The sequence below is a fragment of the Miniopterus natalensis genome, chromosome 11 (genome assembly GCF_054644295.1).
Source record: "Miniopterus natalensis isolate mMinNat1 chromosome 11, mMinNat1.hap1, whole genome shotgun sequence".
Classification (NCBI taxonomy): Eukaryota; Metazoa; Chordata; class Mammalia; order Chiroptera; family Miniopteridae; genus Miniopterus; species Miniopterus natalensis.
Window position 1 is genome coordinate 44,109,303 of NC_142091.1, and position 250,752 is coordinate 44,360,054.

At 42.4% G+C, this 250,752-nt stretch overlaps 3 protein-coding genes and 2 pseudogenes across 3 annotated transcripts; 1 reads left to right on the plus strand and 4 right to left on the minus strand.

Annotated features, from left to right (window-relative positions):
* Positions 1-9,670: 9,670 nt before the first annotated feature.
* Positions 9,671-71,930, minus strand: SCUBE2 (signal peptide, CUB domain and EGF like domain containing 2). The gene is made up of 23 exons (XM_087821721.1): positions 71,774-71,930; positions 70,582-70,704; positions 64,259-64,384; positions 59,340-59,474; positions 54,245-54,370; positions 53,890-54,006; positions 53,031-53,120; positions 48,649-48,765; positions 47,592-47,714; positions 45,113-45,229; positions 43,607-43,729; positions 43,040-43,156; positions 42,713-42,799; positions 40,921-41,025; positions 38,583-38,738; positions 37,986-38,192; positions 23,969-24,139; positions 22,013-22,180; positions 21,204-21,365; positions 18,849-19,046; positions 17,597-17,749; positions 11,937-12,016; positions 9,671-11,251 (listed from the first exon to the last, which is right to left on the minus strand). The coding sequence occupies exons 1-23, from the start codon at positions 71,928-71,930 to the stop codon at positions 11,099-11,101; spliced, it is 3,111 nt and encodes a 1,036-aa protein (XP_087677847.1). The 3' UTR covers positions 9,671-11,098.
* An 18,867-nt stretch (positions 71,931-90,797) lies between these two features.
* Positions 90,798-172,391, minus strand: DENND5A (DENN domain containing 5A). Its single transcript, XM_087821722.1, has 23 exons — positions 172,276-172,391; positions 144,498-144,569; positions 143,613-143,722; positions 141,362-142,019; positions 131,200-131,387; positions 124,233-124,550; positions 122,390-122,605; positions 121,416-121,650; positions 116,987-117,137; positions 116,217-116,310; positions 113,486-113,617; positions 111,853-112,005; positions 105,052-105,136; positions 103,239-103,323; positions 102,634-102,762; positions 98,258-98,379; positions 96,457-96,602; positions 95,774-95,892; positions 95,213-95,394; positions 94,556-94,638; positions 93,927-94,050; positions 93,155-93,323; positions 90,798-91,812 (listed from the first exon to the last, which is right to left on the minus strand). Exons 1-23 carry the CDS (start codon positions 172,385-172,387, stop codon positions 91,629-91,631), a joined length of 3,867 nt encoding a protein of 1,288 aa, XP_087677848.1. The 5' UTR covers positions 172,388-172,391; the 3' UTR covers positions 90,798-91,628.
* On the plus strand, positions 97,176-97,484 carry LOC148092002 (ATP synthase F(0) complex subunit g, mitochondrial pseudogene; annotated as a pseudogene).
* A 13,586-nt stretch (positions 172,392-185,977) lies between the features above and the next one.
* Positions 185,978-209,304, minus strand: TMEM41B (transmembrane protein 41B). Its single transcript, XM_016206620.2, has 7 exons — positions 208,995-209,304; positions 197,059-197,176; positions 194,533-194,661; positions 192,280-192,373; positions 191,537-191,641; positions 189,680-189,818; positions 185,978-187,633 (listed from the first exon to the last, which is right to left on the minus strand). Exons 1-7 carry the CDS (start codon positions 209,113-209,115, stop codon positions 187,464-187,466), a joined length of 876 nt encoding a protein of 291 aa, XP_016062106.2. The 5' UTR covers positions 209,116-209,304; the 3' UTR covers positions 185,978-187,463.
* A 12,931-nt stretch (positions 209,305-222,235) lies between these two features.
* On the minus strand, positions 222,236-230,139 carry LOC107532265 (keratin, type I cytoskeletal 18 pseudogene; annotated as a pseudogene).
* Positions 230,140-250,752: the final 20,613 nt, after the last annotated feature.

A 250,752-nucleotide genomic window follows, 5' to 3' on the forward strand; every position in this document is an offset into this window, starting at 1 on the left:
TTCTCATGGGGCCTTCGGGCATCCTGGGTTCTGGCCTCAACGTCGTGACTCCATGCAAACTACATTTTCACCCAGAAACAACCACTACCCTCTCCCAGCCCATCTCGCTGGAGCGGCTGTGAAGGAGAAAGATCTCTCTGTAGAAACTAACAATAAAAGTAACAATAACGACATTTACTGAGCCTTTTACCATGTGCCAGGTATTGGAACACATAAAACGTAGTAGTTCACTGACTCGTGACAACAGCTTATGAGGTAGTATTATCATTATCCCCATTTTACAGGCAAATACCTGAGACCTCTTAACTGGTCTCCTGAATTTTGTGCCTTGGTTCCCTTCCAATTCCTTGTTTTCTACTCTAAAGAGCAATTTTTTCAAACAACTGTGGTCATCTCACCTCCCTGCTTAGAGAGCCTCAAAAGGCTTCCTATTGCTCTTAAGATAAAGACCCACGTTCTTGCGTGGCCTGCGCCCACCTGCTCCACTCTAATGCAGCCTCCTGCACCTTCTTCCGGTTCCTTTGAGGAGCCATTCTCCCGTTTGCCAAATAGTCTACCTTTGGATATCCTGTTCCCTCTGCCTGGAATGCCCCTCCTACTCTGTTCAGTAAACAGCCAGCCCTCAGCTTCATTATTGTTCCTCCCAGACCTCAGCTCCGTTACCATTTCTTTAGGAAAGTCTTTTCTAACCTTCCAGAGAGGATGAACTCTCCCTGATCATATCCTATGCATCTCTCTGGACGGTTCACTTTTTTTTGGTGATGGTGGTGAAGGGAGGCTGTTACTGGTAGTTTGATTAATATTTATCTCTCCCTAATTGTCAGCTCCAAGAAGGCAACTGAGTCTCTCTTTTCTTCTTCTTTTTCTTACCATTAAATCCAAAGCATGGAGGAGGCTCTCAATAAATACTGATTATAAGCATGGCAAGAAGTTAAGGTCTTGCCCAAGGAAAGTAAGTGCTGGACCTCCCAGACCTGGAAGGGCTGGGTTTGGTTTCATGAGCCTGCTTTTCTCTCTCTGTTTCTGCCTTCAATGCTTGCCCTAGATTCAGAGCTCAAAGATTGCTTATGGGAAAATAAATCCAGAAGGCTACTCACCTGGCTTCAAGATCCCTCCCCATACTGCGCTGAGAGCAGTATCTTCTGGAGGGGAAGGCGAGGAGGGGGGTGGGATTGCAGCTCACCTTCCAGTCCTCTGGCACACTTCCAGCAGTGAACAACAGTGACTGTCCTGGCCCCTTCTGTCCTGTCGCCTGGATCCCTGCCTGGTCACTCCTCCAGGTGAGAGTCACCCAGGGAACAGTGAAAGACAGCCTTCCCTTGTCTCTCTAGGACAGGTGCCTCAGAGCTCGGCAAAGCATCAGGACAGGCCCAATAGTGAGGGCCCCTGGGGCTTGGGCTGGCACAGCTACTTTACTCTGGGAGGAAGCCAGACAGGCAGATCCCAACTCCCCACTCCTCAGGTAGCTCAGTTCAGTCTTGCAGCCTTTTTTGCTGAGGATGGCCCGACGGAAGAAAGGAGCAGCTTTCATAGCTAGAGCCCCCTCACCCACCCCCAGGAACACCAGGAAGCTGAATCGCTCTGGTTGAACTGGAATTTGTCCATATCAAGTGTTGCTGAAAAATAAATAGGGCCTTGGCTGGAGCTGGGAATCTGTGAATGCAGAGCTCTTTGCTGTCTTGGGATTTGTGTCCTGGTTGGTCCCCTCATCTGTCCGAGAACTTCCTTAGCCAGACTGATATCATCATTGCCCTTAAGCATGGGTGAGTGTGGTGAGGCCACCCCCCCCCCCCCTCTGCCGCACATACACACTAAGTTTCTGCAGATTGCAGACTGGCTGCTCTGTTTGCCCAAATGACTTTGAGCAAGTCCCTTCCTACCTACCTCTAAGCCTGAGTGTACGTATCTGTAAAACGGGTACAGTGAGATTGCATTATAAACTTGGGCTTTGTAAACTCCAGAGGGCTGTGCCAACAGAAAAGATCATTATTAATTCTCCAAATAACCAAGCTCCCCTACCCTCACTGACCCATCTTGGAAGAAGTATAATGTTAAAACCACAGGTTTTGAAGTCTAATACATTCAGTTTCAATCTCTGTTCTGCCACTTACTAGTTATATGATTAGTAAGTTAATGTATCACTGTGAGTTTCAAGTCCTTATCTAAAAAATGGTGCCAGTAACATATCTACCTTTCAGGACTTCTGTGAGTATTAAGTGAAACAATACACATAGCACATCATGGCACATAGGAAGGGCTCCACAGAAGGTAGCTACAGCTTCAGGAAAACCCATAGGTTGCCAAGCCATAGAATGGGCCCTGGTCTATGCCTCCTCCAAGCCTCCCTACAGAGCTGCAGGCAATGTAAGTCAAACCTGAGCATATTTTACCACCACCCTCTCCCCAAGCCTGCCCCTTGGAGCCAAGGCCTCCTGAGTCAGGGGCCGGCCAACTCTGTCCATGCCTGGCGCCTCTAGATCCTGAGTTTGCCATGTCCAGTGGCTTTGCTCTAAAGTTCTCTACTTCCTTCCTTGGCGGTTTAGAGGATCTGTCCTTGAAAATTGCACCAGACAAGCTGATGCTGTTTCAGCTAGGATTTTATTTGTGTTGTTTTTATTACAAGTGACAGAAGCCCAACTGAAAATTTCTGAAGCCAAAACACAGAGTTTTTGGTCCCCTAATTTAAAAGTGCACGGGTTTCAGGCATGACTGGATCAAAGGGCTCAAGCGACATTATCACTGTTTCTGCTCTGAAGCTGGTGCCACGGTAAGCAGGTTCCTCCTGTCTCATGGCTGTCAGCAGTGCCAAGCTTACAATCTGTTCTCTCAGCAACACTTTGGGTCTTCGGCTAGGAGGGAGGCCTTTGAGAATGGGCTACAGAATGAGTGCTGGAGCTGGGAGGCCAGAAAATAAATAAAAGCAGAAGAGAAAGGGGAGATGGCCAAGGAGTTTTCACCCACCCACCCCCCTTCACACTCAATGCATATTTTGCTCCTGACTTTGCCCTTGGGCACACCTAGAGGTGAGGGCCACTTCCTGGATCCCACTTTGTTCATCACCACCATCCTTATAGCTGCAGGGTCCCCTTCCTCCTCTGGTGCCCTCCCCACCGCCCCATCTCCCCCTGGCAGGGAGATTCTTCAAACAGCTATATGCTGCAGGTGCCATATGTGTGTCAGGATCTCTGGCTATGTGGGTGCCCACAGCTTGGCACCCAGCCCTGAAAGCTGTATCGACTTTGGCAGGTTAAAGCAAAGAAAAGAGATATTTCTGTCTCCTTCCTTCAGAGTGATTCCCAACATCACCACAGCCTCATGGCATAGGGCTGATGGCAGCCCCACTGGTGTTTTCCAAAGTTGGCTGGGTCTTTTGGATCTATGCATGTCAGCAATGATTTTTGTTTCACTTTCTGGGATGAGGACAGGCTGTGGCCTAAAATCGGACAGCAAAGAGGAGAGAAAGGAGGGGAAAAATCTCAGTATCTGAAGCAAGAGTGTCTGGTGGAAAGAGGGGACGCTAGGCTTGGCTTTGAATCCCGGCTCTTGCCCCTTGTTTGTTGTGGTACTTTGGCCAAGTTACTTCAGCTCTCTGAGCCTCACCTGACCCATATGGCAGGACTCTGTGTGGTTTAAAAATAACACATAAAACACAGGGCCTGGCACAAAGTGAGCTCTCAATAAATATGAGTCACCTTTCTCTTTTCTTCCCTTCTCCAAGATAGGTGGAGAACCTGGGAAGACTGGCCCTCAGAGGCCAGTGGAGAATTCTTCCTTCTGGAAACAGACCTCCGAAGATGGAAAGCCGCTCAGAATGCTTTGCAACCCTGAGTACTGCCTCCCTGGAGTCAGAAGTTGGACTTTGTCATGCTGGAAACATCAAAATTGAGATGAGCATTTCTGGAGAATGTCTGATCCTGGGCTCAGAATGTATTGCCATCTTCCCCATCAAAGGCTGAGGATTGGAAACAAGGAAAGATGAAGGGTTGGCAGGTCTCTCCGAGTGTGTGCTGTTCCTGACTGGAGAAAATCAGTTTAGGAGACTGGAAAAGTGCATCTCACCTTCCCAGCTCAGGAGGATAGGGCTTTTCAGGTCTGTGAGAACCCAAATCAGGCACTGTGGCTTTTTGGGTCTGCTTTAAGTTCTAATTCTTCAGTTCATAGAACACATCTCACTAGAAAGCTTGTAACTAAAGGGCTTTCTGTTTCAGTGGAATGGGAAAAAACCCAGCAAAATGTGAGCCCATTAAAAAAACTGTATCTTGGATTTAACTTCTCAAGTTTCAAGAAGTGGAAAATGATGATGATGATAATAGTTAACATTTATCAAGCCCTTTCTACATTCCAAGCAGGGTTCCCAGGGTTTTCCATGTGTGTGATCTCATTTAATCTCACAATAACCTTACCTAGTAGGTACTATCACTACCTATATTTACCATATGAGGAAACGGAGGCACAGAGAAGTTAAGTAACTTGTGCAAGATCACAAGGCAATTAGGTGGCAGACCTGGAATATAAATGCAGCTACTGCAGAGAACATAATGGGAGTCTTGGAGAAAATAAGCATTATAAAATATAAATCTTAGATAAATCTTCCACTAGGATCAACAGAGAGGATGCATTCTTGGGAAAGTGTATTCGGAATAATGGGAGGGGAATATTGGGTGAATGACGCTGCTTGAGTCACCTCAGTTCCTTATTGGACTCCCTGAGGGAAGATTTGCCAGGCCTCTTAGCTTGTACCCACAACACCCAAAATTTTAGTTTGGTACTTGATGTGGCTGCTAAAAGCTGCCTTCCTCAAGCCAGGCCACCTGGATCTGACACTAGGGTTCCAGACACATATTCTTGCTTTGCCACCATTACCAGCTTGCTATATTGCCCACAGTTTGATATGATGGACAGGCATCACATACATGCAGCTTCATTGGCACCATGTGACCATGAGCAGTCTGTGGTCACGCACAGTAAGTTACCCACAGGCTGCAGAGGGCTGAGCATGCGGGCTGACCAGGGCTCACCAGCAGCTCACGCCCTTTACCGCCACACTCCTGCTGGCATAGCTGCACCAGTCACACATTGCTGGGCTCTGTCCTCCCTGGGGCATTGGTTCCATTTCCTGCTCAGCAACTTTTAATTAATTAAAAGTTAATTTCTTTTCAACCACAAAGTGTGTATAAGGCAAAGCCAGCACCAAGCTTAGATTTGAGGTTGGTTAGCATTTCTGCTTTTTGCATTGTGTAGGGAAAAGACAGAAAATTCCAAACTATGCCTTGAAGTGCCTTGATGCTGTCCTTCAACCCTAGGATAGAATACGGGGTCAGAGGACAGCCAAGTCAGGGGGATATGGTAGCTCTTAGAGCTACATGTGGGAAACATTACACAAGATTACAATTTGGGGTGATTTCCCCCCTCATTCTTTCAACTCCTTTCCCTTCTGCCTCAACAATATATACAGGGTGTCCCCCCAAAATGTATACACACTTTACCAGCTGATAGCTCAGTTATGAAAATGAAATGTATTTTAATAAAGACTGCCTTTATAATGATTTAAAGTGTGTGTATACATTTTTTTGGCACACCCTATATATCCAGCCTAGCATGTGCCTAAACCATACAATGAATGAATAAATGAATGTAGGGGAGGGGGTGTGTGTATGTGATTCAGAGCATTGTTGATAGCTTGAAAGGACCTAAATCAATGACTTTCCATCTGGTCATTAGTGATAAGGGCAGGCAGAGGGAAGGAAAAGATATAAACAGATACATTCTGAAGGTCTGTATGAAACACATGCAATCAATTCATTGTCAAACCACAGCCCAGGTCCCCAACACCCCACTGGTAACATTTTGTCTTGAACTATGAGCATTTAAACTCCAAGGGCATTTAAGCTCCAAGGCCCTGGGATGACTGAAAACACAGGCTAACTCCACTTACAGCCACTAGGTGGCACCTGCCCTAGGAATTGCAGACTGGCTGCTCACAGGGTTGGCCCTGAGAAGAAATGTCAGGTTCTTGCTGGGTGGGTAGAGGCGCTTTCCAGAGCCAGTGCTGCCAGTCCCCGGGAGGCACCTGGATTCATGGCCCTAATGATGGGCTCCCCCTATCTAAAATAGCAACTCCCTCCCACTGTCTCCTCATCCTATACCCTTCACTCTTATTTATTTTCTTTATAATAGTTATCACGCTTGACTTTACAATATATGTTTGTCTATTTTCTGTGTCCCTCTATTAGAAACTAAACTCCACAAGAGCAGAGACTTCCCTTTGTTCACTACAGTGTCACCAGCTCCTATAATACCTAGTACTTAGTAAACCCTCAATAAACGTGGCCCATGAATGAATGAATGAATGAATGAATGAGCAAACATGTAGCAGAGAGTTATTAGTCACTAGGTATGTGGTCACCTTCCCCAGTGGGATATTCTGAAGACCAAGCAATGCTGAGCTACTTGGCTGTTTGCAGGAGGTGGATTTCGTTCACATCACGTCTATTCAGCCAGAACAGTGGTTTCATATTCTAAATCCACAGGGTGTCTGACCACGACTTCCCGAAGGGAGAGGGAAGCAGGGCACCACAAATACTCAGGACACCCCTGAGCTGGGCTCACGAGCCCCTGGAGTAGAAGATGTCACAGAAAGGAAAGCTCACCAAGGCTTCCCATTTCCTGTGGATGGGCCTCTACTGGCCACACCAGGACCTGGATTCGGAGGAAAGCTTGCCTAGCAAGAAGGCCGTAGGTAACTAGGCCCCCTTAACTTGACGAAGAATGGCTTCACTCCAGCCTCCCAAAGACAGGGTAAGAGTGATGTAGACTGGGTAAGGCTCTCAGGACCCATCCTCCTAGGTGACAGGAAGCAAAGATGCTGACAGCCCTAGTAAGAGGCACCTCTTCTGGGTTGAGGAGAAGAGCGAGGCTGGGCCTGGTGCGGGCCCCTGAGTTTCCCAGAGGTCTGCAGCAGGCAACAGCCCTGATGCATCTTCCTGCAAAGATCAGCCGGCGGGCAAGCGAGTCTGTGCTGTGTGCAGAACGGCCGCCGCCTTTCCCAAGTTACATGACAGTGTTAAAATCACCTGCAAACCTAAATCCAGTGAGTGCCAACAGACAACACACTTAACAGCCGGAGGATGATTCAGAGGAAGCGATTTTCCACAGCGAAGAGAATCATCTGTTAGTGTGAAAAGCAAACACTCTTTTATTAGCATAGAAAACTCGAGGGAAACGTTGCTGCATCCATAAATGTGGTGCTTGAGTAAATGGCTCCAGAACAATATCCACAGCTGGAAGGACTTGTACAGATTCCGCTCCCACTCGGAGCTCTCCCACAGAATTCGCTCTCTTGCAGGGAAGGTGAAACTCGGTTCTGACCTCCTCCTATTCACTTAATGAGCAGCTCCTCCAGGTCCTGGTCCCTGTGCCCACACAAGGGATCCCAGGATTCAGAGCTCTCTGGTCTTTTATCTACATACCTTTCCCTGGTGACCTCAACCAGTTTCATGTCTTTATTCTGTGACGTTACAATTCATATTCTGGCCCTGACTTCTCTGGGGCTTCACAGAACCAATTGCCTATTTGAACTTCCATTTGGATATATAATTGGCATCTCATGTTTGGAACGGCCCAAACTGAACTCTCAGTCTTCTCTTTTTCCCCCAATGTCTTATTATTGCATAAGAAATCACCCCCAAACCTAGTGACTTAAAATGGTGCTAATCACAGACTTTGCTCACAAATCTGTAATTTTGGCTCATCGGGGATTGCTCCATGAAGCATCAGCTGGAACAGCTTGACTTGGGGCTGGAGAATCCATTCCCAAGATGGCTCATCCCATAACTGGCAAGTTCTGCCAGCTGTCACCTGGGAGCTCAGCTGGGATATTGGCAGGGAGACTCGGTTCCTCTCCCCATAGGCTCTCTACAAGTTGCTATGGCTTCCTCAAGGGATGGTGACTGAGAGTTTCCAGTGTGAGTTTCCCAAGGAGAGAAAGTGGAAATTGCCAGTGTCTTAAGCCCTAGTCCGGGAAACTGGTAAGATGTTACTTCTGCCATGTCATCACATGGTCAAGCAGTCACAGACCTGATTCAAGGGAAGGGAAGACCCCCAACTTTCCATGGAAGGAGCGTCAGAGAATTTGCAGATAAGCTTTAAAACTGCCAGATGTCCCAAACCTGCTCTTCCCTGTAGTCTTCTCCATCTACCGGTTGCTCAGGCCACGAGGAGTCATCTTGGGTTGCTGTCTTTCCCTTCCCCTTCCCTCCAGTCCCCATCAGCAAGTTCTGTTGTCTCTCCCCTGAAACATGCCAGAATTCTTCTATTCTCTCCTCTTCACGACCACTACCTTAACCCAGACAACTTCATCGCCCCCCTGGATGACTCCTTGCTTGGTTGGTTGCAATAGCTTGTTAACTGCTCTCTGCCTCCATGCCTGCTTTCTAAAATCTAGTCTTCATACAAAGGTGTCTTTTAAAAATATAAATCAGATCATCCAGCGCGTCTGCTTAAAATCCCTAAAAGCTTCACAACGTGTTATAATTAAACCTGAATGTCTCATTCTGAATTCAAAAGCCAGACATGCTTTGGAGGCTGGCATGGCTCAGTGGTTGAGAGTCAGCCTATGAACCAGGAGGTCATGGTTTGATTCCTGGTCGGGGCACATGCCCAGGTTTAAGGCTCGATCCCCAGTGGAGGGCATGCAGGAGGCAGTTGATCAATGATTCTCATTGATGTTTCCATCTCTCCCTCTCCCTTTCTTTCTCTGAAATCAATAAACACATATATTTTTTTTAAAAGTTAAAAAAGCCAGATGTGCTCTGGCCCATTTACTCCCTGGCCTCATCTCTTACCACTCACCTTCTCACCAGACTGTGATCCACGCACATGCTTGCTCCTGCTGGACAGCCTTTGCCCTTGACTTTCCTCTATCTGGAATCCTCTTCTCAAGGCTGGTTCCTTCTTGCCACTTAGTTTTCAGTTGAAATGCCATTTCCCCAGAAAGGCCATCTACAATCCACAATCCTAAAGTAGTCGTGCAGTCATCTGTTGCATTAACTCATTTTAGGTTTTCAACATAACACTTACTACTAGCTGATACTTTTCATTGGTGATTTATTTGTTTATTTGTCTCTTCCCTCTCAAATGTAAGCTCCATGAGGGCAAGAACCTTGTTTGTTTTGTCACTGTGCATCCGTAGGGCCCAGAAGAGTGCCTAGCCCAGAGCAGATGTTCAATGAATATTTGACTTAGCAAGTGGAACAGCAGCCCCAGACAGCCAGCCTCCAACAGGACCAGAGCATCAATTCAATGGTTGACTGGTACAGAGAGGAAGCATCAGGGGGCCTCGGTGGCCCGTGCTTGTGCTAGGAGCTCTGCGTTGGGGCATGGGCCTGCTCCTGGAGGCTGCCTCACAGAGACCAGGCTCATGCAGCCTCCTTCCCATTCCCAGCCTTCTTGTGAAATCAGCAATACAGACTCCCACAGCCAGGAGCACAAAGTTACTAACGTGCTTGGACAGGGATGGCCCAGTTTAGCTCACCCCACCTCCACATCGGTCAGTGGTCACTGATTCAGGTTACATTACATTTGAATTTTCATTTTATGGTTAGACTCAGAAATGTAGGCAAAATTCTGGTGTTACAAATTCCAGGTGCTTGTTTTAATGATTTTTTTTTAAATAAAGAAGTTTAAATTTTGGAAGAGAAATTAGAAAATGGGTATTTAGGGCCCATCCAAATAAAGAAGAAACATTTGATGAGGATTTTTCAAAGGTCATTGTTATTAATAGGTTAAAAAAAACTACTGAGGTGAAAAGTGAGTTCAACAACAATGAAATAGTCTTCATTTTCTTCAAAAATATTTGTTAACCATTTTTTAGTACTTTGGTATAGAGAATTTTATATACAGTTAGTTGTTTACAAAATAACAAAACACTATGGTTATGTGTAGTCAGCCCATTCATTAGGGAAATGGCAGCTTGTTTGATAGAAATCTTTTTTATTTACTGTAATGAGATTTATGCCTATGGATTTAAATTTTTAAAAATTCAATAATATTGAAAATTCAAGTTCATGTGGGCAAGGCCCTGCTGTGCTGACGGAAGGTGAGATGATTCTGAGATACTTAGAGGCCGGGATCTGTGTAACTGCTCTGGCAGTGCTGTGACTGCTAAGAGGTGCTGCTCATGTCCCCGGAGCTGAGTCAGTCTCTGACCTTGGAGAGTAGGGGAGGAAGGCACACATAACAGGCTGGTCCACACAGTGTCCCACCTGGACCTCGGATGCCTGCAGTGGGAAGCCTGATGTGGAAAATAGGACCCTTGGCAGTCCTGACTCGGGGTGTGCGGAATTTCCTTTTCATGAAGGTAGATGATTCTCACCCATCAAGGAGATCATGTCCGACTTGAATGTTCCAGGCCCTGACACTGTGCCCAGCCTTTAGACACTGTGTCTAGAGGCACAGCTGGTGCTGAAACCTGCACTGTGCACTTGCTACAGGTGGAAGCCGGCCACGAGGAAGGTGTCAGTGGGCCTACATTATTATGTCTGAGGAAGTGCTTTCTCTGAGGAGAAAGCTGTGGAGACACAGAGTTCCCCCAGGTCTCAAGTGTGGGGATGGTGCCTAAAGGGCCCTTCTTCCCTCCCTTCCTCCTCCCCTGGTCTGCCTGGTCAGAGCCTGCACCTGGGCACAGAGAGCTTCCTTAAGGAGGGCTGGGCTGGAGGAAGCTGACGTTTCAGACAAGGCAGCCCCTTCTGTGGCCTCCTTTCCATCCCAGCCCAACTGAGGAGTGAGAACCAGGAAGGACAGGTGAGTCTCAGCTGAGCTGACTGAGGTCCAGCTCAGCCAGCCCTTGATGCATCCAAAACATCTGCCCACAGCAGTGAGAAGCAGGTGAGACTCAAAGCCACTCTCGGTCCACATCCACAATGCTGGGAAAGAAATACCAAGTTCAGTTTACCAAAATATCTGTATTATCTATAAAATTGAACTCTAACGAGTCACTGCTACTGGAAGCCGTGATATCCAACTAGGCTGGCTGCAGAAGCAAACGGCTACGTCCCACCAGCGCCCGGGGAACACGGCACTGCGTGCCATGCGGGCCGGCTCATTTGTAAGGCCTCAAAAACCTGGACACTTTGGAACGTAGCAATCGGATGAAGGATCTTGGAAACATCTCCCGGGACTCCTGGGCTGTGTACTTGAAATAGTTCTGGGGGTGGGCCAGGACATCAAACAGCGCCTTGATCAGCTTCTTATCCTAAAAAGAACAGAATTTTTGTTACTGGGCCAAAATATTTAAACATTCCTACATTTTGCCAATGGAACTATAATGACCCAGTGTTAGGCTGCTCAGCTGAAAAACACTTTGTGAAAATGGTTTTTATCTTCTGATTTTTATCTTTTTTCCAGTTTTTCGTTTTCCTAATTATCTACAAAAAGCATGTATTACCTTTATAAAGGAAAATTTAATATGTAAAAATTGTTTTCCTTTTCTAAAATGCGTGAGGCACAACATTGGAATTTGGGGAATATTTATTGGGTTAGTGATGTGTTGAATGTTGATTGGTAATTACTTATAAGTACCTAAGATTTGGTGAATTTCACCCTTGAAAGATAAAGAGCCAAGAATCTTCAACTGTTTGGAGAATCAACATGAAAACACAAATTGCTCCTGGCTTGGATTTATGATGAACAAGGTTCCCACTGCTCTTCCACCGCACGTTTCCAAATTAAAAAATACAACTTCACTTGACAACACTAAGGACAGCCTCCTGATTTTTAAAAAAACAAACAAAGTCTGGTGAAGCTATAAAACTGAGCTCAGCCCAGAGCAGACTCCGTGTCTGAGAGGCAGCCACATGGAGCAAGAGGAAAACTTCCCTCCGGTGATGCCTGGGGAGCCCTGGGGATGGCTGCCGAATCCACCTTAAGTACATACTTACCTTAAGTATTTCCTGATGGTTCTCAGAAGCATAGAGCCTGCCATCTCGAACTATGTCTTCAATGAGTTCCTGGTAATCCTCTGTTGGAATAAAGGACATATGTTGTGTTGTATGATTTAGTTATTTCCAAACGCTTTCTTTCATTTTTTACAAGGTTCTGAGAAATGCCCCTTCTGCAGCTGCTAACAGGACAGTGGCCACCGTGGCACTGAGAAGGCAATCAGAAGAGAGCCCCCTCGGACTCCCCTACCACACCCTCTCACCTACCATCTTCTGCACCCATCTTCCCTGTTCCGTCTTCCTTCAGATAAACCCTCTGTGCGTCCGGTCAAGGCCCTCCCTCCACCTTGCTCACACTCCATCTTCTCTCACCAAACCAAGGGCACTGTTCCAGGAATTCTGCCCTTTTTTCCCTGGATGATAAAATTTTCTCTCTCTACTGGTCTTTTCCATCAGCATGCAAATAATACTGTTATGTCTCCACTAAAAACTAAAAAAAAAGTCCTTCTCTTGACCTCATTTCTCCCTCCAGCATCCATCCTACGTCTCTGTTCCCCTTTGTAGCAAAACTCTTCGAAAGAATTGCCAACATTCACTGTCTCTCTGATTCTTCTCCTTTCTTTCTCTCCCAAATGCAGTCCACTAAAGCTTTGCCTTCCACCACTCCCTGAAAATCACTTGTCAAAATCACCAATGACCTTTATGTTGCTAAATCCCAAAGGTCAACTCCCGGTCCTCATCGTCTTTGATGCGTCAGTAGCATTTGACCTGGCCAGTCACCCCTCCTCCTGACCCACTTCTTCACTCTCTTCGTCACGCTCTTTGGTTTTCCTCCTACCCCACTGGTTTCTCCGTCTGAAGCTCAGCGTTTGGTTGTGAACTCTTCTCTGTCTATACTCACTCCCTGGTGAGCTCATCCAGGCTCATGGCTCTTCTCTTCCTCTCTACTTTTCTCCCTTCTCCATGACTCCCTTTTTTTTCTATCCTCACTTGAGGATATTTTTTCCATTGCTTTTCAGAGAGAGGAGAAAGGAGAGAGAGAGAGAGAAACATCAATGTGACAGAGACACATCGACTGGTTGCCTCCCGAATGCCCCCCGACCAGGGCCAGGGATTGAGCCTGCAACCAAGGTATGTGCCCTTGGCCAGAACTGAACCCGGGACCCTTCAGTCTGAGGGCTGACACTCTAACCACTGAGCAACTGGCAAGGATGCTTTCCTTCCTTTTTTCTCTCTGTTCTTATATTATGTAAAACAATCAAGCTTCTTACCTATCTAGCAAGACTCTTCTCCCTCCCTTTTTTGTTTTTTTAAAAAAATATATCTTTATTGATTTCAGAGAGAGGAAAGGAGAGGGAGAGAGAGAGAGACAGAAACATCAATTATGAGAGAGCCATTGATCGAGCCCATAACCCGGGCATGTGCCCTGACCGGGAATCGAACCCCGATCGCCTGGATCCTAGGTCGACGCTCAAACCCTGAGCCACACCCAACCGGGCTCTCCCTCCCTTTTTTTAATGGGGTTGGGGGTGCAGGGAAAATCTGGCTAGCTGGAGAAGCTATGTTCATTTTCTCATTAATGATTTTAGGTCCTGACATACACATTAAATGCAGAGCACACGATGTGAGACTTCTCCAAATGTAACCCCCCATTCAAAGTCTGGTCTATTTCCTACTGTCACAATTTAAATCAAGCACATGCAAAACACAATCTTTTTTAAATTCCAGGCCAAAAAAAAGCCTTTTTATATGCATATCATGTGCAACAAAAACAAACAAATCATAAGAACATCACTGGAACTGTGTGGGAGGAACTCCTGAAGAGATTCTCCTACTCAAGTGATGGTAAATGGAAATTAATAGTATGCTGATCCTAACTACTAATTCAACACATGCACAGGGCCACTCGTACTCTATTCGTGTGGTATCTTCTTCTTTTATTTCAGTGAATATAAAATATGAGTAAGGGCTGGAGAGAAAAAAGGAGCCACCTACTAAACCTGACAAGCTCAGGGAAGTTCTGCATGGCGGCCTTATAAACTCAGAGACCAAAAGTAACCACAAGGGATGTCTGAACAGAAAACTTCCTAACTAAAAGCGAGTCCTGGGGGGCAGTCACATGCTAGGCCTGTAGCTTCCTTGACAAAGGTCAATCTTTACCTTTACTGAGCCTGTCTATTGTCTTTTTGCATCTATAATAACATACCCTTGTGTAATGTCCCTTTTTCCAGGCCCCTCAGGGCACACCAACCCCTCACTATTATCTTGTTCCACTGTAAATGTTCATTATTAACCGTCCTGTACCCAGCCATGTAAAAGAAGTATTTATCTCTCCATTTTACCCAATCTCAGAGGTCTCCCTGCTTAGCTTCCTCCTGCCCCCCTAATCTACCACCAATGGATTTCAGGTAAACCTCCTTACGCCTTCTTCTTTGACTGTGATGTATAAAGTAAACTGCAAAACTGCATTCTCCCGAGCATTTTCTCAATCCATTGAGATTTTGCTTCCCAGCAGTTGCCATCAGTTTGGCTCAAATAAACTCACAAAAGTTCTCTCCAGGTTTGGACGTGTCTTGCGTAGGCAGGGCACATGTTACCTGTCCTGAGTCCCCCTGCTGCAGAGTCTCTACCTGAAAGGACCAGCTCCTTTTGGCGATGGGCGTCCCCATGGGGAACACCAGTGCTGTGCTGTGTTCTGGCGTCGGAGAGAACGGCAGAGCTGTTCGCCACTATACCAAATGCTTCCAGACCACTGTCTTTAAAAAAAATATTTCCTCTGCTTTTAAGAACAACTGTTATCTCCTCACTTGCTCTCACTGTCCTGAGAAAAGCAGTCGGGTGTTGCAGGTAAAAATTCAGGCCCTGGAGTCCCAAAGACCTCTGCAACTTTTTCCTGCTATAACCTCAGACAGTTACTCAAATCTTCCAGCCCTAGTGGCCTCAACTGTAAAATCAGCACAGAAGCATGTCTACTCCACGGGTGACTGTGAGGAATGTGCTGTCAAAGGTACGTGCGTATACCTGGTACTCGGCGACGCTCAGCCCATATCCGTCATGATGATAGTTTCCCTGTTCTCCCGAGGTCAGTGGGATTGTCTGTGGGAAGTAGCCTCATCTGCCCATTCTAAATGTGATTTCTGTTCTTTAGGCTTGGAAACCAATTATCAAACTTGCTGAATTATATGTTTTTTAAAAAGAGATTAAGTAGGCTCTGAGTGAAGAGCTAAAAGGCTCTCTCCATGGCCAAAGCAGCCGTTTTCAACTATTTTCTGCTATGCCATGTGCAAGACACCCTCTTGGGGGCCTAACCAGGATTCTATGTAATTTCACCTGGTTCTTTATCTGAATAAAAAAGAATCAGGATGGTTTCTTCTGTCACAAAGACGGATTTGGGAACAGCCAGGTTAAGTATGTGAGCCTTGGTGACACTTATTCTGGTGTTTCTGTGTCCTTCTTGGTTCCTTCTTGATTACAGATGGGGGAGGTGGTCAGCTGGCTGCTTTCAGGTAGATGAGGCACTCTGTCCCTCAGCAGAGCCACGTGGGAGGCACCTGTGTCCACCTAGGAGTCTAACACTAAGAACCCTTGTCTTGGGTTTGACACGGTTTCAGGCAGAGGGAGGACAATCCTACCTTTTGGAACATGTTAGAAAGAAACCATGTGAAGTGTTTTAAGGAAATCCACACAGTATTGTAGTTCCAAAAGACCTACTTTTGGCACCTGTCTATACACCTTCAGTGTCCACTGTAAGATTAGATCTACCTTTCTGAGTTTGGCACTCAAAGCTCCTCCCGGCCTAACCCCGCCCCTTGTAATCTCATCTCTCACTGCTAAGCCCCATGCACCCTGCCAACTGGCCAAATCATCGGTCCCCACACACGCCAAGCACCTCATCCTCTGGCCTATGCCATTCCCTCTTCCTGAATGTTCTTCTTCTCATTTATTTTTTAAAAAAACAAAACTTGTATGTTCTTTCAAGACCCAAATCTTTTGAAACTTTGCTCTATTCTTCCCAAAAATCACCATATAAAATTAACTGCTGCCCCTTCTTCTGTCCTCCCACAGAGCTTTGTACACGCCTCATTATAGCATCTGTGACAATATATACTAATCATGTTGTCTCCAGCACTCAGTCCAATGCCTGGCACAGTGGATGCTCATTAAATATTGGTTGGATGGATGAATGAGTGAGCTCACAAATGAACAGGTAATGCTTTCCCCACTAGATTATGAGGTTCTCCAGGACAAGGTCCATTTTGCATTCCTAGTAAATGTTTGTCAGCCAAGTCTCAGAGATGGCTAGGGCCCCAGGGCTCACATAGGCCACCCCTTTCTTTAACAAGAAGAAAATGAAACCTGAGAAGTCACCTGATTCGCCCAAAATCACATAGTCAGTTAGTGGCAGAGACAGGGCCAGAAGTTGCATCTTCCCCTCTCCCCCTCAGGATTCTGTTTAATAAAAGCAACAATCATAATACACTGATATTTATTGAGCATTTACTATGTGCTGGGCACTGCACCAAATCCCTTAGAAATTATACCATTGAGCTCTCACATTAAGGTTAATGATTACCATCACTTACACATTAAGAAAACGAGGCTTAGAGATGGTAACATACACAAAGCCCCGGAAGAGATTATACCCAGGCTGGCTGACAAATACCCATGCTGTGCTCACTTATTTGTGCTGTGTGACAAATACCCACCAAGCTATGCTCACTTTTATTTTATTTATTATTTTGTAGTTCTGAAAATATGTAATCTTTATTTTTGTTAAATTAGAAAAATCAGATCAAAGACTAGAAGATAGTTAGCATGCAAATGTTACATATTTTACTTTATGTTTATTTAGCAACTTTAGCAAAAGGTTGTCACATAAATCTTATGCATACTTGCCTATAAGGTAGGTTAAAAAAAGTACTATAATCCCTGTTAAATGTGGGTAAAGGCAGGGATCCAGAATGGCTCTTCTAGAGCCATCCAATGAATTAGAAAATCTGTGCTAGAACCTGTATCTTATTACTCCAAATTACACGTTTAGATTGAAACTGGGGAAATTATGAATATCTTATTTATAGTAATAATTAAATATGAATGTGTACAGCGAAAACTATTTAACTTCTTCATAAACTGCTTAATTTCAAAGACAGTTATTATCTTATAAATAAATATGTGTTTCAAAATTTTGATTCAGTGAAAAGTGTAAGTCTGAGCACAAGCAATAGAACCCTGTCGAAGCAGTTTAGTCTCAGTGCTGACTAAACTGGAGGAATAAACTAAAAATCAGATGTCTTTATTTTTTTCTAGCCTAAGCAGAATGGTCTGTCTTTGTAATCTTTTAAAAATAATGCTGATCTATGTATCTCTGCCTGTAACAGAATGGAAATCTTATGGATTAGGTTTTCTCTGTCTTGAGCCACAGAAGGAAATACAGGCTCACTTTTATTTCTTTTCTAAAACATCTTTTCATCCTGTAGTCATTGTCCCCAGATGCTTGTTTAAAATTTGGCACTTGTGAGTCAGTGATGTCCTTTCTCCCTGCCTGCCTGACTTTCTGAGCGTGTGTGTGTCAGGGAGCCACCAGCTGGCCCCGAAGTTGGTTCTATTCAAGGAAGAGAAGCTCCTTCCACAGCCGGCAGCCTGAGCTTCACAGCGCTTACCATCGTATGTCACGTATGGCACCTGGAACCCTCGGGCACTGTTCCCCTCATTGGATTTGAACTGAATCCACAGCTTCTTTGACCTGGAGGTGAAGGCAATGGGGCGTTCGTAGGTCTGGCAGGTCTCGTACGTGGTCACAGAGTTGGAAGAAGCTGCCAAGGGAAGTTGGAGAGGGTGGGGTTCAAGATCATCACTGAGCAGGCAGACAATGGACACTCATCTTTTCAAATGCTCACACATTAAACGAGTTGTGCTCTAGAGCTCTTCGGGCCCAGCTGAGCCATCCTAAGGGCCAAAGGCCTGGGAATGGAGTAGATGCATCTGGCGATGTGGCCCCCAAGGAGGCTAACTGAAAGGCCACCGCCAGGCACTCTGTGCAGGGGCTGAGGAGGGGCCTGCCATAATCTAGTAATTATCACCACCATTCACTGCGCACCTCTGGGACCAGGCAGTGTGGTACTAACCCTCTGAAAACCATAGGAAGTTTGTACAGTTGTTACCTGACCGGGGGCAGTATGTGGAAAAGTCAGGCAGGATTCAAACCCACACCTGACTTCAGGCATTGCAACCACCAATAAGAATAGCAAATACTTACATAGTAGCTCCATGTGTCAGTATTTTTCTAACTGCTTTATGAATATGAACTGATTTATTCCTCATGATAACCCTATGAGGTAGCAACTGTTATTATCCCCATTTTAACAGATGAGGAAACTGAGGCACAGAAAATCCGGAATGTATGTCCAAGGCCACAGAACTCCCAAGAGGGGGAGCTGGGATTGGGGTCCAGGCAGTCTGGCTGCAGAGCCCACTCATGCTCTGCCTATTAGCTGTGTTAATGGCACATCCCTATGGACGCTGGGTCATGTGTCAGGATGGGGGGGTCCTTCCTGGCTGGACTATGCCCTTTGCCCCGGTCAGTCCCCAAGCTATGAGTTGCTCCCAGGGCGAAGCAAGTGTTTGAGGCCAGCTCCGCATGAGCTTCACTGGCTCTCTGTGTCTTGCAGAAGAGGGTCCCCAGTGAGCAGAGGAAAAGACTGACCTGCAGGAACCCCACCACCTCTGGGGTTCAGCAAGAGGCCTCAATGTGGGGCTTTTGTCGAAATTTTATTTCTTGGCAAACTCTAAAATCTCCTGTCCCATCTCTCTTCTAATGCGAAGCTAGGCCTGGTTCTCACACTGCAAGCTGGGAGCACGCCATGAGGCTCCCCAGCCGGCTTTAGAAGGGAGGGGAGCGGAGGGAGCACGCACAGGTTTTCCGCATCACCAGGTAGTCTCCGCACTCGTCCTCTATGGGCAGGAAGATCTCGGGGACCACGATCAAGATGCGGCGCTTGGGGGGCGGGTTGATGGTCCACGTGCACTCCGTGTTGGCCGGGTAATTGCCTGGGTAGTTCGGGGATTCAATGTATCCGGTGAAATCCCCCAGCTCCCCTCCACATCTTCTGTCTGGAAGAGAAAATGTCATGAGCTATGAAAGCACAGCACAGTCGTCACTCTGCAACGGCCACCACAGCTTGGCTGAAGAGAACCACGGCGTCCCTAGTGCCATCAAGGCTTGGGGCCTGGAGACTATACCACCTAGGACTGAGTTTGTCCTGTAGTGCCCAAGATCCCCTCTGGGAGCCCAACTACATCAAGTCCCCATGCAGAGCTCATCCCTTTTAGTTCCTGGCACTGTTTTCTCATTAACTTGAAAGCACTCAAGGTCAGGGTCAGGCGTTTGTGAGACAAAAGGACAACTTTAGTTTTCAACATTTTGTTTACTGAGTGCAAGTGCCAGGGACCCATGACACAGAACTAGGCCTGTTGAAACAGGGAGAACAGAGCTTGCGGCTCAGTGGAGGATGCCTGACCCTTCCCTAGGATCTTTGATGAAGACATGACAGCCATTTCCTTTCTCTTTCCTCTCTGGCCAAGACCACGTTTTATTTTTAAATGGGAAAGAGATTACTTATCAGTCAGTATGGGGCCAGCTGGATACTCACCCCTGGCACCAAAGGCAAGAAACATACACACTTGGTACACACACACACATGCACACGCACAGGCACACACTCCACCTCAGCCAAGTCTTCATTCACTGAATCTCTACTCATCCAACAAATGTTATAAAAAAACTCAGGGATCAGAAATGAGAAAGACACAATCCTTGCCCTCAAAGTGTTTATTGTTTAAAACTATCAAGTGAACCTACGCAAGAGAAGATATTGAAGGAGTTTACTTTTCCCCCTCTAATTGCAATAGGAATGTATTATTCCCAGTAGAAAAATAAATAAATAGGTTTTCCTTCCTGGAAGAGAAGAGGGGGAGCAAAGAGCCATGGAGGTGAGAAAACTGCCTTCAAGCCTGCGTGGCTTCGGACCAACAAAGGCCCCGCGTGTGGGAGCACAAGGAAACAGACTTCACCTTGGTGTCGGGAAGGATCTTGTAGCACCGTGAATGGCCCCATGTCTAATCCACCAACAGTCTAGGATATCACGAGAGTAGTAAGCTTCTTGTCATAGCAGGTATTCAAGAAGAAACCAGAGGGCTACTTGTGAGGACATCGTTAAAAAGGACTTCACTGGGACAGAGAGAAAACTGGATAACCTTCCAATCAAAACTCAAATGACTCACTGCCCCCTTCAGTCCCAAACTCCTCCAGTTCGGGGAAGCCTCCTTGCTCGCCTACATTGCCGTGCTAATAATACTATATCAGCTGAAATTTACTTTATTAGAGCATTTTACGCACTGGTTAAAAACCAATCAACCAACCCCATAATAAGTCATTGAATGATTTGCTTCCTCATTTTCATAAAATACAAATCAAACTCTTAGTGTGGGTTGAGGGCTTTCCTTCCTGGTCAACGTCAGACTCCGTTCATTATATTCCATGATCAGGTTCAGGGGGCTCCTCCCTAAAAATCTTTACTCTTCTGAGGCTGTGCTCCCTCCGAGCTACTGTCTTGGGCATCAGGCTCTTTCTCCTGCTCTGCCCCATCCTCCCCATCAAACCTTCCATGCTCTCCAGACGCCTTTCCTCAGCTCTGCAGACAGAACAAATTGCTCCCTCCTTTGCAATCCCACAGCCTGTGCTGCCCATAAGGACAGGGACCTGTTCTGCTTGGAGTGCCTGGCACATAGCAGTCCTCAAACAATGCTGGCTGCACAGGGCTGAACTGAATTTACGGCAAGTATGGCCTGTAAGTGCACCTGGAGAAGTAGCCAGGATCAAAAGAGGTGGCTCCCTAGGGACCAAGATCTGCTCTCCTTCTGTGCTGGTCTGCAGAGTCATGAGCTGGGCTCACGTCTACATGGTTCTGAATGAACCTGGGAAAACACACACACACACACACACACACACACACACACACACACACACACACACACACACACACACACACACACACACACACACACACACACACACACACACACACACACACACACACACACACACACACACACACACACACACACACACACACACACACACACACACACACACACACACACACACACACACACACACACACACACACACACACACACACCCCCGCCCCCAGGTGGACCCGGGCACCGGCCATCGCAATCAGGACTGAAAAGCCTTAGAGAGAAACCTACTTTTACACTGGGTTATGTTTGTGGAGCCATCAAAGTCAGTCGTTGTATTTCCTGGGCAAGAAACACAATTATTTTTTCCAAATTCAGGCTGATATGTTCCCGCTGGGCAGCGAATACATCGGTGAGTGGTGGTGTTGTAGAAATGTCCAGGCGAACACTGAACTGTGGGGCGTGGAGGGTGGAGAGAATGAAAAAAGAGAGACTATTTTCATCCAGTGCAACATAAAAGGTTTCACAGTTCGTGTAATAAATTTTTATCCCAAAGGAAGTACTGCTTTCTTACTAATCCAGGGCTAATCAACACTTAATTCCCTAAATAGCCAGCTTGGGTGGGACTTGTGACTCATGTCTGAGAAAAATGCAAAGGGAACAAAGTGCGGGTGTATCTTCAAAGAGTTTATGGGCCGTGCAGAGCCAGGCATATAAACAGTCACAACCCGAGTCTCCGAATGTGAGTACTGAGGGTGCAGAACTGACACTGGGTGTGGAGCTGGGTTCCTCTTGTTTGGGGGATGGGGGTGCAACTCTAGGTAAGGCTGGGAGGAAGGAGCTGAGGAACCCTGTGTATACCTGCTTGTCTCTCCCTGGTTGTCCCTGCAGTCAGCCCTGTCTGAAGGGGTCCAGGTGTCTTGGGGGAGACCATGCTCCCTGCACATCCGGCAGGGATGGATGGAGCAGGACCTGACCCTGGCCACTGGGGCACCATACAGGGCACCTCTGGGCTGGGCTTGATGGGAGCTTAATCAGGCTCCCATGGTTCTGAAAGGGGAAATTCAGTTCTGGAAAAAGGCAAGCTGCCGCGTCCTCACCTCTCGTTTCGCAGTCCTGGAAGGAAGTGGCTCCCAGGTGTTTGGTGGGGAGGCCTCCCCCACAGGAGAAGCAGGAGGTGCGGCCGGCTTCAGGCTGGAATGTGCCCAGGGCACAGAGCTGGCAGGGGGCAAAGCCATCCGCAGAATATTCACCAGGTTGACACAGACCTGGGGGACCAATGACCCTAGGTGAGCAAGGCCCCCGGGGCAGACCCTTTCCCATCTCTCTGCAAATGAGAGCAGACTTTGGGCAGGCCTGTCGCCCTGTGTCGACCTCAGCTCCTGCCTCAGCGAGGAGCCCTATCCTGCCCTGCTGCTGAACCCCACTAGGAAGCTGTGAGTGCTTGGTGCTTGCACACAGGGCTACACAGCACAGTGCAAAGATGGAGACCAGGGAGCCAAGTGCCAACTGCTTCCAGAGTGTGGAGCAGGCCTGGGCATGCTTCAGGCTTAGGGCTACGTGGAGCTCAGGCAGAGAGGGTTCCGGAACCCGGAGAGAGGGTTCTCTCAAATCAATTTGCTTATTTGATCCAGAAGTGCACCTTCACCCAGCTGATTACATCCTGGTGATAGTTTCACCAACTATATTTACTTCTCCTTACCCTGAGCTATGTCCTGGCCTCCCTCCCAGTCCACATTGACAGAAGGACCCAGTGGTCTTTAAGCACCTTACTTTATTATTATTTTTTAATTTATGACAAGAAGCACAGCCATAAACAAAAGAATTTCTAAAATACACATTCCTTAAGAATTAGCTTGTCATTGGCAAGATGCTATAAAAATCTGTTGTCTCTTGTATTCCTAACCAGTAATTTTCATGGTCTTCTTTCTGCCCAGAAGTTATAGCTAGGATGGCATTTAACGAACACACCCCCAAAGGAGGATCTGGAGTCTGTCAGACCTGGCATCTGACTCTGAATCCTCTACTCCTTGTCTGTGTGACCTTGAATGAGTCACTTTAACCTCATAAAGCTGTCCTAGTGATACAACCATATGGAAAACTCATTTGATACACTTAGTATAATTCCTAGCATAGGTAAAATATTCAATAAATGTTAGCAATTATTATTATCATTACTACTACTATTCTTATTACTATAAATATATCTTAATAAGGTCACATACAAGTGTGAACAGTTGCCCCAAAGTGCCTCCTTATCAACTTTGCAGTTAGTTCCAGGGTTTCATAAAAAGCCAAAGATAATGGTAGGAGTCACACTCAACCTGAGAACCTGATTTTTAAACCAGGAAAGGTGTTGCAGTTGAGCTTGGAGTCATCCAGGTGGAAACTAAAGGTGGTTCTGGGAGTCACAGGAAGGAGAGGCAGGGGTCACGGGGGGTCCTGTGCACCCTTCCACAGATCACACCTTTCACTGAGCCCACAGTATCAGAACAGCTGGTCTTTCTTCCATTTACTAAAGGGGAAGACAATTACTAATAAAATAAATAGGAAAGAAGCCCACTGGACCTAAGTGAGCTTGCTCCAGATAACATTTTATAAGAGATGATTAAAAACTCTTATAAGTAAGAGTTTTAAAAAATAATCAGATGGATACGTTTTAAAAATCAATACCCTATGAATCTGAGACCAAAGCTGGAAAAAGAATCAGAACTATTTTCTCCATTTTAACATTTTCAATAGTCCCTACACACCGGACGATCAGAGGTCTCAGGGTATATTTATTTACAGTGAATGCGGCATGCAATTGCAGTGTTTACACCCTTTTTTACCTGCCAATGTATTCTATCAGATATTCATTTATTTATTCAAGTGAGCATCTCCCAGTCTGTGTCCGGCACGGAGCTAGGTACCGGAAAGTCAAAGAGGAACCCAGCACGGCCCGGTTCTGGAAGCCCCCGGCAGTGCGCACCGTCCCTGCTGCAATGCACTTATGCCTCTGTCTGAACAATGACACTGGAGACTGGAAGAGCAAGAAGGAGCGGGCAAATCCTTACCTCCACATTCAGACACATTCCAAGCGTCTGGGCTCTTCAGGGCCCCGAGGTTTTCTGGTCTTGGGCACGGCTCACATGTGATCTGTCCTTCCTCATTTTGGAAGGTTCCATTTGGACATAAAATGCAGCGTTCTTGTGATCCATCATAATATGTCCCAGCCCTGCAACTGACTAGCCAAAGGGGGAAACAATCTGGTCATTGAGGGGCTAGAGGCCAAGGAAGGACAATGTGAATACTAAAGATGAAGGAAAACCAATGGCATTGACCACAAACTCCCCATAATAATCCCCTGGACACAGAATGTGCAGCACCCCTGGGTTCTCTGTGCATACTCCTCTGTCATGATCCCTGTCACCACTGTTAGAGGCATTTGTAGGTCTTCTCCCTAGACCGTGAGCTCTGGGGCTCATTAGGATCACAGTGGTCCTAATTATTTTTGAACACAAGCATCTGATGATTTTCCCTACTTCACAGGGTGCCACCAGAAGGATGATAAAGTCAAAAATCACTCATTGAACATAGGCATAGTAATGGAAGAACAGAGAAGAGGCTGGTGGCAACCTAGAAGGCTTCCTAGGGGAGGTCACATTTGTGTTGGGCCTTGAAGGATGAGTAGGATCTCCCCAGGTAGAAAAAGGGGAAGGTTGTAAAGGTTGTAAAGATTCATGCATGACATAGGAGAGGAGAGGGAAGAAAGGAAGGTAGGGAATGGGTTGAAAAGTTCTTGAATGCCAGGCATTTGGACTTTATTGTGCAGGTAAAGGAGTCATGGAGAGGAGAGAAATACACCCAGAAGGTGTGTTATGAAGAGCTCACTCTCTGGTGGCTATGGGGAGAATGATCTTAAGGGTCTTACGGATAACTCTTCAAAGTAGCTCACTTCACATTTGTAATACAATTAATATGTTACAAAGAGTAAACCCTTGTCAATATATCCTGGAAGAATAAACTACAGGGAAATTAATAAACTACGCTTCTGATTATATTTCTGGTGTTGATAGTTAAGTGTGGATTTATATCTTATTTTAGGATGTGAATGTAAAGTAAATACACTAAATTGAGTTCCCTAGTATAATATTCAAACACCATCATCATAACCATCAAAATAACCTTTCTAACGGCTAAGATTTGTTCAGTGCTTACAGTCGACTAGGTACCATGCCAAAAGCTTCACATTCATTATCTCATTTATTCCTAAAAACAATGGCAAGGAGCTAGGTGTTATTATTGGCTCCGTTTTACAGAAACAGAGACTTAGGGACCTTAAATAATTTGGCCAAGTTCCCACAGCTAGTCTGTGAGATACACCTAAGGTGAGATCGAGAGCTTCGAGTTTAAGAGAGAAAAATGTCATTTAACAAAAATACAGACTGAATATCAATTCAATACTTTCAAGAATCCTCTATGGGGCACCAGGGGAAGTTGGGCTGGAATAAACGCCTTCTCTTCTCTACTTAAGACTCCAAGAAATAGAAAACCAAACCTCGCAGGATAAAATGAGCTGTTATACCTCTTGAATGTCTGTGAGGGGGGATATCTGGTTTCACTCTATCTTACCAGTGCAATCCGCATATATGCTTTTAGGGTTAAACATGACAAAGTTCTTTATTGCCAGTAATAAAAATGTCTTTTCATTATTCACTCTATAATTTCTAAAAATGAGGCTTTTAAAAAATCATAGTAAGCCAAAAGAAGCCACATTTCAAATATTATTTCTACGACTGAATGCAATCAATCAGTAAGGTCTACTTTAAAGGCTAAGTCTTAATATTTTTAAAAATCGTTTGGATTTTCTTTTACAATACTCACATATCATTTTTATTTAATTTTATGATTTAAAAAAAATTAAAAGTGAACCAAACTCTTGCTTTCTTGGCCAACAACAGTGTAATGAGTATGACGCGTAGATCTGTGACAGCGAAGCCAAGCTATTCTCTAAATGCAGCCCTACTGGATAACGGTTTCCATAATGGCTCTGATTTCAGCTTATCTCCCCTGAAAAGCTGAGCTGAATTAGGTACTAAGAATGCATGACTTTATCTTGTGTCCCACCTGACTATCCCGGTGTCCACGGCAGGCCAGTAAATGAGAAAATAATCCCTTCACACCTCTAACAAGCCAACCATCATGAAGACGGGCAGAAAGTAAATGAAACTTAGGCTGTTTCTGGAACCTCTCTAGCCCAAGCCATTTCCATTTGGGAACAGTTTTTTTTTGTAACACTCATTCACCTAAAGGGAAAGAGCCCATTTGATGGCAGTGATTGCAACAGTCCCATTAATTATAACCTAGAGCCAGGTCAGCATGCTCTGTTCCATCGTAGTTCCTCTGGAAGAAAACGGATCCCCTCCATGGGCAGACAGCAATGGCCCCGGGTCTCGCTGAAAAGAGGAACTGGAGGGGCTCCCCCGGCTCTGGGTGTCCAGTCCTACTTAGAACTAGTTACCCGCCCCCACCAAAGCCTTTTCACGATTACATTTTGAGAAGCCTCACAATATCCCACATCTGCTGCAATTCCTCAACTGAACAGAGGGCTGAGGAATGCCCCTGGGGCTGCCCTGCGGAAAAGAGGGCACCAGTTCTTTTCTCTCCCGGTGAAAGGCCTGCTCCGCATAAACAAACTCATACTGTCACTCACAGTTACCATTTTCCTTCCAGAAAGACCCACAGAAATCATTCACGCCAAGCACCTTGCACATTAAGTTGTTTCTTTTCACAAGGTAAAAATGAGCTAAACACTAAAAAGTGATTCTGAAATGTCATGAAGAGACTCCTGAAAACAGCTCTTTGCAAATGCACTGAAGATCTGGCCTGAAGAGACCTCACTCACATGTTCCAGTAGGTTCTTTTCTCCTTGAGCAGCCAGCTTGTTTGGCTGCCCCAGACAAAGGAGTCAATTGCCCCCAGAACACTTCGTGATCACAGCAAAGCTTTTGTGTGTCTTCAGTGACCATTAAAATCCCATCCTCAAATCCCACACAGCTGTTTTCTCCCTCTCTTTAAAAAAAAATACAAGAAAGCTTTTCTGATGCAAAAGGGAGAGACCAGCGGGACCAGGATTAATGGCGACAAAGAGACCTGAAGGCTTGCCCTCTTTTCAGCACCACCGCCTTTGAGTGTTTCAGGCTATGGACAAACACTATGGTGTCTCTGTGGCTAAGATGGTGAACCTAATAAAAGAGGTCACTCTCTAGCATCGGACTGTTTTCTTAAGCATCACGCCTTGACTTCTGAAGGAAAGCCACAAGCAGCCCACAGGGATTCCCAGGGTGACAGGGAGCTGTGCTTTGTCACAGCTCAGAGGCCACAGTGCTCTAAGCTGTGGCCTCAGGATCCGAGTTTGAACTACTTTTAAATGAGACTTTCAGGATAACAGGAGAACCCCGTGGGCTTGATTTGTCATGTCTGCCCAGGTTTTTGGTGTATGCTCAGGTTTGCATTTTGAAAACATTCTTAAAGTTGGGGCAGAGACATGAGTCCTGCTTGACACCTTCCTCGCTGGGCTCCCCAATGCGTGCTATGTTCTCTTCGTGCCTAGTTAACTGGGGCTGAGGTTTCACTTCCTTCAGAGGGCCTCTTTTGCCCTCAATTTAGATATTTCCCCAAAGATTTGCCCTTTCCTCTCCTTTCTCTTAATGTTGGCAACTGTCCTTGGAATTTCATTTGTTGTTGCTCTTAAGATTCACTTACTCTTTCATTCAATTAAATACTTACTGAGCACCCATGACTCCATAGTCAATTAATATTTGACAAAGGAGGTAAAGACATACAATGGGGTAAGGACAGTCACTTCAATAAATGGTGTTGGGAATATTGGACAGATGCTTGCAAAAAAAGTGAAACTAGACCACGTTCTTACACTATACACAAGAATAAACTCAAAATGGATTAAAGACTTAAATGTTAGACTCGAAACCATAAAAATCCTAAAAGAAAACATAGACAGTAAAATCTCAGAAATTTCTCATGGCAATATTTTTTCTGATATATCTCCTCTGGCAAGGGAAACAAAAGAAAAAAGAAACACATGGGACTACATCAAACTAAAAAGTTTTTGGACAGGAAAGGAAACCATCAACAAAATGAAAAGACAGCCCACTGATTGGGAGAGCATATTCACCGATACATCTGATAAGAGGTTAATATACAAAGTTTAGAAAGAACTTATAGAACAAACAATCCAATTGAAAAATGGGCAAAGGACCTGAATAGACACTTCTCCAAAGAAGACATACAGATGGCCAAGAGACATGTGAAAAGATGCTCAACACTGCTAATCGTCAGAGAAATGCAAATTTAAACCACAATGAGATATAACCTCACGCCTGTCACAATGGCTATGATCAGTAAACCAACAAACAAGTGCTGGCGAGGGTGTGGGGAAAAGGGAGCCCTCATGCACTGTTGCTGGGGATGCAGACTGGTGCAGCCACTGTGGAAAGCAGTATGGAGTTACCTCAAAAAGTTAAAAGTGGAGCTGCCTTATGATCCAGCGATTCCACTTCTGGGAATTTATCTAAAGAAATCTGAAAGACTAATCTGAAAGAATATATGCACCCTTATGTTCACTGCAGTGTTATTTACAACAGCCAAGATTTGGAGCAGACAATGTGCCCATCAGTAGATGAGTGGGTAAAAAACTAGGATACATTTACACGATGGAATACTACTCAGCTGTAAAAAAGAAGGAATTTTACCCTTTGTGGACCCCATGGATGGACCTGGAGAACACATACTAAGTGAAATAAGCCAGTCAGAGAAAGACAAGTACCAAATGATAACACTCATGTGGAATCTAATGAACAAAATGAACTAACAAGCAAAATAGAGACAGACTCATAGATAGAGAACAGGCTGACAGCTGTCAGCAGGGTTGGTGGTGGAAGGATTGAACATAAAAGGAAAAAAGGGAGAAAAAACTCATGGACACCGACAAGTGTGGCGATCGCCAGGAGGAGGGGGAGTGCGGCAGGCAAGGGTAAGAATAATTCGGAGCCTATCACAGCAGACTGGACAGGAGACGATGGTGGTTTGGAATAGAGTAGTGATCATGAAGGAAAAGTAGTTAGATTCAGGATATAATTTGAAGGCAGAGCTGACAGTTTTTGCTAATGGACTGGATGGGGAACATGACAGAGAGAGGTTGAGAAGACTCAGAGGTTTTTAACTAGAGCAACTGGGTAAACAGAGGTCCCATTTTCCGAGATGAGGGAGAAATGGGTTTTATTTGGGAGAGAGGGAGGGGGAAAATATTCTGTTTAGATACACTGAGCCCGAGATGCTTGTTTGCCATGCAGTGTTGGAAAAAGGCCTGGGTTATACTGCTGACTTCCAAGGCAGAATATTACACCTCAGGGCCTTACAAGATGATCTGTTGGGTGAGGGGAAACATTTTCACATCTATGTATATTAATTTTTGCCTCAAAAATAATAAAAAAGAGCCCTAGCCAGTTTGGTTCGATGGTTAGAGAGTTGGTTGGCGCACTGAAGGGTCCAGGTTTGATTCTGGCCAAGGGCACGTACCTCGGTGGCAGGCTCCATCCCCAGCCTTGGTCAGGGCGCATGCGGGAGGCAACCGATCAACGTGCCTCTCTCACATCGACGGTTCTCTCTCTCCCTCTTTCACTCTCTGAAAAGCAATGGAAGAAATATCCTCGGGAGAGGATTAAAAATAAAAATAATAATAAAGGAAGGTTTACGGTTTAGTAAACAGTATAAGATTGGCCCGTCAGTCAGTACATATCTCCATGAGTCGGAGACCCATGAGGACACAAAGACTTCAAGAAGAAGCGTTCCACAGCCTGGGGCTGGGACGTACTGACTGAGTCAATATGTTGCAGGTATTGCAATATATTGAGAAAAATCACAGTGTAACTGTGTCTGATTGAATAGATTTCCAGATTATATTATCTGGTTTCAACCAAACTGTCACAAAACAGAAAGCACTTTGAACGATTCCTGCAGAAACCTAACAGAGGGCAGCACCGATGACGCAAGACGGTGAACGACAGGGATGGCCCGGGATGGCCCTCCCAGGGCTCATTCTTTGTGAAACCACTTCACGAGAGAAAAATGGTAACGATTTAATCAGATCTGATGAGAGTCAAGCCCAAATACTAGCAATTAACAAAAACAGTTTGAAAAACGGACCTTGCCAAATTGTAAATACGGTACCTTAGGAAGCTAACCAGCTGTGAAAAATTTTTGTTTACTTAATGTGTATCTCCTATTTCTGTCTTTGTAATGGACATAATATATTGGCCAATAATTGTATGGTGTAATTTTTAAATAAGTAAACATGCATAAATTGGAAAATATTTTACTGTGTGTGTGTGATCAAAAATGTTCACCACCCCTGGAACAGAGAAACCCGTAACTCAAAACAGAGGTCGGAGCTGGAGAGGGAAGTTGTGGAGCCACCAGCAGGTGGTGGTGTTTAAAGCTGTGGGACTGGATCGGGAAACCTAGGAGAGTGCCGACAGGGGAGCGGGATACGGGACTAAGCCCTGGATACCCGATACTGAAAGATCAAAAATTAGAGAAGAATCAATACAGAAAATAAAAAAGGAGCAGCCAGTGAGGCAGGAGAACCAAAAGCATGTCTGAAACCCATGAGAAGAAAGTGATTCCAGAAGGAGGAGTGATCAGCAGTGGTTGAGTGAGTGCTGGCAACTGGATTTGGTAACGCGATGGTTGTTAGAAATCTTGGAAAAAACAGTTTTAGTGGAGGGGTTGGAAATGAAAACCAGACTGCCCACAGTTGAGAAGAAAATTGGAAGTGAGAAAGCGAAGACAGTGAGTTTAGACAACTCCTTCAAGGAGTTTTGCTCTACACAGGATGAAAGGATCCTGTGAGAGAAGCACTCCTGTGTGTGAAGACAGGAGCTAGGTGGGTGTGCTGTTGAAAAAGGCCTGGCAGGAGTGGAGAATTCAGAGGCGGCGGGGGAGGCGAGTAAGTGGGAACAGCAGCGGGAGCAATGGTTTTGAGGAGGTGAGAGAGAGTGGGCTCCGGAGCCCAAGTGGAGGTTTGACCTTAGGGGGACCCCTGGCTGTTCCTCATGTTCACAGGAGGCAAGTCAGAGCATGTGTGGACAGACGAGGGAGCGATGGCCTGGACATGGACAGATGACGTGGTTTTCCTGGACTCCCAGACGCCCATGGACTTCTCCATCTGGAAGTCTTTTTACAACTGAGATTCCACTTGCCCAAAGGGAATGCTTCTCTTTCCTTTCCTGCCCAGTCCTTCCTACCCCTCTGGCCTTACCCTCTGTATAAATGCATCTCTACTCTCCCAGTCACCAAGACTCCAACTCTCAGAGTCCAAACCGAAGTTATGATCCCAGACTTCTCCCCTCCCCGCTGCATCGGTCAGCTGCAGCGTCCTGCGGGTGTGTCCCTTCTGCCCATCCCGTAGTCTTCATCTCTATAGCGCTAGTGTCCTTTGGTCCTTTGCCATCTCTTGTGCAAATTACTGCAAAACCCTCCCAACTATCCCCCCCCCATCACATTCACCTTTCCAAGTGCTGCTTTGATTGGTTTCTCCCTCAGCTCAGAAACCTCTTTGACTTGACTCCCTGCACTTGTCTCAGTGTCTTCAACTCAAAACTCAGTCTGTAGTCTTCTTTTCTATATCTGAGTTCATTCTTTCTCATGCCCTCACAAGAGCCTATTTTTTCTGCTTTTCCTATAAATCTTTTCTGATTATTTCTTCCCCAGTGATCACATTCATCTATCTATTCAACCAACCCACAGGCTTTTCTCAGTGCCTCCTGCATATGAAACAGGGCTGGTGAGATGAGCGACATATGGGAAGCAAGTGCCAGGACCAGAGGCCAAGCCAGAAATCTCTGAGCTCACCCAACTCTTTCCTCCCCTCGGTCCCCAAATGCTGCTTATAGTTCCGCCTAAATATTTCTCTAATCCATTGCTTCTTTTCTACTTTATCTACGGCCTTCATGTTCTCAACATTTCTTATGAGAAGCATTCAAAAGCTCCCAAATTGGTTTTTTGGCCTCCAGTCCTGACCTCCAATCCAGCCAGAGAGATTTTTCTAGAATACAGCTATGACCCGGACGCTCCCTGGCTAAATCCTCAAATGGCACCTTGCCACCTAGAGAGACAGTCAAGGCTCCACAGCAACATATTCCAGGTCTCTCATGACCCGCCATGCTTTCCCCACTAGCCTAGCTGCCCCCCACATCCTACCCTGCACCCTGGGCTTAGTAATGCCGCAATGCCCCAACTCCCCTGTGCCCCAAGGCTGCTCCTCGGCTTGAAATCTCCTCTCCATTTACAGGTCATCTGTGCGTATCCCTCAAAGCTCAGCCTAGGCTTTCTCTCTTTCGGGAAGGCTTTTGGACTCTTCCCAGGAGAGCTAAGTGCGACTTGAGGGGTGGTGTCGTATCTATCCAGGCCTCCGCAGCACCGGCCATAGAGCTGGCCCCCGGACAGTTCTCCATATGGGTGCAGTATCAGTAAGAGAATCACAGGGCACCCAAGAGAGCTGAGAGTTTTCACACTGAGAGAGAAGGGAACATAGGCTCTTGAGTCACGTCTGGATTTGAATCCTGGCTCTGCCACTTACCTGCTGGGTGACGCTGGGTAAATGGCTTACCCCCCTCTGCCTTCGTTTCCTTATCTGTAAAAGGGCAAGATCATTTTCCCTACTTAGGCCTTAGCTCAAATGTCACCTGCTCTGAGAGCCTTCCCTGAATCCCTTTGGAAAGTTACCCCTTACCCCTCTGGCCCTCCCTGCTTTATTATCTTCTCAGCACTTATAACTTCTGAAATCATCTTTCTGCTTTACTTTTTTATTGTCCCTCCTCTCTGTTGGATTTCGATCGTCATTAAGAGCAAGCCCCTCGCCCATTATATTCTCATGCTTGATCCCAAGTTCAGAGAGTGGCACAGAGTGGTATCTCCAGAAATACTGATTGAATTAATTTTTCTCAGCTGCCGCAGAGGAAAGGTACAGCTGTTAACCCTTTGCGGTCGTTTGTCTACTCTCAGCCACCAAAACTTTTTTACCGTTCCTGTCGTATGTGTGCTCTCAGCCACCACAGCAAGGAACCATACGAATCTTAACTCTATTCATTCATGTATCAGTTCATAATTTCTCTGAAAGCTCTTAATTCCGACCAGTACGACACCCATGTCCAAATTTAATACAACCGCAAAGGGTTAAAAGCTGAATTAAACTTTCCTAGTCTCTCAAAAACCCAGTTTGCCAGTTGCCTGGATTGTGTCTTTTAAAAAATTTCAGCAAGTTTTAAGATTAATCAAATATAAAAATATAGAGAGTAGAAAGTATATTTCTTTTTAAAAAAATATTTTTATTGATTTTTAGCGAGAAAGGAAGGGAGAGAGAGAGAAAAAGAGAAACACTGATGTGAGTGGACCATCCATGGGCTGCCTCCTGCGCGCCACCCACCAGGGATCGGGTCGGCAACCCTGACCTGTGCCCTGACCAGGAACAGAACCAGCAACCTCTCGGTGCACAGGAGGAGGCCCAGCCAACTGAGCCGCCCGGCCAGGCTGCAAGTGTATTTCTTCGTTTTTCTTTATGAAAAGATAAATTGCTATGGACAAAAAACAGCTAGAGATTCGTCATCATTAATTTTTCTTTAGCTATTAAGGACTTTGTGAATTACTCTGGAGCTTAAGGAATTTGTTCTTTGGAGAATATAATTACTGTCTCTTTTTTCCCATCTTGTTCAAATTGATCACAGATGGTACAAAGGTCACCTACAGAGCAGGCTGTCCCTAAAACCCTTAAATGCCAAATTAACGAGATTTTATTTACTATGGTAAAATGACTATAAGAAAGTATTTAATTGGTCAGAAGTTACTGTTCTTTGATGTAACTTGGGGCTTTAAATTTTATTTTTTAAATGATATCGGAAAAACAAACAATTTAATGGAAAAATAGGCAAAGAATATGGATAATCTCGGAAGAAGAAATCCGAGTGGCCACAGATGCATGACACCATGCTCGGTCTCACGAATAATCAAAGAAAACCAAGTTAAAATTACTTCATCATTTTTGCTTTTACCAGATTTGCAAAAATTATAAAGATCAGTGACAACTGACCCATGTTAGCAATCATGTGAGGCAATAAACACTCAGACAGAATGTTCGAGAGAGTATATATTAGTATGGTCTTTTTGGAGGGTAATTTGGCAGTATCTACTAAATATGCATGTCCTTTGACCCAGCAATTGTACTTCTACAAGTCTATCCTTCAGAAATATTGGCTGTGTGCACAAAAAGAATATTCATTGCAGCATTGTTTATAATAGAAAAATTACGACTAGCCTGGCCAGCATGGCTCAGCGGTTGAGCATCAACCTAGGATCCAGGAGATCGCAGTTTGATTCCCGGTCAGGGCACATGCCCGGGTTGCGGGCTCGATCCCCAGTAGGGGTTGTGCAGGGGGCAACTGATCAGTGACTCTCTCATCACTGATGTTTCTATCTCTCTCTCCCTCTCTCTTCTTCTTTCTGAAATCACTAAAGATATATTTTTTTTAAAAAGAAAAAAATTATGAATAATTTAAACATCCACCAATAGGGTGGTGATAGATGGCTATTTAGTATGGCTAACAAATACTGGTGTCTTTAAAAAGGACCAGGATACTTTAAAAGAAGTAAGTTAGCCCTGGCTAGTTTGGTTCAGTTGGTTCAAAGGGTCGCTGGTTCAATTCCTGATCAGGGTACATACCCAGGTTATCTTAGATCCACAGTTGGGGAGGCAATCAGTCAACGTCTCTCTCTCTCTCCCTTTCTTTCTCTCTAAAATCAATAGAAACATATCTTTGGGTGAGGGTTTTTAAAAAAAAGAAAGAAGCTCCTCTATTAGCTTGGAAAGAAATAGCAATCTACTCCAGTTAAAAACAACACATAACACTATTCAAATTATATTGATATATTTTTTTAAATGTTTTTTCCACACATAAACCTACAATCTATTTCCAACACAGCAGCCAAAGTTGTCCTTTTAAGACAAAAGTCAGAACTCTGTTACTCCTCTGCTCAAAACCCTTCATTGGCTTCATTTCTCAAATTCAAAGTCAGTGGTCCTCAGCACCATTTCTATCCCCAGGTGACCTGGCCCTCGGCTACTGCTCTGACTTCTTCCCCACCCCCACCCCCAGCCCTCATTTGCGGGCCCTCTTTCCAATGACTCGGGGTTTTTGTGTTTCTTGGTGCCCTTGCCTGGGACTTCTCCCAGATGTCCCCATCCTTGCTTCCTCTGTCCTTCACATCTCTGCCCAAATGACATTCTGCAAGACCATAGTCCTTGACCACATCTACATTTAGAGGAATACACACCTCCTCACCTCTCCCCGCGCCCTGGCACCTTCTATCCCAGTTCCCTCCCTACCTGTTCTTCATACCCTTACCACCGCCTGCTACATGGTATATTGCCTTGTTTATTCCGGCATCAGACACTCTGTGAGGGCAGAGATTTTCACTTTTATGTTTCTTTACTGCATTCTCAGCACCTCCAGTAGTACCTGGCATACAGTAGGTGCTCCATAAATGTTTATGGAATAGAGAAATAAAATTTCATTTTTATATGCATAAAAACAGATTTTGGAAAAATACACAGCAAGTTATTGACAGTGATTGCTTCTGGGGAGTGGGATTGAAAGCTGAGGGGAGAACTTTCATTTTTATTCTACACACTTCTGTACCATTTGAAACACACACTATTTTGGTCACTAAAAACTAAATAAAAGTATTTTAAAGGAAAAACATAATGGCTCCATCTCTCCTTCCAGGTGAGTCAGAACGCTTTTTGAACTGTCTTCTACAGACACCGAAAATAATTTCCAAAAAGAACTATCTCGTATACTATACCTATGGTATATGCCATTAAGGGTTCAGAAAATACCAGTAAGCGTGGTGTTTATGAAGTTCTAAGACCATCAAATAAACCAGACAGGCAGATGCACGCGTGCGCGCGCACACACACTGTGGCTCACCAGCGCCATGAGTCTGCTAGGTAAAAAGCCTTTCTGATTAACTTATCCAATTGCTCTTTATGCCAGTTTTCTCCCTCCAGCAGGAGGAAGGATTTTCACTGGTAATTCTTTGTGCTGTTTCCTCTACACGGTAAACTCTTCAACATTGCTGTCAGACACGGTGAACCTGGTTTGGTCCCATGTGGGCTACAAAATCCATGCTAGAGGGAGCTCTTGAGACAAGACATATTGCCTCCATCAGCAACAAATCCAATCTAACTTAGCCCAACCAGCATCTCAGGACACATTCACACACACACAACAGCTACATACACCCCGTGCCGAGTGTCTCTCATAAGCTGTCATGCCCACGAGGCCTCCGTTAAGTAACTCAGGATCCTCATTCTGGACTTTTATTCCCCAGAAGTGCCCTTGTGGTGGTACTGGTCATACTCTCACTGGGAGCTGGTCCACGGGGCCCTTGACACTAGTTTCTCCTGAATTCTTAACTGACCACAAAGGCTCCCTGGCCAGCCTACCAGGCCTCCCCCTAACAGGTAGCAAATGGGGAAAGGGGGTGCAATGCAGCTCTGAGGGGTCAGGAGGAGGGCCAGCCTGCTCATCCCTGAGAGTTTCTGCAACTCACCCTGGAAAGTAGGGCAGCAACAGCCAACTCTCATCACCATTTTGATACAAAAACTGGAACTCTTCAAATTTTAAATGAGAACAAGCCAACCAGCTGTGTTGTTTTTACTTTTTTTTCTTTTTTCTTTTAAGAGAGTCAGCTGGAATAAAAGTTAAGACTATTTGAGAACCAGCCTCTGGTGGACAGTTACACTTGATTTCACATGATTTTCATTACATTTCGGAAAAGCAACAGATTTGAACTGTGGGGCTGTTGCTGACAGCCCCCCCAACTAAGTACCAAGGGGTTCAGCTTTGCTTCTTCAGAAACACTGATTCATTACTCCTCAGCTCAAGCTCCATTTCTTGAGACTCAAGATTTTCATGACGCTTCAGAAAGGACGTCTCTTTATTCTGAAGGGCTCTGGTTATCAAAATTTACCTTACTTGGGACCAGAGCACTGGCTTTGCAGTCAGCCCATCAATGTGATCTTGAGCAAGAGAACTTAGCCCTCTGAGCTCCAGTTTGTTCATCTGTTAAATGGAGATAATACCTACCTGGTAAGACTCCTGCTAGGATGAAATAAGATAGTAAGATAACTACAGTGCTTAGATACAGTGCTATACTTGAGACAGAAGAGGGCTCAATAAATCATTACCATTATTACTATACAGTGAGGCTCCCATTTTCCACCATCCAAGACTTTTCAGATAGAATTGCCCACAATTGCTCAGGCAGTCTTTCAAAACAAACAAATCTCAAGATTGACCCCCCTTGAACCTCTTGTCCAGGTTCCTCTTGCCTGGAACTTCATCAAAGGAATAGAGTTGATGTTGCTCAAATGCCAGATCGCAAACTTAATTCACACAAACAGACACACACACCAACATACATGAAGCTGACACTCCGAGGAACCTTGGGCTGAAGCTAAGGGATCTCACGAGACAGCCGAGCAGCCCCCAGCCTTACCTCAGCACAAAACTGCGAACAGGAGATTGTTTGTTGCCACCATCAGTAGAGCCAGAGATAAGGGGGGAACTGTGACGGTGGAGTGTGCAGAAGGCTCATGGTGCCACATACCTGTAGTCCTGCCCCAGCAGGGGACCACAGTCATCTGAAACTACTACCCCTCAGACCCTGAAAGGGCAACACTCCCTCTTCTCACCAACCCTGCCTTTCCGTTCTGTCCCTCAATTCCGCAAACATCTATTAAGTGCCCACCAAGAGGCAGGCACAACGCCAGGTGCTGGGGAACTCATGACATGACAGACACCTCCATGTAGTTCCCAAATGAGTAGATGTCCAGGGTGTCCTCTGGAGTGAGCCCAGAGAGGAAAGCATGGGCCAGACTTCTGGTTACCTTAGTGTCTGTGGAGCTGAAGACAGTTCCGTTAGCAAGAATGCCCTGGCCAGCAAGCCACTCACCACATTGGTTTCCTACGTGGCTCTGGCCCACTCCACAGGACTCGGTGCGGCGTTCAGACGCTCTGGGAGACTTTTTAGCCACTTCAAGATCCATGCCTGAGAGCTGGAGGTGAAACTGCTCTCTGTGGGCAGCCTTCCGGAGCGTGCGGATGGCCTTCCGGAGCCTCTTCTCTGTCCGCTTTACGATGCAGCTCAAATCGCACGCGGCTGCAGAAATGAGAGGGACAGCAGTGGGGGGACGGCAGGCTGCAGCCCGACTGAGGACCCCCCCCACGCACACTGTTCCCTGTGGTCAGAGTGGGGGGAGACCTGGAGCTGAGCACCTAGCAGGCTGGGCAGCATTCGATACCAACAGAAATTTGTGGACCAGAATGGTAGCTTTGGGTTTTCATGAAGCAAATAAAATCGTGAGGTTCCAAACCAATTCAGTTTAGTTTGGGGGTGAAAAAAACAGGAGATACTTCAGTGGTTGCACTACGTGTCTCCCCCCCCCCCCCCCCCCAAAAAAAAACAAACAACAACGATGAAAAGTGAGAGGCAAAGGAATAAGGAACACGCTGTGGGAAGCCTGGCACCGTAGACTGTTTTCAGACCAACCTGTCACCTCCTTTTGGTTAGTTTCAAGCTCAAACTCAACAGTGATAAACATGTCCTTAGTGGCGCTCGGTCGGCCGGGGGCGCCCGGGACTTGCTTGCCGGAGCCGCATGCAAGGTGTGCGTAGCGGAAGCTCTCTCTTACTGAGCTGTGCTTCTCTGCATGAAGAAACAAAATCATCGGAAGCCAAATTCCGGCAAAGCACTCAGTCCAACATTTGCTAGAGCTCAGTAAGCATTTCATTAAAACAACTCTCAAGGGACTAAATGATCAACTCCAGATGCCAAGATGCTGAAAGCTCTCAGCTTGGAGCACGGTGACGTTTTGATTTTGAAGGGCCAGTTTGCCTCCTCTATAACTTAGCGACTGAGCACTTGAAAGTCATTTGCATGGATACGCGCTGGATGTTTTCAACTGGCCAGCCACATACGGGGCGGACAAGAAGGAACTGGGGTTGTCTTGCGTTCCTGACCGATGGTTTGCCAAGGTGCACGCATGTTCCCACAGTTGGTTTCCTTAAAGCGGGACTGTGACGTGCCAAGAAGGGGCTGAGGCCTCAAACAAGGAATGAGCACAGGAGTGGAAAGGAAACTGACTCCTGCTTTCAGGCAAACTGACCCTGAAGTAGTTCCAACCCAGAGGGAAAGCTGGGATGCACATCAACAGTGATGTTTCATTTTGAAATAACCAGGAGTAATACATGGCACAGAGAATCAACAGAACCAAACCGGCTCATGAAGGCGTCCAGGGTGGGGGTGGAAGTGTTGGGAAGGCGGGGCTCCGCTCATCCCTGTGCCTGACTTTGGCTGTCACCCCTCCCCCTATGGCTTCCAGTGAATCTTTTAACTAATGATTGTCAACCCGAACCAAAGAGCTGGTCCACACATCATCCACACAATCGATTTGTCTGTATTTTTAAATCTTGCTTTATTGAACTCACATATCATCTGTATCACCTTCTTTAAGATTACAAGGCTGTTCCAAGCTCAGCAGTTCATCAGGGGCCAGAGGAAGAGGGAGGCCAATTCCAGTTGCCCTCTATCTATTTCCCCTAAGATCTGTATTAACTTTTCAAAAGGCTAACTGTAAATCTCACAGTAAACAGATGTTCCTTTTGAAACTATCTCCCTTTCATTTCCCCATATCTATTTTTTTAACTTTTTGCTTTGAAACAAGTTTAGATTTATTGCTAAGATAGTAAGTTGCTAAGGTAGTACTGAGAGTTCTCATATACTCCTCACCAAGTTTCCCCTGATGTTAACTAACATCTTCCATTAACATGTAAATTTATTAAAACTAAAAAATTGACTTTAGTACAACACTATTATGTAAACTGAAGAGCAAATCCCTTTTTAAATAATTTTTCCCCCCCTTCTGATCTAAAAGTATAAATGTGCACTGTGGAGAATTTGGAAAACACAGGGAAAAAAATGAAAATCACTTGTCACCCTCCCACCCAGATGTAACCACTACAAATGATAGCTGAGTTTTCTTTCCTTTTTTTCCCCTACCTCTTATTTGTCTTTTTACACAATTTGGGTTGTATTAGATGTAAAAAGCTTTACTTTCCTTTTTTCCATCCTAGTATGATAAGAACATTTTCCTATGTCATTAAACATTCTTTGAAACATATAATTAATAGCTGCATAATATTCCCTTAAATGGAAGTACCAAAAGTAACCTTGGTTAGTTACTTAAAATCGGCAATGCAAAGCGACTACAGTGAGCTTTAACTTAATTTGTTTGTATGATTTATTTGAGGGTAGATTGAGGAAAGAAGCCTCCCTAATACTTAAATTCTGGTGTTTTTTTAATCTCTAAAATTATTTCATGAAACAATACGGGAAATGTGGGCTGCGGGAGATAGAGGAGGGTTGGCTTCTGCTCTTTTCAATAAGGCCAGTTGGATGGTATTTGTTCTGCTGAAGCCTCCAAACACTAGATCCAGCAGGAAAGCTGGATATCACATCCTTGTTCATCAATGATTATCCTTTCTGAGCCAAACCTTTTTTCATTTCTTTGGCTTATATTTCAAGCAAACTTGAAGATCTAGAAAATGTAACCCCATATGATCACCAAGTGTTAATGCACTGAAAACCCTTATTGATTCCTGTGAACTCCCAGGTTTCCCCAGAGCTTCCCCATCTGTACCTTGCAAAGGAAGCTCTGAAGTCTAACCCCAGAACTACACGGGATGCTACGCTAGGCTCCTCTTCCCCCTGTGAAGACAGTCCTTGGAGATTCTGAACTGCTCCATCCCATCTGAAGGGCACAAGCTTGTTTCGGGCCCCTTTCCCAGCATGCAGGCAGGCTCCCTGCACTGGCCATCTGATTCCATACCTGGTAGTGCTGGTCGCAGACCCTCGGGAAACAGCTCAGCCTTTTTCAAACTACACTTGCCTTCATTTAGCTTAAAGGTTACACTTGTCCTGACGGTGGCGACATCTTCAGAAAGAAACAAGTGAGAGATGTTACCTTCAGAGGCAAAGGAATGGAAACACCAGCTGGGTAATGGAGAGCTACCCATTGGCTGGGTCCCACCGCAAGCTGCAAGCCCTGAGCCCCTCTCTTACCCTGAGACCAAAAAAAGGTCTGGATCACAGACTGCCCATCACCCTGGGACTGGGGACACAAGGAGCCTCCTAAGAGCTACACTTATTCCTCCATTTGAGATGAATGCAGTGGTCAAATATAACAAAGGGAGGGCCCAAAACAACCTCAACAGTGAGATAAAAAAGGAGGTCATTTTTGTACCTTCCCAAGAAAGAAGACCAAAATCCCCTAGTTCAAATTTAGACAAGACTGCTGAGGAAAATGGGGAAAGGCAGATTCTCCTAAATAAGACTGTCCTGGGAGGACAGGGCTGAGGGGCCACCAGTCCAGATTAAATGGCACTCACTGAGTGTGGCTAGGATTTTCAGGATCTGGGAGGCTCCCACTTTGAGGGCCTCATGTGTAAAATTCTGCTCTCCTCCCATGGTCAGTTTTAACCATACTTTAGGCTCTGGAGCCAATGACCAGAATTCAAACTCTAGCTCTTTAACTTGTGATGAGAACTTACTCTCCCTAATCCTCAGTTTTCTCATTCATAAAATAGACATAATTATGGGACCTACATTACCAGGCTGTTGTGAGGATTAAATGAGATAATACGAAAAAATGTTTAGCCTACTATCTGGCACAGAATAAGAACTGAATAACTGTTAACTGTTTGCTTGCCCATCCCTGGGGTGGCCTAAATATCCAAGTGACACACCACGATGTCTGCTCTGGCTGGTCCAAATGTCAGGCAAGAGCAACAGGAAAGGATAATACTTAAGACTCTGGATTCAGACAGCCTGGTCAAAATCCTTGCTCTGCTATTTCTTATCTGAGCCACTTTGGGTATATTATTTCACCTCTCTGAACTTCAGTTTCTTCATCTGGTTAATGAGGATAATAGTAAAATTGCCCAGAGGGTTTTAATGTGGATTAAATCAGCCAATACATGTAATACAGTGGCTGGCATATTTTAACTGTTTGATCAATAGATGCGAGCTGTTAGTACCCTGCTTCGGGTTTCTAGCTTTGCTCACATATGTCATATGGACATCAAGAACCATCTCTTCATTCAGGTGTTCTCATGACATAATCACAGAAATGTCTAAATCTGGGAGGATAAAGCTTCCTAAAAGCTTTAAACTTCAATTGTTTATCTTTTGACAAAGCAGAAAGGGCTCAAGGTCCTTTCTCTGGGCACAATTCTTGCTCACCCTGTCATACCATGTCTATCTCTACCAACGCCATGTGCCCCAGGCACACTTTCCTGCTGGGCCTTTGGGGTGCTCTAGGGTGCGGGGAGTTTGGGAGACCTGAATCTCCTGCCCCAGAGCTCTGTAGGTCTCTGCCCAATATGATGACCCACCAGGCCTGAACACAGAGCCACACACCACACAGTGGACACAGTAACTGCTTGTCATGTGGTAAGTCACCGTTCAAGGCTGCAGTGCAGGTGAGAACATCCTGTAACATGCTCACGGCATCAAGGAGATAAAGAGACAAGAAAGCAAAGCCGACGCCCAAGAACAGCACCCCAGAATGAAGCCACTGAACGCAGTGAGCCCCAGAGAGGACACACAGGTTTGGTAATTACCCCCGAAAGCAGAGTCATTTGATTTTTGCTGTTTGTTCCTGACAGGAGGGGAAGAGCCGCAGGTGACAGAGTAGGCCTCTTGCAGTCCTGACAGACAGAATGTGGATTGTCAACATGTAAACATGGTTACAGTCTCTCCTGGTAGCAGCTAAAATCATCCCCCACCCCCACTCCACACAGACCACTAGAAAAACACCCAGCCTGTGGAGTCTCAAAACATTGGCCTCCAGTGATTGGGGGGTAGCCCTTTAAGAGCACCTAACACCTAATGGTCAGGAAGGCCTGGCCCCGGCATGAGGACCTGCCCCAGGGGCTGGGACCACTCACCTGAAGAGAGGTGAATGCCAGAGTGACATCTGAGGAAGCACCTGTCTCCTCCGCCACTCCTACCGCAATGCAGGGACACGTGGGGTGATACACTAGTGGGCAGGACCCCCTTCACTTCTAGGCAGGACAAAATACAGACACTCACAGAAAGAGAAGGACACTTCCAGGTGTGACAAGGACGGCTGGGTCCCATGCATCAAAGTCCCCAAGAAAAGAAGGTAGAGCTGACACCCAGCATAGAACACAAGCCTAGGCACCGTTTCCCACCAAGGTAAAGGTGCTATTTGTATGCTATTTTTTTCATGCAGAAAAGCATGAAACCAGGAAAACATGGAAAACCAGGAAAACAGAAGCGAGTTCCAACCTATGCAGAAGCACAGAAGGCAACACCAAAGAGCCTGCAAAGTATCTCCTGTTTTTGAGCTATTTAAAGAGTGGCTGTTACAGCTGAGGGGAGGGGAATTCAGAGGCGGGTCGGTGGCCGCACTCTGGGTCCAGGCAGACACGGGAGGGCGCAGCTGGGCCGCGGGGAGCCCGCTGACCGAGTCCGGGCCACGGTGCCCTTACCCACACAGTCTTTTTTATTCCAGTGGAGCTTGTATGCAGAGTGGCACTGGCATTCGTAGCTGCCCACTGTGTTCACACAGACCTGCTGACAGCCTCCGTTGTTGATGCTGCACTCGTCGGTGTCTGGGGAACAAAACACGCTCCTGTCACCGCAGCCCATCCCTGCCCCGCCGGCACTACCCTTCCCTTGAGGAAGGAGCAGGAGAGGAGTCACATGGTTGAAACTCGCTGAACAAAGGGCAGAGGCTGACTGCCGTTAGGATGTGTAAATGGCACCAGCTGACCCCACTGTCCATGTGGTGGATTTCCTGGCATGAGCCTCACGAGAAGTCTCAAGTTCCATTCTTGATCAAACCATCCCACAATTAGGGGCCCTCTATTTTCAGATACTCAAACTCAGATGCTGCACAGGCTTCCAATTTAAAACTCCACCATCCTCCTGAGCTACATACCAAGGGAGAGAACCAGGACTCCCCACCTGACAGTTCATGTAGCTGAAGTATAGAGAAGGAAAGTGATCTGCACTCATCTCCACCAACCTGAGACTGAGTCCAGGTCACAGATGGCTCTAACTAAAACCCAGGCACACATTCATATTCAGTGAACATGCCCATGGGATTTCTTGATGGACTAGAAGAGAATGTTTTCAGTCTTGCCAAGAATGTATGGAAAGAAGAGAGATAACATTGTCTATAACAAATCACTACTATCCATTCTTCTTAAGCACAGGACACAAACACTGGGCAGGAAGTATTTAGGCCAGTGGTTCGCAAGTCTTCAGATCCTCAGAGTCACCCTGGGAGCCCCAGATATTCTGAGTCAGATCCTGAATCTGTGTTCTCAAAGACTGCTGAATGAACCTGATGATTGGGTGCGCAGAGTGGGAGTCTTTTGGTACCAAATCTGATTTATGCCATAGTCTCCTTGACCATAAGGGCAAATGACATTGGGACATGTTGCTACATGGGCACAGAGCAGAGAGATAAAGTCAATGGTCCCGCTTCCAGCTCGAAGACCTGCTTAAAGACCAGCTCAAAAGGCTCGAACAGGCTTTGCAGTCAGTTCCTATACAAGGCAAGTCTGAGAAATGGTGCCCTGCCGAGCCTCTCTGAGGACTGCAACTTTGCTATCTGCTGGGAAGTTCCAACAGATATGATATCAGCTCCTGAGAGATCCTCCCATTCTCCGAATATAATCACATCAATAAAGTCAATAAAGAATTCACAGCTGAAGAGCATAGCTCTTCACTCTGCTCCATTTCATACTTGACGTGTTAAAGGGATACATGGGGGGAGATGTCCTTTGGCAGATGCTTCCCTTGAGTCGATGGATTCAATACTACTGTACATAGACTGGAATGTCCCGCTCATCCCCCAGTGTAGGAAAATTGGTCCCTGACCTGGGGACACCTTAGAGTTAGGCCCCTGACCTGGGGACACCTTAGGGTTAAGCCCTGTTCCTCTGCAGGCCCAGACTCATCTGACTCCAAAGGGGCCATCTTCTCACCTCCACAGTGGGTAAAGCCGTAGAGGGTGTACCCTTTGTTGCAAGCACATGTGAATGTGCCAGGGTAGTTGACGCAGCTGTGGTCACAGGTCCTATCCAAAGAGCATTCATCCACATCTGTAATTGTAAAGGGAGAGGGGACCTGAAGCCAATGCTGAGGGATGCTTAGAGAGAACACGTTTATAACACTAGTTACTGGGGACAACAACACAAACAGAATAAAACATTACCTATCCGTTCTCCCACTCACTTGTGTTAAAGAAAGTGTTGAGCAGCCCTCAACAAGCATACTCACTGTCAGGACTCCTCTTTCCAAATTCTGTTGCAAATTGCACTTGCCTAAAGTCAGTCAGTCTCTCTCACCCATGCTTATTTGCAGGGCTGAGTAATTTAAAATATTTAAATGAAGCCAAATGAGATAGCAACATACCTTAAAAGGGCTTGTAAATGATTAGGTGCAGGCTATGCGTTCTTATTGTTATGTTGCTATTGGTAAAACAATAGTCATTCCATAAGCTATGGCAAATTGAAAGGAGAACACACTTGTGTTGCAGATAAATCTGGTTCCTCTCTTCCTGATCTTTCCAGAATGAATCTTTTGACCCCAGAAGGTCAGTTGATCCTAGGTTTTAATGCCCCCTGCACTAAAAGAATACATTAATGCATCCTCAATAATTTCCTATTGCAGACACTGAAATCCGGTGTTTAAGCTGGGTTCTCTTGGCCAATCCCTTGGCTTTGTTCCTCTCCCATGGTTCAGTCCCATGGAGCTCCTCCTGCCCTGGTTTAGTGTGGAGGCATCCCTGGCTTCAGCTGAGGTCCCAAAAACTAGCCTCAAGGCTGCATGGTGGCTCTAATCACCTCTCCTTTCCGGATCTGGTCCTCACATCTCCCCTGTAGACTAGGATTCCAGAGCTTCGCTTCCTCAGCTCTTTGGAGGCCTTGACAGAGTTACGACTTGTGCCTCCAAATGGATAAACCAGGACCCGTGCAGAACTCAGTGGAAGCCAAATAGACCATTGCTAGGCCTCTTTTCAACAGCAAACGTGCCTTGAGAAACTACATTGATAAAAAAACAAACATTTGGAAGGGACTAGAAGAATAAAAAAAATAAAATAAAAAGGGCAAATTCTTGCAACACCTCTTCTTCTCTTGCTTTTCCCAGAAATCTTGGCAAGTTCTTCAGCAAATTTGTTCTGTGCAAATATTTGTTCTACCAAGACTGATCAGTGAAAAATGAGAAAAAGTCTGTTTCTTCCCATGTAATTGATGTCACTCTATGAATTCTGTTATTAACATCAGCCAGTGTGGAAAAGGAGACTCTTCCAGTAGCTGACTTTGGCTGCTCATGACGGGCTTTTGCTTTGCCAAGAATAATGAGATCACTTTTCTAATTCCTTTTTAATGTGTTTACACAGCTTAAACAGTGTTTCTTGCTCTATACATTATGAAACATTATGTAGAACAGCAAATTTGCTTTCCAAGCCAAATGGATGAAAACCACACAGTAATCGTCTAGAATGAACCCACTGAATTTAAAGGGGACTAGGCTTGAATTGCCTGACAAAATGTGCATTAAGGGAAAAATCCAAGAAAGAAACCTAATTCACACTGTAAGGTTAAAAAAGGTGATGTTACATCTTTAGTATCTGAAGTGAAATCAGATATTATTTTCTGATTTTTATTTAATTCTGGGATTCCTAACAAAATTAAGTTAGGCTGTTTTTATTTCCAGACATGGAATAGGAATAAATTACAGCAGATTTTTTTTGAGGCCCCTGAAAATATAAATGGACCCCCTACACAAAAGAGCTTACTACCACCTCAAACAGTTATTAATATCAACAACTGCCACCCAGAGAAGTTCCTTGCTGCACCCCTTATATGGGAGGGATGCATCCAAGAAGGGGTCTGCCATCCTGCCCAAGGACTGATCAGCCTCCCCCCCACTCAATTCCCTCCCTCCGTCTCCCCAAGCACCAAAGGCTGGTCCTTCAAACAAGGGCTACAAGGAAGAGACCAACTGGTACATGACCTTGATTATGGGTTGACCCCAACATTTTCCTGGGAAAAAGGTATGTTAACTAAATCCACATATTTTGCCACCAAGTTTTGTTATAAAATCCGTAACATTAAAGGAAATTTTGGAAAAGGAAAATGATTCGTAATCCCAACACCCTAATACAACCCTGTTTGCATTCTATGATCCGATGCATCGCTAGGAGACAGCTCTGCTCTAACCACACCATGTGGGTTCGGTGAAGTGTTCTCTAATCATTCACAGCTTAATTTCCAAAATACATCTGTGAGCTATATCAGTGATTTTAGTCTACCTAATGGATGAAATCAGTGAAGCACAGGTTGGAGGTGGGATTAATGACTCGGTAGAGAAGCCCAGTGAGCCAGTCTCTACCGGGGTGGGGTCTTCTCTGCTCCAACCAGTGGACATTGCATAGCACAGCTATGTTTCAGCACATACCTTGGCAAGACTTCTCATCTGTTAATAATTTAAATCCCTTTTTGCAGCTGCAGTCAAAACTGCCCACAGTGTTTTTGCAGAAATGATCGCAGCCTCCATTGCGGGTCTGGCACTCGTCAATATCTGTAAGAGGCAAGCATCGGCAAATCAGACAGCAATACTTGCCTCCTTTCCCACAAATCCCTCAAGTGCTATTGTGTGCATTCATTATTCTCTGAAACAAAAACAGACCCATAGAAGCTTTTAAGAGTGTTCACTGATGTTTTTAATCTTACACGTGTTTTCTGGCCTGGCTTAACCAATTTTGAAAGAAAAGAGCTTAGTCCCCTTGAGAACCGTGACTTACCCTGCCCTTGACCAGCATTAGGAAACAATCTATGGTAGAGAATGGTGATGTCCTGTCATATTCTCATCCTTGCTCTGCTCTCTCAAGATAAGGTGACTCCTTTTGGTATGTTTTCCATTCCAGTTTAATCATTAAAGTTATAAGGAAATGGAACATTTGTTTTGGCAAATTACACAACCATCAAATAGCCTTAATGCTTTTAAACGATTCCTGATACTCAAATTAATCTTATCTGTTCTCCGTTTCATCTGGTAACTGGTTACCTACTTTTTATCATGTTGAAGAACTAAGCCTTTGTAGTCTTGCCCATGAAATACTAGCAGGTCACTGGGGTTTCTATTCATCAGTAAAAGTTAAAGGGACAGTTATTCATTAAGTTCTCTGGATAACAATCTTGGCTGTTATTTACATAATCTCTAGGCTGTTATTTATGATATGTTGATCTTATCTCCTACAAATGTTCCCTTGAACTTCTGCCTTTTTCTAATAAGGCCATTGCCTGAAATGGATTATTTGATACTGACCTTCTCAACAGTTAGTGTAATTAAGCTGGTTCTAATTAAGCTCACTCAATTATAATCTTCCACCAGCCAGGGAAGAAAAGCTTGCATCGATATGAATCATAAGCAAATCTGGAATCATTCTGGAAATGTGGAGAGGGAGAGCTGACTTTATGCCCACATGTTAGCAGCGTGGAGAGGCACAGGCTACCTTTACAGGTCTTCCCATCCAACTGGAGAGTGAATCCAACGGGACAACTGCAATGAACACCTGTCGAGGTATCCTTACAGGTGCGATCGCAGCCTCCATTGTTGACAGCGCACGTTTCTGACAAGGAGGCAAGAAAAAAGCAGTCAGCTTCCTTAAGAAGTTCTGATACAGGTGGGAGGAAAGGGATATTAGTGCAGTACTAATACTTGACAAAGTTCATAAAAGCTAAGAAGCATGGTGGGGGATTCACAGTTGTACTCCCAAGGATCTGCCACCTGCAGATGAGATAGAGGGAGAGAGGGTGCAGCTCCTCCCACCTGTCTGAATAAGTGGCATCTTCCAAGGAAGCCTGATGGGATGAGCGGAGGGCTAAAGATGCCTCTCCCAACCTGCTGAGCCTTTCCCTCTACTTGCTGATTTGAAGCCACTAAATCTTTCTGTTGATCCACAGCCAGTGGCCTGCTAAGAATGACACATCTGGCAGGCTAGCTGTGGATGTAGAAAGAGAAAGGATGGGTGCTCTTTCCTTAACCCTGAGCCCTCTCCCTTCGATCTGAATCATGGGCAAAGCAAGAGGAGGTAAGCCTCACCCACCCCAACCATTCCCTGGCCGCAGACCAATGGCTTCTTCCTTGCAACCACCAGCTAACTCGGCTTAGAAGTTTACCTTTCCCTGAAAGGAGGAGGAGTTGTCAGAATCACATGAAAAATCAGCCACAGTTGTTAAATCTCATCTCTAGAGATGAGGAAAAATAAGCAAAAGGGCCTTGTAGTTCTTTCTGCATTTCGTACAATTGCTACGAGTAATGGAAAATTCTGTTCAACATTCATTCAGTTGTTAGCATCTAGGCACCCAGAAACCTAGTTATACTTCCATCGCTTCCTCATTGGAGAGCCTGGGGGCACAAGCTTAGTTCTAGGAAAATATGACAGACAGGATGTATATGTTTATCTGCTTCCTCTCAAAACTTCACTAAAATGATTTTTTAAAGTACAAATCCTGAAGGAAAAAGAAAATGGAAAACACTAGGTGACAGATGTCGGATATTCTGGAAGTGGCACGTCAGTGGAGGAGCAGCAGTTGGTGTAGCAGAAAGTTAATTCCTAGTGGTCTGCAGAGGGGGTGCTAATGAGTGGTAAACTCACGGGAACCACAGAAGCCCAGAAGGCCCAGGAATTGGAGGTACCAAGTTACTCTAGAGGCAGAGGTGAGGATGGAGTTAAAAACAGGAAGACTGGTTGAGAGTTTGTATAACAAATAGATAAGCCCCCAGATTCCCTCCTGAGTTCCACAGCCTGATGACTATCCCCTTGTAGCTTATTGGGCTACAACAGAGAACTCTATCCTGGAGAAGTGGGACCGAAAGAACTGACTCAAGGGCACCAGGAATAGCAGAGGGGGAGGAGGTACTGTCAGTGAAAGTCCATACCCAACAAGAGAGATGGCAAATTCTCATCCCCACTTACCTCCCACTGGCAATCAACCCTAAGTCCCCTCAGCAGGTGACAGAATGATTCCTCTCCAGATAAACTGGCCTGCCCAAGTGAAAAGACCTATTGATCTCCAAATGAAATGGCTCAGTCACTGCCTCGTCACCAAGAATGAAGCCCACCAGCTGACAGAATATCCAATCGGCTTTTTAGTATTTCACTATTAAATATGAAAAGTCGGGCAACAGTTGCCAGACATTTCAGAAAAGCCTCTAATATGAAATAAATACACCAAATCAAATGAATGGGGAACTTGGAGGAAACAAAGATAATATAGGAAACAAAAGAGAAGTTTTAAAAAATCTTATCATTCATTTCCTCAGAGAGATCAGAAAAGCATCCATGAAATAAGAACAGGTTCCTACAACAAAAGACCGAAGTAAAATTCTTGGAAATTCTTGAAAGCAGAAATTTTAAAAGAACCCTAATAGAAGGATTAGGGAAAAAATGAAAACAAAAGAAAAATCTCCTAGAAAATAAAACCAAAATATAAAGAAGAGAAAAGAGAAGAAAATTAGAGGGTCAATACAGGAGTTACAACAGCCAGATAATAGGAGTCCCAGAGAGAAAGAACAAAGTAAATGGAGTGAAGAAAATTATCAAAGAAAAAATATGAGAAAACTCAGAACCAGGGGACTCGAACGTCCATATTGAAAAGGCCAACTGAGTGCCCAGCTTAACAGGAGGGGAAAGTCCCACAGTGAGGGACATAACTGTGAAATTTCAGATCCCCAAGGACAAGGAGAAGACCTTAAAACATCTGGAGAGAAGCTTTCATAGGCTCCATATAAAGGAGCAAGAATAAAAATGACTTTAGACTCCTTGAAACACTGAATGCTTGACAACAATAGAGCACTATCCCAAACTCCAATGGAATATTCCTTCCATCTCTGAATTCTATACTGAGCCAAATTCTCAATAAAGGGTGAAAGTGGAAAATAAAGATATTTTCAGGCACGCAAGGTTTTAAAAAATCTATATTTACCCATGTAAACTAGTGAAAGAGAAGACGTGGGACCCACCAAAATAGGAGTAGTGAAGGGAATTCCAGGCTGGTGCTAAGGGGAGGCCCAGACGAGCCATGTGCAGCTGGCCTGAAGAATCAGCCCTACTACCGCAGGTAGGAGCCTCAGAAGAGACTTTTTAGGAAGAAAACAGAATTGATAAGTTAACTGCTGTGTTTATTTAAACACGTTGAAAAGGGTTTTAGAGCTCTGCCAGAAATTTGAATAAGAGCTGGTAAGAGGTACTTAGAAAACTAAGCAAATAAAGAAAATACAGTCATAGCACATCATGTGACTCTTGGGTGAACCATATTTAGATATTCATAGTCACATAATAATGTAAGCACATAATATTGATTGAAATAGTGATAAAACCATGTTAAGGGTATGGGGGGAGAAAAGGGGTGGGGTCGGTGAGGGGCAGAAGAGAACCAAAACTTAGTGTTCTGTAGTAGGAAGTCAAAAGCTAATATCTAAAAGTGACACATCAAGAAAGAACTGTAGAGTATCTCAATAAAACTAGAAAAAAAGAAATAACCGTATAGACTTCACTCTTCAGAAATACGGGGAAGGGGAGTCAGGAGAAGAAACAAGTAAGAGAATTAAAAATTCTTGCCTCTGGCCCTAGTCAGTTTGGCTCAGTGGTTAGAGTGTCAGCCTGCGGACTGAAGGGTCCTGGGTTCGATTCTGGCCAAGGGCATGTACCTCAGTTGCAGGCTCTATCCCAGTCGGCGCTTGTGCAGGAGGCAACCAATCGATGTGTCTCTCTCACATCAATGTTTCTCTCCCTCTCTCTCTCCCTTCCACTCTCTCTGAAAAGCAATGGAAAAAATGTCCTTGGGTAGGATTAAAAAAATAAAATTAATAAAACAAAATAAAAATTGTTGCCTCTGGCAAATGGGATGAAGGACTGGAATGGCGAGTTAGGAGACAAGGACAAGATGCATTTTATCACAAGCTTCATAGTACTAATTAAGTTTTTAAAGTTTTTATATTATTCATATGTACTATTTGGAGTTAAGGCGATCAAAAACAATAATTTTAATAGGGCAGAAAAGAGCTCAGAAACGTCACCTGCCTGGCGTCCAATGGCCGGCTGCTCAGTGTCTTACCTGACAGCTAAATCTAGAAGCTATCAAAAGATAGGTTTTGTTTAAGTCAAGCCAAGCTTCCTCCAGAATAAAAATGAGTCAAGATCTGTCTGACTCCCATGTCCACGGCCACCACCTCTCCTTCCGCTGTCCCCTCCAGCTTTACCGCCGGACCTGCTGGCAGACCCTCCCGTGTCCCACAGCCCAAGGCCACTCTTCTCCATTCACCTCTCCTGACATTAGCATGGGCCGAAGTCAGAAAGAGGAGACTCAGTGGGCAAAAATAATAGACACGTCCCCATACTATGCGAGGGGCTGCCCGAGCTGCCTCTCTGGTCGCAGTTGCTCAGAAGGGGGGGAACTGACATTCTGAGTAACTGAATGTTACTGACTAGCCACAGTCCCAGGCACTGGGCTCTGGGCACTTGTGCATACAATCATCTTAACTTGGCTTCCCGACCACCCTAAGAGGCAGGTCTATTACATCTATTTTAAAGAAATACTAGGAGACAAGGCTCAGGACAGTTCACCCAGGTGTCACAATTAGTCAGGCAGCACTAGGACGCCAGCCCAGCTATTCTGGCAGCTGGGCGGGGGCTTTTTCCACAGTACCCGGGTCTCCGATGGTGACTAAGCAACAGCAGTGGATGAAGGTCAGACACACCCCGGCTTGACAGGAGCTGCTGACCCCGGTCCAGCTGGTCTGAGGGCACATGGGTCCCAGGTTCAGGCCCGATATAGTAAGTTGGGGAGGGTAATGGCCAATGACAGTGGCCGGGGGGGGGGGGGCGCCTACCCATGAGCAGCCGCCGTTTTACCCGCTTATCTCCGTCCCCCGCTGACGTGGCATTGTTCTCCGTCACCTCTAGGGCAGTGTCCTCTGGCTCTACAAGAAACACAGAAGAGCACAGTTCTCAGACTGAATGAGTCAGATTATTCATCCCCTGCGCAACCACTTCCATGGAAATCCTGGACATGAGAACGATGTGAAATATGTGCCTGTTCACTCAGTAAAAATGTGCTGTGACAAGGCTTGTGGGACACGCAGCACGCCTGATGCACGCAGAGCCTTAGTGAACATCAGTATGAAGCACATCGCATGACCAAAGAGACACTTGGGAATGCAAGCTTCAGATTCACTCCAGTGCCCTTCGGCTAGTGAAGGACACGCCACGAGAGACAGGGCAGGCGTCCCACCAGAAATATGCAACCCTGGCTCCTGCTGACTGTAAAGGCCACGATGTCATCGCAGACAGCTAGCTGCAACTGTGTGTCGCCCTGGCCCCTCGGGATGTGTTGTCCAGTCTCCAGAATTCTAGCTTCAGGAGAAGCCTCAGCCAGGAGAGGCGAGAGGGCTTTCCAAGGCCGCACATGGAGAGAGGGACCCCATTCCTTAGACCACTCCCACTGCCACATGTGAGGCAGCACAGGACCCATTTTGGGCCAAATGCACTGCAAACACCTGCATCTGGTGCTGAACACCATTAATAGTTAGCTCAGGTCAGAGTTGGTGTTCAGGTTAGGGTTAGGTTAGGGTTAGGGTTAGGGTTAGGGTTAGGGTTAGGGTTAGGGTTAGGGTTAGGGTTAGAGTTAGTTAGCGTCAGGGTTGGGCAGGCTGGGGTGGACCCTCACCCAGTATGGGGGTCACCACTCACCAAGGCAGCTCCTCCCATCTGCGTGCATCTTGTACTGTGGATGGCAGCTACACTCCGGCCCTTCAGCTGTGTCCTCACAGGAGTGCTGGCACCCACCGTTGCCATGGTTACAAGTCACTGAGAGGAAAATGAACCAATACATAAAGCACTGATTGGTTCCTTTAAAAACCACCATTTCCCTTCCCTCTGGGGGGCTATCCTCCGAATGAACTGAGTACTCAGGGGAGGTCAGTGTCTCGGGCCAGCTGCCCTCCCTGCTGCCGCTGCTGTGCCGGGAGGTGGCGTTTCTGACGCTGGGCTGCCGAGGACAGCCTCTGGGGCAGGATGGTTCCCGGGGGGGGCATTCTGTACTCACAGATGCAGTCTCTCTGGTTCTTGGCCAGCTCAAAGCCAGGCCTGCATTCGCAGGCAACGCTGCCCCTTGGAGCCTCCTTGCAGATGTGGCTACAGCCATGGTTCTTATTCATGCAGCTCAGGCCTTCTGCAAAACAGCAGCATGAGACCAGCAGTGAGCACAGACCCACCGGCCTGAGTCTCCACCAGCCCATATATATACATATATATTTATATATAGTTAATCTTCACCCAAGGACATTTGTTTCCCCATCGATTTTTAGAAAGTGGAAGGGGGAGGGAGATAGAGAGATAGCGACAGAGAGAGAGAGAGATGTGAGAGAGACACATCAATTGGTTGCCTCCCGTAGGCACCCCAACTAGGGCCAAGGATCGAAGCTGCAACCCAGGTACTTCCCCTTGATCAGGAATCAAACCCAAGATCCTTCGGAGTGCAGGCAAACACTCTAACCATTAGGCACACCTGCCAGGGCAGCAGCCCCGTATTTGTCATTAAAATCAAGGCAGGTCAATTAATAGAGATAATGCAAAATTTATTATGTCACTCAAGAGATAAGATATCTCAATTCTCCAAAAGAGGTAGGAGCCCCCCCAATAGACTAAGAAGAAAGCTCCCGCCAGGAGCTCTCTGCTGAGTGTGGAATCGAAGCCTGCTGAGCCCAGGAACTGGTTACCAATGCTGAGCAAGGATGCAAAGGGAAGAGGAGAGTGTCCCTAAGAAAACCTTCAGAGAGGCTGAAGAAGAGTCCCAATGTTTTCACGTGCTCTTGAAGACAATTTTCAGAAAATTCCCACCCTCCTCTCTAGCCCCACCAAATCCACACTTGGGAGATAACTGTGGCTACTGTATTTTGGCTCCACCAGGGACCTCTCCTTTGTGACCACCCTAGTTAGTCCCTGGGCCCCTCTGTCAGCAGGCTTGGGGCACAGGCTCTAACAGAGTCATCCAACAGCAACACGACAGCAAAGAGAACAGAGGGAGACCTCCTGCATGTGGTTTGCTTGGGCTGCGGTGTAATTCTTTTGGGTATACTCTGTTTCATTAGACCCAATCTTGTGGTAATAGTGGCAGGAAGGGGAACAGGTGGTTATCTTCCCAGATGGTTTAACATACATGGAAATGACAGGGCCATAGCAAAGTGGACACCCCTGTGGTTTGCCAGCATCGTGCCTCATCCTAAAACCCGTGGAGACCTTGACTCCTGCCAGCATTCTGAAGGCGCTATTATCATATCCGAGGTTATTCTCCAAACTCCAGCTTGTGGTGCATTATTAAGTGTGCATTCCTGATACTTCTTCAAATTTGTGCAATGCAACTCTAAAACATCTCTGAAGGCAGAGATTTTGTTCTCATTGACTCTGTACTAACAAGACACTTTCTAATATGGAAGTAACACTGTTTTAAACATAAGTAGCAAAAGTTTTCATTCAACTTCTCTAGGATCCCACACTGTTCTGCATTGTGCCCCCAAAACCTGAGCCACTTGGTTCCAGTGAATTCAAGTCACCTCTCTCCAATTCTACCACAGAGCCATCAACCTGTACTTAACCAGAATGAGTGCTTAATACAAACAGATGTCATTCCTGTTCCAAAAGAGAGCGCAACAGTTAATCCATCCCATCTCCCAAAACCATCTTGATTTTTATCTGATGGTTACGAGCCCTTTGAACTCTGGCACTCCGTCTGCTGGAAGTTGCTGGGAGTCATTCGCCCACGCCAGGGGCTGCTGTCAATTAACACACTGGGTCAGCGGAAAGCTCTCTTTGCTCGGGCTGGTGATTTCTGAAGACGTTATTTCTCCCAGTGCCCAGACGGCACAGGAGGTGAGAGCTGCCTCCGGAAGCAGTGTCCTGTCCTCCCAGGAGGGACAGCATTACACTGGCCACTGGGTCAGCAGAGCATCTGAAATGACAGTTACCAGGAGTACCTCGGGGTACAGGTAACAGTGCCTGAGAAGTGGTGACAGGGACACCTGCAGAGGACACTCCCCAAACGGATCAGCTGCTGCTTTTCCTTCTTCACTCTGTTTATACAAGTCTGTTAGACATTTGCAAAGTCACCTTGACCACCTGAGAGCAATTCACTACACAAAAAATATTTTGTGAGAACTGTGTGCCCAGTGCCACAGAGATACATGAAAAAGTTGCTCCCTGATGTCATATCGTATCAAGCTAGACCTAAACTTACCAGGAGATAATGGAGGTTGAAATGGCTCTAGAGATGCTGAGGGCTTTTCAAGAGGTGACCCTTGCTTTTCAGAGTACCCCAACTCCAAAGAAGGCCACTCCTAGGGGAGGCAGATGGGTCCGGTCCACACCGGGAAGCCCAGCTGCCCACGGCCCCAGCTCCCCCAGGAACTGGCCTGGCAGTCGTGTTTAGGGTTGTCACCTCACCAGGAGGGAAACGGCTCAGAAACATAAGAACTGCCCCATTCTAGCAGTGCCCAGGCTCGGGGTCTCAGTGAAGAATACTTCTGGAAACCAAATAAAAATATGCCTTGCCAACAGGACAAGGAACAGTCCACAAAGCGGGAAACAGGCCCTGCTGGGAGCACAGCCCCTTCCTCACGACCCTGACACCTTCCCCACTCCTCTGAAAAGAGAGCGGCACAAACATCTAAAAATATTCTCAGAGCAGACAAAACAAAAGAGGATTGCTCATTTTGAGAGCCTGAGCACCCATGAATGGGGACAAAGGCAGACTGGGGCGAGGTCTCTCTCCAGCCCACCCCCATTACATGGGTGAAAACACACAGTCTCTCTGTCAGAGCCTCGGGTCTGTAAGAATTTTTTTTTTTTTAAATCAATAGCTTGAGCTTTGTTTCCCTCAGGATCAGCTGTTAGGATTCCCCAGATCGAAGAACATTCAGTGAATAATTACTTAAAAACAACAGCAACACCAGAAAACAGTAGCTTGCAGTGTTGCCTTCTTTTCACCGTTTTTCGAGTATCATCTGTGGGTTTTAAAGTCTGTTTTAATACAGTTTCTAAGGGTTTAATGTGCATGTCAAGGAGGAAATCCTAGAGGAACAGCGTTTAGAGATTGCTCTGTTTGAAGAGTTAAAACCCGAGGATGGAAGGGATCTCGGTTACAGAGCGCTGTAATCCGTTGGCTCGCCCGCAGACACGGGTTTGCCAAGCCGTCAGGTCGGAAAGCGGGGGGAAATCACAGAGAGCTTCCAGACCACAACTCATATTCTTGGATTTTGGTTTTAGCTCCAGACAAATATGTGCATTTTAAATACTCTTCAGGGGTTCCAAGAATGTCTGAATTGTAGAAAATTTAGAAAACACATATTGTGGAGAGAAACTGCTTTAGTGCTGACTTCTGTTATGAGGAGCCTGGGTCTGGAATCAGTCGGGGGGGGGGGGGGGGTTGCCCAAGGGGAAAGAGAGGCCACCACACTGGAAGAGCAAGGGTAGGGGTGAGTGGTTTGGTGAGTGGGTGGGGTCCACACTGGGGGTGTTCAAGCAATGGCTTGACCTACAGGTGCCCCATCTCCTTCCCCGCCATCTGAAGAAGCAGCTAGAGTGACTTCTCAGGAAGCAGGTTTTTTTGTTTGTTTTGTTTTTTTTACCGTTACCTGAGGATATTTTTTTCCATTGCTTTTTCAGAGAGAGTGGAAGGGAGAGAGAGAGAGAAACATCGATGTGAGAGAGACACATGAGCCCTGACCTGGGCTGGGATTGAGCCTGCAACCCAGGTGTGTGCCCTTGGCCGGAATAGAACCCAGGACCCTTCAGTCGCAGGCCGACACTCTAACCCCTGAGACAAACTGGCCAGGGCTCAGGAAGCAGTTTTGAGCAAAGGGGAGATGCCCTGAGATCCAGATCACTGGCACTCAGCAGTATCTGAACTCTGCCTCCGCAACGATGCAGAGCTCACTGGAGAGTCCAGAGAGACAGGCAGGAAAATGAAAGCCAGCTGCTACTCTCTCGAGCCTACGTGAGACAGGTCTGCGTCATTAGAGGCAGTCTGTGTGAACGCCCTGCTCTGGCACTGACAGCGAGCCTCTGGGGCGGTGAGAGCCATCAACCTGCTGCTCCGGTGTTTTCTCTGACAGCGCTTAGGACTCGCACAGGCTCTCCAGTTAGGTATAAGGAAGGAGCCGTCATGCTTAGAAAATGAAGCAGAAGTCATCTCCCACAAAGAAACCCTTGAAAAGTCACTGAAACCACAATTAAAATAATAAACCTAAAAATCTGTGCTTAAATAATAGAAGAACTTACAATGGCCTCATTCTTAAGTTGTGTAAATGAGTAAGCAGCACCAGCCAAAAGGAGTTAATAGTCTAATATTTAGGGCACCTCCTCTGAATACAGGAACAGGCAACCCTTGGAGAAGAAACGCAGCCACCAAAGTGTGATTATTTGGCTTAAGAAAGAGCAGAGAAGAATCAAAAGCACATCATTTGGTAGAAAGTGGCTGACTGGCCACATGTACTCAATGCCTCTCCCTCCCGAGAGGCCACTGAAGTAATAGAATTAAAAAAAGGTATCGAGTCAAAGCAGAGAGAACAAAACGAAAACCATCAAAAGACAAGAGTTTTCTGCAAATTTATGGAGGAGTGGTAAGTGACATGGGTGCAGAAAACCACAGCACAGAGAGCCCAAGTCTGGGGAGGGGGTCCCCTGCTCCCTGGAGCCTCGGAGGCTCAGAGTTAAAAAAATGCAAAACACAGGGAAGGCCAGATCTAGCCGAGGGCTGCAAACGGGGCAAAGCGCTGGAAGGCTGCAGCCCTTCCCCACCCACCCCGAGCAGGGAGCAGGCTCGCACTTGGTGCTGTGGTTTGCAGCACGCTTTTGAAAAACTTGGCAGATTGTCCATTTCTCCTGAGACATCTAGTCATGTTTGAAATGTACTCTGTTTAAAGATTAGAATCAGAGAATGTGAGAGTTTGAAGAGACCTCAGAGCTCAGCCACTTGTTTTGCCAGGTGAAGGAGAAGCTACAATAACTTGCCCACGGTTACCCAGCCGCAGAGTCTGGACTTGTCCTCAGGCCTCCAGACTTTCTATGGCCCAAGCTTCCCTTCTAGAGTCCCCGGGGGTGGGAGATTCTCAGACGTGGCCCCACCCACAGCGGGGCAAAGATACCTTCTGAGCGGTGAATGCAGGTGTGCTGATTGTCGCTCAGGAAAAACCCCTCCTTGCAGCGGCACTCGTAGCTCCCCAGGACGTTGACGCAGGTGTGCTGGCAGCCGCCATTGTTCTGCAGGCACTCGTCCACATCTGGAGGGGAGAAGGCTTAGCCTTTTTACTTCGGTGACTGTTTCAAACGCCCCACCCAGCCTGGCAGCTCGGGGACTCCTACTAAGCAGAGATAAGGTCCCTCTTCTGGTCCTTGCATCACAGAAGCTCTAAGAATGGAAGCCAGTGGGACCCCCAGATGATGCACCAACCCTCACGGGCCCGGGGCTCACTCAGAATAGGCCTTCCACAGGCACACGAGATCATCAGTTCAGTAAATATTGATTGAACACCTCTTTCCAAAGCACAGTGCCCGGGGAGCCAGTAAAACGTAGAGAGCAAGGCCCTCAGGAGAGGGAAAGGGACACGTGGACAAGTAATGAGGCCATATGGTCAGAGGTGGCGCAAAGGGAAGAGCCACATGTGGCTGTGGGTATCAGGACGGGTTTCATGGGAGAGCTGGTGAAGGACGGGCCCCGTGGGGTTCCTTCCATTACAAGTGAGGAGAAGGGATTCTGGGCAGAAGGAGCGTGAGCACTAGCGGGGGGCTGGGAGCACGGCGCCTGTGCAGGTAACGGGGGTCATCCCCCGGGGCTGGAGCGCGGGTACAAGCAGGAAGTTACAGGAGACAGGGCTGGGAGATGGACTCGGGGTCACACTGCGGGGGACCTTGAATAACAAGCAAAGAAGGGCCTACTTCATTTGGGAGGCGGTTGGGACCCGCTGGAGCAGGGGTGACAGGGTCAGCCCCCTGGGCTGGGCAGAACAAGCGGCGGCAGAGGCAAGGACGCAGGGAATGGGAGGAATCGGAGGCCTGGGAGCCCCGCTGCACACGAGTGCCCGAAACAGCCACGCCTGGCACTGGGGGGGCTGGACCTGGGGCCTGGAGGGGGACGCCTGGGGAGGAAGAAGTAAAAGAGGACTGTAGACGGGGGCCTGCAGGATGGGGAGCCGTGTGGGCAGGAGGCGGGGGGCCAAGGAACATGGAGAGAAGCAGCACTGGGGAGAGGTGGGGTGGAGAGCGGTTAGCCCCACGCCGTGGGGAGGCGACAGTGTGAGGTGCCGGCATCCGCAGCGAGGCCCCGCAGGCGCAGCCGGGCGAGAAACCCACCCCCGTGTAAAGACACATTTACTCGTGACGCCTGATATAGGTGAATGTACACGAGGAAGCCTAAGGCAGGAGTGCGGGAAGGGAGAGAGGGGAGCAAGGAGGCCCCAGAGGTAGAATTTGAGAGAATACCAAGGGCAGGAGGAGAAAGAGGGGACAGCAGGAGCCCCAGAGAAGGGGCCACCAGAAACACAGGGAGGGAGATGCCCCCGCAGGGTGGGGACCCTCCCACTGAGTCACATGCCCACGGCTTCATCAAAATACTTACTGAGCTACGTTCTCAAAAAAAATGTGTTTTTAATTTGTGCTTTTTGACTCCTCAAAATCTTTTCTTTATCCATCTCCACCAGACTGCAAACTCCCTGAGGACCAAGACGTGTGTTTTATTTAACACAGCCCTGGAACCCGCAGCAGCACCCGAACTCTCCAATGTATGAGCAAGCAAGCAGGAGAGCACAGAGCCGCCAGAGACAAAGAGGAGGAAACTTCCAGAAAAGTCTCAGATGTGACAGAGGCTCAAGGAGAAGGCTGAGAGAAAAGCCATTTCTTTTTTCCAGCCTGATTTCCCGGGTGCCTATCACTAGCTCCTTGGCACATCCGTAACAAGAAAATTCACATTTAAATATCTGTTATCTGGTTTCAAGCTTCAGATCTCAGAGTCATGGGCCTTCCCACACCGAGCAGATGCCTTCCTAAACTGATGGGACTCGAGCCATCCCCCGGAGCCTAACAAACTTGCCCTTTTTGTGCCAAAGGGTGAAGGGAGCACATTCCTGAGGAGGAGCCACGCGGGAACACACCTGGCCTGTGCTCCGCAGCGAGGGCTCACCGGGAGCCCGAGAGATGTTTCCCAGGACACCAAACCCTGGCCTGCTGTTGGGTAAAGGGGTGCCCTCCTCTGAGCTGCCACACCCCGCCCCACGTCTAACCCACTAATCCTTTCTCCAGAGCAATTAGAGATGTGTCAGGTTAGGTGAGGCACTCTGATTGGGTTACTACGCAGTGTGCGTGTTCACGTGCACACGTTTATATCACAGGTTGGTGAGTTTCTCCAGACTGTAAAACAGTGTTTTACAACCCTGGCTGCATGTTAGAACCCTGAGGCCTGGACCTACCTCCTGAGACACTAATTAAAGTCATCTTGGGTGAAGCCTAGGCCACGGTGTTAAATAATATATATATTTTTAAACATATCTTTACTGATTTCAGAGAGAGGAAAGGAGTGGGGGAGAAAGAGATAGAAACATCAATGATGAGATGGTCATTGATCGGCTGCCTAGCCCGCAACCAGGGCATGTGCCCTGACCGGGAATCGAACCCCGATCTCCTGGATCCTAGGTCGATGCTCAACCGCTGAGCCATGCCCGGCCAGGCAATTAATATTTTTTAATCCTTACCACAGGACACATTTTTATGGATTTTAGAGGGAGGGGGAGAGAGAGAGTAACATCGATGTGAGAGAGAAAGATTGATTGGTTACCTCCCTTACGCACCCCCGACCGGGGATTGAACCTACAACCTGAGTATGTACCCTGACCAGGAATCAAACCCACAACCTTTGGTGCACGGGACAGAGCTTCAACCAACTGTAACACCCAGCCAGGGTGGCCATGGTGTTGTTTTAAACTTAAGTGATCCCAACATGCAGCCAGAGTGGAGAACCACTGCTACAAAACCAAAGAGCTAGGCCTGCTTCCAGAAGCTCAGTAAATAGGAACTGAATTCAGGTGGGTGAGCGGCATTAAAGGGCTGTGTTTCATTTTCCAGGCTCACAGCATTCAGGTCTTGGACGACTCTGGGGTCAGTGCCAGAGCTAAGTGGTATTTGTACTGTGTAGATTCTGGCTAATATATCTGTGGCTGATGTGTGGTTAAGGGGGCCGAGGAGAAGCGAGGGCTCATCCCAGAGAACACAGGAAAACTGCAGCTCCTGAAAAGTTCTGGCTCTGAGCTTGTTTCTGGTCACAAAATGCTTCAGCCCTGCAAGTCTAACTGGCCGAGAGGTCTATGGATGCTGGCCCTGCTCTTCTTAGTGTACCACTTTGTTTTCTCATGTCTTCCTTTTAAAGAATCCTCAGCCCGTTCAGATACAGTCAGTGGATGCTCAGGATCTTTCCGCAAGGCAGATCCTTGCTACCAAACCCACAAAGAGACCCCAAAGATGGGAAATGGAGATAGTCTGCTAAAATATCTGTGTTAGTGGCCAGGCAAGGAAGGACTCCGAGCCTCAGGATTTCTGAGCAGGCCTGTGCCCCTCAGAACCACCCCACCCAACCCTAGCCCAGGTCCTAACTTCTGGATGGTTCCAATTCTTGTTCTTAGGAAGCTCACACTTCTCCCAGGCTATGGGTTTGAGCATAACTGTTATGACTGCATCTGCCATCAGATACAAACCTTCAAAACGCTACTGTTGGCAACTCAAAGGGAAATGTGAGATTTCCCCCAAAATATAGTAAAAACAAAACAAAAATCAACAACCAAAAAAACTGCACAAATACATGTATGCTTCCCAAAAATTATACACTAAAAGTGATTTCCTTTGCTTGAGGCTTTCATTAACCTCAGTGTTGCTGCCATCAGGATTCTCTCTCTAATGTGCCTTTTTGTGGTACTGATGGCCTACAAAGTCTGAAAAGGGCTTAGTGACCCTCCAGCCCTCCGTCAAGCCAAGCGGTCTAACCAAAGCCTAACCTCTTACACGGGGCACAGACAGGAAGGGACAGAGTTTGCATCAGGATGAGGCTCCCGGTGACACTGAAGTGGACAAAGGTCATCTGAGGCATGAGTCCAAAAGGAAAATACTTCACACAAAATACAACTTCTGCCCACACTTATCTGGGACTTTAATGCTGATCTCAAAGCATTTGATCAAGTGGCTGTTCCCACTGCACTGTAAGGGAGCATCTGAACAGCTGCCCCCACAGAGCCAGGGCCTGGGTCAACCAAGAGGACATCAGTGGGTCAGCCGCATGAAGGGTCACCAGTGTCAAGGGGAACCTGATGCCATTTGTCTCCCATCGTGTGCTTCCACACAATTGGTAACACCAGCCTTAAAATGCAAACCGACCAACATATCTGCCTGCCAGGTGTACTGTATTCTCCAGGACTGCCCACCACCCGGCCCTACCCAGTTGCTTGCTCTTTCTAAGTTCTATTTTATTCCTAACATAAGAAACCAATGCAAACCCCATTCTTCGCAGTCCCTAACTCAGGGACTAAAACTCCAACAGCTGTTTCTGTTTAGTGGGATCCTAGGGGGATGTTGCTGGAGGGTTTCTGTTTGAATCTCTATTTCAAGAAAAAAAGGGGGGTCTACCTGGATGCAACTCAGCATATACTCGGGTTCTACAGGACAAGTAGTTTTACCTAATTCTAGAATAGAGACACCTACAGCATTAAAGAAATGGGTCAAAGTCAAGACCCTTTTAACACAAAATCAAAGATCTTAAAGTGGGCAAGTCAATGCTGGAAAGTCAATAAGTAGTAATGATGATGCCCGCCCGCCTCCTTGGACTAGTGGAGGTTTTATATTATGAATGATCGCAGTAAAAGTGAAAACACTTTACCTGGTTTTCCGTCAGAGAGTATGATTTCTAGGGGGCCAGAAAACACAAGTCTCTGATCCCCTTTTTGTTTTAATGGGCATTTCATCAAAGGAAAACATGGGGTGGGGTGCCGGAGGGTAAAGGAGAATTGCCATTCCCAACCGTTCTCCTTACCAAGACAATTATGACCATCATGAGCCAACATGAAGCCATCAAAACAAGTGCAGCGGTAATTGCCTGGAATATTCAAACAGTCGTGGACACAGCCTCCTTTGAGCTCGTTTTCACATTCATCAATGTCTACGGCATAAAAGAGACATAAACCAGTCAGATGCTATTTCTTCAGTATGGAGAAATATATATTTACCTTTCAACCAGCCATCCCACTTCTAGGACTCTACCCCGAAGATACATCTCCAACAACAGGAAAATAAATATGCCAAAGATTACTCACTGTAGCATTTGTAATTACAAAATACTAAAAACAACCTAAATGCCCGTACATAACAAAGTAGTTGAAGAATTATGGTACATTTACTCAACGAAGTTCTATGCAGCTGTTAAAAAACAATGATAAAGATCTCTATGAACTGATTTGGAGTGGTTTCCAGGATATACTATTAAGTAAAAGAAAAATGCAAAAGAGCCTCTGTAGTATCCTATCTTTGTGTAGAAAACAAGGGGATACAAAAAACACACACACAAGAAATTCCAACTGGGTTTTTTGTTGTTGTTGTTGTTGTTGCAGAAATTGATAAGCTTATCTTAAAATTTATACGGAAATGGGAAAGACTCAGAAGAACCAAAACAATTTTGAAAAAGGAAAACTGGAAGACTTTCACTTACTATATAGCTATAGTTATCAAGAGAGTGTTTGGTATGGGCATAAAGACAGACATAGAGATCAATGAAACAGAACTGAGAGACCAGAAATAAACCCTCATATTTATGGTCACCTGATTTGAGACAAAAGTGCTAAGACAATTTGTCAGGAGAAATGATAGTCTTTTCAACCAATGGTGGTGAGACAATTGGATATCAATATGCAAAAAGATTAATTTAGGCCCTTACCTCACACCATATGCAAAACTCAAACTCAAAATGGATCAGATACCTAAATGTAAGAGCTAAAACTATAAAGCTTTTAAGAGAAAATATAAAGTTTTTATGAGAAAATTTTTGAGACCTTGGGTTAGGTAAAGATTTCTTAGGTACAACACCAAACATAAAATCCATATATTTTAACATTTATAAGTTGGGCTTTATCAAAATTAAAGACTTGCATTTCAAAAGACACCATTAAAAAAATGAAGACAGGCCACAGATTGGTAGAAAATACTTGTAAATTACATGCCTTATAAAGGACTTACAAAGAACTATTACAACTCAACAATAAGAAAACAAACAACTCCATTTTAGAATGGGCAAAAGATTTGAATAGACATTTTACCAAAGAAGAACTGTGAATGATTAATAGGCACATGAAAAGATGGTCAACATCATCAGTTATTAGGGTAATTCAAATTAAAACTAGAATAATTACAATAAAAAGACAGACAATGACAAATATTGGCAGGGATATGGAGAAATGGAAACCCTCAGACATGCTAATGATAATATAAGATGGCACAGCCACTATGGAAAACAATTTGGCTGTTCCTTAAAAGGTTGAACATATATAACCCAGAAATTCTACTCCTAGGTATATATTCAAGAGAAAGGTAATATCATGTCCACACAATGACTTGCAGGTGAATATTCATGGCAACATTATTTATAATAGCCCCAAAGTAGAAGCAACCCAAATGTCTATCAGCTGGTGAATGTATATCCATACATATAAAATATGTATATCTATACAACAGAATACTAGTCAACAATTAAAAGGAATGAAATGCCAATAAAGGCTACAACACAGATGAACCTCAAAAGCTATGTGAAAAAAGACAAACGCAAAAGACCACATATTGTATGATTCCATTTATATGAATTGTCCAGAAAAGGCAAATCTGTAGACACAGAAAATAGATTAGTGGTTGCCTGGAGTTGGAGCTGGGGACAGGGATTAACTAACTGTACATGGGCATGAGGGATCTGATTGAGATGAGGAAAATGTTTGAAAACTGTATTATGCAACGCTAGTTGGGTGCACAACTCAACTAATTTACCCAAAATCATTAATTTGTACAATTACTTAGAATTAGTGAATTTTATGGTATGTAAATTTTAATAATAAAGTAGCTAAAAATAAAATACACATTTAGCTGCTTATTTGTGTAAAAGAAATACAGGAAGGATAAACCAGAAACTACAGAGATGGTGAACCACAGTGTGTGGGAAAAGGGGCAGAGAGAAGGAGAAATAGGAACAGGGTAATAGAAACAGGAGGAGGGAGTAACTCTTCTCTGAGTTTTAATATAGCCCTGACTCTCAGAACCACAGTGTTTTACATACACACATGAATACATATACACCTCCATACATATGTACATACAATTAATCAGGAAGCAGGGGTGGGGGTGAAGGGAGGGATTAAAAATGCAATACAAATAGAAACAAATGAATATACTGTATTATAAATAAATAATATTACCACACTGAAGGGAATGGGGAAGAAAAGTACAGCCTAAGTAACTTTGAAAAACAGTATCTTGACTGGCTGTTGCAAGGTTAAAAACAAGAACAGCTATATACAAAGACTGTACTCTAATTAAACCTGTATTACTCAAGGATTATAGATTGATAATTCTGTAAATACTTCATTTGTATACTGGGACTGAACAAACTGGTAAACATATTGCAGATAGTGAGAACCAAGTTTCTCGCTTTTGGAGAAAAAAGTTATGAATAAGCAAAAAGAAAGGTTAGAATGAATATTGTGGTATTGTTTTGGAATCCAAAATATCAGTGTAACTCACTGTTTCATATGTACATATATACACTCACACACACACATACACACACAAAGAGATAGAAATAAGAAATTAATAGAGATATGTGTGTATGTGGGGGTTAGTAAACATACATATATTTTTTTAGGTCTGTCCACTGAGAGGATCCAGGAGTAATCACCCCAGTAACAATGAAAACATTAAACATCCAGATTTTGGTTTCTACACCCCATTTTCCAATAAAAGAAATGAGGGTTCCTTGGAGAAGTGGTTGATTCTAGGACTGGGGTGGGGAAAATACAAGATGAGTCTGGAGCAGCTTGTGGCACCAAAAAATAAGACGTTTCTCATGTAAAAAGGACACAGGAGACAATGCGATGGAGCTCCTAATGGCTAAAGCTAAAACAATTTGAGCCAAAAATAAGTAACTATACATATAATTAAGTACATACCCACAAGTACATACTGGCATAAATACATAAATCAATGCATAAATAAATGGGGGGGAAGGAATCTTCCTTACAGAAGAATCCTAATTTAATAAATATATAAGGCACAATGGAAATACAAAATTACCGAGAGGCACATACCACAGTAATAATTGTTGCAAGCAAAATTCAACTGTGGGCAGCCTGAGTCAATTTTGCTCAGTGGTTAGAGCGTTGACCAGCAAACTGAAGGGTCCCAGGTTCAATTCCAGCCAAGGGCATGTACCTCGGTTGCAGCCTCGATCCCCGGCCCCAGTTGGCATGAGAGCAGGAGGCAACCAATCGATGCATCTCTCTCACATAGCTGTTTCTCTCTCTCTCTCCCCCACCCTTTCCACTCTCTTGAAAAGCAATGGAAAAAATATCCTCGGGCAAGGATTAAAAGATAATAATAATAAAATTAAAATAAAATCCGTGGGCAAAGATTGGAGAAGAAACAGAATAATTAGCATAGGCTGAAATTATCAGCCCCAAGACATGTATCTACTGAAACGGGGGAAAATACTAAGTTTGCAGTGGAGAAACCCGTAATATACCACCTTAACCAGGTGATCAGTGTGAACACCACCTGGGAACATGTTGACATTGCGAGCCGCCCCCCCCCCCCCCCCCCCCGTGCGATGCACAACAGCAGCTCTGTAGCAGCCTTGTCAAAGCTTTACTCTTGTATCACTACAAATGCATAACCACGCTCTTATCATGAGAAAACATAGGAAATTCTCTTATCTGTTCAATTCCTGCCCTATCAGCGCTTATCGTGAGAAAGAACTGAACAGTACTCATCAAGTGTCCCTGTCCTGAAAAACCAGGAAAGACTGAGGGACTATCACAGATTGGAGGACAACAGATAAGTGTAATTAAGGTCTATAGTTTAGCTAGTAATATTGTGGCGATGCTAAGTTCCTGGTTTTGATGCTGTATTGTAGTTATATAAGTTGTTAATATTTGGGTAAGATAAATGAAGGGCACATGTGACTTCTGCACTATTTTTGCAGATTTTCTGAAGCCTAAAATAATGTCTAAGTAAAAAGTTGGTTTTTGTTTTGTTTTGTTTTGAATCCTTACCCAAGGATATTTTTTCCATTGCTTTTCAGAAAGTGGAAGGGAGAGAGAGAGAAACATTGATGTGAGAGAGACACATCGATTAGTTGCCTCCCGCATGCGCCCCTCAGGGATCAAGCCTGCAACCAAGACGTGCCCTTGGCGAGAAGTGAACCCGGGACCCTTCAGTCCGCAGGCCGACGCTCCAACCACTGAGCCAAACTGGCTAGGGCTCTGAGTAAAAAGTTAAAAAAAAAAAAATACAGCTCCATATACAAAGATCAAGTTTAGATTCATCTTTGTTAAACTTAATTCAATTCCCTCCACTGAGAAGTAAGGACCATATACTGAGTACTGACTGAAACATCCCCTCTCCAAAGTCTGAGATAAAAGAAAAGATAGTTTAGAATAAAATATCTTTTATCTAAAGCCACTTATGAATCACTCCTAGGGTTTGAGTGTGAAATGCAAAGAATATATGCTCCCTGTTAATGGTGATTACCTGTGGGTAAAAGGAAGAGGCAGGTCTTTAATTTTCTGCTTTTTACTTTTTTGTGTTGCTTGTCTTTTTTAACACAAATCACATATTGCTTTAAAAGCAATTTAAATATATAAAAGCAACAATGCCAGTGAATCATTTGCTATTTAAAACTAAATAGACTTTTCAAACTATAAACTGTTAGCAATTCAGTTTTATTTGTGATATGTCAAACCCAACAGCTAAAATAAGGAAAATCTTTCCACCTGTCAGTCACCACCATTTACTAAATACGCACTTTATCCAAAAGAAACCATGGCATGGTTCCTGCCCCCCAGAGAGGACACAGTGACCAGAGGACACAGTGAAAAAGTGAACGTTTTTTTCCCCAAGCAGGGTACCAACATGTGTGAATTCTAACAGTGTAAATAGAATATTTAATATGGTGAGGGTGTGGTATGGAGGAATTGACAGACAGATGTTTCAGGGAGAGGTAGCCTTTTGGCTTCCCATGATGTAGGGCAGGTAGAGAGATGGTTGTCTATCTCTGAAAAAATATGAACTTGGAGAAATGGAAGTGCTTTATGAATGGACCACCAACCCCACTTGCTGTGCACCTGACCAGGAGCACGCCTCCTCCGATGGAAGAGGTAGGAGTTTTGCTCATCAGCGAAAAGGAGACCATAAATATTATGATTTCTCACCCAACCAAAGAGGGACACCAGGAGGCTGAGTGAATAGGAGAGATGTGGGACCAGGGACAGAGCTCAAGTAGAGACCTTTCTTTTACCTGCAGGCTAATTGTGTGATCATAGCCACAAGTCCCTTCCCCAATTCCCCTGGGCCTCAGTATTCTGATCTGTAAAATGAAGGAAGGGCGTGGCTCACAGCTCCCTGAAAAGCCCTGCCAGCCCCAACATGCTATGATTTCCATCCCCGAGAACAGCTTCCTCCCATAAGGGCCCAGTCTCCAGCTAGTTCTGAACTTCAGAGTTCATGACACTGAACTAACCCCCAGTGGCCAAGAACTCAAAATGGCAGAGTCCAGATGATCTGGAGCTCTAAGGGCTTAAAATATCCTTCTGTACACATCTTTCCAGGGTGACCTTGCAGCTCCAAAAGAGGCAGGCCCTTGATGTAGCTCTAAAGCATGGCAGGTCACAATGCCAAACCGCCCAGAGCCATGGACAAGGCGGAGCTCCAGAGCCTGCAGGAGAGGGCAGGACTCGGGCACTCAGACTCAAGAGAGAAGGCTCAAACTGCCCCAAGGAAGAGCAGGATCTGCCCTGCTCTGGCCGGCACAGCCCTCCTGATCAATACAGCGACTGACTTTCTGCCCCCAAACTGAGTGCCCCAAAACATACTAAAACACCTCTTTTCCATTTTAGAAGCTAGACACAAAGGATATTTCAGAACCAGGTGAAACTATGATCAGCTCTGGGGAAGACCTGATGTTCCCAGTCCTTTAAGGATCTGAAATGCGTTTCAGAAAGTGGGGGATATGACTTGAGGGAACCAACATGAGTGGCCACTACAAGACCTGAGGAGGTGGGAGCTTCCCCTGCTGGCCCACCCACCACTGGTCCCCAAGACACTTACCCTCACACTGCCTGCCCTCCCCTTGGTAGCCAGGCTTGCAGGAGCACTTGTAGGAGGCGAGTGTGTTCTGACACAGGGCATTGGCGTGGCAGTCATCTAGCCCTTGGGCACACTCATCCACATCTGCAAAAGAGCACAGCAGCTCCTGGTATGGTGCCCCAAGCCCTGTGTGTTCTGACCTTGGCCCCTCTCTAGTATCATCTCCCACCAGCCCACCCCACTTCACTCCTCACCAGCTAACCTGCTTCAGAGTCCCTGGGATGAACCATACCATTTCCAGATGCTGTTCCAGGCACAGCCTGAGCCTTCCGACTCCCCACCCTTTCTATGCGCCTTCAAGACTCAGCTCAGATCCTCCTCCTCCAGGAAGCCTGCCATGACCCCCTGGTGTAGGTGAGATGTGCCCCAAGGTGTGCTCCCCCCCCCCCATCTGTCTCCTGTCATAGCACACAGCACACAGGGTGGTCACGGCTGTCCTGCCTGCCTCCCCCCCTGGATTACAGATTGGGGCCGTGTCCCTGTTGCCTGGCACATGCGTGAGGGGTAGTAAGCGCCTACACGTGTGGCCAGGCAGCTCTGAAAAGCCAGCAGCTCCCGTCGGGGCGGGGGAGGCTCGCCCTGCGCCCGGAGCAGACGGAGCTTCCCGACGGTGCGGGGGCCGTGCCCACCCCTTCGCCACCGCTCGCCCTCTCTCCCCGCGCCCGGGCCCTGGCAGGGGCGTTTCCCGGTTGACACCGCTCCGGGACGTTACTTAAAAACTAAAGTTCTGAAAGCGCTGCGAGTCCAGGGAGCGGGGACCGTCGGGCGCTCCTCCCGGCCGCCCCCGGCCAGGCTGCCCTGCCCCCAGCGCCCGGGCCCCGGGGCCGCCCGCCGACGGAACGCCCCGCGCAGCCCCGCGCAGCCCCGCGGCCCCGGGGGAGCCTCCGGCCCGAGCGCAGGACAAAGCCCGCGGTGCGTCCGGCCCCTCGGCCTCCGCAGCTGGACCGCAGGACCGGACCCGGGCTCCGGCGCCCTCCCCGCTCGCGGGGGGCCGACGGCGGGCGACCCCGGCCGGGGCCGGGCGGGCGGACTGTCGGCGGCCCCGGGTCCGAGGCGCCCCGGGCCTCCAGCCCCGCCGCGGTGAGGCCTCGGCGGCCGGGGGCAGGGCCGGGGAGCAGGCCGGCCGCCAGGTGCGCCCCTGGTCGGAACTCACCCTCGGGCGGCCGCGGGCCGGGCGGGGCGGCCGCGGGCGGGGCGGCCGCGGGCAGGGCGGCCGCGGGCGGGGGCAGGGGCAGGGGCAGGAGCAGCGGCAGCAGCAGCGGCAGCAGCGCGCGGGCCGCCCCGGGACAGCCGCGGCCGGCGGCCCCCATGGAAGGCGCGGCGGCGGCGGCGCGGCGAGCTCGGCGGCTGCGGGAGGTGTGCGCGGGGACCTGCCCGCCGCTCCGACGCCCGCCTGGCCCCGCCCGGCCCCCGGCCCCGGCCTCATTCTCACACGGTCCTCCCGGGGGCGGGGGCGCGGGGCAGTGCCGCCCCTCCCGCCCCTCCCTCCCGCTCGATCCGGGGCGCGGGGGGCGCGGCCTCGGCGGCCCGAGGGCGGCTGTCAGCGGCCGGCCCGGCCCGGCCCCGCGCCGCACGCCCGCCCCGCCCCGCCCCGCCCCGCCCCGCGGGAGCCCCCCGCGCCGCCTGTTTGCGGTCCCGCTTGCGAGCACGAGCGGCCCTTTGGGCCCGAAGGCGTCCGGGGGCTCAGAGTCCTCGGTCCCCGAGCCCGAAGCCGCCTGGGGCTCTGCGCCCCGCACTCGGGCGGGCGGTGTGGACGGACGGCGGCGACCCGCGGGCGGCGACGCGGGAGCGCAGGGGAGGGCGGCCCGCGCCGCATCCCGCCCCACAGCCTCCGAGGGCGGCGCCCCCGGCCCGGGCACGCTGAGGCTGGCGCACTGCGGGCCCAGAGGCGCCGCAGAAAATGTGCGCTTCCCTGCAAGCCAGTGGCGGGCCTCTTGGAGGGCAGCCTGCGGGCGGAGGGAGGCGGCTGGCCGTCGGTGAGCCGCCGGGGCAAGACTCCGCCGGGCACGGGGCATGCGTGACCGCGGCTCGCACGTCGGGCCTGGCCCTGCAGACGCGGGGCGCCTGTCACCCGGCCCTCGCGGCGAGACACCCTCGGAAAGGAGCGCCGCCCGGGGCCCGGGCCCGCGCTCGGCGGCGCTGCAGGGACACACGCAGCAGCGGCTCCGAGCCGGACAGACGCCACGCTTGGCGATTTCTATGTCCTTTGAGCTTCTCTTTGTTAAACTTTCTCCTATGAATATATACATATATACATGTGCATTTGTACCTGTATTTATATCTGTATCTGTGTCTGCATCTATATCTATCTATTCATTTCTTTGATAATCAGAAAAAAATAAACATCACAAAAAATCCCCCCCCTCCATGCACAAAAACGTCTTCCCAGGAGCCCCCCCTCCCAGGGCCGGCCGCTCTGCGCTCCTCCTCTGCTCCCGTGCCTCCCATGCCCAGGGTGCCCAGGCTGAGGGTGCCTCTTTGGGCCTCAGTTGCTAGTGTTGCTCCCTGATGGAGAACCTGAGAAAATAACTTTTCTGTGGTGGCTTTTCCTTTGACCTTTTCATCCCCAGTGAAGGCAGGCAGGTTGCATCCCTTTTTCGGCCCTTTGCCTCTCCCTCCCACCCCCTTTTGTTTGGTGTGGACAGAGACACTCTGCTTTTTCTAGGCATAAGGGTGGTTTTTACACATTTGTAAATCTTCGCTTAGTGGAACGTTCCCTCTGCCTTTGTCTTTGTGTCCTTAATGGTAGCCATAAATTACCGCCCTCTTTTCTCTTCGCTGCATCAGGCTTCATTGCTTTTGAAATGATCAAAGTTATTTTCTTTTAAAATCCAACTAGAAACCGCCCATTGTGTAGCACAGAGCTCTTCAGCTCCAGTCAAAGCATATAAATACATAAAGCTGCCTATTAAACTCTACAGGAGCCTCCTCCAGCCCCTTGTGCCTGCTAAAGAAATAAGACATGTGCTGTTCTTTCTCTTCACCATTCCCCCAAGTTTATATTTCAGTAAGAATACAAGTGAGTAATGATAAGACCCAGTGCTCTTTTGCCTAGGAGGGTCAATTTTTGTCATGTTTCCTGGAAAAGTTCACCACTGGCACAGATCTTAAAAAATGCTCTGAATTCTATTTTATTTGCCCCAACCTTCATACAAATGTGCTTTCAGCTGGGTGGCTCCCAGAGTCCTGGGCAACCTTTCTGACACTTCGGATTAAAGTCAATATGGTTTACAACTGGGAATTTCCCTAGGAGAAAGGCTCCAGGGGATATTTGTGTACAAATGTAGTGTTTGCAGTGTCCCAGTGTCAGGAGGGACTTGGTGAGCCATGCGCCAGCTGCCGTCTGCCCCCTGTTGTCCAGCTGAGGTCCCCACAGACTTCTCCGAGAGGCCACAGCACTGCCCCTGCACCGGGACTGCGAGACGGGCCTGAGGGCAGAGGCGGCCCAGTCGGCCAGCCCGTCGCATTGGTGTGGGCTTCTGGCACCAGACTGTCGAAACGGAGACTCCTGGGTGCCCCTGCGCCGCCAGTGACTAGGTTAAACTCTGTATACATAGGATCCCTTTTAATGACCCTCTTTTTTGACTCCTCAGCAGCCTCTGGAAACTCCTTTTGGAAAATCCCCTTCCCCTGGGTTTTTATCACGTCAGGCAAGCTCCTGGTTGTCCTCCTACCTCTCAGGAAAAGCCTCCTTGATCAGCTTGGGGTCCCCTTTTCACACTCTCTTCCCGTGGTTCACACATTCCTTGGTTCCGTAACAGAAACCTCCAGTTCGGATCTCCCCCCTCAGCTTCAGTCCTGCGCATCCAGCCGCCTCCTGGCTACCTTCACCTCCATCTCCCCGAGGGCCCTCAGATTCAGTCTGTTCAAAAGGGAGCTTGTCTGCCTCAAGTCTGCTCCTTCTCAATGCTCCCTCTTAGGAAAACCCGCCTCCCTTCTGCCAACAGCGGCTCAGAGACCTGGCGGCATCCTGGACGTCGTTCTCTCCCTCCCCACCACATCCACACAGTTGCGTCAACCCTGCTTTCTTACCGTCTCTCAAAACCATCCCCTCCTCCACGCCCACGGCCTGAGCTCAGGGCCTCGTCACCCCTCAGCGGGTCTGTTGGCCCTGCCCATGGCCCTCACTGGCCTCCCTGTGGAGGATCCCACCCCCTCTCGGCGTAGCTTCCACAGTGGCTGCCAGAGTGGAACGTAAATTTCATCATACCCCTCCCAGTCTTCCTGGGACTAAAGTCAAAACTCCCTTCATATAACCGCTCTGGAGAACTGTGAGGCTGTATCTACCGTAGCAAAACACGCCTACCCACCTCTAGGTATATACTCCAGAGAAATTAGTGCAAATGTGCACCAAAGGACATGTACAAGAATGTTCATAATAGCTGTATTCCCACCAGCACAAAACTGGAAATAACCCAGGTGTCCACCAACTAAGAATGCATGAACTCACTGTGGCATATTCACTCAGTGGGATACTATGGAGCGATAGAATGACCAAACTCTAACGCAGGCAACAACGTGGAGGCATCTCATGGTCATTACGCTGAGTGAAAGAAGCCAGACACAAAAGGGTACATATTGTATCATTCCCGTCTATGGAGTTTAAGAACAGGTAGAGCTAATAAAGAGCAATAGAGGCCAAAATAGTTCACTCCGGGGATGGATATTGACTGGGAAGGAGCATTGAAGGAAAATTCTGGAATGCTGGAAATGTTCAGTTAGATCTGGGTATATATGGATGCATACAGATGTAAAAATTTGTACAGATGCTGGCTGAAGCTAATGCACCTTATGTACTTTATTGTGTGTGTTTACTTCAATAAAGAAGTGGAAACAAGAACTGCCCAGCCAAAGGCCTTTATGATTCATCCCATTTACCTTTCTCGCCGCTCTCCTACAGGCTGTGCTCCAGTAACATCGAGCTACCCGTCTGAGGAGCTTGTCAGTTTCCCCTTCCGCATCTTTTCTTTTGCACACACTGCTCCCTTTGCCTGAAAGACGTGAAGTCTGTCTCGATAACTATTTGAATAAATGAAGTGCAACATCTTGACTAATAAACATCACTATACCCCAAGGAAAAAGGTGTTTGCTGAGATGTCTCCAAAAAAAAAACCGATGAGCTATGTGTGAAAGTGCTCTAGTCTGCAGGTTCGCAGATCCCGACAACTAACACAGAAAGGCAACCCGTCTGCTCTTGCACACACATTCACTTGTCCTCCACGGATGGATGGCTTCCACATCTCCTGGAAAACTTTTTCTATATGTCTGAGTTGGATATGAGGTAGTACATATTTTTGTTTATTTTATCCATCCCTGTCTGCTCCCTCCTCTTTCCTAACAGATATTCATCCCTCCCCCAAGCAGCCCTCTTCCTAGGAGGGAAGCGGCATCACCTGCAACTTCAGGCTCTGGAATTGGCTTCAGACAATATCTTTCATTCCACTCCCCTTGCAACAGTCATTGGTTTTGAGATAAGTAGTTGAAAGCGCTCCAATCAGAGCGAATCTCAGGCCCTTTGTTCGAAAGGCTGGAATTTGGAAGGGCTCTCTGTTCTTCCCGTGATGTTACTGCCGTGGAGAAAAAGGGACAGGCTTCTGGACACCAACCAGAGGAGGGGACGCCAAGGGAAACACTGAGAAGCCAACCCGAAGGCACTCCCCGCCTCAGCACCTCCAGTGATATGTGCCAATACACGTCCTTATTTTTTGGTTTCTTTTTAAAATTTATTTTTTATTTTTACTTTTTAAATTGTGATAAAATATATGTAACATAAAAATGATCACTGTAGCCCTGGCCAGTCTGGCTCGGTTGCTTAATTGTTGTCTCATGCACCAAGAGGTAGCTGGTTTGACACCCAGTCAGGACACATGCTTATGTTATAGGCTCGATCCCGGGCAGGAGGCGTGTGGAAGGCAGCCGATCGATGTTTCTCTCATCAATGCTTCTCTCTAAAATCAATAAAAACATATTAAAAAATTACTACTTTAACCATTTTAAATTGTACAGCGTAGTAGCATTAAGTATATTCATATTGTTGTGCAACCATTGCTGCCATTCGCCTCTTGATTTTTTTATCTTGCAAAACTGAAACTCTGTACCCATTAAACATTAATTGCTCATTTCCCACCCCAGCTGGCAGTCACCATTATACTTTCTGTTTCTGTAAATTGGACTAAGTACCTCCTCATATGAATGGAATCATATAGTATTTGTGACTGGCTTATTTCACGTAGCATGACGTCTTCAAGATTCATCCATGTTGTAGCATGTGTCATAATTTCCTTCCTTTTTTAAGGCTGCATACTATTCCATTGTGTGTATCCCACATCTGTTTATCCATTCATTCGTCAATGGACTGCTTCCACCCTTTGGCTATCGTGAATAATACTGCTGTAATCACAGGTGTACAAATAACTGTTTGCATCTCTGCTTTCACTTCTTTTTAGTGTATTCCCTGGAGTGGAACTGCTGGATCATATGGTAATTGTATTTTTAATTTTTCCAGGAAGAGCAATACTGTTTACTATAGTCGCTGTACCATTTTACACTCCCACCAGCGATGCACTAGCATTCCAATTTCTTGAGGTCCTCACCAACATTTACTTTCTAGCTTGGGCTTTTTTTTTGTTTTTTTAAATAATAGCCATCCTAATGGATGTGAAGTGGTATCTCATTGCGATTTTTTTTGAATTGGGTTTTCTGCTATTTATAGCCAAAAATGTTCCTATCCAGTTCCCCATAATCCTCCATTAAACTCTGAGTAGCTGGTGGTCCTCTGAGTGAGGTGGGAGACAGATAGGTGGCCTAAATAATAAACGATTATTTTAGTCACAAAACCGATGCTATCTTGGTGTAAATGCCAGGACTCCCTTTAGCTCTTCAACGGTTCTAAAAATTGCAACAGCATTCTCCTTTGCTTACACAGGGCTAAAACCCCTTCCAATAAGTATTTGCTTGAATATGACAATGGCTAACATTGGAGCGGACACGAGCGCCAGGCACTGTTCTAATGCTTCGCGTGCCCTAACTCACTCACCCGCAGGTAAGCTCTGTGAAGCGCACAGCAGCAGCCTTCTTCAGGTGCAGGGCCTGAAGAGAGAATAGGAAGCTGTACTCGGTTCCAGGACATCTGGCAAGAGAACCTCCTTCTTACCCAGGCTCCGTACCGCCCGGTGTGCCAGGCACTGTCCTAGGCACTACGGGAGATACAAAGAGGAGTGAGAGGCAAAGCCTTCCCTCAGAGAGCTTGCAGTCCAGCAGAAAGGAGATATAATGAGTGTTCATACTCAACACCTCTTCTAAAATATAAATATAACAATTATTATTTAACAACCTAGCCCTGGCCGGCATGGCTCAGTTGGTTGGAGTGTCATCCTGTGCACCAAAAGGTGAGGGGTTCGATTCCCGGTCAAGGCACATACCCAGGTGGTGGGTTCGATCCCTGGTCAGGGCACATAGAGGAGGCCACCGATCAATGTTTCCCTCTCTCTGTCCTCCTTCCTCTCTCTAAAATCAACAAAAGCCTTTGGTGCCCCCCTTCTTTCTATGAAGCAAATATAACATTAATACCAAAACTTTATAATATTGTACACAAAAATGCAAACCATAGATCAGTATCACTTATGACCATTCATTAGAAACCCTAAACAAAAAAATTAATGATCAGAATTCAGGGTCATAATTAAGTGAGATACATTTCAGGATGCAAGGATGATTTAATATTGTGATATCTACTTATATAATTAATCATGATAAATAGATCTGAAGAGGAAATGATATGATAACCTCTACAGATGCTAAAGGACATTTTAATATTTACCCGAAGACATGCTTAGAGAGAGAGAGAGACATCGATGTGGGAGAGAAATATCTATCAGTTGCCTTCCATGTACTCCCTGACTGGGGATGGAACTCACAACCCACCTAGGTATGTGCCCGGACCAGGAATCAAACTGGCAACCTTCCAGTGCATGGATGACACTGGACCAACTGAGCCACTCTGGATGGGCTAAAGGGCATTTTAAACAAGTATACTTGATAAAAACACTCAATATGATAGGGATAAATACTTCTTTAACATGAAAAAAAATCTCAGTCCAAAAGCATCAAACTTAACAGCTAAACATGAAAAGCATTTTCACTAAACTCTGAATTAAGACAAATATGATCACTTCAATGTTATTTAACACTTTACAGGGCATATTAGTCAAATCCACTACACAAAAATAAATTAGAGATATAAAGAATTAGAAGACAGGAAATATGACAGGTGATATAATTGTATATCTGGAAAACCCAGGAAAATCAACTGAAAAACTATTACAAGTAACAAGAAAATACAGTAAACTAGTAGAGAACAAAATTGTTATACAGAAATCAAGTTTTCTCAGTGTAAAAGATGTGATGGGGAAAAAGACCGTATTTATAATAGTAATAACAAAAAATTAAATAAACATAGCAAGAAATATTCAAGACCTATTTAAGAACCATTTTTTAACACTACTAAACACTACCCAAAAGAAAACTGGAGCAAGTAGAAGTATAGCATGCTCTTGGATAGAAATATTCGACATCACAAAGAGGTCAGTTCATAGGTTAATTTAAAATTATAATGTGATCCAACAGGCTTTCATTTTTTTCTAGAGAAATTGATTCTAAAGCTTATGTAGAAGAAGAAAGAAGCAAGTATAGTGATAAAAAGTGTTAAAAACAAAAGAATGATCATGGGGAAGGTGGATCAGCACTACTAGATATTAAGAGAGATTATGCAGCTTCAGTAACCAGAGCTGCGTAATACTGGCAAATACACAGACAGAGAGGTTAATGGAGTAGAATATAATATCCAGAAATAGATGCAATTCATGCATAGATACTATATAATAAAGCTGACATCTCAAATCATTGGAGAAAATATAGATCACTAAATCAATGGCACTGGGACAAATGGGTAGCCACCTAGACAAAAAGAGAGTTGAATCTATTCCTCATGCCTCACTGAATGAGCTTTTTTTAAACCTCAAAAACACTAAAAAATTTTTAAAATTTATCTTGTAGTATGAAAGTCTTTCCACCACCTCAAATCCAGAAGCTGTAAGAGATTAATGAGTTCAACAATACAAAAAAACACACAAAACCCTGATGTTAAAAAAACATAAGTCAAAGAACAAATGGTAAACTGCAAAAAATGTTTTCATATCAGAACACAGGCAAAGACGTAATCTCCCTCGGATGTGAAGAGCCTCTAGACGTCATAAGTCAAGAACAGTAATCCAATAAAAAATGGGCAAAGGACATGAATTAAAAGGTGTAATAAATCTTAAACACAGGAAACAAAAAATCCAAAGTTTGATAACATATTCTCAGGGTAAGACTAGGGAAACAGGCCTTTAAAACACTAGTGGTGGGAGTGTATATTGACATAAACTACAAAACAATCTTAAAATATCTATTTAAATTAATTAAATATATATTTAATACAGATTGAGTTTCACAAAATGTGCAAAATAGCATGTACAAAGCTATTCATCACAGCATTGTCTGTAGCAGCAAAAGGTTAGAAACAACTTAAATGGCCATCAATAGGGGGCTGGAAATATAAATTATGTGACATCCATAAAACAGAACAATATGCAGCGGTAAAAAGGAATAAAGAAGCTCTGTATGTTCTAATATGGGAAGAGCTCCAAAATATACTTTTAGATGGAAAAAAAAGTGCAAAATAAAGTGCATATTTTGCTACTTTTTGTGTAAAAACAGGAATCTATATTTGTGTTTGCTTGTACATAAAGAATCTCTACAAAAATATATAAGAAATTAAGAGGAAGTCGGGGTAAATGGAGGCCAAGGATGGAGGGAGGTTTTCGGTGACTGTCCCCCTACTCTTTCGTTGTTGAGCCGAGTGACTATGCTGCCACCGGAGGAGGAGGGGCGGAGCTAGAGAGCGGTGGCATTTATTGTTTTCACCGTGACCACCTGAGCAATGAAAACTGAGCGCAGTCTCGATCCCGGCCAGCTTTCAAGCCAGGCTGATTTTCAACGTGCGGTTGGTTTGCGGCCCATTTTCAGCCACAGAGTGCAAATGACTTTCTCCTGCTGCCTTAGAATTGTTGACACCTGGAGATGGTGCATTTTCATCCTTGATCAATTTGGGCTGAACGGGCAACAGGTAACATTTTTTAAATTCTTGTGGCAACATTGGTAACTACTGCCTAAAGCCTGTGGGAAGATCATCGGCAATCAAAATACACACACACGCGCACACACACACTCTCTCTCTCTGGTCAGTCATTAAAATCATCGTACAAGATTACTGATATTAGAGTTGTTGTAACCCTTTTAAATTAGCCCATAGAGCCTATTAATAACATAACAAGTTAAGATGTGAACTGTGGTTCCTTGCAATTATCTGTTATCCATTTTGCAATTTTATTGCAGGTAACTAGCAATGCCCTTTCATTTAATCATAGGTGAACACAAGCCTGTTTATGAATTACTTCTTATTTCTGAAATATTGTTCATGTCAGTGTTCAAGAAAAAAAGAAAGAAAAAGAAAAGAAAAAATAGAGTTTATACATCTTATATCAAAAACTGGGCAGCTTATGTAATAGAAGCAGGGACTTTACGATTATGTAAATACATGTGTAGAAAAAGTAATCCTTGCTTCCATTTCGCTACCATGACACCAAAGGGATGGTGACAAAGTTTCTACAATGGACCATATAACACTTACCGTCCATTTAAGAAAAGAGATTTTACGCCCTGGCTGGTGTGGCTCAGTTGGTTGGGTGTCATCCTGTGCACCAAAAGGTGGCGGGTTCAATCCCCAGTGAGGGCACATGCCCAGGTTGCAGGCTCAATCCCTGGTCAGGGCCTGCAGGAGGCAGCTGATCAATGTTTTGCTCTCACATCAATGTTTCTCTCTCTCTCCCTCACCCTTCCTCTCTCTTTAAAAGGACAAAGACTGGGGACAGGGGGCAGAAGGGAGGACATCCAGAGAGGCATCCAGCCACCTGTGAGGAGGAGGGTCAGAGAAGAATGTCCAGTGAGAATCCCCCAGGAGCAGAGTCAGCCAGCACAAGTAGGAGCAGGGCTGCTCCTGCAATTTGAAGCTGCCTACAGTGCCATGCAGAGCGGGAGCCCCCTCTTTGGGGAGATCAAGGAAAGGGGGCAGTGTTCCTTATCTGTGTTAACTAGGGACAGAGAGAAGGAAACCGCTGCACAAAGCGGGCTGCCAGGGAAACAGAGTGGCAGGAAGAGGAAAGGGGAGTAATCATGAGAACTAAGCACCTGGAAATCTGCATCGGGGGGAGGAGGGCACTGAAATTTGCACAGTATGTACGATGATTTCAGGCATTTCAATGAAATGTTAACCGAAACGTGACCTTGTGAGGCTGATAATATTGTTAGAATCAGAGTGATACTTGTCAAGTAGTTGGACTGACGCTTGGCTGAGTGTTAGCACTCCATAATGTTGGTGGTCATCACCACATCATCACTGGGTAGGAACTGCATTGACTGTAGATCAATTTAGGAAGTACTGCCATCGTCTTATCAATATTAAGTCTTCCGATGCGTGAGCATGGATGTCTTTCTATTTATTTAGGTCTTCTTTAATTTCCTTCAGCAATGTCTCATAGTTTTCAGCATATATGTTTTACACTTCTTTTGTCAAAGATTCCTAAGTATTTTTTTCTTTTTGACGCCATTATAAATGGAATTGTTTTCTTAATTTAATTTTCACTTTGTTTATTGTTCCTCTATGGAAACAGAATTTATTTTTGTACATTGATCTTATATCCTAAAACCTTGCCAAGCTCGTTTATTAGTTCTAATAATTTTCAGTAGACTCCTTAAGATTTTCTATACACAAGATCATGTCATCTGCAAAGAAAGATAGTTTTACTTCTTCCTTTCCAATTTGGATGTCTTTAATTTTCCTAATTGCTACTAACTTATTTTTGAAAAGCATTTATTAGCTGGGTCCTTTTACCTCCAGCACACACCAATAGTGTGAGGCTGACGTGAGGACCATGAGGACCAGGAGGACAGACTGCCTGGGTGTATGGGTCCCACGGCACCTCAGACCAAAACCTAGGTGTCTCAGCTTTCCAGATTAATGCCAGCCTTTGGGGTTCAGCAACCTTACTCTACAGAAAGAACTACCCAAGAGAATCACCTGCAATTGTGAATTCAGTAAATTGAAATCTTTTGCAAACAAAACCAAACACCAATTTTTAAAAATATATATCTTTATTGATTTCAGAGAGAGAGAGAGAGAGAACCCGCAACACTGGACATGTGCCCTGACCGGGAATCGAACAGTGATCTCTTGGATCATGGGTTGATGCTCAATGGCTGAGTCACGCTGACCAGGCCCAAACACCAATTTTAATTCAACTTTCTGATTGTTTTTTCCTACACAGGTGTGCAAATCCATGTGGTCCAGGGATGCCCTTGGCCCGACTCTGAGGTGAGCAATCAAGGTATTGAAACCAGGCTCTCAGCAATTAATCTTGCAGTTCCGAGGTTGCTGCAACTGTCCAGCCTGTGCAGCTCAAGTTAAAGGTCAGACCCTAGAATAAACCTTTCGGAAGTGGAGATCATTGTGACCCCAGCCAGGACAGAGGTGTTCAGGGTCTGCCCAACCCCAGGGGAAACAGCAGGGTCAGGGAAAGGCAGGGAGGAACCTCAAGTTCCATGGATTCTCATGTGCCCAGCCTGCCCCACCTCCCTCAGAATTAATATGAGTGAAGGAAGTTCAAAACAGCTGAAGGGTGACCCACAGGTGACTGTAAGCCTATGAGCATGGACATACACACCACCCCACATATTTTAGCTTGGCTAAAAGCACAAGTCCATGTAGTGAACTAAAGTGTAGACTATGTACCCCTAAGGTCTAGGAAACACCTTGACAACTCGTCTTCCCCACCCTGTATCCAATCAGACACCAGGTTGTATAGTCTTGCCTCTGAAGTAACACTAAGATCCTTCCCCTCCCCTCCCCTCCCCTCCCCTCCCCTCCCCTCCCCTCCCCTCCCCTCCCCTCCCCTCCCCTCCCCTCCCCTCCCCTCCCCTCCCCTCCCCTCCCCTTCCCTCTAATTCTACCACCACCCCTACTGCTTCTTAAATGCTTAAAACAGGGTCTGGCACATAATTGGGGACTCGATAAATATTTGTTGGAAAAACAAACTGAAGAATAAATAAAAACACTGTTGTTTTTAACTGTCAGGCCAGAAGATTGGACCATACTGACCTACTGGGCTACCTCCCGCAGGCCAGGGCTGACAGAGAGGCAAGCTAGCTCAGAAACAGCCATGGAAATGAGGCAGCCCTGAATAAAGGAAGAGAGGCCAGTTGGTAGAATTGATGCCGGGAGGCACAATTACCTTAAAGCCTTGCAAGGTTGAAAAGACAGACGAGCACCTGACCGGCAGGGAGTTGTGAAAATGGTTAATAGAGCATAATGTCCCTAGGAGCAAAAGAGACAGCCAACAAAGTCGCTGCTTAACATCTACAACCAGAAGAGACAAGAATTGAGTGGCAAAGGGTGGCCACCTCAATGTAAAGTCATGATCAGTTCCCAGAGCTGAGTCAATATTTAGATCCAGAACTCACTGACTAAAGATAAGGCTAGTCCTCAAGACCTAGTGACAACTATTTACTATGAAGATTCTTCTAGGAATCTAGGAAAGGCCTATGGCTGTCACCATTTACCAAGGTGGCTGCACTGTGGGAAGGGGAATGCCCAGGCAAGACCCAAAGTGTCATCATGACCCCCAGAGTAGGGCTTCTGGGGCTAGAAAAAAAGAGTCCTGGCTAAAGTCCAGTTGCAGTCCCCTGGTTCCACAGACCATCCAATTGGTCATTTCCCCAATCCTGGAGTGTATAATTGAAATTTATTTATTGGCAATTAGAGTTACCCCAACACTGAGTCCTTAGCCTGGGGATCTGAGCAATTATAGTGGGGAAGACCAAGCAGAAGTCTCTGAAATTGCTCCCCATCCTCACCTAGCCAAGATATTAAACAAAAAACAACCACCCCTTTGTGGGGGTTGGAGGCTGGCAGATTAATGGCATCATTAAAGACCTACAGGATGCAGGGATGGTAGTACCTATTATATCTCCATTTAATTCGCCAGTCTGGCCCTGGAAAACCAGACGAATCCTGGAGAGTAATAGGCTACCACAGCTCAGCCAAGGAGCAGCCCTACCTGCTGTGCTGGATGTGCTGTCACTGCTGGAGCAGGCTGCTCGGGCCTCCGACGCATGGTGTGTGGCCACTGAGTTGGTGAATGTTCTTTTCTATTCCAATGGAACAAGAAGATCAAAAACAGTTCACGCTCATGTGGAACAGACAATTATATTCATTTACCGTTTCTCCCAAAGCTACATTAACTCTTTTGCCTTCATTAGTAATATAGTCGAAAGAGATCTGGACCATCTGGACAGCCCACAGAACGTCACAGATCCGTTATATCACAGTGAGTGAGTGGGAAAAGCAAGAGGTGGCTAGTTTATGAAAGGCTTTGGTAAGACACATGTGCTCCAGAAGCTGGGTATAAACCCTAAGACGACTACCTCAGAGAAGTTTTTAGGTGTCCAGTGGTCATGCGTCTGACAAAATATCCCCTTCAAATTGATGCCTCTTGCACTGTCTATCACAAAGAAGGAAGCACAACACCTGAAAGGCTCCTTGGGTTCTGGAGGCCACACGGTCCCCACCTAGGAATTTTCTGATAACACAGAAAGTTGTCAGCTTTGAGTGGAGCCTGGAGCAGAAGAAGGTTCTACAAGAGGTTCAAGCTGCTAAGCAAATATTTTGTCATTTGGATCATACGATCCAGCGGACTCTAGAGTGTTGGAAGTGTCAGTGATGGGTAAAGATGCAATATAGAGCTTACTGCAAACCCCAGTGAAAGAATCACAAAGCAGGCCCCTGGGATCTGGAGCAGAGCTATGCCATCTGCAGCAAAGAATTATAGACCTTTTGAGAAACAGGTCCTGGCATGGGACTAGGCCCTGGTTTAAATGAAATACTAGTCCTGGCTAGTGTGGCTCAGCTGGTTGGAGCATAGTCTCACACACTAAAAGATGGTGGGTTCGATTCCCGGTCAGAGTGCAAGCGGAAAGCAACCGATCAGCATTTCTCTCTCTCTCTCCCTTCCTCTCTCTAAAGTCAATGGTAAGTAAACAAATAAAATGTAAAATAAAAATAAGTGAAATGCTAGACCATGAGCATCAAATGACAGTACATCAAGAACTTCCTGTTATGAACTGGAATCTATCAGACCTGCCAAGTCATAAAACCAGGTGCAGCCTGCAGCAGTTCCTTGTAAGATGGAAATGGTAACTGAGCTTGGTTTGCTAATGGGTCAGTTTGGTATGTCGGTGGAAGCTGAAAATGGATAGTGGCTGCCTGATAGATGGCAAACATTCAGGGTTTGCCTTGAAAGGCAGTAGGAAGCAAGGGAAAGCAAGAGAAAAATCTTCCCAGTGAGCAGAGCTGCAAGTGGTGTGCCTGCCTATGGAAGGAGAGCTATATGCAGGAGAATATATACACATTTCTGAGCAGCGGCCAATGGTCCAGCTGGCTAGTCAGGGGACTAGAAAGAAAAGGTCTGGAAGACTGAGGACAAGAATGTCTGGGTAGAGGATGGGTGGACATTTTAGGAGTAGGCACAAAGTACAAAGGTTCTCGTATCACACATTAGCACCCACTACAGAGCATCCACCATCGAAGAAAACTGAAACAAGCAGATTGTCTCAGCCACTTTGTCATTGGCCATCCTGGAACTAGCATAATAGGCACATGAATGAAGTTGGTCACAGTGGCAGAAATGGAGGCCACACATAGGCCCAACAGCACAGACTCCCATGTACCAAAGCTAATCTAGCTACTGTTGCCTCTGAATGTCCAATCAGCCAGCAAGAGAGACCAGTGCTGAGCCGCAGATATGGCACTATTCCTTGAGGAGACCGACCAGCCACTTGGTGGCAAATAACTGTATCAGACCCCTTCCATCCCAGGAGAGCCCGCAGTTCATCCTCACAGGAATAGAGATCTATCCTGGGAATAGGTTAGTCTCTTCTGCCCACAGAACCTGAGATAGCACCAATATCCAGAAGCTTAGAGAACACCTGATCCTCAGGCATAGAATCCATCCAGCATGGCATCCAACCAGCACACCCATTTCATGGGGAAGGAAGTCAGGGAGTGGGCCCATGATGTTAGGACCTACTGGTCGTCTACATACTGCACCACCCAGAAGCTGCCAACCTCAAAGAGCACTGGAATAGCCCACTGCAGGCCCACTGAAGCACTCACTAGCTTTAATAACCTGAGGCAATAATATGCAAGGATGGAGGGGAGGGCCATCCTTCAGGATCTAATGCATTAGATCAGAGACTTGTATGTGGTACTGTGTCCCTAAGGAAGAATGTACAGGTCTCAGAACCAAGGGGCAGAAGCAGGAGTGGCCACATTTACAGTTACTTCCAAGGACCCACTGAGGGACATTGGGCTTCCTGTTCCTTTAGCTCTGGGTTCTGAAGGGTTGGAAGTACTGGGTCCCCAGAAAGGGCACTCTCTTGCCAGGAAACACAGAACTACATTCTTTAGGTCCCAGGACATTGAAGTACAAGCTCCAGCTGCCACCAGGGCAATATCAACTCCTTGTGTCTGAGGACCAGCAGGCAAAAAGAGTCACCATCTCGGCAAAGATCACTAAGCCTGAACAGCAGGGCTGCCTTTCTACATCAGGATGGGTGAAACACATGGGAAACCCCTGGCTTCTTAGAGAAATAACTGGTTCCAAGTCTAGGGTAGAAAATGTACAAGATGAGCCTGCGGCACTATGAAATACCAGAAACAACCACCAGGCTTGTGTCAAACAACTCAGGGGCCAACTTAAAGAGGCTCCCGACAGCCAAAATGGAAGAATAATAATTGCAATGGAATGAAACCCATCAACTACATTTAAACCCTGAGTTCATCATAAAACATTTTTTTAAATTGCCACCTTCTGAGAATGACAGGTAGCCAAGACTAGTTCATTATCTTAAAATAAAGGAATTATGCACATATCCTGCTTTTCCTATACAAACTCTGAGAAATCAAACAGCTGACGGGCAGCATCTTCTTATAAAATTATGTCATCTAATAAATTACAACAAACCCCCCTCACCCCCAGTGAATTACTTACAGAATACAGGCATTGAGCCTCAATGGCTGCTAACATTAAAAAAAGTGACCAGCCCAGCCAGTGTGGCTTAGTAGTTAAGCATTGACCTAGGATCCAGGAAATCTCAGTTCGATTCCCGGTCAGGGCACATGCCAGGGTTGTGGGCTCGATCCCCAGCAGGGGGCGTGCAGGAGGCAGCCGATCAATTACTCTCTCATCATTGATGTGTGTCTCTCTCTCTTTCTCTTCCTCTCTCTGACTCAATAAAGATTTTTTTTTTTTCTGAAATGAACACCAGATATAATGTGCCTCCTGATAATGGGCACACCATCACTTGGAGTCTCCTCAAACCTGAGGCAGAGCAGCTCTCTGGATCTAAGCTGATTTGCAGAAAATGGAGAGATGGAGGACAGTAAACTGCACCACCAACATAAAATTAGCAAAATCCAGACTGGAAAACTATAGATCAATGGTCCAGGTTCTTGAACAGATAAACTATAAAAGGGGGGAGGGTAGAAGGGACCCTTTAGATTAAAAAAAAACAAAACTTACAAGCTGTAACAAGTTGTTTTAAAAAGTGAGACTAAGAACTATAGTGTGTAGGGATACACAGTTAGATGATAAAGCAGTAAAGAAACTCAGGGAAGTGATTATTACTATAATGTCAAGAAGTTGGGAGCTGGAAAGTAGCTGGGACTGGGATGGGGAACAGGGGAGCAAATAAAGCTCTACTCTTGACCTGGGTGTGCTCCTCTCTTCTCGGACTCTTCTCTAGCGCTAGACTTCCGTAAGCTTCACTATCTAGCACCTTCACAGCTCCATCCATGCCTTTGTTCATGCTGTTCCCTCCACATGCAATGTCCACTCCTGACAAGCAAAATCTTCGTGGTCAACACCTCCCGTGTGTCATACTCCCCCACAGCACTTACCTCTCAGTTCCTTAAGAACAAGAGGTCTGGGTCTCAGTCAGGAATCAAGACAGGGCTTAATATGATAGGTTAGTAACAACCACCAATATTTATCGAGCACTTAGTACACACCTGACTCTGTTGCAGGCACACAGACAGAGCCCTTTAGTCCTCGCAACCACCCTATGATGCAGACACTGCTGTCCGCCCCATGTTATAGGCGGTAAGTAAACTGAGGTTAGGGAAAGCGATGTAGCTTGCTCTAGGTGACAGTAGCAGAGCAAAGATCCAGCCTAAGAACTTTGGCTCCATAGTCTGTGATCTTAACCACTGCCAAAGAATTCATTTATTCCAGATACTTACTGGGTACCTACCACGTGCCAGATACTACTTGGTGAACAAAAAGGACTGTGTCCCTCTCTTATAAATGTACATTTAAAATTAGCAAATAATGAGTACAATGGTTGTGTTAGGAAGGAAAATAAAATAAGGGGATAAAAACTGACTGAACTATTGGTATTTTAGAGCAGTCAGGGCAGGCCTCTCTGATGACATCTAAGCAGAGACCTGCATCAAATAAGGGAGTAGTAGTCAATGGAAAGGCCACAGCCTGGAGTGAGACAGTTCCATTAACTGCAAACTACTTAGGAAATATGTGTGGCCTTGGGCAAGTGGTTCAACTCTGAGCTTTGTTTCCCTCACCTGTAAACCGGGGATAATCTACACTTGCCTGGCAGAGTTGTGAGGAAAAGAATCTGAACGTAAAGCATGGCTTAAGGGCATCTGTGGCCTAGGCCCACAATAGACATAACATATACTGAGGTCCATGATCTTGCCCAGCCAGAAATCCCCTTTCCTGCTCCAGACGCACTGCCCACCTCCCCGCCACTTCCCCTCCTCCACTTTCAAAAAAACTGAGGACTGCCATTGGCCTTCAGTAGGCAGCTGTAGTGCAGCCCACTAACACCCCCTACCCGCGAGATGTTGCACTGCAGCTGTCTCAGAAGCCACCAGTCCCTTTGGTCATCTCTTCAAAAAACCTTCTCTGGGCACTCACCACCTGCCAGACTCCAGGGATAAAATTGAACAAGAGACCCTCTCTGCCCTCTAGGAGCTCAGTCTAGGAAGTGGGCCCAACACGAAAGTGAGCAATGAAAACTGAAGAGGAAGCACCACCATTTATGAAACTACAGGAGCACAATGCCAGAATGATTAACCTTGCCAAAAGGAATTCAGCAAGGCTTTATAGTGTGGGTGGCGCCTAAAGTAAACCTTCAACAATGAAAGGAAGTGGGCATAAGGGGAGGCATTGCAGGCACAGGGAAGAGTATATGTGAGATCGGGGAACCAGAAAAGAAGAGATTGGTTTGAGGTGTTCTCCCTCATCATTAGAGCTTCCTGCCTCCACAAAGGAAGCTGGTTCCCTAGACTCATAAAGCTACACCACCTGCCATCCCAGGAAAAGTAAGCCGTTCTCAAGAAAGAGCTTTTTTTCCTGAGGGCAGACAGGATCTCAAATGTCCTATGTTCCCACACCTGGTCTTCCTTACCCTTCAAGAAATGACGCAGCATCGACGTAGGATCCAGATCGCGATTCGATTCCCAGTCAGGGCACATGCCCAGGTTGCGGGCTCGATTCCCAGTCGGGGACGTGCGGGAGACAGCATGATCAATGAATGACTCTCATCATTGATGTTTCTCTCTCTCCTCTCCCTCTCCCTCTCCCTCTCTTCCCCTCTCCCTTCCTCTCTCTGAAATCAATAAAGATATATTAAGAAAAGAAAATGACCCATCCTGTCTAAGTGACAATCTTTGCAACCTTCGCCAGGTCTTTTCCCGTGTGTCTCAGCCTCCTCCTCTGTAGATTAGGAAAATAACCCTTGTCTGCATCCCTCTCAAATAACCACTTGAGTTAACAGCTATGAAAGCTCCTGGTGCAGCAGCAGGAAGGACCCAGGCGACACCCGCCCCTTGGGGGAATCCTGGGCAGTCAGAAGCAATGCTGCAGCCCCCTCCTCTCAGATAGACCACACTGCACCCTCCAAGCCCACTGCTCATAAACCCCCATAAAAATCAGGGAACCGTTCAGTTTTGTTTCAGGTGTTTTATTAAGTGGGCCATACTGTAGCTGGTTTCTAAGTTGCAAAACAACGTAAATTTAACAATAACATAGCCAGTTAGACTGTGACAAGCTTTTCCTTTCCTTAAAAAAAGAAAAAAAGACTTAAAACACACAATGGAGGGTTAAATAAATACGGGAAAAAAGGAAAATCTGTTAAAACATGCTTATGTTTACTTCTGCGCAACTGCGTGCCAAGAGGAAACGTGATTTTTCTGCACAATGATGCATCTCAGCATGTCTTCTTCCCAAATAATACTGACAAAAAAAAGAAAAGATGTGGGACTGACCTGTCAGTGCTTGAAGAGGCACTACTAAAAATCCCTTTGTTTGGAGCTTGGGGCTTCCACTCAGCACACCTGTGTGTGGCCCAGGAAAGCCAAATATCCATAATAATGTTAATATAGAAAACATTAGTTTAAAAACGATGTGGAATGGCCTCATTAACGCAGCAGGGCAAGGAAGCAGAAGTGCCCTGCACACGGTGCCAGCCTCAGTCCAGGGAGGCCACAGGCTCCCAGCACGCAGCCACAGCGAGGGAGGGCACCAGCTTCAAAATAAGCGGCACCAACCTCGTCTCCCTCTCCCTATCACTCTTTCACATGAAAGTGTGTAAAAAGCAAATCAGCAAATAAACTCTAAAATAGATTATTTATTCCAAAAATCCTCTAGTTTTCTTTTTACAGTGAGTGTACATCTCATCTCCGTCTCCTGCACAACGCACTTAAGTCCCTTGGGGAAGACGGGTCAGAGCTGCAGGGTGAGTATTTCTCAGTCCTATTGCTAGCTGGTGCTGAGAGGTCAAATGTCGATGCCCTTGACAAGGGACGTCTCCAGCGTGATATTGAACTCCTGCAATGTCTGTAGCACGCGGATCAAGGAATTGACAAGTGTGTGGTCTTTGATCAGCGCCACATCCTCATACATGTGTGCAGTGATGGGGCAGTCAGCCAGCAGAGCGATCCAGTGGTGTAGGAGGTGATCTCTGGCAGGGCAGGGTCAGTCCAGGTGGATGGGAAGGGAAAGGAAGGGAGACCGTTAGTGCAAGATCATCACTCCTTGAACAAAGTGAAGCTGGAGAAGTGAACAGCTCCCCACAGCCCCCTTTGCCTCCTCTCACATGGCTTGGCAAAGGCTTTACACAGCTTCAAAAGGCTCCTACTGGGGTCTGCCCAGCCCCAGGACACCAACCCAATCTGACACAAATCAGCCCTGTCATCAGCCTCTTCCTCCTTCCCTGCCACTCCTCCCTCACACCACGTCCAGTCAGCACTTTATCCATCTCAACAGCCAATCTCTAACCAATAGCCAGCCAGTCCTTCCTCCCCACAACTACTACCACCAGGAATAATACTGAGAGTTAACATCCACATAGCATGTACCAGGCACTGTTATAAGAGATTTAATCGTCATAGCAACCCTATGATATGAGGTAGGTGCTATTAGTGCTATTATAATGCCCACTTCATAGAAGAAGAAATTGAGGTACATAGAGGTTAAGTAGCTTGTCCAAGATCACACAGCTATTAAGTGGCTGATGTGAGATGTGAACCTAATGAATCTGGTTCCAGAGTTTTTTACTACCACACCAACTCCCTCCCTTTCGTGGCCTGAACAAACTACTGCCTTAAGTTTATTACGGCTTCATGCTCTCATCTGACCTACTGGACTAGCCCCTAACAATCTTGCCCACTCTTACGCATACTATCCAATATATCAAATTAATATCATTTCAGTCCCCTGGTTAAACAACTCTGTCCTAATAGGGAAGGATTCTCTGTCCCAGCTCCTCAAGGCCCCTATTGTTATAGCCTCCTCCTTGAAGCCTTCTCTGATCTTTCACCTCTACATTTCCAGCATACCCAATAATATAAACTTGTACTCCTTTTTTGGACTCTCAAAACCTTCTGCCTTGTACTGTATTTAATTGGGACAAGTGAACTTCTACAGGGTAGCGGCTATGTTTTACTCAGCTCTATTCCCATCATCTCCATTCCTACCATCACAAGTCCCGGCACATTCAAATGTTTGTTGAAGGAATGACCAGATATACTCTTTCAAATTTCTCCAGTGAGGTAGTTTTATTCCTTCCCATCAAAATGTGGCTCTTCCTCCTAGTTACACACTCTCTCTCACCCCCATCCCCATATATCCCCACATACGCATGGTACATAAAGGAAACTAAGGGACTTTAGGAAGCCCTCTAGGGCCTTATCGGCCCAAGAGTATCTTGTCGTTAGCCACTCCCTACCCCCTGCACCACACTAAGACTCTACACCACCTCCAGGGCTGGCTGCTATGTACTCTGGGCCATGAGGCTGCAGTACCTGGCTCCCAAGCACACCAGCATCTGAAACTTGCCGTCCTTGCCAATGTTTCGGGGAGTATTGTTGATTGCAGTGACAAATCGGCAGAAATTCCGGGCCCTTGTATGCCAGTTTTCCTCAGGAACAACTTCATTCTGCTCCAAAGTCTCATAATAGGTTTGTGCTTTTTCTGTGAAGCGGAGAAAAGCTTGCTGATGACAAAGCCTCTTAAAACCAACCTATCTCTGACTATCCTGCAGGCCACTTGCCATGGGCCCCTCAATGTTGGTGTAACTGCCACTTAATGAGAATAACATGAGTGTTCTGACATCACTGATCACCTTTCAAAATGATTCTTATATTCCTTATCCTTATTTTTTAAATTTACGTGGCCCTGGATATAAAGACAGTACCTTCCCTAATCTGAAGATTTCAAAAAACTCCTGAGGGAGAAGCTCCTTGCATAAAAATTCTCTAAGTGGCCGCAACACAGGGCCTGGGCTCCAATGCTATCAACTGGCCTTCTAGATCTGCAAGGAGAAAGGGTGCGAAGTCGTGACTAAGCCTGTACACAACAGATGCCCAGGAAAAATCTTTCCAACCCAATTCTCAGGAGGTGAGGGGTGAAAGTGGGGAGGGCTTCTATCATTACCTCTGGGAAAAGGCAGGGCAAACAACAGATTTGAGAGCCCCCAGATTTGGCTTCAGACCCCGGTGATTAGCACCCCTGTTATATTTGTGAGTTCCCATGTCTCTGCCTGCTTTCCCACCCTCACATCCTAGTCCAACTCACCCAGGAAATCCCAAATGAAGACATTTTTGAAGAGACGGGGCGATTTAAATCCATGCTGGAAAGCCTGTTCCAGGGCTGAGACAAGGCCGCACTCTCCACAAAGCAACAGCGTCAGACTGCCTCGCTAATAAGGAAACAAGGGAGAGTAACAGGCTTGCCTCAAGCTGCCCTACCACCACTGCATCCCCAAATCCACAACCCACAGCTGGGAGGGCAGCAAAAGACAGGCAGGGACCTTGTCTATTCCCCCAGCACCTGGCATGGTGCCTGGCTCAGAACAGCTCTCAGTGAATAGCTGTTGAATGAATGGATAAATGATTGATGATGAATGTGGGTTCCCACAAGGGAGACAAAGCCAGTGTAGTGTGGCCATTATTCAGGGAGACCCGGGCAAATCCTGAAGAAAGCAGGAATACACACTGTTCACTTAGTGGCCCAGGGACTCTGTTGGTCATTAATGTGTAAGGAAAACAGGGTAATCCAAGGCAGAGGCGCCCCAAGGAAGAAATCTGCTTGAACTAAATGAGGCACACACTCTACACACTGGGCTGTCCAAGAACGTAAGCCTGGAACAATATCATTCTCTCTCAATCATATAAGGCCCTGGACTGGAGGACAGGAAGGCTCACCTCTTTCTCAGGCTTATGGAAGTGCTTCACGATGCCATTGACTGCCTCCCCAATGGACTCCTGGATCTGCCCAGTGTTCAGCTCTGATAAAATCAAGCAGAAATCCCTCACCAATCTCAGAGGCTAACAGTGCTTAGCCGACTGAGCAGGAGACTGAGGACACTGGGAGGGCCTATGGAAGAGGCAGGGCAGCCTGGACCTTGGGAAGAGTGGCTCTCACCTACTGAACTTGGCTGAGCTAGCTCTTCCTAAAATCTTGGGGGGGAAGCAAAGCCAGTACCTTAGAGTTATGTCTCTAAGAGATGCTGGTAACGTTTATTTTCCATTTTACCCTGCAACATTTGGCAACCAAAGGAGGGCCAAGACTAGGCTGTGAAGCCCAGGAACCAGGAAAGAGAAGGCCAGAACGTAGATCCCTCACCTCTCTAGGATCACATACAAATAGTACAGAGGACCCAGGATGGCGTCCATTAGCTCTCCCCTCTCCTTCCAGGCCTCCAGGGACAGTGTCAAATCTGGAGGCTGCTTTGTCAGCAGAGGTGGTTCCTGAGGCAACTGCACAGGCTGGGATTTGCACTAACATATGAGGGCTCCCAGAGATCTGCCCACATTTCCCAGGCCAAGTAGCATGAGGGCCCAGCCTCTCTTCCCACTTACTGGGCTTGTTGTTGGGTGAGATAGTAACAAGCCTGCGGATGACGCTGGGGGACTGCTGCAGGGGTGGGGTCCGACATGGCCTCTCGTCCACCTCGGGCTGTGATGTGAGCAGCTCTCCAACTAGGACACGCTCCAGGCTTCCGTCGTCCATGCCCTTCCCCAACCACCGGCCACATGGGAACCTATAGGTCAGGCAATGGCTTGTCAGAGCTGCCAGTTCCTCCACTGTCCTTCCCCTTACTGCTCAGCATGAGCCATCAACAAAGCCAATCCCTGGGGATCCCTCAAGGGCCTGCTCATCCATCCCATGTGTATCATCAGGGACGACACCTGAGTGGTGGGCGGCCTGGAACCTGTGTACAGCAATGTCACACATCTTCACTTGGTAAACCCTCCTTCTATTTTTTTCAGGAGCATGAGGCAGGGCCAAACAGGAAGTTGCGTTAGCCTCTCACAGCCTAAACAGTCTCCTTGAGAACTCCACATACCCAAGCATCAAACACAGCCCCTGGTGGTACACCTTGCCCCAGTATCTTAGAGCATAGCTGAGGGAATACTTACTTGTAGGTATGTCCTGTGATCTCATTCCTGACCATCACAAACTCCACCAGCCATTTGGCATACAGCCCAGAGTTATCATGGCCTATCTGCACAGTAGTGAGCTTTCCCAGGTTCTGGCACTACGAGAGATCAGCCAAATAGAGAAGATGGGGCAGGAAAAGAAAACAGGAGAAAACAGTGGCACTCTTAGAGGCAGAGATCTGACTGGCTGCTTGCAAGCTGGCAGGGACAGAGCTCATGGCTCCATCTGCCACCAAAGCTGGCAGCACAGCACTATCTCATGAGGAGCTGATGGCTGAGAAAGAAGATGCTGCTACCTAGAGGGAGAACAGGGCTTGAGAGCAGGCAGCTCTGGAAGTGGGACAGCAGTCTGAGGTCCGGAGGTCTCTGTGAACACTTGGGCCCAGCAGCTGAAAGAACTCTTGGGGATTTCTCAACACACCATGGACAGGAAGGGATGAAAGTTCAGATGGGTAAGTGCCTTCCAGTCAGAGACTGTTTAGACACAGCAGGCCTCCCCCTTGGCTCTGGGCTCCAATCATCTCAAGACAGGTCAGCTGTGCTGATACATAACACTGTACACAGCAAGGCCTCCCAACACCCTGCAGAAAGCTCCAGAAAAGCAGCTGTTGCAAACTCAGATTCCCACAGAGCCTGGGTTGTGGTTCCCAGATAACACGTACCTCGAAGGTCATCTCTAACACATTCCTGGGAATCTGCAGGATCTGTGTCTCACCCAATTCTCCTGAGATGCAGATCCATGGGTTGGCAGTGAACATGGAGCCCCCCAGCTTCTTGCTTGGTACAATCAGGATGTGGTACGGGATCACTGTTTAGGGGAAGCCACAAAGGCATAGAGGGGGATCAGGAATTCCTCTCATACCCAAAAGGGCCCTGACCTGTTTCAGGCATGCTCATATGATTATGGCCCCTATTGTACGGACCCTGGCAGAGCCCAGAGCAGCAAGTCCCCAGGACCTAGGCTCTGGCTGGCTCAGAACATTAGCCAATCCTCCCCTCAATCTCACTCTCCCTATGGTCACCACCCAAACATCAAAGATCCAAGCCCATCTGCAGGCTCAGGGCTAAGTCAACCTGTCACTTAAATAATATCACCAACTCAACATTGTACTGAATTGCTTCTCAGAGCACTTTTCAATCTGTCATCTCATGATCTCTAACCACAATCTCAGGAGAGGCTGTGCAAGTATTACAATGCTGATTCTGAGGCACTGAGAGGGAATTAGTTTCCCTATGGTCTCCTAAATTCTAGTTCAGTGCTGCTTCTACTGCAGCTTACAGCTTTCGTCTCTGAGAGGAAAATGGATGTCATGTAGGAACAAAAGTTCATGCCGCAACATTCAGCTGGCATTCAGGGTTGCAGAATTTCCATCCTAGAACCATGGCCCAATTTGTCCATAGCCTCGCGGAGAAGACCCCAGTGCTAGTAAACGCTGCTGTGACTTAAAGCCTTAATTGGCCACATTTTGGCACTATGCCAAGGTTGAACTGATTCCTCCAACCCCTGCTGAGATCCCTATAGCTATTAAGAGCTTGGGGAAAAATACTCACTAGCATTCAAAATGGTAACTTCAAACAGTTCACAATTAAGGAAGCTCCGCTGAATGGTTTGGTGGCCACTGAGGTATGGATGTGGTTTTATGATGGCAATATCACAGACAAGCGTGGCATCATTGACTCTAATGTTTGAAGACCAATCTTTAACATCTGTTTCTTTTTGGTTTATTATTTGAATGCTCTTAGACCATGAGTGATCAGAATGGTATTTGAATAAAAAAAGATACGTAAAAAAAAAAGAGTCCACACCATAGAAGCTGCTGAGTCATTACCCAAACAACAAGTCATGGGGCAAATTCGGAGACTACCCCCACTCAACATCCTGGCACCAAAGATGAGGCTCCGAGGGCCTTCCTTAGACCATACTGAACCCTCTTCCTCACTCTGCTGATAGGGAGACTGAGCACCACAGCAGAGGTAGACTCTGCTCAGAGAAACACAATGAGTCAGGGCCTGGACCAAAATCTCCCAAAGCTATCTGGAAGAGTTGTTTTTCCCTGTGGGCAGTTCTGAAACCTTCCATGATGCTGAATAACTCTCTCAGTCCAAAACAAAAGGGAAATTTCTTCACAAGAATGCAGAGAAAGCAGTGAACCTCACCACCCCACCCAGTCCACTCCACCTTCATCACCTGAGGCTCCCTCCCAGAGCAGGGCCTAGGACAACAGTGACAACACGAAGGCAAAAAGGACTGAGCTCCCCAGGTCAGAACAAGAATAAGCAGCCTCGGAGAAAAAACCACCTCCAAGGAAGGCAAATGCACCTCTCTCCCACAGAAGCAAAAGGCAAATAAAAAGTGCACATGATAATCTTTTTCTTAAAAAGGAGACACTGAGTGCTATAGCCTCAGGCAGGCTCATGAAGAATGGAAGTGAGAAGGCTAGTGGGGAGCACAGGGCTACTCACGGATAGTTGTGAAGACATTGGTGAAGCAAAAGTAATCGACGGCATTGAAAGAGAGGAGGTGATAGAGGAACTGCTCCTTCTCGTCGTCACAGCGCAGGAAGGCATAGCGCTTGTACAACTTTCTGTCGAAGAGGAGGCAATACATCAGTCTCCCAGCCAAAGGAGAGAAAAGAGGCTAGAATTATTCAGTTCTGGAAGGGACAGCTAGGGGACGAATGAGATGTCAAGCCTGAAGCTCTTTAGAGCTATCTGAAGGAGGAACAAAGCCAGTTACTCTAACTGAGGCCTAGAGGGAAAGTAGCTTAAGCTACAGCAGGAACAACAAAAACCAAACTCGACCTGTGTCCAAGGGTTGATGTTACTATGATGTAAAGTGTCAGAGGTCATGGATCTCCTTCCTCACAATGAGGGCTGAAATGAAATTCCCTCAGGGAAGACATAGGCCCTCTCAGGCTTCTAGCTAGGGCATCACCCCAATGTGTGATGTTGGAGGAGCAATGTCAGATATGTGATCACCACTCATTTCCAGGCCAAGTGTCAGACCCAAGCAGACTGAAGACCCATGAGTAAAAACACTGCTCTGAATGTGAATGTAAGCCCAGGGATGCTTCAGAGACAATAAAGGGCACTCAAGGGAATGATCCAAGTGACGGGCAGGGAGAGCTACGCAGATCATGTCCTTTACCTTTTCAAACTTCCTCCCATCTCCCCCCCTCATCCCCACTGCTTACTCATCAAAGACCAACTACTTTGCCTGATGTTGAAGGTCTTCTGAAATTGCTCAGCAATGATACCTTCTCCAAGTAGCAGGGATACAGAGAGCCAAATGCACAGGCCCTCAGCACAGAGGAATACACACAAACACACAGTAACTATCCTGGTTGTCAAGACTGTAATTGCCATGGCCAAAGAGGTATGAGATTCAGTACACCTGTCAGGTTCATAAGGTACTTTCAACAGCTAATTCACCAACCAAGGCCTACTATGTGCAGGTGCTGGAGAGGAATGCACCTAGCCTCAAATACAGTCTAGGTGAGTTAATCAGCTAAAGGCCACAGTATAAGACTGCCCATAATGAGCTGCCAAATGAAAGGCTCTCTGGAAATTTAAAGGAGCAGGAGCTTCAATGGTCCTAGAACAAGAGGGGCCTGAAAGACGGCACAGATTTAGACAGGTGTGTAAGAGGAGGACAGGGTATGAAAACCAGTTTGACTAGAGTTGAGGGCTCAGGGAAGTGACCAGTTAGCAATAAGGCTGAAAAGTTAGGCTAGAGTCAAATGAAGGAAGGCCCTAAATATTCAAGCTGAAGAGTTTGCAATGTGCCCTACAAGTAATAGGTTTCTGCAATTTGACCCAAAAAGTAAAGGAAAAGTGACAACTTCAAAAAATTTAAATTTAGTGTAGCTGACGGGTGAAAGGGGGATGAGGGGGAAACTAAGGGAGAGGCTGTAGGTAAGGAGACAAGTTGGGGCAGAGGCTGAGGTCCTGAAATATGTCCTTGAGAGGTAAAGCAAAGCAAGGAGTCAAAAAGACTCCAAATCTTGAACCTAGGCAGGAGTGGGGATGTTCAGAGAGAATACCAGTGACATTAACAGAAAATCTGAAAGAAGGGTTATGCTAAAGATTCTGTGAAGTTTGCTTGTGTTCTTTCTCAGTTAAAGGTAAGATACCTGAATGGAAATAAATGTAGAACTGGAGCTCAAAAGAAATGTCAGAGCTAGAGCTTCAGAGGTGGGAGTCAGCTGTCTAGAGGTGACAGAAGTCATGACAATGGGTGAGGTGAGATCAAAGTGAGAGAGCGCGTGAGCAAGTGAGAGAAAAGAATGTGTGTGCATGCAGAGAACGGAGGACAGTGGAAGCCAATATCCTGGAAATAGAAGGAAAAAGAGAACAGGATGGTATAGGGTCATGGCAGCCATGCAAAGGAGTTTCAAAGTAGAAGGGTAGAGGGGACACTTCACAGTATTAGTCACTGCAGAGAGGTTAAGGAAAAAGAGTTTGAGTTCACTATATAGGAGCTAGCTAAGTTCTTTCCTTAGACTACATAGCCACCTTACCCTATGTCCACCTTACCCCATCTTGAAGCTGCAGTCTTAGAGGCTAGCTGGAAATCCCAGACTCAGAAGCATTCTACCAAGATATACTCTCCAAGGCTGTCTACCTCCTCCTGTCTGTGCAGCTACAAACACATTTTATGTGCACAATTAAATACCTACTAGGTGCTAGACAACATGCTCAATATTGGGAAAGGTACATAGTTCATGCCATCAATGAAAGCAAATGTTAATAAGCATTAAGCAACTAGATAACGGTAATACAGCCCTTAGTGGTAAAACAGAGATGAACAAATACTGTAACAAATGCTATGGGTGCCTAGAAGAGAAATGGACCAAGCCTCTGGAGAGTCTAGGCAAACTTTAGTAAAGAAAACTTCTGACTAGGCCCTGAGAAGGCTGAAGACATCCTGAGAAGGGTGAGGGTATGATGTGACTGGAGCTTTAAACAAACTGAAGGGAGAGATGATAGGACAGGATGGAGTAGGCAGGTTTGATGAAGGGCCCCTTTCTCTCCCCCCTATGCCCCCCATCCACATGCAATCTGTGGCAGCAAAAGTCTTCTAGCTGTCTGTTCACTTAAGAGTAGTACAGAGGTAAGCATCAGGTGAAAAGCTGCTATATATACTAAATAAATTCTGATCTTATCTCCTCTATTCAAGAAACCAAGATAAGCCTCCTCACTAAGGCCTGTGCCCGTTCACTGCTGCCCAGGCCTTTAAGCTCATATACCCTAGACCTACCCACTGTCCTGGACTTTGGAAGTCCTTGTGCTCGACCCCTCTCAGATGCCTCTCTGTCCTCCTGCTGGCGTGCAGCCTCTTTTCACAGATAACATCCACACTGGCCAGCAGGAAACATCCCTGCCCTCAGGTCCTGGTGCCCACACAGCTACAGTGACATTTTTTTCACCACACAATGGTCTCCTAGAATCTGGTGTGCAAACATTTCTCTTCCAAATGCCAGGATTATATGTTCATTTGTTCTCTTCTAGTTGTTCTCTCAATTTTCAAATTTTATTCCTAAACGTTTTTGTCCCAGACATTTAAGCACTTTAAGAATTGCTATTTCTGCCCGGCCAGACGTGGCTCAGCGGTTGAGCGCTGACCTAGGATCCAGGCGATCGGGGTTGGATTCCTGGTCAGGGCACATGCCTGGGTTGCGAGCTCGATCCCCAGACAGGGGCGTGCAGGAGGCAGCTGATCAATGACTCTCCCATCATTGACGTTTCTATCTCTTTCTCTCCCTCTCCTTTCCTCTCTCTGAAGTCAAAAAAGATTTTTTTTTTTTTTTTTTTTAAAGAATTGCTATTTCTAATCTCTCAAGGTGAGCCCTCTAACTTATCAAGTTTTTCAACCTGGTTTCTTTTTGCTGTGGTTTACACACACAATGAAGTCTAAATATTACATTTCTACTTTGAATAAAAACAGATTCTGCAGGTCTAATCAACTGGTTCACACAAACATCCCCTAGGGTCCACTCCTCTGCTTCATCATCCATAAGGAAGTTACATAATAAAGGATACCATGAAAAGATGCCTAAGGAAATGCTAAACAAAAATGCCCAATAAGCTTGCCAATGAAGAAAGAGCCAAACATACTATATTCAGGGAAAGACAGAAAGGTGGTAGTCTGAGGCAGAGGAGGGGCAGAGCCCTCTCCTCTACTAGTTTGGGTAGAAAGACTGCAAAGGCTGTAACATCAAAAGAAGGAAACTGTAGGTTTAGTAGCTCCTGGGAGTATGAGGGCCTTAGAATATCTCCCCTCCCTTTTTCTGGTGGGAAGTATGGAGGAAGAAGGTCTAAGAGGGTCCTCTGAAAGCCCTTTTAGGCTCTAGGGAGACTCAGGCAAGGTCAAGAGAGGCAGAGGAAAGACTTGGTTACTATGGGCTTGCCCTGGGCTCCACAGAGAACACAGAGAAGGGGATATCTTAGAAGTTTCCTTGTAATTCTCCAATCCTTTCCTCCCAGGACAGGAAAGAGAATAAAAAAATGTCCACGCCCAAGAGGTATACAAGTCACTGAGTGCAGTGAGGAGAGGGGGAGCCCCCAAACTCTGTGGTAACCAATGAGGACCCCATCTTCTCATTACCACCTGTTTAAGAAAGCCATTTTTGAGCATACAGATTGAGAAGGTAGGAAGAACAAATACAGCACATTTATTCTTTTGCTGATACAGGAAGAAGTGGAAATGCTTCAAAACCTTCATATGCAATTGAGTTTAGCTGAATACAACAGTAATGACATGCTGCCTATGCCCCCTTCCCACACAGAGGCTTCCAATCCTGACAGCCTGGTTCTTACTCCAGGTGGAGTGGCCTTACTTGGTGAGCTCATGGTCTGAGAGAAGCTGCTTCAGGTGTCTGGAAAGTAACTTTTTTTCCATGGATAATCGCACCCATGCTCTGGCTTTTCCCACGTCGGTCTTGATTTCCCCAATGTTCTGAATATGCCTGAAGGGAGAACAGAAAAAGGAAGTGGAGGGTGGGTGAGAGATGAACTCACTACCAATACCTCCCCTATAAAGCCAAAGGAGACCTAGTGAGGCAGCTCTATCCCACCCTGGGATAGTACATCTCTCCTGTTCTCTAAATCCTGGGCTTCCATGTAGCTTTGCCAGATAGGCTCACCTGGCAAACGACAGGGGTGGAGAAGGGGTTACAGTACAGCTCTCAAAAAAAGGCAGGTTAACCCCAGAGCCCAGGCGTTAAAATACTCTGATATAATTCTCCAAAAATGTCAGAAAACCCAGCTGCTTATATAGCTCTACAAATACATTATGAAGCACAAGACCAATGAAAAGGGCTTCCTGGTTAACTGAGATGCTGTAGAAGCCCAGGACACTGAGACCCTGCTGTTTAAAGTGGAAACCTAAGCAGCAACTAGAAAAAGAATCTGAGTGGTTTATTATGTATGAGCCCACACTGACCTCATATCCTGAATGAGGGAGATTCTCAGGGGAGACATGACTGAGCTGGCATCAGACTTTCTCCGTTCTGAATCAACAAGTATTCCTAGGGGGGGGAAAAAAACTGGTCATGTCCAAAGAGATCTGACTATCCAAATAGCTGACTACCCTTCTTATCTCAAATCACAAATTTCTATAGGAAACAGTTACTTTGGTAATACTTTGATCCATCATCTCATATTTATTAAGTATCCACTAGGTTTCAGATTTAATAGTTTTATGCATATTGTCTCATTTAATTCTCTAACAACTTGTAAGACAACCAAAGAAGGTAACACAGAGGGGGGAACTGAAATTCAGAGAGGTTAGCTGCTTTGCCCCAGTCACCAAGTGGCAAAGTGAGATCCTCTGGCTTCTAATCCAGCATGTACTCATCATAGTCCACAGAAGCAGTGCTTCCACTTGGAGCGACTACTCTTGTCCTGCTCTTGCCTCAAAATGGGCTACAAAAGAGCCAACAGGATGTGTAAAGAACATGCTGCAGAAAATTGGACCTCTAGATATACCTTTATATACACATCTGGCCCAACGTTTAAAATTTAGTACAGTGGTACCTGAGTTTTCGAAAGTCTCCATTGACAAACATTTCTGTTTATGAACACTATAAACCCAGAAGTCAATGCTTTGGTTTCGAACACGCCTTGAAAGTCAAACATGTCACATGGCTTCGGCTGAGGTCAAGATCCTGAGGCCTAGCTGTCGGCTGTTGATCTCTCAGTTTTCAAATGTTTCAGAACTCGAACAGTCTTCCGGAATGGATTTCATTCAAAAACCGAGGTACCACTGTATCTTGATTACTTAGCTGCTGAGAATTTTTGGCTATAATTTATCCCTTAGCAATAACTTCTATAGCCTTCCTAAAAAGAATCCTTGTTCTCATATCCAGGGAGCTCTTACACCTGGTTTTCAGCCATATATTCTCCCCACTTTCAGTGCTAGTTGACATCAACTAATTCAAGAGCAAAGACAACACTCAGTTCATGCCTATCTTTTCACCCCTATTTAAACTGATCTTTACCATTAGGATAAGAACATACAAGAAAGGTGAACAAACTCCTGGGCAGAGAGAGTAGAATGATGGTGAAGGAGAGATGCTGCCAAGAAGTAGAAGAAGGAGGGGGACTGTCCTGGAAGGGACACTGTAGAATGGTATAAAGAACACCAGACCAGGAGACAAGAGGCCTGGCTCCTAATCTGGCCTCTTTCATCAATTCATTGTGTGATCTTGAGTAAGTTCAATTCATCTCTGGATCCCAGTTTCCTCCTCTTATAAAATAAGGGGGCTGGACTAGATGATCTCTGGGGTCCCTACCAACTCTGACATGTTCATTCAATTAGAAACAGAAAAGAAGTATAAGAAATCATTCACACCAGGCCTTAAGGTAGGATATTGGCACAGGCTCTTTTACTGATAAGATAGATCATCTCAATGCCCATCTCAGAGAAATAAAACAAAAGACTCTGAAAACAGCTTGCTCCAAATACAAGACATTATTAGTACCACCCAAATTCATTTAAAACTTAAACTCATTCTAAGACTGGCCTCTTGTTGATACAAGTGTTCTATCTCACTGATCAAAAGGGTATACGAAAGCAAACCCCATGGCTATGGCATGCTCTGTGGTACAAAGGACCCAGTGGCTTAGTATGTAAAAAAAGCAAACATCACAGAGCAAAGGCTTCATTGATGTGAATCAGTCCCGCTGTTCACTCCAGTGGGGGACGGGAATGTGGGTGGAGGGAGTTCTCGCCAATGGTGCAGACACCATCTTACCTGAGGTACTGAGGCTTCCTGATGTGAGTTTTCTCTGCCGGTTTTCTTGATAATGTAACAGGTGGGACCACAAGGCTGATTTCCCCTGGAACCAACACAGGGGGAAAATACCTATCAGCCTAGATTAGATTTCAGAGATCAAGGCATCCAGTGAACAGAGTCAGAGATAATTTAAACATATAGATTCCAACTTTTGCTAAAAGGTATCTGTACAGCAGGTCCTCAAATAACATTTCGTTCAATTTTATTTCGTTGTAACATTGATGAGATGCCATAGAAACTTAATTCTTGTTTATATCAATTGGCCTACAGTAAAACTGGTTTCGTTATCATTTTGCTTTAAGTCACAGAATCTATCAACAATGTTAAGTGAGAACTTACTGTGCTATTTCTTATCTCAGTATACACCTACATGCAATTTATATTCATATATTCCCCTACTAAAATCCTGGAGAAATATAAAGAACAGAAAAAAGAAAAGGTCCCCCCACTGGGAAGGAGGGCACAGTCAAAAGAGATGTGGCCTGGCTGGCATGGCTCAGTGTTTGAGCATCAACCTATGATCCAGGCAATAGGTTCAATTCCCAGTCAGGGCAAATGCCTGGGTTGTAGGCTTGATCCCCAGTGGGGGGCATGCAGGAGGCTGCTGATCAATAACTCTCTCATCATTGATGTTTCTCTCTCTCTCCCTTTCCCTTACTCTCTCTCAAATCAATAAAGATATTTAAAAAAAGAGAGAGATGTGAATGGACCAGTGGGTAAGAAAGAAAAAAACAAATAATATCTAAATGGTTTGCTAGTTGAAGGTCAGCTTGGGTAGAGCATGATGACTTTTGAACAGAGAAGATGATACCCAGTCTACAAGATTCTATGAGAGCTCCTGAATTTCCTAAAATAAAGACATCCCTGCCCTTCGTGCGGGCTGGGGAGAATAAGTCATCACTATGATGAGGATTTACTACTGAAGGTACAGTTGAAGAGCCTGCAGGAAGGTAGGCTGTTACTTAACGGCAAGGCTGAGATATTACAGTCAGCATAACAGAACCCTGGCATTTGCAGTTTAAATTATAGGATGAGGCAAAAGTAGGTTTACAGGGGTGAGTACACAAAACACAGAGTTTATCCTTCTATTATTTATTAATTATTGTATTATTTTCCATATGAACAACTATAAACTTACTTTTGTCCCGCCCTGTGTTTGAGTCATGTAGTAATTGGTCATTTTACCCAGGCACAAAGCTGAATAGCATTTGCAAGCCTGATGTAAGGGAGCAATGTGCCTAGGTAGTGAGTGAGCCCCGCTGGCCACCCAGCAACTGCTTTGTCTCTTTCCAGTCATCCTTCAGTACATAGCAACTCTCATTATGTGATAAAAACTTTACTTCAGGTTCACGGTAAATGTTCCTATAAAACTGACATAATACATATGTAACATAGATGTATGTTTTAGTAGTAGGATTTATTAGTATAATAATTTTATAAATGACTAGTTCTGTATTTTATAAAAGTAATAATAATGATAGAAGCTACCATGTCTTGCTTGAGGTCTGCTATGAACTATGTTAAATGTTCAAAATACAGTATTTTATTTAATGCTCCCCAAAGTCCTATAAGGTAAGTAACCTTATTCTCATTTTCTTTAGAAAAGAGCAAACTGAGGATCAGAAAGATTGTAAAAGATCACACAGCTAGTAAGTACAGTGTTGGGATTCAAGCTTGAGTCTGAGTCTATCTAACCATTGCTGGTAATGATGCTATACAGACTGCTTCTGAAAGAGATCACTTAACTTTGAAAGTTATACCTTCTGAAGAAAATTTTATGCTCTGGGATGAATATGAGACTTTAATAAGGGCTCAAGATTTTTCCTTGAGCCCAGCTGGGCATGGCTTAGAGGTTGAGCGTCGACCTGGGATCCAGGAGATCGGGTTTGATTCCCAGTCAGGGCACATGCCCGGGTTGCGGGCTCGATCCCCAGTCGGGGGCATGCAGGAGGCAGCCGATCAATGACTCTTTCATCATTGATGTTTCTATCTCTTTCTCTCCCTCTCCTTTTCTCTCTCTGAAATCAATAAAGATATATTTTAAAAAAACAAAAAATTTTTTCCTTTGAGAATATCAATAAACTATTTTGTTTCTATCCACCACCTTCATCTACCTATTTGCCCGGGGAAGGGGGGGGGGGAATCAACCATCTAAATGGAAGAAAATGGATCAGCGAGCTGTTAAAGTAACACTTGCTGTATGTTTGGATTTCCTACAAGATTTAACCAGCTTAAAACAAAACCCACAATTTCAATGGCAATTTTTTAATAAACACATAAGTTAAAACTAGAGAAGACCATTTTTTATTCACTGAAATACCAAAGATTTGAAAAAACAGATGTTCAACAAAATCAATGAGACTTACGGTCCCTATACACTGTTACTATTATATTTATACAACATACGTAGAAGATAATACAAAACCTTAAAATAGTCATGCTCTTTGAGATAGTAATTCAACTTCTAGAAATCCATCCATCCATTTATCAAAACCACTAGAGGGGGCTCCTAAAAGGGCAGGGACTTTGACTTATCACTATTCCCAGCATCCAGGCAGACTCAGGAGGCAGCCTCCCTTAATAGGAATGTGTGGATGTGATACAAACTAAATACAGGTGGTCACCATAGAGCCCTCACATGCCATCACGCTGAAGAACCAAAGGCAAGACCACCACCAGGCCACTGTACTAGAAGGACACCCAGACTAACAGTGATTATACTAGTCAAGGAGGGAGGGCAGGGGCAAGAGAGAGTAGCAGCTGGGCTGAAGCTTAGTAATAGGGCACTGGGGTCTTTCTAGTGCAGGAGACAAGAATTATTCTTTTTCCTCTTTTGCAAAGGGACTGATAGAGACTGCAAGGTTCAATATAGTCTGACTACCCTTCAGTGATGTGACTACATGATAAATAGATTAGTACCAGAGTCTGCAAGAAAGTCAATGCATCAAGGGTGAGAAACAACCTCTTTTCACTTACCAGTTCCCAAATGGCGGCAACTACAAAACTATTATGAAAAAATCAAACCTCACCTCTTATTGTCAGATAAATATACTAGAGTAGGATACCCATCTCCTTGGAATATGTCATCAAAAGCAAAAGAGAGTGGTTAGAGTGTCGGCCTGAGGACTGAAGGGTCCTGGGTTTGATTCTGACCAAGGGCATGGGTACCTCAGTTGCACGCTCAATCCCCGGCCCTGTCAGGTTGCGAGCGGGAAGTAGCCAATCAATGTGTCTCTCTCACATCTATCTCCACCCCCTACTCACCCACTTCCACTCTCTAAAAAGCAATGGAAAAAATATCCTCAGGTGAGGATTAAAAAAAAGAGAGAGAGTGGTGAGGATAACAGAGCCTTATGAGGTTTTGAGGATTTGCTGCAGGCAGCCTTCCATGCAGACTGTCATGGCTAATAAAATTTAGGAAGCTAGCAGTAAGAACTGCTGCTTGGGTTCTCTCTACTTTCTAAGTAGACAGAATGGGGAGTTGATCAGTAAGGTGCCCCCACAAGAGGGAGATAAGATAGTTCTCTGAGAGTGAAGGTGGTCACAACCTGTGTGTGATCATGTAGTCTGCACAATGGAAGAGACCAGGTAACCAGATTATAACCTGTGGACAGAAACCAAACTGAAGAATGTCTCAGCAGGAGAAAAGTGCTCTACACACAGGTCAGCAAAGTGGAGGTCTAAGGAACATGCTGTAGGAACCCACCATAGCGTCAGGTCAATCCCCAGTGAACATGTGTCCCTGGGGCATAATGCCCTGCCGACAAGTGCAGGCCCTCACTCCCTGTGGTGACTCTTCCAGTGTTCCAAAGCAGGACTCAGAAATCAAACCGCAACAGAACAGCCCCCGTTTTTTTTTTGTCCTTGTTTCTTACCAAACAAGTAGCTTCTGCCTATCCAAACTGAGAGAAGCGTGAAATGGATCCCACAGAAATTCCCCACGCTGTGGGGATTCTGACAGAATATGGGCGCCAAGCCTCAGTGCACAGGTTTAGAACACGTGATGATATGGTTATTTTTTTAAATGCCTCAAGATTTTTATGGCAAATATTAAAAAGCTTTGAGGGCATATGTTTTACCAAAAAGCTGAAAGAGCTAACTTAACCACAGTGCCAGGCTTGCTAAACTTTAAGAAAAACGATAAAACGATCATGAATGTTCTACTTGTTATAAAGAAACACAAACCTTTCGTGTAGAATCTAGCATAATAATAGCTATCATATGTAAAATACCTATCACATGGTAGGTACTTATTTTTATTACATCTAATTATCATAACAACCCTGAAAGGTAGGTTTTATTAACTCTGTATTATGGATAAGGAAAACGAGAGTCAAAAATCGCAAATCACTAGAAGTCATCCAGTAGAGCTAAGCTTCAAATCCAAGTCCTTCTGACTCCAAAGCTCATAGTGTTGCTACTTACACCATAGGACTCTCAAAATTTCAGGGATGTGATACACAATCTTTAACGTTTAAAAAACTGCAATCGCAATGTTGTTTATAATACTGAAAAATCAGAAGTAATCTAAATCACCAATAATATGGGATTGAGTCAAGTATGACACATCTATACAATAATACATTAATTAAAACTGAGCTTTTAGAAGAATAACTACAAACGTTTACAGAGAACCTCACCCAGATACCAGGCTCTGAGCTTAGTGCTTTACATGAATTATCTTACCAAATCCTGAGAGAACCCTATAGAGGTGGGTACTTCAAAAAAACCATCAGACATATGAGGAAACAGCAGCTTAGAAAAGCTAGTTCTCTCACTCAGTTTCATAAAATTATTAAGTAGGAATCAAACCCAGGTCTATCTGGTTTATAGTCTGAGCTCTTAAATACTGTAATATCATCCAAAAATTAGTTAAGGACATGGAAAAAATATTATGAGGTAAAAAAAAGCAAGTCACAGCCCGGGTGGCATGGCTAGGCAGTTGCACATCAAACTATGATCCAGGAGATCCAGGTTCGATTCCCAATCAGGGCACATGTCCAGGTTGCAGACTCGACCCCCCAGTAGGTAATGTGCAGGAGGCAGCCAATCTATGACTCTCTCTTATCATTGATGTTTCTATCTCTCTTCCTCCCTCTCCCTTCCTCTCTCTGAAATCAATAAAGACATATTTTTTTTAAAAAAAGCAAGTCACAGAACATTATGTACAGTATAATCCCATTGGATTTTTTTAAAAACAGCTTTTTTAAGATATAATTCACATTACCATAAAATTCACACTTATAAAGTATATAATTCCCTGTACCAAAAATAATACCTAGTTTCTAGTATATTCACAGTTGTGCAACCATCACCACTACTTAATTTTTGAACATTTTCATCACTCCAAAAAGAAATCCCATACCCATTAGCAGTCACTCCCTAGTCCTCCCTCCTTCCCACCTCTGGCCTCTTTTAATCTACTTTCTGTCTATGGGTTTGCCTAAATGGAATTATACAATATGTGGTCTTTTGTGACTGGCTTCTTTTACTTAGCATGTTTTCAAAGTTCATCCATGTTGTACCATGTATCCATACTTTATTCCTTTTACTGAATGATATTCTATTGTATAGATATGCCACATTTAGTTTACCTATTTATCAGCTGATAGATATTTGGAATGTTCTACTTTGGGCCTATTAAGAATAATGCCTCTATGAATACTTGTGTACATGTTTTTATGTAGACACGTTTCCATTTCTCTTGAATACATAGCTAGAAGTGGACTTGCTGGGTCACTACACTACGTTTAACATTTTGAGGAACTGCCAGACTATTTTACAAAGTGGCTGTGCCATTTACATTCCCACCAGCAATGTGTGAAGGTTCTAATTTCTCCACATCCTCACTAACACCTGTCATTGTCTTTTTTTAATTTTAGCTATCCTGGTGGGTGTGAGAAGGTATCTCATTGTGGTTCTGCTGGGTTTTTAAATATACACCTGTATATGGGTATATGTGCACAGGAAAAATGCTTTGAAGGACAGGTGTGGTAGACTCTCTCTAAACCATAAGAATGGGAACTCCAGAAGGGCAGAGATCTTGGTCTATTTTGTTCAGACCGAGATCTAAGGTTATCTCAAATGCCTACAACAGTGCCTGGAACACTGTAGGCCCTCAGCAAATATTTGCAGGACACTTATATGTATTTCCTAATTTGCCCAAAATAAAACTGCTTTTGATAATGTTTCAAGTTCTTTTCAAATTGAAAAATGCATACAAGTAAAAGTTGTCCATCTTGACTTCAAAGTATTTTGAAATAAGGAAATTCTCTGGGTATTAAGCAGTAAAAATCAAACTTACTCAACTTTCTGCAGAATTCTCTCAAATCTTTAGATGGTTAAGCTACCTGCATGTAAAAGAAATGTTAATTGCAAACCTTCATCCACTGGGAATGTACAATTAGTGAAGGACTCTTAGAGTATGTTTGGTACTTCTGAGCTTCAAGTTCCCTCTATGTTTCTCTATGTTCCATCTCTAAGGCCAGCTGCCAAACAGGATCTACAGTATGGCACTCAGCTCTATTGGCAGGACAGAAGGCACCATTTCTAAAATGTCTGGCACACAGATTTATGAAGCTTATTTTTAAACAAAACAATCTGGATCCTATTTAATTGCTTGTTTAGCTATTTCTAGTCTCACTCCATGCACCCTGTGTACCATTCTTCAAAGCCAGCCAGCTGGAAGAGTAAGGGAAAGCTAGGAAGTGAAAACAGGAAGATAGCTTACACAGCAGAGAGAGGCTACACATTCATTACCTGTTTTACTTGGAGCCCATGACTCCAGATCCTTTCCAAGAGGTCACAAAGGCTGGCGATCAAGGTGTTCTCTTCCACCCCTGTGATGTTGACCTCCCCATGCCCTAGCTCCACAGCCTCCCGGCCCATCTTCTCCACCAGCATTCTCTTGGTCTATAAGAAATCAGTCGGTAACATTAGACAACCACAGTGAACAAGATCACATGCAACTGGAAAGGGCTGCGACCACCTGCACAATACATCTGTTGGGATGGGAGGTAAAAGATTAGACCCAGATACATAGTGTGTATTTATTCTCCACTATATAGGTCAGGTTATGATGAAATGCATTCTTTAAAAGTTAAAGAGATAAGAATATAGCAATCACTGTATGACCCGAACAAGTGATTTCATCACTCTGGGTTCAGTTTTTGCATTTATGAGATAAAAAAGAGTTCTATAAAACCCTTTGGTCATGCTCACTTCTAACATTCTCTGATTCTCACTGTTTAACCTTATTTAACAAAACTTCAAGCATTTAATCCCTAGAAATAAATCTGAAGTACCTGTCAAGGGGATAAAAAACATTTGCAGGACATTTATATGTATTTCCTAATTTGTCCAAAATAAAATTGCTTTTGATAATGTTTCAAGTTCTTTTCAAATTGAAACATGCATACAAGTAAAAGTTGTCCAGCCTGACTTCAAAGTATTTTGAAATAAGGGGGAATAATTTACTTTTAGGTAAAAATTTGTGTTTATTATAAACCAAAACCCAAAAAAACACATGCTATTTAATGATAATCTCAGCTTTAACTACTATTTGCCAGGTAATATGTTAAGCATTGCATTATCTCATTTAAGCCTCCAAATAACTCTCTAAGTATTATTACTGTTCTCAATTAATTGATAAGAAAATTGAGGTCCCAATTTACTGATAAGAAAATGTAACTTGCCAAAATCACACAGCCTTTGAACCTAAATCTGCCTTAATATTGAGTCCAAGTTCTTAAGTAAGATTTAACCATGTTATAATTTTGTAACATATAAAAATTTAAAGAGCAAGGGAAAATCACCACTATTATTACCTTGATTGTGGTAAGAATATCATGGTTGCATGTGTATGTCCAAACTCATCAAGATGTATACGTTAAATGTGTGCAATTTTTTTATATCAATTCTCAATAAAGCTTTTTTAAAAATGACTGTCTTTGTAGAATTGATAAAAATATCCCACAACAAGATTAAACTGAATAACACACTTTGGCCTGGCACATAGTAGGCATTCATAAATTCTTATTCTAGACATATGAAATCACTGCTATCGAATTAAAATAAGGCAAAAACATTTTCATATGTGTAAGACTAATGTGCTGAAGACAATTCAACTACAACGATTTCAAGTAATGTTAGATGTCTAAAGTTAAAAACTACATCTATCTCTGTTTTAAAGAATATATATTAAGTTTATATCAAGCAAACTGTGCTTGCCCTTGATTAATGGTTTATTTTATATAAAACAAATATGCCTAATTCCAAGTTAACAAGATCTTAAAGTGAGTACTATCCCACTATATTAATAATTTTAAAACCAAGAAAGAACAGTCAGAGCCAAACCTTGGGAACAGCACACACACAGGCGTCCACAGCTCACCTTGTTGCGGCATTCTTTCAGCAGGCCCTCTACAAACTTCCAGTTGGTTTGGGCAATCACTGATGGGGAGAGGTTGGACAGTTTGGGCTGGCGGATGGTGCTGCCCATACTCCTGGCTTCCTGGATGTACTTCTACAGGCAAACGGAAGAATGAGACTGTGTGGGTGCACACAAACTACAGGTGATGAGTACTGATGGGTGCCTGAAGAGGGCACTATCACCCAGCACTTTCTTACTGCCTCTTTCCTAGGCTCAGATAAAATTGGGGCAGAAAGTTTAAAATGTAAAACTCTGTAGCCCTGGCCAGGTAGATCAGTTGGTTAGAACATTGTACACCACGGTTACAGGTTCCATCCCCAGTCAGGGAACATAAACAAGAATCAACAAATGCATAAATAAGTGGAACAACAAAGTGATGTTTCTCTCCCCCCTGCAAAATCAATAGATAAATTTTTTAAAAAATTAACTGTATACAAGAGAAAAACAGAAAATATGATGAATTGTTTTCTCTGATATAAAGCACTGCGTAAGTACTGTAATTACCTTTGCTTTAATGATACAAAGGGTAAAACAACAACAGAAAACATAGCTGCAGTATGTATACAGCTCAGTGCACAAACCCACCCAAATCTCAGAGTACTACTGAAAAAATCATTTTACCCACTAAGCTGGGAGGAATTTAACTCTTCTTCCCATATCAAAGATATCCACCTCTGTTATAAAGTATAACAACCTCGTTCAAAACAACTGTATTTTCTGCTTTTCTACACTGTACTAGTGATTTTCCACATGCTGTTTGTTTTAGCATTCTGTGTTAAATGCACTGAACTGCATATAAACATTCTCTCAGTATCCCAGGTTCACAACCAGCATTTTTACCCCATTCTTCCTTATTCCCCCATATTTATTCCAGTAGTATATTTCTGTCTGGCCCCTCAATCTGCCCCTACTACCAATCTCCAAGATTAGGCTTCAATTACTATCACCTGAACTACTGCTACTTGCCTCCTAACTTGCTACTATAGCTACTTCTAGTACCTCCTTCCACCAAACATTCTGCCCCCAGTCTCCAGCACACAACAATCACCAAGCTTTCAATTCTGCATTTCCTCTAGTTAAAATGCTCTTCTTTGTCTCTACAATCCTATCATCCTCCAAGGCTTAAAAAGATTTTTAATACACTATAAAGTCTTGTTTGATGATTACCCCAAGTAGAACTGACCTCTGCTTTCTCTAATCAGTGATTAAACACTGGCTTGCATCTGATATGGCCCTTTAACAAGACTCTTCTACTACAGTTATTTCTGTACCTGACTTTGCTCCCTTAATAAACTGGTATTCCCTGAGGACGAGGCTACCTCCTTGTCATCTTTATATTTCAAACTGCTTACTACAGTGATTTTGACCAAGAATATGTGCTCAATAAACAATGCTGAAAGAAGTAATATGGAGGTGAGGTGGAAGACCCAGGGGAAACTTTAAAAATAACACCAATACCCAACACCCCTTACAGCACCCTCACAAAAACTAGAAGTACAACTGTATCCTATAAATCAGCAGTTAAAATTTTATAACCATATCTTGCTATTTTAATTTATTCATTTAAAATATAGCAAAGACAAAATATGTTACTTTCCCATTCACTGAGGTGCCAGACACATATGAAAACAATATGCTTTACTGGGTTTTATATGTATATAATGCAATTTACAGGGTATTTTCTCACAGAGAAGTTCCTAAAATAGGTTTCTGAAGGTTAAACTTCCATTTTCACAACTTCTCTACAACTGAGTAAGGCAGGGTCTCCCACCTGAGGTCTGTAACTAGCTTTACTAGGAACAAATTATAGTAAAGCTGAGAAACTCAGCTTACAAGCAATGAGGACTCAGAAGGTCAATTCAAGAATCCTCAATCCCCAGGCACCATAAAATAGCATTCCACTCCTTTGCTCCTCTAAGGGGGGGGGGGGGGCGGGGGGGATCAAGATTATCTTTTTTAAATTAAGCTACACAAAAGAAAAAGAGGGGAAAGTACCCTCCCCCACCCAGTTCAGATATTGACAGCACTGATCCCAGTTCAGCTTCTCTTCCAATTCTAACAGAACTACTTTACTACCATACCACACACAAAAGCCTCACAAATTTTAAAAGGATTTCTGCCAAATTTCAGACTCTTATCTCCTGAGATTCCTGTCAGACTCCCCAGGGAGTATGATGAATGAGGGAGTCCTGAAAGGACAGTGAAAGGCTCTCCTCTAAGCACTGCCATCATTGCTGAGTGGGGCTGCAAATAGGGCCTGACTCATAGAAAGAACCTACATGGTTAGTAGCTGGCTGTCATGTGCAAAATATCACACATCCTGGATTTGTCCTAACTTAGACTCAGCATCAGGTATCAGAAACTAACTCTATTATGAACCCTTCTTTATGGGGAGAGGAGTCTGAATGTGGAGTAGAGGCGACCCCAACAGTCGGCACAGACAATCTCTACTTCGATTCCACCACTGTAAGTAACTTCCCTACAATAAATCCTGTTATAATCTATGGGGTTGCCTGCTTTGTTCTTTGGCCTCAAATTACCTTCTTGGTTCGGTGGTGACTGTGCCTCTGCTCCATAGTCAGACAAGATCACTGCTAGGACACTTGAATTAGACCAGAGGCCAAGGAAATAGGAAAGAGGAGAGTGTAGCATGATAATAGGCCTATTCCCTGTCATTTTTAAGGTGGCTTACCTCTCTCTGGTCATTGTCTAAACGCAAGTGTTCTGTGTGCTGCTTCTGCCTATCTTTCCGCCTCCACTGGGCAGGGGCATTCCTTTTTGTCCACCTGAAAGAATCAAAGCAGACAATTAATAACAGCCCATTAAGAAAGTAAGGTCAACTGATAGGAGAAAACTTGAATGTCTAAGGACCAGTGCTGGGCATGGAAAACCACCAAGGAGTCACCATAGACAGCTCAGAGGCCTTGGAGAAGAGTAGCTTAAAGATCAGTGACTGGGCAAGAAAGGTAACTCCCCAGGGGACACAGACATATTTCTCTCTCTTCAAACATCTACAAAAAGTTTACATACAGATCCAAAATGATACTCAGCTCTGTCTGGGCTTTGTTATACTAATCTCCAAAAGCATTAAAGAATAGCAGTCCTACTAAGTTATCTACCTTCAGTTCATACTCCATTTCAACCACCACTTACTAAAGATAAAATGCTAGCAAGATGTTGTACGGGATTCAGTCAAGGGATCATTTCAGCCCATCTGCAGCCTGGCTTTTTGCAGGTCCTGGGCATGGGGAGCTATCCCAATTTGCACAGTGGAGACAGAAACTGATGACACTCTGTCATCCATTTTCTTGTTCAAAAAAGTGAAAAACATGGATAGTTTTGGTCTTCTCCATATTTGCTTTATAAAATCCAGGAGACTTCTATCAGCTCAGGCCCCGATACTGGATGATTAGGGAACTGTGATTAGGGAGCTGCATCAGGGAATCCCTGGGGTTGACTCACTTGTTGCTGGCTGGCCCAATGGAAAGCACATCAGACTGAAGCTTTGGGAAGAAGCCTGGCTCATACTTTCCTTGCCCAATCTTCATGTCAAGTAAATGGGGGTGAACTGCAGTATGGTCTATTTTTGCCAGACGCAGCTCAATTGCTTTCTCTGGATCAGGAAAAAAAGTCAAATATTTTCTTAAATATACCATATTCTGGGCCATATAATAAGTCCCAATAAATTTAAAATAATTTGAATCACACAAAGTACATCTTCTGACCACAATAATCAATAATAACATCTTAAAACTAACACACTTCTAAATAACCCATGAATCAAAAAAGAAATCAAAAGGGAAATAAGAACTGAATAAAAATGAAAACACAAAATATAAGAATGTGTAGCCCTGGCCAGTGTGACTCAGTTGGCTGAGCATCATCCTGTGCACCAAAAAGTTCCCGATTTGATTCCCAGTCAGGGCACATGCCCAAGTTGCAGGCTCAATCCCCACTAAGGGGTGTGCAGGAGGCAGCCGACCTATGATTCTCTCTCATCAATGTTTTGTTTTGTTTTAAATATATCTTGATTGATTTCAGAGAGAGGAAAGGGGAGAGAGGGAGAGAGGGAGAGGGAGAGAGGGAGGGAGGGAGGGAGAGAGAGAGAGAGAGAGAGAGAGAGAGAGAGAGAGAAACATCAATGATGAGTCGTCATTGATTGGCTGCCTCCTGCACACCCCAACTGGGGATCGAGCCCACAACCCGATGGTCATGTGCCCTGACCAGAAATCGAACCACAATCTCCTGGATCCTAGGTCGATGCTCAACTGCTGAGTCACGCCTGGCCAGGCAATGTTTCTATCTTTCTATCCCTCTCCCTTCCTCTCTCTCTAGAAAAATCAATAAAAGCATACTTTTGAAAAAAACACACAAATCAAAACCACAGTGATATACCACTACAAACCTATTAGAATGGCTAAAATTGAAAAGACTGACCATACTAAATGTTGGCAACAGTATGGGAGAACTATAACACTCATAAACTGCTAGTGGGAATGTAAAATGTACAACCTCTTTGAAAGACAATTTGGCAGTTTCTTTAAAAAGTCAACATATAAACATCATATGATCCCATCATTCCACTCCTAGGTATTTATCTAAGGGAAAAGAAAACATATGGATACAAATGTTCAGCCCTAGCCAGTTTTGCTCAGTGGTTAGAGTGGACTGAAGGATCCCAGGTTCAATTTCCACCAAGGGCAGTACCTTGGTTGCAGGCTCCATCCCAGCCCGGTCAGGGCGTGTGCGGGAAGGCAACCAATCTGTGTCTCTCTCACACTGATGTTTCTCTCTTTCTCTCCTTCTTTCTCTCTCTCTTTCCCTTCTACTCTCTCTGGAAAGAAATGGAAAAAATATCCTTGGGTGAGAATTGAAAAACAACAACAAAAAAACAAATTTTCATAGCCCAAATATCCACCAACAGGTAAATAAACTGAGTAAAATAATTATGCTGAGTAAAAGAAGCCAAACTTCAAAAAGAGTAGTGTATGATTCCATTTATATAAAATTCTAAAATATGAAAACTCTTCAGTAACAGGAATCACAGCAGTGGCTGCCCTTGGTATTTGGAGAGAGAGTGGGGAAGCGATAGGTGAAGGTATTACAAAAGAACAAAGTTCTGAGGGTGATGGGTATATTTACTAGTTCTTAATATAAGTGAATACATATACCAAAACTTTAAATATGTGAAGTTTATTGTATGTCAATTATACAAAATTTTTTAAAAGAACAAAAAAAGCTGGTAACTCTCCTGGTATTTTTCAGTCATGTAAAAACACCTCAACCTTTGGGCCTTGCTGTATCCTAAGTCAACTTGCCTTCTCTCTTTGGAACTCCCTTACTTCCTCCCATCCTTACTCTTATTCAACAGAACTTATTGTCTAAAATGTGCCAGGTACTAAAAAGAAAATATGCCAAGCACCATTCTAGGCCCTGCAGATACGGTGAGCCAAAGAAACATCTTTATATATAAAGTGAGAATTGATTGTCACCAAGATCCCTTTCAAATGTAATACTTTAAAGGATCTCCAAAAAGAGTCCTTTAGTTATGTCTTTACCATTCTCCAATCAGGCTGGTTCAAGCAGCTGAGGTATCTATGTGAGATGGGGCGAGGTATCTGAACTATTCCTCTGGGCTACAGATGTGAGGCCAGTAGCAAAAACCTGGCTCTAGCATATTTGCAGTGCATCTCTCTGGGACACACCTACAGCATATACCAATAGCAAAGATATTCCCATTATTCCTGAGAGCAGAGCATAAGAGTTGCCTGAAGGGTCTCTGTGACACTCATTTTTTTTTTTTTTCCTGAAATAAGCCATACAAAGGAGGGTTAGTTAACCCTCCCTTCCATACCCCAAACCCCATGTTCTAACAGGCCCATGACAACACATGTCCTGGCCACAACTGAGACCAAAGTAACTGAAATCAGTATGCTGTGATGTTTGGTGTTCAACAAATGCATTACAGTGGGTTACGAATTCACTGCCTTAACCCCTTGGGCAGATGGGCAATGTCTCTAGTGACTAGTGTCTTTTGCTTTATAGCCTCTAGCTATAAACAGACTCCTCCCTTTATTCCAGTGAGCCATATATAAATACTGTTGTTTTCAAGTATATATATCACAACATAAAAGATTGGGAAGTCTTGATTTAAACTGAAGGCTTGGGAGATGTTTCTCTAAACCTACAGTCTTGTAAAAATTTCCATCAAGCTTCCCAGGACCAAAGCCTTAGGCAGGGTTCAGGAATCTGAAGCCTGATGTGTTCCAGAAGGCATGGATGACAATGTCATAGTAGTCCACTTGCATGGGCAACATGTCCTCAAGCCTTTACCAAGAGGATTGTCATCTTAATGGAAGACCTGGATCAAGAGCTGAAAGGTAAAGACAGAAGGCTAGAGAACATAGTCAGTGAAGGCAGGATTTTGCCCAAATTGTCACCAGTTGTATCTTCAAAACCTAGAAAAATGTGCCCTGGACTATGTGGCTCAGTTGGCTAGAGCATTGTCCCATACGCCAAAGGTCTCGGGTTCGATTCTCAGTTAGGGCACAAGCCTAGGTTGCAGATTAGATCACCCAGCAGGAGGCAACTGATCTATGTCTCTCTCACACATCAATGTTTCTCCCCTCCCTGCCCCCGCTTCCCATCTTTCTAAGAATTAGTGAACATGTTTGGATGAGGGTTATAAATTAATAAATAAATCCATTTAAAAAAAAACAAAACTAGAAAAATGCATGTCAAGTTTATTCCTTTGGTAAGTATTTTTTGAACACTTAACATATGTGAAGCATGTAGTAGGTAGTTATAATATTTGGTAAATGAATAAACAATATACACAAAACAGCTACAAGGATACGAACATGCCACAAGGAAGTGAACATACTACTTAATCTGACGCCTCAAACTGAGACTACTCTCTAGTTATACTCATCTAGACAGGGCTTCTATGAACAAAAAGACTTTTTCAATCGTGTATGTAGCAAGCCACTTTTAACATCTATATGTGCTAAGCACAAGCCTAGAAGTTTGGGGTAAGAAAATAATTAATACAGTCTCTGTTCTTACATTGTTCCTGTTAATGACAGCTCAAAAGAACAGAGATTATAGAGGGGAGATAAGGGCAAAGCACCACAGAAGCAGAGGAGGCATCCACTAGCTAAGCCTGAGGGCATTAGAGAAGGCTTCACAGAGGAGACGTACCAGGTAAGTTTTTGTGGCAAACACTGTAGACTGCTTACTCATAACTCATTTGCTCCTTCTTTCTTGCTAACAGAACCCCCCAGTATTGTTCAGGGTAACATTACATCCAATTCACTACTCACTTTCACAGCCTCCCTTGCACTTAAGTATGGTCACCTAACGTGGTTCTGGCCTGAGACAACGGAAGCTTTGGGAATTTCTAGAAGAGCTGTTGCTTTCTGATACAAGAGGAAAAATATAGCTGGTAGCAACCTCTTCTCTTCTTACCCTGAATGTGAACATACAAAGCCTCTTGTAAACATGAGGCATGGATATAAAAGTCAATATACTAAGGATATCTCAGTAAAAAGATAGAACCTTGGTTCCCTGATTACACTATTGAGCAGCTGAGCCATCACCCAGCAACCACCAATTCTGCACTTCTTACTAATCTGAGAAAATAACCCCCACATCTGTCTAACCCACTGCCAGTTAGATTCTCTATTACCTACAGCAGGACCCATTCCTAATTGACACAGTGTTAAAGGATGAAAAGAAGTTAACCAGGCAAAAAGACAGGAAAGAGAATTTCAGGCTATAGGAACAACTTATGCAAAAGCAGGAACAGAAAGAAGCTGGCATGTTTAGGAACAGGGACACATTAGTGAAACAACCCAAGAAGCTAGACAGTACAGCAATGAGGAGGCCCTACCTGCTTCATCCACAGTGGTACACTTCTGGTACATGGATGTGCGGAGAGTAGGCGTCCGAACATTCAACAGCCTGATCTTGTCTACGCGGGAATCAAATACCCGGAGCACAGGGTCTTTATCATCATCATCATGACACATAATTTTATTGTCAATGAAAGAAGCAAACATCTGGGTCTCCAGGAATCTTGAGAGAAAGGGAAGGTAGGGCTCGGGCTGATCTGATAGAAAAGATGCCTGGTGGGACAAAGGAACAGACAGTCATCAACAGGGAAGAGGAAAAGGGAAAAGAGTATGTGAGCCTTGACCAGCAAAGGCAACACACCCAAAGGATCCTACAGGATAATTCTCTGAAGCTTCCTAGGTCTTTATAAAAAGCAAACAGAAAAATCTCTTCATCATTTTTTTTAACACTGAAGATAAATCACCTGATAGTAAGAACCAGCAATCTGTTCTAAAGCCACAAGACCTTGCATTTTATCAACTTCAGAAAGACCATGAACTTGTTTCCAGCATATAATACAACTGACCCTTGAAAAACATAGGTATGAACTGCACAGGTCCACTTATACACACATATTTTTCAATAAATATACAGCTGGCCCTCCATCCTATCCCCGGATTGCATCTGTGGATTCAACCAACCACAGACCAAAAACAGTATTTTCGATCTGTGGTTGGGAAGCCATGGGTGCGGCGGGCTGACGGTATGCATTATTCAATGCCATTTTATATATAGGACCTGAGCATCTGCAAATTTTGGTATCTACAGGGGTCCTGGAACCAAGCCCCCACAGATTCCAAGGAACAACTGAAGTTTTGGAGGAGTCAAAAGTTATACATGAATTTCTGACTGTGCAAGGAGTTGGCACCCCTAACCCCCACATTGTTTAAGGGTCATTTGTATTATGGGGAAAAAAACCCCTCATCAGTTAAATCTTCATGCCTCACCCTCTCCCCAGCAGATTAAACTCACTTTATCAAAGTTCTGCATCTGCTCCCTGTTGGTAAACCAGGACTCCTTATCCTGGCTGGGCTGAATGACAAACACCTCGTAATCTGCAAACATCTGAGTGAAACGATTTGCAAAAACTTCCCGGATCTGAATGTTTAGCTGGTAAATCCTGAGTTCTTCTTCATCACATTGAACTTTCAGATCCTTATTGCTGCTGGGGTCTTCACGCACTTCCAGCTACACAAAAGAAATGACAGTTGAGAAAACACAAGTTTTTTCTTTTATCCCAAAGAAATGCAGCTCACCTGGTTTTTCCCTGGTCGTTTACTTTGCAGGAAATGGAGAAAAAAGCACAGAAGAGAAAATGGGAAGGGGGAAAAAAAGAATGGAGTTCTAACACGGAACAGAGATAAATGAGATATTCCACTTGCAGGTACCAAGTAACTCAGTGAAGTGATCACTATGGGCAGAGAGATTCAGCAACAGAGAAAAAGGTAGAACTTATCTCAAGGGTTCTGGAAAGGAGGGAATCTTGAAGTCAGTAAGAAAATGACAACACAAAGCAACATGGTTGGACTCTAGCTCTACCTACATCTCTTTGATTTTCTCCCATATAACTTTCCTCATCTTTCTCCCTAAGAATTTTTCCTTACTGTGTCTTAACCTTTTTAATATCTCGCAATACTTCTCTGCTTCTCTATAACTGCCCATGATTTTTTTTTTGCATCTTTATTTTTTAAGTGCTTTTTCAATTATAGTTTACATTGAGTATTACTTTATATTAATTTTAGGTGTATAGCATAGTGGTTAGACAATCATGTACTTTACAAAGTATTCCCCTGATATTTCCAGGATCCAACTGGCACCATACATAGTTATTACTAACTCGCCATGATTTTTTAAAAATATCTGCTCAACCAAATATATAAAGCAGGAAAATGAAATGTTTCACACTTCACTAAAAAATTGCCCAACAAGCCCTGGCTGGTGTGGTTCAGTTGATTGGAGTATCGTCCCATGGAACCAAAAGGTTGCAGGTTCCCTTCCCGGTCAGGAAACAAACCTAGGCTGTGGGTTCAATCCCCAGTCAAGGCACATATGGGAAGTAACCAATCGATGTATCTCTCTCACATTAATGTTTGTTTCTCTCCCTCCTCTCTCTCTTCCTCCCTCTCTTGAAAAATAATAATACATACATACACACACACATAAATATAGCCCCACAAAATGATTACATTGGCCCATTCTGCCTATATGTAATTTACAAAAATAATTTAACAGTAAGAATGAGGGAGGGTGAAGAGATGGGTAAAAAATTGCAGAAATCTGGTAGTCTCATTAAAGAAAAAAGCTAAGTACATCCCTGGAAAAAGTATAGGACTAGAATTCAAGGGGACCAGGTTCTAGCCTCAGCTCAGCTACTTACTGGCCATTTAATGTTAGGCAAAGCACTCAGGCTCTCTAAGCCTTGGTTCCTTGAGCTATTAAAGAGAGTTAAAAATACCTGCTCTGAGCGCTTTAGGTGGCTGTGAAGCTCACAGGGTAATGGATCTGAAAGAGGTCTGAACACGAAGATTGCCAACATCATCCCTCTGGGTCACCCTGCTGTAGTATTCACATAGAATGTGAACTTGATGCCCAAGTGAGAAACTACCCAGATTTAATCCCAGATTTAGATTCAAGTAGCATTTACTAGGAAAATGTTGCCAGAGCTGAATCCAGTCTCCCATAAGGGAGTGTTCTTTCACTGATAACAAATATGCCTTTTCCTGAACTGAGTGCTTTCTCATCCCACAATTTGTTTCACCAGGACAGCACCCTACCACAGACCAAACCTGTCACAGATTCATACAGAGCGTCTTACCTTTTCCAGGCTCACCCCAGTCCTCTTGACCAAGGCTTGCAGCCGGGCGATAGTTTCATTCTCCTTGAGGAGCTCATAGGAATGCAAAGGGGAGCCTGCGATGTTCCCATTCCTCTTGTCAGAGACAAGCTCAGAGGCCCGGAGCCTCTTCAGCTTGGAGGCACTCTCACTGCAATGAAGGTTCCCTTCAGGGGGAATGCCAAATGCCATGAGAATTTCAGAGACTTCCTGGACAAACTCCAATTTGTTGGGAAACTGAGGCAAGTCCTCCGGCAGCTCAATGAAGTGGTTATCAATGTCCACAAAGCAGAGGTTCGCCTGGTAGTCAAAAGAGGATGAGGAGTGTAAAGGGAGCATTCAGGAGTGAGTTTTAGAAAGGGTAATGAACATGAGACAAAAGAGCCCGGCCAGTGTGGCTCAGTGGCTGAGCATCAACCTATGATCCAGATTGAGGTTCGATTCCCAGTCAAGACACATGCCCAGGTTGCGGGCTCCATCCCCGGTCGGGGGCGTGCAGGAGGCAGCCCATCAATAATGACTCTCTCATCATTGATGTCTCTATCTCTTTCTCCCTCTCCCTTCCTCTCTCTGAAATCAATAAAGACATATTTAAAAAAAAAAAAAAGAGAGGAAAGAGAACATCTGATATGGGCACATATGAAGTATGATATAAAGAAAATGGGGCTTGCCCTGGCTAGTATGACTCAGTGGGTTGCAGTGTCATCCCATACACCAAAAGGTGGCAGATTTGATTCCGGATCAGGGCACATTACCTGGTTTCAGGTTTGATACCCGGTGGGGGAAAGTATGGGAGGCAATCAATTGATGTTTGATCGATGTTTCTCATACATCAGTGTTCCTTTCTTTCTCTCTCTCTCCCCGTCACCCCCAATTCCTCTCTATCTAAAACTCAGTAAAACATATCCTCAGGTGAGGAATTAAAAAAAAAGAAAGAAGATGAAAATAAACCTGACTTCCAATCTGTTTTCTCAGCTGTAAAACGGAAATAAAGAGAAAAAATCAGAGCGGTAAGGATTATTATGCTAGACATAGAGACAAAGGTCTCACACATAATAAATGCTCATAAAATGCTTATCGAATTCATGAATTCTTACAGTAGTAAAAAAACCACTAGAAGTCAGAAAGACTAGGTTCCAGACCTAACTCTGTCACTATCTCCCTATATGACCCCAAGCGTACCATTATCTCTTTCTGAGCCTCAGTCCTGATTTGAAAGATTTAGTGGCTGGTCAGGATGCTTTCTATGCTTCCTTCTGGCTTTAAGATTGCTTCTGGATAAAGAGACTGCACTCTGAGACACTAGTGGTGAGGTGGGTAATCTGGATTAACAAAGAACAACTTGGCAATATCTATCTATCCTTATTTTAGACAAAACTGATAAAGAGAGGTTAAGTAACTTATCCAAAGTCACACAGCTAGTAAATAGTAGAGCTAGGATTTGAACTCAGCTTATCCTCAAGCTCTTAAATATCCACTCTTCCCCTTAGTGATCTTATACATTTCTTGTTCAATTTCACTGAAACACTTTATAGTTCCTGTCCCTGTTGGAATTTTCTTACAGCCACAAATTAGAAATGCCTTTTATTTTTTTAATTTATCTTATGATGACCATGACCCTACTCTAGCTAAGAAAGCTGTCATTTCCTTCATTGCACTGCATTACTACGTGCCTAAAAATGTTTGTTTCATTCATATAACAGGAATATTACCTATATCACAGGTTTGTTTTGAGGATTATAAAACAATAAATGTCGAAGACTTAGCATAGTGCCAGGCCCATAGTACGTAACAAATGTTAATCAACATTTTAATGTGGAATATAAAACTTCAATAAATGGATGTATATATAATATTACTAGATAGGAAATTTCCATAATAAAAGATGCTAATGTTGGTTCATCAGATTACTTAATTTTGCCACAGAAATGGGTGAATTTAATTTATACCTCTAATTGCTAGTGAAATTTTAAAATGTGTATGTTTTATGCAATACCTTTCATGTTTTTAACCCATTTTTCTATTGGGTTACTTATACTCTTTCTTACTGATTTGTAGGAATTCTTTATTATCTGCTGATGCTAACTTTTTGTAGGTTATCTGTGTTACACATATCCTCTCATAGTTTTAATATTTTCCTCCAGAAGATTTAGTTTTGCTTTTGACATTTAAACTTTTTTTTTGGTTAATCTTTACCCGAGGATATTTTTTCCAATGATTTTTCTTAGAGAGAGAAGAGGGGAAGGGGGGGAGACAGACACAGAGAGAGAGACAGAGAGAAACAGAGAGAGAAATGTGAGAGAGACACATTGACTGGTTGCCTGCTGCAAGCTCCGCGACCAGGGCCGGGGATCGAGCCTGCAACCGAGGTACGTGCCTTTGACTGGAAATCAAACCCATGACTCTTCAGTCCTTGGTCTGGTGCTCTAACCACTGAGCAACCCTCAGGGCGACAACTTTTTAATCCATCTCAAGTTTATTTTATGGTGTGAGGTAAGGATCCTCTTCTACTATTTTCCCCTATAGACAAGTAGTTTTTCTAGCTCCATTATTAAGTAGTCTCTCCTTTAGCATGGTGCCTCTATTGTTTAACAGTATGTTGGTCCACTGACCCTTCTGTGTATCCCAGTACCAATTAAGTCTTGCATTCTAAAAGAAAAGGCAGGAGCATAGCATAAATCCAGCTTAATATAACTATTCCATAAACTCTTAATCTATTAAAACTATGTTTTAAACATATCCATGCATACATTCATTCAATAAGCATTTGCTCAATGCATATAAATTACTCTGCCTATCAATCTATAACTATAAAAGAGAACTTTCCCAGATCCATGATTCAAAGATTAGAAAAAGAATCACTTTAAATTTAGCTTTCTAGAGTTCTTCATAAGATAACAACTTTAAGCCCTGCCTAAGTTAAAGGGCCAATAAAAGTTTAAGACCTAAAAATAGGCTATTTTTTGTTTATTCCTTTAAGACTTTAAATTACAAATGCTTTCAGATCAAGTAATTTGAAAAGATAGCAAAGACAGAATTAAATAATCTAGTTATGAAGATCACCTGCCTGCTTCCTAAGCCCTGTCCATACAGCTAACAGAACAAAGCACTGTGACCCACTAGAGGCATACAATGCATTTACCCCATTGGTTATACTCTCTTTAAAAGAAAAAAAGCAGTTTGTGGGATAGGAAACCCAGAGGACGCCAAAAATAACCACATCCGCTCAACAATGCTTCGTTGGCTTTTCTCCCAATGCTGTGAGCCAAATATAGAACATCTAAAGAATTTTACAAACTCCAAATGCTATATCCACATATTATATACTCCTGATCACAGGTAGCTAGAGGAGAGAAAGCAGCTCAGGCACATGCCAGAGATGGACTAGAGTAGGACAGGAGCCTCTGAGTAGATACCACTAGCCATTCTTTGCAGAGTTGGACTAAAGGAGGTAAGGATGAAAAAGCAAAGTGAAAAAGGAGGCCATGCAATCACTAGGCGCATAGAACAGCCTCACGCTGTTTCCTGCCAGCACATGGAGGGCTCTGACAAACAGAAGCCCACCTCAAACTCCTCATGCACCCCTTTCCCCATCTGAGATGAGGCCAGCTCCTGCAAAACAGCTTGGTGGGCAAGAAGTCTGGAAGAAGCACTAAATCCAAGTGATAGGCCTTCCTCAGTTAACCTCCTGTCTTATTGGGAAAAGCCAGGGGAAGACTTAGCTGCTCTGAGGTAGTGATCACATGGATCTCCCAAATCCCAAAATCTCTCCCAAATCTCTTCCTACAGGAAATCACAATACCCCTTCCCAGCCCTACGTTCCTAACACCAAATCACAGCAACCTCACCCCCCAGTCTATCTCCATGTTATTCACTGAAGGGGAGCCCAACACACAAATTACTGGGGAAAGAGACTGAAGGAGTACCCTGAGAGAGGGGGAAAGCAGGAAAGAAAGAAGGGCCCAAGACAGAAAGTAGTAACACCCACTTCTTTACTCTTGTATCCTCTGCTTGCTTCCCCTGACATAGCTGTGGACCAACTACCTATTTCCTGAACTCAGACAATGAAACCCAAAACAAAAGCACAGGACAAAGGATGCCTCACAAAGGCAGCCCAGCACTCTCACTTGCTCAGGGCGAGCTGAGCTCATGTGTTGATGTAAAAAGAAACAAAGGGCTTTTCAGACTTCTGATGCCCAAAGATGGAGCAGCAACTGATGAATTCTGATACAGAGGAGAGTCAGGGAATATACACTCTCCGTCCCTCTAAAGTCCCTTCTTACAGATCAAGTTTGCCCTACCCCAGTACCCTGACAATGCCCTCCTGCACAGGCCCAGGTGAACTTCCCCAGTACTGCCTCAAAGCTTCCTTCTAGCAGCATAAAGATATCAAAGGATGCCCACCAAAATGCTGAAAGTAGTTCTCTCTGGGTGGTAAAATTTTTACTTTATTCTTTATGCTTTTGTGCACTGTTAGAATTTTTTACCATAAATGTATCATTTATGAGACATCCCAAAGTTGTCTTTAAGAGATATTATCACTCTCTATTCTTTATGTGTAGCCATGGGGACTACACAGACAGATATCTCAGAGGTTATCTGCTAAAAATCAATGTAGAAAATACCCAGTTATGAAACTGCCCCCTGGATGAGGTCTGATGAAGTGGAACCCTCAAACCCTGTGATTGCTTATTAAGTATAGACCGGTATTCTATAGCCCACAGTCACCACTTCTTCCCGAACAGACGACAGTGAGAGTCAGAGAAAGCAGCAATGCTGGGGAATACTGCAAAAGTGAAGGCCCCAATACCACAGAAGAGGGTGAACTTTCAGGTTTCTTAAACAATCCCACGGAGAAAACTACTGACATCCTTGCAGCCTCTTCATACAAACACATATATGAAACACACACAAAAACGATGCTGAGAGAGCCTTCAGGGAACAGAACTTGCCCCAAGTATACAGCAAGCTAATTCCAAAGATTAAAATAAAACTTACAAATCTGGCTTTTTACCTAGTGACCTGTTTATTAGATTATGCATGCAGCATGTCTTTTTGGCTTTGCATCTTCAACCATTTGTTGCTGTTACACTTATTTTGACTTTCAAAAATTATAATTAGGTTTACTGAGATGTCAATATTAAATATGCATTTGTTTAGAACAAACAACAAAAAAAGCCCCGTTCTCTAATCTTTGGTATCTACTCTTCATGTTTGTTTATCAGTAGAGTAGATAAATACACAATAAAAACCCAATACTCCAACTCAATGGTTTTCTCCATCATTTAGAACTTTTCTGCCTTTAATTAATCTTGTCCCATCTCAAGTAGTACAAAGCTCTACAGAATCAAAGGAGCAAAAGAGGTAGAAATTTAAAAAGCTACAAAAAAGACATTTTAATTCTAAAGCCAAAGTGGAGAAAAAAAGAGTAAAGAGATGCATTTTACTATAATTTAAATATTACAAACATGATCTAATTATCAGCGGTTTCATTAAGCATGCTGTCCAGACATGCCTAACAACCTGAATGCTGCTCAGATCCAATTCCATGAGAATGCTCTCTTCTTTGAGGTCCCCTTACTCATATTCTTCAGTTACAACAAAAAAAAACCCTTCCCCCACAAAAAAAATTCTGAGGAAGGGAGGAAAGAGAGTCATGTTGACACCAGTGTATATATATTCCAAAATCTTCTTCCCAGGCCTTTCTAATGTCGAAGAAAGTCAGAGGAGGAAAGCCCTTTTCCCAGCTAGTTTCATACCAGTCACAAAATGACCTAATAAGGTGGACCAGTTCTATTGGTAACTCTAGGTAAATAAAAAATAAAGCAATCTTATTTCTAGTCATGCTTTAAATCTACTATTTAGAGTAAAGTAGGAAATAAACATATAAATACATATTTTTAATCAACTCTTTTCGTATTTAAAACAATAGGAAAGAAGAGCAGACCACCCTCACAGCAAGAGGAAAAAAGCATTCTCTCAAGGCCTTCCTATATTGAACAAGGAAACTTTTCAAAGCTGACTTAGACGGGGTGGAATGGGTCATTGGGGAGAAAAAGGGGCACCTGTAATATTTTAAACAAAAATAAAATTTAAAAATTAAAAAAAAAAAAGCTGACCCAGTACCATAAGAATCACAATGAACAAGTCAACTTTACAGATCAACTGTGGCCTGTAAAAGAAAACCACTGATTTATTAATATACATCTGAGTACTAGAGTAGTTATAAAATTATATTTTGTGGATTTCCTTAAAATAAAGGAGGCAGAAGGTATAGAAATAAAATATAATGTAAAATACAATGTACAATAACTGTTGAAGCTGGGCACTGAGAACATATGGATTCCTTATGCTACTCTTTTGTATATGTTTAACATTTTATATAATAATTTCTAATAAATATCTTTAAAAGTGTGCAAAATACTGTGTTTTAAAAACTGTATGAAAAGGCAATTCACAACTGTATAAACACAGAGATTACAATATATATGTCAAGTGATAAAGACGACCAGTGTTCATCCGGCCAGGCATGGCTCAGCAGTTGAGCATCGACCTATGATCCAGGAGATCACGGTTCGATTCCCAGTCAGGGCACATGCCCAGGTTGCCGGCTCGATCCCCAGTCGGGGGCGCGTAAGAGGCAACCGATCAATGACGATTCTCTCATCATTGATGTTTCTCTCTCTTCCTCTCTCTTCGTCTCTCTGAAATCAATAAAGATATATATATATTTTTAAAAAGGTAAAAAGGTTACCAGTGTTTCAGGAATGATATAAACTGAGCTAAATGTTCACTGTTTTTACTTTCTTTCCTGGAAAGTTATTAATATTCCCCCAAATAAAAGAAAATAAACTTGGTTACACCACAGTAGGCATATCCCAAAGCCCTTCTCTCCCAATCCTAGATTGGGGACAGGGGCATCAGCACTCAAGCTCCACATTTCTCTCACCTCCTGAGGCAGCTCCAGCTTTGACCGGTCATCCAAGCCATTGGAATGCAAGCCCATCAAGTATGGAACAGGAGCATCTAAGAAATGTAGGAGAGAAGCTGGGAGGATAGGGACATAGACATGCTGCCACTGGAAAGGAAACATGAGAGCTGTAATTGTCTCTGCCACAGTCATCAGTCTCTGGTAATCTAGGTCAAAACAAAAAACAAACACAAATCAGTCAAAAGAGAGGCACTTGCTTCCCAAATAGCAAGTTAAAATCACAATTTCACATTAGAAAGAATCAGAATAAACTTCTACAAGGGTATGCGCAGTGTGTGATTCCCTAGTGGGTGTCAAAGACGTCAACAAATCACAAGTTGAAATACACCCTCCCACACACAGGTCCTTGCTTCTAATAAAATTTAATATGAAAATATAATAGAAATCATAAGTAGCACCTTGCTAAACCAGAATGTTAAGTAGATTCTCTTAAGTGGAACTGAAATGAAAAGAAAAGGAATAGTACTCTGGGTCTCTAATTCAGCATGGAAGCCCAAACAGGCTCTTTTACCACTCAGATATGTCTGCATTCTATAAGGAGCTGCAACCTTTCCTGAATGAGAACAGCACAAATGGGTTATTTTAACACTTTCCTAGAACTTGAAAGACCCATACGACTGACTTTCATGATTCAAACTCTTGTTCTAGGTCAGAGGCAGTGTGGAGGGGAAGGCTTGTGCTCAGTTTAGCTCTTCTTCAGAATGCAATTTCTAGACCTGTTTTATTTTTTTAAGTGAGTAATAAATACATTGGCAAAGCCAATAAAACGGACCAGTTAAAATCGAAACTAAAAAAATTACTATTCACAAGTGGTATTTCCCTTTTTGGGCAAAAAGGGACAAAGCAGGAACATTAATTTTAAAATCATCTGAGTGCCCAGTAGCATGGCTCAGCGGTTGAACATCAATCTATGATCCATGAGATTGTGGTTCGATTCCCGGTCAGGGCACATGCCCGGGTTGCCGGCTCGATCCCCAGCAGGGGATGTGCAAGAGGTAGCCGATCAATGACTCTCATCATCCATGTTTCTATCTCTCTCCCTCTTCCTTCCTCTCTCTGAAATCAATAAAACTATATATATTCTTTAAAAATCATCTGAGTAATATCCTCCTGGAATGGCTGGTTTCAAATGAGCTTTCCTAAGGGTTAAAGTGGTTCCATGTACTAAAAACCGACCACATTATTTAAACAAATCACAGCTTGGTTCATAAAAAAGTTACAAGTAACAAAAAGCTTTCCAGAAAATGAGGAAGACTGAGCAGGAAGTGAACAGAAATTGGTATATAGCAACTACATAGAAGTTTAACAAAGCATCCTACCTCTGCTGACTAATGCTTTGCAAGTTATCACCCTGCTCCTGGCTAAGCAAAGAACACAATCTGGAAATCGTTTTGTTATTTTTTTAACTAGTAATGCAAATAAATAGAAATTATTGACTAAAACTTCATAGTCTCTAACATTTTGAGTACACTACAGAAAAATGCATCATATGCTGCTTTGGGGAAACTGAGGCACATGACAGATAGGTGATGTAAGCCATCAGTGGGTAAAACTGAGCTCAGAGACTTGATCACCAATAGTGAAAAACAAAATATAACTATAGATTCAATGACATGGAAGCATAGATGAGACTGATGAATGTCAGAGGGATGGAGGAGGGCGGGTGGGTAGAGGGGGAGAGAGTAACCAAAGAATTTATATGCATATATACACAACCCAAGGACATGGACAATGGTGGGGAGAGGGACTGGGGAGGGGGAAGGAACGGGGTGGAACGGGTCATTGGGGAGAAAAAGGGACATCTGTAATATTTTAAACAATAATAAAACTTAAAAATATATATATATATTTTAAAAATATATATATATTTAAAAAATATATATATATATAAATATAAATATAAATATAAATATATATATATATATATATATAACTGATTTAGCAAAAGGACAAAAGAGCATGAGCTTTTCATATTCACTAATGATCAGGGGGTACAGACTGATACAAGTTTAAAAAGAAAGCATCACATTTTTCATTGTGCCCATGCAAAGCATTGTCATTCCTATATTAAAAACTATTTAGTGAGGACTTCCTTGCCATTGAAGTAACAACAAAAACAATTCCCAAATACCAAAAAAAAAAAAAGCCTCTCACAAGGACTAAATTAGATAATTACATATAACATTTTAGAAAAAGTATTTAGTCCTACATGAAAGTAAGCAACAACTTAGTAAGATTTAGACCAGTACAAGCTCTATCTTCAGCCTTTCTGTAATACCTCAATTCCATAGGGCACCAGTACAACTCTGCTTGTTTATCTGCTTTTTTCTGAAATCCGTCTGCTCTATGATTACTCTAATTATTATTTAGAAGAATTCTAATGATTTTCCAGATGAGATCTCAATTCTTATATTTTCCAGCTCTTTTTTATGGATATGTCTGTAAATAATCCATTCAAGAGCAATAATCTTGAGAATCTTAGACATCATAAGAATTTATTTTAAAATTCAAAATTAAGATGAACCAAAAGAATGTAAAAGCCTTGCCCGGCCAGGTGTGGCTCAGCAGTTGAGCACTGACCTAGGATCCAGGAGATCACGGTTCGATTCTCCGTCAGGGCACATGCCCAGGTTGCAGGCTCAATCCCCAGTTGGGGCCATGCAGGAGGCAGCCAATCAATGACTCTCTCATCATTGATGTTTCTATCTCTCTCTCCCCATCTCCCTTCCTCTCTCTGAAATCAATAAAGATATATTAAAAATAAATAAATAGAAAGAAAGAAAGAAAGAAAGAAAGAAAGAAAGAAAGAAAGAAAGAAAGAAAGAAAGAAAGAAAGAAAGAGCCTAAGAAACCTTCAAGTGATATTTAAAGCTGAAGGTCTAGTCTTACTATGTTACAACACTGGCTCTTAAACACATATTTTGAATAAATATTACGCTAAATGACCCCACTCTCTTTTGAGTGCGCACACATACATACACCATTTCTGGACTTAAAAAACAAAAAGGCAGGACGTATAGAGGCCCTTCAATCATGAAAAAAATAAAAAAGCTTTCTCCTTCCAGGTGGTTTACATGGGCTGGAATTCCTGGCATAGACACTGAGCAAAGAGGCCCTGAAATGCCTTTGTCATAAGGCTTCCTGGGCACTAGCTTCAGTGTCTGTGAACATCTACTCTATAATCATAAAACAGCATGCTAGAATCTGAAGGAAGGGGCTTTCTTTGCTCCATCAAAGCAGGATTTTCAATAGCACAGAAGTCTAGTTCTGGTTTTTCCTTACTTTTCCGGATGAATATAATCTAGTATCTGAAACTCAGCCCACTTATTTCTGCTACAGTGGATAACTTTATTTGCCTCAAATTGAAATTTCTGAAGAATTCCTTGTGATGCTCTTGAAATTGTGGGATTGTTAGAAACAAAACACTTTTTCCGAGGTGAGAGGTAATCTCTTTCAAAGCTAAACAGCTTTCGATTTATGTGGTTTTGGCTTTATAGATACTAGGAATTTGCGATTTTATAGCCTTTCTGATCTGTGTGAGCTGTGGGTTTATTTTTCTCTACATTTTTATATTTTACAAAATCTACAGCCCACCTTGAAGAATGGCCTAATAAACAATGCCTCAGGGATACAGCAATCTGTGGTACTCACACTAGGATGCTGACCTCGAAGAGCAGTAAACAACTGTACAAAACCCTTTTCTATACACCAATACAAATGATAAAATCATTACTTCCTTTGACATTGCTTATGTGCTCATGGTTACAAGAAGGGGAAACCAATAAATAGGAAGCAGATGAAGGTCATCTGCATCCAGAGCATTTCAGCTAATCAAAATCAAATGGAGACACTTCAGATCCAGGCAACTGTCTGGATCCAGGTTCTCTCACAGCTCCCATAATGTTTAATGAGCAATTACTTTTAACAAAAGGAGATAATGCGAAACATTCTGGGATTACAATCACCACTAAGTGATGAGAAGGAAGGAATCAGCACATTTTATGACATTTCTCTGTGCAAAGAAAGACAGACTGAGGATCGTTCTACAGGTAAGTTCACTCCTAAACAAACTGCAGGGCAGTTCCTGCACATTAGAAACTGAATTATAAACTGTCTCTGCATACTTGCACTTCTGTGAAAACTGTATGAATAAGGATGTTTCTCATGTACTCTTTGTTCTTCAGAAATAACCTCATCTCTATGTCCTGATATCTCCAAGATGCATTATTAAATGAAACAAGGTCCAAAACAATGATGAGTATGCTCCCATCTGTATACATGTTGTATATGCATAACTGCGTCTGGAAGGAGACAGTGGTAATCTCTCTAAAGGAGAACCAGGGGCCAGAGGTGAAAGTCTTACACTTCACTATATACTCTTTTGTAATGTTTGAAATTTCTACCATGTGACTGAAATGCTTTTTTCCAAGTTTCAATATACCATATTTAAAACACTTACTTATGGGTATGGTAAAATTCTTTTTAAAATATCATAATGTAGATGTATAATTTTTAAAATATTAAAATTAATACATGTATTTGCTGGTCTGTTTAGATTTTCCATTTCTTCATAACTCAGTCTGAGAAAGTTATATATTTCTAGGAACTTACCCATTTCTTCTAGGTTACTGAATTTGATGGCATATAGTCTTTCATAGTATTCTATCTAGTACAATCCTCTGTATATCTGTGATGTCAGCTGTAACTTCTCTTTCATTTCTGATTTTGTTTATATGAGTTGTTTCTATTTCTTCCTTAGTGAGTCTAGCCAAGGGTTTATCAAGTTTATTAATCTTTTCAAAGAGCCATTGTGTTGTATTAATTTTTTTTCTTAATCCTCGCCCAAGGATATTTTTACCATTGGTTTTTAGAGAGTGAAAGGAAGGAAGGGAGGAGTTGGGGGGCGGGGGGGGGAGGACATCAACTTGAGAGAGACACATTGATTGGTTGCTGTTATAGAAATAGATTTGTGTGTGTATTAGAGTCAGGAATATAAGTTTGATGTATGTATTAGATTTGAAATAAGTAACTTCATCTTGTGTGACCGAGTGTAATTGTGAGGCCTGCGTGCCATGATAAGATTAACACTTTGTAGCCCTGGCTTCCAAGCAGGCCCGCGCTCTGTAGGACCCTGATAAGACACACTGAAGACGCACCACACCTTCAACCCAGCTGTTAAAAGCAGCGGCTTTTTGGCCACATCTTTGGATGCTTGTCTGCCCTCCACAGACTTCGTCCCCAGCTCCGGGAAAGCTGACCCTGCCTTGCTCTGCCCTGCACCTCTCTAGGAGAACTTCCAGAGGGCTGCAGTGACCGACGCCGTCGCGGCCGCACCCCCAGACCTCGTGTGTGTCTTTCAGCGGATCCTCCGGGTGGCCTGCTGGTGCCAAGAACCATTGGGAACTGGTAAATAAACCCTGTGTGATTTGCTTTATGTTTGTCTCTGTCTCCCTTCTTGAAACTTGAATTATTGGCTCGGTCTTATTGAATTAAAGTGTCTCTCGACCCTCACGGTGGTATAGCCACGTATTGGGAGTTAGACCACCTGCGTTTATGTCTCCAGAGAAACTGGGACAGTTGGCGTAGTCGGCAGGATTGTGCCAAAGAATTGGCAAGTATACGCCACTGTTATAGAAATAGATTTGTGTGTGTATTAGAGTCAGGAATATAAGTTTGATGTATGTATTAGATTTGAAATAAGTAACTTCATCTTGTGTGGCCGAAAAGCCGCTGCTTTTAACAGCTGGGTTGAAGGTGTGGTGCGTCTTCAGTGTGTCTTATCAGGGTCCTACAGAGCGCGGGCCTGCTTGGAAGCCAGGGCTACAAAGTGTTAATCTTATCGTGGCACGCAGGCCTCACAATTACACTCGGTCACACAAGATGAAGTTACTTATTTCAAATCTAATACATACATCAAACTTATATTCCTGACTCTAATACACACACAAATCTATTTCTATAACAGTTGCCTCCCAATGGTGGCTGGGGATCGAACCTTCAACCGAGGTACAAGCCCTTGACTGGGAATCAAACCCATGACCCTTCGGTCCATGGGCTGATGCTCCAACCACTGAGTCAAACTGGCTAGAGCTGTATTAATTTTTTGTATAGTCTTTTGCTCTCTATTTCATTCAATTCTGCTCTAATTTTTATTATTTCCTTTCTTCTGCTTTTGTTTTTTTCTTGTTCTTTAAGATGTAATGTTAGGTTGTTAACTTGGTATTTCTCTCGTTTCTTGAGATAGGCCTGCAATGATATAAACTTCCCTCTTATTACTGCTTTTGCTGCATCCCAGAAGGAAGATGATTTGACTATGGGTGGTGAGTACACAACGCAATATACAGATTATGTACCATAGTAATGTACACTTAAATTCTATATGACCCTATTAACCAATGTGACCCCAATAAATTTAATTAAAAATTACATTTACATAAAAAATAGTGCATTGTTTAAAAATATTTCGGAGGACATTAAAAAAATTAAGAGATCACAGGGGTAGGACTGTAGATCAAAAGAGGAAAACTTACAACTTTCTCTGCATTGTTTGTCCACATATTTGTTTTTTAAAACTATTATTTTCATTAGGGATACACAAAAAACTTGAGAGAGAGGAAGATTTCATTTTACTGCCTTTGAAACTGTTTTGATTATATGCCTTGAGTATACATTACTTTTGCAATAAAAAAACTAATGCGGCAATTTGTGCGAGTTGAACTTATAACTGTATTATATAATTTAACCAAATAGTTTGTAAATAAATGGTAAAATATGAGAGCAAAAGAAAGAGTGGTTTCTCTGAAAACAAAATTAAATGCTTTAAAAAAACTCAGTAATGCAAAGTCACTAAAAAATACTATAAGTGAATCAGAAATATCATGAGGCAATAAAGTACAAACTATGGAAAACTGCAACAATCTACAGGTAGCCTCCACTCTGGCTCTTTTATAATGTTTTTTAAGTTCTCACTCCATTTTTTAAAATAATATCTGAAAAACCTAGTGAATGAATCATTATGGGTGCTGTTTATCCAAGAAAAACAACACAGACATCTGATTAGTGGGCCCATAATAAAAAATTTTTTTAAATGCCCAGACCCTTCATCAAAAGATTGGTGACTACACACTCATGTTTTAAGTTAAAATAAAATGTTTAATAGATGTATCATTTTTAGGATGTCCAGACTTAAATAACTTTTTCAATTATCCTATTCACTACCCTTTTTATTAAGTCACATCATAAAAAACATCTGCTCTATATATAATTTTAAAACAACCACTAAAAAATAAACTATTAAAAAATCTATCTCACCCTGGCCAGGTGGCTCAGTTAGTTGGAGTGTCATCCCATACACCAAAAGGCAGTGGGTTCAATTCCCAATCTGGGCACATACCTAGGTTGCGGGTTCAAGCTCCAGTCCGGGCGAGTGCTTGGAGGCAACCGATCAATGTTTCTTCTCTCATGTCAATGTTTCTCTCTCTCTCTCTCTCCCTTTCTCTCTCTCTAAAACCAATAAGCATATCCTCAGGTGAGGACAAAAAAAAAATTTTAAAGCTCTCTCTCAATGTGGACTAAAGAACAAATATCATTCCGTAGTAAAGAACTGATCTACACAAATTTAAAATAACACTCTTACAACTGCCAGTTCAGTCATCCAAAGGGATAGGCTTTGAGAGTCTTACCATTTCACCTGCATTCCTTCTCTCTAACACCTCTTTCTATTCAGAAGGCAGGACATGCAGTGGACAACACCAACTATGAGCAGTGATGGCATTTTTTGGAGGACCAGAGAAATTTTCATCCACATAAAGCATTTGAATCACAAATAAAAATATTTCAAGAAAACCAACCTAAATTGTTTCCAATACTCTAATAGTAACAGAGAGTGTAACCTACATCCAATAAAAGGCCACTCCATTTTAGCCTCAGCCAAGCTCAACAATACCCAAGAAGTTTTTTAAAAAGCTTTTTCTTGACTGTGATAAGCATGCCTTTGCGTCCTGAGTTCAACTTGATTCTACATACAAACCTTCTCCATTGCCTTCAAACCTCTTAAAATTATGAATACGATAATGTATATTCTGGGAAATATAAGGAGCTCTGATGGAAAAAGGTTACCTGTCATTTTCCTGCTTTTAATCCTTGTTTTCCCACCTCTAAGCGTCCCCACAGCATTAGTTACCTAAATGCCACTGCTCTTTCTAACACCCTGTCTGATTTGGTTTCCTCCTCTCTGTTCTGTTCTAAACCAGTCTTCACTATTCAACTAAGTCTCTGTTTCAAAGTATTTTTGCCAAGCTCCAGTAAAAAAACCATAACTAAGAAAGCAACATGACTTGTGCAAATCTATATTTCACCCAGAGATAGGTGTATGAAACTTCATATTTTAAACCATAAGTTGCAAGGTGATGCCTCAGGAACCACATGCAGCCAACAGATGCTTTTCATTGCCTGCAGTGTTTAACAAGAATGTTGCTGCCAATGTTTAAAAATCAGAGATTTAATGTAAAAAATCTGGGTCCTCATGAAAAATTGGAAGATCTAGCAACATTAGTCTGGCATTCCCACAAGAAATTAACTGGAACTAATTAGTGGCTGTCCACTTAATTTTTTTAAATATGTCTTTATTGATTTCAGGGAGAGAGAGAGAAACATCAATGATGAGTCCCTGATTGGCTGCCTCCTGCAGGCCCCCTACTGGGGATCAAGCCCGAAACCCAGGCATGTGCCCTGACCAGGAATGGAATCTCAATCTCCTGGATCATAGGTCGATGTTTAACCACTGAGCCACGCCGGCCGGGCATGGCTGACCACTTTAGATGAGGTATGTGACCTTCAATTCAATGTAGTCTCTATTACTTCACCTTCAAACTACATCCAGAATCCAACTATTTCATACTATTTCACTGCTACCTCTGCTACCTTCACTGTTGCAGCCAACATCGCCTGTTACCTGGATTATTACAATGACCTCCTAAACTGGACTCTTTGCTTTCCTCCATACCCTCTTTGGGGACAGCCTCTTAATACAGTAGTTAAGAGTTATATGTGTCTCCTCATATAATGCACAGAGAGAATCACAACATCATTTCTGTGACATTCCAACCAAAAATTTATAACTTGAATCTAAGCATGTGAAAACATCAGACAAACCCAAATTGAGGAACATTCTACAAAATATCTTGCCTATAGTCTTCAAAAACGTCAATGTCTTGGAAGACATAAAGAACTAACAATTAAAAGCAATGCACAGTATGAACTAGACTGTAGATCAGGAATAAAAAAATTATCATAACAGACATTACTGGACAATAGTGAAACTTGAATATAATAGTATTGTATCAATGTGAAATTTCCTAAATTTGGTAATAATACTATGGTTCTGTAAGGAAATGTCCTTATTCTTATGAAATAAAAACTGAAGCATTTAGGAGTCAAGGGACATGATGTCTACAATGACTCTCAATGGTTCGTTCAAGTTCACACACATACAGAGAAAGAATGATAAAACAAATGTGGCCCATGCTCACAATTGGTAAACTGTTCTTCAAAGAGCTCTTAGTGAATACTTCTTGCAACTCTTTAATAAGCTGGATATTGTTTCAAAATAAAAAGTCAAAAAACTTAAAACTTCCAATGACTATGCATCTCAGAATAACAAAGTCTTTACAATGGCCTACAAGACTTTATACAATCTGGCTTCCTGTTAAGTCTCTAACACCCCCTCTACTACTACACTCCTGCTCTCTCACTCCATTCCATCCACCGGTTTCCTTACTGTTCTTGAACAAAACAAAGACATTCTTGTCTCAGAACCGTTATACTTCCTGTGCCCTTTGCCTAAATACTTCTACAGACATTAACATGGGTCACTCAGGCCTGACTACTCTATTAAAAATTGGAACTTCCCTTCTGAGTGCCTAACAGAAGGCCATGATGATAGCCAGTAAGAAATGGTATCCCTCTCATGGTCCATTGGTTTGCCATCCACCACATACCTGCAAAAGATCTCAGTTTTGTTCAAATTGTAACAGCCCTTGATCTTTATAGTCAGGCCCACTGTATCAGATATGGAAAGGGAGGCCCTCTGCAGAAAGAGCTCTAGTAACCACTGACTTACGCTGTGAGTAGAGCAGGATCTGAAACTCCAGAAGAGCACAAGTAAAAAGTTGAAACACATTCTCCACCCCAAGCAGTTCAAAGACTTCTTTGACAGGAAAGTCAAATAGGGGAAGCTCATTGGTACTTGGTCTCTGGCAGATTATTGGCCCATAGACCCCAGAAAACTTCAAGGACCGGCCAGGAGGTGGGAGTGGTACCTCGTAGAGTACATTGTATATGTAGCTCTCAAGGGGCAGTGGAGGGGGCTGAGGTGAAGTGACTGCCTGGTGAAGTTGTTCCAGAACACTCCGACATGCTTTCATGAAGGACATGGGCGTAATGAGGCAGATGCACTTAGAGACATAGAGTGTGTCCCGGCTGATGTCGTAGGAGTTGAAGCGCTGCAGCTTGGTCCCAGGAGTGCCTTCGCCATCCTCCATGTCACTGTGGTCTCGGCCATCAGCAGGGTGAGCATGTATTACATCATATTCAGCATTATGCATGTGGTAGAGAGTCTGCATTGCACTGCAGATCTGCTTGCTAGTCACCTCTTCATAAAATGTGAGGGCAAACCCAAATGTCCGAGAGCCATCCTCCCTTGTGATTATAAATGCATGGAACTGGGGCTCTCTGGGATCAGCCTGGGTCTTGAATGCCAGCCCTTTGGGCATGCACAGCTGCAAAAGACAACAAGGAAATAAGTGGTGAGAATACTCACTGCTGACTCTCTTTTCAGAACACCCACCACTATTTATTTACTTATAGAGCACCTACTGTCCTGGGTATTTGGGATATCAAGATTAACACAGCAAAATATCTGCTCTAAAGATCTGCCATTCTAAGTAAGACACAAAAGTAAATAAAATGATAATGCAGTTATAAGGGCTACTCAGAAGAACATACAAAATGCTAGGGGAACAAAGAACAGACAATTCAACCTAAGAACATCAGAAAAGGCTTCATAGACGAGGTTCTGTTAGAATTCATCGGGCAGACAAGGGAAAGAAGGGCATTACAGGTGCAGAAGAAAATGCACAAAGAAAAGGAGGTAAAAGAAAGCAGCGTAACAGCATGTATTGAGATGATGCTAGAAATATCTCTAAAAACCAGATAGGTTCAACTTTGTATCTAAAAATAAAGTTTTAGACTATCAGTTCACAGAATTTTGTCATCAATAAAACCTTCTCTGTTCATAGAAAAAAGGGTGCTCATTTCATACAAAGCAAGGAGAAGACATAATCAAGATAAAGATGTACTTTTTTCACTTTAAGTCAGATGGATTATATAAAGAAACTTGGAAAGCAAATCAAATTGACCTGAATCAATCAGTCCCCGTTTTCATTTTACATAAACCTGACTATATAAACAAACTACCTGCAGCCTGGGTTAACAAATACAGGGACCTACATTATGTTATATCCATTAGCCTTGAACATGGCTTTCCAAAGCCTAGGTATTTTTAGAATATAACGTTAAAATGAAATAAGCACTGGACTAGGCATCAAAAAACTCAAGGCTCTCTGAGACTCAGTTACCTCATTTGTGAAATAAAGGTAATATAGCATACTCTTTCTATTTCACAGAGTTATTGCATGCATCGAACAAAATTAACCTCTAGGAACTATAAAAAGCTATTAAAAATTAATAGAGGTAGTCCAAGTATGAGGTTAAGAACAGAGGTCTGGAACTGGACTATGGTGTTCAAACTCCAGGTCAACAGCTTCTAGCCATGTGACCTTGAACACATTACTTAAGCCTCTTTGTATCTTAGTTTCCTCATCTGTAAAAGATGATGTGTCTGTGTATTTATTTAATATTATCTACATAAGGGGTATTGCGAGGATTAAATGAGTTAATTCCTGTAAAGTGCATATCACAGTGCCTAACAAAAGGTGACTCAATAAAGTTTAGCTTATTCATCGTAGTATTTTTCTACATGTCCTATCTGAAATCATGATAAAACAAAAAGTCATTTCTGTCACATCACTCAGACATATAAACAGAGATTGAGAGAAAATTGCTTTAAACCTCACTCTTCATGTAATCTCAATGCTAAGTAACCAATAGCTCATACCACAAAATACGTTCACTGACCCATTATTATGTATTTGTCTGAACGATAGAAACATACTGTGACTTTTAGTATTTTGATATACATATTCTGAATATTTTATATATTGATCAAAATGCAGAATCATAAATAATATGCATACAATCTTTTTCAAAACTTACTCTGTAAATTCTCATATTTGTAGCTAACAAATACTAACCATTCCCACTGCATCCTGGTCAAAGGGATTCCATTCTACGTTCTCAGGATATCGTGCAAGGACCTTAGACTTGAATGTTCGTCTCAATGGTGTCTGTTCAAAATTTTCTCCTAAAAGAAAAAGAAAGAAGTAAATCATCTCCACAAAGTCCCTTGAAATCACAGGGTTATGAATGTCTGAGCTTGAGAGTCCAGCAATGGACAGAAATGAAGGCAAAGCAAGGTACAGAAATGCCAACCATCTAAGAACAGGAAGGTATTCAAGTCATTAGGTAAGTAAAGAAGCTGAAAGTTTAGCATGGTTAATCTTGGATACCACTAGCTATCATTTCTTTTCATTAAATTGAAAATGATTACTACAAATCCAATGGTTAATTTTCTTCGGAGAGAGGGGAGAAAGCACAAGGAATGATAAAGGATTATATCCATCTCTTTTTTTTCTGAATGCCATATTTAGTTTGCTTAAATTCAACTAATAACAGCACTGAAGCATAAATTATTTTCAATTCAGAATGAAATATGCATTTCTATAATCTCTCAAAAATTACAAAGGGACTAAAAGATTCAAGAACAGTAAGAAAGCAGATCTCAGGGTAAACCTAACAAGCTATTTTGTCAATTCAAAATCATTTGAAATTTCTGAAATTCTCCTTTGTTTCCCCCTTCCTCCTCCTAAAAACATTAGAGCATATTGAAACAAAAGCATTGCAGTGAAAAGAGGAAGAACCAAAGAACCCACCACCTAGAGGAATACAAATGTGAAACATCTACTAGTCAAAAAGGTATGAGAAAGTTAGAAGGTCAAAGGGTACAAAATGCCACCAGAGAGACATATGTAAGAGGCACCAGAAAGCTTTGGGTATTCTCAATTTTGTTTTGTTTTTACCTTCAGTTGTACTGGAAATGAAAGGTCTGGCACCGTCCCTGGCTTTAGAAGCCTGTATGTACTGGCATAATGCTATATGACAAATGAAATAACAGAGTATTACAATAAAGTAGTGTGATTCAAACTTTTTGACCATGACTCCAGAATGAATTAAATTTTTCATTATGAAGCAATACACACACATGATGTATATCTAAATTTACCTAAAACAAAAATTTCACAAAACAATACTTACCCTTACTATGTCACACCCTCTCAAAATTTCTACTCTATATCATTAAAACCAAGTACGCTAACTGCAGACCTGCTAATTGGTTACAATTCAATTTGAAAAACATTACAATATAGTATAGCGGCTGAAGAGCTCAAATCAAACTACTGTAAAGTTACCAGTGCTTTACCCAAAAGTATGCTGCCCCAACACTGCTTTTCCTAAGGGGTTACAGGGTGGGGAGCAAATTAAATGTGCCTAAATATTTCCAACAAATAAATTTAGTAGGAATCATAGAAAAATGTGTAGGAAACATGATCAAAGACAATTCAATTGAATTCTATACCTCCTTATTGAGTGATTATGCTATACAAGGGCCTGAGGTACTATGGGGGCTAAAGATAAACCAGATGAAGCAACTATCCTCAAGGACCTTACTTTCAAATATATAGAAAAAAGAACATACACAAATAACTATTTCACAGTGAGGTTATTATCATGGAGGCTCCAGATCTTCAATCTATTTGGTCTAACCAGTCAGACAAACTTATACAGGATCCAGTTGACACGCTCTAGTTGACATAATAAATTATGTTCCAACTATAGTTTTTATAAGTTGGTTTGAAACCCAAAGGGGCTGGTAATTAGTAAGAAGGATGCATTCTTCACCAATACAAAATTGGGGTGGCCTAAAGTCTCATAGTCCTTCATTCTAAATCATCCCAGAGGCATTGAAAAAATGTCTGGAAAAGAATATTTTGGCCCTGGCCGGTGTGATTCAGTTGGCTGAGCATTATCCCCTGCACCAAAAGGTTGCTGGTTCAACTCCTAGTCAGGGCACATATCCAGGTTGCAGGTTCAATGCCCAGTCTGGGTGCCTGCAGGAGGCAACTTATCAGTGTTTCTCTCTTACATCAATGTTCCTCTCTCTCTCCCTCTTTCTCTCTCTCCCTTCTTCTCTCTCAAATCAGTTTTTAAAAACAAAACAAAGCATTTTTTAAAGAATATTTTGTAACAATTTTAAGATACCTGTTGCAGAAACTAATAATTCCAGGCAGAAAGTTATTGCTTTTAAAACTAAAACCTTCACTTCTATTCTCTCAGGTTTCACCCATCATCATCAGAAGCCCACTTATTCATAATTTTTAACTTCTGACAACTTTTCAACTTTCTTTCTGTTGATTTTTCTGAAACTCTTTTCCAACAAATTTCATCTTTCAAAATACATTTAGTAATCTTTACTGAAGAAGACTGGCAAAATCAGCAGGCAGCTGGTACCAGCAGTAGCAATAAAGCCCTAGAGCTATGTAGAGCTTGTCTCAGGGCTTTCAGTGACACCTGCAGAGAGCCCACCCATGGCAAGTCTGCGCTTACAGTACAAAGTAATTAAACAGCAAGCAGACGACATAATGATCCTGTCTACAGTCTGAGATTCTCAGAATGTATTTTTAAACTGTATTCAGTTCTGAGAGAAGAGAAGGATTTCTTCCTGCTGAGCTTCTTCAATTTTAATTGTCAGTTGGCTCATTTCTTCCTTACTAGACTAGAAAATCCCCAGTAAAAACCACAGAATATTTGAACACACGGTAAGTCCTCACTTAACGTCATCAATAGGTTCTTGGAAACTACAATTTTAAACAAAAAGATGTATAACAAAACCAACTGTACAATAGGATAATTGATATAAACTAGAATTAAGCTCCTATTGCTTATTTCTGGCCACAAAAATACCATCAAACTTCTAAATAAAGACCCAAAACACTTCTAGTATTAAACATTGAAATAAATGTGAGCTATATATACACATTTAAGAAAGATGAATAAAAACAAGTAAGATCATTCTTTTCCAACCCGCTTATTCCAGTTCAGGGTTGCAGGTGGCCATCTGACAGCACAAGGCAAGACCCAACCCTGGACAGGATGCCATACCATCTCCGGGAGCACTCACATACCCCCACACTCACTCAGACTGAGACAATGTAGACAAGCCAATTCCACCTGATGTGAACACCTTTGAAATGTGGGAGGAAACCATAGTACCCAGAGAAAACCCATGCAGACATGGGGAGAACGTGCCAACTCCACACAGACAGTAGCCCCAGGCTGAAATTAATTTTTTTTCCTTATCAATGTTATAATAAAATGACATTGAATGAAATGACATTATTTGAGGGCATGCTATATATAGGAATCTGGGCAGTTACCACTGTCCCATAAGAAAGCCTTTAGAAAAAGATATTTTCCTAAGGTTGCTATGAGGTAAGGTACCCACTAAGACATAACGAGCACTGAAAGGACAAATGGGATTATTTAAGGGGAGAATTTTTTAAAACCAGTGAGATGAACCCAGAGGTGAACATAATGAGCTGATGCAGAGTATAGACAAAGAGGAAGGGAAAGCTATAAATTACAGGGAGAAGTGGCCTTTAGATCCTCTGTCCTCATCACCATCTCTCTCCACCTCCTGCTCTTCTTCCAAACAAGCTGAGTAAAGAAGTCTTCTTAAAGATAAAGAGTCAAGTTCTGAGTAAAGGCACCACAGAGAGTGCCAATCTTAGACAAAAGTCCTTCTGTGTATTAGACTGGGCCAGTAGCAGGAGCACAGCATTTTCACTACGAGGGGACAGGAGGTGTACAAAGAAGAGTTATGAGGGCTCTGAGAACAAATCATGTTTATTACAGCTACCCCATAAAAAGTGTCAGAAAAGTAATAAAGGAAAGAGACTCACAAACCTAAGATCTTTCTTTATTAAAAAACAATTGAATTTTTCATCATTTTACTGAGAGCTGAGTTTTGAGAATAAGCACTACAGACTTAATGCTTCAGAACACCTAGATCAGCCCTACTTCCTAAAACCTGTGTGCATGTCGCAGGCTAACCCTCAATTATTTAGGCCTTTGAAAAGTTAAACAGTATTAGGAATATGACATCACAACCACAACTATCCTATTGTCTTAGAAACAACAACTAATTATTTGCCCAACACATACAGAGTATACAAATGTTGGTGGGTCTGGCAATCAGAACTAAGGCCCATTTCTAACAGCTACTTAAAAATTAGTCAACTAGTTCTCAGTCTATCTTTGTTAATCTGCCACCAGGAAAGTATAGTTCAGCTAAATCATAGCAGATTTTTTTTTTAAAGCTTGCATGTCTTACAAAGACTTGTAACAGGTTCGTTGTTTACTTGTTCTGCTTTGACAAAGCCAGAAACAAAATGACATTTGTATTGCTATTAGCCTGTTGGTACTAGTTTGATTTGAACAACCCTAAATGAGGGATGCTTATGCTGAGAAGCTTCAAAGGAATCCCTGAAGTCTCTGAAATGATTTATAAAATTATATATAGAGATATATGCATTTTTCTGGGGAAAGAACACGATTTTCATCAGAGTCTCAAAGAGTCCCATGACCCACAAAGATTAGAAACCACAGCTCCAAGTGTTTCTTCTAATTTGGGCAAGAAACATTTTGATCACTTACAGATTAACCTAAATGGGAAGGTTTTCAGAGTCTACTAAATAACCGCTTCCTAGGTTGATGCTGACCCAAATTAGGACAACATTATTTTCTCCTTTCCTATCATGAGAATCCTAGGTTGACTGGATACAAAATTCTCTCCCTTCAAACATATACACACATGAGCAAATTTTTTTAAAAAGGGGGGGCGGGGTGATCCTATCTTCAAAACTTCTGTCTGAATATAAAAGGTCATCAGAAAACATCTCAAAGTTGCACCTTTATAGTAAGTGTATTATATCTATGAGAAACAATGATAGTTTCGAAATGGTAGAGCAGATGAAAAGGCATGTCCCAAACAGCTACCTGAGAAAGACCTGAATTGTTCAAATCTCAATCTAGTTTATGTTAAACTACACAAAGTTTTTCCAGAGCACAGTGTTATCTTAGATTCAAGCAAAATAAAAGCAACCATCATTTCCTACAAAACTGTTTATGGTTTACATCTGTTACACCTACTACATCTTGGACTAGATATGCCAAATAAAAGGGGTATTATAAGTTCTAAACCTACCAGTAATCAGAGTTGAGATACACTTAAGGAGCTTTACATAAAATTTGAAGTTTAAAAAAAAAAAACAGCCTCAGGTATTACAGTATCTGGCCCCTAGGAGGAGATGGGGAGGATAATATAAATACCTGTGAAACTACCTCTAAAAAATACCTTATCAACAGAATAATTTTTACCTAGTACGATGAAGGTTTTGCTTCCAGTTATGGCAATATAGCTCCTGAAACCAACTCTCTTGCACATAACTATGAACTCTGGACAAAATATTAAAAAAGCAACTACCTGAGCCCAGCCAGTGTAGCCACAGTTGCTTGAGTGTCATCCCATGCATCAAGAGATCACAGGTTTGACTCCTGATCAGGGCACATGTGCAGGTTGCAGGCTCAATCCCCAGTAGGGGGCGTGCAGGAGGCAGCCCATTGATGTTTCTCTCTCATCAGTGACTCTGTCTCTCCATTCCCCTTCCACTCTCTCTAAAAAAATCAATAAAAACCTTTTTTTTTAAAAAAAAAAGCTATTTTTAAAATGCTATCCAAAGTACTGAAGAATAAAAAAGCATGCAGACTCTGAAGTGGGAAGGAGAGTCAACACTTGTAGAAAGTAACAACACCGGTTTCCCTTTTTTATGGCTTTTGGCTAGGCAGGTCTCAGTCTATACCATGAGAAGTGGCTAAAATTTGGACAAAAGTCCACAGTCTTACTAGCTTGAAGAACTCGAGGACTATAAGGCAACCACTGTAGCTAACAAGTGAGGGAGGGAAATCCCACAGAAAGCCAGAATGCAGGTGCCCCAAACCATGTATAAACTCTGTCCAAGTCTCTGGATGACCTTGGAACCATGCATGCATGGAGCAGACCCCAATCAACCAAGTTAGGGCTAAAAGAACTGAACTGAGATTTAAGCTGCTGCTTACTATAGGGGAACAGGGCTTAACAAAACAAGTAAAATTCAATGCTCTTTGTTGGAAAGTAACAGAATCTAGAGTCTCTACAACATAGCATGCTCAATATCAAGAACACAATCCAAAATTGTTCAGCATATAAAGAAACAGTAGCCCGCCGGGCGTGGCTCAGCAGTTGAGCGTCGACCTAGGATCCAGGTGATCAGAGTTCAATTCCCAGTCAGGGCACATGCCCAGGTTGTGGGCTCGATCCCTAGTTGGGGGCATGCAGGAGGCAGCCAATCAATGACTCTCTCATCACTGATGTTTCTATCTGACTCTCTCCCTTTCCTTTCCTCTCTCTGAAATCAATAAAGATACATTAAAAAAAAAGAAAGAAAGAAACAGTAAAATAGTCAACCCTGAGTTGATCCAAATATTGGAATCAGCACACAAGGATTTCAAAACAGCTAGATCATAATAAATGAAAAAACAGATCTCAAGAAATAGACTGTAATTCAGTAGATGGGCTTAACAGCAGATTAAAGATGCAGAAGAGTTAGTGAACTTACAAATAAATCAACAAAAATCATCCAATCTGAAAGAAAGAAAAAAAGATTAGAGAAAAAAAATGGGGGGGAGAGAACCTGAAAGATCTGTCAATTAACAAGTATAACATACATATAATTGGAGCCCCAGAAGGAAAAGAGAGCAAATGAGATAGAAAACAGCATTTTCAGAAATAATGACAAAAACAAAATTTGCCCAAATTTGGTAAAAGTTACTGTAAAATAATTGAACATATATGTGTGTGTGTGTGTATAAAATCTGCCCCCAGTTCCTGGCACAGACCTCCTGAAGCCCTTGTGATATCCTAAGTGATAAAAACACTAAGAGCACCTCTTGTTCGAATATTAGTCTTTGACCTCATCCCTGACACAAGGCTTCTGAAACCCTTATAAATTCCTAAGCAATAAAAGCACTAGGAGCATCTTTTGTTCAACTGAGGTGACTCTTGAGTACACTCCTAGATGGCTCTTGGATGGGGGCTAGTCACCAGAAAGACCAATCCATGATTAGAAGCTTAGAATTTTCATCCCCAACCCTCATCCTCCAAAAAGGAAAAAGGGAATAGAAATGGAATTAATTGATCATGCCTACATGAAGCCTCCATAAAATCCCAATAGTATGAAGCTCAGAGAGCTTCCAGGCAGGCAAACACATCCACAATGAAAGGGTAACATACTCCAATTACACAACAGAAGCTCCTGTACTCGGCACCCTCCCAGACCTCGCTCTATGTATCTCTTCATTTGGCTGTTCATCTATATCCTTTATCAAATCCTTTAATAAACTGGTAAACATAAGTGTTTCCCTGAGTTATGTGAGCCACTCTAACAAATTAATCAAACCCAAGGAGGGAGTCTTCAGAAATTCAGCTGGTCAGAGCTCAGGTGATAACCTGGTGTTTGCAACTGCTATTTGAAGTAAGGGGCATGAGGTAGTCTTGTGAGACTGAGTCCTTAACCTGTGGGAACTGATGCTATCTCCAAGTTGATAGTGTCAGTACTGAGTTAAACTCTTGTACACCCAGCTACTGCTCAGAGAATTGCCTGTTGGTGACCAGAAGTGTCAGAAGTATTCTTTTGTGTGTGTGTGAAGTGTTCTTTGTAAGTAGTAAAGGAGACACACAGGAGAGAAACACAATATAGAAGAACTGGGTTTTTCCCTACCTAGAAAGGAAATAGCTGTGTTTTTCCTTTTCAGATATAAATTTACAGATTTTAATATTTTTAACAATCTGTCAATGTTTTAAAGCAGAGGCTGCAGACAATACATTTCAAGCATTCAAAGCTATAATATAAACAGAACTCTTTGAAGGCAGCTGAGCTATCCCTCTCTCTAGGCCCAAGACAAAAGTGTCACATGAACTGCCTCGCCTCACCACATCAACAATTCTATAGTCTAATTCACATTACCTACAGCAAGAGTGATGAAATTCTTTTCCTTGGGAATGGATACAGCCAGGTTATTAAGCTATCCTTTGCATATTCACATTCTGGGATATCCTAGAACTGTTCCTGCTGGTGACACCAGTCACCAATTCAGTGCCATAATCAGTTTACTTTCTGCATTAAAAGATGTCATTGTATCTTTTCTGTTAACAAAAACATTCCTGAAACAGACTACCCATCAGAATAGCAGTACTACCAACTCACACTCTATTTCTGATGCATGTTGAAGAACCGTGTTTCGTGTTCAACTCACTTGCTGCCCCAGCATTTCAATTCTCTGTCTTCCAGGTAATTTTTTTTTAAATATATCTTTATTGATTTCAGAGAGAGGAAGGGAGAAGGAGAGAGAGAGAGGAACATCAATGATGAGAGAGTCACTGATTGGCTGCCTCCTGCATGCCCCTGACTGGGGATCGAGCCTGCAACCCAGGCATGTACCCTGACCAGGAATCGCAACCCGGGCATGTGCCCTGACCGGGAATTGAAACACGATCTCCTGGATCCTAGGTCGATGTTCAACCTCTGAGCCACACCCGGCCAGGCTCCAGATAATTTCTGAGCCCCTATACAAATCGGAGATTATCTCTTGTCATCTGACTGATGGAGCACATGTAGTAAGAGAAGGGAAGGCCAATTTCTAACTAAATGAGAATCTCGCCATTACTTTTGGGTAACTACTTCATTATTAAATAGAGACATCTTTTAAAAACATAGTAAGGCTAGCAGAGTTTTGATAGCTACAGAAAACCATCTAACACTATACACTCTACTCATGACTCTCTCTCACTTCTACATATGAAATTGAAGTAAATTTATAGCTCCTGCAGCATCAAGTGAAGAAGTTACTGCTCCTTGAAGAAACAGCCTGTACCTTGGCCCCACATCACCAGCTGACTGTGATGCTCAGGAGTGAGACATTCACAAATAGCCAGAATGCAGACAGTGAGCTGCCCCCTATCTTGGACAAGCTACAAGGCCTCTTTTAAGGCACTAACCAACCCAGGAAAGCTGCTCACCAGGCTTTTCAATGGAAGAACAGAAATCATTTGTTACTCCTAGTTTTCTCCTTGCAGCAGATTTGTTCACTTTCTTTCTCAACATACTTTGTGAGATAGCTTTAGATTTGTATATACAGCCATTACTTTTATTGATAATTTGCCTCCTGCTTCACATCTTTCAGGCACCAACCTAGTCAAACTCATGTACCTACTAATTCTAAAATGTACTGTTTTAACAAGAGACTGAGGTTTGAGAACCTATCCAGATAGGACTGCTCCAAACCACACCTAGGACAGAACTTTGGTAGCAAAATATCAGGCATAGATACTGCCTCCCTTTCAGCCCATCTGAATACCCTGCAGGGCACACATCTGTCAAGCTAACATCTAAGTGCTGGCAAGGATGCAGTGAAAAGGGAATCCTAATACACTGTTGGTGGGAATGTAAATTAGTCCAACCACTATTGAAAAAATATGAAGGTTCCTCAAAAAACTAAGAATAGATCTACCATACAATCCAGCAATTCCACTTCTGGGAATATACCCAAAGGAAAGGAAAGCAGGATTCCAAGGAATATATGCATACCCACGTTTACTGCAACATTATTCACAATAGCCAAGACATGAAAATAATCCAAATAGCCATCAATAGATGAATGGATAAAAAAGACGTGGTATGAACACACAATGAAATATTATTCAGCCCTGAGAAAGGAGGATATCCTGCCATTTGCAACAACATGGATGGACCATGAGCACATTATGCTCAGCGTGGTAAGTCCAACACAGAAAGACAAATACTATAAAGCTATCACTTATATGTGGAACCTAAAAAAGTCAAACCTAAAAAAAAATAAAATAAAATAGTTACCAGGTGGGGGCAAGGGGATAAGATTGATGGTGTTTGATGGTGTTTAAGGGTACAAACTTCTACCAAGTAGTAAATAAGTTATAGAGATCTAATGCACAGTATAATGAACATAGATAATAATAGTGTACTATAAAGATATAATGTGATAAATATTGCTTCAAGAGCAATCATACTGTAATATATAAATGTATCAAAGTAACATGCTGTACACATTAAATTTACAAAATTTAACATGTCAGCCCTAGCCAGTTTGGCTCAGTGGTTAGAGTACTAGCCCATGGATTGAAGGGTCCCAGGTTTGATTTCAGCCAAGCGCATGTACCTCAGTTGCAGGCTTGATCCCTAGCCCCAGTCATGGCGCATGCAGGAGGCAACCAATTGATGTGTATATCTCACTTCAATGTTTCTCTCTCTCCCCCTTCCACTCCCTCTGAAAAGCAATGGAAAAAATATCCTCAGGTAAGGATTAAAAAAAAACACTGGCCGGCCAGACATAGCTCAGCAGTTGAGCATCGACCTAGGATCCAGGAGATGGAGGTTCGATTCCCGGTCAGGCCACATGCCTAGGTTTCGGGCTGGATCCCCAGCAGTGGGTATTCAGGAGGTAGCTGATCAACGACTCTCTCATCATTGATGTTTCTATCTCTCTCTCCCTCTCCCTTCCTCTCTCTGGAATCAATAAAGATATACTTTAAAAAAAAATTTTTAATGTCAAATTTATCAAATAAAAATACGCAGATAAAAAAAAGCATATACCTGAAGAAAGGGAAGGAGAAAGAGCTCTTAAAAATAAGCAAGAAAGCCCAGAATTGTGGGCCTACTACAATCAAGATTTATACAAATCATTTTTATCTTCATGGGCTCCAGTTTCTCCACATTCATATAAGGCACCTGCCAACTTCCTTGGTCTCACCTCCACCACCACCCCTCTCTCCCTCTTTATACATTATCTGTGCTAACTCACTTGTATTTCCTCAAATATGGCATGCTTTTTCATGCCTTCATTCTTTTGCAGATGCTATTCCCTCCCTAGAATGAACTTCATACACTTCTGTGCCTATTGGCCAATCTACAATTATTCAAATGAGAGCTATCAAAGTCTACGGTATTCCAACAATGTTGCCATTTCTCTTCTAAGTTCTTCTGGGACTCTTCTATGGGAGCTATTGTCAGAGTGATTTACTAGTCATAAAATAAATCTGCTCCTTTGACGGAGGTTGGTATGACAGGGTTTTCAGTTTCCTCACCACCCTGTCTCGGGAACTGAAATCAGTACTCTATCTAGGTGTGGTCTAAACTAGCATCATTTAAAAAACAGGAATATCCACTCCCTTTTTTTTTTTTCCAATCCTCACCTGAGGATATTTTTTTCATTGATTTTTAGAGGGTGGAAGGGAGGGGAAGAGACAGAGAGAGAAACATTGAGGTGAGAGAGAGACATCGATTGGTTGCCTTCCCCACATGCCTCAAAGGGGCTGAGGATTGAGCCTGCATCTGGTCACGTGCCCCTGACCAGAATCGAACCCGTGACCCTTCAGTCCTCAGACAGATACTCTAACCACTGAGCCAAACCAGCTAGGGCTATCCACTCTTTTTTGACAATATCTATTAATGCAAGCTAAAATCTCAACTGTTTGCCAACTAAATCACACTTTTGCCGAAAATCAAACTTACAACCAACTATAAAAGACTTACATTTTAGTATTGCTGTTAAATCACATCTCCTTTCTATGCTTCTACTTTTGCAGCACCTGCTTCATCAAACAATTCAAATTTCTCTCTTATCCCCAAGTTTATCTTAATTATTCCCATCAAAACATTCCTGAATCCAAAACTGGTAGCTGCCAGTATGCCCCTCTTCTACCAGTCAACTCCCTGAATAAAGAAAATGTGGTTAGTCTGACCTAACATATTTTTAGTGGGCCCATGTTGACTCTTCATAATTACAGTTTCCTGTTCTAAATCCTCATACCATATACTTAAACTATTCTAGATTGACTAGAAATACGTAAAGCTCTTACTTTTTCAGTTTTGAAAATAGGTCTTTTTGTGGTAATTCCATGAGTCCTTAAAGGTTATTGACAAAGAGCAAATGATCTCATCCCAAAATTCTTTCAGAACTCTGGGCTGTAATTTGTCTGGGTCAGGAGACATGAATTCATTCAGAGGAATTAAATGCTCCTGTAAATGCTTAATGATCTCATATTTGAGTCTCCTCTTAACCAATTCAGTTCTATCCTTTCCAATTTATAGACAAGTTTCATGACAATTTTGGGGGGAAAGCTTCTAGGGCCATTTCAGTCTTGGAGATAGTTGGGATTCCATATTTACAGCATCACCCAGCATAAAATACCCTTCTTGAAGAAATATTTATCAAAATGAAAGTTTCTTCTGTTTTTTCTTTTTAGGTTCTTCAAAACAAACCCATAAAACTGTTAGAGAAAGCAAAGATGTCAATTATAACAGTTCTTACCACAGCAGCAAAAACCAAATTAGACAATCTATTACAAAATGAGGCTAAAAAATTCTGAAAATGAATTCTTGCTACCATAGAGAAAGAGAAGAAAATGTGCCAAGCCAAAAATTTAAATTCTCCCTAAAGGTGAAAATATCCCCACAATTCATCACTATATCAACCTACAAATGTTTATTAAATGAGCAAGACACTTAAAGCAATTCACCCAAAACCTCACATCATACACCCTCTCAACAAATCCAAGCTATAAATATATGCAGTCAGAGTGATGTTTTCTCCACTCAGCCACCATGGGATTGAGACCTTGTCTACCCCACACTCAGCCATTTGCTACATTACTACATTATTCCATACTCAATTGAGTTCCTATTATGTACACAGCTCTATGCTAAGTGCTACGGAGATATAAAAATTTATCTTTTGAAACTAACCTCTCCTGGAATTCATGAACACATCTAAGTAAACTTGTATCTCTTTCAGGTGAGACAGGCCTCACTATCTGAAGGGGCCTCTCATCCAGATGAAACCAGGAAGGTATTACAGTATATCCTGTGGTATATACACAATAATGGAAGAAAGAGAACGTTAAACACAGGCAAACCTAGATTCAAATACCAGTGCCATGTCATGCTGAATTTTAAGTAACCTGCTCAAGGTCTCTCTTCTTTAAATCTCAGTTTTCTCATCTGTAACATGGGGATCATAATACCTATTTCAAAGGCCTACAGAGAGGGCTGAGCGAGTTAACAATATGTAAAGCACATGGGACATAACTGCACAAAAGGTAGTCAACAAATAGATTTTTTTCTCCCCCAAAAAACAGCAATACATGCAAGAGTCATCTCTAAATCTACAATCATGAAAACAAGACACAGAAATGCCCTGGAAATCCCAAATGTTTCCCAAAAAGGAAGCCTCTACTGCATGGAAGTGAAAACATCTATCTGCTTCACAGAATGCATACCAAAGCAGAGCCCAGAGCAGTAAATATGGCTGTACCCAGAACACTGACATGTCCCTAAATCCAAATTTCAAACCACAGCTTATAATAGGGGACCATCTAGTAGCCTCTTCTTTCCCAGAGTACACAGGAGATTCAAGAATCGAGAGCCTCCTGTCAGGTTACCCTCAATAACAGAACAAAGTTTTCTTTAACCTTAAGACATTTTACAGTAATAATTTTTTTTTACAGTTTCCTAACCACTAAAATTTTACCAACTGATACTAAATCAAAGCACAAAGACTAGCATTTGTTTTACTAAATGTGCATTAAAAGCACTGTACTGGTCACATCAAAAGCCTTGTTGTACTTCAGGCCCAGCTGTTGAGAGCAATGGAAATGTTTCTCTTTCACTTTGTAGAATGCTGAAAATGGCTCTCACACACAAAAGAAGGTGGAAGAGCTTTTTTCAGGCAGTACAAAGTAGTGTTATAGCACAGTATTTAAGAGTTAGCTCTAGGATTGCAGATCTAAAAGTGAAAGGTGAAACAATAAAGCCTTTAGGAGGAAACACAGAACACCTCTATGACCCTGCAATAACAAAGATGTTTTAAACAGAAAACAAAATATACTAAACATAGAGAGAAAACTGAAAAATTGGAAAATATTACAGTGAAAAATTTTTGTTCCTCAAAAGTAAGTCACCATAGAAAATGAAAAGGAAACACACAACAGGTTATAAGAATATATTTTCAATACGTATAACTGACAGACACAGCTATATTACATATGAAGAATTCCATTAATCCATAAACACAAAAAAAGACCAACCAAAAGAAAAATGGCAAAAGACTTCGATACTTCTAAAAAGAGGATATGCAAATGTCTGATAAACGTTTGAGGTACTCAACTTCATTAGTCATCCAAAAATAAAAATCTAAGTAACGCAATACCACTCCACAACAACCAGAATGGTTAAAATAAAAAGGAAGGAATATCCAAGTGTTGGTGAGGAGAGGCAACAACCTACACTCTCATGCACTGCACATGAGAATGTAAATTGACACAACTACTGTGGAAGACAGTACGGCAGTACCTACTAAAGCTGAATGCATACCTACGACCCAGCAATTCCACTCCCAAGTACATGCTCAGTAGACAAAAGGGCGTGTTCACACAAAAAAGGCACATACAGGAAAGTCTGTAACATGTAACAATTGTAATACTAAAAATCTAGAAACTTTCAACAGTAGAATTGAGAGGTAAATTGTGGTATGGAAAACTATACAGCAGTGAGAAGGGGCGATCTAAAACTATATATAGCAGTATGACACAGACATATGTTGTGCGAAAGAATCCAGACATAAAAGAGCATGCAATGTATGATTACATTTATATAAAGTACAAAGACAGGCAAACTGATCTATGCCATCAGAAGTCAGAACAGTGGCTACTTTTGGTGGGTGAGAGGGCAAACAGTAACTGGACGGGGTACAGGGAAGGACTCTGGGGCGCTGGCAACATGGGTGTGCTCAGTTTATGAAAATACATCACAGTGTATACTTTGATATGCATACTTTACAGTATATATATTTAGTTAATAAAATTTAATTTTTTTAAAAAAGAGTAAACTCTAGATTCTGACAGATCTGAATTTGAATCCCAATCTTTCCACATAATTGCTGTAAAATTTTAGTTAAGTTAACTGTGCTGGGCCTCAGTTTCCTTATCTATAAAATGGGAATAACAGAACTTCTCTCATGTGTTGCTAACCGGAACAAACGTGATCATGTATGAAGTACTATTTCAATGTCAAAATTTATTGGAAGTTAAGTGATACAAAGAAAAAAAGAAATGTTAGAAACAGCAAACATTTAATGGACACTCACCATGTGCCAGGCACTGTTCCAAGCCATTTAATGTATTAATTTATTTAATCCTACCACAACCCTACAAGATTGGTTCTATTTCCACTTCAAAGAGGAAGAAATTAAAACACAGAAATAAATTACCCAAGGTCACACAAATAGCAAATAGAGAGTAGGGTTTCAAATCCAGGGAACAGATATAACCTTTAGGCTAAGCCAACTGCTTTACTAATCCCAGCAGGGAATCTCAGCTTCAAGGGGAAAATAATTAATTTAAATTTATATATCTATTTCACAAATCTTTACTTCTCTAACAGTTTGCAGTTTATATACTGTATCATGGAAAAAACAATCACACAAGAGTTAAGGGACCCAAATTCAAGTGTCAGCTCTGACACTAACCAGCTATGAGAACTCAGACAAGTCACTCAGAACCCTCCCAAGCTACACTTTCTTCCTCTGTAAAGAGGTTTAGAAATTCTAACCAACTCTTGCTTCTCTTCTGAGACCTAGGTTGCATATTTTAAAATACAGCGTAAACAACAAGGCCTAGAAATGACAATGATGATTACTGATAACAATGACAATGTATCTGACTGGTTCTAATATTACTACACTGCTAAAGAAATACTTTTATTATAGATAAGAATGTTCTACCATAGCAGAAGTTTGTTTTTTGTCTGTGTTACATGGCTTCTGTCAAATAAAACTAGAGCTAAGTCATTTTTATCCTAAAATCCCATGGTATCTCAATATCAACTATAGTAACAGTACAGAGCACTGGAGATAAAAGTCCCTTTTCTCCTTAACCATTCTTCCTGGGCTCTCCCTTTTTACTCCTCTCTGCTTCTTGCTCACACTTGAAGAAATCCAAGACCTATGCTTTAGACACTCTATAGTGGGTTGAATGGTGGCCCCAAAATAGGCATGTCCAATCCCCAGAACCTGTATATGTCATCTTACTTGAAAAGAATTCACAGATGTAATCAAAGATCTTGAGATAAGATCATCTTGGATTAGCTAGGGTGGGGGGCATAAATCCAATGGCAAGTATCCTTATAAGACAGACACACAGAGAAGATACACACCAAGGAGAAGGTGATGTGAGTGATAAGGCCAAAAGCCAAGAAATGCTTACAGCCACCAAAAACAGGAAAAGGCAAGGAATTATTCTCTCCAAGAGCCTCTGAGGAGTGCAGCCTGCTGACATCTTGATTTTGGACTTCAAGCCACCAGAACAGAGAGAAAATAAATTAATATTGTTTTAAGCCGCCCAGTTTGTTGTAATTTGTTGCAGCAGCCATAAAAAACTAATATACCTCAAACCACATTTCTTTTCCCACCCTACTTCTGTAGCAAACTCACCAGCTTTCCTAAGCAAAAGAGATCCACAATTGCCCTTCAAAAACACCCAACTTCAATCCTTCCTACTCCCCCTCCAAAAAAGTGAGCAAGAAGAGAAATTAAAAAGAACACACGTAGACAATTCACAATACAAATACAAGGAATTTGTAAATTGCTCTTTTTTAAAAGAAAATCCAGCTTAGTAGTCAGAGAAATACAGTTAAAACGATGACATCAAAAAATAAAAAACAAGCACTAGTGAGGGCGTGGATGAAGTGGAGCCCTCATGTGCTGGGAGTGGGAATATAAAATGGTGCACCAGTTCGGCAGTTCTTCAAAAGAGGTTCTTAAACAGTTACCATATGACAAAGCAATTCCACTCCCGGGTATATACTCAAAAAGGTATTCAAACAAAACCTTACACCTGAATGAATGTCACTATTCACAATAGCCAAAAAGTGGAAACAATCCAAATGTTCATCAACAGATGGATACATAAACAAAACGTGGTCTAGCCATATAATGAAATATTCAGCTATAAAAAGGAATGAAGTATTTATGCTACAACATAGTGAACTTTGAAAACATTGTTCTAAGTGAAAGAAACCAGACACAAAAGGTCACATACTGTATGATTCCATTTATATGTAATATCCAGAATAGGTAAATCCAAATAGATAGAAAGTGTATTAGTGGTTGCCAGGAGCTTGGGGGAGGCGGAAATAAAGAGTGACTGTTTCATGGGAGCAGGGTTTTCTTTTCAGGTGATGAAAATGTTATGGAACTACATAATGGTAATGACTGCACAACACTATGAAATGTACTAACTGCCATTGACTTGTACATTTTTAAATGGTTAAAATGGCAAATTTTATGTTATGTGTAATTTACCACCACCCCCAAATACACACACACACGCACACACACACACTCACACACAAATGATTAAATGATGGCAAGGTAGGAGTGTGAACAAAAATTGGTATAGCACTTCCAAGAAGAAAATTCTCATTACATATGGAAGTGTTTAAAGGTTCATCTAATTTGACTTAATAATTATCTTATTGACATTTATACTAAAGCAACACTCAAAGATTTGTATAACACATGTACACTGCAAAATTATTTATAAAAATATAAACCACCCAAATGCCAAATAATCATTTAAAATTGTACAGTTCACCCATACTTTGAAATTAAATTACAATTAAAATCATGTTTATGAAGAAAATTAATGGCATGAGAAAATATTCAAGACAAATTTAATAATGAGAAAACGATCAACAAGTAATAGTAAATTTAAAAGGCAGGATAGCCCTGGTCGGTATGGGTCAGTGGTTAGAGTGTCAGCCTGTGCACCAAAGGGTCTTGGGTTTGATTCTTGGTCAAGGGCACATATTTCGGTTGCAGTTTCAATCCCCGGCCCAGTCGGGGCACGTGTGGAAGGAAACCAACCAATGTGCCTCTCTCACTTCCATATTTCTCTCTCTCTCTTTCTCCTCCCTTCCCACCCTCCCTTCCACTCTCTCTAAAAAGAAAATCAATGGAAAAAATATCCTTGGGTAAGGATTAACAACAACAAAAAAAGGTAGGATAAAGGGAGCATTAGTGATCCTGCTTCCCAACAAATGTTATCAGTTTGGCTCAAATAAAGTATATAAAAAAAATTTTAAAGGCAGGAAACAAAATTATATTTCTCTCATGATCCCAATTTTATAAAGATATATTAATATACATTTTTTCACTGCAAGTATTTTTGAAGTATTTCCTGATAATCAAAATATACCTAATAGTTTCTACAAATCAATAAGAAAAAGATTTTTAAAACCACAATACATATATGAATGAACAAAGAACCTGAACAGGTAATTCACAGGAAAAACATAAAAATGTGTAAGAAATATATGAAAAAATGCTCAGCCTCACAAATAATTAAATTCACATTAAAACAGAAATTTTCTTCCTAGCAGACTAGAAATATTTTAGAAAAGCAGTAACATTTTATTATAATGTAGAAAAAAATTGGTAGAGTCTTAAACACTGTTGGCGAGAGTCTAACCTTTTGAGGAAGGCAATTTGGCAATATCTATTAAAACTTAAAATATTCATTTTTCCTTAAACTCAACAAAGTCTAGTTTCAGCAATTAATCCTCTGAAATGACTCCTACAAGTGTAAAAATGTATGTACAAGGATATCTGAAATACCCTATATAGTCACCATAAAAATCTTTGTATTGATGTGGGATATTCTTTTAAGATGTTATTTATAAATATATACTGTTATGATTTTAAATCTTTTTGCTTCAGCTTGTGTGAGTTTCTACTCTTTGTAGTTAATTAACTCTTAACTAGGATCATTAAAATTTCAGGAGAATACTTCATGATACTGAGAAATAGTCCTGATGGAACATTAAGTGAAAAAAAGTCAAAACACAATTTTTGCATTTTACTTTATCACAATATGTAAAAGTATACATATATAAACCCACATATAGTAAAAACTGAAAAGGATTAATCTGGGTGATGGTTACATACATGTCAAGCTATATACTTAGGATTTGTTTAAGGTATACTACAAAAAAAATGTTTGTAAACTGGAAGGCACTTCATAAAGACATCAAATACTAATAGTTTAATTCTGGATAGAATTATGAATGACTTATTTCTGTACCTTTCTATAATGTCTGAGTTCCCTATAAGAAATATACTTTATAACTCACTTTTATTTTTAGAGAAAAATACCATTCCTTACATGGTTGACCTTCAATCATGTTTTTTCCAACCCTCAGATTCTATAATTTATGTGTAGGCCCATAGGTATTTTTACACACATTAAATGAGCATTGAATTAATCAATAAATAATCAGAGTATTGTTTTTGTTCAGTGTCACACCCAGAGCTAAGCACTTTATAGTGAATTCTCCAAGACATAAACTACAAAGCTAGAGAAGAGAACTCTTTCCCTCTTCTGAACCATTATCTGCTCCTCTCTTAATAAACTGATCTCTTTCTGCAATTACTGGTTTATATGCCTGACTCCTCAGAAGACTATGAGCTCCTCAAGGCCATCAACTATATCTCATACATCTATGCAAACAAGTGTTCCATCACTAAGCTGGTCTTTCAATAACAGAAAGCTATGTGGTAGAGGACTCTGAGACAGAGAAAACAGGATTCCAATTCTTGCTATATGACCTAGGTCATGTTATTTAAAATTGTCTGTACTTCAGTTTCCTAATCTGTAAAATGGGAATAACGCAATCTAGTACCTGGAATTAAAGTGTATTCAATAAACAATAAATGCCTATTAATTTAATTATCATCTATAAATAACAAGAATGAAGTGTTACTCTAGCCTCACTTTCTTGCCTATGTCCCCTATGCCCTACAGTGTACTTGTGAGTGGGATAGTTAGCTGAGGCTAGCACAAAAGTGGGTAGAACAAAGCTAACTGGTCCGTATGGAGATGGACTCAATGACCTTGGCCTTATTAAATGCACCACACTCATAACCAACTGAGCTAAGCAGCCAACAGAGCTGGATCAGCTGACTAAAACACTAAACATTCCTCTAGAAGATAAAACTAGCCAATGCTTAAATATCACATTCCACACAATAGAAATGCAGGGCAAATAATGTTTCATACAGATGCTGTGAGAAAATGGGGGTGGGAGAAGAATATTAAGTAATTACTTAGCAAAAAAGGGATTAAAAATTATTAGGACAGAAAGAACCTCAGAGTTCAGCAAAACTGATGAATATCAGTTTGGCAAGTAATACTTCTAAATATTTGTTTTATTGCTCTCAGTAAGAGATTATGATCCTATCTGAGCCAATAGAAATGGTTAAATAGCCCAGCCCGGCGTGGCTCAGTGGTTGAGCGTCGACCTAGGATCAGGCGATTGGGGTTTGATTTCCGGTCAGGGCACACGCCGGGGTTGCGGGCCCGATCCCCAGTTGGGGGCGTGCAGGAGTCGGCTGATCAGTGACTCTCATCATTGATGTTTCTATCTCTCTCTCCCCCTCTCCTTTCGTCTCTCTGAAATCAATAAAGATATATTTTTTTAAAAAAAGAAATGGTTAAATAAACTAAAACAAGATTCATTTAAAAAAAAGTGCAGGTTCATCTGAACTATGATAAAATTTACCTTTATAAATTAAAAATTATAAAATAATCAGACTGCAATACAAAATGCCTCTCCCATTCTCCTTTCCTCTCTCTAATCAATAAAGATATATATATATTTTAAAATGCCTCTCCCATTACCATCTTACCTCTAAATCTGACTCTGGCCCTCAGCTTTGAGTATGGAAAAACAATCTTCACCACTCCTCTCTTCTACAGACCCCTACACTCTTCACTTACTCAGCACTTACAAAAGTTGTGAAAGTTTGGCTTATTTAAGTTCTAAAAAGTTAAGTATTATGCCTTATAGCCACACACACAAAAAAGTAATATACACTTCTTTGAAAATCTGAATAGGCAGCCTCTATATTTTGATAATTAATACAACAAATCTTATCAAGCAACTACTATGTCAAGCACTATCTTTAATCCCTAACTTTATAACAAGGCTAACACATTGTTAGAGGGCCACTATTCTAAAACTACAGAAAGAAAGAAAGAAAAGGTCATCAGAGATAACACAACTGAAAAAAGAACCAAGTCCTTTGACATTCCTGGAAAGGAATTCTAATGTATTATAACGGAAATGTATGTTTGTTATAAATCGGGTTTATTCATTTTTACAAGCATACCTCATTTTACTGCACTTCACTTTATTGCACTATACAGATGCTGCATTTTTTGCAAATTGAAGGCAAGACCTTCTACCAGCAAACAGCTTACTTTATTGTGGTGGTCTGGAACCGAACCCGCAGTATCTCTGAGATAGGCCTATAAATTGTGGTTTATGATTATTATTTCTAAATCATTTCCTCCTCTCTCTTCCTGCCTTTAAAAATCCTGAAAGATTCTCTGTCGCTTCCCGTATCCTTTCATTATAAAAATATGGTAAACCAGAAGTCACAGCCAGCCCCCAAACTGCAACCACAAAAGATGCAAAAATGCAAGCTACGCTGAGGAATTTCTGAGGTTAGCAGATGCAAACCTTTTTTTTTTTTTCCTCAAAGAAAACAGACCTCAGACAAAAAGCATAAAACAATCTGAAACAGTCACACACAAAAGGGGAGCTTCCTAGAAACAAAGCCCCAGTAATTATCTGTTCTAAGAAAAACATTTCCCGAACTGGTAAGAGTGGGGAGACAGGAAAAAATATATATAAAAAATAATAACCAGCCGTAACTACAATTCAGAAAATGAGTGACCTGACTCCTCTCCTGACAGAGCTCCTCTACTGCAATGTGGGCTGGAGACTGAATTAAAGACGCCACACCACAGCTCTGCTATTCAATGATTAAGCCATTGCTTTGGTTTTCCCAAATCTATAATTTAAAAATAATCTCATCAAAGGTGAGACAGCAGATAGAAGACCTGGATTCTAACAGTTCTTCTTAATTTGCTGGACAAAAAAATTGCATTTCATGTAGGGCTGGAAAAAAAACTAAAACTACACTTCAAAAGTACACTGCAAAACTATAAAGTCATTTATAAATATTAATCATTACCATCTGTCAAAAGTGGTGGCTGGACTCTCTCTGATTTCTAGCTCTGACATTTTTTTATTCTGTGACTAATATAAATGAATGCACACTCATATTATGTTTTGCCAACTGGAAATGGTTTAGAAATCAGGGAATCCCACACTCCCAGAGAAATGAAGCTTAATACGAGGAACCGGCACATACATTCTCCCTGCTTAGGACTCTCAGCTCTCCATGAAAACATTTTAAACTAACCCAGCTAATTCAGCCCATACAATAAACAACAGATGGTCTAGCAAAATTTTGACCTAATGAACAAAAAAATTTACTAACCTGGCTTTCTTTAATAGGACACTATGACAGATTCCCCAGGATGACAATCAAGCAAATATCCTAATTATAACATTTGAGAAACTTGATGGTCTAAACCATACCTCTTCCCATCTTACTTCCTGGAGTTATACCTGATCCCTTGGAAACAGCTTGAAAGTAGGTACTTGATCTCATTTTCCACCATGACAGGACTCCAGTACTCAAATCCAGTCTAGGGTCCTATATACTCCAACTAAAATCTGCCATCACAGAACATCTGGAACAGACATTTGACCAATATCTACCTCACTTAATAACTTTTGAGAAGTAAATCTAAAAATCTGGCAACGGCCAGGCCGGCGTGGTTCAGTGGTTGAACATCCACCTAGGATCCAGGAGATCAAGGTTCGATTTCCTGTCAGGGCACACGCCTGGGTTTCCGGCTTGATCCCCAGTAGGGGGCGTGCAGGAGGCAGTGAATCAATGACTCTCATCATTGATGTTTCTCTCTCTCTCCCTGTTACTTTCTCTCTCTGAAATTAATAAAAGACATATTTTTTTAAAAATTAAAAATAAAATAAAAATCTGGCAATAATAGCATGTGTAATCACTGAATTCCTTAAGAACTAATCAGCTTCCAAAAGGCAAAGCTTTCTCTTTCACTAGATCTTATGATCTAACCAACAGGAACCTAAAACAGATCAAGTATAGGTACCCTCATGTGTACCTAGGTTCCTGAGAGACGTCTAAAACCGCTTGACAGTAACTCAAACCCAGGCATGGCAACAGAAACTGAGGAGCCAAGCCAAACCCAAGTACACCTTCCATCGGAGTTAGCCAAAAAACAAGCTTATAAACGGGTATAGCACTGGAAATGGGTGTTGCCAAAGGAGGCCTTAGGCAAAGAAAATTGTATTTTTAATCTAGGAAGGAAGGAAGGGCTGAACAGAGTTTAAAAGAACTTGGTTTAACCATCAAACACTGACTCAGGATTTCCTCCTAAGTAAGAAGAGAGAGGCAGGGCCTCAGTGTCATTAAAGTAAAATGTGATCCTTCAATGTGATCCTCCCTACCTGAGGGGGTGTGAAGTGGGGTTCTCCTATGTTTAAGAATATACAGTCTCTCCAACTAAATTTAGCATGTAATTTTAAACTGCCTTGGGCTCTGTAATTGTGTCTGTATGTTGGTCTCATCTCTTGACTTCTTACTTGCTCTACTTTATAAAAGGAAACAGACCACCTAACTTAGGAATTCTTCCCTGGCCCACCCTTCACCCTGCCGCCCAGAAACCTTCACTTCTGAAAGTATCACAGATGCCTGAGGTAAGCTATCAGGATTTAAGTTTTACTTCACCTAGGAAAAAGTCTGGGCATCAGAGCAGAGATGAGACCATGAGAGATTTTGCACAGAACCGACCAGATGGGCAGAGGAAAAAATGCCTTCAAGTTTAGCTCATATTGACTCCTGTTTGAATCTGGCACATCAAACTTTTTATAACCACTCATCTCTAGGAAGAAACAGCCTTTTTTTTCTTTTCTTTTAAGTAAGTTAACCTCAGCCATCAAGGTTATGCAAATCAAAACCACATTGAGATGCTCACGCCAGCTCCTTTCCCTTCCCCCAGGCATGTCTTTACCTTTGCCTTTCTTTCTCCTAAACTACAAGGGCCCTTCTTCCGCCTCTGTAACTTGTTTCCTGAGCCTATGCAGCCCAGCTGGCTCACTTCTACTACCTCTGTAACTTTCTAAATAAACTTCCTCTTATAATTTGAAAAAACATAATGAGACATCACTTCATACCGAGATGCCTAAATTCAAAAGTGTTGGTGAGTATGTGGAGAAAGTGAAACCTTCATATGCTGCTAGTGGGAATGTAAACTGATGCAGCTGTTTTGGAAAACAGTCTGGTAACTTCTCAAAAGGTTAAGCATAGAGTTGCCATATGACATAGTAATTCCACTCCAAGAGAAATGAAAACATATGTCCACACAAATATTAACAGCATCATTATTCGTTATAATCAAAAAGTATAAACGACCCAAATGTCCACCAACTAATGGATAAATAAAATGTGGTATATTTACACAATGAAATATTATTCGGCCACAAAAAGTAACATACTGATAGATGCTACAACATGGATGAACCTTGAAAACATGCTAAATGAAAGCCAATTACAAAAGACCATATATTATATGATCCCATTTATATGAAATATCCAGAACAGGCAAATCTATAAAGATCAAAAGGAGATTAGTGGTTACCCAAGGCTGGAGTTTAAGGAATTAGAAGAAATGGGGAGTGACTGCTAATGGGTATGGGTTTTAGAGACAGAGTGATGAATATATTCTAAAATTGTAGTGATGACTGCACAACTCTGTGAATATACTAGAAATCACTGAACTATACACTATAAATATGTGAATTATATGGTATGTGAATTTTATCTCAATAAAGTTGTTTGTATATATTAGAGAGCGAGAACACACAAGTGATAAACCAAATGGAGCAAAATGTTAACAATCAGTGAATCTGGGGAAAGAATGTGCTGAAGGTCTTTGTACTATCCACACCAATGTCTGGTGTGAAATTACATTAGGAAAAACTAAAAAGAGAGAGAGAGGTACCTCATAACAATCACACATAGTATTCTTTAACATGAAACAGAAACCTGCACTAGAAGAAAAAACTGCCATAATGTCTACTCCTGTCCCTGCCAGACAAATATTTTACTTGGAGAAAAGTAAAGTGATGCTTTGTATGTTTTGCAAAGCAAGAATGGCAAGGGAGACAAATAGTCTTTAACTTTCTCAGTGCCTCCATTTCCTAAGCTGTAAAATCAGGTGGCTATATTCTAAGTGCTTAATGTTTGATATTCCACAATTCTGACACTCTAACTTCATTGAGCAATATGGTTGAGGAGTATGATCTGGCTGGTCCTCTGGCTTTTCTGGACAGTGAGCATTTTTTCTCTCTTCTAAAGGTGACATTAAGAGATTATTTCATTCCTCCCCCCAAAAAAGAGATGATTTCAGTGTATTCTCAGTGTTCTAAGTAGACTCATAAAGGGCACTGACTAGTCTCCCATCTATCTCCCATCTACCTATGTTTCCAACCCCTTCTCTTCAATTCTTGGCAAGGCCCTGTACTTAAGAGTCTGGGAAAATTGGAGTAGTGGATGCATGAACCTAAGATACTTACATCTCAATGCTGGGTACAGGCCAGTTCAGAGGAAAGTAAAGATTCCAAGATAAAAACAAAATAGGTCACGAGCATTCTGGAATTTTAAAGTTCAGGCAGAGATGGGGAAAGTAAACAGGAATCCCACCTCGCAGTAAGCCTTTCCTTCATCTGGTGGTGACCATAATAAGAAAAAGGGAAAATACAGATGTCCAGGAAACCCACCCATCAAAGGGGTAGAAAGAGGGACTGGACTCTACTACCATCTGCATCCCCACTTAGGATGGGCCAACAATAATGGAAAACATAAATCAAAAGCGATTCTTCCAGATTTGCTTATCTGCCTGACAAGCTCAAAAAGCTACCAAGCAAATACAATTTCCTAAAGTTGGTTAGACTTGTGCTTCACAGATTACCTTCCTATCCTTCCAAACCAAAGCACTTCTTCAACCAACCATGAAACAAAATAATTTTCACACCTTCCTCAGTTCCTTGCCCAACAAATAAATTACCCAGCTTGCCTAAATGCTTAAGTCTGCAAGAAAGGGGAAAAGATAACAGAGAGAGATTCCTATAAAAGCCAATGATATGGGTCTATAGTCAACACAGAAAACTGTATGCTTGCAACCAGAAAATGAATCTTAATCCTCCACAGAACCAAAGGAAACACTGAGCATCTTTGATTTGCTTTTTCTGGATTCACTTTTTAAGAATATAGTGGCTACCTGATACATGTAACTTGATTTGCTTGCAGAGAACATAGACTCACTCCTCAGTGTCTCCCCAGAGCACCTGGGTGCAATTCACAATTTCCTGTCATTTCAGTTACTATGACATCACCAATTTGGGAGCTATAAAGCAGGCTGAGCAGAGAAAATGCACCCTGTAGGTCTCAAGACTGACCTGCATAGAGCTATTTGTATTCTGTCTGGTTTCATTCAAAGATTCCCTCTGGGTAATCCAGATTCCCCCACGGACCCACCAGATATGAAACGAAGAAAAAAAAAAAAGAAATCCTTCAATCAGTGCCTAGTCTAACAAAGGCCACCTATTGAATAAAATGGTCTTGGCATTCCACTACTGCAACCACATTTTAAAAGCCAGAAAAAATACCCTTCTGTACACATGCAGGAATATAATTTTAGCTCACTGAAAAGACAGATAATTAATAGATGTTTACTTAAAGAGAATTAACATTTTTGAGGATGTATTTGATAAGATGCTTTTTTTTTTACATTCTTTAATGAATTATCTACCTTGCCCCCAATCACAGAGATAGTTCGTAACAGAGGGGGAATGTTCAACCCCAAAAACCCATGCTCTCATTAACAAAGCACTTGCCAGCTTCGTTCCCAAGCTTTACGAACTGCAACCCATTCTCTTTCATTTCTAAAATCAAATGTCTATATAATTTATTATTTTTTTCTTTTTCATATGTGTATATAATTTAATGGACACTCAAAAGCACACCATAAAAATAACACTGATTTATTCCACCACCTTAAAGTTTCTTTTACCTTGGAGAACTATGTTATTTTTAGTCTTTCTCAACATGTTAGTGTTTTCTAAAGATCCAGCCAGGCAATGAGATCCAGTTTAGTGTCACAAGAGGATCACTGGACCAAAAGTCAGGCAATTAAGTAACAGGACATTGGCCCTACTGTCCTTCCTAAACTTTATTTTCCTTTGAGGTCCCCTCCAACTCCAATACCGTGAAACAAATTCCAACAACTGCATCACAAAGTCACAAATCTAATAAATATGGAACAGATGAAAAATTAACATCTGTATTATGAGTTTTGAAGACAAAAAAATAAACTTGAAATGATAAAGCTACCCCAACAAACGGCCTAGTATTAACTGTACTACGGCTTCATGATTTTTTTCTCCACTTGCTATTAATTTCAAAAAACTATATCTGTTCTGACCTTTTAAAGGTCATCAATTTATCTCATTTTTTAAAAAGTCCATTTCTGTCATTTGAAGTATGCACCTAATTTTTTTTTTTTCATAACACGAATTTTTCTGGTGACAAAAACAAAGGGACCTGTGTATCTTCTCTGAAGCCAAGTAAAATTAGTCAACAAGATAATCACTTTCAGGAGAGAAACTCAACAATGAATACATCGTGACAGAAGACTAGAAAGACTATCGCTCATCAAATCAGGATAACACAACAAAATGCCATCAGCATGAAACCTGCAAACCGGACACCACACAAAAACTTTTTCAAAACTGTCGTCATTCAAAGGCTCCAATGACGGGTGCAGCGGAATTCATGGGGATTTTACAATTCTGACATCCTTCTGCAAACCTGATCCGGGCCGGTCTTCACGTCCCCACCACTTCCCCTTTGAAAGGTGATTTCAGAAGCATCACTATGCAACCCAGGTTTTCCAACTAGGTTGCCGCCCTTTTAATTCAGATGACGCTGGCCTCACAAAGGACAGAAATTACTTTTCATAAAAAATGCAAGGCCCCGGGGTACGGGCCCTTTCTAGAACTAAGGGAGCTCTCACTCTTCTTGGTGTGGCCCAAGTATACTTCATTACATCCGATCAACCCAGAGGACCCGGCCCAAGGCTGGCAGGGCAGATCTGAGGAACCGATCACAGGCTTCTTGGAAAGTGGCCAGATAAACTCACCAAGTGCTTGTTTTGCTTTTTTTTAAGTCTGAGAGGAACTTTCTCACTGGGACGTGGGGTGCCTTCTTGCCTCCCTAACGGGTGTTGGGGCTTCCATTTATCTTATACGAAGTCACTCCACCTTCACCAGAGGAGCACACACACCCTGCCCCCTGCCCGGCCGGGGCGACGCGCCCGGGGCAGAGGAGCACAGAGGCCGCCGGGACCCCTCGAGGTTCCGCGCCCCTCATCCCGCTTCCCCTCCTCCAGCCGACCCTCCCCCGGCGCCCGCCCTGGGTCCTTCCGTCCGATCTTCGCTCGGCTCCAGGGACAAAGCAGGCGTGAGGGGAGGTTTCCTCGGGGGCTGGGGGAGAGGGTCCCCGGCGCGGCGGGCGCGGGGACGCGGCCCTGGGCTCCGCACTCACCCGACAGCTCGTCCGGCTCCAGCCCGGTCTCGGTGTCCAGCCCGCAGATGACAAAGTAGTCGGCGAAGCGACTGGGCGCCGAGCCCCCTCCGCCGCCGCCGCCGCCGCTCATGGCGCCGGGGCCGGGCCGGGCCGTGCGGAGCGCGGAGCCCCAGCACCCAAGCGCCCGCCCGTCCTCAGGCCGCCCCTCCCGCCGCCGCCGCCGCTACCGCGGCTCCGGCCGCCGCCCCCGGCCCTGGCCCGGTCCCCGCGGCCGCTGCGGCTGCCGTGACGGGGCAGGGGGGCACCGGGCCGCCCCGCGCCGCATCCTGAACGCCTTCCCCTCCGCGCCGCCGCCGCCGCCGCCGACCGAGCGCGCCGCGGCCCGAGCGAGCCCCGAGGCAGGCAGAGCTCGGCGGAGAGCGCCGGAGCCTCCCGGCGGACCCCTCCCGCGGCGCCTGCGCACGCGCGCTCGGGAGGGCGGGCGCCCGGCGGAGAGGATGACGTGATGCTCCGCGGACCCCGCGGGCCGCAGCGTCCCCCGCGGTCGCCGCAGCGCGGCCCGCCGCTGCCCTGCGCCCGCAGCCTCCACTCCCGCGAGGCTGTAACTCCTGAGAGGGTTGGAAGGTGCGGGTGGAGGGGGCGCAGAGCGGGGCTCCAAGCCCAGGCTCCGCCCCCGCCCCCGCCCTGACTCCGGTTGGGAGGGCTGCTGAACCCTGGCCCGGCCCCGGGACGGGGGCCGGGCTGCGCCCCTCTCACCCCGCCCCAGGCCGGCCGCCGGCCCCGAGACCCCGGGGAGCGCCCCCCTGAGCCGGCTCCCCGCGGGCCATGCCCGGCCCCTTCCCCGGTGCAGCTGAGGGTGGCCCCTCTGCTGGCAGAGGCAGACCAGCCCGTGCTACAGATGGGGAAGCTGAGGCCCAGAAAGAAGCAAGAACTTATTCCAAGGCTGCAGAGAGTCTGAGACAAAGCCTTGACTGGAAGCCTGCGCTCGGGTCAGCTCCCCGCGCAGCCCCACCCCGGCCAGGCCTTTCCCACGCACCCCGCTGTCGCCTTTGCTCTCCCTGAGCCCCCAGAGGGCCCTGCCCCTGGGGCGCTCCCCTTCTGCTTCTGAGATTTCTCAGACCCATCACCCCTAAGCCGGCCCTCCTGAGGGAGGGGAGAGTGGGGGTGGCCCGTCCTGACTTGGTTTCCCGCAGAAGGTAGGCAGGACAGGAAACCAGAGGCCAGGAAGGTAGTATTGTACAGGGGCTGCTAGCATGGGCTCCAGACACAGCGCTCATGTTTGAATCCTGACGTCGTCATTTACTGTTTAACCTTGAGCAGTCTCTTTAACTTTCAGCAGTCATGGTTTTTGTGAAGATTACATAAGATAAATGCGCACAAAGGTAGAGTGGTCAGAATAGTCCCTGGGACGCAAAAGGCACTCCACCTGTGTTATAAATTATTATTATTCCAGCAAGAAGTATGCTCAAGACTTGCTCTGGCAGGCGGCTAGTAAGGGCCCTAGAAGGCAGCTAGCTTCCCCAAGGGCTGGCCCTGGGCTCTCTCCTGGGGACTTATCTCCAGCATTCTCTCCCTTAGGGAGGATGGCCCGCAGGTCACAGCCCACGTCACTTGGAACCATAGCACCTGCCCCTCCCTGTGTGTAACCCGCCCGAACTTGCGGAAGAAAAGTGGGAAGGAGAAGGTAGCTTCACAGAGCCCACTGTCGTGAGCAAGGGAGCATTCCCCGAAAGGAGTCACTCACACTCCTTTTTTTGTCTTTCCACAGTGCCAGGTTTATTAGGGGAGACCTCCCCAATAAGCCAATAGAGTCACATGCAGCTTACACACAGAGTGGGGAGCCTCTGAGATATAAGTGAGCAGAGCCAGTGTCCAACGCGAAGCCCCAGTCACTGGTGGCTTCCACAGTTGGAGAGACGGCCTTTGGTCTCAAGTCAGGCAGCTACAGCAGTGGCAAGAGTCCAGTGGAGTGGAAGTCCAGCAGGGCTCGGAGCGTGGCTCATGGTGCAGCCAAGTTCAAGCATTAGGTGGTCAGGCCTCTGAGTTCTTAAAGCCCACCAGAGGTGAGGGTCCCACTTATATCAGTGTTCAGATGGAGTCCTTATCCAAGTGTCCGGACTTGTGGTTTTGGGTGTCCTGAGCCCCTCCCATTACACCCCATTACCTCGGTCTTGACATAGCTCTTGACATAACTGTCATGCTGACAGTGACTCCATATTGGATTGTCAAAGGTATCCAACAAAGCCTGCTCTACTCCTGCTGTATACACTCATTTAGGGTGATGCCCCACCCTATCTCGTATCCTGAGGACACTGAGACAGTAGAGGGGGCTCAGAGAGCTAAATAGTTACATAGCAGGAAAGAGGGGCATCTCTCCACATTGGGAAGTGGTCAGGGAAGGCTTACAGAGGGAGGTATAATCTGACGTGAGTTCCAAAGGATCAAAAGGAATTTCTCAGGTGAAAGGGGGAGGAAAAGAAGATGTTTCAGTAAGCATGCACGACAACCAGGAGTCACAGATTAAAATACTACATTCAGGCAACATCAAGTAATTCATTTCAGTGGGAGATGAAGAAGTAAAAGGGGATGAAAGCAGGGAAAGAGGAGAGAGAGCAGGAAAGGCTTCAAATGACAGGCTAAAGAATTTGTCCTATAAAGTGTGCAAGTCAGGGGGTGGTAAATTAAAGGAATTTAAGCTGAGGAGTGGCAAAATCTGACCCACATCTTCGAATGATCTCAGAAGAGACTTAGAAAAGGCTTAATGTCCTCAGTTTGAAAGTCCAGAGACTTTATCCAGTGTGTCTAGGGTGATCAGGTGCTGGGAGACTTCTCAACTCAACTCACAAAACACACATTAGGAACAAAAGTCTGTCTGTATTAATTTGCCCTGGAAAATGTAACTGCTCAGAGGCCCAGAATACTCAACTGTAAAGTGATCTCCTTCCCAGTAGGAAATATGTTTGGCAGACTGATTGCTTCTTCCAGAGTGGGGGGGTAGTGAGGTGGGGAACAAAGCTGGATACTCTTAAGATTTAGTGTTTAAATCCCCGCTCCCACTCTTACTAGCTGTGTGAGCTGAGGCACATCAGTTAACCTCTCTGGAATGATAATTCCTACCCTTCCTGAGATTGCTTTGAAGATTCATAAGTTAATTTAGAATTTATTTTAAAAGAAGTTTTAAATATTTGGGACATAATGTACTCTTAATAAGTGGTACCCTGGGACACCCATTTCAGCATGAAGGACATGAGAGCAAGTGGACATCTGAAGGAAAATAATTCCAGGAGAGGGTGTGAGGAAGAAAATGTGCCTGGAGTATTCAAGGAGCAATAAGAAAGCTACGGTGGATGTAATGTACAGCTGATTCCAAGCTAATATCAGATTAATTGTCCTCCATCTGTTGATCTCCCTGAAGGCCAAGATCGTGCCCTATCTCTTCTAAGGGTCCTTCACTGGAGACTTCTAAAAGCCTTCTCCATCTCATCACACAGGGCCTTCATACCGGTGAGTTTCCTTCCCATGGAGCAATTCATTTTAAAATGTCTTATTTATCCTTCCAGAGATAGACTATACTTATTCCAGCAGAGGCACTTCCTAGAGCCTGGGTTCAACTTGACTCCACCCAGGTAGAACCTGCCCACTCCCCAGCTCACACTACAGCATTCAAGGAAGATCGACTCATGAACCCACAGGTGCTCAAACCCTTCCTCTCCAATGCTCAAGGAAGAGTTTGCCATGTGCAAACTGAAATGAATCCCACTGATCATGCAAAAAAACATAAGCTTCACAATACAGACTTTTTCTTTTTTTAAAATATGTTTTTATTGTCCTAGTAGGTTTTGCCCTCAGCCTGAAGGGTTCTAGGTTCGATTCCAGCCAAGGGAACGTACCTCGGTTGCAGGCTTGATCCCCGCCCTGGTCCTGGTGTGTGCAGGAGGCAAAAAATTGATGTGTCTCTCTCACATGGATGTTTCTCTCTCTCTCTCTCTCTCTCTCTGAAAAGCAATGGAAAAAATATCCTCGGCTGAGGATTTAAAAATAATAATGATAATAATAATATGCTTTTATTGATTTCAGAGAGAGAGAGAGAGATAAAACATCAGTGATGAGGGAGAATCATTGATCGGCTGCCTCCTGCACACCCCCTAGTGGGGATTGAATTCCCAACCTGGGCATGTGCCCAACCGGAAATTGAACCCTCAACCACTGAGCCATGCCCGGCTAAACAGCACAGGCTTTCTTAAAACTAGGAACACAAATACAGCTAGGTATAGAGTGACACACCCGCAGCCATCTCTGGCAGCCAGCTCTCTCTGCACAGTAATCCATCTCTACAACAGGAGTCACACATGCTTTGCTTTCCCTTGTCCTACTGTCCCACTGGCCCCCAACACCTTGCTCATAAACAGCATCCAGCTCTTCTTGTCTCTTCAATGACATGAGCTCCCTAAATCAGTTAAAAACAAGACAGCACCCTTCGGCCACCATTATCCATAGCAACAAAGAAGCCCCAAGAAGAGTCAGCATTAAGCAGCATCGGAAGGCCTGTAGCATGGGGAAGTATGAAGTTGAGCAACAGGAGGAACAAATTGCAGATAATGTCCACAAGCGGTGCAACTTTCCCCAAAACAGTTCATAAGCTCATGCATGTGTATATCTGTGTGCATGTCTGTTGGAGCTTCTTTATATGTGAGTGAGCATTTGTGTATGCATGTGCTTATATATATTAGATGTATGTTTGTGTATCTGCATGTGTAATTGCATGTGTGTTGTGTGCGCGCGCGCGTGTGTGTGTGTGTGTCCGAGGCGGTTGAGAGGGGCAGGATGGCTAGACCAAATAAGCAGAGGGGTACCTTGGGCTCTTGACAAACCCAGGTGTGACTCACTGGTGGTCCCTCCCCTCTGTTCCCTCTTCCCTTCTACCCGCCTAGGTTGAAAGCCTTATGAGAGTCTGGGTGAATGGCCTTGTATATGCTGTGTCCGGCCTTCTCCCTTAGAATGTGAACACAGTGGGTTCACTATTCCCATCAGCTTGAGGGCCAAGAGCTTCCTGGGAAAGGCCAGATGGTCTAGTAAGGGGGAGTCAAAGGCCCTTGGACCAGATCCCAAAAGGAAGATATATTTAACTGTGGCTGAGCTCTCAAAGACTTTTGGCGGGGGGGGTGATGGAATTGTTATATATCTTTGTTGTGGTGATGGTTACACAATTGTTTGTTTGTCAAAATTCACAAAATCATACCTAAAAAAGAGTGAATTTTACTTTATGTAAATGGTACCTTAATTTTTTAAAATGGGGGGGAAATATATACAATGAATATTTCAGTATTTTTTCCAGCTGACTATAAACAAAAACATGCAGTTATACTACCAATATTCTAAGTTATATCAATCTGCCTTTAGTATGACAGATAGAAAAAACATACAAGAATTATTACATAGAGAAAAATTAGTATTTAATCATTGAGATGAATTTGAAAGAATTAAAGCAACACAAGACTTTTAACACATTAACAATTAACTGTAATAAAAATAAACTGAATTTCTAAAGTTGAAAGCATTATGTCCTAGATTGTATTTGGGGAACACTTTGTCTTTCATACACAAGAAAATGCTCTGCTTTTAAGAGTCAAATTTAATGTACTCTGTGACAAAAAAGATGTTACTGGGTCACTAGTAAGTGTAGAGGTTACAAAATAATTATTAATAATTGTTATTAAATACAATATATTCACAATATCCAATCATCTTTTGGAAAATGTTAATGAAATGGTTTAGGTTTTTCTATGAGTCTGAATAAAGGTTCTTGACATTTCAGGTAGAAGGGGGGGGGGAGAAATAAGTAGATGCCTACTCATGGGGATGGAGAAGGAGCCCAACTTAGGAATCAGGAAACCTGAGTTAGAATCCTAGCTCTGCAATTTGCTCAGGTGATGTGACATCAGGCACGTCCCTCACTTTCCCATCTTTGGTTTATGGTAACCACGTCTACTAAAAAGATCCTGGCCACAAGCAAGTTTCCAATAGTGACATCTTTGAGAGTTCTTTTATTGTTTTTCATCCCCAGGGACCCTATAATTAAAAAGAAACCTCTGAAACAAACTTCATTTATAGTCTGTTTTCCTACTTTATTTATTTATTTTTTTAGAGAGAAAGAGAAAGAAACACTGATTTGTTGTTCCACTTATTTATGCATTCATTGGTTACTTCTTGTTATGTGTCCTGACTGGGGATAGAACCTGCAACCTTGGCATATATCAGGAGGGGCAATGCTCTAACCAACTGAGCTACCCAGCCGGGACCAGTTTTCCCATTTTTTAATTAATGAAAGATATATTAATCTGATGTTCAGACCTTTTAATTAGCACAAGATATGTGGACTGCAAAGAGTTAATGTAACTCCAGCCAAAGCAAAAAAAACAAAATTTTTTTTTTAGTCTGCAAAGGCTTCTCCTGGGTAAACATCAGGCCCATCCACTAGGCTTTGTCAAATGTCGGAATTGGCCATAAGCCCCCATGACAATCTTCATGGGCTGCCAGGGCCAAGACAACATAAAGCCAAGAACTACTGGTTTTGATTCTCAACTAAATGCCTCTGAGGCTAGAATTCAGAGGTGTGGCTGGGTCACCCCTTGGCCTGCCACCTCAGCTCCTGTCTGCTACCCACTAACTTTGCTAAGCTCAGGTTGTGAGTTATCATTTGTGCCTCTGGCCCCCAGGGGACCCTGAGGGTAACAGCCAGGGCTGCCACTCACATTTACACAAATTGAGCACTGTCCAAGACACATCGTTTATTGTAGTCACTATTAATTTACATAGTTATTATGATAGTTTTCCAACAGATGGCAGTAAAGTATCTTAAGAAAGGGGCACCTTGTTCTAGTTCACCCAAAATCACAATATGAGCTAACCAATGAGCTGTGTTTTCTCTGCATTGCCCAACAGGATGCTGGTAAACACCAGGACACAGGAAGTGTAACTGGGCCTCACAGAATTAGGAAGTTGACACCAGTTGTTCTCTCTCTCACGCACACGTACACGCACACAGCTTCTTCCTGCCCCTCTGCTTCCTTCCTCTCCCTCACCTTCCATCCTCACTCATCTGTATCTGATCACAAGTGTTCTATCCTGGATATAGTAGCTGACTGTCAACTCCATTTCCACCTCCTCCTATTATGCTCAGGGCCAGTTTCATGGGTGTCCTTGCTAGGCACAGGGCTCTATATTTGGAAGGGCCACACACTTGGTCTAGTGCTTTGTTGTTGCCATCTTAAAATTCTTAATAATTTTATCTTTGAACTTGTGTTTTGTAAGTGAAATCTGGTGGAGCAAAGGAGCATGCACGCAAGCAGATGCTGTATGAGCAAAGCGCACATCGGCTGTTTTTTGCAGCCTCGTTCCCACAGGGTGTTTGCAGTACTCCAGGAGCAGAGAATTCCTGTGGACCCGTGATGCCTCGGAGTCAGAACAAGGCAAAAATGTTATGTCTACAACTGCATAAGCAGGGTTGCTGACTATCTTAACAGGGTATGCTTTCCATTCACACCAGAACTTGCTTCCCACGCAGAAAGAAGGCAACGGTATTCTAAGAAATGCAGATAACCAAGGAATCCTATCTCATTCTTATTTATGTGACTTCTTTGAAGTAATTAATCACTTGCTAAAAATGATAACATAAAGGGAAAGGTAACACAGTTTCTTTTCCTTTCAGTCCTTCCTTACTCGCCTGTTAAGTCAAAGGTAGAGAATGTTGGTAGAATGTGTGCATATCAAGAAGTGAAATAAAAACAGCTGTTACTTTTTTGCAGTATTTCCACTATTCGTGTAAGAATGAAGTACATACGCATGTTTGAGGTTCAAAGTAGAAATGTATAACTTCAGTGATTCTGTTACAGGCAGTTAGACAGACGTTAGCCAGAGCAAGGATGATGGGCCAGATACAAATTACCAGGGCAGAAAGCCCTGGGCGCTGAGCAAGGGGCAAAACTGGGAAAATAAGAACCTCGCCCCACCTTCCCTCCCCTAGCATATGTCTGGTCATGCAGTTTAGACCCCCTGACCTTTTCTTTTCTTTTCTTTTTAAAAAATATATCTTTATTGATTTCAGAGAAAGGAAGGAGAGGGAGAGAGAGAGAGACAGAAACATCAATGATGAGAGAGTCATTGATCGAGCAACCCGGGCATGTGCCCTGACTGGGAATCAAACCCCGATCGCCTGGATCCCAGGTCGACGTTCAACCGCTGAGCCGCGCCCCGTCGGGCCTGACCTTTTCTTTTCTTTTCTTTTTTTTAATATATCTTTTATTGATTTCAGAGAGAGGAAGGGAGAGGGGGAGAGAGAGAGAGAGAGAAATATCAGTGATGAGAGAGTCATTGATCGGCTGCAGCCCGCAACCCGGGCATGTACCCTGACTGGAAATCGAACCCTGATCGCCTGGATCCTAGGTCGATGCTCAACCACTGAGCCATGCCCGGCCGGGCCTGACCTTTTGTTTCTAAGGATAACATCTAGACCTCAGTTGTATTTCAGCTCCAGGCCCAGAAAAGCAGCAAAACCAGACAAGTGACGTCATAGCTGCTTCAGGACCAGCTGCATTGACTGACCCCCTGCCCTGGTGCTGACCAATCAGTGGAGACCACAACCCTGAAAGAGGACACCTGGAAAGCTGGTAAATATTTTTTGAGACCCTCCCCTCAGCCCTCCCCTAAGATTCCCACCTGCAAGAGAGATAAATACCTTCAACACAAAGGACTCTGCCCACACTGTCCCCTAGGGGACCACACCTCACCCATTCCTTTCCCCTCTTGTTCCCTCTAAGGGGCCCCAGAAGACTTGCAACCAGGGGAACAATGGGCAGCAGCAGCTTGTCTTGTGTTAACCCCCTAAACCTGTCTCCAAGGCCCCTTTCCACTGACTTCGCAGTGAGCCAAAGCAGCCCAGCCTGGACTCTACTGTTGCTTCTTCTATGCTAAGTTCTTCATTTCACTGTCCTGAGTGTGTTTTTGCTGCGGCTAATAAACTTGTGCTTGCTTTGCTGCATTCTTTTAAATGTTTTTCTTGATTTCAGAGAGAGGAAGGGAGAGGGAGAGAGAGAGAAACATGAATGATGAGAGTCATTGATCAGCTGCCTCCTGCACACCCCCTGCTGGGGTTTGAGCCCGAAACCCAGGCATGCGCCCTCACTGGGAATCAAACTGCAATCTCCTGGTTAATGGGTTGATGCTCAACCACTGAGCCACGCCTGCTGGGCTGCACTGTCTCTTGATTGAAATATTTCCTTCAAGAAGAACTGAGGTCTCATCGTCTTGCTGGTAACAGTATAAATGCTCTTATAAATGCATTTAGAATAGGCACTGCACAATATAAATGTAAAATGCAAGCTAATAATTTACATTTTTAATTCTTTTATCTTAGAACAATGTTAAATAGAAAATAAAAACACCATGGCAAGTCAAGAAGACCCTGAAAGGAAAAATCTTTATATTTTCATTCCTTTAATGGCACTTTTTTTCCCTGCTTTTTGAACAAAGGGCTTGTTGTATTTTTATTTTGCAAATTATGCAACTGGCCCTGATTATTCTTTTCTTTACTGCAGAGGCTGGAAAGCTACAAACTCTAAAAACTAGAGCTCTGCATGCTAAATAGGCCCCACAAATTAGATGCACTTACAAGAAATTTGAATGGAAAGGGAGAAACAGGCCATTTTCCTGCATGTTTTGTCATTGTTCCTTGGGCAGGTGGGGTTGTAGAGACCTACAGTGGTCCATCTCCAGCCTTGCGGATGATGTGACAGAGTTGCAGTGGCAAAAGCAGCAGGCTCTCTTCCAGGATCCAAGCAGCAGCAAGGGCTTCTGCAGAGGATCAGATCCTATCTTGAGCTCTGAATCACAGCTGTAGCTGTGAGTTCTTGAACACAATTACTGCCGGTTCTTAATTTTTCTAGGAGTCATTCTTGGATCTTCAGTCTAAAGCCTGCTCCTCCAAACTTTCCAGTGATTTTGTAAAATCTAAAATTCCATATGTGAAGTCCTTTTTTCTGTTTAAAATATCTAGAATACGGTTGCTTGCAATCAACTCCAAAATGTCACACATTCTAATAGAATGTACCTCTACCATAATATCCTTAATAATGATGAAACTAAGCTAAAAGATCTGGTCAATTAAAAAAAATAACACATAATTTGTAAGTATATATTCATTAACACACACACACTTTCTTTTTTTTTAATAAGAGAAAGTTTATTTAGAAAGTTAATAGGCAAAAGAAGGGCCCTTGAAGAAATGGGCGCAGGGAACAAGTTACATAGGCAAAATTAGGGCCCTTGAGGTTTAGGAGAGCGAAAGGTAAAGGTAACACACCTGGGGGGAAGAAAAGAGGGGGGAAGGGAAAGGGGGAGAGGAAAGGCCCCAGTGTGCTCCCAGGAGGGAGAGCATGTTAAACCCTTTCTTTACTTGAAACAAGCCTGGAGTAGTTTCTTTGACTACAGTGATCCATGTCATGACTGTCCAACTGATTCCAGACTTCATATTCAGAGCTTTTTCAACAGCACTTCTCTTTTTTCAAAGTAGGAAGTTGAAAACTTTGGGCTCTAATCTGCTCAGATCCACCCTTTTACTGCTAAATACAGAAGCTAGGCCCAACTTCCCCTCCCTGAAGTTTCACACCTCTGAGCACCCCTCATCCCTCTGACTGCACCATGCTCTCACTGCCTCCCACCTCCTGGGGACTTCTAGTTTCTTTACCCCTCCTTTCTTCAAACAATACCTGTTCTCAGCCTTCCCTCGCATCAGCAAAGGTCTTGTCCTCAGAGATCTAATGGTTAGGTAAGAGAGGTAGAAGAGTAAATAAATCTAACACTATCAAGAACGTTTTATTCCTTCAGCAGCTCTGCAAAAATTCCTCATGGAGGAGGCCACCTTGTGGTGTCACCTGAGATTCCAAAGGTTATCTTTTAAAGATGGTAGATCCTATTAACTGGTATCACATTTGTTGGGTCCAGCAACCCTGCTAATGTCTCATTTAAGTTCTTTAATCTTCACCCGAAGATATTTTTTCCAGGAGTGGGAGGGGGAGAGTGAGGGGCAGTGTGTGTGTGTATGGGGGGGACACACAGACGGACACGTCCATTTGAGCTGCAGCAGGTTTGCTCACTGGTTAGCGCATCAGCCCGCGGACTGAAGGGTACTGGGTTTGATTCCGGCCAAGGGCACGTACCTCAGTTGCAGGCTCTATCTCCAGTGTGCGGGAGGCAACTAATCAATGTATCTCACTTCGATGTTTCTCTCTCTCTCTCCCCCTTCCACTCTCTCTGAAAAGCAATGGAAAAAATATCCTCGGGTGAGGGTTAAAAAAAAAAGCAACATCGATGGGAAAGAGACACATTGATTGGTTGCCTCCTGAACATACCTCGGACCAGGACCCAGAATCAAGCCTACAATCAAGGTAGTGCCCTTGACCGGAATCAAACCAGAGACCCTTCAGTTTGTGGGCTGATGCTCTAACCACTGAGCAACCCAGCTAGGGTGCCTCATTTTAGTATTGTTTATTCTGCTAGGTTTTTTAAAAAATTAAATGAAATTGATTATATCAACTCAAAGAAAAGTTTTATCTTTCCCTTCCAATCTTGACACCTAATATCTTTCTCTTCCCTTAAAGTATTTGGCCAAAGCCTTCAGGACCATGTCCAATTACAGCAATGACTGTGGGATTCTTTATTTAGTTCCCAATCTTAAAGAGAATGCATCTAAAGTTTTCCAATAAAAATAACATTTCATGTAGTGTTTTGGTAAATGTATCAAAATTAATTACTCTTATTACTGACTTGTAATTTTTTATAGGCATTGAACTTTATCAAATTTTTGTATCAATCAAGGTAATATGATGTTTTTTACTAAATTTTGAGTTAATTTATATATAAGATTTGAAGTTCAGGTAGAGGTTAGGTTTACCTATGAATGTCCAATTGCTCCAGCATCATTTGTTTGAAAGGTTACCTTTCTTTCATTGAATTGCTTTTACATCTGTTGAAAACCAGTTGGGTCTCTTTCTGGGTTCTTTATTCTGTTCCATTGGCCTACATATCTACCTCTCTGCCAGTACCACTGTCTTGATTACTGTAGCAATATAATAAATTTTGAAATCTGGAAGCGATTCTTCCTACTTTATTCTACCTTTCTGAGATTTTAGCTCTTCTAGGTCTTGCCTTCCCATATAAATTTTAAAATAATCTTGTCTAAGTCTAACCAATATCTTGTTGGGATATTGATGGGAATTGCTTTAAAAGTATAGATCATATAAGGCAGTGGTTTTCAATGTTTTTCACTGCACACGACACATAAAAACTAATTACTAAAATTCTGCAGCACACCAAAAATATATTTTTTGCTGATCTGACAAAAAAAAACCATTCACACTGGATAGCTACTATTGTGTCGGCTGTTGTCATTTTTTTATTTGACAATCTAAGGGAAAAGAGATCAGTGCCCCAATTAAATAGGAACTGCATGTTTGAAAAGTTCTTGTGGCACATCAGTTGAAAATTGTTGATATTAAGTGTTTAGTAACGTGGGTGACTGCCAGAATTTATATGTATAGCATCTGGCTACACAAAAATAGGATGAAAAAATCATTTCTATCTATATGTAAGGCTTGGGAGATTTGGTATCCCAGGTAAGGAAGAAAATAAAAATCAGAATTGAGTCCTGAAGCTGCAGTAAAATCCACCTTCCACATATCTAACCTACAATCAGTGAATGACCATTTACACACTGGGAAAGCTTTAGACCTTTTGATTTATTCTGATCATTTCTAAAAGTCAAAGAGAACATTAAGTTGCTTTAAGGTTTTCAAAAGTCAACTATAAAAAAATTAAAGGTTTTAAAATTTTTGTTCTTGAAAATGCACATCAGAATTTCAAGAGAATGTATTTTTATTCAATGAATGATTTAATACAAATACTAGCATGAAATAAATCTCAAGTACTACACTGAATTTTTTCACTATAATTTATTCTTATTACATTTTAGTTTGCATTTATTAAGTGTCATAGAAATATTACACTCAAGGTAATAGAGCTCTAGAGAAGGGCTATTAACTAAGAGGAGTACAGTTTTACTTAGTCAGTGTGTCAACTTCCTAGTTAGCTTGTAGGCCTCCTCACTACACATACTTGCTCTCTGCGGTTATTATATGTAACTGTCTTCAAGATGTGGCTGAAGCTTGAATCTACATCTGGCATCAGGCTAAGTATGTGAATCTGAATATGGGTACCAACTGCATTTAGAGTATAGCTTGCTGAAGGATTCTTTCGTGGCAGTCAAGGATGATGGAACTAGAAAGACTGGCCATTTTCTTGGGAGAAGAAAACATACCCCACCTTGAGTGACAGTTACAGTTTTCTAATAGAAAAAAAAAAAAAATCAGCAAAAGGAAAGAATCAATGATAAGGATAGGGAAAAATACTCTGAGAATAGAGTAAGTACCATACATACACACTGGAGTGAACAGTGGGACTTCTCCTTAGTCAAAGTTCTTACTTTTAAAAGTCTGATAAAAATTTGTTCAATTATACTTTATACAGTAATATTTAATAAACTTTGTTCAAAAGGTTATGTTTTAAGTTCATATGTAAAAATAAAAGCTTATCACTCAGTCTCTGGTCAATAAGAAAGGAAGAAAACCTTGCTAGAAATAACAATAAATAATTTCACACAAAGGCCAGGTGACAAAAGAATAGTATATTAATCAATATATTTTCTTTGTATTTACAATAAATCCATTTGTTAATACTGTGATAGAAAAAATAATAAATCAGTCCACATTATGTAGTAGAAACTGGCTTTGAGGATGATCATACCTCTCACAATAAAAACATACAAGGATTTCTCCCACAGTTAAAGTACTTTCCAACATGACAATCTTGGGTGAAGGTAAAACTGAGAGAGTACTTTACTTTAGATCAGTTATGTCCTAGAATCAAGTGTATTACCATTAAGCAAGCAGCAAAAAGCTGTTTCATTTTCCAGGACTATTTAAATATAGTAGTTACCATGTGAGAAGTTAATTATACTTTGAGTTTTATAAAAAGTAAAAACATAAATTGGGAAACTGCATTAATCAAAAGTAGCCCCAAACAAAAAAGCCATCAATAGAAATGAAACAAGGCAATCTTATAAGTATATCATGCATAAAAAAGGACAATTATATAATACATACTTTCATGACCAGAATAAATAAATGAGGTAAATTTTACAGTTGTTGGAGCAAATAAACTATATTTAACCACTTAAGTGTTATGCTGTCACTGTCTGTTTCAAAATATAAAGTAATATAATCAAACACCTAAAAACTGCATATGTTGAATGTTTGCTTTTTTGATCCCCTTTTGAGACAGTAAAAGGGAACTGTGTAACAAAATATTATTTGAATGTAAATTATCAACACCAATATGATACAATTATCATGTAATCACCATTTTGTAATACGCACAATGGAAATATTGTGAAAGCTAGGAAAAAAAGATGAAAATAGGCTGTTCAGAATTTTAAATTTCAAACTAATCCATGATAATCTGGAACAGAAAAAAACAAGAATAAAATTCACTAAATATATGTAACTTGATATCCTTTCCCAATTCAGTGGTACACTAAGATGCAACTTCTAAACAAATCCATTACCTCAAAGGTAAGAGGAAGATGTAAATCTCTTTTAAATACTAGTTTTAAGTTTATGCTCTCAAAGAAGGCTAACATTAGCCAGAACTGCAATACTATTTTTAAAAATCTAGAATTTTTGCTTTTGTACATCTATTTTAATTATCAATAAGGGATAAGAGATAAAAAATATTAAAATAAAAGCCAATGGTATCTATAGACAGTTCATGAATATATTAAATTGAATGAATTAATTGGGTCAAAAATTTTCTACCAATGCTGTTACTAATTATTTATAGCTACCCTTAGAATAGTAATTTAGAAGATGGCTATCATAACTACTGACAGTACTTTTCACGGTATATCAATTTCCATTCTTTCTTTTCTCTCTTGCCACTTAAATGCATTATTTTAACTGTCTGATAGGGAATTTTATTTTACGAATTCCTTGTTTCAATTACTGAAGAGGTGATTTTAACGTATAAACCTGCCAATCCTGAGATGATGATGATGATGATGAGGAGGAGGAGAGGAAAACTAAAACCCAAATGATTTTTCACTCAAATTTCTGCTTTAGCTTTTTTTGGAAGATGGCTGGCAGTATAGAAAGAAGAGCCAAAATCATCAGAACAAATACTGAGTTCCAGGAAACAGCTTCCCCTGCTGTTGTAAGCTGGTACAGTGTAGTTCCTGCCTTAATGGCTATAAAAGAGGGAGGTGCGACACCTAAAAAAACAAACAAAACCAGTAAAAACCATCAACTGTTTGTCTTTTAAGATTAAAATTTTCCGCGCATATAGATTTTCTTTTAAGGGTATAGCAATCTCCATTTTGGAAATTCTAAATGTAAAGCCCCTCAAGTTTATTTCTATATAAGGAATTAAAATTTTCATAATCACCTTTTAAGGAAATAAATTTTAAGAATCCAAGAAAAGTTTCCAGAAAAAAATTTTACATTTACGAACAACCTTAAAAAAAGACTAGCAAATAATGTGTATGAGCAAAGCTCTAATCTCAAGGATGTTCATCAAAGCATTATAATAATAAAAATCTGGAAGTAATATAAATATTCAAAAATAAGACTGAGTAAATTGTCATTCACCCTTCATAGAATATACCCAAAATAAAAATAAAGTGGTAGGATACTCAGAAATGAAATGATACTCAAAATACAAGTAGAAAGAATTTATACAAGAGCATATGCAAAATGATCACATTTCATTAAAAACTGGAACTGACTGCGCTGGCCTGTGTGGCTCAGTTGGTTGGGTGTCGTCCTGTGCACCAAAAGGTTGCTGGTTCCATTCCTGGTCAGGGCACATGCCTGGGTTGTGGGCTCGATCCCCAGTGGGGGGCATGCAGGAGGCAGCTGATCAATGACTGTCATCATTGATGTTTCTCTCTCTCTCTCCCTCTCCCTTCCTCTCTCTGAAATCAATAAAGATATATTTTTAAAAAAATAATACTACACAACTGTGAAGAAGAAGGATCTCGCACCCTTTGGGACAGTATGGATGGACCCGGAGATTATTATGCTAAGCGAAATAAGCCAGGCAGAGAAAGACAAACATCACATGACCTCACTTATACATGGAATCTAAAGAACTTAATAAACTGATGAACAGAATAGATTCAATGACATGGAAGCATAGATGAGACTGAGGAATGTCAGAGGGATGGAGGAGGGTGGTGGGGGGAGGGGGAGAGATTAACCAAAGAATTTATATGCATATATGCACAACCCAAGGACACGGACAATGGTGTGGTGAGGGACTGGGGAGGGGGATGGGACAGGGTGGAATGGGTCATTGGGGAGAAAAAGGGACATCTGTAATATTTTAAACAAAAATAAACAAAAAAAGGAAAATAAATAAATAATAATAAAAAATAAATAAAAATCAATTTAAAAAAAAGCAGAACCAAAAAAATTGCTTAGCCAAACCTGAAGTTAACTAAATCTCTAGGTATTTAATCTGTAAAATAAAAAGATATGGACAAAATTCTCTTTTGATTCCATAAACGTTAACATTAATTTACAAAATCCAAAATTACACCTGCTGAGATTTTTAAGTTTGTCAATGAATTTTTTTAAGCAGCAAGAAAAATTGATTATGATTATTCTTTTCAAAAAGATCTATTCTCACAAGTATTAAATGGATACTCAGTACATGAGGAGTCTGCTCGTTTTGTTGGTAGCAAAACAATTCAACTTAAATTGGAAAGAAAAGCAGAATATTCTTGCTAAAGAACCAACAGAATTCATCAAATATATAAATGAATCTTTATGTCCACTGATTAATTTCAAAATTAAGTGCAGCTCCTTGAAAGCAAAATGTTTGTTAATCCTTGCTGCCCCATACTTTTTGTATGCCCGTAATAAATATTGATTTCAATAAAATGAAAAATAGGATCAACTCTCTACTGAAAATTAAAGTTCAGTATTTCAGTGCTGGATTAGACAAAGAAGAAATTATTTAAAAAAGACACCTTGATTTTTTTTTTCCCTCTCCACTGAAGGAAAGAATGGAGTTTAAAAATCCTGCTTAATCCTGCATGATTAAAAAAATATCAAGTAGAGAATACTCCTCTTTAAAAGAAGTAACACAAACATACTTAAACTAAGACAATCAAACATTTCTGAGCATCTATTTATATAGGCCAGGATCTGTGCCATTGTCCTGGCATATCTGCAAAAAGATGAAATCTAGCCTAGCTGGACACTGCTAGATATGTACACAATGAGTTCTAACACAGAGTGAACCAGAGACTTACCTAGAAAAGTGCCGATAAAAAAAACTTTCAATGGTACATTTATTACAGGAGATGTAATATTAATAAACCAATTAGGCAGAAATGGTGTTATTCTCAAAAATATAATGTAGTTAATAAGATGTTCTCTATGACGTTCAACCTGTCATAAGAAAGAAAAGAATTGGAATCAAGATAAAGTCAATCTTCAATACAATTTGTTTAATATAAAATACCTTATTTCAAATTCTCATACTTGATAGTTCAGTTTATTCAATAGCAATAATCAAAAAGGAGCTTGAAAATGACAATGAACTACTTATCAAATGCTCACTACCAGAGCTAAATTAATTTGGGATGAGAGTTTTTTTAAGTTGTGCTTATAGCTTAATGTTACACCACTAAAGACAGTTCTGCACCAGACTATATAATGATGGCTCAACAATGACATTTTAAACCTAAAATGGCAAAATTAAACTTATGACTAGATATAAGAAACACATCAAGTAACCGACTTTTCAATGCCTTTAATTCTCTACAATGTAAAGGGCTAGTATAGCACATCAATATATCTGGTCTCCAATTTTAAAACAATTCAGATCTTTATGTTATTACAGTAAATCCATTATTGATAAATGAGATTAGAGCATATGGAAATATTTAACCAATTAAATATAAGCAATGATAACATTACAGTTAATACTTTCTTTGAGTAACAAGCTCACAGAAAATAAATAGCTATTCCAAAAAATACATGTAAAATAATTTCATTTATTCATTTTATGGATTATTAGAGAGAGACTGAGAGACATCAATTTGTTGTTCCACTTATTTATGCATTCATTGGTTGCTTGTATGTGCCCTGACCATGGATGGAACCCACAGCCTTGGCATATAGGAATGATGCTCTACCCCACTGAGCTACCCAGTCAGGGCTACGTGTAAATTAATTTTAATATTCAGTACCTATATGGTAAAGTGAGAAGAGCACTAGACTAGAAATCTAGAGATCTGAGATTCAAGACCCTTGCTTTACAAGTAAATGATTGATTCTGGGTCTAATGCTTAATTTCTGTTAATATCCTAATCAGTAAAACAAAGGGATAAGGCAAAGATAATCTCTAAAATTCCTCTAAGACTTAAGTGTTTCTTTTGATTCTTTATAAAAATAGAATTTTCTTAGCAGTACTATGTTAGACTTTTCTGTGCAGTATTGCTTATGTTACTGCTAGTCTTTGCAGAGACTCTGACTGAAGATAACAGTTGTTCCCACTGGTACAATGCATTAAAGGAGTTGGCTGATACAAATTTTTCAGTGACCCACCAACAACATAACTACATCAACACAAAACATGTGAACTGCCCTAGCCAGTTTTGCACGGTGCTTAGAGCATCAGACTGAAGGGTCCAGGGTTTGATTCTGGTCAAGGGCACTTAACCTCTGTTGCAGGCTTGATGCCCGGAGGCAACCAATCGATGTGTCTTTCTCACATCAAAGTTTCTCTCTCCCTCTCTCTCTCTTCTTTCTACTCTCTCTAAAAAGCAATGGAAAAAATATCCTCGGGTGAAGATTAAAAAAATAATAAAACAAATAAAAAAACACGTGAGGCATCTAAATATGTGGATGCCTTTACATCGACATTTTGATTTCTCTAATTGAACTTACTAGAAATGAAGAATTAACATTACTGTTACAGGTGCAAAAACTTTGTTGTATTTGAAATTATTAACATTCATTATTTGCCTCCCACTTGATTTTATTTTGGCCAAAAGATAATTTTTATTAAAGCACTGAGTCTGAATTAATTTATGTAGGTACTATATACTGACCTCCCAATTGGCCAAATAATTACATTAAATAATTTAAAAATACATGTTTACCTGCTGTGACCATTTTACAGCTTTCTCTGTTAGATATTTGTATACAACTGGTCTCCCAACTAAATAGGAGAGCATATAGCAGAATGAAGCACCGAGTCCAGAACACTAGAAAATAACAAGAAGCCATGAGCATTTTGTAGTTATTCATACAGATATATTCACCTAAGGAAAAGCTGAACTAGTTTACTACTTTGGGGTGTGGGAAGGATACTCTGCATGACATCCCTTGTGCAGAGAGCAAGAGCCCATCTAATCTAGTCCTTTCTTAGACAAAATTGTAACTAAAAGGAGATCAGCTAAAATAAACTGGCGTTTATGACTAAATTTAGTGACTATATCCAAATACTTAATGTTAGCCTTTAGCCTAAGAATAAAACTTCAAGACTAATTTTTCTTTCAGCTCCTATGCTTGGAAACCCCACCCCCAGCTCTGGGACTAACACATTTTGCCCACCAATACTCTTGGACTATTTGAATTACAGAATACAATAGAGGAAGGAAAGGTTAAAACAGTCTATAAATGCAATTAAGTCTACGATAACTCTGTTCTAGGAAAAAACACCAAACTATATAATAACTCCTTATGGTATTATATACTTAACAGAGTAGCATTAAACACCCCTTAAAACAATGAGCTTAGGTTTACATAAATGAGTGGGACTAGTAATGCCATCCCCCTCCTCCTCATCCTATTTAAAGCTATGTGGTTTTCTAAGTCTTGCAATTTGACTTCAAGTACTTACCAAGCAAACAAGAAACAAGGCCAGTGGAAAGGGGTAAAGGAACCCTGAGAGTATGCTGAGGAATATGGAGCCTGGGATAGCAAACGTCTGCAGGCTGTTCGCTTTTAAGTTAAGGACTGAAACATAACTAAGTGGCATTTTAAAAGACATATCCAACATTTCAGGAAAAACGTATCAATACATAAGTTATCACGTTAATAAGATTATACCCTTATTTCAGTATTAAGAATAAAGTAAAATTATATCCAAACATTTAAAAAATATACATGACTCCTCAGTTATAATGCCTTTATCTCTAGGTTGACCATTCACTAATACAAAGCCAGGAATTAGGCACTTCCGCAAAAACAACAAAAACATAAAACAAAACAAAAACAGAAAAAAAAAGAAAATAGAGAAAGAAAAAGGTCTCCAGTAATCTTTTAAATATGCTTCTCCAATGCACTGCGCTTACTCCCAAATATTTTCAGGAAATATGATTTCTGTGGAAATCTAGATACATATAAGGTATAATAACTGCTTATTTCTAATTTAACTTAGAGACATTTGCCTAAATTCACTAATCTAGAAAAAAGATAGGGTCAGAAAATGTAGTAAAAATCACAAATCTTATTTTAAAAACGATTATGCTTTTTTCTACTTTCCTTTAGTTGCCAGTTTTGGCTTGGACCCTGTTTTCATCCCTAACCTGATTTACTTACAAGGTAAGTCAGACTGAGTGAACTCCCCCAACACCTCTCCTTCATACTTAAAACTTCTATCTTCATCCACTAATTCTCCCTCTCCTTTCTCTAGCTTCCATTACTCATGTTTTCATTCTAATCTTCTTCCTCCTTGGTTGTTTCTTAAACCTCTTGCTCTTTTCACAGGAGCTGTATTATTTAAAACCACTCAGAAACCTATAAGGGAAATCTAGGCTTTCCTTGACCGAGGTATCCTATCCAGCTACTGCCTCTCATATCTCTCTCTTTCTCTCTCTCTCTCTCTCTTTCCCCCTCCCTCCCTCCCTCTCTCTCTCTCTCTGAAAAGCAATGGAAAAAATATCCTTAGGTAAGGATTAAAAAAATAAAAGATCGGCGCATAATAATTATTCTCCAAATTTTCTGCAAATTTTAATTTTTCTAATAAATAGGGAAGATAATGACAAAGCACCTACACAAAGCACACTAAGTAAAAGTGTATCTTCATCAGGTGGGTAAAGGAGCAATGTTTGTATTAGCAGCAAAAAGCTTTTTGTAAATGTATTCGTTACTAAGATGTTATATATTTTATATGTACAAGTATAATATATAATTCAATATAAATCCTATTTCTAAAAGAAAATGCTAATGAATTTTATGAGAAGAGGTTTTAGTTGAAAAGTCCAACAAATCAAAAGAAATTCAGGAAAAGAGGAAGCAAGAATAAAAATAGTTTGAAAAAATTAACAAAGTAATTTGCCTTTGAAAATAAAAGCAGGTTTAAAAAGCATAATAATTACTGTCACTTCAAGAGATAATGTCTTTCATTAACTGAGAATATTGGAAAAATAGAATGGATTAGAATAAAATACACAAAAATCAGAAATTAAAGTTAAAAGTCCACAAATTAGAAGATTAATCACTAATAGCATAAACAGCTTGAAAATATTTAGAAAGAATAAAGTTATTTTCCTGACTAGTTAAAAATACAACATATATTTCTACAAAACAAAGAAGTAAATATTAAGTACCATTTAAAAAACCCATATCCCTCGAATAATTATCCTCTTAGGGTTTTTTGTGTGTGTGTTTTTAACAAAGAAAACCATTAAATGGAAGAAAAATGTCATTAAAAAAAAAATCATAACATCTAAAAAATAATTAAATAAAAATTATATCTTCAAACCTAAGGGAATGTTTTAAAATTATGGTATGTTGACTACTAATTCAAAATTATTATTGTAGTTGAATTAATGCAGTCAACAAACAATCATAGATAGAATAGCTAAATAATTATCTCAAATAATACAGAGGAAAGGAAAATGTTTATAAGTAAAAAAAGCAGAATACAATAAAACTGGCAATAAATACCCAGACATAATAATTGAGTTGAAGAGATAGGATTAAAGTGAGAATTTTTTGCATTTTAATTTTTCAATATTCTATTTAATATTGTTACACAGCATTAACAATTTTTTAAAGGAAAAATAGTTATATATAACTGAGCAGTGAATCTTTTAAAAAACTTTTTTCTTGAACAAAACTAGACAACGTTTTTCAGTTAAAAGGATACAAAATATATGTAGCAAAATATGCTACAAGTACTTGTACATAAAAGGTGTCCTTATATTTGGATAAAACTTTTCCTAGAGCCTTAGCATCATCCATATCTCTGGGAACCTTCATATTCACTCTTTCTTCTCTAAAGAAATAAAAAAATTCAAGTGAAAAATTTTAAAGCAGAAATTTGACAAGATAATTAACATTCCAGTCAACTTCAAAACACGAAGTTTTATCCAAAATGATGCCTTGATCTATAATAATATTAAGCACAAATTCATAATTTTTAACTTTAAAAGTCTCTAAGTTATTTTTTTAATGCTTTAATATAATTAATATGAGACATGCACTCTATATATGAAAGTTCTTGGTGACCCAAACTAGATGGGTAAAAGCATTTTTTCCAACATTGGTATAAATTTTGAATTAAGAAATGAACCACAGCCCTAGCCAGTATGGTTCCGTGGTTAGAGTGTCTGCCTGTGAACTGAAGGGTCTTGGGTTCAATTCCTGGTCAAGGGCACGTACCTGGGTTGCAGGTTTGATCTCTGGCCCAGTCAGGGTGCAAGCAGGAGGCAACCAGTTGACATGTCTTTCTCACACCAATGTTTCTCTCCTCTTCCTCTCTCCCTCTCCACTGCCCCCTTCCACTCTAAAAAAAAAAAAATCAATGGGGAAAAAAAAATCCTCAGGTGAGGATTAAAAAAAAGAAGTGCACCACTAATGTTAGTGATACTTAAAATATATTAAACATCATTTTGGGTAATCTTCATGATAAGCTAAAGTCAATAATCAATTATAACAGAAATTAAGTAAAAATTTTATTAAATTTACAGTTATATCTTTTCTGGAATATTCTAGCTCAGAGTTCAGAAAACTTAAACATTTTTTCTATGCTGTACACCTGATACTAATATAACACTGTGTACCAACTATAATTAAAAAATAAAATTTTAAAAACTTAAACATTTCCCCCCTTTCTATTAATTTTACATTATATTTGGTTTCTTGTTTGGAACTAAATATTTTTTTGCTTATAAAAGCCTCAAATAATCACCTTTGCATTTAATGTGTATTCTGTCCATTTGTTCACATGATAAAATTTAACTGACCATGCAGAATAATGATAGAATGCTGCTTAAGTCCTATAGAAACAGCAGGTAAACTAAAATGGGTTTTCTCATTATAAATTTAAAAACTGAAAAACTCTTTTTAGGCCTGTGCATGCATGCATACATATACATATCACAAACAAAGAAATAAGCAGAATTATAACAGGTTTATAATGACAGTTATATACATGTGATGTTATTCTTAAAGCAGATTGAGAACAAAGACAACCTTATCTACACTCTATATTATTTCCCTCTTTCAATCAATTCTCTATTTCCTTCCCTCTGATCAAAACCAGAAAGAATCTAAAATTCAATCATAACATTAACATACTATACAAAATGCTATCTTCCCAAAGGCATTTATTTACACTGATGCAAGAAATCAAAATATTGCCCGGCCGGGCGTGGCCCAGGGGTTGAGTGTCGACCTGGGATCTAGGCGATCGGGGTTCTATTCCCAGTCAGGGCACATGCCCGGGTGGCGGGCTCGATCAATGACTCTCTCATCATTGATGTTTCTATCTCTCTCTCTCCCTCTCCTTTCCTCTCTCTGAAATCAATAAAGATATATTTTTTTAAAAAAGAAATCAAAATATTAAAATATAAATAAGTTTAACTATACATTTTCAAGCATAAGAAATTGTTAATAAAAGGAATTTAGAGGAAACAGTAACTTCCTGATACCTTGAAATCACATTTGCTATCTAACACCACACCAGGCTGGCTCTGGCTGAAAGTCTAACTACATTTTAGTAGTCTTTTACAAGGTTCATTTCACTGTGAAAAGTATCTATTGAGACCATATTATTTCCATAAAACAGGGAAAAGAAAAAGTATGAGGACATACAGATGTAGTGGATGAGAAAATGACTGAACAGAAGCAAGACAAAAACTGGTCACAAGGAAAAGTAGGAAGGGAGAAAACAGGGATGGGAAAAAGGTGAAAGCAGAGATCATCAGTGTTTTTCAAAATGCAGGTCAATATCTATTATGGACTGTAAAATAAATTTACTTGGTCACTACTAGCATTAAAAAATAAAATGAAATAAATACAATAGTTTAGAAAATATCAGAAACCATCACTTGTTTCACAAAACTTTAACTTAGTTTTATATGCATATATGTAAGCAAGTGAAGTAGAAGAGGAGAAGGAGGGAAGCACATACATATATGCAGGATCATTAAAAAGATTAGGCCTCAATTAGAGGAGCAGTGCTAGGAAAACCTTGCAGAGAAAATCAGGAGGTGTATTTGGAAATAAGTATTTAAATAACAGTGTCAGTATCAATATGAACTTGCTACAAGCCATGAGAGCTGATATATAATCACCATGATAGTTCTGTTGCTTAAAATTAGTTTAACTTTTAATCTACTTTCATCTCTATAAATGTCTAGACATTTTCCATTTCTTTCAGTATACTTACTCACTAAGCTGAGGAAAATTTTTGTATACCAAAAACATAACAAAAGCCGCAGATAAGAAAATGGACACCAATATAAGAAGAGACATTCTTGCCGATCCAGCTTCTGCAGAGGCTTTTTCTGAAACAAACAAACAAAAAAAGGTGCTATAATTAAGACAAATATAAAGGAAGACAGTATTCCAAGCCAGCAAATAATTTCCTTAAAGGCTTTTCTCCCAAAAAGCTATTCACACTTTTGCCCAAAACACTGTAACATTAAGTTCTGTTTTAAAATGTCTTTATTTTCAGAGACAGGAAGGAAGAGGGAGAGAGGGTCACGATCGGCTGCCTCCTGCATGTCCCCTACTAGGGATCGAGCACAAAACCTGGGCATGTGCCCTGACCAGAAATCAAACAGTGATCTCCTGGATCATATAGGTTGATGCTGAACCACTGAGCCACGCCAGGCCAGCAGGCTGTAACATTAAATTTTAAGTACAATTGTATTTGACGTTTATTAACCAGGCACAGTACTTTATGGCCTATATCCATTTTATTTTATTTTTAAGGATTTTTTAAAAAAATTGATTTTTAAAGAGAGGTAGGGAGAGGGAGAGAGAGAAACATCTATGAGGGCGTAACATGGATCAGCTGCCTACTGCATGCCCCTTACTGGGGATGGAGCCCACAACCCAGGCACATGCCCTGACAGGGAATCCAACCGGCAACCTTTTGGTGCATGGAACAACACCCATCCAACTGAACCACTACGGCCAGGGCTAGGCTATGTCCGGTTTAAAAAACAAAAAAAACAGAACACTAGAATTTGCAACATTGGTTTGTTGATCATCCAAACGGGAAAAACAGGTTGCTCTAAGTGCTATCACTGACTTTCAACTTCATTATATATATTGGGAGGTGACAGCATAGACAAAATGGCCTCTTAGGAAAAATGAGGTAATATGGCAATTACTTCAACTGTCATAAAAACCTAGAGATTTTGCTAATGCAGTGATTTTCAACCTTTTTCATCTCATGGCACACATTAACTAATTAGTAAAATTCTGCAGCACTCACAAAAAAGTAGGTATAATTTTGATTCATTCACACCCGATGGCTACTGTTGTGCTAGCTGTTGTCATTTTTTTATTTAACAATCTAAAGGAAAAGAGGTTAGTGCCCCTTACTAAATAGTCAGGTATTACAGGCTTTAAAAATTTTGGGGGCACGCTAGTGTCCCGGCACACTAGTTGAAAAGCACTGCGATAATGCAACTGGTGAATGTTACATTTTCTCTTTACACCAAGGGCTTCAGAATAATAACTGAACCTCAAATGTCTGGGTGGCTCTGTCTGTGATTCCAAGAAGGGGAGAATTTCCTTGCATTCCCTCACAAGGTAAAATCTTAGTGTTATCTTTAAAATTTTATGCAAGATGAAAATATGAAATGAGATCCAGGAAACAACAAGCAGAAGAAGGAGCAAGCTGTTTTTCCTGGAAGCAGTCCATAGTGGAGAGCCAGGACACCTTAAACATCTTGGTGAGTGGACATTTCTGGCTAGAAGTTGCCCATGTGGCTGGCTACTTTTTCATGGCGACTGGTGAGCAAGGTGTTTAAAATTACTTAAATTAATGTAAGTGGAGACATGAGTTATCTCGTGGCCTGTCAGCAACGTTCGGACACTGAAACACGTGTATAACTCGTAACCAGTCAACAAGGTGTAGTAGTCAGTGGGGAAGAGGCAGGTGTGGGCGGCACAATTTGTATTGCCTACATTTACTATTATCCCATGTATATACTGATAACATCCAGGGGATTTAAAAAATACATGTATACTATAAATAGGATTTATTATTTCAGTTCTCTGAGACTAGATCTACCACTATGCCCCACCCAACTACTGTCTATGTAACTTTTATACTTGCTTTTATGAAGTATGCTTGTACTCTACTAAATTTAGCAAATCATTCTTCCTAAACATTTATAAAGGTATATTGGACAGGTGTCATTGCCTACTCTAGTAAGGCTCTCCTCTGGAAACTAGAACCTTTCCCATACCCATCCCCCCTCCAAAGAGGCTAATCTCATTGGCCCTATTCTTACCATGTGATTCCAACACTCTACCCTCTAAAATGTAGAGGGCTAACTTGCCTAAGGTTGGACACCTGACCCAAGTAGAAACAATTCCTGAGAATTTGAACAAGGTCTTGAGGCTGAAAAGTCAAACAGTGTAAGTCACAGTCAATAACATGGCAAGCAAAAGACATGTACCAGAAAATGCAAGAGGAGAGGTTGGAACGGAAATCCGGAGAGCAGAAATGGGAGATATAGCTAACCTACTTGATTTTTAACTTTCCACTTCTCTTGAAGCCTGGTGAGATTATTTCTTGCTCATGGATACCAGTGAGATTGTCTCTAATATTCTTAGAACAACTTCCCTTTTTATTTGTGCTGGTTAAAACAGATTACTGTTCCTTTCCAACCCAAAAGCGTTAATTTGCAAGTTATCTTTTGTCTTATTATGACAGTTTTATATGATACAACTGAATTAGTAAGCTTTTGCTAAATTTAATGTTAAACATAGAGCAATAGAAACCATCTAGCCCCTTTCTACTCAAAGCATGTTCTGTGAACTACAGGAACTACAGGAATTAGCATTATCAGTAAACTTATTAGTAGATTCTCAGGCCAATATCCCAGACCTACTAAATCAGAATCTGTATTTTAATAAGATAACCTAGGTGACTTGCATGCACATTAAAGCTTAAGAAGCAACAATCCGGTTCACCCTACCTATTTTAAAAGTAAGTAAATAGAGGCTCAAAAGAGGTTGCACTATCTATCAAAAAAAGAATCCTAAGCAACCAAATAGTGTTAAGTATATCTCCAAGGAATTTTACAATCCATTTACAGTCAACTCATAATTTCTGTTGAAACAACAATTGCTTAGGTATACTAAACAACAATTGCTTTAGTATACTAAATATAAATTCTTACCTGTTCATTAAAGCAGGCTTTTTTAAAGACAATACCAGGTTTATGTAATTCTAGTATGTGAACACTAAGGTTAAAAAAGGTTCTTTTCCAACTTTCGGTAATCTAAACATATCACAAATCGGCCTAACCTCTCAACTAGTCCCTATCATTTTAACTTTGTTGTTTCATCTTAATCTCAAAAAGGACTTTACTTCAAAAACTGTCACAAATATAAACGTATTTGTTCATATCACACTTCTAAAATTTACTGCAGGAAGAAATGGGAATCATAATACAAAAGACACCTTCAATGAAATAATAAACCAGGCACGCCTGTCTTTTTTTTTCCTTTAACCCTGACCTGAGGGGAGATATTGCAGAGAGCGGAAAGGAGAGGGAGAGAGGGATAGAAACATCAATGATGAGAGTCATTGATCGGCTGCGAGCCTGCAACCCGAGCATGTGCCCTGACCGGGAATCAAACGGCGATCTCCTGGATCCTAGGCCAAAGCTCAACTGCTGAGCCACGCCCGGCTAGGCGAGGATATATTTTTTAAGTTGATTGTAGAGAGAGGGAGAGAGTGAGAGAGGGAAAGGAAGAGGAAGAGAGAGAGAGAAACATCAATGTTAGAAACATGAATTGGTTGCCTCCCGCATGCATCCCCAACAGGCTGAACATGCAACCTGAATATGTGCCCTGATGGGGAATCTTGTGGTGTATAGCATGGTGCAACCTTTTGGTGGATGGTGCTACAACCAATTGAGCACCTGGCCAGTGTGGCATGCCTGCCTCTTAATATTCTAGTTCAGTAATCCACTGATTTATTTGTATGCACCCTTTTTTTGCAGCACAGAGAATTAAACAGAGACTTTATTTATTTTTAAATTTTTAAATTTTTTTTTTTTTTAATCCTCACCCAAGGATATTTTTTCTGTTGCTTTTCAGAGAGAGAGAGAGAGAGAGAAAGAGAGAAAGAGGGAGAGGGAGAGGGAGAGGGAGAGGGAGGGAGACAGGGAGAAACACGGATGTGAGAGAGGCACAACAATTGGTTGACTCCTGCACACACCCAAATCAGGGCCGGGGATAGAACCTGCAACTGAAGTATGTGCCCTTGGCCAGAACTGAACCCAGGACCCTTCAGTCTGTGGGCCGACACTCTAACCACTGAGCCAAACCAGCTGGGGCTAAACAGAGACTTTAAACATCTGAGGTAGGTCAAATATGAAAAGATCTCTGCAGAATCTATGACAACAAATGCCAAATTGCCTCTACATTTTTGCCTAATTAAGATATTTAATTCAATGCATATCTTGAGGACTCTTAATAAATCGTATCTACTCACCCTAAAAAGTAAAAGAAAGAAAAGAGTAATCAGACAAAAGTTACAGAAATATCAAGTGTGCACTAAAGCCATTTCAACCAAAAAACCCTATTTAAACACAAACTGTTCACTGGCCCAGGCGTGGCTCAGTGGTTGAGCGTCGACCTAGGATTCAGATGATCGGGGTTCAATTCCCGGTTGGGGCACATGCCCGGGTTGTGGGCTCGATCCCCAGTCGGAAGCATGCAGGAGGCAGCCGATCAATGACCCTCTCATCATTGATGTTTCTATCTCTCCCTTCCTCTCTCTGAAATCAATAAAGATATGTAAAAAAACAACAACCACAAACTGTTCTGACAAGGCTAAAATGATTATTTTCCTACTTTATTAAATAAAGAGGTACTCTACTAGAAAAAGAATAAGGGTAACATATAAATATTGAGCATTTTGGCATAGTTTTCTATGGGTTGACATCAAAGCAAAGACACGTTGCCCTGGCCAGGTGACTCGATTGGAGCCTCATCCCTACACCAAAAATGTTGCAGGTTCAATTCCCAGTCAGGGCACATACTTAGGTTTCAGGTTTGATCCCCAGTTGGGGTGGGTAGGAGAGGAAACCGATCCATGTTTCTTTCTCTCTCTCTCTAAAAACAAAACAAAACAAAACAAAACACAAAACAAAACAAAACAAAACATGTTAACATAGGTGTACAGTCTGTATGATTTTCCTGGAGGCCTATTACTTCTTCAAGGTATGCTACTTTTAAATCTACCTGCAATTAATGTGCCCAGCCCTCAATTTCCACTTACTTCCCTGCCAGAATCAGGTCCAGAGCACAAAAAGTACTGATACAAATTATTTAATATTACAGGTATCTTTTAAAGTCTTCAAAACCATCAATAACTTTGGTTTTTGTTTTTCATCCTGTAGATATTTGTGGACACAGAATTCTAAGAATCAATGGCTGATTTTCTCCCTTTTCTTGGAACTTCTCTTAGGGTTTCTACTATGCAAGCTGTGTACTCAAATGTACAGTTGCTTAGAACGATCTGCTGAGCATCTATTATGTACCAAATGTTTTGCTCAATCTCAGCTCTTAAGAAGCTGATGCTGCCCTTAGCTGGACTCCCAAGGAATGGTACAAAGGGACTTTGAGTTTATAGAAAGCAAGATTACTGGGCTAGAGTGATGGAAGCAAGATTCAAAGAACAGGTGGAAATTCAGTTGAAGACTAAAAGATGAGAATAGAATTTATAGCCTTCTAACCTATACTTGTACCTAAACATTTTTTTATCCTCACCTGAGGATGTTTTTAATGATTTGAGAGAGAGAGAGAAAGAAACATTAGTAGGTTGCCTCCCGTACACACCCTGCAACCTAGGTATGTGCCCTGGCCAGGAACCGAACCCACAACCTTCTGGTGTATGGGACAACACTCCAAACAACTGATCCACCCGACCAGGGTTAAACATATTTTTGAAGACTTGAACAGGTAACACAGTTCTTTTAAATTAAAAATTAAATCAGACATTTAGCATGCTAGCCCTAAAATTAAACTATAATATTTTTCTTTTCATTATGAATTCACCAGTCCTAAGTGAGCGGTTAGAGGGGAGAAAGGTGTCAGACAACATTTAACTGGACTACAGAACACTAACTACTTTAAGGGTTCTTTGAGTACACACCTCTGATTGCAACTTGTCTTACAGTTGGATAATGAAATACATAGACGTTGGGAGCTGGTGACGTGTCTGGACATGGTCCACGTCACCTGAGGGTCTGGAGTCAAGGACTCAACCCTCCCCACAAGTTCCCATGAGGAGCCAAGATAAAGAAATTACCAAGGTCTGGGCTCACTATGCAGCCTTGAAGGAACTACTTTGTATCACCCTCACCTCATTACCAATTGTTTGTTGCTTATTATATAATATAGGCATTGGAGCCATTTGGGGCTGCTCCTCATTAGAGGGCAGTCCTCCTGATCCCATAACTTTGTTTGCCTCTTTCATTCCCACTGCTTGAACTCAGATTTGTTCGTTTCTCTGTCATATAGACACTTGAACAAAATTAACATCCAAGTTCATTTTCTTCACTTTCTAAAATTAGGCAAACTTTTGCAAGTACTGTGTTCAACAGTAATACACACACAAATACCAATAAGAATGCAATAAAACTAAGTGACATTCAATTTTGAAACTCTCTTTTACACAAACTGGTAAATAGGGAGAGCTGGCTATTACGATTCAAAAATCCTTCTTGAGTATAATCCTAATAAACCCAGAGACTAGCATGTAATTCATTTAGTTCTAAACAGATAAAATGTAAAGAGCTTGTTCTAAGGATAACTCTACATCTAAATGTATAGCATATATATTTATATTGTACCTTCTTCTGGCTGCATTAGACACATGTGTTATTTAGCATTTAGAGCTACCCGCACCAGTACTTTATACATTCATTAACTTCTAAATCTTCCAACACACTAATTCCCAGTCTGAATCACCTCATTATCTGCTTTTCCAACCCGCTCCCAGGCCAAAGGTACTGTTAGAGAAAGTCAGATTGATCATTGTGCTCCCTTGGCCTAGAACAAGTTCACGTTTTTCTACCTTCAACTAAGATTATCAATGGCAAACAATAATCTTTTTACAGCATTCTCCAAAAGGGCTATTTCAAGTCTCTTCAAGCCTTTAATTCTGCTTTCCTTTACTCTCAACCAATGACACTGGTTGAGCTCCCACACTTTAGTGAGCTCCCAATCTCTAACTCAAGATCTGCTCATGAAATTATCTTTCCTTGTTCCTTTCCCCTTATCTTTGCATTAAATGCCAGCACACTTCCTTCCAGATCTTGCTCCCAGAATTATTCACCCAGTATCTTTAATTTCCTCTTATAAGCACCTTTTCTCTAACTTCTACGTATATATCCATCCTGAAAAGGCCTAACTTAACCTTAATGCCCCTGTAGTAACTATTTCTCTTATTACTTTCATGTCAAAACCTCTTGAAAGGCAAAATCTTCCTGTGTCTCTAAGATCTTAGGAATGACTCTTAATGGTCATCTAGTCTACTAGTTCTCGATATTCAGTTTCCATTAGACCTACTTGATCCCATCATGAAGGAAGCAAAGACCCACCTCTCCTGAGAATGTAACTTTCCTGGGACTCTAACAAGTTTTTATGGTCACAAGAATCTACTGTAGAATTGTTGGAAGTAAATTTTATTTCAAGGGCTTTCAAAATTTTAAATTATTAATTAAAAAGTGGTAATATCATCAAGTATAAATTTAAACAGTTAAAATAACTATAAAATACAAAAAACTAAAAAATACACACAGAAAGTATATTTGTAGGTAGCAGAAGAAACAGCACTACCTATTTTGCATAAAAGCTCTCTGCTACCATTTAACCTCTACAACCTCACTCACTATGATCTAACCACTTTCAGGCACTTCTCCCCATTCACTGAAGACTGAGACCAAGCTTATAGGAAACTCTTCCATAATCCTAAAAGATTCATCATCCATTTGTATGATCCACTCAGCCTCAAAATTTTTAGACCTTCATTTCTACTCAACTTTAGCCAACCACTTCCAGGGGCACACTGAGTTCTTACTCATATCACCTGAGACTGCTCAACCATGGACACTTAAAATCCCAGTATGTCATTCTCTGACCACCTGCATTCTTTCATGAGCTTACTCCATTTTCTACCTTCTGTTTGACTACTCACTTCTCTTCTTTTCATGCCAACCCAGCCTGAACTCAGTGGTGTACCATCTGAAGCAGCACCTCTGGAATCCTTATCCTTTCCTTATATCTAATCTAACCCAAAATCAGTGTTACAAGTTCACTTTCTTCATTCCTACACCACGATAGTTGAACACAAATAGAGCAAAATCATGAGTTATCCATCATAGAGACCCACGTTTTTGGGAAATCTGAGTTGGCCTCATTCCTACTCCCTTTTCTAGGTGTAGGACATGAATCAGGCTGAGCCAATCAGGTTATTTTTACCTTCTGACAACAGTGATAGGTTCAGGGATAAGCATTTGATTGGCACAGTCTAATCAGAGTGAATAACTAGACTTTTATTGGTAATGCTATGAAAATGATTCTCAAAATTAACAAGGAAGCATTTAGCTTGCCTGGACCTTCAAGAGGAATCAACCTTAAAGTAAAGCTGACACCACAATATGAGAGAAATCTAATCCTGATGATATCATTGAGCCACTAGTTCCAGACTGAAGCCAGTGAATCCCACTTAATCTCTCAACTTCTTAGTTCTATGAACCAATAAACTTCCTTTCAGCAAGGGTTTCAATTGTATTTTCTATTAATTATAAACAAAAGAATCCTGATACATAATATTTGGGTTGAGACTGGCATCACCCAATCAGGCTAATAATATCTTGGTTAAAGTCCAGTTGCCAGTTTGAGTCTAACTTTAGTTCCCAGTTATCAGTAATCAGACCTTTCTTCTTTCTCTTAGGCAGTACCTTGCTCATAGCAGATCCTCAAAGTATTTGTTGAAATAAATTAGCATGGCAGGATCTAGAATAGGCATTTGAGAGAGATTTATTGCCCAAGTTCTAACAACACTGTCTCCTAAAAGCAATAAAACCAACTTTGTGACAGTGTTTCTCAAACATTTTTTGCAGCATTCCATAATAAGCAATGCATTTTATTTTTATTTTTTAAAATATATTTTTATTGATTTCAGAGAGGCCAAGGGACAGGGAGAGAGAGATAGAAACATCAATGATGACAGTGTCATTAATCGGCTGCCTCCTGCACGCCCCCCACAGGAATTGAGCCTGCAACCCAGGCATGTTCCCCAACCTTCCAGAATCAAACCACAATCCCCTGGATCATAGGTGGATGCTCAACCACTGAGCCACGCTGTCCAGGCCATAAGCAATGCATTTTACATCATGATCTGGTACACACACAGTCTTTATAACTGAAAAAAAAATCAAAGAAAATATCCCGTAGTACATGTAAAGTACTCTATTTTCTCTTCTTTTTAAATGGCTCATCATTACTGATCAAACTGATTTCACACTGCTCACAAGGGTAATGAGTTATGTGTTGAAAAAACAAGGTTTTAGGAGTTCTCTTAAATCAAAATGGGAAACTTCTATGACTTGTTAGTAAACAGATCATCCAGGGCAAATAACCCAAAAGAAAAGAAAATACCCTGGTTCAGGCACCTAGATTAGTCAAGAGCCTTTTAAGTGGTCCTGTCTCTCACCCTTCCTCATCATGTAAGAATTAGACTTTCAGTGTCATTGCCTTGCTCAAGTCTTCACAGTGGTCCTCAGTCTATAAGGCTCAGATGCTAGAGACCAGAGCCATAGCAAGGTACACACCAAATGTACCAGACACTGCACATACTGTGTAAAATACTTCAAACACACACAGTGACAACTATTTGTCAAAGTTATGTAGCTATGTCAATTAATAAAAATACAAATTTATTTAGTGTCATTACTATGTATTTCTCAATCAAGAGTTACTAAAAATTATTTGTCCTCTAAAATGTTTTTGATTTTGAATGTCAAGCTACTGCCTGCATTAAAGAAAAAATTATTTTTTATAACCTGTAAAATCAGTGCCTAAGTAGTTATGAATGATATCACATCACTAGCTGATTACCACCAGCATGTAAATCATACCCTCTTAATAAAAGATCCACAAAATTTCCTAACCACGAAAGGTCCAGAGAATTTCTAACACTAACTAGAGAGAGACAGGCAAAGAGAAAGGAAGACAAGAAAAAGAAGAAACTAGGAATCATTATTAAAAGGATGAATTAAAAAACTCCCTTTACCTAGCCCTTTAAAGCCCTCTATACATCACACTGTTGGGACCATGCCCAGAGCCAATCTTATCTCTTACTACTTATTCAACAAAAATTCTTCACGCCTGACAAGTTACTCTCTTTACTGACACACATAAAAGGTTCACATTAACCTTCAAGCTAACTATTTCCCCTGCCTGGAATCCCGTTCCCTTCTCTTACCCAAAACCTATTTATCCAAACCCTACTAGATGCTTTCATGCCTCCTCCCTCTATCTTCCTACAGATTTGTAGTCCATAGAAGTCACCTGACAGCATCGTAAAAATAACTGTGTTGAATGTGTTGTTCAAAGGATAAAATAAGATAAACAATTTAAAAATACTTTGGAGAGTTCAAGGTTTTATTTTCTGAACAGCACTAGGTTTTAAAAAAGTAATAAATCAACTGACTGCTATCACAAACCAAATGACCATCTTCAGGGATGCCTTATTTGGAAAACACTTTTTCAGGAAACTCCTGGATTTTTGTCACTCTCAGTAGCAGCATCTTCAAAACAGCATTCCTTTCATTTGAGTAGGTTTATATACATTGAGAACAATTCATTTGAGTTACTGAAGTTATTTGGCTCCAGTGTCTGTAAGATGGGAAAATACCTAAATACATAAAGCTTAAAAAGCCAAAGTACACTGGAGACATTTTAAATTATTTAAAAATAAAATACCATTTTCTGCTAGATGCTCTTTTCATTTAAAACATTTTAAATTTGATTCAAAAAGTATGTCAGCTGAATGTTAAACATACTATCTTCATATTTATAAATTTTAAGTGAACAATACTTTATTGTTGACTATAGTTACAGTGTTGCTAGCTAGACACTCTTAAAAGACTCTCTTTACCCATCACTGGTGGTGGAACACAATAGTCTGAGGAAGCTGCAGACAACATAATGGCCATTTGTTGGGATCTCTTCAAGGTAATGGGCTTTAAAAGCATCCAAAGAGCTTGATCATTTCAACCACCGAAAAGCAATGAAAGACCTTATGCCACGATGGAATCAAAGTATTTAATTTCTAGGTACGCATTTTTTCTTAAAATAATATTTAAAGCCCTGAGAAATGCCAGGATGGTGTAGTGGGAAAAAAGCTTGAGAGTCAAGATCTTAGCTATAACAGGAATCGCTAACATTCAGCCCTCATTTCATACAAGCCGGGCATTACACTAAATCCTTTACATGAATTACTCCGTTTAATCCACGTACCAATCTAAGCAGGTACTATTAATTTTACCATCCCATCCCCACTGTACAGTTTAGACACTAAGCTTTGAAAGATAACAAGTCCAAAGTCATAAGTAGTAAAGCAGGGACTCAAACCCAAGTGTTCCTGCCACCTGGAAGATACACCTGGACGTAGTTAAGTCCTTGCTGTTAATTACAACATTACTAATCCGGCTTTGTCACTTTGCGCAAGTCATATAACCACTCAGGGCTTCAGTTTTCCTCATCTACAAAAACAAGGCAACGAATGCTAAAGTTCCTTACAGCTCTGTCTAGCTTCAGTATTACCAACCTTACAATCTCGCTAGCGTCAACAAGCCAGTGCCATTCCTTCTTTTAACTGAATTCCACTAGAAACCTATTTACGACTCACCTACTAGGTGTCCCGCCTTGTGGTGGGCAGCGGCCCAAGCCCAGGTCGCCCACTCTCTCTGCGGCCGCCCCTGGGTGCGAACAGGCCCCTTACCCCCAGCAAATGCCCGGAACCCAGCTGGGGTCCTTTCCGCTCCTCTCCGGAGCCCCTACCCGCACACTCCCGCCTCAGGGCCAGGCCCAGCTCCGGTCCCCGGATCCACTCACCCTTCAAGTGGTCCCTGCTGCCCGGCGCTGTGGGACCCGGCGTCCCCGCTGCCCGGTCCCCCGCCGGGGTCGTCTGGAGGGCTCCCGTCTGCGATCTTTCCGCGACTCTGGTTTTCGCCATGGCTACTGCAGGCGAGGTGGACGGAGCGGCGGGATGCCGCGCCCCCTTAACAACTCGCCGCAGGCCCCTTGTAACACCCAGGAGCTACCACCGCAGCCAGGTCCCGGGCGACCACCTAACTTCAGACGACCTCAGTCGCCCAGCACAGTGACGCTCGGCGGAGACCAGCAGCGCCAACTCGCCTAGGCTCCGCCCCGCGCCGCCCGGCGACTCGCGCGCTCGCGCCCGCCCAGTGACCGCGAGACAAGTCAGGGTCCCGGCCCTCCCCGTTCACTGACCCGCTCCGCCTCGCGACCGCAGGGAGCATGCGCAGTCGCGGCCCTGGAGTCACCGGGTGTGACTCGCGGACCCAGGCTGCCAGTGCGCAGCCTTACTTATCCGGAAGTGCAGTTCCAACGACTTCACGCCCTTTGTCCGAGCCGCCGGAAGTGCCCGCGAGGGACTCGTGGGGGTTTGGCAGTGAGGGCTGATTCAGCTCAGTCCCGGCTCCATCGATTGCAGAGCCGCTCCGTGATGGGAGGGGCTGGAGAGTGCTTGGTAGGAAGGTGTTGGAAACATAAAACCTGAGGCGATCTCCTGAGTTTCAGAAAACTAAGGCTGAGGGCGGAGCTATGACCTGTGAAGGTCACGGGGTGGCAGAAACGGCTTTAGAGTCCGAGTTTTCCTGCTCCCAAGCAAGCGCTATCTTTTGTCATCACCCTGCCGGCCCTCGCGAGTAAACCCAGGTCTGCTCATTACATTTAGCTTTTCCTTCTACTGAGCGTAGACGTGCCCCCTTTTTTAGTTACTCTTTCCGCTCGTGCCTCTCCCCGCGTATCCGGTTTACTCATTGGAGAACGTATTGGAATTCCCTCTTGAAAGCAACTTGGCAGTGTGTATAAAAACACTGTTCCCATCCAGTAATGACATTTCTAGGAAACTGTTACTTGGAAATAAACATACAAAAGGAGTTGTTTCTAACAGCAGTATTTATTAATGTAATGGCAAATGTGGAAGCGACCTAAAAACCCAACGCTAAAGTGGTTAAGGCCCCGACTGGGTGTTCAGCCGGTTAGAGCATCGTCAAGATACACCAAGGCCGCGGGTTCCCTCCCTGGTCAGGGCACACACAACAGTCAGCCAGTGAGCGCATGGATGAGTAGAACAACAAACTGATGTTTCAAACTCGCTTCCTCTCTCTCTAAAATCAATGATTATTTTTTTTAAAAAAAGAAAAATAAATTATGGCAGATCCATTTAATGGAACTCTTATGTGCACATCCTCTGCCTACTAATACTAAGGACTTAAGTGGCCACTCTAAGAGGTAGATACCCATTTTATTTCCTTCATAGTCGTTTTAAAAAGCAATAATGATTTGCCTGGCCTCCGGGGCTCAGCGGTGAGCGCGGATCCATGAACCAAGAGGTCACCGGTTCGATTCCGGGTCAGGGCACGTGACCCGGTTTCGCCTGGACCTCCAGTGGGGGGCGGGCAGGAGGCAGCCCATTGATGTCTCTCTCCCGTTGGTGTCTCTCTCTCTCTATCCCTCTCCCTTCCTCTCTCTAAAATCAATAAAAAAAATATTTTAAAAAGCAATAATTATTTGGATTATTTGTTTACTTGTTTATTGTTTGCCTCCACCTCTAGAACGTAGGCTTTGTTAAGGCAGGAGCCTTGTCTTGTTTTCGTCATTGTATTCTCCTGAAGCTAAGTGGGCATTTGATAAATTTGTTGAATATATTTTCAACCACAGAAAATTCTTTTTATAAAGAGGTTAATAATCTGGAAAATGCTTCTTCAAAAACAATTCTAAGAGCTAATTATAAAAATCAATATGTTAGAAGAAATACATAAGCAAGTGAATTTATATCATTAGGTAGAGAAGGTCTTCTAGAGCAAGACAGAACTATTTTTAATAATTTGATATATTTTACTACACATAAAAATTAAAAATTAAATATGACAAAACACACACACAAAACACACATAAAAACTCCAAAACTAAAACCAGATTGAGAAAAAATATTTCTCACATAAATAAGGATTTCTAAAAATCAATTTCAAAAAGCACAACTCCACAGAAAAGCGGACAAAGAATATAAATCGTCAATTCACAGAAGAAAAAATTAAATAGTCAACACATTGATGAACAACATTTATACAGTGTGATAACACTGAGAGGTACGTGGGTTGAAATAGCAGCAAAAGTGATTTTTAAAAAGCAAGAATGATTTTTAAATTGACTTAAAGGATGAGTGGGAATTTTTTTGAAGATGTTTTAAAAATTGATTTTAGAGAGAGAGGAAGAGAGAAACATTGATTTGTTGTCCCACTTATTTATGCATTCATCAGTTGATTCTTGTATGTGCCCTGACGGGGGATCCAACTCACAACCTTGGCGAGACGATGCTCTAACCAACTGAGCTACCTGGCCAAGGCAGGACTGAGTGGGAATAAACAGAAAAAGAAAAAGAAAAAAACTTTTTGCAAAGGCTAGAAGCTCCTGCTTATTTTTGAAAAAGCTACAAGCAAAGAGGAGAATAGAAAGAATGAGATGAAAGAGATGAGACAAAGCACTAGAAGTTTGAACTAAACCCTCCAATATCTGAAGCCACTGAAGAACTTTTTTTTTCTAGGGTCTTCCTGGTGGCTTATTTATTTATTTTACTTTTCAATTGCAATTTACATTCAATATTATTTTGTATTAGTTTCAGATGTACAGATAGTGGTTAGACAATTATGTACTTTACAAAGTATTCCCCCCCAATATTTCCAGTAACCACCAGGCACTATACATAGTTATTACAATATTATCAATTATATTCCCTATGCTGTACTTTATATCCCCATGACTATTTTGTAACTAATAATTTGTACTTCTAGTTATTTATTTTTAATCCTCACCAGAGGATATTTTCTCCATTGCTTTTCAGAGAGAGTGGAAGGGAATGAGAGAGAGAGAGAAATAGCTATGTGGGAGACACATTGACTGATTGCCTCCGGCACTTGCCCCAGACTGGGATCCAGGATCAAGCCTGCAACTGAGGCACGTGACCCTGACCAGTATTGAACCAGAGACCCTTCAGTCTGTGGGCGGACACTCCAACCACTAAGCCAAACCGGCTAAGGCTGTACATCTTAATGCTTTCACCTTCATGCCCAGTCCTCCATACCCCCTCCTCTCTGGCAACCATTTGTCTGTTCTCTGTACTATGAGTCTCTTTCTGTTTTGTTTGTTCATTTATATTGTTCTTTAGATTTAACATGTAAGTGAAATCATATGGTATTTATCTTTCTCTGTCTGACTTATTTCACTTAACATAATACCCTCTAAGTTCATCCATGCCATTGCAAATGGTAAGATTTCATTCTTTTTTTATGGTTGATTAATATTGTATTGAATATATGTACCACCACTTTTTTATCCACTTGTCTATTGTCCACTTGGTACTTAGGTTGCTTCCATATCTTGGCTTTTGTAAATAATCCTGCAATGAACATAGGGGTGCATATATTCTTTCAAATTAGTGTTTTGGGTTTCTTCAGATGTATACCCTGAAGTGGAATCACTGAGTCATGAGGCAGTTCCATTTTTTAAAAAAGATTTTTTATTAATTTTTAGAAAAAGGAAGGGAAAGAGAAAGAGACATTGGTGTGGGGCAGAACATCAAAGGGCTGCCTCCTGCACGCCTCCTGCCGGGGATCGAGCCCAAAACCTGGGCATGTGTCCTGACCTCCTGGTGCACGGAATGACTCCCAACCAACTGAGCCACACTGGCCAGGGCAAAATGTAGCATTTTAAGTCAGAAAAAAATAAAGATTATTCAACAAATGCTACAGGGAAAACTGTCTAAACAATTAAAATATATATATTTTTATTGACTTTTAGACAGAAGGGAAGGGAGAGGGAGAGAGAAACATCAATGTGCAAGTGAAACAGTGATCCGCTGCTTCCCGCAGGCCTCCCCTTGAGGATATAGCCTGTAACCCGGGCATGTGCCCTCTCAGGAATTGAACCCACAACCTTTTGGTGCATGGTACAACGCCCAACCAACTGAGCCACACCAGCCAGGGTTAAAAGTCAGATTCTTATCATATACTATATACAAAATTAATTATCAGATGACATTAAAGCTTTAAAAATTAACAAGCAAAACTATGAAAGTACTAAAAAACAAAATAGGAAAAAATGTTTTTATTATTTCGAAGTAAAAAGACCTTTCTTGGGAGAATCTATAGGGAAGCCTCTGATTTTACCTGGGGCAACCTTAAAGAGTTTAGCACTTTGTTACACACTCAGAAGAAAATCCACTCCTCTAAACTGTAATAAACAATGAAAAGGTTACTGAATTGTTTGAAGAGACAGGGAGACAGTTAATAAATTCCTTTAGATATTTATGTTCTTCCTCCTTATTGTCAGCTCCTCCCTTTTTCTCCTCCACTTAATCCCTAGAGCAAACAGATTTTTTCTGCTTTTAATATTGACTCACAGGCCTTGGAGGCCTAGCCTTTGGGCAATGCAAGCAAAATATTATATATATATGTATGTATGTATTTTTACAGTGCTTTCTTGTATTCTTCCTCATTTTTCAGTGTACTGTTATTGTTGGACAGGAACTGGTCCTGGAGCATTTCTGCCTTGGGCCAGCCTGTAGTGTGTGGGTTCTTGACTTCATGCAGGAAGGATTTCACAACATGAGTCATTTATTAAAGCTGGGGACAGTGAAACAAGGAAGGGCTTAGGATAGAAGAGGCAATAGGAGAGAGCCTAGGCTGGGCTGCTCTGGTTCTCTAGAAATGTTATAGGAAAGAAAAGAGCCTAGGCAGGGCTGCTTTGGCTCACTAAGAAATAAAAGTCACAGTGACAGAGGTGAGTCAAGGTAGAGAAAAGTAAGAGAAAAGGAGGCCTTGGAGACAGGTTCAGAGGGTTAGGCTGGGACAAGAGAAGGGAAATAAATAAGGTGAGCCTCATAATCATCATGGCTTTCTGCCTAGAGGCACTGTGAACTGAGTGTTTTAAACTTAGCAGAAATATCCTCAGATATAAAGGTGAAATGAGGATGTTTCAGAAAAAACAAAAGCTGAGAGATCTGCCATAAGACATGTGAAATATAAGAAATATTGAAGGAAAATGATGCAGAAGGAAATGCAGATCTACAGAGGAATTGAAGAGAGCCAAAAAATGATAAACTTTTTTCTTCATTATAAAATTTTCAGAGGATAATTGGTAATCATACATTATCAGTGGGAGTGTTAATGGTACAACCACTTTAGGAAAAGATTTGGCAGTTTCTTATAAAACTAAACAAACGCCTACCTTCTGACTCAGTGGTGCCACTGAATTTACTCACAAGGATTGAAAATACAAGGATGGGCAAGAGTAGGTGTGAGTACACAAAGCAACTATTACAATACATCAATACATGTGCATGGGGTAGCTCAGTTGGATAGAGGAGTGTCCCAATATGCCAAGGTTGCAGGTTCAATCCCTGGTCAGGGCACATACAAGAATCAAACAATGAATTCATGGATGGGTGAAACAACAAATCAATGTTTCTCTCTCACTCACTCTCCCTTTCTCTCTCTCTCTCTCTCTAAAAGCGATGAATAGAATTTTTAAAAAAACTATTACAAAGCTATTGTAATAATCATAACCTGCATGCTTTTTTTATACAAACAACTGTAAACCTACTTTGCCAACCCTTGTACATGTCCACACAAAGACTTATCCACAAATATTCATAGCAGCTTTAGTCATAATAGCTAAAAACTGGAAACAAGTGGTGTGAGGCCAGTGTCCCTGGAGTGGAGCGACCTGGTGTAGGGTGTTAGAGCCCTGACAGAATGAAGAGACTGGTTTGGCAGAGGGGCTTAAAAACCAAGCAGAGTGAAGAGAGTAGAGAGTCAGCCCAGTGTGGGGCTTCAGAGACCAAGCCAGGTGTGTCAGAGGTCCCCAAGACCATCCCCAGGAGAGTGTGCACAGAGTGGGCAATGCTGGCACTAGCCTAGTACTGAGAGTCAGCATCAAAACGGGGTGAAACGTGCATCTATGTAGGGCAACCTAGTGCAAGGTATTGGAGTTCAAGTGAGGTAAGATGGGCATCTGCACAGGAGAGAAAAGGGTGCAGCAATAAGGGATTAGGTTACAAACTGATAGACTGATTAAAAAAATAACTAGGGCCCGGCTGGGCGTGGCTCAGTGGTTGAGCGTGGACCTAGGATCCAGGCAATCAGGGTTCGATTCCCGGTCAGGGCACATGCCCGGGTTGTGGGCTCAATCAATGACTCTCTCATCATTGATGTTTCTGTCTCTCTCTCCCTCTCCTTTCCTCTCTCTGAAATCAATAAAGATATATTAAAAAAAAAAATAACTAGGGATTTAAAAAATTACTAGAGGTGATATTAGGGATAATGAGAACCCAGATTTTCTTACCATCATTAGAATTAGAAACTTGGAAAGAGGGAAAAGTAGAATGAAACCTGTGATGTTAGATTGAAATTGGAGGTGCCAGTGTGAAATCATGGCTTTCAATAGATAGATGTTGGAAGGCATATAAACGTAAATGAGTGTGTTCACTTAAAGAGCCTGGGTTCAGGGACACCCTCACGAACACTGAATATGTTTAGTGTCAAGATCTTGTTTCTAAATAGTATTCTCTACTTCTTAGAAAAATGACTGATTACAGGGTTGGTTGGGATACGGAAAAATGCAAGATGAGTCGGGAACACGTTGTGCAAGAAACAAGGAAGTGCTCAAGGAATGACATGGACATATCAAAAGAACTCAAGGGCCAGCTTGACCACACCAGGACACACACACACATATCCCAGCTCCAATGGCCAAATCTGGGCTATAATTTGACCTGCAAAGTAAATAATGATTTAACAGACTATAATCCATTGAATAAAATATAAAATCATGAATCTGTATCTATTTTAAACACCAATGAATAAATTAAAAATTTGGTAAAAATAGAATACTTACATAGTTTCTAAATATCTAGCATAAAATATTGATCAATTACAAAAGGAAAAAGATTAACTTTATGTATATCAAGAACTCACTCTCAAGTAGTTAAAAAATTATTTGTACTGGTGGCAATGATTCTGAAAGAAAGAAATACAAAAATCACAGTTATATTTGGAGATTTCACCACTTGTCTCTCAGTAATTAGTAGAACAATTATGTATCCTGTTGGTTATGTAAGTCTATATATTTAAAAGTCATAGGACAGTTCTGCAAAAAGTCAATTATACTGTATGATTTTAAAAACTAAAATAATAAAAAAATAATAACATCTACATATATAGTAATGAGAGTGACAAAGCAAATCAATAACCTAACTTGACACCTTAAGGAACTAGAAAAAGAAGAGCAAACTAAACCCACAGCCAGCAGTAGGAAGGGAGTAACAGAGAGGAGAGTGGAGGCAAGCCCAACAGAGAACAGAAAAATAGAGAGAAAACCAATAGAGATTAGAGGTCGGCTCTTCATAACAATCAACAAAATTGACAAATCTTCGGTTAGACTGACTAGGATATAAAGTGAGAAAATCAAATTACTAAAATCAGAAAAGAAAGGACATTACTGTAGATTTTATAGAAATAAAAAGGGGCCTAAGCGAATGCTATGGACAGTTCGCTTCACGAAGAGGAACCAGAGGGCAGAGGAACAGTGATTCTACTTTTTGAATTGTGTCTTGTATGCATGAATCATTTATTTAACCAGTAACAACAACAAACTTCTGAACAAGAGAACAGATCAAAAGGAAGATAATATATTAAAGTGTAAAATATCTGCGTTGCACTTTCTAACATTCCTGCCATAAGCTTGTGTTACCTTCATGATTGGAATAAAAGCCCAAAAGATTTTTTAATATTTGTAATGTTCATGTGTGTACAATTTTTCTTTTCTTTTTTTAAAAATCCTCACCTGAGGATATTTTCCATTGATTTTTAGAGACGGTGAAAGGGAGGGAGAGAGGGAGGGAGGGGGAGAGAGGGAGATCAGAAAGAGAGAGAGACACTGATTGGTTGTCTCCTGCATGCACCCCGACTGGGCAGGGATCGAACCTGCCACCCAGGTAAGTGCCCTTGACTGGGAATAGAACCCAGGACCCTTCGATGAGAGGGCTGACACTCTAACCACTGGGATACACCAGCCAGAGTTATACAATATTTTGTGCATTTTTAAATTTTAATATCATATCAACTTTTACCTCTTCTTTGACTAGATGAACTCAGTGGAAACAGCATCTCCGTGTCTGTGAGCAAGAACTGGAACCCCTAGGCTTTGCATTCCCAGGTGAGACCTCTGCCTGAACCAGGAATGGAAACACTTTAGAAACAGAAAAAGAAGAGCACTTTCTCAGGGAGCCAAAGGAGGATGTTGTTCTAAAAATAGACTGGAATGTGGTGGCTGGACTCAGACATTCAGAACTAATTTTTAAGTCCCCGTGTTCAGGCAGCTGTCAGACAAAGGCAGATGGAAGCCAGTGGGACCAGGTCCCTGGAAGGCAGCTGGTGAAGCTGGAAAGAAGCAGCGGGCTATGGATGCGGGCGAGGCAGGGTCAGCACCTTCAAATACTGACAGCAGTGAGTTCTGTCCCCGCACTAGGAGGGGCAAGGCCTGGGCTCTGGTCAACAGCAATGAGCCAGGTCAAACTCTCTGGATTGACATCACCCTTGTGCCAAAAGAACACAGGCACAGGCCTTTTTATTTGTGCTGGGTGGAAAGTGCTGGACAAGAATCCAAATAGTTCAAAGCTTTGAGGCTTGGCCCTCTGGCCCATTTCTCTCTGTGCTGCTATTTGCCCAGGCCAGCGAAGAACCCTGGTCTCTAAAGAGTCAAGATAATGTGAATAAATCAGAATATCATAACTTTTTCAAATGAACATTTTTATTTTTTTTAATTATTTTTTCCCATAAGATATGTCATCAATCATCATTACGTTCTGTGGAATATCTGTTTGGATTTTTTGTTTTTGTGTTGCCTCCCCAATAGGAATGGAAGCTCCATGAGGACTGGGGACTTTTTCTGCTCCATTCACTGCTGTTTTCTCAAAGCTCAGAAGACAGCCTGACACAAACAATTGCTCAGAAGATTTTTGATGAGTTACAAAAAAATAATATTGCCAAAAATTTGTTACAAAACATTCAAATGGTAAAGATAAAAAAGTATGAGTTGAGTTTGTTCATATCTGCATCTACTTCTGCTCCTCCAAGATAGCCATTATAACATTTTAATCTTAAAACAATCTCTGTCTTGTTTATCTCTGTATATCTTAAGCAGCCCACAGTGCCTGGCATAGAAATACTTGATAAAAACTAGTTGAAAATTCAATAAGTGAGTTGTAAAAAGTCTTAGGGTTGGGTGGGAGGGCTAAAAAAACTCCACAATGGTTGGCAGTTATAGGCTAGTTCCCCAACAAGTTAGGGTGAATTCCCTGAGTTAGGCATTCATCTATATATCACAAGTACCAAGGAGAGTGCTTGAATGCTACAATTATTTATTTAACACTTCCTCAATGATCCAACCATATAATGAGGAGAGAAATTTGATTCTCCAGCCTGCTACACAATGTCTGGCTTCCTTGCATAAGGACTCCCTGCCCTATTAAACTGGCCCAGTGCCTTCCTACCACACATAGCATGCTGGCCCCAAGGCAGAATTCCCATCCCAAGAGGCTCTCTACGCCTCTTTGCTGTTGGCAGGACAGAATGAGAGGACCCTCCCATGGGCCACAGATACCCACCCTCGCGCCCAGCACGTCTGGATGGAACTCTGCCAAGTCAGAACCTCTGAGAGACAGGTATCTGTCAGCATCTCTTTGTGACGGTGTCACAGGAGCTTTGTCTGAGTGCCAGTTTCTCTGTAGAAAAGGCATTCAATGCCAGAAAAGTCAGTGTCTCAGTCACACTAAAAGTACAATGTTGAAGCATTAAGCTGGAATGTGGCAATTTACAGCTGTTACACCATACTCACTAAGTGAAATAATATTTTGTGCCAAACTTTCAAAGACATAGTCGCATGAAAACTATTTGTATTGCCTAGATGCATGGTTAAAAGTCATTTACCAGAAACGTAAGAAAGTCTGCTACAGGATATCTGCTAAGAAGCATAAATTCAGAGTGCGAAGTGGTTGTTTCCTATTTTACATTTAGTTATAAATAAAGTGATGCACTAAGCATAGAAATGTGACTCAGGGTGGATTCCTTGCTAGTTAATAACTTTATTGAGTCAACAAAACTAAATCAACATTCCTAGAATTCTTAGTAAGCCTGGTATACTTTTAGCTCCAATTCATTTTTGTTTTCTTCTTGACCTATGCTTAGGAAATACCAGGTCTTTTACCTTCCAGAAGTTAAGCAAACTCTTCCAATTTTGCACTGTACTTACTGCTGGGTTCTCTTAGTGAGGGTGGTGGTGGTGGAGGGAATGAAGAGAGGACTGCATTCTCAGTATCCAAAGCATTAAAAGTTGCCAAATAAGTGCTCGGGCCCTTGCATCTGCTAGTCCCTTGGTTTGAGAGGCTCTTTTCCCAAATCTTTGAGTAGTTTCCTCCTTATCATTCAGGTTTCAGCCAAAGGTCAGTCCTTCCTGACTATCCTATTTAATATTGCCCTCCTCCCATCACTCTATTTCATAACACTTAGTCTTATTTTTCTCACATCACATCATCTGAAATTATATAATGTATCTGATTATTGTCTGTTTCGTTAAGTAAGACCTAAGCACCATGTCTGCCTTGGATGCTACAGTATTCCAGCACCTTGAACATTGCCTGATACACAGAAAGCTTTAATATGTATAAATAATATGTATAAATTAAGTAAATATGTATTATTTATACATATTAAAGCTTGCTGTGTATAGAGTCTCCTCTCCAGCATCCACTGTGCTTTAGTAATCTAACTGAATAACTGAATAAGTAAGTGATTAAGTGTTACAGCTTTGGAGGAATGATTTGTTAGAGGATTTAAAAAGAGGGTTATTCGCCCCAGTAAGTTTAATTTAAAAAAATAAGATTTTTAATTTTCAATGAATTACCTTCTTGCCAAAAAAAAAAAAGGAAAATGAATTGGGATTGTCATGTTCATTGCCAACTTCATGTTGTGACAAAAAGACATTTTATGGCCCTTATACTTGTGGTGAATTCATACAAAGTAAAGATATATGTTCGCAGCAGAAGAAAAAACTTAACATTAGCAAGCATAGCTTTATCTTAAATGTCCAAAGTATGACTTGGTTAATATTGCCTCTCTGAAATCTTAACTAGATTTTTTTGGTCAGTGTGGAAATAAGTGTGTAAGAAACAGAGCCCTCATGAATAATGACAATTGATTTAGTGTCTCTTACCTCTACTTTCCTCTTCTGTAAAATGGAGTTAAAAATCCTTGTCAGCCCAGCCGTCTTGGCTTAGCGGTTAAGCATCTACCTATAATCAGGAGATCTCGGTTTGATTCCTGGTCAGGGCACATGCCCGGGTTGCGGGCTCAATCTTCAGTTGGGGGTGTGCAGGAGGCAACTGATCAATGACTTTCTCTTATCACTGGTGTTTCTGTCTCTCTCTTCCTCTCTCTTCCTCTCTCTGAAATCAATAAAATATATTTTTCAAAAATAATAAATGCCCAGCCTGGTGTGGCTCAGCGGCTGAGCGTTGACCTAAGATCCAGGCAGTCGGGGCTCGATTCCCGGTCAAGACACATGCCTGGGTTGCAGGCTCGATCAATGACTCTCTCATCATTGATGTTTCTATCTCTCTCTCCCTCTCCTTTCCTCTCTTTGAAATCAATAAAGATATATATTAAAAAATAATAATAATAAATAAATAAATAAATAAAAATCCTTATCACATAGAATAGATAAGTTATACTAAGTACCTGGCTTTAGTAGATATTCAATGTATGTTATTTTGGGCTGTTGTTTTCTTTAAAATAGCTGAAATCCAGAAACCCTTTGAGTGGCATCTGGCCTGGTCTCTGATCTTCTTCTGCCACACTGCATTCTATTACACATCCTCCCTGGGAGATTATTTAGCAAGCACTGTGGGAAACAAGGGTGTTCTGATTGTAAACTTCCCCTGCTTGTCAGAACAACAACAAAATCAAGCATCGTTGTCAGTCTCCTCTCCAGCATTAATTGAGCTTAATCTAATGCTGAAGAGGTATCTGAACTGTGTACATAAGGAGATGGTGCACCCATCCAGGTGGAGGCTACCAGTTCATTAGAGGCCATAGCAGTAGCAGAAAAAAATGAACCAGAGTAGTAAATTTCAGGGATGCACCCCAATAAGAGTCAACTAGCTATGTGAGAAGAACTCTGACTGCCTCATTCCTCTCCCTGGTCCCTTTCCGAAAACAGCACTCCAAGGCACTGGGGTGGGAAGAAGATTGAAAAAGTCAACCAGTCTCCTCCTGCCATAAGTCTAGCTTGTACTGGGGGAGGTGGAGAGCTTTGAACCAATCATAAGACTGACATTTTAAACCAGACCAAACTGAGTAGCAAGTCACAGAAGCTGCCCAAGGTGTCATTAAGGCACAGGAGAGGGGCATTTGCCACATTATAGTTGAAAGTGGTAATCAGTAATAATAATAACACCTAATAATTACTGAATGCTTACTATGTGCTTAGCCTGTCAAGAACTTTACATATATTATCCTATCTAGCCCTCATCATAACCTTGTAAGGTAGGTCACTACAACCTCCACTGCACAAGAGGAAATTGAGAAGTTAATTTGCCTAATTCACATCCCGGCAGTCCTGCTCCAGAGCCAAGCTCCTGACAATATGCTCTATTGCTTCTTATACCCTGATAGCTTGAGATTTCTTTGTAAGCCAGTTAAGGTACTCCTATGTGGGGGCCACCACGTGTCAAGACCATATAATGTGTCAGTTCAGAGTTCTCTCTTCTGCTTACTTAAATAAAATCTCTCAGGATATGAATTTCAAGAATTCTTAGCTTATTTCAAACACACATTTTAAAGGTAAGGCTCACTTGGATTACAGGATAAAGGCCATATTCAACCACCTACCAGAAGAGTTAAGAAGGCATCTGCTCTATCTGCTATTGCCTGTCTCTCACTCCATTTATTTTTAATGATCTCTGTCGTCCCAAGGGGTGCCCCACTTCTGCTTCCTTAACATCTCAGAACTTTGGTGGTGTTGACCTCAGATACCAGTTTGCTGTCCACAATCAGGCTGGTGGTGATCTTTTGGATGCACTGCATGAAGTTGCTGTTGTCCAGGGCCTCACCAAAATCAAAGTCCTCCGCTACTTCCAGCAGACAATGGTAGGTGGCAAGCTCAGTCTCCATGTTGACCTCGATGGGGCCAGCAGGGTCTTGTATTCTGGGGCCCAATGCTGCTCTTTTGCCTGGGTCTGGGCCTGCTCTGACTCCAGGTGCAGCAGGATCCTGTTGAACTGTTTTATCTGCATGGCATAGCATGTTCTCACCTCCAAACTGGCCTTCATTTCTCATCGATTCCAGGTGTGTTTCCAAGGACTGAATCGTATGTCTCAGCTCCATGAGCGTCATCTCAGCAGCTCCTATATCAGCAGTCTGTAAGGTTCTCCTCAGTCTGCTGGGGCCAGCACTTTTCTAGCTCCTCTTGGTTCTTCCAAGCTAGCTCATCATTCTGGGCTGGGGTGACTATTATGATCTTGCTGAGGTCCTGAGATTTGGGGACATCAAACTACGCTGTCAACCCAGAGGTGGCAATCTGGTTTGTAGATCATTTACTGCTGCCTTGTGATTATTTTTCATGAAGAGCAGCTCCTCCTTGAGAGCCTGAATCTCTATCTCCAGCTGCAGTTGAGTGATATTGGTGTCATCAGTGACCTCTCTGAGCCCAATGACATCACTCTCCATAGACTAGCACAGGGCCTGCTCTGAATCATACTTGACTCTGAAGTCATCAGCAGCAAGATGGGCATTGTCAATCTGCACAACAATGCAGACATTGTCCACAGAATTCACAAAGATTTGAGCCCTCAGGTCCTCGATGGTCTTGAAATAATGCTCCCAGTCTCTGACCTGGAGTCCCTTCTTCCCCAGGTGTCCCTGGATTTTACTCTCCAGTCTGAATTATCAGCCTCCAGGCTCCTTACTCTCACTAGGTAGGATGCCGGGCAGTCATTCAGGGATTGCACAGTCTCCTTCTCTCTCTAGATGCCCCTATATGCCTGCCAGACCCCTGGTCATCCCTCTGACCAGGGCCCTGGACTCCCAGCCACCCCACCCTCGATCTGGGAGCCCAAGCCCCTGGTGCCTGCATAGGTGCTGACCATGCTGCTGGCTGGGCTGGCAGTGGCTGGGCGACTGCCCGCAGCCCAGGGGCCAGTAGTTTATGCAGAAGCTGGAGTGAGTGCTGAAGCTCCTGTTGTTCCGGTAGGAGGGCAAGAGGTCAAGATGCTGGGTGGAGGCACAGTCTCTCACTCCATTTTTAACAGCAAAGAATTTATATCAGAAAGCAATCCCCCAAAGTATTAATGACTTTCTTAAGCTATATTGTTTCTTATCAAAGATATCAGCAGTTTTTCCAGTTTCTCCTGTGATCTAATTTGGCAAATATTATTGAGCATCTGAACTGTGCTATGTACTGTTTGTTATGAAAGGTCCTTCCCTCAAGAACAATCTCACTCTCCCAGATGAGAAAGGAAAACACATAATGAGCAATAACTCAACTGAGGTTGTAGTACTTGTTCTAATGACTCTATGGGAGCCCCAAAAAGTGAATGCTGTTCCTCACAGAAGGCTTCCTGGAGGAACTAGCATTTGAGTTGGATTTTGAAAGGTGAAGAGGATTTTGGACAGGACACAGATGAGGAAACAGCATTCCAGGGAAAAGGGAACCATAAGCAAATTATGGAGCTATACAAATGGAAGACAAGCCTGGCCGGTATGGCGCAGTTCGTTGAGCATCGCCCCATGCACTGAAAGGTCGCAGGTTTGATTCCCAGTCAGGACGCAAAAACAAAAGAAGAAAAAGGAAGACATATCCTGGGAAGAGATACTCAACAAGGCTGAAAGAAGGAGGATGAGTGTTGGAATGAGGTGGGATTTAAACAAGAATGTGAGAATGGGAGCAAGGCTGACGTAGGAATGGGGGTACCAAGAAAGGGAGCCTAGGAGAGAGGAGGGGATTGGGAAAAGAAGGCTACAAGACTGGGTAATGACTATGGCTTGCAAGAAAGGGTCAATGTGGGAGGTATTGGTGGTTGAGGTTAGAAAACTTGAGACTAGATTAGGAAAAGGAAAGATTCCGTTTGGGACATTTTGCAGTGTTTGCAGATTATCTAGAGGGGATACTCATCAGGAGAGTGTAGATTAGGACCTAAAGCTCAGCAACTTTATGGCTAGGGATAATAAATGAGGAAGTCATCAGCCTATGAGTGAAAAAGAAAACTGGTAGCAGACAGAGTTATTCAGCAAAAAGGGTAGAGAAAAATGAAGAGATTGCCAAGAACAGAATCTTAGAGGTCACCCATATAGGGCAAATGGAGAAAACAGTGAACGATACCAAAAGAGAACTGTCAGAGAAGTAAAAGGAGAACCCATGGAGGGGGGATTCGCAGAGATTCAAGAAGGCAAGGTCAGTTAACATGGTAGGAATGAATGAAAGCTGAGTAAAAGTCATTGGGTTTGGTAATTAGAAATCAGTGACCTTCGAGTGGGAAGTTTCAGCATAGGGGAGATGTTTTCTTTACATCTTGCAGAAAGTACACAGCAGAGACCATCACTAATGTGCTTAATTATCTCAGTCATTGTCTTAGTCAGCTTTGGTTGCTGAAACAAAATGCCCATAGGCTAGGTGGCTTAAGCAACAGATATTTGTCTTTCACAGTTTGAGAGGCTGGGAAATTCAAGATCAAGGTGCCTGCTGATTCAGTTCCTGGTGAGGACTCTTTTCCTGGCTTGCAGATCACTGCCTTCTTCTCCTATAACAGAGAAAAAGAGCTCTGGTATCTCTTCCTCTTCTTTGACGGGCACTAATCCCATTATGAAACCTCTACCTTCATCATCTTATGTAAGTACCTCACAAATACCTCTCCTTAGGGGACTGGGCTTCAACATAAGAATTTGGAGTGGGGGGACACAATGAGTTCATCATAGTCATGATTCTTTGGATTACAAGCAGGAGAAATTCACTCCAAGCTGGTGTAAAGAGAATGCATTTCAGCAAAGCCCCAAGGTAGCCGGGATACGAAGGGAAAGGAAACAGGATCTGGAAAACCATCAGGAATCATAATCCTGACAGTCCTCTTACCTTCTCTCATTTCTATTTCTCTTGGCACAGCTGTGTTGGTATCCTCTGTCTTTGAAGACTAGCTTTCAATCGTTTGACATACATATAGCCAAACAAAGGCCTCTATAACTTCAGGGCATGCATCTCCTCCACTCAAGCAGCATGTAGATAGTAGAATTTCTCAAATCCAATTACAGTTCCTGATGGATCTCCTATCCCTGAAGCCAACTCCACCATTTCCAGGCTTTATAAAAGTAAAACAATAACCTTTTCTTTTTTCACTTAGGGTTGTTTGAGTTGAATTTCTGTTATATGCAATGGAAAGAGTTCAGCATTTCTGATGGTAGAAGTTGTTAAACCCCAGCATGGTTTCCAAGAAAGGCTTTCTTTCTAAAGAAACTCTCCAAGAATTGCCTAGAAAGGACAATTCTTTCCTTTAAAAGGTCTCACGTCTAGGTTTTTTTTCCTATGATTTCAAAAGCAAGCAACCAAAAAGAAATCACTCAATTGCTTCACCATCTCCCTGGGGAGGCAGATGGGTATTTATTATGCCAATCGGATAGGTACAAATGGGCCCTAAAACTACTGACTTATTTCTTGTTGTTTCCCACCATGTCAAGAGGCCTGCTACAAATGGAAAACCTTTTCTAGCCTCAGGACAACACTTCCTCTCTTCAAAAGAAAACAGCAAAAGAGAACAGTTAACTAAGAAGGAAAGCAAACTTCTAGAGCTCATTTATTCCACTGAAGTAAACATTAGCCATCACCCGCCCACCAGGTGAGGACACAGGGAGAAGAGGGCTACCTATGAACCAGACTGTCACCAGCCACCAAATCTGCCAGCACCTGATCTTAAACTTCCTAACTTCCACACCTCTAAGAAATAAATTTAAAAACAACAACAAAGCCACAAAAACAAACCACACCAGCCATCCACTTAGTCAAGCACCCTGGATAGTTTCAGGCAAATAAACCCCTAAGCAGAAAATATGATTGGGAATGAATCAGCTCCTTTACCATTTAATCTTTTTCACCTAATTATTTCTGCTTAAATCTCCTCCTCTGAATAATCTTTCACCATTTTACTCTTTAGGGAATCTGAGCATTGCATTGCCTTTTGAAATCTGGCGGTGAGGCATTTCAAGACCTTTGGTAAGAGCAGGGTTTCCCACCGAGAGGAAGGTCCCTTGCTAGGAACAGCTGCTACTTCTGGGGGTGGGGGGTGGGATTGTGCAGGATTTTTACTTCCTAAATTAAATATTTCTGAATTGTTTGAAATTTTTACAGTGCGTATGGATTGCTCACTGAACAAAAATATCAACACATTTTGAAAAAGTGTCCAATGCCTCCCCTCCCCCACAAAAAAGGCAATCCCACAGAAAAGAAGGGTATTTTACCTGTGGAGTTCTCTAAGGAGACAGTATTTTCTCTATATTCCAGGGCATTTTGTTCCCTTTTTCTCTTCTAATGATGAAATTCTATGCTTTTCTAGAAACTTTAGTGTCTCAATCAAACTATTATAATAACCTCAGGTCTCTGCCTCCAGTCTTGCCCTTTTTAAATTGTCTCCTGTTAGTGGAGTGATCTTTCTAAAACACAGATCTGAACATGTCACATCCCTGCTGCAAATTATGTAAGGCTCCTCCTCCCTTGCAAGCTCCAGGGTCTCCGTGAACTAATCCCCACCTACCTGCTTCTGTAGCCCCACTGCCCTTTACCTCTCACCTTGCTCTTTAAACTTCCACGACGCCAAACTAAGTTTTAAGGGACAGCATCTCAAGGCCCAAGTCTGAACCGTCCCCATCTCTGCCTAGATGAAGGTGTACAAAGACTTCAAAAAGCTTGATCTGTGAGGATTGACTCAGGCGTGCTCCTGTCTGTGGGACTGAGGTCACAGGGATTGAGACACAAGAGTTGGCACTAAGGCAGGTAGAGTGTCATTGCTTTGCTGATTGACTGTGAACATCTCCTCACTCCTGTCTTAACAGCAGCAGAATCACCAGCACATCTCCACATCCCCTTGACATTGGTGATTTTAGGGGCTGGACATAACTCTCTGGTGGCTTCTGTGATGTCTGCCAAATGGATCACCTGGTATTTCTAACCCAGAAGCAACCTCAAAGTGAATGTCATACAGACCAGAGGTTGCTGGGGCTTAGCTCTACTGGGCCTCTTGAGTTCCTGTTGTTGCTGGAGGATCAGGAAATAAGGGCGGGGAGGGGAGGAGGGAGAGAGGCCACACCAGAGTAGCTCTGTGCCCCAAAAAGCTGTATTATATCAAAGGTCAGAGGTTTTTTAACCACAATTATTGTGCAATAATTGGAGGCACTCCAAGTTTTTAATCCTGTTGGAATGTATACATACCATAATAACCCATCATGAGTCACAGCTCATGCACAGTTTATTGAACTGGTGTGCTGTAAGAACATCAAAAGTGTGCGTTAGAGATTGGAACTGGGGCAAGGTCTGGAAAGGAATACACTAAAATATAATAACTAGTGTCAGGTTAGTTCATCTTTCCAATACTTGTTAAGAGAAAGGGGAGAACGCGGTACCCTTGAGACCTGAATTTCTAGTGTAATGGAATATATATACCATAATAACCCATCATGAGTCACAGCTCATCTGAATACACCCATAGGATTAGGAGGGCTTGGAAGTCCCTTTAGGTTACCTTAAAAACAGTCTAGTCCAATTCTTCCTTTTATAGAAGAAAAAGTGGAGACCCAGAGAGATCCAGCAGTTTTCCACAATAGCATAGCTAATTTGTGACAGAGCTGAAGGGAGAACCCTGGCTTCTTACCATTTATCCAAAGGCAGGAACAATTTCTATTCTTACTATTGTCTTTCAAAATCACTCTGTCAACTCTCCCTTCCTGACCCCTTAACCTCCCGGGTTTGATCTCTCTGCCAGCCTCTCACCTCGCTCCCAGGTAAGATAAGACATCAGTCTCTCCACCCCACCACTCAGGGAACTCAGATCAGATTGTCCCAAGAACTCACTCACCACATTCTGCTCTAGTTCCCAGATACCTTATGGCATTTCTTCCATTCAGCACACACTCACCTTATGATAGCTTGTCTCTTCTCCTGGCTGGTCCCCACTGTTTACCTCACCTTGACCAAAGGGTGAGAAAACCACAGAACTCTGATAGTTCTCTTCAAAGAAATCCTCACTTTTCAAACCTCCTCTCTTTTCTTAGGCCAAAAGTGGATGACAGGCTACAGGTTTCAGAATCCATTTGGGGGCCACCTCTTGAGCAAGTCATGCATAAATGATCTGACACATCTCCTTATAATTTGGGGCACTAGCCTCCAATTATCCTAAGCTCTGAAACAGAAAATAGGAAAATTGCATTTAAAATCCTGTTACAGCCCTGGCCGGCGTGGCTCAGTTAGTTGGAAGGTTGCCCTGTGCACCTAAAGGTTGCCAGTTTGGTATCTTCTCTCTCTCTCTCTTTCTCTCTCTTCCTTTCCTTCTCTCTAAAATCAGTGAAACATCCTTGGGTGAGGATTTTTTAAAAATCTGTTACAATTGCATCTATTTCTTTCCTGGTTCTCTTTATGTCTTATTACTGTCCAGCCCAAATATTTTCAATTTAGTTTTTATTAGATTATGCATTCCAATGAGCAAACACATGCTTCTTACATTTTTTAGTTTGTTAGACCCTGTTGTAGGACCATCTTCCCCTTACCTGAAGCCATTCAGTAGTACCTGTAGGCTCAGTCATGACCTATTCATTGGATGTAATCCTGCTCTGAGGCAGGAGGAATTTATGGCCCTTCAGTTCCCCACTCTAGGATTTCCTATCAAGGCTGATGTTGGTCTGAATTTATGTCCCAATTCTATCAGATAGCTGACCTTTAGTCTCATTCTTGAGACAGCCCTGCCTTGGACTGTAGACCCCATCCATGAATTTCAGCCTAGTGCCTTAGATCCAATCTTGAAATGCTGCCCAGTGTTCTGATCCCCTTGCAATGGGGGCATGCTTGCTCCTTTCAGTTCCCCACTCCTTGCAACTGGAATACCTCTGAACTTTAGTCTTATTATCTATCCATCTGAAATCCCAAGTACCTATCTCAGAATTCTCTACCATCCATTAAGACATGTCATTTTCTGTTTGGCTCTAATTATTAACTGCTTGTCTATGCTACTGCTTGCTATTTGTCACTGTGTCTTCCTGATGGCAGATTTTTCCTGCCCAGCGCTACTATCACTGACACTGTGTCCTCTTGTGGTATCAGATCCCAATCTCTCCTTCTTAGTTCGCCCTAGGCCACCATAGGATTTAAGCCAGACATGAACCATTTCCCATGAGTAGGATGTTTTATTATATAACTGCTCTGAAGAATAGTGCAATCTTTGGGACCAACCAGGAAAAGCGCAGCCTTGTGTAGTGAGCCCTCTGAGTCATTACATAGAGTTACCAGCAGTCTCCACTCAGGCACAGAGACTGGATCAGACTGTTGACTCCTAGGTCAGTGAATGTGTGTGTAATGAACATCCATTTTGCCTGCCCAGCATTTCTTCTGGTATGATGCTATAATTTTTTTCTTTCCCATTCTCAATCTATAGAGTTCTGGTAGAGTTGATCCAAACTCCAGCTTTAGTCCTGGCCAACCAGAGCAACACAAGACCCCTTGGACACAGTGATTGTTCCAGGGATGTGCATGTGACCCAAGCTGAGCCAATGACAGTCTTACCTGGGAATATTACTGGAGCTATCAGAAGACAGGCACTCTCTGCTGGGATTAATAATTTGATAGCATGTAACCTGGAGCTGCTGGTGGCCATCTTTGTCACCACATAGGGAGAGCCTGCCTGGGGCTGAAGTCAACTCAGAGGAAAGCAAAACTGAAAGAGAGAGGCAAATTTGTCACAATATTGATCCAGTCCTAAAGCTAGCAATCCACCAATGAACTCTGTGGTTTATTAACCAACATATTTACTTTTATTGTGTAAGTCAGCATGAGCTGAATTTCTGGTACTTGAAACTATTACAGTTAGCAAAGAAAGAGTGACTGATATTTTCTTCTGCTTTACCAGCTGGATAAACCTCCAGGGAGGAAATACACCACAGAAAAGCAAGTTGAAGAAAACGCACTCAGCAGGATAATGCAATGAAAACAACACAAGCTTCGTAGCCTATCAGAGCCCTGTTCAAATCTTCAATCTTCTCTTTTCTAGCCATATGTATATACTGGGCATGTTAATGTGTATCTCTGAGCCTCCGTTTCTTCTTTTGTAAAATGGGAATAACACTATCTATGTCCTAAGGTTATTAAAAGAAATAGATATAATGTATATGGTGCCTGACGCTAAGAGGCATTCAAAAAATGGTAGTTATTTTAATTATCAAACACCTTGACCTACAAGGACTTTGGGCTACTGTATTCTAGAGGGATTAAAACAACAAAAACAAAAGCAAAAAAACTTGGTCTCTACCTCCAGAGCATCAGAATCTAAGTAGAGGAAGAGACACAATGTTAAAGAGATGGGGGGGAGGGCAGTGTAACTGTCGTGCGTTTATCAGAAACCTTGATAACAGAGGAAGGAGATTGTTTCTTCTGAGGTGGTCAAAAAAGGTTTCATGAAAGAAGTAGAACCTGGGCCCTAGACTGAATAGAATTTTTGATAAGCAGAGATTGGGAGCATCCCAGGAGAAAAATGGGGATGGGGGAAGAGGTCAAGTGCATGCCTGTGTCTATGGAATTGCAGAGCATATCACCATGGAAGGAGTGCAGAGTTCACACAGGAGGAGCTAAAGCTGGAGACCTTTGCTGCTACCAGGCCTGGGGCAGGGGTGTGCTGAAGAATGTGGCCTCTATTCTTTTTTTCTTTTTTAAAAAATATATCTTTATTGATTTCAGAGGGAGGAAAGGAGAGGGAGAGAGAGAGAAACATCAATGATGAGAGAGTCATTGATCAGCTGCCTCCTGCACGCAACCCGGGGATCAAGCCCGCAACCTGGGCATGTGCCCTGACCGGGAATCAAACCCCGATCTCCTGGATCCTAGGTCGACGCTCAACCGCTGAGCCATGCCTGGCTGGGCTGTGGCCTCTATTCTATTCTCAGAGAATAGAACCTGTGAATAGAACCAGGCAACGGGAACCTTTGAAACATTTTTGGATGAAAGTTATGATTGGTCAGAAAATCACTTGGATCCTCTTTTGAAATGCACGCTGACCAGCTGTCCCTGGTACAGCGAGTCGCTGTAACTGAGCAGGGCCTGTTACAACCCGCAGCCACGTGCAGGAACACAAAAATGGCTGGAGAGCATCAGCCCTGAGGCAGAGACCATTTCAGAGATTAGTGTCTCTGTGCGTCAAAAGGAACCCAGGATCTGTACACACTCACAGACACACACACACACACACACACACACACACACACACACACACACATACACACGGATGGGGAGGACCTGTATTCATCCCTCCTTCGGACTTCTACAATCATTTCCATCTAGCTGCTTTCTCTGCCTCCAGTCTTCTCCATTTCAAACTATTTTATATTTTATGACCACATTAATCTTCCTGTTCCGATCCTGTCATCCCAACTCCTCTCGTAATGACAAGCCACTATCTACAGAACAGACTGAAATTCTTTGTTTTCTTATAGAATGCTCCCTTTGGGTGAGACTGTAACCACCTTTCAGACCTTGCTTTCTGCTGTTTGTTTTCGGGTATCTCCTGGTCCAGCTAAGCTGAACCACTCAAGAGTCCCTTTCTTTCGCGTGTCCATGCCTCGTTCATGCTGCACACTGCCTGGAATGCCACTCCACATTTCCCTTCTCATCTACCTTCATCTTCTCCATCCTTGAAGGCTCAGTTCAAATGCCTTTCCTGATCCCTTCTTTCTCCTATCCTGCCTTTGATAATGTCTCTCCGTAGAACTTTACCTATTTCTTTACGTGTGCATCATTTGCTTTACTCGTCAGTTGTTTATTTTTGAAAAATCAAAATGTAAAATACAAAGTAGTGTAATAAATGAAATAAAAATCACACATATTCCCATCACCCAGTAACATCAATATTTAAGTTTCATATATACTTCCATACTTTTATTTTTATTTTTTTAAATCCTCACCAAGGATATTTTTCCCCCATTTTTTTTTTCAGAGGGTGGAAGGGAGAGAAAGAGAGAGAGAAACATCAATGTGAGAGAGACACATCAATTGGTTGCCTCCTGCATGCACCCAGACCAGGGCCAGGGACTGAGCTGCAACCAAGGTATATACCTTTGCAGGAATCAAACCCAAGACCTTTCAGTCTGCGGGCTGATGCTCTAACCACTGAGCCAAACCGGTTAAGGACTGCTTCCATATTTTTAAAAGAAGTGAAACATTATAGATAAAATGAAATCTCCTTTAACCACAACTCTCCCACCCAGCCCCATTTCCTTTCTCAATGTTAAGTGGCAACTGCCACCACGAGTTTGCTGTGTATCCTTCCATTCCATTCCTTATCATTTTATTTGCATACATATATGTATCTGTCACCAATAGATTGTGATGTTGTGTGTGTCCCTACATTTCTTTACATTAATGGCATTATGATGAATGTATCATCTTGCATCTTGCTTTTTATCACCCAAAGTTGTTTTTGAGACCAATTCTGGTTGATATGTGAATAAACTACATTTTATTTATCCATTCCTCTTGGGTAAAAATTTAGGCTGCTTCCACCCTTTGCTATTATAAACAGTGCTGCAGAGAACATCCTCACTCTTGTTTCTTTGTACACATGGGTGGGAGTTTCTTTGGGATACATATCCAGAAGTGTAATTGCTAAGTGACAGGATATGTACATTTAAAGATTTTTAAAGTTGTGGTTAAATACATATAACAAAATGTACCATCATAACCATCTTAAAGTGTATAGTTCAGTAGTATTAAATGCATTCATTGTTGCACAACCAATCTTCAGAACTCTTTTCATCCTGCAAAACTGGAATCTTGGGGTTTGTACATTTTAAGTATATTATTAAGTGCATGACATTTCATCTGCTAAACTGTGAGCTTTATAAATGTGTGATCAACATCTCATTAATTTCTACATCTAGCAAAGTGACTCTCACTGTAGTTTAACATGTAGATGCAAAACAATGTTTGAGTGAATGAAAGAATCAATCAAGATGAATAACATAATTTCACAATTATAGTAAGATAAGATTTCCTCATTACACAGATGAGATACTGGAAGTCAGCTCTGGCAACTTCATCTATTTGGAACATAGCCTGCAAGCCAAAAAAGAACAGCAATGACTTCTGAACAGATAAAATAGCTGCCAAAAAAAAAAAAAAAAAAAATCAATGTTTTAAAGCATATGTACTTTACCTTAGGAGATCCCTTCTGGACTTTTATTTGGAGTGTACTTATTTTAAAATTTTATTATAAAATATGGCATATTTAGTGTTTAGGAGAGTACAAAAAATATACAAAATAGATATTTTAAAAATCACCTTTTGTTGCAGATAGAGAGATGCCCTGGTCAGATTCTCTCCCTGGAAAGAACTTACTGCCTAGCTGCAGGGATTATAGTCAGCTGACAGCAGTAAACCTTTTGGTCATCCTCAGCTTTTCAGCCAAAGTCACTCTCTTTTCAAAGTGACTCAAGGCAATCACTGTGGAAGGTGGTACAAAGGTCTGGCTATTTCCACCCATACACCACCCATCACAGTCTTTGCTCCAAAACTCCCTGTTGAGATGGCAGAGGTTTTGTATCATGTCTGACCACTCCAGCTGCCCAATCCTGCTTCCCTCCCTTTCTTTTCATGGATGTAACTCCCCAACAAACTTTTTTTAATTTTTATTCCTAATGCCAATTCAGCATTTGCTTCCTAGGGAATTCAACCAGCATACCCTTAACTCTGTCATCCTAATTCCCAGAGGTAAACACTAGCCATTCTGTTCACTATGAACATATGTACTTTGACATTCTGTTTTTATTTTCACTCATTTTAAAATTAGCATTGTACTATGAAATGAAATAATTCTCAAAAATGTGGTTTTAAAAAGCATCATGTGGGTGCACCACAGTTTTTAAAAATTATTGCATTGTTAGACATTGACATCATTGACAGTTTTTGCTTCTAAGTAAATAATCCTGCAATTACTATTGTATATAAATTTTTGCCCACATCTGTAATTACCACCTTAGAATATATACATAGAAATGAAATTACTAGGACAACAGGTTTGTATGCTCTTATTTTATCCATATAAAAATGAAGTTTTAAAGTATTTCATTGAAAATATTCATTAAAATACTGAAAAATATTTTAATACTTCAATGTCACTAAAAAACATATAATGAAAAACAGTAGTCTCCTACCTCATCCCTCTTCATAGCCCAAAGACAACCATTTCCCGCTTCTCACTGTTGTTTCAGATATTTGCCTTCATGTTTCGAAATAATGTGTTTATGCTATGGTGTTCTCACGTATCTGCGTTAGACCTGCTCCGCCGCCTTCCTGTTGTGGTAGGTGACGATGGAGCACTCTTATAAATGCACCACACACCCAACCCCACTTCTTCTCGCCCATCCTCCCAAAGTAGTTAAATCAAAATTTTTGGCTTATATCAATAACCAGTATTTGTAATCAATATACTGGTGAGTAAAAAAATGTAATGTGACTCCTTTCTTGAAAAACTCTAGGGAATAGGAAGCCCATTTTTCTTCATCTGCACAAACCCTGGGTAATGACTTCAAAAGAGTGTTTCCTTTTCTGATATTAAAACTAAAGCATGTTCACAATGGAAAATCTATTTAATTCAGAAACATAAAAAGAAAGAAACTGAAATAAACTGTAATCGAAGTCCCTGTTTGAACTGCCGCTCTTGCCACTGCCTTGATCACGTCTTCTCCTTAGGTCCCCACGTCAGTGCTACCTGGACCATCTGCAGAGGGTCGCTGAGGTGTCCCTGACCCCGGAGGCACCTTGGAGCACCTGCTCTCTGCTGCTGCTTTCTTGAATCTGTCCCTGCCAACTTGCATACCTCCACTACCCATCTCTCTCTGGTCAGTGGGCCTGTCCCTTTCTCAAGCATAACTCTTTTTAGGAGGGACCCTGCAGCGGTGTGTGTTGGGTTCATAATAATCCAATTTTTGCAGTGTGCCACCCAGAAGAGTAGCTGGGCCCCTGGTGAGTCAGTGTTTCCGTTTCAGTACACAGCCTTCTCCTTCCCAGGACTGAGCTGGGCAGGTTCAAAGGCAGCTTTACAGGATCCTCACAAACATTGTCTTCTCGAACACTCAGGCCCTGTGGCCAATGGGAACTTCTTCCTCAGTACACGACTTTTCCCTTAAGGAATCCATCATTCCTTCCTACATTCTGTGTTTTATCCGGTCACCTTCATGTTTAAACCCAAGTTGTATCTCCCAGAGTACTCCTGGACCCAGAGAAATCAAGGGAAAGGGGCAGGTCTTCCATGCCTCTGTAACAGCAGCAGCCCAGGGCACAGGTGGCCTCCAGGCTCTACACCCACCAGGACGCTGAGCTCTAGGGCACCTAGGAGAGCGCTGGTAAACTACTCTTCCATCAAGGCACCCACCCTCCTTCCCTCTTCCCCCTTTATTCACTTAGTTGCTCCCTCTCCTGTTCATACTTAGATCAGAGCGTGTATTACACAGTAGTATAATTATGTGCTTATGAGTTAATCTCCCCGGCATCTCCCACCCCCGCCCCTGGCTCCCCGAGGGCAGAAATCTATGTACCACAATGTAAGACGAAGAGCAGGCATAAACTATTTATGGGCCGGACGGGGCTTTGGATGAGCCAGACTATGCTGCGGTGCTTTAAATACCAGCAAAAGAGCTCAACCCAAAGACAGGAGGGAGGTGCTACGGTTTCTTGAGCAGCACAACGGCCTGAAGAGCAAACACTGTGTACAGTAAAAACGCACCAGGTCATTGCGCGAGAGTCGGAGGGGGCTGCGGCTAAACCAGCGAGGGGCTCGTGGGGTGGCCCCGCACTGAGCCGCGAGGGCCCACAGGGCATGGCGAGAAGGAACCGCACCTCAAAGGCCCTTCAAAGGAAAGAACAGCAGAAACTGAGATTGGCTCCTTGATTTCCTGGGCTGTGCCAACGCCACCAGGTGGGTATGGAATTACCCCCGTGTCACCCATGGGCACAGTAAGATTAAGAGACCCTCGGGGGGTCACACACCTGGCAGGTGGCAGGCACTGAGTTTCCAACGGAAGTCGTGGGGCTCTGAAGACCCTGGGCTGCCCCGTCTGACCCCCACTCTCTGCTCTGCGGGGGGGAGCTGAGGCCCCCACGGCTCGGATTAGGGGGGCCTCGCAGGGCCTAAGCCCCGGAGCTCGGGGCGCTTCAGGAAGCGGTCAGCGCCCCCGGGACCTCCCAGACCCGCGCCACGCCGGACGGACGCGCGTGGCGGCGGCGGGCGCTCCGCGGGCCGCGAGAGGAAGCGGCTGAGTCACGGGGGCAGACACGCGGCCGGGTGGCGCCGTGACGCTCGCGGCCGCACCTGCAGGACCGTGACCGGAAGAGCGGCCTCGGCGCGGGCGGCGCCGCGGGGGGGGCGGGGGGAGCCCGGGGCCGGGCGCGGGCCGCGGGGGGAGGGGGGGGGCGCGGCCCCGGGGCCGGGCGCGGGCGGGCGTCCCGGGCAGCTCAGCGGCCGCGGGCTCGCGCCGCGCGGTCCCGCGGGGGCGCGGAGCCGGAGTCCACACTTGGAAAGCCTGAAGCGGCCCCAAGCAGCAGGCGCTGTGAGGCGGGTTGCGGCGGAGGCTGCGGACCTCGGGAGAGGAGACAGGCCGCCATAGCCCAGAGACGGGTAGATTTGAAGATCAAAGTGACTTGCCCTAGACCAAAATTGATGTGCCCCACTCAGTTCCCAAGTGCAGTCAGTACTAATTAAAACACTCACACATAATTTTTTTTTTTTTTTTAATGCAAGAGCAAAACTTCCAGAATTCCAAGAGAAAAATAAAGCTTGGTCTCCAAGATAAAGTTCTAACAAGATGGGTGCATTGCAGAAGGTCCTGGATAAATTTGATCCAAAGGTCGTTCTCCAGTTTCTCCCCACTCCTTAATAGGCCAGAACCCACTTTTGTATGATAATGCTTTATTGGTTTTGTTCAAGTTTCTTTTTTAGTCAAAAGAAATTTCGCTGGGGGAGGGGATCATACCTAAATATAGTCCCTAAACCAGAAACCACGATTTCTTTTGCTTCTCCCTTACATTTTTGTTTGCAAGGAGTTTTTATATAGCAGCATCAGAACTGTAATTTTCTATTTCACTGTTTTTGGGAATGTCGTATAAACATTTGCCAAGTCTCACAGATCTTCAGGATCATTATTTTAAATAACGGCATTACACTCATCATATAAGTTACTAAAATATCCTAATGTTGCTGTGCCTGTAGGTTGATTATTGATTAGAGTTGCTCTTTACTTGTTTCTCATTGTAAGCATTTGTGCTCCATCAGGAAAGGTTCTCACTGGACAAACTGGTGGAACCTCATGAGGAGAAGTGGCTACCAACTGTGACACTACAGGAAAGCTTTTTTTCTTTTTAAGAATTGTCATCATTTTCCCAGAGGTGTTTTTGATATTTTATCCCACTTGGATAACCACAGCCTTTCTTTAATGCTATAACTAACTGTGGTAGTATACATTGAAAAAGACTAGACCTTCTGTGAGGAGTCTGACAGAAGTGGGATTCAGAGTCGTGTCTGACATATTTTCAGATTTTCATCAAGCAGCCTGTGTTCACGTGCCACTGTTTACTGTCTTCTGTGTGACTCAGAATAAGTTATTTAAACTAGCTCAGTCTCAGTTTTCTCATCTGAAAAATGGGGGTAATGATAGTACACACTTCATAAATTGTGACAATTAAATTGAGGTCACATTTGTAAAGTGAGTGCATAGAATGATTGCACATAGTGCTAAATAAATGTTCACTTATAAATAAATATTGTGATCTTTTTGCTATTAAAGAGAACATTGGCTCTATACTGAGTAATGACAAGCACGTCTGCCATGGCCACCAAGGCTGAAACTGTAGAATTGTTTCCTAGGAAACTCTCCCCACCATTTGAAAATTAACTCAATGCATACTTCTGTTTAATCAGATCAGTATTTTCATAGAGAAAATGGATAAAGCTGAAAATAGATATAATGTCCCAAGTTCTTTTGAAGAAAGCTTTATATTTGGAATCTTGGACCTATCTGGGGTAGTGGGAGTGAAGGTGCGGAGGAGAAGATCAAGAAATGGTTACCTTTCATTTTCAGCTCTTTTGCATACTTTGTAACCATGCACATATGCTCTTTACTTTTGTTTGTTGCTCTTCTGGATGTGTGGCTTGAGTACTTGCTTTTGAGTCAGTTTGCTTGCTGATTCTTCATACTGAAAACAGTCCCAGATCTGGTTCTGGTGTGACACACACTAAAAATTTGCATTTGCATTTTTCTGTCTTCAGCACTGTTTTCAGCAGCTACTGTTCATCCACTCAACACATATGTATTAAGTGGCTATTACGTGCTAGGCACTTTGCTAGGTACTGAAGACATTCATCAAACATCCAACCAAAATTTGAAACACCGTACGAGCTACATGGAATGGATTTTTGTTAAAGACTCCTGTGATTGTGGGTCTGTGGGCATGTTAGTGAATCTTGAGATGGTGTAATAGAATGCAGCTTTCTTTGCAACAGAGCAGGACCTAGAACCTTCTATTTCAAATTCCAGAGTCCTGCACATGTGAAGTAAGGATAGGACTGACTTTGGGCCCTGTGGTAAGGAAGTCTCTCCCACTAAACACTGCTTTTCTGGAGCTCTGCCTGAAGATAATGTTATAGCAAAGGGCCCTGTGGGCACTTTGCTGGAGAAATTATTTGATTCAAATCAATTCAATTCAAAATTATATATTGAATGTCTACTACTTATAACCACTGAGGTAGGAGTGGGAGATGAGCCAAAGATGAAAACAACCCAGGCCTTGAAGCTCATCATCTTTTAGCAGTCTTAAATGTTTCTGAAAGTTGTTCTAATTCAGATACTTGTATTTTTAAAATCTTTAATGGGTTTCTTTTGCTTTCAGATTTTTTTTCATCTCAAAAAACCCCCACTAAATTTAAATGAGTACTATGCTAGGGATTGAGGATACCATTTCAAAAAATTACATTACTGATTGCAGTGTCATTGATGGCATCTGAGTCACCAGCACAGCACACTTGTATTAGTCTGCATTTGTAGCTATAACATATACAGTTTTGCTATGTGTAGTTGCAAGCATCTGACTAACTGCTTTATGACTTTTACTGTAGTTGTCCATGAGAAATTGCGTATTGAAATATATATTATTATAAATCATTTCCTTTTATTTTTTCCTTGGGTTACAGTTAAAGCACTATATTGATTTTTTTAAAAAATATGTATGTGTATTTAGACTATAGTATCTATGGACTTCATTTAAGAATAGTAGAGAGCCCGGCCAGGTGTGGCTCAGCTGTTGAACGTCGACCTAGGATCCAGGTGATCCGGGTTTGATTCCCGGTCAGGGCACATGTCCGGGTTGCGGGCTCAACCAGTGACTCTCTCATCATTGATGTTTCTGTCTCTCTCTCTCTCCCCCTTCCTGTCTCTGAAACAAATAAAGATATATTAAAAAAAAAAAAAAAGAAAAAAAGAATAGTAGAGAAGAAAAAAGAAAAAAGAGAATAATAGAGAGGCTCTGTCTGGTGAGGCTCAGTAGGTTGGAATGTTGTCTCATACACCAAAGGTAGTGGGTTGGATTCTTGGTCAGGGCATATACCCAGGTTGTGGGTTCGATCCCCAGTCCTGGAGTTTACAGGAGGCGACCGATGATGTTTCTCTTTCTCATTGATGTTTCTCTCATTTCTCTCCCTCCCTCCCCCTCTCTAAGATCAATTAAAAAAATTTTAAAAAGGAGATATTTGGCTTAAAAACAGGAATAGTAGAGAGGACATTAAAGAAGAGGTCTAATAGGGTTGAGAATTACTAGCCTAGTCAAATAAATCTAAATGACTTATCCTGGCATTTATGGCCATCATTGTCTTGTCCCAGGTTAATTCTTCTTTGCTATACCTAAGATTAGGCCAAGTTGTTTATGTGATATTCCCTGTATTGGAGCAGTGCCTTCTACTCCCACAACTCTGAGGTTACCTTGCTCTATAGCATAGGACTCTGTCACCTGTGACTTATCTAATTGAACAGTCTATTCAGAGTCTGTCCAATTGCCCAAGAGAGTTGTTCAATATGAATGATAATAATTAACCAGGTCAACCAAGTTTTCTCTTGCAAAGATTGAATTTGAGACCTGGACAGTAAAATAGTTACTAGCAGGGTCAGGAGCACACAGAGAAATGTAACTAGAAGTTATGACATAACAGAAACCAGGAGTAGACAGCAGTCTTGAGTATGCAGACACATAGCAAGAAGTTAAGTGGTAGTAGCATGAATAATAGATGCAGAAAGAGCACCTCTATATAGTGACAGGCCATAGAATAGCATCCAGACAAAATACCTAACTCTTAAAAGCTGCCTTAGATCCAGTATAGCCTCCCAGTTCTCAAAATGAATTTAATCCCCCATGAGGCCTCAGCCCTGCTTAATTGACATTCCTGTCTTCTTTATTTTCCCATGTAGCCTTGGGAGAAATCTTTATCACTTAAAGTGATGTCATCTTTTTATTTTATTTTATTGATTTCAGAGAGAGGAAAGGAGAAAGAGAGAGAGATAGAAACATCAATGATGAGAGTCATTGATCGGCTGCCTCCCGTACACCCCACACTGGGGATCGAGCCCACAACCTAGGAATTGTACCCTGATTGCCCGGATCCTAGGTCGACGCTCAACCACTGAGCCACGCCCGGCCAGGCTAAAGTAATGTGATCTTCAAAGATCCTAACTACCACATTCTCCAAACCATGCTCTCTCATTTCTGTGCCTTTGTCGTCTCCTCTGCTTTCAGTGTTCTACCCTCATAATCTTGGAATTACATGTTATGTATCCAGAATCCAAGTCAAACGCCACCTCCTACATCCACCCACCCTGATATTTCAGCTGTAAGCTATGAATCCCTATCTCCTCAGAGCTCATATTTCTATTTCTTTGAAGAATGTGTCTTACCTTCAACTCTGTACAATATAAAAACGTCATCATTGTTAGATTATGAGTATCTTGGAGTAAATACAATGACCATTTCATCTCTGTTTCCTTCATAACAGAGCTAAGCATGGGGCCATGAACAGAATAGGTGCTTAATTATTTACTGCTACTTCTATTGATATGTTGCCTATTTTCTCCCCATTTCTCAGGTCTTAATTCTTTCACGGTGTCAGTTATCTTTAAGAACATGGCATTGAACCAAAACTGATTTGCACGTAGTAGAATTTCAATACATTGCCGAAAGAAAGACCTAACTTTTACTTGATATCTAGGTAAGCATCATGTCCTGTGCCCTGCGCATCACAAGGATATACCCAAATATTTCAACTTAAATGTTTTCAGTAGTAAACATGTTCCTTCCACTGTATTGCAGATTTTTTCTAATGACTTTACCACCCCACAACTCACTCAGGCTTAAAAACTTTACGTGGTTTTGCTACCACATCTAAAGTTCCCTTGCCATAGAACTGAGTTTCCCCAAAAGTAGAACCTGAGATATAATGCCAGTAGTTTATCTGGAAGTATAATTCCAGTGGGCAGAAGTGAGAAGTGAAAATAGGAAGGAGAAAGAGCCAATACAAGGAAAAGCTTTTATTTGTCTACTACTAAGGGAAACTGTCCTATAGGACTGTGAAAAGATTTATGAAATGTATCTCAGGACCATCTGACCAAGAGAAAAGAGAGAGGCATCAGTAATCATTGCCCATTGGTCAAGGGTTGCCTCACAGACTACTAACTTCCACAAACTTTCAGGTTGCACATGCATAAGAGCCAAACATGTTTCTTTGGACATTCTGTAATACGGCGTCAGAGAAACCCTAGGGTAGGAAATGAGAGGCCTGTGGCTCAGACCTGAGGTGAGGCCCAGTCACATATAGGTTGCATGGGTGTATGTTAAGTGCTGTATTTGCAAGCCATAATTTCATGGATGCTGACAGAAGATATGAGACTCCTAGGTCAGAGGCAAAGGACTTTATTACTCAGGAAACATCAGTTTTATGTTTGTATCAGTTCTCCATTTCTGGAGTAGTTGTCAATACTAGTACGAACTAATGGCTGCCCCTCCAGGGAGGAAGGAATCTAATATAATCAATCTGCCAACAAGTGCCTGGCTGGTCTCCTCAAGGGATGGGGTAATACTGAGGGCACGGCATTGGTCTCTTCTGCTAGGAGGTTGGGCATTAACATTCAGTACAGTAGCCAGATCAACTTTGGTTAGAAGCAACCCATAATGTTGGACCCATACATAGCCTCCATCCCTGCTATCGTGGCCACTATTAATTGCCCCATTGATTACTGAGATGGCCAAGGAGGAAGTCTGGCTAATATCCACAGGACAGGTCATCCTCCCTACCTGGTTTCTGAGTGTGTCCTTTGTGACATTTACTCTCTGTGGTGGATATTATAATAAAACACAAAAATCTACACACTTTGTGCCTATTTTTAAAAAGTCCATCCATTTGCCAGATCTCCTTGTCCCCATCTTCCAAACTTCTTCTAGGACCCTGATTAACCAGACAGAACATTCACCACCAGGAGTCCATATATACCCATATCTCAGGCCACTTATCCCTCTACATAAGATGAATGAACAAATGTACTGCTTTAACTCTACCTATCGGGAGAATTTTCCTTCACCACTGTCCTTTAGGGCCAGTGTAGAGCTATGGTGTAGCATAGTCTATTTTTTTATTAGTACCAAGATATTAGCTGACTTTTCTGTGAACTAGACCTAAGTTTCCTGCCCTCATTATTGGAGTAGATTGAAAGAGGCTTCAGTGCAGCAGAGGTAAGTGACATAGGAGTTTGAGTCACTTGTTATTGTAATTTATTCATGTCTTCTGGTTCTGCTTAGACCCAATCCCAATCTCTGTTCCATTCTGCAGCTCCTAGGAGCTTCTGTCTGGCAAATCTCGGAGTCTCACTCCTGTGTGTACAGCACAGCCCTCAGTCATGTTCTCATGGGAGACCACCACTACACAGACTTTCAGGCTTCACTTCTACACAGCTCCCTCCTCTATGAAATCTCTCAAAGATTCCAATAATTTCTTTTGTCCTAAACTCTTATCTCTGTGTCCTTAGATCAGTGGAACCCCTGTGTTCTTCCAGAACCTAGTTCTTTGAGCTGATACAGGGTGGGGCAAAAGTAGGTTTACAGTTGTTCATATGAACAATAATACGATAATTAATAAATAATAATACAAGAAGGAACTCTGTTTTGTGTACTCACAACTGTAAACCTACTTTTGCCCCATCCTTTATATAATGATTTCGTTTGTGATGTCTTTCTTTCAACATTGTCAGAGAGATTCATCCATGGTGTGTGTGTATCAATAGTTTGTCCTTTTTGACTGCAGTGTGATATTCCACTGTATGAATTTATTTACCTATTCTATTAATGGATATTTGGGTCATTTTCAGTTTGGACCAATTACAAAGAAAACTGCTGCAAACACTCTGTGCATGTCTTTTGATGGACATAAGCACTAATTTCTTTAGGATGTATATCCAGGGTAATATGTATGATTAGTTGTAGTTGGCACTGCCAAACATTTTTCCAAAGTGATTGTACCAAGTTATACTCTACCTGCAATGTATGAGAGTTCTGCTTGGTCCACATCTTAACCAACAATTTGGATGAGTAATACTACCTTATGGTAGTTTTGATGTGGTTGTGGGAGGATGCAAGTACTGCATTTACCTATGCCATCATCTTGACCGGAAGCCTCAGTAGCTAATTTTTTGAGGATATTTGCATCTATCTTCATGAAGGACACCTACTACATAAAGCCACTCTACCAAGCCCAGGAGACATAGCAGCTCTACCTAATACATAGAAACAAACACAGGGAGGCTGCCAAAATGAGGAGACAAAGAAACATGTCCCAAATGAAAGAACAGAACAAAACTCCAGGACAAAAAAAGCTAAACAAAATGGAGACAAACAATCTACTAGACGCAAAGTTCAAAACACTGGCTATAAGGATGTCCAGTGAACTTAGGGGAAGAGTAAATGAACTTAGAGAATACTTCAACAGCATAAAAGAGAACATGAAAACCATAAAAAAAGAACCAGTCAGAAATGAAGGATACACTAGCTGAAATGAAGAATAATTTACAGGAATCAACAGTAGAGTAGATGAAGCTGAGAATCAAATCAGTGATTTGAAATATGAGGAAGCAAAAAACACCCAGTCAGAACAGCAAAAAGAAAAAAGAATCCAAAAAAAATGAGGTTAGTGTAAGGAGTCTCTGGGACGATTTCAAGCACACCAACATTTGCATCATGGGGGTGCTGAAAAGAGGAGAGAGTAAGCAGAAATTGAAAACCTATTTGAAAAAATAATGACAGAAAATTTCCCTAACTTGGTGAAGGAAATAGACATACAAGTCCAGGAAGCACAGAGAGTCCCAAACAAGATGAACCCAAAGAGGCCCACACTAAGATACATCATAATTAAAATGCCACAGATTAAAGACAAAGCGAGAATCTTAAAAGCAGCAAGAGAAAAGCAGTTAGTTACCTACAAGGGAGCTCCCATAAGATTGTCAGCTGATTTCTCAACAGAAACTCTGCAGGCCAGAGGGATTGGCAAGATATATTCAACGTGATGAAAAGCAAGGACCTACAACCAAGCTTACTCTAACCAGCAAAGCTATCATTTAGAATCAAAGGACATATAAAGAGCTCCCCAGAGAAGAAAAAGCTAAAGGAGTTTATCACCACCAAATCAGTATTATATGAAATGTTAAAAGGTCTACTTTAAGAAAAAGAAGAAAGGTTAAAAATATGAAGAATAAAATGGCAATAAATAAATATCAACAACTGAATCTGAAAAACAAAGGAAGAAGCAGAACAGAAACAGAATCATAGATACAGAGAGCATTTTGATGATTGCCAGATGGGAGAAGGGTTGGGGGGATGGGTGGCAAAGGAAAAGGGGTTAAGAAGTACAAATTGGTTACAGAATAGTCATGAGGATGTAAAGTACAGCATAGGGATTATAGTCAATAATATTCTAATAACTATGTTTGGTTTCAGGTGGATACAAGATTTATAGAGATGATCACTTAGTAAGTTATATAATGTCTAATCATTGGTCTACACCTGAAACTAATATAATATTGTATGTCAACTATAATTGAAAAATTTTAAAAGATTTTTAAAAATTAGCTGTTGAACCCAGGAATATATAAAAATGGTGTTGCACCAAGACCAAGTGAGGTTTTTCTTAGGAAAGCAACATATGAAAATCAATTAACATAATTCTCCATATTAACAGAATAAAGAAGAAAATATTTGACAGCATTCGAATAACACCAAGGTAATTCAATTGTCAAAGGATGAACTTTTCAACAATTAGTACTATACTAACTGGATATTCATATGCAGAAACAATTAACTTCAACCCTTGCCTCATATCATATACAAAAATTAACTCAAACTGGACCATAAACTAAAACTATACAATTTCTAGAAGAAAACATAGAAAATCTTTACAATGTTGAGGTGGGAAAGATTTATTATATAAATACCAAAAAACCCACAATTATACAAAAACAAATAAATTGGACTTCATCAAAATAGAATACTGCTTTTTTGAAAAATCAATTAAGAAAATGAAAATACAAGACAGACTGAAACAAAATACTCATAATACAGAAATCTTACAGAATTGTACTGTCTTGGCCGGGTAGCTCAGTTGGTTAGAGCATTGTCTAGATACGCCAAAGTTGTACGTTGATCCCCAGCAGGGCACATACAAGAAGCAACCATTCATTGGTTACAACCATTCATAAATAAATGGAACAACAAATTGAGCCCTGGACAGTGTGGCTCAGTTGGTTGAGTGTCATCCCATGCCCTGAGTGGTCACCGGTTCCATTCCTGGTCAGGGCACATGCCTGGGGTTGTGGGCTTGATCCCCGGTGTGGGGGACTGCAGGTGGCAGCCAATCAAAGTTTCTCTCTTTCACTTCCTCTTTCTCTAAAAATCAATAAAAACATATTTTTTAAAAAAACACAATGGCCCTGCCGGACGCGGCTCAGTGGTTGAGCGTCGACCTAGGATCCAGGCAATCGGGGTTCGATTCCCGGTCAGGGCACATGCCCGGGTTGCGGGCTCGATCAATGACTCTCTCATCATTGATGTTTCTTTCTCTTTCTCCCTCTCCTGTCCTCTCTGAAATCAATAAAGATATATTTATAAAAAAACATCACACACACAATGGAGGGGTGGGGAGTGAAGGGGGTCTTAATATATGGTGACCAGAGAAAATGTGATTTTGGGTCGTGGGCACACAGAGCAATATACAGCTCTCGTAACATAGAAACACACACCTGAAACCTATATATGTTCATATTAACCTTTGTCACCCCTATGACTTTAATAAAGTGTTAAAATAAAAATAAAAACAAATCAAGGTTTCTCTCTCTCTCTAATCAATTTAAAAAAAATTATACCCAGAATATCTTACAACTCAATACCTGGAAGGTAACAACCCAATTTTTAAAATGGGCAAAAAATTAAAACAGACACTTTATAAAAGGTGATACAATGGCTAATAGCACATGAAAAGATGCTCAACATCATTAGTCATCAGAGAAACGCATATTGTGGGTAATGATATAAAAACCACAAACCTCTGCACATCTACTTCACTAGATACACTTAAAAAGAGTGAGAATTCATACTGTTGTTGAAAATGGAACAATAGAATGCCCATAAATTGCTAGTGGGAATGTATAATTGTACAGTCAATTTGAGAAGCGATTTGGCAGTTTCTTATAAAGTTACAACACAAACCAGCCATTCCAGTCCTAACTATTTATCAGAGAAATAAAAACATATATCCACGAAAGATTTGTACACAAATGTACATTTCAGCTTTATTCACCATAGTGACAAACTGAAAATGAACCAAATGTCCATCAACAGATGAATGCATACTTGTTGTATATCAAATCAATGGGCTGCCATTTAGCAAAAAGGAGGTAACCACTGATTACACTGAACATCATAGAAATAATCTCAGAAACATCATAGTGAGCGAAAAAAGCCAGACATAAAGAAGTACTTACTGAATGATTCCATTTAATTGAAACTCTAGGAAAGACAAACCAAGTTGATAGTATAGAAAGCACATCAATTGGTATGTGTGGCATGGAACAGAGTATATGAAGATTCACTGGGAAGGGCTGATGGAGATAATGTATATATTGATTGTGGTGGTGTTACATGGGTGTATAACTTTGTGAAAACGCATTAAATTTTACGTAAATTATACCTTGATGAAGTTGATCATTAAATTTTTTATGTTTTTGAGCATGAAATTGAATTTTATGTAGACCAGTGTACGTAAAAGAAATGCAATAATAAAATTATCTTAATGTGACAGTTTCAATAAAATATTGTCTTTTACCTTTCCTTGTATGTATGCTAAGCTTTAGACACATGAATAAGCCACTGAACCTGCAGACTTACAGCTACCGGGAAGGACGCTCTCCCCATTTCCTCACTTTCTCTAACTCCCCTTCCTTGCTCTCTTACCTTCCTTTCTCTTCATCACTTTCCTTAATAGCAATAACAATTTACTTTCATACTGAACTTAATAATTACAAAGCTCTTCCCAACCTCATTTGGTTCTTTTTCTAATCCTCACTCGTAAAGAGAGGAAGGTAGAGAGAGAGAGAGAGAAGAAAACATCTACCAGTTGCGCCTTGACCAGTGATTGAACCCGAAACCTAGGAATGCACCTTGACAGGGAATCGAACCAGCAACCTTTCGGTGTACAGGATGATGCTCAATCAACTGAGCCACTCCAGCCAGGCCTCATTTGATTCTTAGAATAATTTTGGGAGCCTGGAAAAGGGTTATTTACTCATTTTACAGATGGGAACAAAAGTCAGGGCCAATGAGATAAAAGATTTACCCAAGGCCTCACAATTGGCACTAATCTTGGAACATAGTCAATAGCTCCTTTTTTTTCTTTCAGCTTCCATGTCTTTTTTATTCTCTATATTTTAAGTTGTTTAGAGTAAAAATCTTACCACGTTGTACAAATGAATTCCGCTTAGTTACAAATATAATGATTACCTTCCTTGAAAAAACTAAATTTTATGCAAAATTTTGTCTAAAATGTTCTAATTATCTGAAATAGACCTAACATAGGAAGTACAGGATGTGGGGTCTCAGTAATTATGGGTTGTCTTGACAAAATCCAGTCACCTCAGACAGATCAGTCTGAGCCTTAAGATGCCTTTGGGGCCTGGCTGGGCTTGGCTCAGCGGTTGAGCGTCAACCTAGGATCCAGGCGATCAGGGTTCGATTCCTGGTCAGGGCACATGCCCAGTCGCCCCCGTGCAGGAGGCAGCCGATCAATGACTCTCTCATCATTGATGTTTTTATCTCTCTCTCCCCATCTTCTTTCCTCTCTCTGAAATCAATAAAGATATATTTAAAAAAAAAAAAAAAGATGCCTTTGGGTGCTAGGAACTTATCATCAAAGGCTTTGTCATTGATGTTCATCCACAAAAGCCACCAATGGAAGCAAGAGAAGAAAAATTCTTGTTCTGGCCAGGTGGCACAGTTGGTTGGAGGTTTGTCCTGTGCACCAAAATGTTTTGGGTTGGATTCCCAGCCGGGGCACATACCTAGGTTGCAGGTTTGATCTCCAGTGGGTGTGTTTGGGGGTGGGGGGAGGAACAGGAGGCAATGGATTAATGTTTCTCTCTTCCTTCCTCTCTCTCTGGTATATTGTATCCTTGGGTAAGGATTAGAAAAAAGAGAGAAGATTAATTCTTGCCATTCCTGTATATTATATCTATTACAGTCACATCCTAAACCCCTATTTTCTCTCTCTTACCTATAGCCAGAGATGTTTTTTTCTGTTTGAACAACAAAACCATCTTTAATTAGATCAATTAACCAAATCATCCCTGCTCTGATCTTTATGTCTTCTTGATTTTTGTCTAATCCCATCCCAGCTCAAAACCAGCTCTGAAACTGACTTGTCCAGGGAGGAGTACATATGTGTATTGGCTGTGGCACTGGGAATTGGGATTGAGGGGTGAGATAAGGTTAACTATTTATGTTTTTTTCTGGAAAAATTTAGCACTTTTCCCATCAATCTTCACATTATGTATTGATCACACACTCACTTCTGTGTATCCCACAAAGAGATGGTTATGGTCCCTGTCCTGGAGAAGCTTACATCTAAATCTCCAGTCATGTAAGTCATATTCTCTCTCACTGGCTTGACAAAATGAAAATAAAGCTGAAAATGAGTTGGGTGTGCTAATCATGCTGCCAGGTAAGCTCCTTAAGGGTCCTGGAGCCAAGCTCCTTAGGTGGATAAAGGAACTCTGGCTCCCTAGGTAGTCTGGCACCCTATGAGTCCCAGTCTCTCTGAAGCATAAGACACAGGCCCCTCTCCTGCTGTAGCTCTGTAAACCTTCCTAGCTCTGTTTCTAGTACTCAGGGAAAGAGTGATTAACATTTTTGGAGCATCATCTATGTGTCACGTGCCTTTACATACATTGTGCTATGCTGTAATTGTCACAATTCCATGATGGACAAGTCAATTCTAGAATCTAAAATAGGTATGTAGTAGTGCAAAGAGGACTGGCTTTGGAATCATGAAGACTGAAGTTTCAATTCTGGCTTAGCTACCAAGTCATTGCTAGTTCATTCTTTTCTTCATTTATTCACTAAAATACTTATTGAATTCCTGGTAGATACTCACACTCTGTGTTAGGAGGTGAGGATACGAAAGTGAATAAAACATAATCCTTATTTTCAAGGCCCTCACATTTGAGGGATGGCGTAGACAGAAAATTCTTGAACAGATTGTATCAGTACAATGATAGAGCTAACTACAAGTTATCTGTACCGCCTTTCATAATTTAAGTAGCCTATTTGAGCCTTGGATTCTTCATTTGTAAATTTATATCTCACTTCAAGGCACAGTGGCTGGCATATAAGAGATTATTAATATTGCAAAGCCCACTATTCCAGAAAAAGTCTTTGTGCCCCCGTTCCCCTTTTTACAAACTAAAATCAACAAGTAATCTTTTGACAAATTGTATTTAAAGGCTTATGATTAACTTTAAGTATCTATTGTTAAAAACCAAAATTTAACAGTAAATTTGAAGATCTGATTGGATTTAATTAAACATTCATGAATTAGGCAGCATCCCGTTTAGCAACTAGAAGGGCACTGATGAGCTGTACAAAATGGAAGATTTTTATA

Excerpts from the sequence above, each read along its gene's own strand:
- SCUBE2 (XM_087821721.1), bottom strand. The coding sequence starts at position 71,930 with ATGGGGGCCGCCGGCCGCGGCTGTCCCGGGGCGGCCCGCGCGCTGCTG. Across the intron at positions 38,739-40,920 it reads TCTGCGACCAGCACTACCAG|AGAAGCACAGCTCAGTAAGA; the intron begins GTATGGAATCAG and ends TTCTTCATGCAG. Across the intron at positions 21,366-22,012 it reads CCAGGACTGCGAAACGAGAG|TTCAGTGTTCGCCTGGACAT; the intron begins GTGAGGACGCGG and ends CACGCCCCACAG.
- TMEM41B (XM_016206620.2), bottom strand. The coding sequence starts at position 209,115 with ATGGCGAAAACCAGAGTCGCGGAAAGATCGCAGACGGGAGCCCTCCAG. Across the intron at positions 197,177-208,994 it reads CAGCAGGGACCACTTGAAGG|AAAAAGCCTCTGCAGAAGCT; the intron begins GTGAGTGGATCC and ends TGTTTGTTTCAG. Across the intron at positions 191,642-192,279 it reads CCTTGTTTCTTGTTTGCTTG|TGTTCTGGACTCGGTGCTTC; the intron begins GTAAGTACTTGA and ends GTTATTTTCTAG.
- DENND5A (XM_087821722.1), bottom strand. The coding sequence starts at position 172,387 with ATGAGCGGCGGCGGCGGCGGCGGAGGGGGCTCGGCGCCCAGTCGCTTC. Across the intron at positions 105,137-111,852 it reads ATGGGCTCCAAGTAAAACAG|GGGAAATCAGCCTTGTGGTC; the intron begins GTAATGAATGTG and ends TGTTGGTTCCAG. Across the intron at positions 96,603-98,257 it reads CAATGTCTTCACAACTATCC|TGATCCCGTACCACATCCTG; the intron begins GTGAGTAGCCCT and ends TCCCCTAAACAG.